Genomic DNA, 288,358 nt, shown 5'->3' on the forward strand with positions numbered 1-288,358 from the left:
GTTTACTACTCCAGCAAGTAGGCCAACCCTTAGTAATGACCTAGCAACAGAGACGATTTCTAGTCCCTCTTGAGTAAGCTAGCCAACTTGAGCTAATGCTTTCTGGAGATCGCGGCATTTCCCAAACTGAATAAATACCTCACATATAAACACAAAACTGCTTTGCTAGCTCAATCTCGTTGTAACTAAGATAACCGCTGAAAAAAATTATTTTTCCATGGACAGATTTAGCTACTACGTCCGCAAACTTCACAGACATTTTTAAGCTAGTAGGGCCGTGTCATGGACTCACCGGCACAGCTGATGGAGGATGCCGGAGTGGAGGCTGAGATATACTCTCAACTGAAGGGAAAATGGCTAAGTTTTGCTGGATATGGGGGTGCCAGGTAACGATAAATAGTGGAGAAAGGTTCAGGTTTTTCAGTGTGTGTGAGGGTGTGCGTGTGTAACTCGCCCCACTGTCTCAGAGTTCAATCCACTCGGCAAAGGGTCTGTTTTGTTTTCCCCACAACCCCTCATCAGTTCAGTTCAATCCAGTTTCAAAAACATAAAAGACAACTCAAACCTCCGCTTTGGGTTTTCACTGCAAACCCCCCCCACAAAACAAAAAAAACCCAAAGATGCTAGCAAAGCAACACGGTACATAGAATAAAGCCAGCAGAAATGTCAGATAGGTCGCACCACCATGTTTAACTGTATTACTTCAAACGTTACAGTTACGGCTGAAAATGACAACAGAAAAAAAACAAGTTTGCAAAGTTCACATATCTCCGCAACTCAAATCAACCACCAGTCGTCTAACCAGAAGTGACTGTTGTTCTTAGCGTGACGTCACGGTCTGTCGTTCTAACAAATGGCGGAGTAATATTTTTAGTGATGAGGCTTTTTTCATTTGAGCACAGCTAGGTGTGCTGTCATGCTGATTTGAGCACGTTCTAAATGTCTAGTTGACCAATCAGATTGCTTGGTTGGAACTACGTGTTGTATAATGTGCCCTTTATCGGGGACAATCTAGTTCTAATTCTGGAATTACAGTTCCCATAATGCTTGTTCCCATATTTAGCTAATATTTGTTTACATGCTGGCAGACAGTCACCATGAAGTCCTGCTGAGTGAACTACTAGCAATTCCTGTTTGAAACTTGAAGATGGATGTACAGACATCACTGGATTACTGTGACACTGAAGAAAACATGATAATTAGAAGGCAAGAGCTGCAGTTAAAAGGAATGTCTTTGAAATTCAAAGCGGATGTACGGACATTCATCCATGATTTGGACATCAGATATTTATAGCGCCGAAAAGTGTAAGTCATGCTTAATCTAACAAGACTATCGTGTGTGTTCAGACTTAACTGAGTTATGACTTGGGTGCAAAGGGTTCAACTTAAAATTCATCAACAGAAAAAGCAAGAAAACTATTGTCACAAGAACACGTGATTAATAGCAGCTGAAAAACACGATCAAGAAGAAGCGAAATGTAGTGGAAAGTTTGGATTCTCCCACTGGGATCTATGATTTCTTCATAGCCTCATTTTTTTTCAGCATTTTTTAGTATAAACGTAGTACTTGTCTTACTAATTGACTCAACCACTTGGCAAAATGTGCATCAATAAGCAAAAAAAAGCCAACATTTAACATCTGATTTCAGATTTCACATCGGCATCTGAAACATTTCAGAACAATCGAGCCCTACTCCTGCAAGCCTACTGTATGTAAAATATGAGCATGAGTACTGTATGTGAAGTACAGTGGGAGGAAATACAGTACATGAGGATTTTTCTGCACATTCCACAGGGATAAATGAATTCATGCAGTGCAGAAGGCTTTAGACAGAGGTCACAGTGAAGCTCCTCATCCCATAATGAAGGCTTCCATTTTCCCGAGACAACATACAGTAGGATGTATTGTACATGTGGCAGACAAAGCATGTCTCTGTACGACACCTGTCACTGTATTTGACTTGCATGTTCTTGTCTCCGGTGACAGCAGCATCGTTAACAGGCTGACACGTTTTATTTTTACAAGCTCATACTATACTAGGGTTGAGTAATATGGTGATATATAACGTGAGATGATAGAAATCTGTCTAGTGTAAGATTTTTATATGTGGCTAACAGAATGAGAGTGCTTGGTGTTTGTGTTTAAATGAGACAAAGGGTGTACCTGCTCAGCAGGGAGGAGCCGTTCAGCTGGGGGGATTGGGTTTCTCTTGCCCTGTCTGCTGTGTATCTCTTATTTCCCCTGCGAGCCACAGAGAGAAAGTGAAAAAGGCACGCCCCTGTTCTAACACAGTTAACATGTCCTGCTGCTGAAAAATAAAACCCTCTCTGCCAAACTGTTTTTGTTCACGTCCATGTATATATCGTGTATGTCACTCCCTGGTCCCCCCCTACCCTTGGGTAGCAGGCTTGGTGAGGCTATTTATCTTTTACAAACCAGTTCATGGCTCAATCATTAATCACTCTCTATGTATTTGACTGTATGTGACTCTGAATGTCCACTTAGCTGCAAGTACCTTTCTTAACAGAGGTTGTAGAGATTAAAAAAAATAAAAATAAATAAAATATTAAGAAAAGAAAATAATTACATCTACATTACAATGATCACCCTGATTATGATCTCTTGTTGCAGGGCAAACATAATACAGATATGAACAGACTAATGGACATAACATGCAACATACAAACAAGTTTGCCATTTTTGGAGCCTTTCCAGTCTGGCAAAAAATGCAAATATTGTCCTGTAGGTAGCACTAGAAAAACGTTCATGGAGGGTCAAAAATGGAAAGAGTTTATCCTAAGAGGAGTATGAATGTGCTCAGCAGGTTTGATGTCAGTCTGACCATAAAATGTTGACATTTCTTGTGTATGAGTGAAACTATAGTGTTGCATTGGGGAATGGCCTAATAATTGTCCTAGACAATGGGCAAGTGGGTCATTAAATAGGATCTATCCTCTGGAGACCATGAAATGAATATCCATAGGTAATGTCAAGATAACCAGTCCTTATTATCATGGGTGAAGGGAAATTGTGAACTGATTGTGGCACTAAGAAAGGTAAGGGGGTTTTATAACTTAAGGAATCATCATCATCATCATCATCTTGGGGACCATGAATATCCGCACCAAATTTCATTAATATTTGGCCAGCAGACCAAACAACATCCTCAACTGACTCTCATGTCTGTATGGTTAAATATGAAGCTAAAGCCAGTAGGTGGCTAACTTTACTTACCGATTTAATTAATTTTTTTAAATGTACAGAACAAACAAACAAAAAAATCAAACAAGAGATAACATGTTAATTTGTGAGCTTTAGATGTGCTAGTAGCCAGATTTTGTTACCTTTGGATAGAGCCAAGCTACGTGTTTCCTGTATTCAGTCTTTATGCTAAGCTAAGGTAGCCTGCTGCCAGCGGTAGCTTCATACCTAATGTACAGACATGAAAGTGAAGAAGCAAATGAGTATATTTCCCAAAATATTGATCTATTTCTTTTAAGAGTGACTGCACACAGTCTAATTGTTTTGCTTGCACTGCCAACTAGTGACAACAACATGCTTTTATTGCAACCTGTACAGAAGTGTGGCACTTAAGTACAACACTACATCACAGCTGGGTGTGATCGCAATACAAACAGACCACACTCGACCACATCCAGCTGTGATGTTGGGTGAGGTCAGAGGTTCAAGAGACTTTGATAACTTTCAGCCCATAGAGGGCAAAGCAGTTGTACTCCTACCAAAATCTAGTGTGGATTCCTCTTTAAATGCAACACACTGTAGTTAGGGTACAGTGGCAGGGATGTGCCGATCCAAAAAGCGAATGTGATAAAATTGCTGCTTCTCTGGAGAGTCACTGCTGTGAAATTAGACACCATCGTATCTCGTGATGTGCAAGATTACATGACACACAATAGGTGTAATTGTTTTTGGTGCACAACATAAGCTGTAGGTATGGGTAGCCATTTAAAATTACTTACAATGTGGCAAAACTTGCTATGACTGACATAACAACGAGATCACCTGAGAAGGAATGTACAGTACAATCCCAGAGCATCATTGCCTCATTGGAATGGAACATTCAAATCAAATCCAGACATGAAGAAGACTGCTGGACTGCATCTGTTTAGAGTCAATTTTTTTTGCAGAACTTTGCAGAAGCGACAAATGAAAAAACCACAGTACAACAAGGAGAAGCCTTTGAGAGAGAGAGAGAGTTCCAAATGGTCCAGTCAGAATCATATGCCTCCAGACGTATCAGTTCCTCTTATCGATGCCCAGGCATGTCATATTGACAACAAAAAAAAGTGGAACTCAAGTGCGAGGGCAGCACAGCCTCCAGACTGTCTACAGTGCAAACACACTAGAGTTATCTTCGGCTATCTTGTAATTCATCTTCAAAAAATGCAGCCGTTGCAAGCATTTTTTGATTTAATGAGTAAATAATTACCATTGCAAGACAATGTTATTACTCAGAGACTAAAGTTAGCGGAGCGGAGCTGTAATCAGCAGTAACCAACCAGACCGGCTGACCAACACACACTGCAGCATTGAACAACTTAAACCAACTCTGAGGTGAGAAAAAGAAGAGAGAATAGAAAATAAGAAGAAAACAACTCAGTGCTCAGTCTGTTTCACCTCAAAAACCCTGAACCTGCTCAGCATCTTGGACAACAATTACTTTCCCCAGAGCCAACGATGCATCAGAGAGGCTGCTCTCCTCTGCTGGAGACATAATGTTAATAACACAGTGGAGCGCCCCTCCTCCCACACATTTTGTTATTCTCATACAGACCGGAGACTGTAAGATGCTTTCAAATGAATTGATGCAGTTAACGTTTGGTTGCGGACCGTTTATCTACCAAGTATGTTTTCTAGGACTACTTATTGCTCATTTACAGACCATAAGTTGAGTAACATGAACTGTTTTTGACTGGTTTAAACTAAATGTACTGTGTCATTTGGACCATTTGCAAAGGTTTTATTGTGAATGCTGACAGCACTGCCAGAAGGGCGTTACAGTCTGGGCAGGTGAGAGATGACCTGTGCCTGTACTCAGTCAGATAAGACATGATCTTTCTGATGATATGTGGTGCAAAGCAGCATTACATCAGAAAAATAATGATACACGAATCCTCCACAGAGGGATTCTTCTCTGAGGGTGTGAGGCCACTCAAATTAATTTGTCTCATATGTTTCTTTCTCTCTTCAAAGTTTTATCCGTTTATAATATTTTAGGATTCAATTATCCTCTGCAATGTCTTGGATATATACCAAACAAACAAGAGCCTGGGCCTGAAACAATATTTTATGACACATCCTTTTGTGTGTTTAAAGGCTAATAAACATACTCAACTTGTGTGGACATAAAAACCCTGCCCTTCCAAGTGTGGCTAATAGGGAAATGGTTAGTTTATATACACCCAATTACTGAAAGGACCGGAGACAACTTGCAACACATCACTGCACCAGTTAATAGCCACTACCACCCATGATAGAGGAAAATCTTTACTTGCACAGCAACACTGTCGCTTCGGCTGTCTGTACTCTCCTTCAGCCTCAGCTCCTCCGCTTCTTCTCTCTCTTTATCTCACTTGCTGAGATCCAACCTGTCAAGGTTAAGAACATGCATTTACTGTACAATCTTGCCTTTTTTACAGTGTATATCTTCACAAAGAGAGGAGCATTAAATCTAAGCTCAAATTTGGAGAGGACAATGCTCCAGACAGAGCAGCCAGATGTCTGTTTAAGCACACAGTTTCCTAAGTCTGTCCTGGATTAGTCTGGTGGAAACAAACCCTCACCCTGCGGGGACTGAAGCCCCAGGTGTTCACACGCACATACACACACACACACACACACATACACATTTCCTATCCCTCCCACCCTCCCCTCAGGGCACACAGCGCCCTAGCCCTGCAAGATTTAGGGAGCGACTGGCAGTATGGATGGAAAAAACACAGATCTGGAATGTGGTGGCAGGCACTCTGGAGAGGTTAAGGATTGGGAGTTGGATTGGGGTCATTGCATTGAGTGGATATGAGACTGTTCACACTTCCAGTGGTTTCCAGAAAATGTCAAGTAGGTTTTAATCTACTGCACTGTTGTAAAGTTCCAAAGGTAAAAAAAACAACATGAGATTTTAATTCTCTTTCAGCTGCTACTTCTCCAAATGACGGGTGGCGGTTAATCAGTGGTCAGGATCCGATTACGTTTTCAGTAACTTCACCCTTTGTTCTGCTTACATATCTATGAACCCTGGGAATATTCACTGAAATAGTTTCTGACATCTTGTTGGCTGAACCGGCCATGGACCAGCCCTATAACCACAATTATCTGTGAGTGAGTGAGTGAGTGAATGAGTGCCTGAGTGAGTGATGAAGTTACACCATTGGTCGTCTGGCTGACTGTTGGAGTTTCCCCATTGGCCGTTTGCTCTTTAAAAATGAATTTGAGTGAGATGATGGAAGTGGAGGACAGCAGTTCTTACAACTGCATTTATACACCTTTTTTCCTACTCAAATGTAGCTTAACCATGTCATGTGATGCTACTTCAGTACACTTTATCAGCATATATTACTGGCACCACTACAAAAATTGAAGATGAACATTTAATATCCAGGAATTCACATTATAGACACTAACACTGACTATCCCTGTAACAAACTGGCCATGATTTCACACATTGACCATACACGGTCTAGCTATATACTAGGTTTTCACCTGCTCTTGTGATTGTATATTACAGCCAGGTTGAGCCAGGTAATCTTTAGGTGTCAAATGTGTCCACTACTACTTTTCTATGGGTTCACTGCTCTACTCAAGGAGGAAACTGTCAGTACTGCACACTCATTGAATACTGCAAATTGGTATTAAAATGTTTTAAGTGCTTAAATGTGCTATTGAAAATGTCATGGTATTGGTAAGTATTATATTTGGAGGTCAACTTCAAAGAACCTCAAAATTCATTTGTATCTAGGAAACCAAACCAATTTATTGAAGCTCACATTTAGATCTTATAAGCTGCACAACCCAGTGTTCTTATATGAGTGATCAAATTACTAGGTTTAATATGAAAGGAGTCAGTTGTAGTGTCAGTTGAAAGTGTGTATTCAACTTGCTTTCTTCAGTCATCAGAAACATCCAAATGAATACTAACGTTGCTCCGTGTCTGTTGGATATGTGAATGGGCTGTTATTGCTAACTAGCTTGCAAGCTTAGCTTTTACAGCTTGTTACACTGCCTGCATATTGAAAAAAAAAATCAGTACAACTTTAAAATGACTTCCTAGTTATTCTCACAAGTAATAATGGAATATAAGGTGGTAGCAGTAGCTAGCTGCTAACGCAATAACAAGGTCAAACAGACCCTTGATATTGGATGGATGTTAGCACTTTTTTTAACATTAGCGCAGTAACAGACGGGTTAGAAAATTAAGTGCGCAGTCAGCTAATGCTAGGTAAGACTCTAAATCCACTGGCTATCTTCTTATATATCAAAACAATACAGCTAGCACCTTTCTTTTACAGAACGTACAGACACCAGCTTGCAGTACACGTTTACCAGAGATGCCAACATTTTAATTTTGTTGTTTGGCAGATACTGACCAAATGAAATGAAGCTGATAAAAGGCTGAGTAGGCTGCTTGCAACATTCTGTTCTTATTGTTATGGGGGACAAATGTGTGATGTGTTTTAAGGTGGTCAGTAATAGAGAGTTCTGTGTGAAACCCTGCATTCTGGATAGACGGTTGAGTAATCAATTATGCCACATTTACAACAGTGTAACAACATTGTGTCTCAAGAAAGTGTATATGTCTGCTGTTTAGAGGCCAGAAGATATTTACCGACATAAACATTACTAATGTGAACTGGCAAGACAATGAGAATGAGAACAAATATCTATGTGCCAACCAAGATGGATGTTAATACCAAACATAAACATAATCCACTTTAATTTGCATTTGAGGCACACACACAGTATTAGTACCAGGTGTAAAGGGCGCCTTTGTTTATTTCTAATTGCATCTCCACTGCTACAACAGTGTATGATGCGGGCTAGGCAGCACCCTGTTTACTGCTGGTAATCACTTCCTCACTTCCCACAAACCCCTGCTGGTCTCTCAGGGATACGCATGGCATATTAGGAATGATGAAGCCGTGGCAGATGGGCACGCTCCCTCTCCATGCCCACTTGCCTTATTTGTGTCACAGGCTGGTGAAGCAAAGCATCATTATCAGCTAAGTGGCTTCTTCTCCCAGAGTGTGCAGCCTGGTCTTCGCTCTGAGAGGGAGATAAAGAGAGATTGAAGGAAAACATGGGCAGAGTGAGAGATGGAAAGAGAAGGAAGCAAGAGAGCATGTTGTCTGCCTGTGGTTCAGGTAATCAGTTGGAGTGCAGCCTGTGCCCCGCTGTCTGCACACTGCTGAGCCTCAGGGGGCTGTTGTCTTTAGGCTGTCATGCCTCACAGAGCTCCTATCCATTTAACGTGGCACTGAATTAAAGGCCTGTGATTTATTTGAAGAGGCCCATCTTACGGCTTCACACTGAGATGCTCAAGGTAGCCATTAATTTCCAAGAATCAATTATGTGAAATGGCTAATTAATAAATGTCTGAATTAATCAAAGGCAGAATGCGTCATCAGAGTCCACACAGAGTCACATATGACCGTTGTAATGGGCTTGGTTCATCGTCAAGTCCAACTGTGAACGTCTGAGGAAATGGCCACCATTATCGCTGATGACAGCATTGCCCGCACTAATGGCTATGTCGCTTATCAGGACTGCAGGTGTGTAATTGTTCAGGAGGGATTCCACTAACAGTGAAAGGCAAAACCCATTTTGGAACAAAAACCCTGCTGCAGGACAAATAAGATGAGACAATGTGTTGCCGTATTTGCCACATGCTATCAAGAATTGGATGGGCATCTTCCAACAAATAATGTCCAAAGCATAAAACACCAGAGCACACAGCAACCAAGAAAACAACACAGAATACACAGCAACCTTGATAAAAATATGCCATATTCTGAGGGAGGCTGTAGCCAGGCAACAACACAGAGAAACACATGAAATGTTGTAAGGCTTCACAGCAGGGGATTGGAAAACAAGTCCATTATTTATCAAGGTCCATTTCAACCATCTTACATCAACAGCGGGACAGCTATACCCTCAACCAGCCTCAAGATGCCATTCATTCTTATTAGAATTGCCAATTCCCATTTTGCACCTAGGGTCGTTATCAGCAGGTATCCTGTCTTAATTTTGTACTGCTGCACTACAAGGAGCCATATAAAGCTCCAGATTGATGGATCACTGTTTGTAGACAGACTGCCTCGTATGGACCCATCAGACAACTGAATGGCAGAAGCTGTCATAGTTTAAAGAGAAAACACACAAGCCCTCTGGCAGACCCGTCAGCCGATATTAGGTTTATACTACTACACAGGATACAAGATACCTTCTATGTATGAAATATGTTTCTGCATAAAAATCATAAAATTTGAGTGTAAGTGCCAGGTTTCTTTTCCTCATAATATTTGTTCTCTGTAGCTTAAGGGCAGCTGCTTAATAGTTGATAACAGTTTTACATGGCCGCAGTGAAAATCCCCCCGCTGAGACAAACTTGTCATACATAAACACGAGACTGTATGCGACTTGGGTTGGCAGAAGACGTAGCATAAACACATATATGAAACACACATATGAAAATGGTTATGAAATTCAGTGCACACATCAGCCTCATGAAAGTATATGAAGTCCCTCCTTTGGGAAGGCAATGTAAATCTGTCTTGGACATGGCTCTCACAGTACACATGGAATAAAAACATACACATTGCATTTAAAAAAACAAATTATATATATATATATATATATATATATATATATATATATATATGTCAAATCAAGTGGTGCATCTACTTTCTTTCTGAGAGCGAGTGTATTGATAGTCTCATGTCTGTATGAAGCAGAGGTCATGCCATGGTTAGCCTATATTAGCATAAAGACGAACGGAAGCTAGCCTTGCTCTCTCCAAAGTTTGTGCAAGTTTGTGTACTTAACGAATAGCTCAACATTTTGAGAAAAAATACACCTTAAATCCACCACCAAAATGAACTTGACAACACATTGTATCTTGTTTGTTTTGTCGGTAGACAAACAGAAATGTAACAGGACTTAAGAGTCTATAGCCATGCTAGTGGCTCTGTGAGGCTGTACTGTAAATGCTAACCCCAGCATGCTAACATGCTCACAAAGACAATGCTATGATGTGGATGTTTAAATGCTATGTTTACCATGTTCACCATCTTAGTTTGTCTGTTAGTGTGATAAAGTCTGCTAATTAGTACTAAAATTAGCACTAAAACAGCTGAGGCTGATGGGAATGTAATTAGTTTTGCAAGTATTTGGTCATAAATCAAAGTATTGAGACAAATTAGAATTTTGATTGGGCCGGCGGAAAAGTTTAGGGTTCACTGAATTTGTCAGGACTAAAACCTCAAAATGTCAACCTCATGGTGCTAGGAGAAAAGTCAGGGGGTCACCAAAGTCATAAGAATTAATCCCGGAGTTTCATGCCAAACCATTCAGCAAATGTTTGTGGACTGACTTATCGATTGGCCAACTGACCAACCTACAAACTGACCTTGTGATCCCTACAGCTATGCCGCTAGCAAGACTAAAAACAACAAACTGTGGTTTTAGGAGGAGTGACATGTTGGTACAATTTATGTGTGAACAAAAGTCTGGTGCAATGACACCATCGTACCTGTACAGACACCAGAACCAAAATCTGTACTCACTAGGGCAGAGGCTAGCTGGCTGTGCTTCCCTCCGGCCAGGCTGCGGCTAACGCTCCGCTAGCCTCTCAGCTAAAGTTAGCCCCGGCTCTCCGTGTGGATCCAACCAGAGCACCGAGCCCCAGTTTGTTATTCAAGTTAAAGTGGAAAGAAGCGGCGGGTCTGACAGGCAACTTGAGTGAAGTGGAGCCTGCGGAGGAAGCACCGGGACCGTCAGGGAGAAACAGTCCGTTGAGGGGCTGCTAAATTCGGCTACACAGATAGGAAACACCTCGGCTGACAGGATGTACCACTCTGTTTGGAAAAAAAAAATCTTTTTGGTTTATAACGGCAGTTGGCAACCAGTGTATTAGGTGCATTACCGCCACCCTCTGCTCTAGAGTGTGGACCAGAGATTAAATCCTACACATTAATCCCGTCTGTCTAATGAACTCAATGAAAACTCTATTGCTCCATCCACTTGGCAGGTTCATTAAAGTTTTAAGGCTTCCTAAATTCTTCCTTCATATATTGTCTTTCTTGATCATACTTAGTACAATCTATGCTTGCATGCATAATAGTCTCTTCAGCCATCTGGAAAAAATATGTGCATATATCAGCATCGGCAGTGAGTTGGAAATATCGGCATATCGGATATCGGCAAATATATCATGCATCCCTAGTACTCACTGGCTGTACCTGGCAACCGGTTCTACAGCTGCAGATGCTGCTGGGCAGAATAAACTTTTCTTTGTCAAATAATAGTTACCACACAAAACTCAGTCGAAAACTACAAATTCGTTTCACGTACAGGTTGAACAAACAGATGTCTGGTAAATAAGACAGCTTTAGAGGTTTTGTTTGGTGTACTTTTTCAGGCTAGCTGTTGCCTCCAGTCTTTATGCTAAACTAGACTAAACACATCCAAACTTGAGTGAGATCAAGAGCTGTTCCAAACAGATTCTATTGAAAAACATGATAGAATGTAATGACATCCTCAAATACAATGTAACTATGTCACACACAGTCTTATACTGGGGGTAAGTTTGGCTCATGAGAAGCAAATATTGATGTACACAAATACAAATGACAACCATCACATATTTGCAGATTAGAATTGGCAAGAGACTGAAGGAGAGAAGTACAAAGGCATGTTGGATTTACTGTAACCACAGCAACAGTTCCCTGCTGTTGAAAATTCATCTCTTTTTAGTCCATTCAACCTTTGTTAGATGTGTGATAACAGATACAGTATATACATAATAGCAGTAAATGTTATGCTTGCCTTTGAATAAAGCCTTTAATTCACTGAAAACATCCCTTCACTGCCTTTATTGTTGAGTTATCCAACTTGTGAATTCACTTAGAGTAAAGAGAATGTGTGCACTTCATTACTCTGTAACTTATAATGTGATGACTGACAACCTTTCCAGCTTCCAAACCAAAACTTTGCTTGTAACTGGAGCCGACATGGGGAAATCTGGCCAGGAGGACAGTGAAATGCAAAATGAATCCATCAGCCAGGAGAAGTTTCATTGGACCAAAACCCCAAAAATGACCTGAGGGATGGAAGGAATTTTGGCATTTTTTCTCACTTTTGTACAGTGAAGTTCAGCACCTCTCTTTGCTCCTGTTGAATGTGATCTACAGTGTTTCTCTCTTTCACCCCCATTCTGCCTTTGCAGCCTGTGAAAATGTACTCTCACTGATGCACGTCTGTCGGGCAAAAGTTCATTGAAGGCAGTGAAGATGTCAGCCTGAGAGTTACTCATCTGGAATTTAGTGAAATCTTATTTTTCTGATTGCATAAATTACCCACGAATCTAGTCAGTGGGGTGAAATAATTTCCCATTTTCAAGTACATATTAAAGGATTTCAGTTATTTAGAAAATAATAGAGTACTATACCATATTTTAGGATGCTATCACTTCACCTTCACATTCTTTAAACAGGTAACAATAACAATTCATAGTAAAGTGGATTTTCATTATGTTGTTGTTTTTTGACTTTTCACCAAAGAATCTCAGTCTCTGCTTCCCTCCTCTGACTGTGTTTTATTTAACTCTTCAGTCTCTAGTTTGATGGCAGTAAACTGGCACAATCAGTCAAGAACGTCCCTGTGCAGGCAGTTGTATGTTATTGTACACTGTTATGTTGTGTCTTGAAATTGCAATAATTAAAGGACAGGTTCACAATTTCTCAAGTCTGTCTTAAAACATCAGTCAGGAGCCAAAATGAACATTGAAACCTGTTTTTCTTGCCATAATCATTCCTCTTGTTCATACTGACCATTAGAGGATATCTTCATAATGCACTTACTATGTAAGTGATGGAGGAAAAACTCCACAGTCCTCCTTCTGTACAAAAATGTATTTAAAAGTTCATCTGAAGCTAATATGAAGCTTCAGCGTCCAAATGCATCAAATCTCTTTTTGTTACTATACTTCCACCGCAGCTCAACAGGGAAACACTGTCCAAGGAAACACAAAGAGGGAATTTGATGCTAAAAAGACTGTAAATGTGGCAGATATGCACTTGACATGACTAACTCAGACTGCTGAAGCCTCATATAAGCTTCACATTAACTTTTAAATGCATTTTTACACAAAATGACTGTGTGGACACCCTGTGGATTTTGGCCTCCATCGCTTACATTGAAAACACATTTGAAGAGAATCTTTTAATATACAGTATGAACAGGAGGAATAATTACAGCGAGGAAAACCTCTTTCACTGTTCATATGGACTCCTGACTATTATTTTAAGATACACTTTATTTGACCACAGGACTGTTTGTGCAGTCGCTACAAACACTCATTATGCTAACTATCCAGGTGATTTCTGTTGCTGTTCGCTAGCTATCAACATTTGCCCTCACAACCCCAGCTCTTTGTGTTTTTCCATCAGACCCTTCTTTTGTCATCTTTAATTTATGTATGTTCAATCAGAACACACTTTTAAAGTATTCAAACTGAATGAGATTAATCAAAAACAAAAATAATTTGTGGCGGAAGAGTGACGCCACATGTAGGGAAGCTACTAGTTTAACTATATTTCCCAGTAGCTCTTGGGTAGTGTGGCTATTTTCAAAAGCATATAATGTTTCTAGTTGAAAGCTACTTTTTCCACTAAGTAGTGAGGTAGTGCGATGAAATGGTATATTGTTACATTTTCTTTTAAACTAGAAAAAAGGTCAGAAATGATTGCACTGCACCTTACAGTCTGTTCTCCACCACAGATTCTGCACCTGCACCTTCCCCTCTTCTGATTCAGACAAGCGAAGGGGTGAAGGTAAGGGGGCTCTAAAAGCCCAGTCAGACACTAAGAGCCCAAAAATAGTCATACATTAGAAAAATTGAGTGCAATTTTTTTTATTATGCTACTTAAGAGTAGATGGTTCTTCATGTGAAATTGCTTCTATGTATTCAGTTGCTTTTTTGGAGTAACTTGGAGTGCGGCTTGCTACTTTCACCAAAGGTTTAGTGTTATTTTACTTTAACTTATTTTATAACTTATTTTAACTAGAAAACTGAAGTTAGAGCATCTTCAGCTGCTGTAATGTGACACATTTCCAAGTGAAACAGAATATTTGTGTTAAATCCTTCAGATTCCATTAGGTCACTTAAAATTGTGTGTGGCTTTGAAAATACAGCACAATAACACATGTCTCTCAATGGCACCTTAATGCAGAGGCTTACCGGGGTTTTAGCCCCGGGCCTCAGGGGCCTCACAAGACATGAGCTTAAAAAAACAAAAAAAAAAACAATCCTCACAGTAAACACAATGTAGGAGAACACCTAAGCTACCTGTGATGCAGGGGCGGACGTGATGAGGAGTGAATCATCTCGCTGTGCTTCAACACTCTTTGTAAAAACATGATTTACATCATTACGTTGGTCGAACTTGGCTAGTAACAAGCAGCAGCAAAAGTTTTCATTGTTTTCAAGTAAAGACATAAAGAACAACAAAAATATCAGATGGACTTGGAGGAGGCCTCTGTCCTCCCTCACTCATGTTGTTAGATCAGGACAAGAGAGAAATGAACAAATTAGAGCACATCGATGGTCTTTTGAAAATGTAATGAAAAAACACACACCTCCTATGATACTGCTCCGCTAGCTTAGACCCACGATCAAGTCCAGTTTTATATGATGGAAGGGGTTAGTCATTGGATTGGATATTGGATAAATGTTTTATCTAATCAATTTTATTTTTATATGTTTTACACAGAGAAAAGAGGGATTTTTTATATTATATATTTGCACGTAAGAGAGACCTGAACAATGAATAAAGGTACACAGGAGTAGAGCTTGTACAGCAATTAAGGGCCAGTTTTTTTATTTTATTGGCAGGCCAATGTTTTACAGGCAAGGTGGAAACACAGCTCAATATGTTTTGTTTGTTTATTTCTTTTAATTCATTCAAGAATTAAAATGATTTATAAAACAGTTTTAGGGTTGAATCTGAATCTGATCGATCTGTAATTGATAGCTTACCCTCACACAATGAGCAGTGGTCTGCCTCATTCCTGGTTGTTACTGACACTGTTCTGGTCAGACAGGCCAAATTATGTTATGTCAGAATCAGAGTCAGGATCAGCTTCATTGGCCAAGTATGTTTATGCATACAAGGAATTTGACTTGAAGAGTGAAGAGTCAAGTAAAAGATTGGATGTAATCTAAAAAAGGGAAAACTTCAGCTTTCATTACAGGGCTGTATATTTTTGTTGGGGGGCTTGATTTGGCCCATAAGCCGCTATTTGCCTACCACTGTTGTAAAGTGTATTTCTAATTACACTGTCTTTATCTTTGTGCATCCACCACAGTGTCAAAAACACTTTAAAGGCTGTAGATGCTCCTTTTTTACAGCATTGTTATACTTATGATGATAAGCCATGCTGTTCTTACATAACAACAGGGAAACAGAGAGTCCCTCACCAGCAGAGGTATAAGTGGCTTAACCTCGGGAGTTGAGTTGTGAGTTGAGAGGTTAAGTGGTTGAAATTGGAGCTCGGCAGATAATCTTCTGAAAACTTGTTCCTGAGGACGGAAACGTAAGGCAGAGTACTCTTCACCGTGATCTAAGATCAGAGGGCCCTGATGCTTTGTCTGCTGGAACGCCACCATGAGGCATTCAAAACAGCCACAGATGTGGAAAACATGACTGAAAAAAAAAATCCATCAAATCAAATGATTTCTACAGAGTTCAAATATATCCGGATAAGAGACTGTAGCTGGAGGCAGAGTCTGATTTAAGAATATTGTTGCCATTCCATCATTTTTAATGGTTCCTTCATGTCCTTGAGAAAGAGATGCAACTGACAGTGAAAACAAGATAAAATAAACCACTTCTGTTATGAGAAAATGAAAATGATGGGGGATCATTTCACAAAGTGAGACTCTTCCACACAAGTGTCAGCAAACAATAGCACCACGCTGTCACCAGGGAATTCCAACTCATCTGAAATTCCTCCTTAAATGCCTCCATTAGGCCCCGAGGTATCAAGAGCTGTAATCTAGGCTTTATTGCAATTCCTTTATGGTGAGAGGTCAACCGGCAGAGGTCAACAATCCTGCCACAATCTGGCTGCGAGCGTCACTTTCAAAGGCAGAGGCCAAGACAAGACGTGCACTTGAGAGTGACAGCAGTGACACGCCCCGAGCATTCACCCGCCAAGTTCATTAGCTTAATATCTGTGGACATCTGTTTAATGGGCAGGCTGTTACTACATCTTACCTAATCAGAGTGTTCCTCTGGGAAATCATCCTGAGGAGTTAGAGACGCCATCAAACAGCAGCATCCCTGCCATTCACAGAGCCGCTCTATCATCACTGTAATTAGGATCTCTGTGAAAAGGAGCCACTTCCTGACAGCTTTCTTATTATTTTATGTGAGGAAGGAAGAGACACAGCTAATATAATGTCCTTATTAATTTCATGTGGGGCTTTTAGTTGATGCTCTTAGCCACAAGACCCTAAGACAAGTGAGCAGGCTAGACTTATATTCAAAGTGTTTGAGTCTTAAGTGTTAAAATCAAAGGGCAAAGAAAGCTCCTACGTAACCAGACCCTTTAGGATCTCACAGACTTTGACATAGAATGTTGTTGCAAGTATTGCAGTTACTGGTTTAAATTAAGTTAAAGGATACAGTAGGTTTTTCATTTTTCAAGTGTGTATTAAAACAACAGTCAGGTGTCCATATGAACAGTGAAAGAGGTTTTCCTCGCTGTAATCATTTCTCCTGTTCATACTGGATATTAAAAGATCCCCTTCAAATGTGCTTTCAATGTAAGTGATGGAGGTCAAAATCCACAGTGTGTCCACACAGTCATTTTGTGCAAAAATGCATTTAAAGGTTTATCTGAAGCTTATATGAGGCTTCAGCAGTCTGAGTTAGTCATGTCAAGTGCATATCTGCCACATTTACAGTATTTTTAGCATCAAATTCCCTCTTTGTGTTTCCTCGGACAGTGTTTCCCTGTTGAGCTGCGGTGGAAGTATAGTAACAAAAAGAGGGACTTTGACACTATAAAGACTGTAACATTGAAAGATATCTACTTGATTTGACTCATTTAGATGCTGAAGCTTCATATTAGCTTCAGATAAATGTTTAAATACATTTTTGTACAGAAGGAGGACTGTGGGTTTTGTCCCCCATCACTTACATTGTAAGTGCATTATGAAGGGATCTTCTAATGGTCAGTATGAACAGGAGGAATGATAACAGCAATGTTCATTTGGGCTCCTGACAGACTTGAAAAATTGTGACACTGTCCTTTAATTATTGCAATTTCAAGACAATGTACAATAACATACAATTGCCTGCACATGGTCATTCTCGACTGATTGTGCCAGTTTACTGCCATCAAACTAGAGACCAAAGAGTTGAATAAAACACAGTCAGAGGAGGGAAGCAGAGACTGTCTGAGATTCTTTGGTGAAAAGTAAAAAAAAAAAAGAATCATAATGAAAATCCACTTCATGACAATTCCAGGTGCCTTCAAGTCTCCACAGACAGACTTCAAGTGTTAAATCCATTAGCAGTCCATGTAGCACTGGACAAAAAACACAAAAATATGCAGCTAGACCTTTGCATCCAGCATGTCCTCAGGTCTGTTTTGGCTGTTGGCAGTGAAACAGCACAGTCCAATGAGTAAAACATGCCAATGTTTAAGAATTTGGCATGTGAATCATACACTGCAGGGCTTGCATTACATTGCATTCCTCCTTCTCAAACCCTAATCGTTAAAACAAAACTGCAATTCACATAATTATGTCATTTTCTCTATGTCTTTATAGGACACATATCAGTTTTTAAAACATGAGAATGATTGAATTGAATGTGAATTGGCTGTACCTCATGCTGTCATGTTAAACCCGGAGTACTCCAACTCCAGAGAGGCTTTAACAAGCCTCGCACAGATTATAAATTCAACAGAGCTGGTCAGGGCTGCCATCCAAGGAAAACTCTTTCAGCACACATGACGTGACAACTGATCTCCTCAAGCTCATGTGAACACATTGTACAGATCTCATGGTAAGACAGATGAAGAACCACTGAATCCAGGGAGTCAAATCATGATCCGCTGGCACGTTAAAGTCAATTAAGACAAAAATTCTTAATAAAGTTCAAACTTCCTGGCACTCGGAGAACACCACAGCGGTGATTTCTTAGCATCAAAGATGTGCAAAGATGAGAATCTCACTGACTGTAAATTTAAATTCTAATTTATAGTACTTCATAGAAGAAGTGGGTGGCTGGCTGAGAGGAGTAGGTGAAGAGCAGTTTTAGACCATGTTTGGTGCGACTGTCTTCAATAGACGGGAGCCTGTTGGACTGCTGTTCCAATACATATGCTCATAAGGTTCACTGCTGCTCTAGAAAACTTCACATCACTGAAAGAATTAAATAATAATCAGCCAATTGACAAAAAATGAACTGACAATTTGGATAATCGATGATTTGTGATTTTAGTTTTAGTTTGCCTTTTAATATCTGGCCACAGATAAAAATTAAAATTAGCCTCTTGGGTCAACTCTGGCTCATTAACATGAACAAATAACAAATAACAAACAAATAACTGACAAATAAACTAATAAGTGAATGAAATGATTAATCGTTTCAGTTACTTATCAAGCTCCCGTCTAGCTTACTGCTGGTATATTTCTTTACACCAATCTGAATTTTGTTGACTAAAAGATTGATAGATTACTCTACTCTATTAGTAGTAGTGGTAATCTTCTATTTATATACTATTATGATGTTGGATCTTTAGTATAGTCAAAGTTCCAAAACTTGAGGTGAACATACGTAAAAACGCTCACTGAAAGTCAAAAGCCAGGGCTTCAACCTGCAACCTTCAACCAGCTCAGGTTGCAAAGTTACTTCTACTTCCTCCTCGTGATGACATCAGATTGTACATGCTCTCAAAGGGCCTTCCGTTCCATTGCCTTTGCTGCTAAAGTTGTTCCATGGGACGTCCACTTGCATATTTCAGATCAGATTTCGGCTTGAACATGTGTGGATGTATGAGAAGTTGACATTCTGAGTACTATTTGTTTACTTTTGGAAGAATGCAGAATATGCCTCCTTTAATAAACAATGACAATGACTGCAAACAGAAAAAAACAAGTATCAAAGTGTATCTCCAGTCACTCTTTGCTATTTTCATTTGATGATACATTAAAGACTTAAGTTCATAAATCTACTAAACCATGTTACAACAAAAAACAATTAGGATGGCATAACCTTCCAAATTCATGTAAATGTGCCACTGCTGAATGACACAAACATACAAAACAAGTCTCATTACTCTGATTGCTTTTCACACAGAGACTTAGCAGTTTGGGGGAGATCCAAAGCAATCCCCAGAGGAAATGAATGTTTTTGTAGGCTTTTTATTATCATTTCAAAAGTAAGTGGTTGATGGGAGTGGAACTGGAAAATGCCTTTTAACAGTAGTCCAATTAAAGCATTGATCCATTCATCATTCCTCATTTTCAGAAGTACATATCTTCCACTGGTGGAAATGAGGAGGCAATGGGTTCGAGAGGTTTGTCTTGTGAGCCTTGTTTGCTTGTTTTGCACAGTGACAGAAGAGCTCAGCTTCCCTCCTCCAGCTAGTCTGTCCACCGCAATACAGGAAGTGAGTGTTTTCTGTGGGGATAAATGGAATGCCAGAAGAAAAGTGCAAACCCCAAGTTAAAAAGCACTCACACCAAGACAACCCATGAAAGAATTCAGAGAGTGGTGCCCAAAACTATACCCTTCCAGGAGGAGGGTGAGAAGAGGGCTAATCTTTTGGGCAACACTACCCCCTGCTCAGCTGGAAAGGAATGCGCCTTTTCACAAGTTGAATTGAGGGCATGCCTGGCATGGAAATAATAGGGGAAGAAGTCACAATTTCCCAGATTCTGGAGATGGGGATGGGGGTGGGTGAGCTTAAACTGGAGCAGCTCAAGTCTTTTACCCCTTTCCAGTGAGTGAAGACATCTGTTCCTCATACACGTCCATGTTATTTTAGAAATGTTGTTACTCCAACCTTTAGCTGTTTGGAGGTTTATCAATACAAATAATGAAATGTGGCATTCATATGGAAGCCCAGTATTAATATTAAAATATTTTGACCTATCATCAAGTCCTGTAGCCTGACCTAACGTACCTTTAAACTGCCTTTAAATCCTGTTATCACCCATGTAATTAGCAGATACTCAGCTGCTTAATCAGGCCTTATATTCACACTGTATCTGCTTAGGCTAGGCTACAATGGCTGGCCCTACTGGCTTGCTACTGACAGTTTCATCTGAATGCCACAACCCGCTCAGTAGTCCAGCCATCATCACAGTTTATTCAGTTCCACTAGTTTTACAACTAGCCACTAATTAGCAATCTCTCTGGTGTGAGAAACTATTCCAGGCATGAATCTTGTGTCTTGACCTGTCTTACAAAAGAAAAACAATACACAAGGTACATAATCAGGACTGAAATGTCCTTTTGTGTTTTCTTATCACCAAATTATGGTCAAAATAAAAAGTTGATATGGCAAACATGTTAACAAACAATTGTAAATTTACTCATCTAACAGGTACAAAGCAACATTAACATTCATTTGGAGTCACTTTTGGGCCCCTGATCCAATACTCACCCTCTTTTTAGCTCTGTTTTGGCCTCTGCCAACTCCTGAGAAAAAATATCTGGCTCTTTAGTCAAGAAAATGAAAAGGTTTTGAATTGTTAGAACAGTTGGTACTTGGTAATTTGGTAATTGGCAATGCTTCTGTCACAGGTGCAAGTAAGCAATAAAACATGCCATCTCATCTGCAAAGATAGAACTTCAATAAACAGTTTCCATCAATATTTATATTAACTAATGTGTTCTACTCAATGCCAATGCCAAAGATGGGAACTGAAGCAGGATGACTAGATATCCCAAACTCAAAACATGTGCTAATGTACAAATTGGTAAGTATTCCTGTATGAATGACATTACTTCCTGATTATGGATGACAAAATAAAAGCTTACACTTCACAATTAAGTCCCTTAACTTTTCATGTTCAAGTTACACCACTGTGTCTAAACATCAGTCTTAGATATGTCTTAACAGTTCCACTACCAGCTTTAGTAAATTGTGATCAAAATACTGTAAGTATAGCTACACAGGAAAGAAAGTCTCCCAGTCTCCAAAAAATTATTTCTTATACAATGGTCAAATGGTCAAAATAAAAAGTTGACATGGCAAACATGTTACCAAACAATTGTAAATTTACTCATCTAACAGATACAAAGCAACATTAACATTCATTTGGAGTCATTTTTGGGCCCCTGATCCAATACTCACCCTCTTTTTAGCTTTGTTTTGGCCTCTGCCAACTCCTGAGAAAAATATCTGGCTCTTTAGCTGCTAAGTGCTCCACTATGTTCAGCAGCTAGATGCTAACTTTGTCTGTCTGCTGGGCAGGGAGTGCACAGCAGACAGACATCTGACTGTTGCTCTGGGAGATGAGGTCGATGAGAACGGTGAGACTGAACCAAAACATTTGAGTTGCAGGCCATAAAATCCTCCAAAAATAATGAGCTGAAAACCTCAAAAATGCTTAATAGAGCAAAAGGGAACTGCAGAATTGGGTAATAATCTCTGTGGGTTTGTCATTATGCGTGACCTATTTCACATTACACACAGTCATTTGATCATTTGTTCATATAAATATATTGATCCGTGCAGTTTTAACCAAGAGTTTCAGTAGCCTAAATGTAACAACATGTGAGATGTGGGACATGAAACCCAGGTCAAACCCCTGTATTTTCTAAAAAAATAAATAAATAAATAAAAAATGACAGCATAGAAAATGCCTAATCTTTCGGTGGCAAAACCTGGTAACCAAGCAGTTCCATGCTGGCACACAGGGGTGGCAGTGGAAAAAAAAGACTGTTGTGCTCCTCTGCTGTTCCCCATCCTTTACTTGGTAACCGTAATTACATCCCCACATCCTGATGTGAAGCAGATATGCACCAGGAGCTTTTAATAGGCTGTGCAAAGAGCAGGAGCAACAGCCATTCATCCAAGGTGCTGAGTATGCAGGAAAAGTCCACCACAGCTCTTGGTTACACCTCATGTTGCCATTACCCTCATGCCGGGTGAGTTTTAGGAGAAAGATGCCTCTCCCATGGTGCACTTTCTCTGCTCACAGAATCAAGTGACAATATCTTTACTCAGGTTGAACAAGTAGGCACAACTTGGACTTTCTCTCTGAACTTTAGATTGTAAAGCTTGTGAGTGAACTTGAGGCAACTCTGTTAAATTTTTTGTCTTTTTAAATTTTTATTATGCTGCTTTTTATTTACCTGTCACAATTTTCTGATACTTTATTATAAAGACACTTTTTAACTTCTTATTTTTAATTAACTTTGAAACTGAAACTTGATTATTTGCTGACTTGCGAATGGAAAATATGTGCCAACTGTGTATGTGGCACAAAAACTAGCCAAAGAAAGTGGTTGGAAAAGAGGATATAATACTATGATTAGGCTTACTTTTCGTCTATTTGCAGAGGAAAACTTCCTCGGTAATTACAGAGGTAATATTCAAGTTTCCTCCCACGTGTTGCCTTATGATTTAAGTTTCTTGAGTCAGACTATGAATAGAACGCAGTAGAATAGGACTGGATGAGCTCATGACTCGAATTGTCAACATGACTTCATTGGTAAAGCTCCACGTCACTGAAGACAGGACATTTCTACACACACAAAACATCTACCCCATCACTGTATGCACTGTACATACACTTTTTGTGGAGGTTGAAAAACAAGCCAATTTAGTCTGGAATCAGCCACAAGGAATGTTGAGCACCTATAGTGTTTCCAGAAGGGGACATTCAGGGCCATGTGTGGCACAGTCAGACTGGCAGAGCTGACTCCTTACAAAACCACAGATATGCAGACATGGGTTTCATTTTCCCAGGCTGCACAGGCACTCAGTGACCAAACATATGAATCTTAGCACAACAAAAAGTCTAAATCCCTTCCAGCCGCCTCTAGAGGCTGTCATGTTCTTCACACCTTACAACTGGACGGAACAAATGACATACTTATAATTTTGCTATTTTTAGAGTCTTAAGAATTCTTATAGTGTTGGGAATGGTGTTAAAGGGTTCATCCCCTGATGAGCATGAATATTCACAGTAATATGGACAATCTGACTGCTGAAGTTTAGTCTTGACCATGATGATCTCCACGACAACTGACTAAAACCCATAGGCTGTAAGATGATGGACGTGGTGAGGTGTGATTGGTTTGCACTGGATCCAGTTTGAAGCCCAGTAGCAGGTACACCAACTGTCAATCACAGCTGTCAATCAACATCCACACAGCAGACATCAAAGCTACTGTAAGTCTTCAAATGTTATTAGAGGGACCAAATTTAGCGATTCAGACCATAATGACTTGTTGAAAAGAATGATCGACTTAGTATTTCTAGAGAGAAGTTGACGCTTTTTGAATGGGAGTCAATTGGAGCCAGCATTTAGCAGAGGCCGGTAGCATTGCACTTTAAGGTGCTTCCGCATTGGCTTCGGCTTAAAGCCGTAGTTGCTGCTTAGTAAAATTGTATCTGCTGATGAAAACCGATGCAGTTGAAAACTCAGAAAAAAGCTAGGAAGTGGACCTCAAGTTGGAATTGTTTTGTAATATTACTATTTTCAAGGTCAAGAAGGAACTTTTATGCTTGACACTTGGGCCAAAAGTGCTATGGATGAAAACATAACAGCTACTGAGCTTGCAAGTCAACAGATCCATCTCCATGACAACTGAGCAAACCATTCCCTGATGACGCTGTACAGATGGTAATAAAACTCTGGAAAAATATAGGTGGACCATGAATTTTGATTATTTTGTTAAACAAATCAAAATGCTTTTCAAAGATTTAATATTTATTTATATTATCCTAGCTCTTTCTGGACCAATCCTACCACCATATTAAATTTTTTTTTTGCCACTTTTCCATTTCCTTTCCTTTCTTCTATTTACACTGTGGGACAAAAGTGTATATTTTCAGTATGTAGACTGATTTTTATGAGGATATTTAATTCTGTCTCTCTTCCACTGTAATCATACTACATAATCAAAAACTAATTGAGACACAGCTGTTGGGAGCATAAATATTCACTGCACATTTTATGGAAATCAGGCCATTACTTTCCAAGATAAGCTGTCCCTGAGTGAAGTGTTAGCAATCAACCTGGGATCATAAATATCCAAAACAATTGTCATGGCAGTCTGCCCTGTAGTTGTGAGGATATCTGGCTCTTGACTTCGGACAGTGTCATGAACCAAAACATAGTTAGCTGACAATGGAGGACATGCATTCCTTTGTACATGCTTGTGCATGTATGCATACCCTTGCAAACAATACCTCTAGTGTAATGAGCTGTGCCAGCTGAAGGAGGGTGATCATACATGCACAGTAGATGATTATCTTTCCCATGAACTGAAGCTATGACAGGACATGATGCATCCACAGAGAGTTCTAATGGGTTCACACTGTATTTTTATTGAATGATTCAAAACATTTAAAGTGAGGCTATGTAACTTTTGAAAGAAGAAACAACACAATAAACTTGTAACAAATTAAAAGCTGAATTCACAAGCAATAAAACACACCCTTTCTTAGATCAAAACATTGAGGATTTTCTGCTACAGCCTTTCTTGGTCTAGTATGACCAGTAGCTTATGGTGGCTAATGTTAGCAAAATTTTAGATTTATCTTGGGCGACTCGACATTACTGAGACAGTTTGATGATTTTACAGTTTTCCTCTACTTGTGCTACTGTTAAAATAGAGTTTTAGCATGTCACAGATAAACACTACAATGGTTTTATCACACAAGTAAAACAATAAAGTAAAAGCACTGTACTTCACCAGGAGACGTGTTGTTTTTGCCGGCTGGTGGTCCCATTTTACTTGCTCTTCCAGTGAAGTCACACAATGTGAATAAATCCTGCAACACTGTCGCCACTTCGCTGTGGCTGTGCCAATGCTTGAAAGCTAGCCAGTAGGGCTAGCAAACTTGCGACATTGTCCAACTCTTTACATGACTGTGTTAAGCAGCAGTTTTTGTTTGTGTCTGTCAAATTTGAGGTAAAGGGCATTATGTACAAAAGAGGGATCCCTGAAACTATAATAAAAATCTTCTCTTCCACAGACATATACCCCAGTGAAGACAAAACTTTACTGGCCCACCACTGCATCACTTTGTCAGTAAATTACGACGGAGCTTCCATGTGAATTTTGCCCTCATTTACATAAAAGTGGCTGCTGTTCATTATAGTCCTGCATTAAGATGCATTGCGTTGCTTGGCATTACACATATGATTTTATTTCTGTTTTGTAAAGCGTTGCGTTGTCAGGTTCCTCCTAACTCACTACAAGCCTTACCACTGCTTGAGATCCTCTGCAAGGGCTCTATAGCCTCTTTTAAAACTATACTTAATCCTGTAACTTCTCTTAACTGATGGTAATACCTTACCTTTATTTACTTTTTCAAATTAGTTTTTAACCTTATGCTAAAGTTTTATTCTCACTTTACTCTAAAGTTCTTTGTAACACTGTTTTCAAAAAGTACTATGTATAGTACTTTTGTATAGTATAGTAGTATATGTATAGTACTATGTACTGTTTTTTTATTATTATTTTCAAGGCCCTATGGCTGCAGCTCCTCACAGTTCACTGTTGGTTGTTTGTTTGTGATGTTGGTCATCAATGTAGTAAAGGCTTATACTGCTGTTACACTGATTGTTGGTAGCGCTGGATAAAAAGCAGTCATCTGCATGTCTCAGATGTGCTCAATTGAAGTAGAGGTCTTGGTCAGACCTGAACCTGATGTGCATGAATTAATTTTCAATAAAGAGAGGACCAGCACAGCCAGACCCAACCCGAATTAACCCGAGCATGATAAACCAAATCCAAAATGCTTTCAACCCAAACAGACCGTAACAGAGAGAGAACACAAACACTGATAGCAGCGCGATGCACTATGAATTAATTCAATTAATTAACAAACAGCCACAGTGGGAAAGAGCAGCAATAGACTACATTAATAACAATGCCCTAAGAACAAATATAAAGTCAAAGAAACGAATATTGGACATCGGGTATTAGACATATTGACACAAAGACCCAAGACCAGCAGCAGTAAAATGAGACTCGACACGACCCAAATAGACTGAGTAGAATTTGGTCTGACACAGGTTCCGGGTCGGTTCTCAGCTCCTCAAGTGGACCCCTGAAGACCTCTAAATTAAGTTTAAAAGCTAATGCAAAAGTAATGGCATGCTTAGTCAATATTTAAACCTTAATGGTGACAATCCCGACACAAGTCTGATTGATCTCACACCACTACACCATTGTATAATAGCAGTTTGTAGCTGCCAGATATCTATCCATATGAGAAAACTGGTAAATGATTATTAAAGCTCATTCGGGCTTTTCACACATTACACTACTACTACTGAGAGGGCAGACTACAGTAAACAGAAAGTCCACAGTCACCCCTCTGATCACATGAAAGTTGCACATGGACAAAATACACATTCTACTGAAAAGCACCAAGACTAATAAATCCCTTGTTATTTTTCTAGCTGATGTTTACAGATGTTTACAGAGCTTAGTATTGCTATACTCTTCACTTAGAAAAGCAAAGATAACTCTCAGCGAAGTTCTTTGGACAGGCCTTCTCTCACTTTGGAGGCAACACGTGCTGACCTGTGACATCATAGTGCAACTCTTCTCCTGACCTCCCAAGGGTCAACCTGTATTCACGGCACAATGTGACTGTCAACACTCATTCCCCGGCCTGATGAGAGAAACGCCACATAATCAGTGCCGTCGTCACTGAGCGATGTCATTAGGAACGGCTGGCTGAGCTTCTATGGCCAACCCAACACTGAGCCATCAGCGCCTGGCTGCCACTGCTGCTCTGTGACCTCTGTGAACGCCGGGCCCCCGGGAGCAATAAACGTGTTCGCTGCAGAACACCACTGGCTCAACACAGGCATCTCGCTACATCTCCACATCACACACGGAGACGAAAAATGTAGTGAAATTACATGTGGTGTGAGGAGGCGATCAGTATGGATTTATGTTTTTATGCAGATAAAGCAGAGCCTTGGAGGAAAAATATGAGCATCTTATTCTAAGAGAACTGCAAAATGAATTTTAAAATTTCAATAGTGAAGCAAATGACTCTTCTTCTGCAGCAGAGTTATCTGCAGTCAAGGCAAGCAGAGGGAATTTATTCTCAGCTGCGTTCATGTAGTTAACTCCCTTTTCTACAGTCTAAAGCTTTATATCACCATCAGGATTGTAATTTATCCCTTTGCTGGAGTACACGCCTTAAGCAAAAGCCATAAGTTAAAGCTCAATTAATCAATGCTGTTGCTAATGTAGTAATCTGGAACACATTAGGATAAATGTGCATTCCCATATGTTCTCCCCTGTGTATGAGTCAGAGTAAACATTTGCTATTTTGCAGTCAATCCCTTGTTTTTTTCTACAATGAAAAATTCTAACTGACCACATCATTAACTACTCAATGTCATGTTAAATCAAAACCATCTCAGACAGAAATGCTGGCTAAATAACATAACTAAGTCAAGCAAACAAGAGCCCAGTGTGCAAACTTCCACACAGAAACCAGTGCTTCCTTTTTTTTTTTCATTTTTTACATACAGCTCCTAACAACACAAAGTAGGTACCTAAAAACAAAAACAGCATGGTGGAACCGAGGCTGCACATATGCAAAATACATCTGGTCATTTGAGAGTGGTTCTGCCAGTTTCACAGTGCAGCATGACAGAAAAACACTAAACCAGAAACATAATTCTTCAACTCTTCTAACCCAATTACTGAAAAATTCTCTTTTACAAAATGTAACTAATTAAGTGAGTTTTGAATGATGCCCCTCAAAGTAAAGAGACATTCAACTTCTTTTAGTGCTTATCTTTCAATTTCCACTTTATCTCCTTTCAGCACTTCAACTCCCTTTAGTGCTTACACTTGAAGTGACACTTAAACTGACACTTCAACTCATATCATCTTTTAGTTCTTGCACTTAACTGACACCTCAAACGCCTTTTAAAACTCACACTTGTGACATTTCAACTCCTCTCAGTACTTGCATTTCAACTAACTTCAACGTTTTTCAGTTGTTTAACTTCAATGATGCCTCAAATTTATTCAGCACTTACATTTAACTGAAACTTTTGTCATTGTAAGACTTTGATTTTAACGATTTAATCTTAAGTCCTCAGCGAATGGAGTTTGCTCTGTTGTCATAGAGATAACTTGGTTGTCATCCAATGTTCTAAGTTGTGTAAAAAGGCTGGTAAGTGGACTTTGATTTCAATATCAAAAGTTGGAAATCTCAAGTGTTTTAACTGAAGCGAATTATTGTTCTGAGAAAATACACTTTTAGCCACTGAATATCTTATTAAAGTAATGAGTTGTACATTAAAGGTGCAATAATAAGTTTCTTTACCCAAATGACTGAAGTTAAATTTTTAGCAAATCGATTCCGAAAGTACACAAAGGGCAATTTAGAGGAAGTAGTTTCACTGCATGTAATTTCCCCTTTTCTACAACATGATGAGTAGTCAGACACGGATCCTTAATAACATAACAACTCAGCTCTCAACTCTCCTTCCTTTTAAGCTTTAAATAGCCACAGAAACATCCAAGCAAACACGAACATGAGCACAACTTTTTGCTTAAATCACCTAAATGTAAATTTTAAACTTCATCACTGGAGTTAACTGTTGGAGATGGTGTAGTAGCTTACAGAACAGCAGTTAGACTGCCGGGGCTGGCCGGGCCAGTCTCCAGCTGTGTGCAACATAATGAGCGGCAATTACTCTGTATGACAAGTTAGCATTAAGTCCCCTGCTGCTACCGCTGCACTGTGTCAGTTTACCCTGAGAAAGCAGCGTGTGAGTCAGGGCTCCCGATACGCTGGTCCCACAGCTGAACACTTTTTTTTATCAGAGATCAGTTAATCAGTGAACACGGCCTGTATCAACAGCTGTGCCGCTCAACATTTCTGGCTCATGGCCTTAAAACACACAGTTTGGTTCAGGGATTTAATTTTGGCTGTTTTTCCAAAGAGCCTTAGAAACCTTACCCATGTGTAATTAAGTGGTAATGAGATTTTTTTAAATTTTATTCTGGCAACTATCTTTGGTGATAAGCACTCTCTGCAATGTACTTTCCAGAATTATTTGGCAATTAAATTTTGGTTGAGGTCCACTATAAGCCAATTGGATTCTGTTTCTCTTGTGTTATCTGTTTCTAGTTGTTTCCATGACTACAAAATACAAATAAAAAAAACTCAAAGACCTATCTAACACTGAATAAGACATCGAATGAGCACATTTGAAGGCTCTGCTGAACTGGCTATGAATTAAATCTCTATTGAGTAAGACAGAAAAATGGACACGTGCTGCAAATAATTACTTGAAATAACAATATTTTTTGTTTTTATTATGACCATATGTTAGGGTGTTTATTTCCTGCATTCCTCCAATACATTTTTGGTAAGTTAATTCTGTAAATGAACATATAATGTCTCACCCCACACTGGAATGTAGAAATAACTGATGTAATGCAAATCTACCACAGCAGTGAAAAAAGACATTAAGATCAACCTGTGACACATGTTAAGATGATTGGTGCAACAGCTCAGGACTGTGTGTGGGATGAACTAACCAGTTCCATGTTCCATGACCTCAGTCTTCACTAGAGGACATGCATTCTCTATCACAGGCAATGTCCCAAAACCAACCAGGACTGAAATCTTCTATCTTTAGTTCAGATAGAAGACTTAAGTCCTGGTTGATTTTGGGGATGTCCACTGTTACTGGTGCTACAGGCATGTGGATTTTAATAATATATTTCCCAGAGTTCCATTGGAATTGACAAGTGTATGGACCACTGGTGCCAGCAAACACACCTTGAGCAACCTCTCTGTCAGAAATGCAGCAAAAGAAGAGCAACTACCTGTTTACAGTGCAGCCAAACAAACCATTTGTCTCACAGGCCCTCTGCTGACCACATCCAATCCACACACAAGCTGGAAAACTGGTGAGTTGTGCCAAATCCAGTGTTCAGCAGTGTGCTGTGTAGGATTATCTGCCTAGCCGATTATCATATCTGATATTTAGCATTTTTATGATTATCAGAATTGTTGTTTTTTTATGTCCGACTGCCAATACATGCTACTTTGGCTCTGATGCGGTTGCCTCTCTCTGTCTGTAGTCACCATTAATTTAATAGTCGGAAACTAATATATTAAACAACTACGCATTGCAGCTACTGCAGTCATAGCTAACTCTTACTTCTTTAGCTTGGTGGATAAACATGATAAACAAAAATGACACGCAAAAAAACAAATAACATGTGGCCACAGGTGGTAATAGCAGGATAATGGTAAATATTAAAACGTGTGTCAAACATGTCTCTTACTTCTTGTTTTACTTTCGTAATTAAACCATTGCAATTTTCATCAGTGTTATGCTAAAAAATGTAGGGTAACATGTAGGAGAAGTAAAGACTGATGAAGTCAGCAAACTCACTGAGTTACACAACAAGATTTATCTAAAGTTTGCTGATACTGAGGGCTGCCACTAATGAATATATTCATTATTGCGTTTTATTCTGTTTTTTGAACATATGACAGGGTGCTTTAACATACTTTTAATCAAGTTGTCTTAATCCTTAAACCTACAATAACTAATTATTGTGGCAACTTGTGGGCAGTGTAAGCAACTTTAAACACAACACTGACATCATCACCTTTTAAACTTGTGGGCAAACAGTTGCTTATTTCCACATCCAGCAGTTACGAGCAACATTATCATTCACTTGGAGTCGTGTTTGTGTCCACCTGGTGCATATAAGTCTAATATTCACTCTCTTTTAGCTCTGTTTTTGCTCTCTACCAACTCCTGAGGGAAATATCTGCTCTTTAGCTGCTAAATGCTCCACTATGTTCACCAGCTAGTCTACAGCTGACTGTGCCTGTTTGCCATTTAGTGCTGTGCAGGTAGTGTACAGTGGCTTTTTAGAGCTTTTTCTCTGAAAACAGCTGTCTGCTGTGGCCGAAAATGAAGCAATGAGCTGAAACTTGCTATAAAGCTGAGGGAAGCTTCAGAGTCGCTGATAATTCTCTGTAGGTTCATCACTATGAGCCACGCCTCTCATGTTATAAAAATATCGATTTTAACCATTTTAATACTAAAACATTTTAAGAAATATTAAGAAGCACACACAATATTTTGGACTTCACATTGGTTAATAAGTGATCAAATTTGTTTTGGGCTTTAAAGTTATTAATTACAGGCCAATTTCACTTTAATTTAATCTTAACTAGGTTTTTAGATATATAATGTTAAAGTGATTTCTCCTTGATTCTAATACTAATATTCACAGTGCTGAACCTACAGTATAGACCCTATATTACAGAGGTGTTGGAAGTCGAGGTACATTCCCTAAAGCAAAAACACAGGAATTCCTCTGCTGTTCCACTGAGTTCAGTCTCCTCCACACCCTATACTTTCTGTGGACAAACACCGCAGGAGAATATGAGTGCTTTGTGCTGACATTTGCTGTTTGCTCAACCTGGAACAGCAGCCCAAGATGCCATAACTCAGTTTAACTACCATGTTGAGTTTAATGGAATGGCCACACAGCAAACTGTTGTTGGCAGTACGATAACATTCAGTGTTATGGTTCAGTCAGCTGATTGCAACATCCCTGTTTCAATACACAGCTGAGCCACTGGGCTTCATGGACTTCAGGGAGTCTTCGTCTTTAGTAAAACATTTTTTTAATAAACATTATCAGCCTCATTTGTTGCATATCCTGTGTGACCAAGGGTGTAAATGCTTTCATCTTTGCTGTCATGGCTGAAGGAGGAAAACAGTTTATGCTGAGTGAAGCAGTACTGGAACCAACAAGAAGTGAAACTGATATGGTTACAGTTTACATGAAACCGGTGCCTGTTACAGCCACCCACAACTTCTTCTGTGTTATTGTCATGCTGCTTTAACCTTTTACATCAAGACAGATGTCTATTATCTTTATTTTAGCTTCTCCATATGCAATGTCTTTTGGTGTTTGACCTTCATTGCTGCTATGATGATTTTCAACACTTGACTTGCTCTGATACTAAGCTACACCGCAGATCTTTAAATGTCCAAGCCACATCACATCTTTAAATCATTTCTGGTCTGAGCTATAGCTGGTATAGTTACGCCTGTTAAAATGATAAATAATATATATTATAAAGTATAAACTAATTCTCCAACAACTATATTTAATTAGAAATGTACCTACATTATATCGACATTTGGCATTTTTGTACTGTTATGTTGTATGTTTCCAACTTGTCAATAATAGAAATTTTAACATCTACTGATGAAAAATTGATTTGCCAATAAACATGTGATGTGACTGAAAACAGCTACTGTGTTGAGATTACATTGTGTTTTTAACCATTCTATCAAGGTGGTATTTTCCTTGTTTCTTCATATTCATTATGATGGTCTATAATCATTAAGCAGTGCTGACAGTGCTAAGTAAAAAGAGGAAGTATGTCATAGTATGGCATATACTGTATGTCCTATCTGTTTTCACTGCTTTTCATTGCACATTTTCCCATGTTTTACATTCCATTTAAGTCACTACCAAATTCAAGTGTATCACAGTCCCTGACGTTGCCACTGGCCACCCCCCTCTAGGCTACCTTGTGCCTCTGAAGTTGTCAGTTGCTTTTGTTTTTTACTTGACAACGAGGAGTTTCACTTGATACCTTATCTATAACTGTCTTATCTATAACAAGTCTTTTACTATACAAGAACAGTGATATTGGTTTACAATTCTGCAAAACCTTTGATTACACTTTGTTTTTTTTTAACATCCCAGTGCCATTATTTTACAAATTATTTCTTTCTACTCTGGCTAATAATCATACAGTATGATTAAGGTTAGGGAAAGTAGGGAAAGTTAGGGAGTGTAGTTTAGGCAAATTAAATATTTTCAGGTATGGTTGAGATCAGGCAAGTAAAACACTTAAGTTAAGGTGAGGGAAAGATCCTTCCACCACCCTGACCTCCACATCTTTACTTTCCGCCTACCCATATAAAGGGTACACTACTTTCTGTATTGCCACTGTATGTAGGCATTGGACAAAAATTGTAATGTGCGGAATCACACAATATCAATGCAATTTCTGGGCATTCTGAGCTGTAATCAAATGTGTTTCATTTGTTTCAAACAGACTGGCTTAAATTATAAGTAACACAGTGTCTGCATCAGCCATCTAATTTGTTTCACTCATTTACATACCTACAGTTTGCTAAATTGCTTGTTTATTGGGCTGTGAGTGCTACCGAAACACATCTGAGTACACGACAGTACAGCAGCTCAACGCATCCATTGTGACACAGATGGAGGACTGAAGCAGCTGCTAATGTGCTGCTTGCTGGTGTAGACAAGGGGCTAATGGATTAGGATGCTTGTGATTTCTCCTCCCATGTCCTCTCCCCTGCTGAACAAGTGACCAGACCAGCCAGTAGCAGACGCTTGTGGTGACCAAGATACATTTCAACACCAGATTCAAACACCAGTTTTACTTTAAATGTTTTAGATGTTTTACTTTAGCCGATCTTACTCGATACTGATCCAATATTCTATAGCTGTAGGGCTGGTAGCCTTGCTAACTCATTTTTAGAGGGCAGAAATGCCGTAAAACAAACCTTCATTTTCCCAGGAGATTGTACCCCGTGGCACACAGAATTGCATAGTAAGTGAGGCCTATAGGGAACCAATCTAAATGCCGATGATGTCATTATTCTATATCCATTACACTGTGCAATTAACATTTACTTCATAATGGTAAGTTAGAGCAAAAAAGTTGTCTATTTCCACTAGAGATGTCAACGGTTAACTGTTAATTGGTTGACCGCAGGAAATATTTTTGACTGGTTATGCATGTTGGCCTATAGGTTCATTTGCATATTAGGGGTGGGTACTGAACTCTATACTTCACATTATTCATATTAGGTCAATCAATCATGCCAAATGCCCATAAACTGTATAAAGATAAGGTGTAGCTGCAGTGTCTCCGGTTTAACACCACTGTGCTGGGCAGGTGACAGGTGTGTTTACGGTGTTTGTGTACTCTGAAAGATTTTATGGCACGGATATAAAGTCACAAAGAGCTAGTGTGGTACCTCAAGCCCAAGTATGTTACACCATCGAGAGCTACTGTGACTAAACACATTGAAAACACCCTTTAAGGTAAAGAAGGATGAGCTAAAAGTCAAGCTAACCAGGGCATACATGCTAGCTCTGACCACCGACTGCTGGACAGCTCGCACAAACAAAAGTTACATCACAACTTTTCTTATAGTTACTGGTTTACCCCTTAACAATCCTTTAAATTTATGTATAATTAGCCTAAACACCTATCCAAGGCATACCTAAAGTAAATTGAAAGCTGTTCTTGAACTATTAGGAGTACATGCATGGTGTTGGGCTCTTTTGAAAGGTAACACTGAAGTTTTTTCCCCAACAGTCAGAATCACTGTAAGTGCTTCTGGCATTGAGTAATCTGAAAACACTGAAATAGAAGGTTTTTATTTCTGCCTAAATATTTTTTTGCAAACTAATGCCTGCAGATGACCTATAGCTGGGATTTGTTAGCTGGAAAACACAATGGGACCACAGCTTTAAGCCTTACCTAGTCCAAGATCAAATAACAATACCACAGAAAATGAATATTTTACAGGTTTTTCTAAGGGTATTTCAAGGTGTCTTCTAAAAAAAGGCCATTTAGAGACACAGAATGACCCTTGCTTCAGAATAACTGAAGCATTAACACAGATGTTGCTAATTTGCACATGCTAATTTAAGTTATGACGGAAAATAAGACAAAAATGGAATATTAGGACATCTGCTGGCTAATTTGAAAATGATGCAACAGGGAAGATATAACTTCCCATTCATTTAATAACTTCAATGTAAAAAAAAAAAAAAAGAAAGCTGCATCCAACAAGATGTTGTTCTTCGCAGACTGTCACACTCACAAGCCAATGAGATTGTTTACAGCTTGTGTGTGCATGACATAGAAACATCAGAATTCCACATGACGGAATAACAACAGTAAGAGTCGTATTCGTATTATTCGTATTATTAACATAAACGATGGCCTGATAGATAACTGTTTGCTACAGGTGGCCAGCTAACGTTAGCCTTGCGCTTGGCAAGTTCACATTTAGCCTACCAATTGAAAGTAAATAACATGTTATTATTAAAAGAAAATAACATGCAGATAGCTGTTTAACTGTATCCCGTAGACTGTAGATCTAACTGTTAGGCGGTGCGCCCAACAGGTGTATGAACAGGCTATATATACAGCTATACAGTAGTGAATGAAATGTCTTGCACATTGTATTTTAAACTAAATTAAATACATATAATTTGTAGGTACAGTGGGTATTATAGTGTTACAATGTAAATGTAAAAAAGGTTACCCCAATCTCCCCACAAGCCATGTGGAATGCAGTGTGACTGGTTTAATATAAAAGATTCTGCAGACATGCAGATCTACATGATTGAGTGATGTGTGTTTACTGTAGCTAATGTTAGTCCAGCTGCTGGAAACAGCTGCTCAGCTGCAACAGATGCACAAATACTGTCGCTCCATCTATATCAGTCCATTTACTGGCACCACTAAAATGCATTTATACTCAGAGCAGGGGAGTGTCACTATTACAGTTCATCACTTTTGTGTTGATTTTGTTGGAAGAATGTGTGATTAGAGTCCTACTGTCGAACACTTAGCTCTCAGCCTGCATTAACCCAGCAGCTGCTTCTGTTCAAGATGCTAGTTTAGCATTAGCATGAGCCTCAGATAGCTAAACCGCACAGCCGCCAAACAACAACTCCATGGAATTTTCACAACTTTGTGCTTTAGTGCTCATCAACATGACTGCCACAATGAGCAGATTGAGGCACACTGCGACTTTTTTCTTCCTCCAGTGGCAGAGAGGTGCATTTGTTTTATAGTTTTTGCAGCCCTTAAGGGAGGTCACCAAACACACCTGTAACTCAATTTCATTAAACAGCATGTTTAACATGTTCTCTGTACCCATTGGCCCAATTTGCAGCATAGCCAAGTCTATGTGAAATTTCTTAATAACCTAAAGAAGGTGTGGGTGGATGTGGATCAAGGCCAGGCACCACAGTTTAATAGGGAAAAAATAAATCTTGTTCCTCTATCAGAATAAAACCTCCTTCTGTGTCACCTCTAACCTCTCTTCTTCATCATGAAATTATGTAAATTGGCAAAGTCATGAAATAAGTCAGAACAAATATAGCAATTTCAGGTGTGTTGCCTTCCCTTAATCTTAAGTGTATAATAATTATGAATTAATAAGATGAATAAAAACGTATGTAATGAGAAGTTATGTAGATGGTTGATTATTTGAAAGTAAAAACTGAGCTTTGCAAAAAAGAAAAAGTACCAGTTTCATTTCATAGATTGAAAATGGTCATTAAAAAAAAAATATGACAAAAAATAAAAAAAAAACTAGCAATAGTAAAGCTGTTCAAAAGCATCGTCTTCCTTAAAGCAATATTGTCTAGAGTATTTAAATTTGATGGCTGCATTAGAGAACAGCAGCGATGGTTATGTGTGGAGTGGTGCTGAAATCTCATAATTTTACATATTGTGTTATTTGTTTAGTAGGCATCAAGTAATCCTCGTATACTGTATATTGTATAGTGGATGCAATATACTTGAATATAATTTTGGAGCCAGCTCTGCACTCTCTTGACTGTTTTTGTTTTTTGTAAGTGCCCTGAACTGATGTCTCCCTGATATTAATTTTGTACCAGTAAGATTACATTAGTTCTAGGGTGAGTTTTTACCTATATCCTAAAGGTAAAAATGACTGTAAATCTATATTTTAAAGCTGATATAAAATTTTCATCTTTGGGGGCACCTATTGACCCCTGAGGAGTTTTCACATCCCTAATTTCCACATATGAATTATTGATAAGGGGGCAACACTTTTTATTTGGAGGTGGGAGGAGGGGAGTTTCTTTGAATGTATTTATGTTCTTTGTATGTATGTGTTTCCTGTTCTTTTGAGGGGGTTGTATTCAAAAATTTGAAAAAAAAGAAATGAGAAAAAAAAGAAACACAGCAATGTGCCACCAAAGGCAGGGAAGAAGAAGACTGATAGCTTTTAAACATAGATATAAACATTTCAGGTTCCAAAATGTTCAAAAATTAGCTTTGCAAATGTTTTATGAAGAAGGAAATGCATCCAACACAACCTCAAGGGTACACACCATGCGTTTGGTAACACTGAATGTGAACATAACACAACAAAACACCACAAGATGCCTTTACTAATGTGACATTTCAAACTAATTGTTGTATTTATTTTTTTTAATGAAATGTCATTATATATTGCACTGTCAGTATGTAATTAAATTACATGTGGAAATTGCCTCTTGATTAATATAAAGGCCTAACAAATGAATATTCTTCTGAAACATCAATCACAGTTGTATATTTGTTAGAATATGCTAATCTTTTTGTATGCTGAACCTTCACTGACAATATTAACAGATGATCTGGCAAAGAGCTAAGAATGAGACAACAAAACAAAACAATATTCCAAGCCTAAGGATGCTTTTTGTACACTACAGTACTAGTACTGTAAGCCTTTGCAGGTGTTACAAAGGTGCTATTGTCCCTTGTTAACCCTTTGAAAGAGGTTTTGTCTGACATTATTCTAAGTGAAAGCGCCTTTCTAAGGTCTGTTGGGGGAACAGCTGTAAATGTGGCAACCCTCAGTTCTCTATGGGCTTCCATGGTATGTTGCTGGGTCAGGGTGTTTTTTTACAAAGGGGCCCTCTGGTAGTCAGGTATAAAAAGGAAGGCTTCCAACAGGTAGACAAGCAGTTCAGCTTCAAGAGCAGCACCAGCACCATCAACAACATCACAGCAAAGATGACTTCCAAGTCCATGAACATGATGAGCAAGATCATCTTCTACGAGGAGAGGAACTTCCAGGGCCGCTCCTACGAGTGCATGAGTGACTGCCCCGACATGTCCTCCTACCTGAACCGCTGCCACTCCTGCAGGGTGGAGAGGGGCTGTTTCATTGTCTATGACCGCTCCAACTTCATGGGAAACCAGTATTTCATGAGGAGGGGTGAGTACGCCGACTACATGAACATGATGGGCATGAGCGACTGCATCAGGTCCTGTCGCATGATCCCCATGCACAGAGGATCCTTCAGGATGAGGATCTACGAGAGGGAGAACTTTGATGGCAAGATGCATGAGCTGATGGAGGACTGCGACAACGTCATGGAGCGCTTCGGCATGTCCAACGTCATGTCCTGCAACGTGCTGGAGGGCCACTGGATGATGTACGAGCAGCCCCAGTTCAGAGGCAGGATGATGTACATGAAGCCCGGCGAGTACAGGAACTTCATGATCATGGGCAGGAGTGGAATGAGGGTCATGAGCATGAGGCGCATCATGGATTCCTGCTACTAGATGGCGACTCACGATGGTGCAGCAATACTATGAAACTCTTTTGCAAAAACATACACAGGACATTGATTGCAGCAAATAGATGAAAAAGACTGACAACCACTGAACTGCACCTACAGATGTCTTTGAATAAGATTTCGCTACTAAAAAGATTAATAACAGTCAAAATATGAATGAAGAATCACTAATAAAGTCTACTTTGTTATAAAATATGTTCATCATCTCTTTGTTCTTCTTTTTCCTGTGATGATTTTCCTTTCTCTATTGTACTACTGTTTTAAAAAAGGCACCTCTTCAACCTTCCTACTTTCCTTCGGATACCCTTTCCCTGTCAATTTAGGTAAATGGAAATAAGTTTTTCATGGAAGTGGTTAATATGTGGCCCAATATTGAAATTCAGTACCTGGTACAGATCCAAATAATTCAGTACAACTGAGTATTGAAAAATCCATTCAACATGAAGTATTATCTACACAAGACTTACTTAGCTGATCTTGTCAGTGTAGAGATGCCCCCTGAAACCTGGTTCTCAATAGCATCTGGTTCTTAATTAGCCTTAATTAGTCTTATTTAAGCCTTTTAAAATATTATATGATAGATTCTTTAGCATAGCGGTAAACATGGTTTTGATTACTTTTTTTATCCAGGTAAGTTTCTCTGGAAGCCCAGCTCTCTTTTGCAGGAACAAAAGCAACCTAGTATTTAACCACAGTCTTATCTGATGGCCACTGAGCAGCTCCACTGGAGCAGTTGTAGGTTAAGGGTCTTTGCTCAAGTTACCACCGTGGTGGTAATAAGAGAGGGACAAGCATTGCTCTTTCACTTTCCCCAGATTTATTGAACAGCCCTGTGTTAAAACAACGCAAGCATCTGCATTGCTAGAGCCATCTGCACTGGCACCCCACTTGTGACAATGGACTGCCCCCATTCAAATGAATGAGAGGGCTGCGTTTTTTTCATGGGGCTGATGTCGGCCACCACTGTCCCTCTTGCTTCTGTGCAAGTGGGCAAGTGCTACCATCCACAGCAAATATGTTTAACAAAGCCATACAGAGCTTGTTAGCCTTTTGAATTGTTATGAATAAACTAAAAATGAAAGGTAACTCTATGAAACAGCTTTACCTACCTTAATTTTACCTTTTCTTGCACAGATGTCAGAACTGAACCAATGAGCAGTATTGATGAAAATAGTTGTATCAATAAAATCCCCATCCGCAGGTATGCAGGTATCCCTACAAAAGAAAATGCAAATGTAAAAATAGTTTTGTATTTGAAACTTAGGTGGATTTTTTTACAGAAGTATAAAGCAGTAAAGCAATAAAAAAGTGTCAATAAGTAGTATCAAACTCAAAGTATCAGTGTTAATACTGATATCAAAAACAGTGGGACAATACCCAGGCCAAAGTTAAAGGACGACTCCATCTGCGTTTTTTTCCGGGTTGTTCAAATGGAAATGCTGACTCAGCCGTTAGCGAAGAACAGTGATGTGGGCTAGAGACCCCCCTCCCCACACATCCACACGCGCGCAGTTCACTGACAGTGTCTTCCTAACATACTCATTCGCTGTATGTTAGAACACGAAAACTGACCAGATATACTGCAAGCAATGTCGCAGCACTGAGTCTGAGTGTGTGAGATGTTTATGGATACACCAGACGGAGTGGAGTGACAGACGGAGCTTCGGGATGAATAACACCCGCGAGTCACAACGGATTCTGCTCTGATCCGGAACCGTTTACTGGCGGGAGGAGAGCTTGAGTTTATTTCTTAAACTTTGAGCAGCAGCAACAGTGAGTGCTCCATCTGTGTCTGTTAGCATGTTTAGCAGAGCAGCAGCAACAGCGAGTGCTCAGTCTGTCTCTGTGGCTAGCTAGGTGGGCTAGGGGGTTTATATCAGTTTATATGCAGCAACGTCTTCATGCAGAAACCTACGTCAGATCACGAGGGAAAAAGTTTTTAGAAGTGTTTGGGAAACAGGCATTTTGACGCTAAAACATACATACTTCCAAAAAACCAAAACCAAAATTTGAATTTTCGGATTTGAATACATATAGAACACTTCTGGGAAGTTACAGAATGATATAAAAAACCCAAAAAAAACAAAAAATAATGGACCTGCCCTTTAATGTGATGGTAACACTATACCCAGACAGCTATGTGGCATGCATACAAGCTGAGCAAGTAGCATTAATGCATCTGGGTAGCTGAAATGGACAGTATTTTAATGTCAATCTCCTTTAAGAAAACAATCCATTAATCAATCAGCCCTATTTCTGTTTGACGAACAGTTTGTGAACGGCTCTTTAACTGACTGATACTGCCACACCAACACGAAGAAAGGTTGGAGAATAGAAACTGACTCAAAGGTACCACAAACGCTTGGTATGGATTAATTCCTCACACCAACGTGAAGAGCATCTCCTTCAAAGTGTAATGAATTCAACTGATCAAAGTGGAGAGTTCAGTGGTCATGCAGATCTCTGCATTAATCCTCATTAAGTCCCTGTGTATTGTGGGAAAATCAGGCTCCCATGTTGCAGGTCAAGGTGTATCTGCTTTCTTTGACCTTGTCTGCTCTGTCTCTCACATTACGAGGTGTAGCAGCTCCCATTGCTCCCCATCAGGCCTAATTAGAGCAGAGCTGAACAGATAACAGTCATCAGTTAGGCAGCCTCATACATCCAGTAAAGCCAGTGGCTCCTCTGGGGTACTGCCCACTTTTTCACAACAGCATGATGATGCTAACCTACGTATTAGTAGCTATGACTAAGGGATTTTTAACTGTAATCACCCAGGTCCATGTCCCAATAACCAACTGACTGTGAATGAGGAAATACTAGTTTATTGAGGCTTTAAAATTGCAAAAGCCTTGGTGGCTCTGAGATGAAAAGGTGGTGCATTACCAAAATCATGAGGAAGTAACTTTTGGGAACCATGAATATTCACAACAAATTTCATGGGAATGCATCACTTGCCATCAACATCCTTAGGGCCCTGACACATCAAGCACAGTCAGCTATCAGATGTTGTCAGGCCAAGTGGGTTTGATGGTCACCTTTTTTTTTTTTTTTTTTGCAGTTTGGCACTGTTGGGTTTAGTCTAACCAAATCAGTGGTTGGTTTAGCATGTTGACTGACCTCAGACAGTCGGGGGAAAAGAGCTGTCTCTGTTTTTTTTTTTTTTTGGCCAAGTGAATCTTTGATTTCACCCTTTTTTGTGCAGTTTCTCCTTTTTTGCCTATGCCTCTTCTTTCTACAAGCAGAAGAACATAGCCTTAAGGGCAATCCACACTAGCAGGGTTTTTTTGAAGCATTTATGACGTCTTTCACTTGTGTGTCTTGTTTGTCAGACACACCTCCATTTTATGAGATGCCACAGTCCACTCCAACTCTGAGAACAGTGCATCACTATGCGACCCCTTGTGTATTTTTATACTCCATTTTTTTTGCCTGACGTGCTTTGTATTTACGGTGTCACCAAGATCTATGGTGGCCAGGGGAAATAAAACGAACAAAGTAAATAATAAAACAGTGCTGTATGCTTCTTGTATACTCCTCATAGAGCCTACCTGAAAACAGATTTCTGCCATTGGATTTCTGGTATTAGTCAACCTGATGAAGACCATTTTCGGACCACTGACTGCCATAATGGAGGTTGGAGTCGGGGTAGATTCAACGGATGGGCACTTCAGCTGACATCTCGTGTCTGATGTGAGTTTTCAATAAGAAAAGTAAAACTTTACAGTGCTAGATACAATTTTCAAATCAAACAAATTCTAAGTTTGTATTCTGAGTATATGATAGGATTGTGATCAGATTCACAATGGCGTGAAAATAGTTGATTAGTCTTTGTTTTTCATATTGTCTCTTTATTTTTTAATTTTTTGGGGTTAATTTTGGGACTATTGTCTAGTCATTTCCCCTCATGAAGGCACAGCAACATACTGTATATGCATGTCAGCAGTCAGAGGGCCATTGGCTGTAATTCTTGGTGTGTGTTTAAGTGCAGCTTCTAACATGAGGGGATGTGGCAATGCATTCGCCAGTCTTTGTCAAGGCTAGTTCTTTGAAGTTGGCTTGGTGTGTCAGGGCAGTGCAAGTGGTACTAAAACATGAAAAAGAGGTTGCATGATGGCTAAAGTTGGACACATTTCTCTTCACTATCTTACACAATATTGAGCAAAAAAACATTACACCTATGGTAGCTATCTCTAAACAGGGAAGGCCAAAGACAGCCCACATCAGAGGTGGAGGGAAAAATCTGCAGTTTAGAGGACTTTCTGTTGCAGGGGGTTGTCTCTTGTGTTGCCAATGCTTCCTCCTGTGCCTTTGGTGTCTTGTGGAGAGATCACAAGAAGAGAAAGGAAAGGGGCAAAATATCCCTATTCACATCCTTTCATTAAGAGAAGCCAGCCATCTGCCAAATGCCTCTTCACATTAACTTTGCACCATTGAAGGCACTGATGGAGCAGGACAAAACTATACAATGCTGGAGCCATTACAGCACATCAAGTTCTCAACTGATTTATCTCCACTTTTAATCTTTCACATATCTCCCTCAACACAAGCTGAAACCTAGTCTGACAATTCTGCCTGGTAGGAAAAGATTGTGTTCAGACATAAGCTACAAGCAGACAACAGCAAATGTTTTATCGGAGAAAAAAAAGAAGAAGTCGGACAGCTGCAGAAATAATTCATGGATTGTGCTGAAAATAACTTGTTTTAATACTGCCTTCTGTGATCTTGGGCGGTGATCCAATTTGATGAGCTCCTGTTTGGTCAAAATCATCCATTTGGAAAAAGATGTGAACAGGCTAATCCAAAAGCAAACAATGCACTCATCTATATGGATCCACTGTCTATTTAAGCCTGTTAATTTGAACAGTGACACAGGTCGACAAATACACCAGACTTCCCTTAAAAGGGTACAACTTGGCAAAACAAAGAGAGCTGAGAGTTACTGAGTAGGTTTAACAAGTCCGCAAGCAACATTTTAGATTGTTTGGACGTCTGGGCGCTGGCAACGGTGGCACCAAGGTTAGTCAAAAACCTGTTAAAAAGAGAACAGAGTCTGGCAGGAGAGGAGTGCTATCAAAGCCGCTTTTGTGAGTCACATCAAGACAAGGCTCTAACCGTTTGAAAAACAGCACGGGGTGAAGGAGGCTAGCATTTTCTTGAGCACAAACAGCACTACTAGGGAAACCAAAGAGTAACAACGGAGTGGTCAACAGAACTCTCCACTACAGCACTCGCTAGAAAATTGGAATCATATGAATGATAGTTGTCATTGGTAGTCATAGGGATATGTGGACAATGGTGGGAAAGGATTAGACACTTCAGGGGCTTCTGGGTGGTTCATTGTGTCTGGAAGTGGTGTGCTCAGCCCCCAGCCTGTGCTCACATCAGCTCACACATCAGTCTGTGAGTATGGGCACAACTTGTACCCAACAGCTGGACTACAATTGGTGAGTATGGGTTTATTATAAGGCTTAGCGATGGTGGGAACTGGGGGTTAGGAGAGGATCAGCCTCCCCCAGAAGTCCTCCCAAATATGCAGGCAAGAGAAGTAGAAAAGAAAAGAGGAGAAGACAGATTTAAACTAAATGCTTGTGAAAAAGTGTCTGAAACCCCTCATACACAAATGAGTTTCCAACTTCAAAATTCAGTGGGCTGCCTCTGACACCTTTGTAACCTTCCAAAACCAACAATCTGACATGCACTCCCACTACCTGCGTCATTTTTTGTGTATACAAACGCAACAAAAGGTATGCAAAAGTGTGCGCCATTATCTCCATTTGAATGATTCATCACATCTCACCCCTCTTTATGACGGCAGGCTTTTCATCCCGGCTAGTTTGGATCCATATAGAACAGCTATACAGTAAACATGTTTGCCTTTAGACGTGTTTGGCGCTATTTATATATGAACAACAGGAAGTTTTTTCAAGCATTCCCCTGCCTTTTGTATTATTTCTCAATTGTTTATAAGTTTATATGTGCACAGAAAGGAGTAGAGTAAGTCATTATCTGACCAATGTTGTTTACTGCTCTCAAATCAGTTATCAATGAGGTTATCTGGCTTTACTTTGGTTGAACAGGTTTAACAGGTTCCCCATTCTTGGCTCGTCTTTCAGTGTCAATTTGCACTAAAGTCTGCAGACTCCATAATGATCCAGGCCTGGATTTAACCTGCTGGGGAACCTTGGGGCAAAACTGAGCTGTGGCCACACATTGCCTCCCCATTCCTCCCACCCTCTATACAAAGTATAAATGTTGTTATACCCAGCAGACTACAAATGACAGCATATTTTGCCCAGAGCCCCAACCAAGTGTGTACATGATAATTATATTACACTCAAATGTATTTAGAAATACGTACAATTTAAACTCAATTTAATCTGAAATGGTTTTTGACCCTCTACAAGATGGGGTCTCAAAATTAGGTAACACTGTCACACTTTTGACTGCCCTTTTAACTGGGATGATTAAAGCTACTGTGGGTTTTGGTGCCCAGCTGGTAGTCCAGCATTGCCTATAATGACTGCCAGCTAAGGTTTTTTTAATTTGGGGTATCTTGGAGGTTAGAAATGAAACATTTTTGACCACTGAAATGTTATTTTTACTGCCATCCTATAAAACATGGCACAAGGTATTCTCCCATGTCTGATCCTTCCATGTGGCTAGCACTTACATCAATTTGGATAGTTCCATTTTATTGAAAGTTGGGTCTTATTTTCTTAATTTTGGCAGTCATGCCTCATAGTAATAAAATTGTCTGTATTAAACATTCATCATTCTTGGTTCAACTTTAACCTAACATAGTTGTGTTGACACAGCTTTCCTGTTTATTGGGGGATTATTACCAACATTTTCAATGAGCTTACTTTCAGTTTTCCCTGCAACTAAAATAATTTAAATAATCTGGCAAAACTGTCAGCTGATTGTCTGAGTGCTGGTGTTTCTTTCCCTGTTAGACTTTGTTGTGGCAATGTGTTCCCAGACCTCTGCAATTACTCTGGTGGGTTCAACTTTTTTATAACTGATAGGAATGATGGCCAAAACTACGAAAATAGGTCCCAAATTGAGAGCTTGTGTTGCAGATGAAAATACATTGTGGACAAAAATCCTGTAAGACCTTGTTTGGAACCATGGGCTGAAATAGAGTCTTAAGGATCAGTTTCAGAAGTTGTATTGAAAATAGAGTAGGTACCAGCTCTCTATAGGGTTTCCGTCACACCTGAAGGCATTTAGTTGCATTCACTGAGGGGAGATTTGTACTCAACACATTATGTTTTCTTAAGGCTTTGTTTTGCGGACCTTTATTTCTCTGGTTGCCATGGAATAGGGGCTGACAGACTGGAAAAGCTTGTTGAGGGCAGAGAAAGGTGGCTGAGATGGAATATCAGACCATTGACCCCAAGGCCAAGGATAGGGTGCATGTGTGACTGTTATGTGTGTGTGTGTGTGTGTGTGTGTATGGGGGTCTTTCACATACACTCATTGTGATTTCCCTGCTAAATTAACATGGTGAAAAACAGGTGTGAACTAGTACACGACTGAAAGAATTTAGTATTACAAGAGTGAGAAGAATCTTATTTCACACATTGACTGAAGCAAACAGCTGCACGTGTTTCTGGCTTGTGTTGTCAGCCGGTGGAAGCAGGCTGTATCACATTAACAGCTCTTTACTCTTGCATTTTGTGTGTAAATATTTTGACCATTCTGCCGGGGACCACTTTTTTTTATTTGACTTCAGAATTGTTGAAGATTATCGCATCACAGGAGTTTCTAGATTTAATCTCTAGCTGTAATCTCAATGCACCATAACATATACTGCAGCTGGAATTTAAATATACTGCTATCACTTATTCTTTTTAAGAAAAAACTCTCTCTTCTCTATATACACAGAAAGTGAGCACACTCTCAAGCAATCTATACACCAATAAATACTGCCTCTGGCTCAGAGCAAAAACTTCACCAACATCCATTCTGGGAAATGAAGGAAATGAATAAACCACTTTATTAACCCATATTAAACACAAGTTTGACCCATATACAAGAAATCTGGGTGTGGGAAAATACCTGGCTGTCACTGTTCACACAAGACTTGGGTTGTATAATACTTGCATAATATGGTGGATGTAACCAAAAATAATTAGAGACAGATTGCAATCCCACCTCCGGCAGTGGGTTGAGGCTGATTCTAACCAGAGTTTGAAAAGGTGGAAATTAATTTGTCTTTCCATTCCACACATGTAATATTTAAACCTCCCAAGTGACAGGAAAGCCAGCTAGCTAGCTAAATGTCTTGTAGCCCAATTTATTCTGCTATTCTGCTGGTTCTACTTTACTTGGCAGTTGCCAAAACTGCTTTCAGTCCATTGCCACCAGCTTCAGAACTTGAGAAGGAAAAACAAGATGGATGCCACCAGATTTATGATATGGCAAAAAGGAGGCGCTTTTTCTTTCTTTAAAGATTTCTTTTGTTGGCATTTTTGCTTAAGAAGTGCTTATGATCAGGACTGGATAGACCTGCTGGTGGACCTGGGGCAAAACTGAGCTGTAGCCCCCCACTGCCTCCCCATTCCTCCCACCCTCTATACAATGTGTATATGTTGTGTTGTGTTTATGTACCCTTGGGTACTGTATGTTGTGTGTATGACAGCGTTTTTTGTCCAGAGCCCCAGAAACCATCTGGTCCTCCTACAATGAAATACATGGTTTCTGTGTTTTAATTTGTACATGATAATTTGATTACATACACATGTGTTTAGAAATATGTACAGTGTAAGCTCAATTTCCTATGAAATAATAAAGGTTTTAAAACTGGATTTTGACCCTCTATAAGACAGGGTCTCAAAATTAGGTAAAAATTTGACTACCCTTTTATCTGGGATGACTAAAGCTAAAGGGCACTGACTGAATTACATTGGTACTATCAAGTACTGATTCAATTTGGATCAATCAATGCCAAATTTCAGTACTTTGCGGGACTATGACGGTGGCCTTGAGTGAGCTCACTCTCAGTCTGACCAGAGCGTCTCACACAAAGGCTCCAACACTGACAGGAGCACCAACCGATGGGTAGAAAGAGATGTGACGGATCCATTTTACCAGCCTGCATGGCAGTCAGCAGCTACTTAGCATGGTCAGCATCATTAGCATAGCCATTTCATGCTGTGTGGAACCCATAGACATAATAAAAACAAGGTGTAGCTGTGGTGTCTCCAGTTTAACAGCACCATGCTGGGCAGGTGACAGATGTGGTTACGGTGTTTGTATGCTCTGAGAGACATCATGGCATGGTAATATTCACACAGCGGACGGACTGTTAGCCTACCATGCTAATCCTTCATAAACATATGGATATCCATACGTACGGATATCCGTACTGAATTCCAGGTTCCAGTATCAGCATGGTAACGGTATCCAAATGTGAACGGTACCTTACCCTACCAGTTGGTAGGGTAAGGTATATTGGACAGATGATAGAATAGAGGCAGATGGGAAACAAGGGAGGAGTCAGCAGCTACACATTTCTCCATCCTCTATTTCTCTGTTTAGCATCTTCAGATTAGGCTAACCCATTGTTGCTAACTTTGGAGCTAACCCTCTCACTTTTCCAGCAGTGGGGGAAACAACAGACAAGCCTTTTTTTAACATTTTTTTTAACTGACACATTATATTCTGTACTGTACATTTACTGCCAGACTGACAACTAACTGCTAACCTTTTCCTCTGCATTCACTGTCATTTTTCTGCCGTTTGCTCACTCTCACTGAACCACTCACTCACCTGCTACACCATATTTTACGCACTGACCTATTCCTTAAAAGGAGCCATGCTATCAAGAGTTTCCTAGGCAATGACACAGAGGTTGACTCAAGTTTCAGAACAGGGCTGCACAGAGGCTCCCAAACGCTACTGATTTCCGATTGAATGGATATCTGGCGTTGTTTTTGGCATTAAAAATTTTTTTTTTTGGCCTGGCAGGGGTTCTCGTTGGCCTGGCGGCCTGCCGGGCCTGTACTATTATAGGGGAAACACTGCAGGGTCAAGCCTGTTTGTTTTATGCATGTTGACTTTTTCAGTCTGATAGTACACATAGGTTCATCTGTTATCCGGGCGAGGTTTGCAAGAGTGAATTAAGTAATTCATGAGACAAGTGTGTCCGCGTTTTCAGTCCTAGGTCCCTGCTTGAAAGTACTGTACTTCATAGTAGCCTATGGTCTTACCTGTTCGTTATTTGTGCAGTAATCAGAACAATGTTATCGCAGACAGTTTCTGTGGTTTACAGAATATTAGGGTGAGCAGCTATAAGGAGTGAGATCTGCCTGTCCTGGGAGTCTGTCTGGCAGCCATCATGTGGCTATTAGCCACGTTACAAACTGCCGCAGCAGGTACCCAGAAACAGACAGACAGAGTGCTGATTGTCATCGCTGTTATCTGAGCCGAGTGGTGGCAGTTGGCAGGGTAAGTTTCACCCAGCGTAAATGTGAAGTGACAGTGCGTCATTGTGATAAAATCAAGAGGGGCCAGTCTTATTCCAGGGGGTTCTGTTGGCCAGAGACAGGGACACAGTGATACGGGCCAACTTTGTAATGCGAGCTGGACCCAAACTGCCTGCTTCCCTTTGTGTGAGTGGTGAAAAACTGCTGTAGCTAGCAACAAAAACTGTTAATGTCGCTGTTCATTTCCAATCCCCTGCTCTGAATAAATATCTGAAACTCTTTGAATGGAACATCAAGCAAAACCTGTTTTAAAACAGAATATTTCTAAGTGTGACTTGACTTAAACATATAGAATAATCAAGATGGAGAAGGGGAGCAGACTACTGACAGAGCAACTCAACACGTGGGGTGGAAAAAAAGCGCTGGCAGTGAATTATGGGAGCATATGGCACAGGATGGGAGGAGCAACAGGAGATATCACTATGGCTTAAAGGAGACATGGACAAGAAAAATCTATCAACAATAAGATAAAGTCTCAAAAAATGGGGTAAAACCAACACCAGGGAGGCATTACATCTTCCTATGTGGGTTTGGTAATCCCCTCATCAACATGCAGGGTGGTGAAAGAGAGTGAGAGTGAAGGGAGGGGGTGTAAAACCAATATGAGAGGGGTACAGCCCAACCATTTGCTGCTCTGCAGGTCAGGGAGCCCTACACTTCTCTCCCCTTTGCCAGCCGCCGCTGCAGCATCGCCGGGGCATTGTGGAACTGTTGCCATGGAGATGTGGGTCAGAGCGCTGATGTGCGAGTGCAGCGTGGATTTGGCGCTGGCAGCGGCATGCAAACAGCCCGGGCTGGAGCCGGCAGTAAACTCCGGCTGAATCTAGGTCACTGGGATTCTCCAGAGCAGAGGCAGGCTGAGGCACAAGTTTACTGCAGAGGGGGTACGAGGGTAGGGTGGAGGGAGGAGGAGGAGGGGGGGGGTGATGATAAGGGCTGGGAAATACCAGCTCACACATAAATGGATTGCTGTAACAAATCCAATGCATTGCAGTTACGAAAAAATTAGAATGACAGTGGGGATCAAAATCAGGATTTTCTACTTTGGGATTTGGGAACGTGAGCTCTGAGATAAGCTTTTCATTTGAGTCTACCTTTCCCTCCAATGGTGCACTCAAACAGAATACAAAACATTTTTTTTCTGGTTCAATTTGCTCAAATCTTACCCTTGCATGTCTTTCCAGTTTGTGTTTTTTAAGCCACAAACAGCCAATGGACATGTCTCCCGGACTTGCAGTACAGATGTTTGCTGTGACAACACACACTGGACTCCATGTGTGTGGATTCTGTGAAACTGCTCATACTGGTTATTGATTAACTTCTCAGGAACTTGTGTTGTTTCTTTTATTTATTTCCTGGTCTTTTCTGTTTTTTCTCCCACCTCCGTACAGGTGGAGTCGTATTGCTCCAGATACAATACTCCTCAATAAACTTGATATTTCCGGCTTCTTCCAGGAATCCCAAATTATATGCCTTTATAAGGTCATGCAATTTCTGCATAGCTGAAATGGTTTACAACCTGAGTGCTTGGTATTTACCTCAAAGCTATGGAAGTCAAAAATGGACAGTAATAAATACATAAATAAGACATTATAAAATAGTCATATGAATACAGAAAAATATCTAAAGGAAATACATAAATGAATCAATTAAATGTGAAATAATTTAATATTTTAATAAAACCTTAACCCATCGTGGTCTCATTACTTATTTTTTTATAAAAATAAGAGTCAAGTTTTCACCACGCTAGTGGATGGCAATGTCGATTGGTCTACCACTTTGGTCCAGACTAAAATATCTCAACAACGATTGGATGGATTGCCATTTAATTTGGTACACATTCATTTTCCCCGCTGGAAGAATTGTAGTAGCTTAGGTGATTCCCTGACTTTTCATCTCAGGCCACCATCGGGCCAAAATAAACTAATGACACTCTCATCAGCCTCAGCTGTATTTTGTGTTAGGTGTTTGTCACGGTGCAGGCTGGTACCCTCTAAAGAGTAACGACCAAAACTAGATGCGCTCGCCCTTGGCTAGTGGCTTGATCCTTTGGCTGAGTGGTTAGCGCAGTTGTCCATGGTCTGGGAGACTGGGATTTGAGACCTAGTGACCGAACCTTCCTTCGTTACATTTGGATTGTGATGGTTAGACAGTGAGGCCATTGGAAGCACATGCACCCAGAGAAGCTCCTTCATGGAGGGAGCTGGTAGGCTTCCTGAAGGAGGGGGTAATGTCACAGTGGGGTAATGACCATGGATGACTAGAAGCTAACAGGTTGGTCCTTTGACTGAGTGGTTAGCGCAGTCGTCCATAGTCTGGGAGACCAGGGTTTGAGACCTGGTGTGGGAACCCTCCTTCATTACAGTGTTAATTAGAAAATGATAACATGCTAAAGTAAAATGGTGACCATAGTAAACATTAAGCTACTAAACATTAGCTTACTAACATTGTACAGCTACAGGCTCTTGTAATATCACGTATTAACTACTGCAGCTCCTTACTAGCAGGCCTCCCCACATTACGTTCAAACCTCTGCAGAAGATCCAGAACGCGGTGACACAGCTGGTCTTCAACCAGCCCAAAACAGCATTACACCACACGGGTCACACAATTCTAAACCCTGAAACTCACTTACAAAAACAGCAACTAAAACAGCTCCTGCTTACCTGAACTCCCTCATTCAGGTCTACGCTCCCTCCCACTCACTACGCTCTGCCATTCAAAGCGCCTGGTACCACCACCACAACAGGGCCCTAAGTCTCTAGCCAGACTCTTCTCCTCTGTAGTTTCCCAGTGGTGGAAGGAGTTACCAAACTCTGGTACAGGGAACTGGGGGCTGGCTAACTGGGTTTCCATGGTGCAGAGCTGCGCTTCTAACTTACTGAGCCTTGCCTCCATCACAGCAAATAAACTACATTTATAACATGTACCATTATCACTAAAGGAGGCAGAGGAATAACTAAACCAGACCTGCCAACCCTGGACGAACCGTCTGGTTTCTTCAACTTTCACTCAGGAGTAAAAATCAGCCTTTAAACTTTGACATTTATCATGATAATTACTGATATTTTTGGCCATATTGCCCAGTCCTATGCCTCAGTACAGTCTGACAGAACCAATAGCTTGGCTGTAGAGTTGTTACAATTTATTGTTTAAAATTTACCAAAGCTGATAGTGAAACTGTTAAGACTGATGTGAAGACATCTGCAGAGTCTATTTCATTTATTTTGAACTTCTGTATTGTGTTTCCACCCTCATCAGAGCTTGCAAGTGTTTCAGTAAGCAGTGGACTGTAGTGCATGCCGTATGTTGCAAGTTTCTGTGGATGTTTTTTATGTAACCCTACATACCATAGAGGTCAAATTTGACCCATTTTTACATTTGAGAGCAGTAAAACACCCTGCACACCATTCTTTTAGCCCATTAATAAAGCTACATAAGATCTGCAAAACATGGCAGTTCATGGCTTTTCAGCTATTTCCCACACTGGCTTCTTATGGGATTAGTGATTTTTCCTTTGCATATCCACAGGGTGCTTCTTTTTCCTTAGTTGACCGTCTGTCAATATCTCCAGTCCTGTTATTAAAGCACATCACAGTGACTCACGGGTGGGTTTAATATCCAGATAAAAATACAGTGTGGTACTCAGTAACCACAATGTACCAATTATAATCTACAATAAATATATATCATGTCATAGAGGAGACAAGGATTTCAAAGAATTCCTCCAAAAGTAATTAAAATATATCCTCTATGATATCAAAAGACAGAAATCAGTCTCTTCTCTGGCAGTGAAATCAAAGTGAACATAATGTTCAAAGACTGAAGCTCGATGCCCATATACAGTAAGGACTGTGGTCATAACTCAGCTGTCTGTCTGAAAAGGCAGACAGTGAGGTCTTCCTAACCACTGAGACACAACACAGAGCTTCATCTCCTGCATCAGCAAACCCTGATTTAAACCGCTGGTGAATCAGTGTGGGAAGCACAGCACCACACACTTAGCACTGTTGCCTCACTGCAAGAAGGTCCTGGGTTTGAACCCCAGGTCCTTTCTGTGTGGAGTTTGCATGTTCTCCCCATATTTGTGTGGGTTTCCACCAAGTGCTCCAGTTTCCTGTATGTATGTGTATGTATTAACATACATACATGTCTTTGATATGGTATATAATAGAGTTAATACCCCTGTCAGTGCCCCTGACCAAGGCACTGGCAAAAGAAATGGAGTCTGTCCCCATGTGCTGCACTGCGGCTGCCCACTGCTCCTAGTGTGTGTATAGGATGGTAAGGAGCTCTTACTCTGAGTCAAAGTGAATCTTATATCTTTTTTTTTATTTTTACTTTTTTTCACACACAAGGCAAAAATACAACTGAAGTAAATCCTCATTTGTTTCTGTTAAATTAACTTGTTTCAAGACCTCTGAATTAAAGCAATATAAAGGTACAATTGCCAACTTACACATCTAAGAGGGCAATGGGCAATATTAGCATTCATTTGAGGTTGTGTTTCTGGCCACCTGATGAATTTAAGATTTCAATATTCACCCTTTTTAGCTATGTTTTGTCTCCACCAACTCTTAAAGAAAATATTGGTCTATTTAGCTGCTAAATGTTCCACTGTGTTCACCAGCTATAGTTGCTAACTTAGGTAGGTAGTGTACATTGCGGTTGATCAGATTTTGAGAAGCAACTGAAATGAAAGTTGTGAGCTGTGAAACCAAACCAATGAGCTAAAAGAGTCTAAAATGCTACATAGAGTGAAGGGGAATTGTAATAATTCTTTGCGGGTTCATCACTATAAAAAAATGTGAAAAGGTTGCTTTTCCCTATTTCACTGGGCCCTGGCTCCCAACATTACTACTGGTTTGTGTTAAATTGCTAATTTCAGTCCAATTTGTCTGTTAATTTTTCAGTCATGTTACACAAATAATGGAATATAGGTTTCAATTGAGTAGTTTGTGTTGCACAATGTTATATTTTGTTGAAGGGCTTCAGTCCTGGGGTGTATTCCAGAAAAAGTGTGTTTGTGAGTTTGTTAACCCTGAGATGAGGGAAACTGGGTTCTCAGTTCCAGAAAGAGAGGTAACTTAAACCTGGGGTCAGTTACCATGGTAACGGGAAACATGGTACCTACATGGTAGAAAATCTGTATGAAACTTTAGTCACATAAGATCAATGAATAATTATCTCTACCACTCATGATATGGCACTCTTTGAACATTCCTATCATAGTTTTCATATCATGTTGGAGATTATGTTAGTATTTATGAGTGAGCAGGATTGTGGTGCACCTGCAGACTGCAAATTAAATGTAGTTTGAAAGTGACTCTTTTAAATAGGCTGTGTATAGTCTGAACGTCTTTTAACAGCATTTCAGTGACTGTTTAAATTTGCTACATTTGGTAAAATAGTTGAAATATAGTCACTGAATGCTGTTGAGATCTAAACAGATGTCTTTTGCTTTGAACCTTGACTCCTTTTCAACTGCAAATCACAAATCTCATTATTACTGGATCAGACTGTGAGCTTACAATCATCTGTCTCTATATAACATATGCGTTATCTGTTTGATTTATATATATTTTTAATCTTCAATTACATTTTTATCTTCAGTTGCTGCCTCCTGTGTTTTGTCCTTGTCAGATTAAAATTGATACAATATATATGTAAAAATGCACTGTAGTAGGGAGGCACGATAATATCAGCATGTCATTGGTATCAGCCGATAAAAGCTTTAAAATGAAATATCGACATCAGCCCAAAATGAACATTTCTGCCGACATGACAGACCGGTTCATTGCCTTCTCCACTGCCTGGCTCTGTGGAGTGTTTCACACTGACGGTCCTGGTGACAGCGTGGTGAAGGTGCTCCAGTTGGATCCACACAGAGAGCCTCAGTTTGTTATTCAGGTTAAAGTTGGAAGAAGCAGCAGGTCTGTCGGGAAGCTCAGTGAATTGGAGCCTGCGGAGGAAGCACCGGGACTGTCAGGGTGAAACAGTCCACGGAGGAGCTCCTGTCTTCGGCTGCACAGATAGGAAACACCTGGGCTGACAGGATGTACCACTCTGATATACCACTCTTCTTCTTCTTCTTCTTTTGGTTTGTAACAGCAGTTGGCAACCAGTGCATTAGGTTCATTACTGCTACCTTTAGCTTCAAAGTGTGGACCAGATTAAATCCTACAGATTAATCCTGTCTGTCTAATAAACTCAAACAAAACTACTGCTCCACCCACTTGGCAAGTTCATTAAAGTTTTAATGCTAGGATCCTGCTGATCCCGCTCCAGTCTTCCTATGTTCTTCCTTGTCTTTCTTGATCATACTTAGTACAATCTATGATTGCATGCGTAATAGTCTCTTCAGCCAGGTGGAAAAAAATATGTGCATATATATTGGTATCAGCAACAGCAATCAGCCAAAATGAGCTGGAAAATATCGGCATATCAGATATTGTCAAAAAAACAACAACAATATCATGCATCCCGACAATGTAGGCTATAGCCTAATACACAATCTGATTCCACCACTTTATCATCCATTAAGAAAATCCAAGTCTCGTAAATGATGTGTTAATGGACAACGCTGAATAAAACTTTATTGTGTTAACTTATTAACTATTTTTCCCCACTCTGACTCAGGTTCTGTCACTGCAATCTTTTTTAAGATAAACGTTCACAGTCCACATACTAACTCCACTGGATTAAAATGGAAGTTCTGCCTTTTATTTACCTGTTGCCATGGTGAATTGTAGTATCGGAGCTCCATTGATGATGGCTTTTTTCATTTTTGTCAGTTTTTACTTATTTTTTAAAGGGAACTCCAGAGATTTCACATCAGTTTCATCATGGGGAGTAGTGTATGATGTATTCTGTGGCTATGGAGGAGCTTTTCCAAGTCTGAGAATCTATCAATACATATTGAACGTCCATGCTTAACTGTTTATATTCATGTCACTTTTCATGTCTGGTGGAACAGATGGGAAAAGGTTAATAAAAATGAGTTACTGTATTACTCTTAGTTTGGCAGCCATTTAAAGAACCTGCTCTTGTTCAATGCCTCTCATCTGCAGGCTTCCCAATACAACAAATCAAGCATCTCATTCATTTCCTCCATCTGGATTTTTTCCTTTTCTTTACAGCGACAATAGACAACATTTTATGTGGGAACATACTGCACCTTTCCAATCTAATAAATCGAAACTGACCCCTAAAACAGAAAGGAGCACACAAACCAGTCTGATAAGATTTCAGCATGTAATAAATCATCATCCAGACTAAAATGACCTCACAAGTTGCCAAGTGTAACTTATCAGCCACGTTGATAACGTTCCCAACAGGTCTTCTGAAATTAAGTCACTGCACCCAGCCAACAACCAACAACCACAACTTAACGTTTTTTACCCCTCAGATATGTACAGATGAAATATCTCAGGAAAGCCTGTAAATTAGTGTTCAATGTAGTACCTTTATTTTAGTAATGGAAGGAATCTGACAAAATAATAGTTTAGCAAACATGTTTTTGAAATTACATACAAGAGATATGTACATATTAGATTTCTATGTCTTTTGTATGTAGTTAAAATTAGAACCTTGTTTTTTATTTAATGATAAATTATATGTACCTCACAATGATGACTTTTATATAAATGTTGTACATTTTAGATGTTTGAATGTATTTCTTACCAGGAAACTACTACTACTACTACTACTCCTGTCTTCATTAATTTCACAGCTGTATGTAAATCAATCAGGACTTGCTTGAGTATGGTAATTGATCAGAGTAACCATGTCTCCATTTAATTTTCAAAGCTATGTTACTACTGGTAATAAGGATTATTTAAATCTATTTACACTTAGGTTGCCATACAATAACTAATGCTGGCAACACTGGAAGCAGACAGGAGGGATTGTGTGCATCAAGCAAATTTAAATTCACTGCAAATTGATTTTTATACCGCAGTGAAAAGTGAGTTAAATACACTCTACACATGCTTTGAAAAATGGTCATCAGTGATGTAAAGCGCATTTGATTTGCTGTAAATAGACTACACATGCTAAACCACTATGTTATCACTCACTACACCATACTGTAATTTGCATAATGTTGTAAGAAGCAACAGGTGATAAAGTTCAATATTTGAATATGTCAAGTCCATATAAATTTTAAAAGGGCTTACTACTGTTGCCATGGTTACAACAAACACAGATTGATAAACTAAACAGCACTGAGGGGATCTGGCTGCAAAACAGCATTTACTGCTATATAGATGGATGCTGTGAAATGGATCAACACCAAAATGAGAAAATGTAAGTTCGTTTTTTTTTTTTTTCAAGGAGAGGGATGAGTGGCTGTGACAGCTTCAGCAGTTCTTACTGTTTTAAAATTGCCTTTTCTCTACCAAAGATGCTGCTGACGCACAAGCCAGAGACACACAGCCAACACTGTTGTTACTTGTAATTGAATTCCCCATTTACACAAGATGACTGTGTAACCGATGAAGGCCCTATCACCGGGGAAACGTGGAGACCTTTTATTCTCAACAAGAAAAGAGCAGCAAAACAAAATTAGCTGTGATAAAGCATCTATTCACCTAACACACGGGCTGATTATCAAAATGTACTTCATCATTTTCCAGATACACTGCATATGATATAAATGACTCATTTCACCATTTAAGGTGAGAGTGTGTGAAAGCTAAAAGAAAGGGGTTATGTGTAAATGCATGGTGAGTCATTACGTTATTCTAAATAGGCATTGCCCATTATGGTTCTCTATGTTTGCTCACAGAGGTTCTGAGTGACTCAAGAAAAGCTGCATCAAAACCGTATTACTTCCACCTCTATTTACATGATTAGTTAAATGCCTTCATTGAAGTATGCCATTAAGGGCAAAGAGAAGGTTGAAACAGGCAAATTATCAGGGAATTAACTGTTAACCTCCATCAAGTTGCATAAAGTTCCAGTACTATTGTGGTTCTACTTCAAATAAAACTCTTTTAAAACAATGATTGCATAAGAAAGTGGCACCCCGTTGGGAAAAAGGTGGCTAGAAGACAATTTTTCACATTGGTAATTGCTAATTGTAGCAGTGCAATAGAAACGGATTGATTTCGGCATGAAATTTAACCGTCTGTCACGAACTGTCACAAACCATCACAATGAGATTTGCGAGTGAACTACATCCACACAGTGCTTTTACATATGGTGAACTTCATGCAAATTCAAACTGCCAACCATGAGCGGAGCAGCTTTGACTTTGTTGACCTCTGAGGTAAGTGCTTGTTGCGCAACCTAAGGTAGGTATTCATAAGCTATTTTTAGTTTTTGTTGCCTGGCTACTTGTACTATAAAATGGCCAACAACCTTTCACTCAAAAGGAAAAACTAGGATAATGTTTGTTAGACAACCTGTTTCTCTGTTCTTTTGCTTTCAGTTTTTAAATACAAAGAAATACCTTTTTCTGTGATTCAAATGTCATCAATGTTACATTTTCCACTGATTTTGAGAGACATAAACTGGTGCTAAATAAAACCTGGTAGCTGGTACTACTCTCCAAAATGTCAAATTGTATTATATTACCTTCAATCATTTTAAGCTGTAATGAAACCATTTTAACAATATCTATGAAAACCCATAAAATGGCACACAGTTGAAACCACAGCAAATGGTCAGCTATTAGATAAGAGTGTAATAGCTTGCACAGCCAAATGTATTAAGCACAGAGTAGTAGCACTAGCTTGGTGACCCTCCTCAGTCACATTTACCTTGCAAGTCCCTGGACACTCTTGCGGTGACACCGTTGCATTAGTAAACTGCTATTTACTAATGCAATGTTACATGATGTTTAGCCATGCTAGCAGCAGGGCTCTGGGGATGGCCATGTCTCAATATTACTGGATGGACTGTCATGAAATTTTGGCCCAAAGAAGATGAATAATAATAATAGTAATGATAATACATTTAATTTGTTCCGTAATTTGTACTCATTCATAGTGAATCTCAAAGTGATACAGTATTAATAACATAAAACACAAAACGTAAAGAGAATAGTCATAAGAGTTAAGATGAAAAAGACTTCCTGAATAGAAAGGTTTTTAGGTCTTGTTTAAAAGAGACTAGGGTCTGTGCTGTCCTCAGATGGTTAGGAAGGCTGTTCCACAAGCATGGTGCAGCAGAGCAGAAGGCTTGATCCCCCATGGTGCGGAGCTTATTACTGGGGGCCTGGAGGAGCAAGCTGCTGACAGATCTGAGGGTGTGAGTGGAGGTTTGTGGTATGATCAGTTCCTGTAGGCAAGGAGGCGCATGTCCATTGATGGATTTGTATGTGGGTAGCAGGACTTTGTAGTCAATCCTGAAGGAGACAGGGAGCCAGTGCAATGAAAACAGAAATGTTGTTATGTGTTATTGGTGTTATGTGTTTCATGTATCCTAATGACTTTGATGATACCCTGCCTTTTCCTCTTGCACCACCATGACTGGAGAATGTTCTCTGCATGCTAGTCCAGGCTGGACTTTCAGTCATTCTCCAGCTAGCTGCTGGCAACTGTTTAAATCGGTCATCTGAATCTCAGGATTCTGGACTGAGACCACTTCCTTTAAAGGGTCTCGGTGCAGTTGTTTTTGTCTGCACCAGAGTATGACTGTTGTGTTCAGAGCTGCTCAAACCAATAATACAAAGAAGGATAAACCAACCACAATCCAATTCAGATTAAACAACGCAAGTTTGAAAATGCCTTTTAGTCTTTTTGGTTATTAACTTAAAACTTTATCACAGTTACATGTTTCTGTGAGTTGGAGCCACCAATATTTGATGTTGCCAAGTCCAGCTTTAATCAAAAAGTTCTTGTGAATGTTAACTGTTGAATTATTACAAGACAGCTTGGTTTTGTGCTACTTGGTCTTGTGTATAGCATGGTTAAAGTGAAATATCACAACCACACACTATAATAAATACTACAAAAGGTCAATCTTGCCTTATTTTTGTTTCACTGTTGTATCTTGTTGACTTTGAAGACTGTTTTGAACCAACTGAATAACTCTCAGCTCAGCAGCCATGGTATTTTGAAATGGTCCCTAATTCATAGCTGCTCCTTTTGTATCCCTCTTCAACATTGTTCACGTGCCCACTGACGCCTTTATCCCTCCGGACAAATCCCAAGCAACTGTGACCACATCCTTGTCATTCTTTCCACGAAAAACTCCAACTACAGCAATTAGCGGACTGTTAGTTACACTATGTAGAGGGCTTGGGAACATAACATTCATAGACCTCAGAAGACCTTTCAAAAGAAGACAACAATGCCTTTCCGGCATTCCACAAAGAATATGTACATATGCCCTCGAGCAACAAGGGGGGAGAGCTCACATTCCCAGTCGTACAGAGCTCACAATTAGCCTCTGATGGAGTACAAGGGAAAGAGGTCCAAGAGGTCTTGTCGAGGAGAGAAAAGCCCAATTGAGATTAACTGTTTAATTCCAGTCAATTTATAGAGTTCCGATGATCTGTGCAGCATGGGGCACATGTTCAACCTGTTTCCCATAAACCCCACGCAGAAAAAAGTAGCCCCAGACGTGGGATTAAATCCAGGCATGGGTAGCAGTGCAAGTGTGTCACATAACGAAGAATTTCCTTCCATCCATCAAAGGGAATTACAAGCGTGACAGGACATAATGTGCTCATTGTGCTCTACAGCATCACTTCTTATCTTCAGCGAGAGGAATGCCACAGAAGGGTTTAGGGAGCTATTACAGGTTTGCAGTTGTTTCCGCTAAACACACAAAAATGGGTGCAGTGCATTGATGCACCTTATTAGCATTACGTGTCAACACAACAAAATGCTGGCCTAAACCCTTATATCAGACTGCCTATCCCCACTGAGATAAAATATATTGAAGATATGGATTAGAGTGCCTCTACAAATCCATCAAATACGATTCCTCAGGTGATGAGTCAAACATAACTTGATGATTTGGACAAAATGCCTTTTACAAAATGTTAAGTGAACTGACACTGATTGCTAATTGGTACATGGGCTACCTTTCTGCAATTAATCTAAAATAATTTTGAAGAGTGATTAATCATTTAAGCAGTCAAGTAAACAAATACAATGTGTGTTGAGAGATGCAGACTTCACAACAAAATCAACTGTAACTCGCTTGATTCTGAGCTTATTTTCATAAAATCTGGTTTGTTATAAATGTGAGAAATTGAATATGATAGTGGTTAGCTGTTGGAATTAAATTCAGTTACTGGAGGCGGATCTGATCAGTTCTCTGCCAAAACATTAACCTTCTGAACAGCCACAATTTCATCTGGGACATGCAGGCTCTGATCCACGAATAGGCAACATCAAATGTTTAAATTATTTAGAATTTCAGCTTTTGTGAGTTTCTCCATAAATGTAGATTTCTATATCTATCATATTGTTATAAAGCCACCTGGTTGCTTGTTATTTGTGTTTGAATAAAAGTGGAAATAGGCGTGACAATCCTGTTTTTGTTTTTATTACACTTCTAATTTTATTCTCTCCAACAGCATGAATGCACTGCCCCCATTCAAATGAATGGGAGGGCTGCCTTTTTCACACAATTCCGTATTCGGTCCGAACGCAGCCTTATGTTGAGGACTATGCTGTGGATGATGTGTGTAAACAATGTTAACTAATACAAGTAGCATTGTTGTTTACCTGTTATAGATGTGGAAGACTGAAACACCCAGTGAGAAATATGGTTCTGCCTAAACAGGTTGGACGGCCTTTTTCAGGGGTGAGTTGTTTGTTTGGGGTGAGAGCAGAAAGGAAAGAGGATGTCTGTGTAGCTGTGTGAACATGATTGCGCCCAAGTTTGTTAAATTGAACCAGATTAAGCCAAGATTGATTTCATTTTTTGGGACACTTGTTTTGTTTTTTGGGGGTTTTTTGGTCACACTGGTCTGAATAAATCACTTTTTTAAGTCACTGAACAAGTCTGAGTCTGCCTCCTATCACCTTTCTTGATGCTCTGGCTAAGCGCCCTCACACCTAGTAATCCCATGATTGTATGTAATCGCTCCATTCAATCTTGGATGTTGAGTTGTTATCAAAAGAGAAGCAGAACTGCTGTCTCAACATGACACACCAGTCATCTGAGACACCTAGCCTACTGCACAGGGCTACAGAAACAGATTACTTCTCCTTTATTACTAACTGGATCTGTAGGTTTCTCTTGCAATAAATTTAAGCATCACATTACTATATATCTGTTATGGTCACCCCCCACTCAAGGTCGAATATGGTAAACAAATGGTCTGACATGTACATATATAACCTTAGGGTTGTTCTGCGGCGAGTTGTTGGGATCTTTTTACCACAAGAGGAACTCACAAAGCTGCATCTGAAACCCATCCATGTATACAGTAAGATTACAGCACAGAACATGTGAGGCAGCCTTTATTCCTCTTCAGTGTCATGATTTAAGACAGTGTCACTATCACTTGCAATGTGGATAAAACAAGTACAGACCTATAAAATCAGGAATCTGTATATAAAAATACTTGTTTCCAAATCTCAGCGTAAAAATGAGAGGACTGTTTGCAGCCAAGTGATTGTCAGCTTGTCAGCACCATCCAAATTGTAATCTTACACTCCATGCTTCAGCTAAATTTGTATTCAAATGAGTCTACCCTCATATTCCACATCCATTACTGTATGTGCAAATCAGACTGCAGGCCAATACTACATTTGGCACTTTCCAGTTGGGGCGGGGGAGTTTGGTAGGATTATCGAATGACCAAACAAAGACACACAAAAATAGTATGATTGCTGCAGTAAACAACATACCAATTACATACTGTGTGAATCACTGCAACCAGGTGTCACCAATATAATGAAAAGCTGAAAGACAACAAATATTTGGAAGCCATTTGGTATGTCATTAGACTGATTGTGTTTCAGTGTGATAACACTGGCTTGTTAAAGCAAACATACTACACATTTCTATTGAATAAATGAGCTTATATCCTTTGGATGGAGGAGAAGCCTTCTGTGTTTCTACACCCAGACAGATGGGGAGGATGAGAACAAAAGCTCTCATTAAAAATCTACTCAGTATCACCACAACAACGACTCATTAAACTGGTGTACATGGAGAAATTCATCTGGCCTTAAAGGTCACTTACACATTAGTTGCACTAGTGGAGAGGCCTAGACAGGGTGATGGTTTGTTGATCAGTCTGTTTGGCACTTTGGTCCAGTGCAATTTATTATGACAATTACAGGTCAGATTGGCATCAAATTTACTTTTCCTCTTGCGCCAAAAATGTCCATTAATACAAAAGAAATTTCAAAATTTAATACAGTACCAGCAGGGCACAAAATTAACAACATCCACCAGCCAAATGCTGGTAAAAAATGCAAGAGGCTGGTATATTTGCTTCACTCACCAGCCGAAAAAAACAATTGAGTGGCTGGTAAAATCTTAACATTCACTAACCATTTGGTCGGTTGACAAAAAAGTCAATTTTGCACTCTGAGTACCAGTCAAAAGGTTGGATACACCTTCCCATTCACTTGAATGAGAGTGTGGCCAAACATTAAATATGCATAAGCATAAGCACATTCATTCTCCCCAGAGGTTGAAGAGTTTCAATTTTGGATCACCGACTGATGAAAAATGCCAAAAATGTTATGTTGTACACGTCTCCAGTAGTCTACCGGGGCATCTCATTACCAAATATTTTAACAAATACATTAAATACTGTATTTGCTATTTGGCTAAATGAGTGAATGTTTTGTACATTGTACATTTGGAATGCCACATCCAAAATGGATCCAGCTAACAAAACCCATCCTTTGCCTACACACCTCCCTACAATTTTAAAAAAGGATTTTGAACATTTCTTTTATTAAGAAACTGCCACAACATGCCTGTAAACCTTCAGGTCACTTTCTCACTTCTTCAGTGCTTGGACATAAAATACCTCAGAGCAAAAGTAGTCCTGTGCAGTATTCATCAGTTGTATCTCTAATCTTGTTTGTTCACCTATAAATAAAACCTCTGAACAGAACCTAATGCAGAGGAGAACATTGATTTCTCTCTGTGGAAGAAAATAATTTCCTCCAATGCCTGCTGTTATCTAAAATTCTACTTAATCTTGGTTTTGCATTCATTATTTATGTCATAGAAAGGCGCTCTGCTGGTGTTCCCTGTACAATCCTGCTCTGCCTCCAGGCTTGTTAAAATGTGTTGAGAGCCTGAATGTATACTGTATTGTCAGGACCTCTTTGATTTCTCTCTGTATTCTTACACAGATTTTGGCATTCTGAAAAATACAAATCAGGAAACCCCCTGCTGATCACTAATCAGGCATTCAGGATGTTTTCACACTGGTGTTTTCGTTTCAGAGGAATTGGCATTTGAGTAGCGGTGTGTTAGCACTGGCATCGACACTAGCTAGCTACAAGTCAGTGGAGAATAAAAGCATTTTTTTCTAAAAACAATCATACATCTCCTTTCAAACATACTGTCAGCATTATCTTATGAGGAGGTGCCAAGAAGAAACAGATATTAAATGAGCAAATGAGACACTCTCTGGGTTAAATCCTCAGTATTCTCAAAATAAGTAGATTGTACATCTAAAGGCAGAAGTGTTTAGGCCTGTTCCATATGGCCACACTCAGAGACAGGGTGAAAAGCCTGCCATCGTAGCCTCCTACTGGCTGCATCCCACTGCCTCCCCTACCTCTCTCTAAGAATATTGTGTCTTCCTGCATGTCTTGTTTTGTGTTAAATTAATACAATTTCGGACAATTTCTCCTCAAAAGCATTTATGGTGTTGCACAAGGTTGTACCCATAAAAAGTGATGGAAGTAATTGTTTGAAGAATGAGCTTGAGAGAGCAGTTCAAACTCAGCCTACTTTACACCTCTATACACCAGGCCAATCACTAAGAAAAGGGGGTGTAATTGTTGGAATGTCCATTTGGAGAAAGTTAAGAGAATTATAGTGCCAGGCAGAGGTTTCACACGCTGCAGGACAATCTCACAAGCACTTTGTTTTATGGTATGTTTACACATACCATACATACACAGTGCATTACAGTATATACTTGTATTCGATGAAAATGTCACACGAGTCAGATTTTAACCTTGAGTCATAATCTTCAGTGGTCAGTGGTATGCACGGTAAAAGGCCAAGCACTTACAGCCCTTCAGTGATAGTCTCTGTACTCACTTTTATGTTAAAACACCTTACACTTGTATCTTGTTGGTTTATTTGTCTGTACACCATGCGGGCCCTTGGCCATGGTTCTGCAATGTCATTATCATGCTCTGGCTAAAGTAGTTGATTTATAATCTTACAATGGGTCAAAAATGCTAAAACATGACTTAATTTGAAAAGTGTTGCCCTCATACCCCGTAGAGCCTTGACCTACTGGTGTTGTCACCCAACATTAAAAGAACATGAATGCATTGACCTCAGTAATCACCTATTTTAAACTCCACAGGTAACTGCATAAGATGGGAAGAATAGATTCATATAGACAAGTCTCTTAGCATAGCTACCAAGGTGGTCAGATTCTCACTAGACATTGTTGGATTATGAAAACATCTGGTACTGCCTTCATTTCAGATAGAACATTATTCTGTTCTTGCTTTGACTGGCAGGGTACCGTTTCGGTCTCTCTTTCCATTTAAAGGAAAATCCCAAATTCTCCTCAGAAACCTCTACGGACAGAGGATGTCTGCAAATGTCACAGCATGTAGGTTTAAGTATAATGCAAATGACAACCCACTTTGTATGTTGTACTGCCTAACCCGCCTCACGTGCCCCATGTCTTCAGTAAATTCTTTGGGTAGGGTTGGTCAAGGTTATTCTGGGTCATAGGAATTGGTGTTTCTTGGGTTGGTCATGGGTTCTTAAGGGTCCTTAACAGTGTCTTTTTTAAAATCAGATTGTGTGGCAAATTTAGGCTGACATGTTTGTATCTGCATTTGTATTTATTTGCATTTACTTTGTCGCTAATGGGGACAGTGCATCAAACCCTGGGGGTGGGTCAGGTGAACGGATCTTAATTGGGTCTTGGTTTACATCTGCCCTACGACCTCTGTCATCCATTCTTTTTTTTAATGGCAAGTATGAGGGGCAAACATGGAGATTCATCTCAGTTCTTTTGTTTTAAGTCAATTCCTGAAAACTAGATTGTGTCATATTGAGGGTCAGGCATAGGGATGTCACTTTATGCCTGACCCTTTACCTGGCTTTTACATAATAGTCTCTTACAGCAGCCTCTTCTCTTAGTTTCTATGGTGACACAATGGCTGAGATGGCCAGAGAAACAGACCACTGGCTATGGATGATGTACCTATTTTCACTTTTCATTCTAACCTGGTTTATCCAACTCACGCCTTTAGCACAGACCGACTCTCTGCGTTGATCTGCTCTCTACGTGAACAACATGAAGATCTGTGTAGAATCTCCATAAAATGGTGTAAATAATCCAACAAAAGCGCTTACCTTGACCACCTACCAACAGATACAGCAGCAACTCAAAAAGTCTATGAGATGCTTGTTATTATATCATTTTACTTTTACACACTTAGTTAAGAACGGGACTAACAACACTGTGTGCTGTGTATATGGTGTGGGCTGTGCTGAATTACTGCAACAATCACTGTTGGTGTAAAAATACCAGGTGCAGCAGGGCAGTGCTGTGGCCTGGAGCAGATATCCAGGAACTGTTGCCTTCAACACCCAAAACAACCCCTCCAAGGTTAGCACGCTGCCAGCTGGCCGGCAGCCACGGAGCCTTTCCTTCCCTCTCCTATGCCCCCAGCTGGCCTCTCTGTGATTACCAGCAACCAATGAAAAAGAACACAGAGTGCACAGACCTACTCGAGAGCTCTTACACCCACTGCTCTGACCTACCTGGATCACATCAACCCACTCAGCTGTCTACTCCCCCGTCCTAGGTCACTGCATACGCCCCTAGAGCCACAGACAGGCTGGCCTAACTGAGAGGAAGTGACCGAAGATATACACATGATTATGGCTTTTGTTGGCATTAGTGGCTCTGACTACACCATAACAAAATAATATGACTGAAAAACATCCTCTGCTGAGAGCCTATGTTGTGAGATTCCAACTATGCACATGCCGGGGTAATTCATTTCCTCTCTCCACCAGATTTTCAAACTGCCAGTCTGTCATGACAAGGAAAGTGCTGTGTTTAAAGGGGTTGACGGTAGTGAATGTGATTGGTCACGACTGTGACACACCCTAATGGGACCCTACCTAACCCCATTAGACTGAATATAATTAGGACCTGGCCAGACTTGTGTCCTGGATAGGGTCATAGAAACCACATTGAGAGGAGCCAGTTAAGGTGGTTTGGGCGTCTAATTAGGATGCCCAATTGGCGCCTTCCTGAGGAGGTATTCAAGGCACACCCAACTGGAAAGAGAACCCAGGGTAGACCCAGAATGCACTGGAGGGATTATATAACCTCAGCTGGCCCGGGAGCTGCTTGAGATCCCCCGAGGAGGAGCTGGAGGAAGCAGCAGTGAGAAAGGTGTCTAGTCTACTTTGCAACAACCCCAATCTGCATGATATGAGAGACTACATGAACAACTTACATCACATGATGTATTATTGCTGTCCTCACACAGGCTGATGTGGTCCAAATTACCCCCGGACTAGTATAACACATCAATAAAACTAATGTGATGTTTAACAGTGATAGATGAGGCATATTTAAATATCACTCAAATGCACCATTAAAGGGGAGCAGACCCTTAGGGCATCTAATAACATGTGCATGCTTTACTTTAACTGATGGCCTGATGCTGCAGGAATGCCTTGTAGTTGGGGGGGGTTTCACAGTTGTGATTTTGGTCCAGTTCCTGTTGCCCCTTAAACTCCAGCTTCAAACACTGCTGATCTGACGCAGCACACACAGCAGCAGTCCTGTTTACTGAAGCCAGGGGTCAGAGATTCTCGCCACGCGTTTGTCATTAATTGGGAGCAACTGGCCGAAAGGACGATCAAAGGAATGGCTGTACACATGTAAACACTGTCAAGGCCTTTGAGGAGGGAAACTGTGTGAGGCTGGTATGAAATGCTGAGAACTCAAGGACCTCATATCAAATCAAGATTTCACACCCTCTAAAATAGTGCAGCTGCTAAATGTTCCTCTATCAGTTTTAATGCTAATTTTAAGTTAAGATGCACGATGCTGTGTGTGTTAACTGTTTTTATACTTTCTTGTCCATGTGGCAACTACCAGGGTTAGATAATCAGAACATAGGTGCCAACTGATTACTGTCATGTTTTCCAGAGTCTGTATTACATCATGATTACTAGGAGAGCACCGATCTATGGTTTGAAGGGTTTTAAGAGTTACTGTATTCTGATATTTTTGCACCCACACTGCCAGGACTGATACACATGCTTTGGAGCCTCAGTTTTGGTACCATCGTGCCAGTATAGAGATCTATACCAAAACCTGTGCCCTATATGTTTTGTGTTTGTTTTTTGTGTATAGCACAGAAACAGAGAGCAAAAAGTATATTTCCAAAAATGTTGAACTATGCTACTTGTATTCTAATTTTAATCTAAGTATAAAATATTTTCACAGTTCATTTTCCCATTATGTTTCTTTGAATATAGAGAAAGAAAAAATGTTGTCGTTTTAATTATTATTTATTGGAGCATCACATAAATATTCTGTATTTGTTCATATAATCTATTGTCATTATTTATTCATCTGTGCATTGTTTCTCTATAGATTAATTGTTTATGGGGTTATTTAATGTCATAAAATAGTGAAAAATGCCCATCACAATTTCCAGTGATGTATTTAAGTTGCTTGTTCTATCTTAACAATAGTCCAAACTCCAGATACTTTGAGCTGGAACAGACAGCAAACATTAATCATTTTTGCTTGAAGAGAGTTTTGCTTTAAATATTTACTCAGTTATTTACATAGCTTCTAATTAATTTTCTATCATTTTCAATTAATAGATTGGTGTTTAAGCTCTAGTTCCAACACATCAGTGAAGCTACTGTAAATGTGATTTGCAGTGAATAATTTTAAAACTGCTCGAGTGTTCATTCCTGATCTTAGAAACAGTAGTTCCACTTATCAGCTTTTTCCAGAGCTTTCAACAACATCTTGTGGTTTTCCTTGACAGGTGGAGTTTGTTTAGTTATATAGAAGCTCAATATTTACTGTAGATCACTGTTGACCACAGGATGTGACAGAAAGATCTGTAAAAAGCTAGTGAGTAAACCCTTTAGTTAAGATATTTTTGACCAAAGTAAAATACCATGTGTTCTTATGCATCATTATGTCAATGGAAATATTCTATATGTCTTACAACCTTTTCACATATTTGGTTTCTTTGGAAATTCTTTGATCTTTGCTAGAATGTAGACTAAAGTTTTGGGGGGTTGTAAAGATGGACCCAGGGGTGCCATTAGTTTTAACCTGTGCTTCACTTTACAGTTGTATTAAATGGGCACATTTGTAGAAAAAATGCCACAAATAAAACTAATTCCATCAATATAAATATTACAGATACAACTGATATCTGCTGATCAGTATCTGCTGGTCTACTGTTGATGCTGGATAAATTACCACGTTTCTTTCTTGGAAAAAGCAGTGATCACCATCATCATCATTCCATCTAATGAGTCAGCAACAAAATGTTTTAAAAAAAATTATGTGGTTCCAAATGACTTATTCATCTAAATAAACTGTCCAGTCACACTGCTGCCAGTGTTATAGCATCAATCTGTGAACTCCTCCACATCAAGGTAATCGGCCTCGTTCCAGAGAACTGAGTAGAACTGATTTTATATTTTCATTTGTTTTAAATAAAAACAAGAAGGTGAAAAAATATGCTACAGTCAGACTTGTTGCGATGGATTTATTTTTGCAGTGTACAAGCTCGGCATGTGGTGCGCTGGCAGACTAAACATCCACTCTGAGAGACACATGCTGGTTGTGCTGCATCTGTCAGCCAGTGGCATCCCTGTGGCTGCAGCCTGTGCTGAGGCAGCAATCTGCACAGACAAAAGTCTTATCAACGCGCACAAACAACAGTCTGACCCCCCTAAAACCTAACAGCACAGACACACACCGCCATTCACTCTCTGTCTCTAACCGTAGGCCTGCTTTACATCAAATCCTTAAAAAGCGAACAATGAATCATCATGCAAACTTATCAGAGCACGTGGTGGATCCTGCATCGGGTTTACTCTCTCCAACTGTAGGTCTGCTTTTAATCACCTTTTCAAAACTGAATGACTAGCAGCTGACATTCACACGCTCTGTGACCCGCTGTTTGGCTGATAACGCACACAGACAGAGGTTCAGTCAGAGGCTGTGTACTGTAGATGAAAATGAAGTAGGTGTTTTGCCTGAGGATGGGCTGCAGGAATGCAGCCGTGCCCACTCTCTGAACATGAGGGACTTTTCCCTTCACTAATGAGAAACACTGAACATCAGTGTTGGAATGCAGGGTGACTATTACTTCCAGGTGACATTTGCTGATATACAAGCTCACACACAGGATACATGTAGGAGTTATATCTGAGGTAAATATACGTAGTGTTTCCTCCTGATGTGGTTGCGCCCACTCACAGATGTACAGAGAGCTGGCTTGGTTTGGTACATTCCTTTATAGTGTTTAGAGACCACTTGATATTGGAAAATTACCTTTTATTAGAACTTGGGTTTTATTTTCATGATTTTACTGTTAATCTTTGTTTGCTCTTCCAATTAAGTTTGGCCAACTTGGGGGTTTGCTTAAAAGATAACTGGTTTATTACAATTTAAGTCTTATTTTTCATAGTTCCATTATCCCTGTTGGTAAAATATACTATATATACTGATTATTGCTGAGTTCTAGGGACATGGAGACATTGGTAAAAAAGTAGTTATGCAGGGCAAGAGTACAAAGTGATTGGAGTACACAACGATTTGAATGGCTGAGTGAAAACATAGCTTAAATTGATCGTTTTTCTCACAAGTTCATGAAAATGGCGCCAAATGTGATATTTGCTGGCTGTTCTCTACAATGTTAACCATTAAAGTATGACTATGTAGTTTTTAAAAGAAGACGTTTCACAATATTTCTCTTACAAATAAAAAGTTGAATTTATAAGTAATAAAACACAGCCTTTCTCAATTCAATATACTCATAAGGTTTTGCTGCTACAGCCTTAATTGGTCCAGTATGACCAGTAGCCTATGGTGGCTAATGTAAGCTAATTTGAGCTAACTTTAGACATAGTTGTGTACATGACATTAATCAGTCCAATCATCGGCTTAAGTATGCTTCTCTACTTGTGCTACTATGGTGCTATGTTTTTGCTTTCACTATTATCCCATATTTCAAACAGTGGTTGCTGTTCAGCACATGTTAGTCTTGTTTTAAGTCTATGCAAATATTTTCAATATTGGTTAATTTCAGCTGGCTGAAAATTTACACATCAAAAAAACTGTAAAAACTATTTTTCACAGCCCAAGATGACATTTTCAGAATTCCTTGATTTGACCAACCAAATGTCCAGAACCCATAGTTATTCAGTTTAAGATTATATACAACAGAGAAAAGCAGAAAATCCTGAAAATTTTGAAGATGGAACCAGAGAATGTTTGACATTTTTGTTTGATAAATGACAATTGATTAATCAATATAAAAATGGTCAACTATACATGTTCTACTGATCTTTGCAGAAATGGAATATAATATTCAGGTATGTTTTAATCAGTGTAAAATCACCTGAAAGTAAGAATCGCTGTGTTTTTGTTACCTTAGAATGAGCCCTTTATACTATAATGAAACTGACAAACTTGTATAATTAGATAGAGTGAATGATAAAAGATGAGTTGATTGAAATAAATTGATACTGGAGGTTTTACAGTGTGCAGATGTGGTTGCTTGTGGGAACAGTTGGCTTGGTTCAGCAGAGTGTTCAGAGGCCTCTTGTTAACTGGTTAATCATGAGTGAAGGACGACAGCAGAGAGGTAGAGCGGGAAGACAAGCTCTTGTTTCTTATCAGATCCCCCCCCCCCCTTTACCCTCCCCTCTGCAAAACAGCTCCTGTTTGGTTCAAACATGTGGTATATGCAAATAAAAGCCTACCGTGTTGAGCATGAAGTCACCGCCAGTGAAGTCACCGCTAGTGATAAGCCCAGCGTGGTGTTTGACATGCTGGGTGCCTGAATTGCCATCTGTGTCGGTACAGAGGCACACCCAAAACAGAAGGAGATATTCCCTGAACGCTCCCAGTGAGGGCGGGGGACCTGAGCTGAGGAAGAAACAAAGCGGTGGGAGCAGGAACCGGGGCCAGATCCACAGTGGGGAGTGGAGACCTGCAATTATACAAGCAAGCGGAAGCAACCACCTCTCCCTCTCACACAGAACTCAGGCTTATGAAAAAGATCACGTTTCCACATCTTTTGTGTGGCTGCAAGTGTTCGGTTCCTATAGCTTTTGTATAGGAAGCACATAGACAAATCTCAAGTCTTAGCAGCCAGGTTGAGTCAGGCTATTCCCACAAGGCACAATAGGCCCATCTAATAGCATTCCTGTAATGGCAGGAGAAAAGCTGTGGACAAACATTTACGGTTGGCCAGATTGAGTTTTAAAGAGCCTCTTTTCTCCTCCTGTCCTTGTCCCATTCAGACAGGTCAGTGGGCTCCTCCCTGGTGTTTTGTGCGACACCATTCACAGTGCTCCATCACTCAGTGCCTCCAACTCTCTCCCCTGTCCTCTGTTCACTCAATTGGACAACACTGACCCTGGGCAACTGCACTCTGGCATTCCTGGCCGAGGAAAAGTGCTTTTGGGCTTAAACAGTGGACAAAAAAAGGAAAGAAGGGAAATTAGTAAAAATAGAAAGAGATGATTTCACAAATCTACACTAAACACTGTTAAGGAAAGAAAAAATCTAACCAGCTCTTGTTCCAAGCATGTCACCTAAAGATTATGCTCATGTTCAACTCATTTGCAGTAGTATTGCAGGAAATCTAAAGCAGCTCAAATTATTGTTCTTAATCAGCACAATGAGGAAATATTGCACTTGGTTAAGGTTATTAAAAGATGTTGTTTTTAGCTTTGCAATTGAAAAAGTCAATTTTGACTTAAAGCACAAGATTTTGTCAATATTCCTTAAAACTCTCAATCTTAGCCAAATCATTTAGTGGCCTAACAGGGTACAGGATGTGAAGCCTGACCTCCTCACTTAACCCTGTCTCCAGAAATTACAGCTATGTACCACTAACTTGCTAAAGCAAAAATGTTTTGAGAGATGTATAATGCCACCTGAATTAAGTTTTTTTAATCAACAAAACAAAAAGTGTCTTCAATTAAATTGTGTTGATGTTAAAATGTTGATATTGAACATATCTGCTTTTGTAATACAACACCAGCTCGTAGCAACAAAAGCATGATATTGTAGTTAATGGTTATGTTTTGGCTCTCAAATCACAGGTTAAGGTTCAGTAAAAATCATGGCCTTGGTTAAATATTTAAAAAGCAAATAGTGACTTCAAGCACAAGACACAATGTCTTCACTTCATTAACATTTAGCCAAAGCCAGTTTCTGAGGATGTGAAGCCCAGTCACGGGTGTCACAATCATGGGCTTATACCCACCACCAAACCCCAAGCAACTTTCTATAAATTCTGTACGATACAGTACAACAAGGTAACATTTTCTTTACTTGAAAAAAACTCTGCCTGTGAACATAATCGAGGCAGCAGTTGCATTTCCTGCAAAGCGTATTTGGTAAAACAAATTAGAAGTATACACATGTCACTTCTAGTAGAAAAGGGATGCAGTATCCTTCACACTAAGTGCTCGTCAGGTTGTGGAAACCTCTTTGACAGTGAAATCAGAGTTGTTGGAGAGAGATCGGACAGGCAGTGAGATGCAGCCAGGAGGAGGCTGTGGTAGCAGGCTCCTCAAGTTCTATTCTCCTATAAGATTAATACTCTGTTCTGTATGGAACTGATATGCCAAGTGTATAAGATGAAGCAAAACATGAAGGTACAAGGCATTAAGTGTAGATAAGCACCAGGGAGGGTTTTGCCTGAGGAAACATCCTGACAGAAAGGGATTGGGATGTGCTGCTTGGACTATAAACAATGCTGTGTTTCAGTAGTGACAAAATAAAAGAGTGACCAATGATTAACAGCCTGTAGTTTCTCATCCACTGGTATTATCTTTATATCATCTACAAACATGGGACATAGGTCACTTCCTAGTTACTAATATTTAGTTCTCTCAGCTACCTCAGAAGTGGACACCTTCCCTGTGTCTTATCAGATGGGTTTACATCATTTTTATAACATAGTGACGTTTGTGTTTGTGGCCAGAGGAGCAGCACTCATATAGTAGGCCTTATCTTTTGTTTATTCCTAGCTACCTACAGAAGTGTTGTTTATGACTACTACTGGCTGAATAGTTGTTTCCTAAAGAGAACTTCAAAAGTTTCCACACTTGTTTCCACTTCTAGTTTCTTTCAATAAAAAGGTGGATGTAAAACTTTAACCTCCTGTAAACGCAGCTACTTAGCTAACTACTTTATAAAGTGTTGGATCACAGCCGGACAGCTTGCTAAGAACACAACCTGACAAGATGTTGCCATGTGTCCTGGTGTAGTGAGAAATCTGGGATGTTATCAGTGTGTTACTCCCTGTGATTGTTGAGTTGTGATGCACTATGACACCTCTAGAAGGACATCCTCTTTTTATATGTGGAAGTAGAGTCTGAGCCTCAACCTTTAGGTGGGTGTTTCCAAGGACGTCAGTTGACTGACAGCTGAGAACCAAAGAGACATGCTGTCAACTGCTGACTGGACAACGTCATACTGTAAAGCCTACCATTAAACCACATTGTATTAGCAATAAATCATTAGTGATTTAAGCTGTCTGTTGCTTTACAACAATCAATATAAGGGACAACCCATTAAGGTAAGTGGAAGCTAGGTAGCATAGCTAGTTAGCCTAGCATTCAAACATTAGCAATAATTTCCACTGAACTAGACTTCAACTACTGTTGAACTAGACTGTTAGTGCAAGTCATTTTAGCTACTGCTTGGTAACTCCTGCACACTCAAAAATAATTGATAATTAAATTGGTAATTGGTAATTAAACTTGTGACCAAATAAGTACACTAGTCAAAACAAACACCAAGGTGATATGTAGTGATTTCTTATCATAAATTAATTCTAACTTTAATTGGACTTTAACATTTTAAATGTAGGTGGATTTGTCCTTTAAAATGGATCCTCAGGCTGAGTTATTGGTAGCTTATTAGCTGCCCAGTGCACATTAGAATGGCTGACAACAGAAAACCTTAAACACAAAAGCCTGTTAATCATTGCAGTGGCTCCTGTATAGCATGGCTGTCCACAAGAGAGAGAATAGACTCCCCTCAAAAGTCTCCACATACTGCTTTGTTTAAGTACACAAAACAAATCTTCATTCACATGGAAATATGATGAAAAAAAAGGTCAATATTGAGACTTTTTATACTGCGGTCCACTCTAACTCACATATAGATCGACTGACAGTTATACTACTAAATATTAATATGTCCAAATACATCATTCCTACTGCATTATTTGAAGTATCACTTCAACTTCCTACTTTCCTTTTCCTCATAATAAGTGGGGTGCTGCCACGCCATGTAAAGAACAGATGTTGTTTGGCAATGCAAAACTTTAAAGAGGCAGGTCAGTAGGAGTAAATGCACAAAAGGTGGAATTTGTTAACAAAAATATGAATGAAACAGGGACAAAAATGAACCCTAGAATAAAACCTGCATCCTCACAGAACCCATGATCTACTCAGGTTACCATGGAGAGAGCTAGACGGACACAGAGCTGTCAAAGAATACACAATAACAGAATGAACATTAATAGAAGATTACTGTTTCTGCTGACAGTTTATCTATAGGTGCACACACACACAGCCATGAATGCACCAAACTTACCTGAATGTCATTACTACAGAACAGTTTTACCTTTCCTCCCTCAACGTGACAGAGCCCAGTCACTCACTGCCTGATGGTGCACACCTGTTCTCACTATCAGTGATGAGTGAGACATGACAAACTAATGATTTAACACACAAAACATTGGTAAACGGAGCCTAGTGAAGAGAGAGAAGAGCAACATTCTCACATTAAATATCTCATGTTTTTATGTTACAGTCGTCTGAACACCTAATTTCACACAGTATATAAATTGCCTTCATACATATTTATAACGTCAAAATCCATAGCGTCCAAAACGGCACATTCATTAAACTTGTTCATCATTTCAGTACTGGCTCACAAACTCAGGTATCATATCTGCACTGGTGTTTATGAATTCCCAGACCTTGTTATGCTGCTTCCAGTAGAACACTATCTTTTTGTGTATTTTTGCTTCATAATCAGACATTCTCTGTGAAACTCAATCTGCCTTGTGTATATTTGTCCTCCTTCTCACCAGCATTCAGAAACTATGTCAACAGTTTACATTGTTTTGTGGAGAGTTATGAACAGAGGATGCTTCCTCCTCCTCCTCCTCCTCCTCCTGAAAGTCACATGCAGTCGTCCACCTTCAGTTACCCCGAGCCACTCATCAAACAAGTGTGTGTTTACTACCAAACTCGTGTCAGTTGGCAAACAGTGCGTTTTGTCAACACATCATTAGTGTTTCTTTGCTGACAGCGGGGGCCTGATGAAGACACCTAGCTGCGTGAAACTTTTTTTTGTTTGTTTGTTTATGTGTTTGGTATCAGTGATGAGGAATGAAGAAGAGTTATCAGCAAAATGAAGGTTCTCTTTATCGAGTAGAAGGGCCCCTATATGTTTCTCATTGGAATGCAATCAATGATGCATTAATGTAAGCAGCATTTTACTGTTGTGGCTGGTTAAGGTTGGCTTCAACTTGACTTCTCTATTTTTAACGTTGGCGTTGTGGTTCCTGCTTTTTCTAATCTATAAGGGTACTTTTTGGTTTTTATAAATACTCAACAGCTGACCTTTGTTGAATGTTGTTCCTCATCTCTCTGTTTCTTTTTCACGTCATCTCTCTGTTGCTATAATAAAAGGCATAAAATTAGAATCATCAGTGTTTAAGGGGCGGCCCTAGAAGCCACCGTACACCTCAAAGTAAACGATATAACAAAATCTTTAACGGTTGACAAATCTTCTCTTCTCACGGTATAAAGGGAATGAAGTTGCCGAGTAAACTTTCCTCTGAAATGTAGAGAAGTAAAAGTAGTATAACATGGAAGTACTGAAGAAAAGTACGAGTAACCCATAATATAATTCTGGAAAAGAGTGAAATGTTATCATCTCCTGTCTCAGCAGCCACATCGTTGCACAATGACAGCCAGGTGCCTCATCATCAATGAGCTTGTCACGCCGCTCAACAGCAGAAAAGCTCCTTTCCATCTGAAACTGAGTATCCTGTAATTAACTCAACAATAAATCATTATCGCCATGTTCCGCTAAAAAAAACCCGCACCGCCTCGCTTGTGTGACAAGTTTAGTCGGGAAGAAAACTGAAACTGCTCCGAAACTAATAATCACAACAGTTCTGTGTTGACTTATGTAGATCAATGAGAGTGAAACTGCCTCGGAGAAAGTCGGCAAACACACACAGACACACGTGCACACACACATCGGCTTTCTGTAGACATTATTTTAGAACAACTGAAACGGCAACAAACATAAATCAGTCAAACCGCTGCTGGAGGCTGTTGGGACAAGTTCATTCTGTTATCGTAAATCTCCACAATGTTTTTGACAATGCTCTTCTGACTCTCTTACCTTTCTTAAAAGATAAATAAACACAACTTTGGAGCTGGAAGGTTTCCACCCAAAAATGGCTAAATGGAAAAAAAATGACAGCTACTGTCAGTCTTTGAATCAAACATGAACTTAATTTTGTTGTTTTGTTTTGTTTTATTTCATTTTATAGATTACAGACTGAAAGAAATTTGCAATTTGAATCCCATTTCCTGCATTTCTACATACATTTAAGGACCACAGTAACCAATACAAAATCCAGGAAGTAAATAAGTTGGTCATCATGCTAAATTCTACCAGAATAGAACTAAATATGAACAAGAAAAAGCCTTAAAATCAGCAGCTCAATTCACATTCTCAGCCAGAATCTGATGGCTGACAAACAGTAGTGTATTAAGCACAATTTTTGCGGTTAAAAAAAAAAAAAAGGTATCAGCATTGATCATCAGAGTTAGAAGAATTCATCTTGAGGGAAACATGAATGCCAAATTTCATGACAATCCATCTGACAGTTGTTGAGATATTTCAGTCTGGCCCATCAAACATGCTCATCACTTGAGCTACACTGCTAGTGTGGCTAAAAATAAAAAAAGGAAGAAAGAAAACCGACATGAATAAACAGATAAACAAAGTACTGTGTCAGCGTTAGTGATAAGAGTTGTGGTTTTAGGGAATCTCTATGGGGAGCATTTTCAGAAAGTCCATGAATAAACCCCTCATCTCTTCATTGGGGAGGGTTTCCCCTTTATTGAAAGTGTTCATTTCTATAGAAAGGAGGCTTGATAGTCCCTTGTATCACCGGCTGAGAGGTGGTTTTGGTGGGTTTTTCCAGAGCGTAGAATATCACCTATTGACATTTGTCATTTTTATCAGTAAGTCCATAAAATATAATAATAGTGAGAGGGGCTAATAAAAACTTCCCTGAGCCCCAGGTGATAACCACTGAAGTATGATATTTTTGTCTTATTCATTTTCTGACATTTCACTCAGTTATTATGATACGGTTGAAGACTAAAACAGTCTAGTAAGTGGACATAACTCTTGGCTATGTTTGAAGCCATAGTTTGTGGTATTGTATTGCATTGTTTTATATTATATTAGCAGGTATATATTATTTTGTCCATCTCATGTAAGTAGTAGGGATTTGTCCTGCTCATGGACACACAGGTTATGTGAAAGTGAATACTATAGTTTGCATCCACAGGTGAGAGTGCCTCAGCAGTGCTGTTTTGCATTGCTCTTGATAACATTTAAAAGCATGAGTCTGGAGCGGGAAACTAGTCCAGGAAGCCCACCTCTGCTGCCGCCGCTGAACCGGCCCTGGTTCTCATTCTCCCTTGGTGCAGCAGAGGACAGTTGACTTTGCCTCTGTGAAGGATTTGCATTGCAAATGTGGGCTGAGGGACCTGTTTGAACACTCACCAACCTTCCCCATGGGGCACATCACATGGTCGTCAACAAAGACTCTCCCACCCCCAACCCTCTACTACCTCTACACACACACACACAGTCAGTGTTTGTTCAAGTGTTGAGAAAGTTGAGAAGGTTGCTGAAAACCAAACTTGATTGTCATATTTTACAAGATACAGTATCTTCTTCTAAGAATCTATCAGGATAATCACATCTGAGTACAAGTGGTACTTAATAAAGTGGAAGAAGACAGTAGATTATATTGTGGCCATTAAATCATGTCAACCCAGGTCATCTTCAGTTAATCCAGATAACTCTCCAGTTGGGCAAAGATCAAGTTTATTCTAGTCAACCTCATGTAAGCATTTTAAATGTTTTTTAAAATCCTGATGAGTACAGTCATAACATCAAATGTATGATTTATAAAGCAGAAAATGTGGAGCCACAACATGTTGATGCTACAATCTTCAGTGCTGCATTCAAGTGTCAGGAAAAAGATGGAAGATACAAGTATCTGACTCAGAGAAACTTCCAAATTATTCAATGTAGAGATTTGTTTTGTCAATTACCAAACTTAATGATTTTTAGCACTCAAGCCACTACTTATCTTCAGTCTTAAAATGCTGTGGTATGTAACAACAAAATACTACTGCTGCATTTTCAGAAATGGTTGTTTCCCTTTCAAAAAAAAATCTGATATGTATTCTAGAAGTATTCTTGTGTTCACTCAGTTCCTGGCTACCATGACCCAACCTAGGAACTTGAGTTGGGCCAGGTTCAATTCAGTCTAACTGAAACTACGGGTCCATTTTGAATCTGGTCATCTAATTTTTCACAGTCATGTAAATAAAGTAGCAAATGCTCCACAGAATTGTTTCAAACACATTCAAATGTGTGCAGGTTTTTGTTTGTGCTTTTTGTGTAGAACAAAGTAGTTTACATGACAATATTACCACAGAAGAAGAATCAACCACAACAAGAACAAGACTAAGAGTCTAAAGATACGGCTTTGTGAGACTGTACTTAGGCAGAGTGGTGCTGTGAGCTAAATGCTAGCATGTCATTTTAGTGTGTTAACATGTTTACATTTACAAATTAGCACAAAACACAAAGTACAGCTGAAGCTGATGGGAATGTCAGAGGTTTTTAAAGTATTTGGTCATAAACCAAAGATTTGGACAAATTAAACATTTGAGCTGTTAATCATGGTTGTTGAAAGGTCAGTGATTACAATTCATCCTGGTTGGAACATGAATGTCTGTACCAAATTTTGTGGAAATCGATCACACAATTTTGTACTAATCTATCTAATAGATGTTGAGATATTTCACAAGTAAAAACTCTGACCTGCTGGTGGCAGCACAGGAAAAGTTGAGGGATCACCAAAATCACTAGGGTTCATCCTCTGGGTACCATGGATACCAGTACCAAATGTTATAGCAATTCATACAATAAATGTTGAGATATTTCAGTAAAAACCAAAACTGTTAACCTCATGGTGGCACTAAAGGAAAGGTTGCCAAAAGGATTACCTTTCAGAAGACCAGAGGGCTTCCTCCTCTGGGGAACAAGAATGTCTGTACAGAATTTCATTTTAATCTGTCCAGCAGTTAAGATATTTCTATATGGACCAAAGTGGTGAACCAAATGACTGACAGTCAGACATCACCATCCGTAGCCAAGACACTAGAATGGCAAAAATTTTAAAATTATAAATAAGAAATTATATGGATTTAATTAAATATAGCGACATTTCTGATCCCTAGACGTAACTGTATTCATCTTAATCATGAGCCTAGTGCACAAAATCCATGTATTGTGTGTAAAACTTATTATATCAGAGACAGGCTATATCTCTCAAAGTTAGTAAATGAACCTAGAGTTAAGATTGTTTTGTCAAACAGTGAAGACATAAATGAATGGTACCAAATGAAGGATAAAAGAAAACCTTTGTAGCTTGTTTTTTTAATACTTTCATATTTGTTCATTCTGTTTAGGTAATGAAATCTGTTCCATTTAAAAGCAAAAAAAGATCCTTTAATTTGATAAGATGCCATATTTAATTTAGTTAAATATTGCCAATTCAACAAATTCAACAAGCAACTGCATTATTCCTACATACCTTGAACGCAGCGCTACAATCTATTGTTCACTCCCTTTTCGAAACCCCGCCCACGCTCTGAGAGAAGGCCGTGATTGGCTGAATGTGAGTGCGGTGCCGTCATCGCTCGGAGCGCCCATTCATCTCTGCACTTGGGCGTTGGACTCCGCATCTTATTAGCAACAAGGGAAATTTCTCCATTTTGCAGCCTGTCTACAGCGACACGGCCACCAATCTGGGATTTTATTACTTCTCACCTGCCAGATTTTCCTGCTATTTTGAATCCTCCCCACTCTTAACTGGACTTTGCTTTACATTTTCCCTGTGAACTTTTTTGTGTGTGCAGAGAGAGAGGGAGACACCAGCGAAGAGCTTTGCGTTTCAACAAAGAGGCTTGTGGGTCTTTGTTCGTTTTTTGGATCGGTTGAGTTTCTTTGTTGGAGCGAAAAGCATGGGAGCGCAATTGTCCAAGACAGCTGGAAAGGGCGAAACCGTGGCTGAGAAGCCCGGAGATGCTGCTGCTTCACCCACCAAGACCAACGGACAGGTAAATGATATTTTATCATCCAGCTCTCTGCATCCATCAGGGGGGAATCTGGTCGATCTGGAGGGGGCTGCGCTCCGCAGGCGCAATCCGTGCGTAATTGTGGATAGATTGAATGGAGGTCCTGGGTGGGAGTTTAAACGAAATGCAAAGACTTATTTTTGAATCAGAATAGATTATTCTTCATGAGCAACAGTTGATCAGTTGATATTTCCATTTTTTTTTCAGGAAAAAAGGGGCTTAATATTCAGCTGATATTTGAATGAAAAATGGCAACATAAGCTTTTATTTTTGACGAGGAAAGCCTTTTAGTTTGATCTTTTGTTTAATCACTTTGAATTGTGCGGTTTTGCATTAATCATGTGTTGAATGGCTGATTGGTAAATTTACTCCATAAATAATTTTAGGAAAATGATGAATTCGGTGTGTTGCTTTGAATGAAGTCGCTTGATCGTAATTTGGAAGTTGTTGAATAAGACACAAGATTGCACGACGCCAACAAAGGCTGTGTGCGCTCGGAGCACCACGCCTTTTGTTACAGATGCTCGACTAGAAAGTGGAGATGGCAGCCTGCTATCACACAGGAGGGGAGACAGAGGCTCGGAGCCAGTGGTGCGCTCCGGACAGAGAGCAGCTGCTGCTGGCTCCTTGTTAGAGTTTGGATTTGGGGAAGTGAAATAAAAAAAAAACAAACAAAAAAAAAAACAGTTCAGAACCCTGTTTAGATTTTTTTACATTTTAAGGAAATGAATTTGAACTCTGCTCTCCGTGATCTGCTGGACTAATGAGCATCTGCTGTTTTAATGAGCAGCTGCTTTGCTTTGGCGCTCCGCTGTCGGAGCGACCAGGCACCGACCCCTTGCGATCCAGTTGAGGCACTGCGCTCCTCTCACTGAGGATGTGAATGAAAAGCAGGGCGAACAGATGAGGAATCATGTTGCATAATTCAGTCTAATGCATCACTATTAATTAGTGTTTGTTCATTTCTAATTTCAGCCAGGTTGCTCTGAAAGCTTAAAGGTAGAAACTGTGTCCAGGCTGGAGTGAGAGTCTGCTTTTGTCACTGCTGATCTGATGGTGTCTGCTGCCCCTGGTGTCCATCAGTGGCACTGGCCGGCTTCACTGTTGAAATCATGCCAGCTCAGTACATGGCATTAACAATCACTTTCTCTTTTTAGGAAAACGGCCACGTCAAAGTGAACGGGGATGCCTCTCCTGCGGCGGCTGAGAACGGCAAAGAGGAGGTGCAGGCCAACGGCAGCGCCACAGCCGAGGAGAGCCCCAAGGAGGAGGCCGAGAAGGCAGAGGATGCCCCCGCAGAGAAGGAGGCCGCAGATGGGGAGAAGGTAGAGGCAGCTCCCGCCGAGGGAGAGGCAGCGGCAAAGGCAGAGGACGGCGCCACGCCTTCCACCAGCAACGAGACACCCAAGAAGAAGAAGAAGAGGTTCTCCTTCAAGAAGTCGTTCAAGCTCAGCGGCTTCTCTTTCAAGAAGACCAAAAAGGAGACAGGAGAGGGGGCAGAGAACGAGGAGGCCCCCGCTGCAGCATCCACAGAGGAGGCCAAGGCTGAGGCCACAGAGGAGGCGGCGGCAGCTGCTAGCGAGGAGGCCAAGCCCGCTGAGGGAGAGGCTGCACCTGCGGCAGAGCAGGCCAAGGAGGAGGCCAAGCCCGAGGAGGCGGCGGCGGCAGCAGCGGCGCCAGCAGAGAAACCTGCTGAGGAGCCCAAGGAGGATAAGGAGGCCGCGCCTGCAGAGGAGCCAAAGGCAGAGGAGAAGCCAGCAGAGCCTGCAGCTGAGGAGGCGCCCAAAACAGAGGAGGCCGCCCCGGCGTCACAGGAAGCAGCGTCAGCGGAGGCTCCGGCCGCCGACGCCACTGAGGCTGCCGAATAAGTCGGGAGAGAAGAAGAAACAGAAAAAAAGGAGAAAAAAAGATAATCAAAGAACATTTCCCTGTTTGTATGTTGGAGTGATGCCAGGTACTGGCTTTGAAGAACTTGTCTACAACCAGGGATATTTTAAAGCTTTTCTTTTTTTTTTAATTTTTGGTTTCCATTCCCCCTTACACAAAACCCATCTCAGTCCATTGTTACTTCCATTCCAACGGGCTAGGGAGGTGGGTGGCTTAAATATGTAAAACAGATTAAATACATCCACACTCTGCCATATATTTTTCATCAGTATTAAGTTTTGTTTTTCTCTTTTGAATTTTTATACAAAATGTAAACAGAATGGTATGGACATGCCCATGGTATGAAGGAGGCGGGGATGGAGCTGTAAATGAGAGGGGAGCGAGGGGGGGGATTATGGGAGGGCGTGGGGGGGGGGGGGGGGGGGGGGCTGGGAAATGTGCCACAGACTATTATGAAAAGAGTAGTCTTAAAAAATCTATAAACGTCATGAGAGGACCATACAGTTTACAACACTACGTCATTTTTACAATAAGACAACAAAAAAAAAATTACAATTCCCAGAGTTAGGATTTTAGGAAGTCATATAAACTCATAGGAGCTTTTCACTTCTCATTAGCTGTACCAGTCAGTGATTCAGTAGAAATACAAGTTGTATAGGCTTTATTGTTTATTGTTGGTTTTATGACCTTAATAAAAATGTAAGTATGTATAGGCGGGGTGTTTTTAACTGTGATTATTGTACAAAATGAAAAATCTTGGATCTCAAGAAGCACATGAAGTTTGCAGCTCTTTTTTCCACCTGCTCATTTTTGTAAGATAACAACACATGAGAAGTCATCCCGGGAAAGACCTTTTGAAGCAATTTTCAACTCAAAAACCAAGCTGTGATAAGTGGAATGGTTAACTGTTTATATACTGTGGTATGTTTTTGATTACAGCAGGCAATGCTTTTTCAGTGGTCTTTGACACATTTAAGGATCTATCAGATGCAAATGTTTGTGTAGCATCTTGTCTCTCTCTCTCTTTTTTTTCCTTTTGTAAATACTGGAGAAGCTTTGACCAATTTGACTTAGAGATGGAATGTAACTTTGCTTACAAAAAAAAAAAATTGCTATTAAACTCCTCTGCTTAAGGTGTTCTAATTTTCTGTGAGCACACTAAAAGCAAAAATAAATGTGAATAAAATTTGAGCTGCATCTGTCCTTATTTTGTGTTATTACATCCTGTAGAGAGTCAGTTTGATTTACCAGCTGTGTGTATATATGCTACAGCAGCTCTGCGCCTTCAAGGCTAAATCCAGGGTAAAGGCATTTATTTTATAACTCAAGCAATCAAATGAAGTAATGTGAGAATTTAAAAAAGATGCTGGACATAAACTTTGTACATTATATGGCCGAAAGTATGTGGACAGCTTAACATGACACTCAAACTACACATTAATCTGTTTTCTACATGATTTTGGATCCCTGCTGCAGGGATTTGCTACCACTTCCACTCCATCTTAGAGGAGGTGGTCACATTGTAGACTTAAGTGAAAGATAGAAGCAATAATCTTTAATTTTTACTCCCAAACTTGAGAATAAAATATCAAACTTTTGACTTAAAAACGCTCTTAAATGTCAGAGAAGCTGCACAGGTGTTTCAGAGTAGATGACTGCAGTACAGAAACAACCATCTGATTGTACTTAATATCATTCATGATGAATAATACATTACTAAAGCAGTATAATTAAGAACAGAGCAGTTTTAGCCCATTTGTATTTGATAGGGTTACACCACTTTTTTTGCTGGGCATCTGTCATGAGTGTAAACAAACCAGAACACATCTGGCGTTGATTTTGTGTGCAATCATTTTCTAATCATCTTCATTTTCTGCACCTGTCACATATCTCATCTACCAACAGCAGAATATCATGTAGCAGAATTTTGTTTTTATTTCAGCCATTTTCCTATTATTTCATCCCTATTTATATAATAAGTATGGTTATTGTTAGTTTAACGTGTTAATTATTCCCAGAGATAAGGATTACATACTGATAAAATATATTTTCAAACATCTTATTATAGATGTTCTAGCAGAATAACACACCACTAAATACACTGTAAGGATTATTTTTTTAAATAATGAACAATGTGGCGGTCGATCCATATCTCTGATTGGCTATTCCATCATGTGATCACCCAAGAGCTGCTCATAAAAGTTTGTTTTTTTTTATACTTTGCTGTGAGTAGGAGTCAGTCTCTTGATAAACGTGTATTTTTGTTCACACTCAGTGAAGATTAGAGCATCCTGAAGTATAATTCTTAGAAGTTTGTCTATATATAGAACTGGCTTCATTGCAAGCTGGTTCATGTAAATTTATATCGTTGTGGGTGTAGACACAGCCCCAAATACATACTCAGTACTTTAGAAATTACATACAATCTATATTTTCAAATGGACAGTAGTAAATGTAGTGTGCCACTGATTATGCTAGCTACATTAAACAGGCCAAAAACTTCTGCAAGGAATTCCCCCCAGCTTGGTTTCAGGACACTGACACATTAGTCTTCTGTTCCAACTAAATTCCCCGAAACCAAAAGGGATGTTAGGTCATAGTTCTGATGTAGATAATAAATAAATACAAACTGTAAACAGTTAGAGTGACGCTGCACTGCGTAGTCTGGTAGTGTGTCATACTGTTCCAAACAATAGAATGACAAGGCTACTTCTCCATCTATCATCCAACTGTAGACATTTTGATACACTTCTGTGACTGCACCAAAACAGAGAACTCAGTGCAAACATGACTCATTGTCTGTGATAACAGGTTTCAAGTGAGGAAGTGGATTAATCCTCAAGATTTTACCATATGAGTATGTTTTTTCAGCTTAACAGATGTTTCCTTGGGAAGAAGTAAAACTTTTCAAGTTGAGGAGTACATACAGACAACACAGCTGACAAAACATGTAGACTAAGTGACAAGTGCAAATTAAGTATGATCAGCTACAACCAAAGACTCTTACATCCATATGTCTCAAGCAAGCAAAGTTTAGACTGGTTCCACTTTCAGATGAGGAAGCAGTAAGTGACATGATAACAGGTATACACCCGTCTCTCACTCTGTCAGATCTAAAAATGTCAACCAGTGTGTTGACATCACTTCTCCAGGACCCCGGGAAGTCCCCCAAAACCCAACAGCTCCTCTTAAACATGAAAAATGAGCTTCTAAGCAATTATAAGCCTATGTCTGGTCTGAGGCCCAGAACTCACCTTACAAGGAAAAGGTATGGAATGGAGATGCATTACATTGTTAGGAAGACATTTTTATTCCAGTCTAAACAATATCCTACCTCAATCATGGGTGATGTTCATCCTTCCAGACTGGCTAGCATCAATCTCTGCATGTGGAAACATTAAATAATAAACCTTAAGCTAATGGCAACAATTAAAGCTAGCTGCCACAACTGTTTTACATCGAAAATAACAAGTAGTTAGCTTACCTCTCAGTTAGCGCATGTCTTTGACTTCAACCATTCATTCATTGGCCCATTGTCTACTACGCAGAACGAACCCCATTCAAAATTCCGACACTTTAAAGTTTCTTTGATAGCAACGACGAAAACATGCCGGGTACAACCTAATGAACGGACTCACGAAAATAATTAGGAGATACTTTTCAGTTCGGCATACCTTAAACGCACGAAGAGGACATAAATTGGATGACACATTCAACTTTAATCATTGAGTCGCCTGTTAGTCCCTGCTGTCTGCTTCCACCACACCAAGCGACGGTGGACGGCAGAAAGAGGAGCACTCTACCGATAAACGGCATTTTACGACATTAGAGTCGTCTTTGTTGGGCTTTCTGTGTGCCGAATTCACCAGAAGAAAGTATTCAACATGGTAGTATCTTCTACTACGCTTTACTATATATGTATGCTTGTCAATAAACATGAAACTATAAACTACCGGCTAATGTATACAAGCTAGTCTGCTTCCACAATTAAAACCCCACTTGTGCTTAGTTTGCCTTCTCTTGTGTCACAGCGCCCTCATGTGGCTGCACATTTTCATTACACACAGCTCAAAAGTGCAAACCATACTGACAAACACATATTTCAAAGAAATAGTATAAAAATTTTTATTGACAAATGCATATCAAAATTTAAACATGAAATCATTGTAGGTTCATCTACAGGTTTACCCACTGTTTCCTAAAAAACAAGCAAGCAGACATTTCCTTCAGAAGATCAAGCACATTGGAATAAAATGATTGAAAGGGTAGCGATGGACGTAGTACAGCAAATTCAAGTGGTGGATTCAAGAAATCCACTGGAGACACTACACAAAGACAAACGCTTACATTTAAGATTTACAAGTAGAAAATGGAGAGTCATAATAAATATTATGCTTCTGACGGTGACTGGGTGAACAGTTGGATCCTTGAGTGTGGACAGCACCGTTGAGTTTGTGTGTGTGTGTGCGTGTGTGTAAGAAGAACAATTCAGGCACTGCTCGTCTGCTCAGTCTTGACACTGCCAAAAGAAAAATGAGAGTTCAACTCCTTATTACAGCTGAGGATTTACTCAAAGGCTCAGTGGGAAAGGAGCATAACATTATGTGGAATTTGTAAGAATTAAAATGCTAATTTAAAACAATATTCATGTTCACGAATACTGTATAATTACAACGTGAAAAAACAGAAAATCAGTAATCTGAGGATCAGTATCGGGGCAGTTCCGGGCATATTTAAAATGCATCTGTATCAGCTAAAATAAACCTGATCAAATTCTGATCCTTTCATTACTGAGCTGTGTGTTTCATCCACCTCAGCTGGTTAGTGCAGCGCTGCTCTCCTTCACAACAGCCTACAGTGTGAGCTTCTGGCTCGCTATGCTTAATTAAAATCAGTGTGTGAGAATATGAAGAACTATTTAGGATGCTACGGTTGCGGTGAATGCAAGTTCTGACACCTGGGATGGCAAAATACACAGATTTGTTGAACTCTGATGCTAACAAATTATCTCTCCTGTCTTTCTTATTAGCAAATATTAGCAGTGTGACAAGCAGCCGTCACTAATTAATTTAACGTTCTGTGAGTAACTTGATGGCAGGCTACGATTACATTTTTCTGTTCTTGATTTGTGCGTCTGTACTCAAAAAAGATCAACTGCGAAGGAAGAACATCCACTCTGTAACAACACTAAAATAGTGAGTGTTTCTGTAGTTCTAACATCTGCGACAGAGTGATACATCTGCTCTCTAGCGGATCACATTGAGTCAGTTTCAGGAGTCACATTCTCTTGTTCAGCATTCATTCAGAACATACCTTTAACTGTCTAATTATGTCTAAACAGTAACAGATATGAGTATACAGGGTTAATAAAATGGCTTTTGACAGTAGAACTCAAGCTATTATTGAAACAGTTTTTCTCACTAACATTATCAGGTATGAATACAACTCTAAACTGTATTTCACTCAGTCATTTATCTGTGAACACCAACTCAGACAAACACTAATAGAGAGGCATATCACCTTTTTGAGTCAGTCTTCTCAGCACTGCTGTCTTTTGTTTTCTCCTCTTCTTTCATCTCTGGGATGAAAAACAAAAAGAAACATTTAATTTCACCACTTTAGGACAAGTGTGCCACTTGTTTCAGTGTGCAGGTAGAGAATACCCACCAGCTTTCTTCTCCTCGCCTTCCTTCTTGTCTTCTTCTACTCTCTGCCTTTTTGCTCCCTTCTTGTGATTGGCCACATTCCTCCTGCCTCCCTCCCCCTCGTCCTCGGAGTCGGAGAACTCTTCATCACAGGCTATCCTCTTATCTGTGGCGCGGACTGCAATCACACAACAACACAGACTGACTGACCACAATCTGTGGACAACATGTTGATGTGTTTGTGTCCAGAGGATGTGTATGTGGAGGTGAATTAAAACAGGGATTCTCAACCTTCTGTAACTTAAAGCCCACTTGTGATTGTTAAAAATTTTCAGAGGACCACCCACCCAAATAAAAAAAACAAACAAAAAAACCATAACATGACAGATAAACTGGGCTGTAAATATGTGTTATGTCATGGTCAGCTGTAATGACAGAATAAATACTCTGCTTACCCTCAGTGAGGCACTTGCTTCTGGGAAATAATGAGATCAAGTCGTGGTGGGATTGGTGAGAGGCTGACACGCACAGTAGAATTCAAAGTTGCTTTCAGTTTGTTTCCTGCCTTTGATTTTGTGACGTTCATTATGGTAGACCCTGACTCACATCAATAGGCGGCAGTGAAAAGCAACAGAAATTTAATTGCCTGTTTTGACCGAGAGGGATATATACTGGCAGCCAGTATCTAGAATGAAGCAAGAGCAACTGAGCTGAAGCTTCAGGCTGCTGTCTGCTGATAGTTCCATCAGTTCATTTTCCAACACAGTGGACAGAGCCATGTACTCTAAAGTAGGGTCCACAGAGAAAGCTAGGTGGCTAACAGTGGCAAAACACGTTTGCCTCTACCTAATGATGTTTCGTGATTGGATATTCAAACGCAACTGGTCATTGAAATTATGCATTTTAATTTGATGTTTTTTATGAGCACAATTAGATATAAAAACAACCAGCTTTGTAAATTACAAAAAAAAAAAAAAAAAAAAATAACCATTTGACAGTACCACGACCTCCGCAGCCCACTAGATGGCACTCTGAGGCCCACCTGTGGGCCACGCCCCACTGGTTGAGAATGGCTGCATTTAAGCACACAGGACTTTGTTGTTTCAGTGATTTTAATGATTTGATCTTTCCTGCCATGTTTGTATCTTCTCTAAAGGACATCATGTTTTGACGGATCCTTTGGAAGCTGAGGAAGTTTCATCTAAGTTGAATATGTCATTGACAGAAAAAGATGAGCAGCTTCTTACTTCTTTTAGTGACTGATGTTGACTGTTGTAATGTGATGTGATGTAGTGGTTAAATGGAGGAGTGTCTTACTGGACAGGCGTTTGTCAGGATCCTCTGTGTCCTCGTCCACGGTGTCGCCTGGGACAGCGTCCTCTGGGATGGCCTGCATCTGCACTCCAGGAGCATGAGGCAGCATCCGCAGGTTCTCAAACAGCCGCTGCCTGAACAGTCACACACACACACACACACACACACACACACACACACACACACACAGAACCACACTGACACTCTGACAGCTGCTTGTGATGTTGATGATGTCATAAAAATGAGGTTCATTCTGCTCCTTTCAGCTTCATTTAAATGTGATTTGTTTTTAGATCTAAATATTGCTATTATGATCATCTGTACAGTGGAGAGACGTGAAACAGGCTTCCAGTTGATGAGAATATGATCAGATGACGATGTTAGCTGGTTTGTTGATGACATCTACATTGTATACTAACTATCACCTGATCTGTCATCTTTGCTGTATCATGAACGTACAGAAACTTGGCTTTGGCTGTCTCAGAGCTTAATCGGTGAAAAATGTCCAATATTTAAAACATGTTTCCACTGCAGCTGATTTAAGAACCAGCACGTACTTGATCTTGTCCATGTACTCCTGTGTGTTCTGGTTGGTCATGTTGGAGGGGCTGATGTGCAGCTTGAAGTCAGGCCCGAAGTACTCGAAGTAGTCATTGTACGGCAGCTCTACAATAGAAGCACCATTGAGAAAAGTAAGCAAACCATCTGAGCCGACATGAACGCAGCCGCAGAAGATTTACACACCCAGGATAAAACAAAGTGTCAAATTATCAGCCGTTTGGAAAGAAAAAGGAGTGATAACACACCTGTTAATATGATTTACTGAGGCTTTACAACCTGCAGTGATCCTCGCTGAGAGGGGTGGGGGGGGGAGGTGAATTGAAATGAGAAGGGAGTTCAGTTAATGTCCTGAAATTCCATTAAGAGAACTGCTGGCCCATTCGACAGGCTGTGATTACATCCTCGCTCTTTATGTTACACACATTCAGTGGAAGAGACAGTCTGCTGAGTCAGCGCTCCCAGCAGGAAAGGTAGCAGCCAGTCCCTTCCCTTTCCAGAGGTGAAGTCATTATTGCCCTTCACCTCTACCCGCCCCGACACCTCAGGCTCAACAGTCAAACAAGAGAGGTGCTGCAGACAAAGCTGAGTTTCATTCAAACAGTTTACAGCTCCCAAGTTTCAGTTCTAAGCTGATGCTTGTTGTTGAATGAAGTTCATTTCATTACAAAAAAAAAAAAAAAGACTCAATTATATCTTACATAAACATGCCCTGTGATTCTCTTAATAGAATGCTTGTGGTTGACTGAATATGAAACATTACTGAATCATTTTTTAGCACCTTTCAGTGGTTTCAATACAGTTTTTATGCCTTAAAAATCTATGCGGACGATGAGTTTGGTCCCAGTGGCACTTTACTACAATGATTCAATATGAAACATCAAAGCACTGGGAGACTGCTGAGCCTGGCAGGTGTCATGGAGCAAGAAAAATAACAAACACTAATTTGTGCTCATAAATGAATAATGTGGGCACACAAAGTGGAAGACTATACCATCAAACATAGATTTTTGACATGTTTACTCATGTTTAAAAGGGATGTCAAAGACAACACAGCATACTTTAAAGGGGAAAACTTTGAAATATACCCACATATCTCTGTCCGTAATCAAAATCAGGTTGTCCATGGTCTAACAATCTAATTCATCTGCCGCCAACACACACTATCAAGTAACTGCAGTAAGAAGTGTATGTTTTAGGCATCATCAAGGAGGAATATTCTGTGGATGTTCAGTATGTGCTTTTGTTTTGACGTAAGCCTTTTTCACATTCATTGACACCGGAACGAGTGACTAACCGTCGGGGATGTCTGTGTCCAGAGCCACAGCTGTCTCATAGGTCCAGCAGCGGGCCACGTTGCGGATGGTGTATCCTCCTCCGCCCAGCATGAGCAGCGGGAGATTGAAGGATTTTATGTACTCAACACACTTGGAATGTCCTGAAACAAACAAGAGGCACAATATAACACTTCCTGACAAACCAAGTCATGCATTGACCTGGCTTGCAGACAGTAATCTGAATATAAATGTGAGGCTTCATCTGACAGGATCGGGTTAATTTGTGTGTGTGTGTGTGTACCGCGGATGGTGAGATTAAAACAGCCTAGGCGGTCTCCTGAGAGAGAGTCTGCACCGCACTGAAGAACCACAGCACTGGGCTGATACATCTCCATCACCTTGGACATCACCTGAAGGACCACAGCACAAAATAAATTACACTCACCAAGTGTTGGAAGCTAGTGTGCATTAACTAGTCACCCAACTGTAGCCTTCCATGTCTAATGTGACATTTAAATGATCCCTTACATTGAAGTGTAGCTTTAAATGTGCAAAGAAGAAGAATGACAAAAAAAGCAAAAACAACCAATTATGAAAAACTGTTTAGTGTTGTGCTAGCCTCTCTCCTGCCTCAAAATAGATTCTAAATTAATAATTAACATTTTTGGTTCCTACAAATGTGTGCCTGTTTGAACACCTTACAGCAGGCCGCTCTCTAAATGATAAAGGTAATTTAATAGTTTTTAAATTGGCTTTGAAATTACAGTCACAGTAACCTCAAGCTGCAATAATTGATTTTTTTTGCCACTTCAGGGCAGCAGAACAACCTGAAAACACAGCATGTGACATGTTATGACCTAATTAAGTTGATATGTCGAACATGTTAGCAAACAGTTACACATCCAGCAGACACAGAGCAACATTAGCATTCAATTAGGGGACTGTCAGTCTAGTATTTACTCTCTTTTAGCTTTGTTTTGGTCTCCACCGCCTCCTGGGAAAAATATCTGGCTCTTTAGCTGCTAAACGCTCCACTATGTTCACCAGCTAGTTGCTAGTTGCTCACTTACACATTTCACATTACACATTACACATAGTCATTTAGTCCATAGTGAATATAAAAATATTGTTCAGTGCAGCTTGAAGTCTCACAACCTTTATATAATGTGTGTATAAACACTGGAATGAAGCGCAGTGAAGTAGTCAAGTTAGTCAAGATCATTCAGGTACAGAAAAACCATTCATGGTAGAAGGTTCAAGTCAGCTTCTGAATAAACATGATACATTTCTTCCAGTAGAGATGTTTAATCAGATCATTTGAATCTTGAAAATGGCTATAATGTGCAGTGAAATGTAAAAGAGTTTTTGTCATTTTCATGGTAACAGAGTCACTCACAGGCTTGAAGATCTGCTCATATGACTCATCGTCGATGCCGTCCCGCAGAGGGAAGTTGACTGCGTAATATTTGCCTTTTCCAGCTCCAATATCCTAAAAAAACAAGGGGTCAGTGGAGTGAAAGACAGAAAAACACATAAATCACTAAATAATTAGAATATTTCATCAAAGGCTATTATGCCTTTAAATAAAGAAACAAATAAAACTACAATCTCACACAAATACATTGTGTTGTTGTGTGATCAGATCAGCTTATTACAGCTTTCCTTTCTGCCATTTTCATCCACTTCTACTTCACCCAATCTGATGTTTTGCTGTTTTCATATAAACATCATGGACGTACACAGGTATTATTGAAAAAGGGGTATGTCCTCCTTCGTACTCAGAAAAAAAAAAATCTTGTCCACACAAGCACTGTCTACAGTCCCTAATGAAAAACACAACTGAAGCACTGTCAAGAGCATGACTAACTAATAGGTGGCAATATAACCCCAACCCTAAAGCCATGTCGGCCAATCAGGAGCCTGAAAAAGGTTATTTCCGACCGGTTCTCGTCCAAAACTGGCAACACTGTGTGTCATGGGAGTGTAGGATTATGTAGCAGTGACTTCCGTAGCACATTCTGATGCCTCTATTCCTCTATATAGTGGAAGAGTAACTGTACATTTATGTGTAAACATATAAAAAGTCAAGGTTGGAACCAGCACTATTTTGGCCACATCTGCCATTGCAGGAAATGTCACCTCATAAACAAAGGAGATAATGGCACAAACTCTGATGTCACAAGTCAAAAACTCCACTTTCCCTGTGTACACATCAACAATGAAAATTAAGTTTCTGAACATTTTCATCCTGGAAGTTTTCCAAAAGCTCCATTTTCAGTGACCTAAAACGCAGTCTGCATGTTGATGAAAGGGCAAAACGCAGAGAAAAAACAATGTTTTCAAAAATACCCGTGTGTGTGTGGACTAGGCCTAAATGAGGAGAAAGGATAAGGATTACCCTGAGGTCTCCAGTTCCAGGGAAATACTCCCCGTATTTATGGAAGGAGACAGTCATGACCCTGTCTGTGGTGTAGAAAGCCTCCTCCACTCCGTCCCCATGGTGGATGTCAATATCAATGTACAGCACCCTCTGGTGGTACCTGGGAGTGAAGGACAAGGCAGACAGAGCTAGGATATGTGGAAACAATATAAACATGTTTTTTTGTCATGGACATCACTGAGATCTCCATGACAACACTTACTGCACACACTGACGGGCATGGACATGGAAATGGAAATGCCAGACAATGGGTTTGATGAAGATGTTGGTGAAACTCACTTGAGCAGCTCCAAGATGGCCAGCACGATGTCATTAACATAGCAGAAGCCAGAGGCTTCAGACTTCTTCGCGTGGTGGAGTCCTCCTGCCCAGTTCACTGCAATGTCAGTCTGCTGTCGGTTCAGTTTCACTGAACCAGCTGCACAAAACAGAACACGTTTGATTCTGTTACTAGATCAGTTAGAGATGATATATGTACATGACTGATACTTTACAAGCTCTTATTTCTGTTTGGATATGAAATCTATGACATATATTGTGCAATAGATTCATATATAACGGCTAGACATTTGGTTCGCATTAACAACCAAGCCAAGTGGCCTGATGCTGATGCATTCTCCAACTGGTCAACTAATACAATATGGTCATTAAGGATATCGCTGCCACAAGAACAAAAATGTAATGATTAACAGACAATATCTTGTTAAATGCACCTCTGTACAAAATTCTCTGACCTCACAGTGGACCTCTTGTTAATTCTTTCTACTGAAAAATAAACAGAAACGTGTATTATGACTGAATAATATGTTGATTTAACATATTCAGTAGTTGAGTAGTAGTTAAGTTGAAGAGTTTAGTTAGTTAAAGAGCACTTTTGGGTATTTATTTGCTAAAACAGGAACAGAAAAAGTAAAAGAGGCTGTATTTCACATCTCCAACCACTATCAAATTGATAACAATAATTACTATTATATAGTATATTATAGGCTATTAAGTATTGTAAGGTGTAGTGTTAAAGGGCATGAAGTGACATTTTAACAAATGTTTGTGTAATAGACTGCTGACTCTGAAGTGACCTCTTGGGGAGACTCCTGCTGATAAACAAAACTCAGGAGCTGTAGCATTTATTTTCAGACAAACTGGAGCTCATACTGAACATTTACAACTTACTGCTAACATGACTCCGCTCCGACGGCAGCACACCTGACTCCCTGAGCGCAGTCACACCGCCTCTCTCTCCCCCTCAAACATCAGAATGAATGCTCCCAACGAGGTTGTGCATTTATTGTGTAGACTGAAGCCCAACTGTGCCCACACCACAGACGTGACAACTAGAGAGGACATGTTGGCGGCAGCCTGTATAAAGGAATGAACTTATCGAAACATACCAGCATGGCTAAAGGTTGTTAGAGTGTCATCATGCTGGTTTCTGTAACTTTTCAATTAATTTCCCAGCCCTAGTACAAAGTATCCACAGCTTAAGTTTTCTTACGACTGAAGCCAGCAGGTGACTGTATTTCAGAAGGACAGATCATTCCACCAGACTACTACGCCACAGGAATAATAGCAGCCAGCTGGCCAGCCAATAATCCTTCTGCCATTATTATCTAATGCCAGATCGTTAACAAGATAGAGAACATAGTTTATAGATATAAAAATATGCATCAGTTATTGAGAAATTCTCAAGGATTCATATTTCAAAAGTATGGTAATAAAATCATTTTACTGATAGTAATAAGTTCCGAGTCCCAGCAAGACAGCTAGCGCGCGCACACACGCGCACGCTCCTCCAGCAGCCCTGCTGTAATGAATAATGACAGTGATTTATAAACACTCTGAATGCTATGAATGATGAACCTGTTCCAGTAATGTTACACTCATTTGTTCAAATAATGAAACACTTTAAAATGTGACATATTCTATTACAGAATGTTTGACAGAAAAAAGTAGTGAGTACGTTCAAGTAAGTCAAAGGAGTAAAAATGTCACTTCATTTACTGTATTGTAGTAAGTCCTCTTTGCTTAAGTGCCAGTATGTGTGATGTGGCCCTTGACTATCTGTAGTTACTGTTGTTGTGTATCATCTAGTAAACTTTCAGACCTGCACACTGCTTCAGAGAAGTTCCCCTGAACAACACATTGGTCAGCATTAGTTCGATTACAGTGATCAGCTCTTTTTGTTTTGTGTTGTTTTCTATTAACTTACCAGCAGAGCCACCGGCAGAGAGTTGGCAGAACTCAAACAAGCCATCAAACACAGGACAGTCCTCTCCAACGTTGACTGCAAAGATTAAAACAAGAACAGTGCAGTTACTGATGGGAGAACATCACCTGAACGGAACAACAGTTTGGTGTAAGTGTGATACAGTCTGAGCTGTCAGTGTTACTATCAGCTGAAACAACTTTGAAAAGGATTAAACATCTGGTTTCCATTACAGTCTATGTATTAAACAGCTGAGAATTGCTGTATAAAGAGATGCTGGTTTGATCCTGAGAGGTACATAGTGACAATTACCCCCTTTAAGCATAAAATGTATCATCACTATGACCTCCCTGCGCCCAGTCACACCCCATAAAGTCACAGACAGAATCAGTCCTGTGAGCAAGCTTTGCAATTTTAGATCTTATTAGCTGTAACCAATTAGCATTCATTTTTGAAGCCAAAGAAAAAAGTTAAACTATTGGCTGGTAATTGCGAATCTCAAGTCGGTGTCAGCACTCTGTCAGAAAAACAAGTTAAAAACACTGACAAAGTCTCTCAGTAAATGAACAATCTAGTGTTAGCTAACCGCTCATGTTATCAGCCCCAAACGTTCTAGCAGGACAACAATCAAGAACTGCCCTGCAAGCTAATGCTAGTGGATAGTAAAGACTAGTCTGAATCCTTTAATTATACTTTTAAGCCCATTCACATCAATATCTACAAGCCATGACCTTTACTTGGGACCTGTGGAGCATTCAGAGCTGAGCTGTCAGCTAGCTTCAAACGTTAGCTAACATAACATTAGCTCAGAGACCCAGAAGCTGTCAACTGCATCATTTTAGATCACGACTGATATCGTCATAGCAGTCAACCGATTATTATTATCACTTTTCATTTCATTGATTTATCTGCTGATTATTATGTTGATCCAAATAGGTACTGATGAATTTTAACTTATCAATTAAGTGATTAAGCGCTGCAGCTCAAATGATCACTTTTGAGAGTAACTGTTACCTTATATTAACTATCCCAAGTAATGCGTCTATTATCACCAGATGTGAAATATAGTTAACTTGTTTTCTAGTCAGGGAACTTTGAACTTCCAAGTAAAATGCTGATGAAATATTTATCAGTGATGAAACAAGTACTTTCTTGAGGACCCTGTTTTACATCCATATGATTTCATACTTTCCTAAAAATTTTCATTTCTGTGGTATAATAAAAAACTACATAAGTAATATGTCTAATATTAAATGTTATATTTGGTGGCACTCAATGGACCATCCAATGAATTACTAATGGGTCCATTCAATGCCCTTCCAGACTATCCTGGATACCAAGGTTTCCTGGAGCGTTTTATAATGGAGCTGCTCTGCCTAAAATAAAGAGCTCCACCACTAACATGATAAGAAATTATTAAATTTTTATTAAATTTTGTGTTAGGCTTATAATATCATGCTTAGCTTCAGGGAAAATGAGCAATGACACCACATCACACAGCAAAAGCCTCATATTTAATGAGTGACGTAACAAGGTATGAGTCAGGATCTGTCAGCTCAACAGGTGGGCGACTGATGGATCACATCGAATGTGTATAAAACGCGCGACATGTATTCCGGCCCGTGTGTTACTTACAGCGCTGCATCTGCTTGCTGAACTCGGACATGTTGTCTGGCCGTATGGATCGGAGGAACTTGATGTAGTCGTCGCTGTGATATTTTGTCATCTCCTCGGCCGTGGCTTTGTGTGGTCTCTGAAACGTAACAAATGTGTTGAGTGGAAACTGGGCCAGAGAAGACAAGACACTGTTGTTACATCATTGAAAGTGGTTACAAAACATACATAGATCTCCATTTTCCTGTACAGTCCATAGTTCAGAAGCAGGTTGTGAGTCATCCGGATGCGATGTGGCTTCATGGGATGTCCTTGTCCATAGTAATAATTTCCTATGTCACCTGCGAGGGAAACCAAAATAGGTCAAAAAACTACATTCACAAGCGATAACCATTGTCTGTTAAGAGAGGGCTGATAGATACAAACATTATTGGTATTGGTTATTTGACAACATTTTAGGGATGACTATTATAAGCCATGTAGGGCAGAAACTAAGGATTATCACTAACTGGCAATTACTTATCATTTAGTCTATGAAATGTGAACAGTGAAAATAGCATTCACAATTTCTCAGAAGCCATGATATCTTCAATTTCTAAATGTCAAAAATGTTAAGACATTCAATTTACTGTCATATATGACAAATCATCACATCTGAGAGGCTGAAACAAGACAATGTTTGACATTTTTACCGTAAATATCACTGAAACAATTAATCAACAAATTCATTATTAATTAAAACAGTTGCCTATTAATTTTCTGTCAGTCGTCTTATCAATTAATTGACTAATCATTGCGGCTCTAAAGCTGTGCACAGTTGAAGTGTTCTGGTGAACGGATGCAGTAACATGAAGATGAGTGAAGCTTTCACTGCTGCATGGACACATGCAGGAGAGTAAGCGGAGAACCGGCTTACGAGGCCGTTACATCTTCATCAGTGAGCTGATTTACGGAAATATGGAATTTTTATATGATTTTTGCATCAATGGGATGAAATATTTTGATGTGTCATGTATTTAACTGGCTGGATCAGCCAAAAGCAAACATTCTTGTCTATTATACCATAATATCCATTTCACCCACCATTTGCCCATACCCTAAATCATACTGGGTTGGAAAGTCAGATTGGTGTACCGCTTAACTTCTTTCATATGTGTCCACATAAGATCATAAGGTGATCATAGTTATAACACTGAATTGTTATGTCTGGTGGGAAATATATGTGAGGGAAGTAAAAAAGTAAACAAGAGCAGCTACGATATGGATGAAAACCTTCACACGAATATTAAATATGTATGCTGCAGAACCGGTCACAGTGCATGCAAAATTAATGAAAGACTTCGTGTGAACAAGTACGCAGTTAGACCAATTCAAAAAGCATAAACCCACCATGTCACATGTGAGTTTACACAGGCCAGCGTTCCTCCTGTCATCACACTGACAGTTTGTCAACAGTAGAGTATATAATCGACTCTATTCAACAGCACGCCACATCATTGAGATGTCACCAAGTGACACTTTTTGGCAAAGCTTTGCTGTAAATTAATAGGAAAGCCAGCTCAGCAGATACTGTGACTAATTACGTCCTCATTGACCTGAACTGCTGAGTATAAAAATAAGCAGTTCCTTTGGGGGAGGGCATGAGTACACTGTGTTGGTCATGATGGTTTCCTGTTCTGTGAACTCCTGCTCGTGTGGGCCCACAGAGGCGCCAATACTCAGTCCAGTGAGAACTGTTATGCATCACTGAGGCCTGAGCACACTGGGAGTGAAATAGCCTAGTTGCACATTAAGCTTTATTGCTTCAGATTAAACTTTCTGGGTCTAAGTTTCGGATACTTTCCGTTTATTCACCCAGATCCACAGAAAACAAAACCTCGAACATAACTGCAATTATACGGCTCAAACCATGATGCCAACGAGTTGGGACTCCAGTATTGAGCACATTACCATGCTGAAGTTAGCTTCCAATTCAGGGTTAGGGGGAAAGTAAAGGGAAACATAAATAATGATATTTAGCCACTGATTCTGTTTTTTCACCACTTACACTTATGAAAAGTGTGTTAGACATTGTAACGCTCTTTAAACCCACTTTCAGATTTCTGAAAGCTTTGTTTGCTTATGAAAACTGAAAAAAGGAAGAGAGATTTCACTGCTTTTTTCCCCATCCAGAACACGTTAGACCAGGTTCAGATCAAAAACCACTATACTCAGACTTGTCAACTACAGACTAGATTATTATTATTAAAATTCAACAAGTCTGAGTACAGTGGTTTTTGATCTAGACCTGCTCTGATGTGTTCTGGAAGAAGACATATCGGTGAAATCACCCTTTGTTTCCCAAGTTTTCACAAATATAATTAAGGTTACACAAATCTGAAACTGTGTTTTAATGACTCTTTGGAGTCTCCTTGTTAATCTAGTCCAGATTTGACAGGTCTAAGTATAGTGGTTTTTGATCTAGACCTGGTCTAATGTGGTGTGGGTGGGGAAAAAGCAGTGAAATCGCCCTTTTTTCTGTTTTCATAAACAAAGTACAGATTTCACAAACCTGAAAGTGGGTTTTAACAGTGTTAAAACTTTTACTACGACGTGTTATACTTTTTCATAAGTGTAAGTGGTGTAAAAACGGAGAATAGGCCGCTAAATATCATTATTTATGTTTCCCTTAACTTCCCCCTACCCCAATCGGAAGCTAACTTCAGTGTCGTAAGCACATTCAAGTTTAGCTAAATACAACATTGTAACCATTAGTCAGTTGTTATACTCCCACTCGCCGTACACGTCAGGTGCACACAACATTAGCTGAACTAAACTGCAGGGTTTTTTCAACCATTCAACATGCGGGGTGACACTAGTTAGCGGCACTATTGCTATATTAGCGATGGTTATTAACGGCAGCATCAAGCTGGCTCGTTAGCTGCACTAGCTTGTGTTAACCAGCATACATTCACCAGTCACCAGCTAAACACACCAGCTACGCGGCTAGCCTGCCAGATGCCTCAATTTGGGCTCCTCATTCAGACACCAGCGTGTCCCATACCGTCGTAGTAGTAGCAGACCTTCTTCTTAGTCCCTCCAGCAGTCGTGTAAGCCATGTTTGAAGCACTTTTTTAAACAGTTGGTTAGTTTTCGCTTCGGCAGATGGAGAGAAGGATGAATTTACACAGGGCAGGGCAACACACGGAGCAGCAGTGACTGGGAGGCGCTACTGTACAGGGGCGGGCCGGCCAGTTATAAAGTGGCCCCGGGTCCTGACAGCAGAGAGGATGGGACAACCACTCTGTTGAAAAAAACGTCATGGGTAAATTAGTGTTCACAGTTTGTGTTTTCACATATGAATGACTAAATGAGGTATTTCGAGGAGAAACAGCAGATGGCTGATAGATCAGTTGTACAAAGCCAAGTCTTTTTTTTTTTTTTAAAGTATCAAAACATGCTTTCCATCGTTTGTGCACAAGTAATTAACTCTCTTTCCCTTTCTCAAAACTAAGGCATGAGTACACAAGGGCTTTATTTGTTGCCGTTGTGTACAGGCATACAACACTAGATGTCAGCACACTCTTCCACAACAAGTTGGAAAACACTGTAGCCGATGTGTAAAAATCTCACAAGTCTGCTTGAAAGCAGGCAGCTGTTAATAATAGAACTTGCCTCATGTGTAAGGTCACATATGATCTTCACTTGATGCTTGAGTAGAAATTCTGGGGGGGATCGGAGTTTAGGGTTAGGTTCCAATCAAAGGTCCCAAAGCAGGTAGGGCATTACTCCTGCACCCGTTCCTCCCAGTCTCTACAATATGTCTCTATCCTGAAGCCACATCAGGTACGGTGCACACCGCAGACTGCAAATGACAGAATATTTTGTCTTGAGGCTCAGAAACCAACCTCTATTCCTATACTGAAAACACTACACTGCCCCAAGTTTTCAATCAATTTCTATTTGATCATTTTATTAAACACATATGTATTTAGGAATAAGAACAATATAAGCACAAAATCAACTGAAGAAATAGGTTAAAATTAGGTAAAAATGCAGGAGCCTTTAGGTCCTAAAAATTTCAATTTATAGTGCGCTATAATGGTGCAGATTACTAAACAAATGTTCACATTTTTTACTGCCATGCTGGGGATGAATACATAGAAACCTAAAGGCCTTTGTGGCCTCTGAGGGTTTGGTGCCCTTGGCTGTTGTCCACCTCACCCAGCTGGTAATTCAGCCTTGGACAAGCTAGATGCATTATCAGGATTTGAACTCAAGCCTCCAGTTCAAAGAGTAGTTTCCTTGTTCCATACATGCTGCCATGTCACGCTGCTGCTAAATTTTTGCCTCATTTGCGGTTATTGTTAAACAGAATATACAAACCTTTCTCTGCTTGCATATGTATATGTAAAGGTACAGTGTCTGGACAGAATCATTATTTACCTGCTGTCAAATGACCATGCTAGCGGTATGGCTCTATGCATGGTCAGTCTGTTATTCACCTTCCACCACTTTGGTCCAGACTGAAATATATGAGAATACAATGAAATGGATTGCCATGAAATTTTGAATACACATTCATGCCCCCACTAGGATGAATTGTAAGGGCCGGCCCTGACTATGTTGGTGTCCTTGGCAAAATTTTAGATTGGAGCCTCCAAAAAGGTGCAGCAATAGTACCTCCAGTCCTACAACTTCAAAAATGAACTCACACTAAAAGGAAGTGTAACAATGGTACCTCTAATGCAGACAATGTCCTCCCAGTCCTCCAGACAAAAAGGCAAGTGGGGGTCAAGGCACCATTCTATTGTTTTCTATTCTAGTGTTTGGTGGCATTGCCTGAAGCACATGAAGTTTGGTGGCTGTCAGGAGAAAACTGACCAACCAGTAAGGCTTTAAAAATCAAACCAGATGAAAACCCATGCAAGTCAATGGGAAAAAAGAGGAAAAATGTAAAGGGAAACCAAGTATTTCCAAAAGCTGTAAACAAGTTTCCTGTCGGTGCGAGAAAAAACAAATCCCACTCATTTTGCGCCACCTCCCTTGTTTGGCACCCTATAGGCGACCGCATATGTGGCCTATGCCAGGGGCCGCTTCTGCTTATGGAGACATGACAATCAAAACCAGCTGACAAATGTTTTCATGTTCTTTTAATTTAACCTTTTTTAACAACACACTTATGATACAGAATGACTATTTGCACAGAAACAGACAAATTTCGCTTATCATCATAGAATAAACAGTTGGTTGACGAGAATCATCAGACCTTCTGATGATCATCATCATCAGATTACTTTTTTTTTAATACTATGGCTTTTTGCCAGGTGTTTCACAAACCAATGTAAAAGCTGAAGGTGGGAAGAAACAACGTACTTACAAGAAAACACAATCTTGAGTCTTAAATGCTTTGAAGGTTTCGGATATGGTTTGATTTAAGCTTGAAACAAAAGATCATATTCTGAGGAGCCTGTTCTGTTTTTCAGGCTGGGTGTTGTATTGAGAATTAAAGGAGGTCATCTTCTAATGGATTAATCACAGCATGAATTGAAAATAAAATATGGTGGGGAAAAAACCCTGCAATGGTTTCAAATAACAATAAACAAAAGATGACTAAGAGAAGAGCCTACAATGTTAGATGGCGTTTTGATTGCACATGCAGTTTTGGTCAAATAAACAGCGTGATGAAGAACAAATGAACAATTTTGTTGTTTATCAGATGTCATTTTGTCATCTTTTAAGATGTTTAATCATGAAAAAGCATCACACTTAAAGCTTATCTTAACAGCATGAATGTTGGTGTTTGATAGTCTTTTAAAAAGAAACAAAAATAATCTCTTCAGTTAATCACACAGTTCAGCACTGGGCTTTTTCTTCACGGGGAACAATGACAGACAAGTGAATTCATTTGCAAGATCAAGTGCTTTGAACTCAATCCTTTAGTCAAACCATCAAACTACTTTGTGTTAATTTCACACGTAAAAACAAACTAACATCAACTTTCTTTTATATTTGGTCACACTGTCATTCTTGTATTTAAATTCAATCAAAGTGCTATTAATATCTTTCGAGATCTCGTAGCTTGGCATTTTAAAAAAAACACCAATCCACAGAATCTCATAGGAGTTCAAAGCTCATCATGGCCAGTTGAATGTCCTACCAGTGATCTGGTAAAACTTCTGATTGAAGGGATGAAAGAATTTCTGTAGTTTAGTCACTACAGATGGGTCCACCTCTGGATGGATACGGCCCTTGCTGCCTGCCAGGCACTTGTTGAAGACAATGTTAAATCGCAGACAGTAAAATCCCCTGGTGGCATTGAAGTACAGGTTGTACTGACTGATCCTCGAGGGGAGGTTGAGGAAGCGCTCGACAAGCTGCAGCTCTGGCAGCGGGTCTGTGATGAGGCGATCCCCATCTACAATGTGGAACTGCTCCACAGGAAAGTACTTCAGCCAGCGCTCCAAGTGTTTGGTGTAGATGCTGGTGCGGACTGCTTTGTACTTTGTGTTCACCTCGCAGGTGTTGCTGTCGATGGCCAGCTTTTCAAATTTGTGGTAGGTTTTGTTTTTGCGCTCTTTACCCTCCAGCACTTGCGTGTAGTCAGACACAGCTCTGGTCGTGGGCTCGCGGACAATGATCAGCAGCTTGATGGAGGAGTTCATCTTGAAAATGCGTTCAGGGACCTCCTCTGTGATGAAGTAAGCAGGGCTCTTCTCAATGGTGATCTGATGAGGGAAGGAGAAAGGCATTTTCTCCCTGTACCAGTCGATGCCCCGGGCGTAGTTTTGGTCATTGTCAAAGAAGTGGATCTCTTGCGAGGCCTTGACCACTGCTGGATGCAGGTTGAGCATCTCCAGCAGGGCGCGTGTACCCCCCTTGCGCACCCCAATGATAATGGCCCGAGGCAGCTGCTGGACCAGGTTGTGCAGGCGGATTTGCTCTTTGGTGGCATTGCCCTTGCGTAGTTCATGGAGCAGGCCACGCTTGAATTGTAGGGTGCGGAGAGGGATTTGCTCTGGCTCAGGGGGGGGCAGTCTGCTCTCGATGGGGCAAATGGGCTGTAGCCTGAAAGAAAAAAAGAGACAGTCTCAATATATTTCTCTATAATAACTTCTTTATTATAAAGATGCTGGACTGGTTAAAGCGCATTCCTTCCTAATTTTGTTAAACACCATGGGGCTACACACTCAAAAAGTGCTGAACACACGTCTTTTGCCTTGTTAACTCAAGTCCGTTTTTGTACTTGTGTTGTATACTTTGCCTGTTCAGCCACAATGACTATTATTGTCAATACCAATAATGCAGCCTGATTGCATGGGTTGCAGTGTACACAAAACTATCAGATCTTATCAGATTATGTTTGTCTATTATTAAATCCTGAAAGTCTTATCAAGATAAAATTTCCAGTGCCGTCAAACTATTTCAGCCTGTTTCCAGTTCAAATCATGTTGTTTCAATATTTTTGAGGTAATAACTGTCAGTATCTTGAAAGACTGCACAGCAGATCAAGGAAAATGACATTGACACTAGAAAGAAACAAGCTGATTTCTATTGGAATAGGGGAAAACACTGTCACTGCCAGATATTTTTTCACTTGTTTCAGAAAAATAAAGCTTTAATATTTCAATAAACAAAAGTGACTAAAGATAAGCTGATCATTTTTTGCAGTAAAGGAGTGGACCTCAATGACAGTGTTTTTTGTAAAGTACAGAGAGATAAACAATAACCAAAACCTTTCCCCAAACCTTAAAGGAATAGATTAATACTTTGGTAAATGTGTTTATATTCGCTTTTTTGCTGAGAGTTAGATGAGAAGATCAATACCACTTATTGATCGTCTCATTCTTGGCAAGAAAACAATTAACCCTGCTCCCAAAATGTCAAACTATTCCTTTGATCAAAATAATATATTGTAACTATACCCCCAAAAATGTGCCCTAACCGTAATACCCTAAAACATGAATTAATAATAATCACCATCATCATAATTATAATAGAATCTTTGTAATGATAAAAAGAGAACTTCATGGATATTCTATGAAATAAAGGTTATAATTTTTTGTTGTGTCTGATATAAAGAAAACATGTTCTTTGCTAGAAAATGAAACCCTTCCTTAAGAACACCTGTGCAGTTTGATGCACTCCTTTCCAAACCAACTCTGAGTTTCTTTCCCTGAGTTGTGCCTTGCAGGCAGTGATTATTCCGTGTTATGTGAAAATTTGGCCTCATTTGCGAAAACTGGAAGAACCTAACCTTGCAGGTAGGAAGCACTGCCTGACAGAACAATTGAGAACAAAAGTGTCTCTTTGCCTGTTGCTGCCAAAACTGTAAAAACATCACGTCTTGACCCAAAATTTGCCAGGTTTCATTTGTTTGGAGCAGCACTAATATTTACATTATCAGTGACACAGAGTATGAAGACTAAAAATAAATTATGAAAAAAGACATCACAGATCATTACTTATATTCATTTAAATCAAAGTATTTCTCAGACAGTGACAGTGATAACTTACCTATCCAAGGTCCCAACCCTGGCCACAAGATAGAGGACACTTCCGATTGCAAGGCTGCCCAGAACGAAGAGCTTCTGTCTCAGCAATGCCTGCTGTTTGAATAGCATGGCCCTCCATCAATCTTCAGGACTGCGTCTTCAGCCTGCGGAGAGCCGAGCACATAAACCACTAATCACCAGGGGATGTTTATTAACACACACTCAATCAAGTCTTACAAGTGATTAAGCCACACTCACACACGCCTGAAAAGTGCTGCAGTGCCATTAGAGAAAATGCTCACCCACCAACCACCACTTTATAAAATGTATTTATTTATTTCTGCCAACTCCAGAGTCAGACTCCATCTATTGTACAGGCAGCCCTTATACTGTGAGGTTTGAAACCGGAATGTATGATATGTGGCCAAAAACCAGTGTTTAAATAAATGACTGTTGGTCAACAGTCCAACTCTGTCAATGCTGAGGTGGGAGCTGGGTGTTCTTGCACAAGTTAGAGCTGCACTAATCAATATTTCTATATGAACAACAGGACAAATGTTGCATATGTAATGCATAAGGTGTCACTCATAGTGACAAACCTACAGAGAGTTATCACCCAAACCACAACTGTACTGTTTTGGTTGACTCTCATGGCTCTCACCAACCTTGTTTCCAGCTGCAGCAAGCTTCTGATTTTATAGGCTCTGATAAACCTACAGAACATTACCTGCCCAGCATCAAACAGCAGACAGACAAAGTTTGCAACATAGTGGAGCATTTAGCAGCTAAAGAGAAAGGAGATATTCTTTCTCAGGAGTATAGGGAGTATGAACAACAAAAAGTGTACTGAATAATGCTATAATGCTAGTGTTGCTCTGTGTAGGCAGTTGTTTTCTAACACGATAGGGACAACAACTTTTAGATGATAATTACATAAATGTTGTGTTTACAGCTTAGCCCATTGCCCCCAAGTGTTCATAAAATATAAATCAATGCAGTTTTAAAATAAAAAAATACATCAAAATAACACTGAATTTTGTGCACTTGAGAAGAAAAAAACCCCATAAAGGCATGTACATAATTCTTTAACCACAATTCCACAATTAGTTAAGCTGCATTAACTTTTTTTGGTCACTTGGACTTGGACAGTGCCACAAGCTATAAACACCACACTGACATATTATCACCTTATGAAGTTGTTATGGTGAACATGTTAGCAAAGGAGCTACAACTTACATATTACACATAATCATTTTATCAGTTGTTAATATAAAGATATTGATTGGCGTAGCTTTAATGTTACATAGACCTTAAAATTACAGTTAAGTTAGAACTGGTGGAAGAATCACAATCACCATCAGCAGAGAAAAGAACAACAACAATAACAAAAACCAAGAATGCTTAATATAATTTTTAATGTACAGAGAATAAAAAGCAGTGCTCAGAGGGGTTATAATATTATCGAAACTCATTCTCTTTCAACCCCATCTGTTATTTCCCAGTCCTACTCCTTGGAGCATTCTTGTTTTGTTTTCTTCTTGATCTCAATGAAAGAATGGACTTCAAAATCTTAATTGCCAAAAATATAGACGCAACAAATACATATGAGGACTTACAGGGGAAAATGTCTACGAATTGTTACATTATGTTGATGACTCTTGTGACCTCCAAAGAAAAATGAAAGAATTCATCTGTCCACCCAAAAGAGGGCACTGCATCCTTTTATACAGATGGAGCACAGAAATGTCTGTCTCATTGTAATTAAAGAAAAGACTATCTTCAGTTTTTTGCAGATCGATACCTGCAGTACTTCCTGCATTTGCAAGCTTACCATAGTGTGACTGGGTAAATCACATTATGGAATAACAGATCCATACAGAATTCGTAGCCCTATTACAAAAGGGCCAACTGCACTCTAATCCAGCCTTTTAAACTGCCTACCATTACTGATAGAGGAGATCCTCTCCAGCATCTTATAAACAAGTGGAGAGAGCTTTGACCCCGGTGTGACTGGAAAACATTTCAGTCATATTGCCTTGTGGTGACTTCTGAAGGGAGACCAGCAGAGCAATTGCAATTTCGTCAGTCTGACAAAGCAGAAGAATAAAGCCAGTTAGCCAGGGGCCAGCCCTGTGTTTGTGGAGTCCCATTTAGAAAAGAAATGTTTTTCATTACAGGCTGTATCTCTGAAACAAGTGGGAGCTATAAATTCAATTGTTTCCAATGGAAATAAAGTCTGTTCAATATTTTTAGTGGCAAGAGACACTATCTGGATAGTAGCCTAAAGTAATCCACCTTTTTTCAGTGTGCCATTTATTTCAAGAAAATCTCCAAAACAGGAACTGTTGCACTGTAAAACACTGAAAAACAATTGAGACTACTACATCTTCCGACTAGCTGTTTGTTTGCTGTTTGTTTTTATTTGTTGCGTTGAGTTTTTCAGGGTGTCTTTATTCAGAGGAGGACTGTAGAGAGGAGATAGTAAACAAGGAGACAGAGGATTGATATTCAACAGTTCCCTGGCAGGGACACTGTGCTCACATAAGGCTATGTGGCATGATGCCCCTATTTTTCACTTTTAAAATCTAAACTTTTCAAAGAAAATATAACTTTCTTCCAAATTCTTCCATAAATGAAGCATCCACCCTAATGACCAGCAGCTAATGGTGGCAGCTAAATGTTAGCTAAAGTTTGACGCTCTAGCAAAGATTGATAGAAATTGTTGTACAACTGATATTACTGAGTGAGTTTGCTGACCTCTCCACTTGTTATTATATGTTATACAGTATGATCATTATACTATGTTTTAGCCATTATGTCATAATTGACTCACTAATCCCCACATAAGTTACAGTTGCTACACCTCAAGTTTTCCAATCTAGCACATATATGCAGTTTACAATGATAACAATGGATCTTTTTAACAAAAGGACCAAAAGAAAGTTTATAATTTTTAATCTGCAACTGTACATTTTGCAAGCTAACAAGACAACTGTTGCTGATAAGTTGAATTTATCAACTGTAGCTATCTAGCTAATCAACATTAGCTCCTGAGTTTGCTGGAAACCCCAGCAGCCCTTTGGGGGTTAGGTTTAGGGTAAAACCTACAAAATTACAATAAACAGTGTAGTTAGCCAGGCATGCTAATGTTAGCAGCTTATATTAAAGCTGACAAACACACTGTTTATTCCATTATTTACACTTTTGCACTTGTAGGCCTATAATTGGTTCTGGAAAGGCGATAAATAAAAGGCTTGACTCTCCAAATGCTTTAGATACCGAGCATCATTCAAGAGGCTCATTCATTAAGCTTTGGGCATGAAGAGAAAGTAGAGTTTGCCAGACCTGCTGTGCCTAATTATGGTAGCTAAACTATTATTGGACAATCACTGGAAACTCTTTTGGAGTGTTCAGACATAGAGTCTTTGACCTACAGAGATTCATGGCAGCTCTCACCAGAAACTATTCTGTCGCACTAATGAATAGAGAGTACCACTTGCTGCACATTTTTCCTGACTTATTTATAAGCATACACAGAAATTAATTGTTAGCCCAGTCAAGGAGGTACAGCCAGAACAGCTGTGCTTGGCTGTGAGCACAGGAGGTGGCCTGTACACAATTATCAATTATGAAGCAGTTACTTTCATAACCTATGCACAAGGCCAAAGCCTCTACTTTTGTTTAAAGAGGTAAGCGAATTAACAGGGGCACTGGCTACATATTTAACTGTACCACACACCACAAAAAATTATATTCACTTTTTCCCGTGGATGTTGATGTAAAAATGACAGGACCATTCAAATCTACAATGCTGTGAAAAAAACAAACAAACAAACAAAAAAAACTGTTGTGCTGCTCACTTCTGAAACGACACCTCTGCTTCTGCCAGGAAAGATCACTCCTGAAAGGAAAGCGTAGAAGTTCTATAAAGCAGATTCTCATACAGCATGACCTAAATAAACTCTGCTGTTTTCTCCTTGTAGGGCTTCAAGACTGAGGGATGTTTTGATCCAACAACCAGGGGGAAGTAGCATTGCTCAGAGAGAAAAGACAAAATAGTGACAATCTTTTTCACAAACGCCAGGCATGATGCAGTGAGCATATAGGTCCTTGGCAAGGGAAATAAAACTTGTCTGCAGATGCTTTACATTCAAGCGCTCTGTCTGTAACAATCTTGGGCAGAATTCTCCCTGCAGGGCACAAGGTGCTTGATCAGAAAAAATCAAATAGCACTTGAAAAGTTTCTCACTGTGTGGAGAAAATTTTCTAGTGAAGATACAGTTTAAACGACTGCAGGGGAAGCTGTCATGAACGTAAGTGATTTGCAAGAGAGCTATGATTGAGCTAGAGCTAGTTTATGGACTAAAAAACTAACATTGTGATAGCAACCTCTGGAGGTTCCAATGTTCTAAAGTAACAGAACAACACTAATGATTTTACAGTACTGTACAGCCTTATCAGCACTGGGTCAAAATGTTAACTTTGTCCTGAGAGTGATGTTAGAGGAAAGGTAATTGGTTTAATATTTTGAGCACTGCACTTATTTGCTTTATTTCCAGTAGTCAGATGAGAGGAAGAAAGTGGTGCCATGCAAACTTCATTGTAATCTGCTGAAGAATGTGATATTTACACATTTGAACCTGGTTGCACTTGACGAAAAGCTAACAGGGGTTGAGGGGGCATGAAATTGAACATGAAACATGACATGAAATTCATTTCCAAAGTTTGAGAGCCACTGCACATGCAAGGTCCAAAATGGAAAGGATTCATCCTATGTGGACCATGACTGTAGGGTTTGGTATTTATTTTGGAAAGTACTCCACTGTTTTAGCATTGCACTCCTATTACATTGAGATACTGTTTTTTTATTCCATGTATTCTTCCTTGTCAAAACCTGGCACATTACCCACAACACAACACGACTCAAGTCTGGTCAGAGATTCGGGAAGAGGTGAGGAGCAGCTACAGAGGTCTGCTAACCTCACTTCTTTCTAACTCCTCAGTCCCAGACATTTTTATTTTCAAATTTATTTTCACACAGCTCCGTCTGAAGACTCAAAAGACTTTATACTACTTTTTCACATTTGCTGTAGTGCTCCCCAATACTGTAAACACACACTGATGTGTAAAAGCACTGAAGTTCCCCTTTAAAGTGGAAATTTTTAGACTGATTTTGGTGCTAGAAAAGGGTCACATGGTGTCCCAGCAGACCTGACCCTGAATGTCCATAGCAAAATTTGAAAAATATGGTCATTATCTTTTAGGATAGCATGTCATGGAAGTGTTGGTCAAGGAGGAAATTTGACTTCATTAGCTGTGTTTCCATGTGAGAATTTTAAGGGAACTTTTGAAATGTTGCAAAAATTGGGCAAGTTGTCATTATACTTTCATGTTGGGTATAGTATTGGCCAGGCTTCATGCTATCTGGAGAGGCCGGAAGACACTGAGAGCGGAAACAGCTGATCAGTGATCATGTGAGTTAAACGTTCATTACATCATTATTTATACGACAAATGTGTTTCCCATTTTGCACATAAACTCTATTTCTAAAAACTTTTTTTGTGAAATTGAGGAAGTTTTTTAAATTTTGCTGTTTCCATTACGCTTTTTAAATGTAATACTTCAAAATGCATAAAAAATAGGTTAATGGAAACACTACTCTTGTGGCAATACACAAAAAGTCAGTGGATCACAATGTCATTAGTAATTATGTAATCTGGCATGTGGCTTTGAATTGAAGAATTTACTGCATGAACTGATCTGACAGCCCTTGATTAACCAATTAAGACCAATAACACTGTATTTTTACACTGCTTTTATCCACCCAGTCTGTCATAACACTAGTTCTACAGTCTGTAGAACTAGTGTATGTTACGTAGTAATTTGTAAAATTACAATAATGACTACAAGCTAGCAGAATTAAGTTATGAAGTGTCTCTTTAGCGATTTCAGTGCATTTTAAGGCAGAAATGCCCATCCTAACACCTTAATATTCTAGTCCACAACAACACGAGATCCTCCTCCTCTCATTTTTTTTCCTCATCTCAGCTCCTGACCTTGGTGCATCTGAGATCACCAAACCTTCCTGTACATTTACAACATGCAAAAGAGGGATGAAATGAAAAGCGGATATTTTCATTTTCCCCTCGCAAAATTTTGACCGACATATGTCATGAGTGATCAGTCATACATGAGCTCACAGCCTTCTGGGCTAATGGGCCGAGAAGGAGCACAGCAGAAACCCTAACAAAAAAAAAAAAAAAACACTCGGCGATTAGAGAAATGCTGACTGGCCTTTTTTGTGTGTAATTAAAACGCTGAAAAGCGTTGCTGTTTACAGTGCTGATAACGACTATAATTAGTTTCCAAATATTGGAACGTGGAATATATGAGCTTGATAAAAAAAAGTGGATATTTACAGTGACACTGCACAAAAACCTGTTAAGTTATTAAGGCACTTGCTGTGCTGTGCTAATAATCTGCACTGCTCATTTCTAGAGGAGTACACGAGGGCACTGGTAAAAATAGATCACTGCAGCTGAGCGCTCATTAGCTTCTTTCCTATTCTGTTCATTCATTGTATTACTGAAAAGACTGTTGCTGAAATAGCAAAGAGGACCACCAATCCTACACACATATATACTATAAACTGGGTCTGGTCTGGGGACTCAGTCATGAACAGGTGCAGTGGTGATAACAGCTGGGCGGTGTGACAGGAAAACCTTAGTGGGGGCTCAAGCCTATATCTATCAAGTCAGATCAATGCCATTTTCTACACTTCACATAACTCACTGAAGTTTTGCTGTTGCTTTCTTGCTTATCACTGGGCTGTTGCTTTTTCTCCAAAAAGATGGGAGAGGATCACTGGGGAAAGGACATGATCAACAAAAAATATGAAAAACAGGTTTCATTTCCATGGGAATGCTTTGAAGCAAGAAAAATATGATGTTCCTATTTGATCCAGTTCCTTCCTGTGTTTCTGGAGAGATATAATCATGTCAGAGTACAAAATGCACAATAAGGCTATCCCATACTCTAATAATTTACTCATAAGGAGATACATATCAAAAGAGAAAAGTAGAAGAAAAAAAAATATAGATAGAGATATATATACAGTACATATGATTAACCTTACACAGCTCGGATCTAGAGCTCTCCAGGTCCACTTGGTTTTGAGAAACTGAGACCAGACCCGGGACCTGATCAAATTATATGGGTTGGGTAATCGGGTTGGGTAGGGCCTTGTTCTTTTGAGACGAGTTTTGTGTCATTATGTCTAATACCCAAGTGGATCTAAGCTGACTCTCCATCAGCTCTGATCAGGTGGTATGTCATCATCATCATCATCACACGATGAAAATGACCAGAAACCAGAATTTTCCCTTAAATTGTTGATATTTTTGGGACAGTGTATGCAGTTGGCTGATGGAGACCTCATATTTTATTTGAGTCTACTTCACACAGCCTTACAAATATTATGCTCTGACAGAACTGGTGCAGACTCCAAAGATTGTCTGCAATCAAAGATGACGTTATCTATTCATCAAAGGCATTTACATGTCCAAAAAAAAAAACAACAACTAATAATATGCATTTGGCTCTTTGTTAGTGAAAATAAATCCTCAAAGCAGTATAGCTCTTAATGCTGGAGTTGAGTCAGCTGAGGATATTGTAGAGGAATAAGAGAGAAGGGGAGACAGAGAGGGTAGAGCATTGATGAATAATTCACTACTATGTGCTTTATTATTGTTATTGATCTTTGCTTATGCACAAGGGAATGATTCTGCTGTTCAGCTTAGAGCTCCACCCTCCTCCGACCTCCACCCCAGTCCTCTGAACCAGGCGTCCATTTTGTGACATTGCACCTACATTATTTAGCAGCTGTCGCCTCAGATCCTTTTGTCTCCAACTCTACGCGTTACTTGTCTTATCCTCCATTGTTTATTTTACAAGAAGCATCTAGGTAATAAATATACACAAGATCATGTATGAATGTGCACATGTGCATCTCCTATACAGTATGTCCACCAGCTATAATAAACTGGCATGTAATACCTTTACTTGATTTTTTTTTATCTTCCCATACCTGAAACTAAATTTTACCTACACTTAAGAGTGTTTGTGATTCATCAAAATTAAATAGCTTTTCTCCCATATACTACGGTTTATGTACATATGTTGCTTGGAAATCAGTTTAAATACTGCGACTAGCATGTTTCTAGCTGGTGAGGCGTGTTAGCAGTGAGCTCGCAAACTAGCCATATAAGTCGCCACTATGTCAGCGACCTCTGAGTCGTAACAAGCACCACCTACTTTGCGAGATGTGGTTGAACTTTGGTGTGCCACTTTCTGATGAGACCTTTTAAGTGTCTCATTTAAAAATACAAAGTGCGAGTACCTGCTTATTTATGATTTTTCTTGTAAGCCTAGTCACATAACTAATCAACACTGTTGGGGGAGTTACTTGAAAAGTGCAATCATTTATGCATATTACTAATTCAAAAATTAATTACATTACTTTAACTAGTCAACAGAAAGTTTTTAGTTACATTACTTGTTTAAAGTTACGTTACTAAACCCAATGATTCTTGAATGAAGCCTTCACTGTGGTTAATGTTAGCAAGTCAGTTAAGAAGACACATGTAAATGGGACAACTTTGGAATTACCTGGAGACACATTTCTCCTCTTCTGGTGGTGGCTACCAGCATCCCCTCATCCATCAAACTGCCGGTAAGATAGCAAACAGTTCCTCCCCTACACTGTCCAGGTAATGCAGTGTTACTGGATTAGTAACTGTAATGTAATTACTGAATTTCAAATTTTAACATTACCAGTGTTGGACAGTAATGCATGAATTTGTAAGGAGAAATGCAACTCATGGTAATTCCAAAGTTGTCTAATTCACATGTTATGTGTTCTTAAGTGGCTTGCTAAGATTACCTTCAAGTACACCTACATTCAGGAGTTACCTAGTTTAGTTCAGAGTTGGAGGGAGTATGAATCGTGCAGCTGAGTTTGGGACTTCTAGGATGGGTTGCACCAACTGGTTTTTACTAGGCCTGGTTCTGTGCTAAGTTGGTCTTTGTTAAGACCAGTCTTTAGAATGGACTTTACGTCTTTACTGTAAACAAATCACAGTAAACATCATGCTACTGTAGAAAATCACAGTTAACATTAAGCTACTCTAGAAAAACACAGTAATATTCATACTACTGCAGTAACCATTATGTTACAGTAGTAGGTAGCAGCTTTCCCTATTGTAAAGAAAATCACTAATTTAAAGATTATTATGTAATGCTTTCAAATAAAACCCTCAAATTCATGGCGCAAATTAAAGGACCAAAACAGTTTGAAATATTTTTTTCACAGTGAGCTGGTAGACAAAGAGCAGCAGGCAACAGGCACTTTTACTACAGTATGTGTGAACCAGTGCACATCCAATATGTCATTAAGGGTAAACAACTTATTTTGTTCTGCTGTCCCGTCTGAGGGAAAACCATTTACACTGTGCATCACAGATTTAATTGCAGCGGTTCACTGTTCAGCATGGGTATTTCTGCCATATGGAAGAAGGCCATTAGATTTCTGTAAACATGGTATGCATAATCCCTGCGCACAATGAAAATAAGTAAATATGTTTGTTCCTGTTCAACCATTAACAATAAATAATTGTCATTAAAAGAGTTGGTTATGTACTTATTTACTGAAATTTAAAAGTGTGGTTTGAAAGTTTACAGCATTACATGATTAACCGTAATCTAATTTACTGCAAAGTGCCTGGTGCTGTTATCAATACACAGTAACATAAAATTACTGTATTTTATTTCACAGTTGCATATAGCTGATGTAACTGTGGACACAGTATCATTAAATTAATGTGTTTTACAGTTACAATATTGCTACTGTAAATATAAACACAGTAAACTTACTGTAATTTATTTTTACAGTAATTTACTTGTCAATTGCTGCCAGTTAGTTACTGTAAAAATCACAGTAAGTTTCTTACAGCGTTATTTGACAGGAGTTGTATGATTTTGATACATTTCATCATTGCATTTCTTGAGTGAATTACAAACTCTCACAGCATGATAACAGTGCTGTCATGACCTTAATATCAACATGTAAAAGGAGAGAGCTTCAGTGAGCTGCCAATTCTCCGAATAAACAGACAATTATGAGGAATCCCAAACCTGATTAGCTCTCTGGATTAGCAGCTTTGAGAGTAATTGACCTCGCATGCAAAACCTGAGCGCACAGTGAACCTCATTTTCATCCCCAAACACAAATGGCTAATTACTTAATCTAACAACAAGCCTGTGAGTGCTCTCTCGCACAGGTATGACATGACAGCACAGGAGTACAACACAAGGAGTGAATGTTGAGGACTCTCAACTGCTGTGTGACCTTCAAACACCAAAATAAGCCAACAATCATAAACTTGGAGCTGAGAGACAAACAGGAGGAGATATCCCACAAGGTTTTTGTTCTTTTTGATCTCAAGGCCCTGTGTGTAGCATGCATAGATGCGCCTATGCACAAATACAAACAAAAAGACACTCCTTCGGGAGGTTGAGATGAATAACAACATATATCCTTTTAAAAAGTGTGAAAACATACTGCTGAGTACATATCACTTCAAACATTAAACTGCGATCAAAATGTTCTCTCCTCTTTACTCTGCTTTTGAACACATTCCAAAAGGGAATAAAACATTCCCAAAACAGGCCATGGTTGAGTAGTAACCAAAAATGTACTTGAAACAGCAACATGTCTTGTAATGTCACAAAAAAGGCAAATTTGCAGTTATCTAAAATAATCTGGCACTCTGATTACAGATGTGCATGAAAAATTAGATAACTACTTCAAGACATTAAGTTATTTTTAAGGACCCCCCCATAATAGAAAAGATATATAATTCTAAAAAATGTCATCTTTTTGGAAATAGTCATAATCAGACAGCTTAAGGCACAGTCACGTAGCCTTGTGTTGAGCAAAACTGTCCCACACTCAGCCCTGAAAAAGAATATGACTCTTTCATTTTTCCGTCATACAGACTTCAACTGATGTGAGTCGGGAACAGAGCAAATATTTTTAGTGCGTAAACACTATGTAACAGAATTAGTGGCGGGATGTGTTGTGCTGCATCGGTATACCCAGGATCAGATTTAATATATCGAACTTAAGAGTTTTTGGGGTTTGTTTTTTAAAGGGTTGCACATGTTTCACACCATGAGAGCTCAGGACACGCTAATAGGTGTTGGTACTGAGCAGAAGTATTATCCTAACCCCAGGTAATACAGTCAAGTTGTCTAACAGTCAACCAAACAGCAGTGAGTCTCAGCAGCGATAGTATCCACAAGCTAACAGGCTACAAAGCACCGAGTCTACTGTCTGACTCATACATGAACGAATCTGGTGAGCCCTGAATTCCCAGCAGGCCTCTTCGGTATTCTTCAACATACGGGCAGCAGTTCAGCATGTAGTATTGAGGGTTGAGAGTCAGGTCAGGTTGAGTGTACAGGTTTGTTGTACTGAACGATCTCATCAGCGAGCACATACAGCTATGGCAAGCTGTGAAAACATGTGTCAGTCAGTCACCACCTGCATTGATTAAAGCTAAACTTTGTCACATCATATTCAAGTGAAACTGTAACACTATTTAAGGCTGTATATGCTTCTATTTAGGTGGCTGGCAGTTAGTTTTGTCACATATAAAAGCAGAGTAGGAAGGAGAAAGAGAGATAAATCGAATGAATAATGACTAAATATAAATAATTATAAAATAAATGATCTTATGAGTAAAAATCCAGTTATGTGATTGGCTGTTGTTTCAACCTGAATGAGCATAAAAGAAAAATAGCATTTTGAAAATATTGAACATAAAAATGACCTGCAATAGTCTTTAAAATACACTGAATTATTTCACAATTTCATAATTATATTACATATTTTGTATTTATTCATTCATATGATCACTTCATGTTTGATTTATTTATGTACTGCGATACTGAACAATTTGGGTCTCTATATTGTGCTGCCTGGCAGGCTAAGCTCAGGGTAAAAAAAATTCAGTGTGATGTGTGCAGTAAAAGCCGGCGAGTTGAGTATGAAAGATGACTGTTACACTAAGACAACAGGTCTGGAATAATTTGGGGAAACACTGCAGGGGCCTTTGCAAGATGTTTGAACCAAACTCAACATTTCACCGTCCATTACATCAACAGGATGACGGCTGGTTGAGTTTGTGTGCAAAGAAAAACCTTGGGGAAAAATCCACGGAAAAAATACCTTGTTGTGCTTCAAAACTACCTTTATAGGAAAAAAAGGAGAAATAGAGACAGGTTCAGGTTTCTACACTTTTGTGAAATACAGCTCAGAAGACCATCTGAGCAACCCACCCCTCTCAGTCCAACAAAGTTCCTCGTCTATTTTGAGGCTGACATGTCTGTGTGCTTCATGTCACATCTCTGCCTGCATCATCGTACATGGTGACAACTAACAAGATTAAGCGGGAAGGCCTGTTTTTAGCCTCAGAGTTAAGTGCACTAATGGGATTTGTTAGCGGAGGGTATGTGAAAAGGTAGGTGTTGGAGAGGGTGTGTGTGTGTGTGTGTGTGATGAGAGGGGCTCTGGGCTCTCTCCACCTCTGGGAGAACTCTGAATCACATCAGGTAGAAACACCTGCTAAGAGAGAGGTCTCCGGAGCAGCTGTGCGCCTCCAACAGCTGCTGAACCACCACTCCCCACACCCTGAGGAGAGTCTGATCCTAACGCCTGCTTCTCCTGTTTCCTGCAGCTTTGGATGGAGGGAGCTGCTGTTGCCTGGTTGTAGCCCTACAGGTGGACTGACAGACAGACAGACAGACAGGCAGGCAGGCGGTGTTCAGACAGGCAGGCAGTGTTCCCGGGCCTCCGAGTGCCGCCTGTCGTGTCTGCTCTCAATTCCCAGCGCTCCCCACGGCAGCTTGGCTGCGTGGCTTCAGTTCATCTGATTTTCTTCTATTACCATGACGTGCTGTTCCCTGACACTGGGCACTGCTGCCTCTCCTCATTGTGCACAGGCAGGAGAAGCTATAACAATGGGCATCAGTTCAAACACTCACTTGTCAGCTGCAAACATCTCTATCCAGACATCCAGAGGAAGTCTGATTTACTCAGCATGACATTCAGCACACTTCTTGAACTTTCTAAATGTATTATTACCCTTATCCTAAACCTCTCTCACTTATTTCTGTGCGGTTTGCTTGTACAAGTGTTCCAAGTGTGATTCACAGAACTGCTGTAAATCAGTCGTTTCAGTCTGATGAATGTCACCTGTTCATGTTGGTGAGATTTAATTATTAGCATAATCACTGCCCCTAAAATTGCCACATAAAGCGACATGTTCTGTTTGTGGGCAAGTTTGAATCACAAAAAGTTACTCACAAAGAAGAATTTCACAATACAGAGCTTCAAGTACTGCAGCCACAAAAAATTTCTGTACTAGAGAATCCAAAACAATTAGAAAATATTAATAGCACTATTAATAATAATAGTAGCAGGAACTTTCATTAGCTGTGATGAGGATGTAGGAGAGTGAACAGTAAACAGGGAGTTTGATATAAATGACACTCCATTTCAAATATTGGCATTTAAATGCGTGGATCTCTTCCTGTAAATCCCTTGTGTGCAGGTACACAATTTAAACCCAGTCAAAATTTGACCTGATGATGGTGTGAGAGTACTGCTGGACAATTTATTATAATTCCTCCTCTGGGGATCATGAACACCTGCACAAAATTTAATGGCAATCTATCCACAGATATTTCAGTGTGGACCAAAGTATTGGACCTACCAACCAGCAGACATTACCATCCCTGGAGCCACACCACAGGCATTCCTAAAAATAGGTTTTGATATAGTGAAAATCGGTATTGATTTTTTTGGGCAGCTGGAAACAGCAGAACAAGCTGTAAACACGACTGGCACGTTATCATCTTACAATGTTGCTATGACAAATGCGTTAGCAAACAGTTGCATATACATCCAGCAGGCACATCCTTATAACATTCATTCCTTATTAACAGCATTCATCTTGAGTCACGCAGTTTTATCAGATAGAACATCACTGAAAACAGCTGCCTGCTGCTGCTGGTAACAGGGGTGATGAGTCAGTTGGTGGATGAATTAAAACAGGAAATTTGTGTAAAACTATTAGCTGAAAGACACTGAAAAGCTCTGTGGACACCTGTCATTTTACATGTAGTCATTTGATCTATTGTTAATATAAAAACATTTATCAGTGCAACTTCACAGATTCTAGCAGATTATATACAGTTGAAACAATCAGTTATAAGCGTTCACAGACTAAAGCATAGTTTTCCTTTCCTGATCAGAGCAGCTAGCTGCAGAAGTCAAGCGCCTCCTTTAAGAACTCAGAAAGCAGATCAACCAAATCCTCTCTCATCTCTTAAATATCTGTATCTGAATCTGTTTCCGTCAGCACACTAACACCTGATCATCCAGCGGAACAACAACAATCTCTTTCCCAAGATCCAACAGGAGATAGAAAAACATGCTGGGTGCTTTTCTTTTGTTCACACAGATGAAAGAGTAATAAGACGACCAGATTTTATCAGCAAATTATGCACACACACACACACACACACACCAGGGTAAACAAACATCATCCCCTCTTCAAGGCTCAAGCAGGGACAGCTTATCCCAACAGAAAAAACCTTGTCATCTCATTTCATAGCTGGACTAGCAGAGGCCCTCGGGGGGGAAACTGAGGGAGGAAGGTGGCTAGCTAACAGAGGTTGAAGCTGAGTAATGTGTAAGTGATGAGACTGAGTCATGAAAACACTGTGGGGATTGCTGAGATACCTCCCTGCTGTACAACCAGCTCACGCCATTCACCTCCTGGTTCGTCAGCTCTCCCTCTGATCAGCTCCTCTTTGTTGACATGAAATGCAGCAACCTTGGTCCTCCTTGCTGCGGCTTCCATCAAAGATCCAGCCATGGATGTTTTATGTGTACGCCCTTCCAAACCCATATCAAGAAGCCGGGGAGCATCTATCCAGCGTGCTCAACTGTAACTGACACTGACACAGATAGGATGTTAGCGGGGGTTTGACAGCCTGTGTGAACGTCCTGGGGATTGTTGAAGAACGGGGAGGGGGGGGGGTGGGGGAACCAGAGGTGGCTCTAGGTGTATGGGCAGCCCTGCAGCGGGAGTCAACATATGTGTGGAGCTAATTAGCCACGCAGCGCTTATGCAAAACCTTTTAACTGTTTCCAGCCATCAAGCACCCTCTGATTCCCTCTGACAGGCCCTCCGCTCCGCTTTGCATAAAGATGCTGGCGCGGGTGTTTAAAATTTCATCCGCCTCCCTCAGCAGAGGCCTATCACTGCCTGGGATCATTTCTCCATCAGACTGTTGGCAAGTAGCACAGCTCAGCAGGTTGTACGTATCATCGGCATTACGTTAACCCTTTCTGCTCAGCTATCCAATACCTCTCTTTTATGGGACTGTTCAAATCAATGTCAAGATGTGACAGTGTTCAGATTTGCTGTATGCAATGAGCAGAAGCATATAAGAGTAAATTAGATCAATTTTACACTAAATGAAAATTAGTGTCACAACTTTATCTGATATATTTACCAGAGGGAGCGCTTTAGTCTCCAGTGATTGCATGACCAACCACCTGTTTCCCCAGTTGGCTGCTTGGCATACTGCACCACTCTCAGACAGCAATGAATCCTCTGACAATGAAGAGATAAAGATGTAATATATGCAACAATCCACTCTTAGGCTTTATCCGTGCAGTTATGCCTTCAGTTCCCTTTTGGGCCATACCAAAGGGAAACTTAGATCTTATTTTTGCAGTTTTTGCTATCATTCCTATCAGTAACAACAACATAGTATTCACCACGAACTGCTGAGATCTGGGAATACAGAAACACTGATAACAACAAGTTTGACAGGTCAAGAAACAATCAGAAAGGTTTTAAATAAACCTCCCAGAGTAGCCAAACTTATTTAGAAGAGAAAATGAACATAAATAGTAGAATTGTTACTCAAACTCTCCATTGTAAAGGGTTAGGGTTCCTACTTCAACTTTACATATATTAACATATATTGTTGTGCGAGGTGTGTGAGTGTGCATTGAGGGTCTACAATTATTTTCATTATTGATTAATCTGTATTAGTAGTATTTTCTCCATTAATCGATTAATCTCTTGATTTATAAAATGTCAGAAAACTGCACTTCACAATTTCGTATATTACAAGGTGTTGTCTTCAGCTTTTGTCTGACCAACACCTAACAACACAATCAGGCAGCTAGAACTGAGGAATTTTTGGGGGCATTTTTGCTTGAACAATGACTTAAATCAAAATAGTTGCAGATTATTTGTCTGTCAATTGACAATTGAAAGTTGTTGAAATAATCTGGCTAAACTGGTCACAACTTGTCTCTGCAATTTCTTTGGTGAGTACAATGTTATCACAGAAATCAATAGAAATGGTAGCCACGACTACCAAAATTAGACAGACACAAGTTGTAATAAACAGGAATTATCCTTCAAGGTAACCGCTGCAACTGAATATCATAATCTGCACAGACTTCTCTTTTCCAGCAGTTCATTTTGTTATGTTTCTCTTTTCCAGCATAAGTGACTGCTGGCTATCAGATGCCAACATACCTCGAAGACCTTGATGTATAAAAGATGTTTGCGGTGGTTGGCTCAGATAAATAAAACTGCAGTTCACATGGAGTTCAGATTCTAAACCACTAAGGAGACCAAAGGCTTGGTGTGAACACACTGCAATAACTTTATTCTGATCACAAGCTCCATTCCAAGCATATTGATCACATTCAACACATCCCCCAGGTTGTCTGGCTGATAGGAATACTACATTCATATTGCCATTAATAATGGTGACACTGATATTAACATCTGCTACATGAGTTTCCAGACCGGAGCTATTCTATCTTTATCACAGTCTGTCAAGTCATATCATTGTCTCCTTCCTTTGAATTGCATTTTCATTCAGCTGACATTGATCCAGAAGGATGTACAAAAAGTGAACAGGAAGGAATGTAGTGTCTTGCTCAAGGACACTCTGACAGGACGCACAGCTGTTGATAGATATGTTGTCTGTTGCAGGAATCAAATCAGTGACCTTCCTGTTATGGGCCTGTATTTCTATTAATATTGGGTCACCCTGGTACAGTGCCTGAATAGTAAGAATGTTGTGCTTGATGATAGATCCCTTCACACCACCTGTGTGAATTGACTTGCCTCAATTTCATTTTGTGTGGTGCGTCTACCTGCTTTATTTTTAAATGCTACAAAATGTTATGGTTTGGGCTTTCACATACAATGAGAGCATTTCATCAGTCTGACTTATAACAGCTACAGTAAATGTTGGGATAGGCTCATCAATGTGAGTCCTACTGGATTACAACATCTTTATATATTGATGTTTTTATTTGTGATCAATGTATGGGGAGTGTATCTGAACCGTTGTGCAGGGGCGTTTCTAGGAGTTGACAAGGTCTGGAGCTAAGCCCATGCCACCTCTGGGGCTGAGGTGACGTTTTTTTGGTTGGTCCCTGCTTTTCTGCCAGGAATACTACTGCCTAAATTTCATTTAATTTTACTGCACTATATGACTACTACAAACATTACATTTCATTAGAATTTTAATTTTTAATAGTATGTTAAGACAATAGCTCTGGACAAAATGGATATCTGCAGGGCAGCTGAGAATTCTCAAACCCATGGCACCAGTGTTTATTGCTACTTTACTTTTTTATTCTGTTATTACATTTTTATTTGATTGCTTTAATGTTTAGCATTTTGTGTGCTGATTTACAAATAAAATAAACCAGCAGCCTGATGACAGTAGATTGAATTGAAGCACTTGTTTATTTGTGCAACCATTTAGGGAATATCAGGTGTTTTGACCATTACACTTTTCTCCAAATTGTGTTACCGACTAACTCATCTTTTAACTCATGTCATCTGTGCCTACATGACAAAATGCTGTTATTCTACGTTAATTAGCTTGTTTACATCACAGACTGAAAAAAAAAATGGACGTAATCACTGTGATGTCACCAATTGGTTTGTGGACTACCGTTTTGAAGCCTCAAGTTTAGCTATTTGATCGTCACCATCAACTGTGGCTGTCTTTGATTTTTGGAGCCAGAAGTGACCATATTTAGACGAGAGGGTTAGTGCTAGGTTGGTTAGCACGGTGCATTTATTTCTATGGCTAACTGTGATAATGCTAATGCTAATTTTCGCTAACAAAAAACAGGTCTAAAACCATTAAAACAAAATGTACTTACTGGACAAACTGAACAGCCGACTCCTTAGAGGGTCTTTTAGTACGCCTATACTCTGTGAATTTGAGGTTACACCATGGTTACGTTACGTAATCAACGTTGTCACTGTGGTAGCGACTTTCAATCACAAGGTAGCCATGCCCTGAAGCATACGCTGCTTTATTATCTGTTTTACTTTAAATGGAATCATAATTTAAAAATGAACATTATGTTGTATTGAAGAAGACTTGAAACTAATGATTGAGACCATAAACTCATTAGAAAAGTGTTTACTGAGATAATAAATCAAGTGAGAAGTAGAGTCATTTTCTCATAGACTTCCATCCATTTGGACTTCTTTTTGCAATCAGTGGAGTCGCCCCCTGCTCACCATTTGAAAGAATGTAGGTTTAAGTCACTTCCACATTGGCTCCACTTTTCAGGCTGAGCTACTTGCTTGGTTGACATATACCAGTAACGTTAGCTTAGCCATGTGCTCTGGCAAAAATGTCCCATGCACTAGCAGCAGTAGAGCTGTGATAAACCTCAATACTTTCTTGATACTGACCAAAATATGTCTGTAGCAGCGAGTATTGAAAACTGTCAAAGCTGGCATTGAATGTCTGGTCTGGCAAATTTTCTGCCATTTTATTTAGACAGCATTTAACATTTAAGAACACTGGCTTCTTTATATTTGTCAAAGTAAGGAATCAAAAATAGTATTGTTTTGATGACAGTACTGAAACTCAAGTATAGTATGGCACTAGTATCAAAACATTTCAAACAATACCTAGCCATAGCTTAACCGAGTATTCCACCAATTTAGCATTTCACTCACACTGTCAGACTCACGTTTGACAGTTTTTTTGTTTTTTTTTTAATTATCACATCGATGTAGCACAAACCTAAGTTAGTGTTTTTTTATTCCACGCAGTCTTCTTCCTTGTCAAATCCTGGTGCCTAAATTACCCACAATGCAATGCAACTCATGCTAGTAGCAGCTAATATAACCAAGAGCTGCTAACCTCCAGCAGAGAGGAGGAACGGGCTATGAGGTCTGGTAACCTCACTTCTTTCTAACTCCACACCCCCAGATTATTTTACTTTCCAAACTTTTCAGCCCCAACTGACACTGACTTAAGTGACATCACTTGAGGCAATTTATCAGATTTCACACAGCTCCCTCTGGAGACACAAGAGACTTTATACTACTTTTTTTCACATATGCAATAGTCCTCCCCAACACTTGGACACAGTTTGATGTGTAAAAGTGAAGTTCCCCTTTAAAGTGGGACTAGATATCACATAAAATCTTTCTAATACTGGTGCCCCTATAATACCTGAGTTCTGGTACTCCCAACCAATAACACATCATTGTGACAGCATGTGGATAGGTAGTAACTGTCCCACACAGGGTGGAGCACATCTGGATACAGGCTTTTAAAGGCACACTTGGAGGAAAGACACTCAAAGTCAGGATGTGTGTGTGCACTCTGCCAGTTCCCACTCTGCATCAGTAAGTAGAAAATTTATCTCAGAGTGGCACTTGAATGCATAAATGTCCATAAATACAACACCACAAGGGTGTTAGGAAATATAGCCAAAAACACCAAGGGACAAAAACAGCTTCGTGTTGCCCAGAGGAAGCAATTTATCTGTCCATAAAGCTGTTTAAGATGTCCCTGAAAGATGAGGTGACTGTAGGAGTGCACTTGTCTAAAAATGGTTTAAGTGTGAGGTGAAATATAAAGGTAGTCAAAAAAGAGAGAGCTTTTTCAAAGGCACTACTGGATCCCACTTCACTGCTGTAAGAGTGGAGAAAGCATCTATGAGCTGCCCATCATCTGCTTGAGAAGCCAGTGAACTGTTGCCAGTCAGGGCAGGAAGCTCTGCTTGGTTAGGCAGATTCCTCTTCAGATGTCTCCATTTCACTGAGTCTCCCTCTAAGGCCTCAGCCTGGCATCACTGGAGTATGAACTGACATACCCAAAGAGATGTCAGTCCAGAGAGGCATCAACAGCAACCAGCGCATGAGAGTTTAATAACAGATATGTAGAAAGACAGACTAAGCCAGGACTTTGATATTTGTGAGGTTTAAAGCTGCACTAGTCAAATATTTTATATTAACAATGGATCATGTGACTATGTGTAATGTAAAATATGTCACTCATAGTGAATTCTCACCCAACTCTGCAGTTCTCCTTAGCTCTACTCTACTCAGCTTTTTTAGCCTTTTTTTTTTAGCTCGTTTTGTTTTTATGGCAAACAAACTCTGTTGCTATCTACCTCATTTCCAGCAGCAACAGGGAAGTGTTTCAGCAAAAAACTCTGATGAACTCTGATACCTGACCATAACCAAACAGCAGACATACAAAGTTAGCAGCTAGCAAAGAAAGTCGATCATTCAGTAGCCAAAGAATAAGATATATTTAAGTAAGTTGGTGGAGACCAGAACTTACACTGTTGCACACTCAACAACTCCATGCAGTTTAAATCAATTTCCTAATGCTGTGCTATACTGTTAGGGCAAAGCTTTACACTGCAACAGAAGAACAATGCTACTTTCTCACTTCTGTGTCTTTTACATGGATCCTCAACTGGTTAGGATGCTGATTTTTTTCATGCGACATGTACCTTTGGCATCAATCATCTAGCACAACATTATGCACATTTAAGACTATCTTACATGCTTTTCATTTCAAAATAAGTCAGAGGAACAGGGGGAGTTTTCAACCAACACAAACAAGTTAATTAGTTAGCTAACTACAGCTCATAAAATCTGACAGCAACACTTCAGTTGTCATTTAAGCTAGAAAAATTGGTCGTCGCCAGTTAAAATGAGAAGCTGCTTTTATCTAGCTCTGTCTTAAATCATGGACCCCTTGTTTCAAATTTATGAATTGCTATTGGTAAATTTGCCACCAGTATCATTGCATCATTGCATATATGCTGCACTAGAATGGAGAGCTTGGCAGGATAGCAACAGTATATAAGATGGCCAAAAATATTAATGATGCATCTTTAATAATTATTATTTCTGTAACTGTCACACTGTTAACCCCAGATGTTCTCTAAATGTAATCATGATACCTACTTTTGCTACAGTCTCCCAAACCTTAAACATGTTGTGGACTAATAATTTCACAGTAAACTCTAATGTCTTACATATTTCTTGAACAGGAAATTAAGAATGACATATATCCTGTTAAACAAAGCCCGGAGCACACAGTTTACATGCTTCATGTACAGATTCTCTATTAATAATGCATCCAAATATAGATACTCCTACAGTATGCTTTGCTTTTCTTGGGATGTCACTCAAGCTGGAATGAAATATTTATTCATTCTGGCTGCTGCAGCCACCAGGGGACACAGACTTACTCACTGCCTGTATTGTGTCTACCTGACCTGGAACAGCTATTCATGTGTTTTTGAAAAGATCTTTACTTAGTGTAAGTATAGAATCTATATGTACAGTATATGGGAGCTGTTTTTTGTGTCTCTGTCAATAGGTTGTACTTTCTTTAGTTGAGGATTATATTAGCTTCAGGAGACCTTAGCATACAAGAGCTCATTTAGTAGAAGAGGGTAATAAATCACAGGCTTTGCTTCTGCCCAGCCTGTGCTCTGATCCCTAGTTGGTTAGGACATGAGGTGTGGGTCCCTCTCTTAATTATAATTTCTTATGAGAAAGCATTTATCTAAGTGACAATAAGGGGAAGAATCCATCTAAAAAAACGGACTTATTTTAAAAGACAATCAGAGCTTTGGTGAAAGCGATGTGTTGTCACATTTAAGGAGCTTAAGAGCTTCACAAATTTGCACTGGCTGAAGCTCCACACTCTGCCACTTTATTTAGCGCGAATAACCTTTGTACTCTGTAAAGCATTCTTGTTGCCCTTAAATAAACACTCCATGAGATTATAATGCAGGGGTTGGAAGGGAATCCATTAAAATGCTACAGATCCCACACAGCCAGACGTCGGAAGCCTTATTCAAGTCGAGAGAGGTCTCGAGTCACCGAGGAAACAAAGCTCGGCTCGGTTATTAATGGGCTCAGTCTGTCTCGGACACATTTGCCATTTCTGTAATGTCACAGAGCAGTGAAGGAGGACGCAATAAAACACAGAGCCTGGAAGCTCCACTTATTACAATTAATAATTCATATGACTGCATTAACTAGGCGAAATCCACAATTTCACATGGCAGGCATAGACTGTGTGTGTGCGGGGGCATCGCCGTCAGAGCAGGGGGAGACGGAATCGAAAAACCTTGTTACAGCGAATGAAGACTGCAGCAAGTACACGGGCCATGAATAATAGATGGGATATGTTGATGTTGAATGATAATGCCCCCCCACCCCTGACCACCCCCCCTTGTTGTTTTGCGTATAGCTACCTATAGTCTTCTTTTAATCTCCAAAATATCACTTCAAATAAAGAAGCTGGAGACAATGACAGATGCATACACATCATACTTTTTTGTGCTGAATACTAAAATCTTATTTTTCATGCTTTTGTCAAGGATGTCAGGTAAAGCAGTAAGCTACACATCTTTAAAAGATCCCATTTATTACTGTGACTGTCTGATTTTTTTTTACTTTTTTAGAGTGAATTCTAATTCTAAAGAGAAACAAATAAAGGCCTGTACCTTTACTGTAGTCTTTAACAGAAATACAGCTGTAATTCACTCAATAATTCAAATTGCCTTTTTTATACCAGGATCGACAGTATAGGAATAATGTCCCATGAGCAAGTAGAAGGCCATTAATATGAAACCTCTGTGCAGGAAGTGTTGAGTTTTCTTGACAGTAGCTTAACAGCGATCGAAAAAAACTGCAAAGAAGAAGCAACTGAAATTAATTATTGAATGAAAACACTGTGTCTGTGTAAAAAGAGAGCAGCAGAGTGGTGCATTTGACAGGACAACAAGTAAAGATGGAGGAAGTTTTGAGTTTGCTTGGGCAGCAGACAGCATCAACAGCAAATTAAAAAAGGAGCAGATCAGAAAATGAGACATCTCGCTAAAATTGGGGTAAATAAAGGCCATACTTCATGTTTTATTTGCAATATCTAGTAGAGTGCAGAGCGTCAACGTAGTATCGCACAACACAGGTGACAGAAGAGGTTGATGGTGCAGTCATGTCCAGCCGACTTCTCACTGGATTTGATGTCAGCTTTCAGTGCTGCAAAGTGAAATAAAGCTCAGCTGGAGATCAGATTAAAGAAGCCAGCCTGAGACATGCAGCACGTCTACAGATCTGACTTAAATTACATCAAAAACCACCTACGGTAAAATTGTTGCTTCAATCTAGTTTGCAAAAAGTATTTTTTACTTTCCAAATCAAATCAAGTTCTTTCAACTAACTCCTAACTTAAAGGGGACATATTATGCTTTTTGTGATTTTCTGTTATTTATATACTGATATGATGTTGGATATCTATGCTAGACTTGGTCCAAGTTCAAAAACTTTAGGTTAACATGTGTAGAAATGTTCCCTGCAAGTCAAAAGCCAGGACTTCTTCTGAACTTCTGAACACGTTTTTTTTCTACCTTGCTGACAAGTTAACGTTGACTTGTCGCACACACCCAGCAGCTATCTGTTCCATAGCCTTGGTTGCTAAGGTTGTTGCTAAGGTTTTCCATATGTTGTTCGCATTGTCCACTCTCGTATATCATTTCGGCTCCAACATGTAAGGATGTATTTGTGGAGTTGATATTTCAAGTAAAAAACACAAAAAAGTAGTGAAATCTTACTACTCTAGTTTGTTGCATGGTTTGTTGACGTAGCTTCCAGAGCTGGTAGAGATCTTCCGAGGGGCAGCTTCCAAGAGCTGGCCAATCAGAACAGAGGGGGCTCATTGGGAGGGGGGCTTTAAAGAGACAGGAGCTAAAACAGCCTGTTTCAGACAGAGGCTGAACTGAGGGGCTGCATAAAGGGCCAGTGTGAGTTAAATACAGAGTTTTTTGTAAATCATACAAAAATATTCCAGTAGAGCAGAATATAAATATAGACCTGGAAATGTGCATAATATGTCCCCTTTCAAAAATAGTTAAATTCCTTTTCAGAAAAAACAACTTTTAATATAAGATTAAATTATTTGTTAAAACAAAACATGTGTATACAGTGCATATTTCATGCACATACATGCTTTGGGAGTTTTGCTGCTAGTATGGGATGCCAGTGACATTAGTAGCCCACTATGACGGATTACAGTGAACCTGCTCCACTCGTCTTACAGCACAACACACACAATCCTAGAAATAGAAGTAGACTGAGTCAGAGCCCCATATGATGCAGTGGAAGGCAAGGAGCACAAAGGTATTTTCTCTTTGGCTCTGGGAATAGTGACTACCAGGGTTACACTCAGCATAATACATTAGTACAAAGACATTATAACGTCTTACTGTTGTTTAGCCCTTTCCTTAACTATACTGTTTTATTTTTTTCAGGAGGAATCATGTCATCAGGACAATACAGGCCAAAAATTATTGTTACTGAAAAATGATGGGTGGAGGCAATAATGTGTCTCATGCCCGTCAGGTGCTTCAGTAACACAGCAGTTACCCTTCACGTAGCATACAAACACCTCGAGGTGAGCTTGATGTCTTTTCACATTTTACTCTCTCCCTCAAGTTATTGTCCTGCGAGTACATCTTAAGTGGTGACAATGCCATTATGCCAAAGCACTGAAGTCAAGGGCTTTTGTGAAGGGCAGTGCTTTATGTGTCTGTTTTGTTCCCTGTGTAGCCTGGTGGCAGCAGTTTGTCAAGTATACGGGGAAGGTGACTGCAGTTACAGCGCCGTGTCATTTGGCTGTGATGACCCTGCTGTGTTCCTCTCATGACTTACGCATTGCTCCTGTCTTTTAATATCAACTTCAATTATGGCCCAATACCACCAGCTTGTCTGAGTTGGCCGGCAGCGATATGCAACAATAAAAAGCCACAAAGCCTGAGGCAACGGCCCTGGATATTGCTTTTGCACCTCTTTCGTCGCTGTATTTCTGCCATTTTTTTCCCACAACATTACAGAAAGTGGATAATCTCCTCAATAACGGTTCGCTTATAAAAAATAACAATAAATCAATAACTTGAAAGAAATAAAAGCAAATATTAGATGAGTCTTCTTGGGTGACATTAATGGATATGCCTAATTTAACTGCTGTTGTCGATCAAACTACCTTGATTAAATTTCCAAAACCAGAAATATATCTTTTATATTTTTTGAGAATAAAACATTCATGAATGTCTTTTTCTCTGATATTTACAATGATTTGTTTGTAGACTCTTCTAATTAAGTGACTGGCTGGGAATAGAGCTCCACAACTACCTCAGTGTTAAAATGAAATATTAATCCATGATTGACATCCAGTTAATACAACTAACAATTCTAGCCAGTCAAAACAGGAAGTGGAGTCGCTTGGAAGGAGGTATTTCAAGGCTTGGATGGACATTAAGCTCTCACAGTTGAATTATCCTCCAGCGTTTCCCATATACAGGCTCCACTTGGGCAACTAGCCCAGGTAGATAAAACTCTGTCTCGGGGTGTGTGCTGCAGTAGTGGGGACTAGAGGCTTCTCTGTGTGCAGCCGCCTAGCCAGCATCTACCAATGAATGTGAGGCATTTAGGGGACATCTGTAAATTGGAGCTACAGAAAATAACCTGGGTTACACTCTCCCCTTCTATGAGTCACTGCATGCCAGTCAGTCACACACGCCGCCACCACAAGTCAATTCTCAACCTGTGGGAAACACTGTATCCTCTCATCAAAAGATGATGTTTTCTTTGATAAAGAGTTGAAAGTACAAGTTTGTGTACATAAAAACTTATACCTGCACTAATCAATATTTTCATATTAACAATGGATCAAATGACTGCGTGTAATATTAGAGGGGTCAATATTAGTGATGAACCCACAGAGAATCATCACCCAACTCTGCAGTTCACCTCAGCTCTACTGACAGTTTTAGTGTCTATCAGCTCATTGTTTTGGTTTTCAGGCCCACACCTTTAATTTGGTTCAGTCTCACTGCTCTCATCAAGCTCGTTTCCAGCAGCAGGAAGCTGTTTTCAGAGAAAAGGCTCTGCTAAACCAACAGTACACTATCTGTCCAGCACAGAATATTGAACTTAATTTTGTTTAGTGGCCAGAAACATAACTCTAAATGAGTGCTATGCTGGATGTGTAATTGGGCAACTGTTTGCTAATGTGATTTTGTACAGTGATAATATTTCAGTATTGTGTTTAAAGGTGGTTGTGCTGGAACAAAGTGGAAATAATTAAAACTGATGACCATAGCACAAATCTAACTATCAAAAAGACCATGCTGCTATTTTGAGGAACATTGAGATTCATGTTCATCAAAATCAATCTTTCAAATGCCAGTTTACAGAGAGAGAAAATACTTCCAAAACCTCCCACTTTGCGACACCATTGTCCTGAGATTGGTGAGAGCACTGTGGAGTTGTCGAGGTAAATACTACAGTGCACTGCTGCAGTCATTTGCACTACATAAACTACATTGGGGCCAAAGTAGTCATCTACAGGGACTGTGCCAAGCTTCCACGCATTAAGACTAACAAGGCCAGAGGACACATCACCCTGCAGACTAAAAGCACCTCACAGCTGGCAAAGGTTTGACAAGAAAAGAATAGACTTAACCTACATTCGGACAACTCTCCTGCCCTCCACCCTTTAACCAGCCTCCCGTTATACACGCTGAAATACATTTAATTACTAGAGTCCACTGTTGAGGCTGTTCTCGTTGCATTGCGCTGGGAGCAGCTATTGATTTCAGGTTGTCTTCTGCCTCATTAGTCCGTGGCAGAGCTCTGCCCCGCGAGCTAAAAGGGAAAAGCGTCCAATCCATAAGTAAGCCGACTACACAATATCTTCTATTGTGTTGGGGTGAAATATCTGGACACCCAGAGGTGTGGGAACAGTAAGAGCACAGCCTTTTATAGTTACTCAGAAACATTTAAACCGCAACAGGACCACAAGGCCAGCTTTGATGCCCCGGGGCTGATGGAGCGCCGTGGGCCTAACGTTTGCCACGTTGCCACATTTGCATTGAATTAGAGGTAATTGTGTCATTATAGTTATTACCACTTGCTCATTGCCAGTGGCCAACACAGGAGGCGGAGGCTTGAGTGAGGATGGGCAGCAGTACGAGTCACAACCAGGATCAAAATGATGACACCTCTGAGGACGTGCTTCTATTGATCTGCTTTAAACTCCGAGGCTGCTGGGAGAAAGATGTAAATCTCACTCAACACACGGCCAAAGACTAAGAGCCTGGCTGCTCCTGTATGCTTGATCAGTTCATTAGAAAGATTAATACAACTGAGGGAATTGTTAAAAGAGATAAATGACTTCTGTTCCTCACAGACTCTTTGAATGAGTGGATTCAACTAATATTTTTTACTATTACTCTGATTTTACTTTACATTCTTTCATTCAGACATCAACATGATTCCTTCCTGCTGCTAACTGAATAAACCCACCACTTGCTGGCATGTCACAAGACAAGACAGCTGTCCTCCGATTCTACCAACTAATATCAGTGTCTGTATAGATCTGAGAAAGACTTTTAACATGAAGTCCTACTCCCTCACCTGGGGTGTCCTCCTCACTTTTCAAAATCTAATTTTTGTCCTCCTCACTTTTATTGTTTCGTGTTCATTTCTTTACTTAGCTCTCTGTGAAGACTGTCCTCCTACTGTCCTGCAACCATAGTATAGTGGAGAGAAGGGAAGAACTGATTGTTGGGGCTACATGTAACCTGCACACATAGCTCATGGCTGAAAAAACTACCAACTTTTTGGGGTTAAAGAACATTTAATCTATATATATTTCTATTTACAGTTCATATTCTCCTAAAAAGATGCAAGAACAGAACCTCAGTCAAAAATAAGAAAGTAAAGAAAACCACAAATACAACATCATCTATCAGAAAGCATCAAGCATCTACAAAGGAAACTAAAAATGGCTTTAGGTAGCGTTGGTGCATCAACAATACAGAGGCTTAAAAGGCATTCCTATTTATTTATACTACAATTGGACTGTTATGAAAAAGAAGAATAAGCAACAGAATTTTATCATAGTTGTTTGCAAGAATGATTAAAATGCATATTAATTGCTCACCCCTAAAAGCAAATCTACACCCTTGCATACAGCTTCACAATATTCATTTTAGATATACCACATCTAATTTTAATGAATTCTGGGATTTTGCAGAAGCAGCAAGTTATGTTATTGTCTACACTTTTGTTTAATGGTCCTCTACATATCTGAGTTTTTTTCTCAGTATGTTTTCCAGACTCAAATCTTGTGGTAAAAAGTAAGGTGGCGAGAATTTAGCTGATAACATACCTTAAGATAATTCAAACCTACAAAGACTAGACATCCCACACATAATTGATTGTGGATCGTTTTAGTCTTGACACTCAGAATGGGGCACATACTGAACTGAGTAAACACAGAAGACAAGACTGGAACAAGTACCTCTTCATGGATTTGCAAGACAAAGCCTGCAAATCCATGCTTAAGGCCCCAAAAAAGTTCAAACCTGAGGAATAAAAATCACTCTTTGATTGAACTGGCCATCACCTGAGAAACACGCAACTGGTGACGAGTGATCATACGCAGACAGCTTCATGTCAAGGGGTCACGAGCCAAAAATGTTGTAAATCATCTGTAGGTGATCCCTACAATCCCACAGTACATGTTCCTGGACTAAAGCAGAAATGAAAATCACTGAAATGCACTGATGTCGACACCAACTTGGATCAATCAGTCGTGACGGCCAAATCAGGACTATATTCATCCTAACAACCGCAAAGTGTGTCCCCACCTTAAAAGAGAATATCTTCATATGAACTAAAGACAAAGACATGTACCGTATAATACAGAATGTATCCATTTATATATTCGCTAGCTAGCACAGAAGAAACCTCTCTAGAAATATTTAAATTTTTCGTACTCTATCTTTAGTCACTGTGCAGAGCTGCCTGAGTAAGACTGAACTAAATCCCTGTGATCTTAAAAGGAAATGAAGAAAATTGATGGCTAGGCCTCCAATGTCTGTACTTCATGATGGATGACAGAGGAAGGAGGGGTGGCAGGTGATTTCTATGGCAGATCTGAAAATTTAAATTCCAGCCCCTTCAGAAGCAAGCTAAATTTGTGCTGACAGGTGATAATTTAAACAGAGTGGGACAGCTGGTTTCAGAGCTGCGCCTTACGTTGGAGTAGAAGTGTGTGTGTGTACATGTGCATTATCTTGAGTCCATATGTGTGCGCTTGTACACTGAAGCTTGTCACATTTTTCTTTCAATGAATTCCATCCGCTCACAACGTTTGACTTCATGCATATGCAGGCGAGTCAGCCTCAAAAGCCAGGAGCCAGTTAAGGTTTTTCCAGAGAACTCTCAGACTGTCTCATCCCCAGCAGGCTGCACACACACACACACACACACACACACACACACACCTCCACAACTGCAGAGATGTCCTCTTCATTCAAGTGTCTCACTTCATCTATAAACCTGCAAAAACTTTCCCTGACTTCAAACTAAAGAGGGTTTAATGCATCGCTCCTGCAGAAAATTAATTTGATAAAAATGAATCATGTTCAGGAGGCACTGCTGTCATTGAAGTGCAGTGTACAGTGTAAAATTACTTTTTGCTAAGAGTGCATCGATCTGATCCTTTGCATCAGCATCAGGGCTGATACTGACTTTATCGAGCGAACATCGCAATCCACATTGAATACAGTTTTTTGTTGATTTCCATTCATTTACAGTTGTAAGTTCATGTGCGTAAATCTACTTCCTGCATGTGCTTCACAATAAAAGTGGAAGTGTTGTTAATTACCTTTGCGTTAGCCAACGTTACCAAAGATGTACTTTAGGTTTTTTTTAATGTTTCGACATTTCTGCGCTTTTTGTCAGGAGTCCATTTTGAAACCTTGCATTGACACAATACATTTTATGCATTTTTTGAATGACTGACTAATCAATATCATTATCTGCACAACAGTGGATTATGCTAATAAGCTGTATGAGTATGGTGATAATAATGTAGTGAAACCAAAGATATCCAAAGATTTTCCACAATGTGGACAATAAAGTTCCTAACTAACTAACTTACTATGTAATTATAATTTAATTATGAAAGACAAGATGATTTAACTAAACTGATAATGAGATTTTACAGTGTATATTTAACAAAGCTTGATTAAGGAGGAAACGAGGACGGATATTATTAATAACGCTCTACAGGAGCAGCTATATTTTGCAAGAAAAAAAATACAGAACGCTGCACAGGTGAAGTGGTTTGGTGAAGAGATGTAGAAGTGTGTAATTAAGCTGAGGGAAGCCTCTTCCATGTACTTATTAACTGAAAACTCTGTTACAGGCCTTATATTATATTCTCCTGCACATAAATGCAATCGTAACAGTGAAATAGCCAGTTAAGATGTACTTCCTAAATGCCCATTTATTTGTGACCAACACTACAATAAATCCATGTGTGATTTATGAGTACAGTTTTTCAGGAACTAATGCACACAACATCACAAATATCATCAGTATATTAGTCAGCTGAAAGATGACTCATGTAGAATCAGCTAAAAAGGCTCAACCACACAAAATTACCTCTAAATATTACAGGGTCAACAAAGTTTTAATAGCAGAGTTAGGCGTCGCCCCCTGATTTGATTTATGGTTTTCGGCGTATATTTGCGTTGTTTACACATGCCAGCAGTCTTAATTTGGTGATATTTCAGAGTGGAACTGTCACTTCATTTCAGAATAAGCCTATAAAGCAGCGAAGGTGCTGACACATGAGAAGAGATATGAGCGGAAGGATTAATCATGTGCCACAGAACGTGTATAAGAGGGGACGTAGCTCGGCTAAGCTGGAGGGAAAGAGGCAGAGAGAGGGGGAGAGAGCCGCGACATAGGCACAGTGATGGATGAGCGCGGTGTGGATTTACTACTCTGCCTACCTACGCTCAACTCAACCCCCACCCAGCTGAGGTTGGTACTAAACTAACAACACGTGCCAGGCGAGGCAGCAGCAGGTCTCATCAGAAACCCAAGTGAGACAGCTAAACAGGAAAAACTCAAAAGCCAAGGTCAGGTAGGGAAGTACAGTCACCTACAGCTTGGCAGCCAGCAAAGCTGATACTAGATCAATATATCAGTCTGAGTTGTCCACCTCTAATATGATGTAGCTGCTTGGAATGTTCATGAACTTTCAACAAAGCACTAATTATCATTATTTATACAAATACAGTCCCATTAAAATCACTTTTGTAAATTGCACAAATGGGGATAACAGAACACACACATTCAGACAGTCGGACCATTGCAGGCAATGTAGCAAATCAGTGGACTGTTGGATTGTTATTTGGATTAAAAGCAGGGCTGCAACCAACTAACGATTATTTTCATCACTGATGAATCTGCTGATTATATTTTTGAATAATTGGTTAATTGTTTGGTCAATAAAATATCTGAAAATTATGAAAAATACTCATCACAATTTCGTAAAGACCCAAGTGACATCTTCAAGTGTTTTGTCCAACCAACAGTGAAAACCCCAAATAGCTATATGAAGTTTGCAATTACATAAAACAGAAAAAGAAGACAGTTGGACCAACTGGAACTGGGAAATGTTTGGTATTTTTTCTTGAAAAATGATTAATCTATCTTCTGTTGATTGCTTAATAAAACTAATAACTAATAAGTTATTACTAATAAACTCTTGTTAAAAGGATTTTTGCACCAATATGATCAAGCACTTGGATTTGTCAGATATTTAATTCTACCAGAAACAGACATTCGCATGTGTTATTTTCTTTACAAGCACTTTCTCAACTGAATCTTCAAAAATGTTTGAAAATGTATTATATCATGATAAAACTATGTAAAATCTATATACAATGAGAGAAAATGTGGGCGTAATTGTTTTGATTGTTTGTTTCAGAAAGTTACCAAATTCCACCAGAAAGCACCTCACTGATGCTGTTTAATAGTCAGACAAGCACACTGAGGCCTTAATACCAAAAGAGAGTTATATATATATGTATATAACTGTGGTTCTATGAATAGAGGGTATGCATGGGATGTGTAGTCGCTACACTCACTCACACTTGAGTGGCAAAAACTGACCAGTCAGCATCTGCCACCCTGCATTCATATGGGAGAGTAAGCAAAAAAAAAGACTTCTCGTCAAACCTGAAAAGTGGTAAAGAACTGTTGTGCAAACAGATTCAGAGAGAATTCTGGCAAAAGTTACTATCAACTGCCAAAGTTTCAAGTAAAGAGACTCAATGTGAACGGATACTTTCCTTTGAATACTTTGATCAGACTGACAAATCCCGCATTAAAATAAAACCAGATGTCTATACGCCATCAGAATCAGTTCCTGTGTTCATCTGGCAGCAACATCAACTACAGTTCCCATCCAAATCCTTCACAATCAGCTACATGAACTAAAAAACTTTGCATACCAAGTCCAGTTTAATTATACAGAGTACTACAGTTGTATAATGGCTTCTGTTTCTCTAGAGGAGCGTTCTGAAGTATGAGGTCAAATAAGAAAAGTCAAATAAAACAGTGTACTGGCATTATGGGGAATGAAGGATTCAGCATTTTTGGGGGTTTGACCTACAGTAGGGAAAAGTCCATTTCTAACCATCATACTGATCATTGTCGATTTGGAGCTGCTTTACTTTTTGAAGTTCGCTGATGATATTACTTCTGTCATAACAGACATAGTGAGTGTGTCTGGAGGGGGGTGTGATATTGTGTGAGAATGAGAGTTCAATACATACCCTCTATTCCTCATGACTGCCAGAGGTGGTGTTTTGCACCTGGATACTTCTTTATGCACACACACAGATCCAGTATCTGTAATACAGAGAGTGAAATTCAGACTTTGACAAGCACTATCTTTAAATCTAGTCTACACAGAACAAAACAGACTTTGGTGAAGAGTACACTGAACAGAACAGAACAGAATTCTGAATTACAAACCATCACAGCATGGAAATATCTGAACAAACCCACTGAGCTCCCAGCCTGGGGAAAGGCTTATCCAGTTTCTAGTTTGCATGACAAATGGGATGCAGCGCCTGGCGTCCAGTCGGGAGACTGCGTGCTACGTTAAAATACACCCACATATGAGAATAAAACACAACTCATCGGTGTAAAATTGTTCCTCTCCTCAGTTAATTAAAACCAGCCCACCAAGTGTGCAGACTCTCTGGGATAGAGAGGAGTTTTACATTTCAAAGTCAGAAACCTGTTATGTAAACAGAGACCACCACTGTGCAGAAACTTCACATGAAAAACACTGTCCTCAAAGAACTGTCTCACAGAACAGGTGCATAAAGTTTTCTCTGGGTTTGGTTTGTGATAGTAGATACTGCTGTGTCATGAAGGAGAGTGAGAATGTATCTTAAACGTACTGCTGCAAGGAGCAAAGCACTAGTATTGCATAGTTTAGAAGGTTAACTCCCACTGGACTCAATGATGCTAAAAATGTCCGTCCTAATGGAAATGCACATACTGTGCACTTTGGAGGAAAGAATCAACCAACAGACATGCTACAGAGGAAGGAACAGCATCCTTTAAATGGGTGGGCCAAAATTCATAAATTTATCTGTATCAGCTTATATCTCAGTCAAAAAAATAACAAGAAATGTAAGTACAGAAATGCTACTGTTATGTTTAAGGTAATATAGAAAAAGACTGTAAAACGTCCTGCTCAATACATATGTTGGTCACAATTGTTTAAAGTTGTAGTAATATTAAACTGCATGTTTTCTCATTGCTAGTTGCGGCCGACAGTTGCGTGCAGGCTCCTCTGCAAGCCTCAGTGACCAACTAACAGCAGGCTTGGTAGCTAATTAGCTAGTCAGCTACAGCACATGAAACAGCTTAAAAACATATCTGTAAATGTCATTCTGGTCGGTTTAGATGCTGGTGTTTCCTTACTGTTAAATACTATTGCTAACAACACTCTGTGCCCATGACTTATAAGCTACAGTTTCCAGCGCAAGTTTGAATACTTTGTCTCATGTTCTCTTGCCGAGGGTCAGCCTGCCAGCTGCTGTCAATCAAACGCAGATACCCACACACCCCTATGGAGGCTGAGAGAAAGAGGAACATTTCTGATATTTCCCTAAAGATCTTTTTCTTCCTTTTTATTTGAAAGTAATAGACAATATATATAAAATACTTTCATTTTTGACCGCACAAAAGGGGTGACTGTGATTTCAGTTGGACTTTAAGAGTAACTACACCCAAATAACCATTTTTTGAGTAATACACTTGTTGTCTCAGATAGAATTAAAAAAAAAAAAATTACATACAGTATGTGTCTGTCGAACTACTTACTTAAAAAAGCAGGCCCACTCAATGCACCAACTGAAGGATCAAACAAACTGTTCATTCTTAAATGTGTGTACAAAAAAGATTGTACTAAAAGATGTCATAGTGAAAAAATAAAAAAACATTTTATATTCAATATTTTTAATAACTGTTGTTTTCCATGTGTTATTTATTTTTGAGTGGGTTTTGTCTTGGCTCTGCTCTATGGTTTCACAGACATCGGAGGAGGGACGCTGTGGGACATATAAAAGAGATTTGGTGAAGTCACACACTATAAGGCCACACCTCACACAGATGTTTATAATACTTATCCTTTAAGTGAACAAATATATGGGATCCTCATAAAAATGTCTGTCATGTATATGTTAAAATTAATATCATACCATTATTAGATTTTTTAAAATCTTTTCTGATTCTCTGCTTTAAATCTGGCTATTAGTTATCCCATGCAGGGTTATTTAGTGGAGCGATACCCAATTATGAGAATATTATATCAATTTTGAAGTCAAGGCACATAGTAATCAATAAGAATTATATTGTGCTTCAGTTCATTTCCTCTCACCTCAAATAGCACCAGGAGGGAGCTTCTAGGGTATGTTTTGATTACAGCGCTGAAGGCTAACCCAGAAGGTCAGGGGCCATAGGGTCACATCCCAAAGGCAGAAGGAGCCAAAGGGAAGGTGCAGCACTTTAATCCCGTAAAAGTGTGACTGCACAAAGAGGAAATCCAGTATATCACATATGATAGGGTCATGCATGCAGCAGCGAACCCCTTGCTGTTCCCTGGTATCAGTGCCACAGAGTGGAGATTAGCGCTCCTGTAGGACAACAGACTCTGCCAATCATGACCATGCTTACACATTGCAGTGACAGGAATGTGTTTGCCAAGCCTTGCAGAACAAATATTCATTTAATTTATGCAAATATGCACAAGAGTAGATTCATTTTAATTATTAAAATGAGACAGCTCTGTGTGCAACAGATTGTTGTGGTGAATCGGCTGCGTCTACACCTCCTCTCTAATTATTAACAGCAACGTTGTACTTGGATGAAACAGAACAGAAGTCAGCGAGGAGAGCAGGATTCCCACTGGCTGACACACAATGTGAGGCAAAAGGAGATAATACACTTTTCTACACTCTCTGATACGGTGTTGATTTCTGTATCTCTCTCTCTGCCTGTCTCTCTCTCTTTTTCCCTCATACCTTCTGTTTCTCTCCATCTTAAACTGCCTTACTGTATCTTAACTTAATGTGGTGCACAGACAAGCTTTAACTTAAAGGATAATTCTTCTTTGTGACAACTTGGGTCTTATTTTCATACCTACTCATATTTTCTGGCCATTATTGAGACTTAGGAGCACAGTGACATCACTAAACAGAAGGCACACGGGTCAGGAAACAGTAGTGGTCAGACAGGTTTTAAAGCTGCACTACAATAAATATTTTATAATAACAATGGCTTAAATAACTATGCAATGTGAAAAGTGTCACTCATAGTGAAGACGCCACAAAAAATGATCATCTGACTTTACACTTCCTCTCAGCTTTACGTAGCATTTTAGTGTCTTTCAGCACATTGGTTTGATTTATTGTTTAGTTCAGTGTCTCATCAGCCTCCTTTCCAGCCGCAGCAGCTGTTATAATGAAAAAGACTGATAAATCCACTGTATGCTCAACATGATAAAGTTCAACAACTTGTTTCAGTGAACCAAACCCCCCAGAATTATGAATGCCACTTTAAACTTATCATGATTGTGTTTGCACATAGTTTCCTGAGCAATTAGGGATTAATGCCAGTTTTGCCAAGAGTTTTGGGTGTGTTAACTTTCAGTTTCACCTTCATTTGGTTTAATCTGATTAAACTTTTGGCTTGTTTATATCCTGTAGGATCATCTGAATGCTTGTTATTGGCCCGTTATACTTTGTTGTAGCAATGTCAGTAAAAGTCCATTTTCAGTCCATATCACTCTTGTATACATTGCATATTGAACCAAGATTGGCTCCAAACTAGTTGTGATATCCTGCTCATAGGTTGACACTTTAAACTGAGATTTAAGGTGAGCACAGAAAAACTTTCTCCCTTCAGCAGATGAATATGAAAACAGTCTTCTACTGTGAAACTCTGTGAAACTCTGAAACTCTGTGCCAAATCTTACCAAATCTTAACTTTAGTGATGGTACATTGGAAAAGGCATTGAAAAACAATGACTCTTGTTGTTTAATTTGGAGGACACTGAAATAAAGTGGACTTAAGCACTTAAGTGATAAATATGTCTTATAAGCCTCTGCACTTCCCCTCTTTCTCTTTTAATCTGAGTGTCTCGTGTTCCTTGGAAACTTTCTCCAAAGTTTTAGCATCACTGATTCAGAGGTACCAAGGATGATGGAGGGAGTAGGTGAGAGAGACAGAAATACAGTTTGAGAAAGGAGAGAGAGAAGAAGAGTTCTATCACTGCACTGTGGATGAATGCTCAGTGCACTGATGGACTTTCACTCTACTGCTCACGAAACATGCTTACTTTTAAAAAAATCCATGCCTGCTATTACCACAAGAGGTATTAGCAAGATTAATTGGATGCATATATCCCAGCTGCACGATGGCACTTTATTTAGAAGCTTTGTTTAATGGAACCTATTGTGCGATCTGCCAACAGGGATCTTGCAATATAAAACAAGGCTCCCTGTAGTGAAAATATGAAACTTTTATTAGATGCAATCATTTCCAGCAATGGAGAAACTATCCTGAGAACGCAGTTTACAAAATTACCTACTGCTTCACACTGAAATAGCTGAACCATCTAGATGAATTACCCCTGAGGGTTTTAGCTGGTCAAATGAAACAGAAGAGAGTTCTTGCATACTTTTGTGCTCTGGTCAAACTCCCCTTTCTGCCTTTCTTTTCCTTAAGTCTAATTCTCCACTTGAGAGTTCACCCTCCGCAGCATTTAGCAGCAGTTTGTACCTGCCGTACTGACAATTGGCACAAAGTGCCTTATAGAGCTAAGTTGTCTGCTACTATAGGTGGTTTATTAAGGTACAGATAATTAGCCTGGAAATGAATGTCTTTTGGCAAGAGACAGAGCCCAGACCTGCTTAAATAAGAGTTTCTAGAAATGTAGATGTGCAATAAATAGATTTAAAACATGAATCTTTGTACCTTGGCTGCCCCAAGTAACAGTGATAGCTAATTTAAAAGCTTAGAAATAATGTGACATGATGTTACTTGGCATCAGCAAACTGTGCAAAGAATACACATATTTACCACCCAGACCACTTTAAATCAAAGGTTAAAAAGATTAATACTGGTGAGTGTGTCATTTCTCTTAATTTTGGGCAAGGGTTAGGTGTTCCTAATAAAGTGCTCAGTGAGTGTAATTCTTCTATGCACAGTTGTTTATTCTTGGCCTACAATGTACATACATATACACCAACAATATATGGTAATGAAAATCTAAGCTCAAACATACTCAGAAATCGTTCTGAGGTTTTATCTGTATCTCATGGTCTTTATTCAGCAAATGGAGCTGGTTCAAATGTCATCACGTGTCCTTAAGGAGTCAGTATGCTTCAAACACATGTTGGATCATTGAACGATGTATGACGCCCTTCCCCACTCCAAACCCCACCCAGCACTTTTCTGACTTCATAATAGGACAGACTGCGTTCAACAAGTTTCGCACACTTTTGTTTTCATTCATGTTAAGGTGACACTTTGTACAATCTATGTCATCTGAAGAATACTGAACCCTTTACCAACCTGACTACTTTAATCCAGATGTACCAAAGACTAAACCTTTGTCATCTATGCATGGATTTCATAATATACTGTATGATGAAGAAAACCTAAGCTCAAACATCTATTTACTAATCATTCCAGGGTATGAACTGCATTACGTCTTTATTCAGCAAATGGCTTAGGTGTTATCATGTGACCTTCAAATGCTTGTTAGATGATTTAACAGTGTACACCACCCTCCCCACCCCACACCTTTCTGACGTTGGAATAGGACAAATTGTGGCCAACAAGTTTTAAAAAGTATGAAGAATTTTGTCTTCAGACATGTTCAGACAACACTTTATACTAACTAGGTTATTTGAAGCATACTGAACCCTTTACCAACCTGACACACTGAAGATCTAATATTGGTGAGTCCACCTTTTGTCCTCTGTGCATGGATATTCATTCTAGTCCTTTGGGAACAGTACATGCTGAAGAGAATCAAAGGTCCACTTACTAATGATTCAGAGCTTTTAACCACATCTCAGAGTCTTCATTCAGCAAGCGTAGCTCAACACATGAACTAAATGCATACTGTTGTCATGTGTCACCCGACACATCAACAGTATAAACCCACACATCAGGTTTACTAGTGAACAGAAACATGATGGTAAGATGGTGTGTCCAGGAAACCCACTCACACACCAATATCTTCATTTAACTCCAACCACCACTTACAACATCAAAGATCAATGAAAACCCTCCTACACAGAGCAGAACATCTTGTCAGTGAGGAGGAGGATAGAACCAGGGAGGTGCATCAAGTCTGGGAGTCACTCAATGCCAACAGCTATAAGAAATGGTTTAAGACAATGGAGTGGTGTGTGGTCATTGACCAGGAGTCAGTGGATAGCTGGAGAGAGATTCATTCACATGCAATGCCAAAGACATTCCTTCAGTTGTGATTTCCCCAAAATATGTACATGAATGTGATTCTACATATCTGGGAATAGTACTGTTATAATGCTAATAGAAACCTCCTATACTGAGAAAAAAACACTACTTTAAAATTGGAGTGGACAAAGACGCACTGTATATTTAATCTCATAAAATTACTCATATGTTCCAAGGGAAATAATAACTCTAAAATATAGGATTGTAAGTGGGCAAATTCTGTCCCCAAAGTACTTGAAAGTTTACTTTATAAAGTCATTCAGCTTTCTGGAGTCAAAGTCTATCTGAAGAACGCCCAAAACAATCCCCTGTGTTAATGCGGCTATGATGTCCCCTGCTGCTCTCCTAGTTGTGTTTGTTAATTAGTTTGCATGTCTTTTGTGGGGCTAAAGCAGTCAAATAATTAACAATGACAAATAGCTTTCGTGTCCACTAGCTCTTATCCCACCTCTACAGCTGTGGGGATCTCAGTCTTGAGCAACCTGTTTTTATCAGGCCACAGGAGCCAAACCAAAACTGCTAATGCGTTAATTTATAACATAACCTGGCATCGGGCCGAGACAGCCACGCACAGAGAGAAAGAGCAAAAGAGAGAGAGAGAAAGAGAGAGAGAGAGGGAGATTGGTGGATGGGTGAAAAACTGCAGTGTCACCACATGAGTCCACTTTTAGCCCTCTTGCATCAAGTTACTGTGTATGTGCTGATACAGCCCCGGGAAACAGATGTCCTTGTGTGCCGGATCGTAATTATTAATGGGTGAGACTTGCTGGTTTCATCAAAGCCCGAGCTGCACGGCGCCACATGCAGGAGCTTGATCTCTCAGTGACAGACGGGAAGGAGGGGGGGCTTTATTTGAGAGCAGGTGGACACAGGAAAGTTTAGGGGAGAAAGAAATAGAGGGAGGACATGATAAAAGCGTCAAACCAAATGCATCAGTTAGCTAACTGAACCACTACAACTAGAGCTAGAAAACAAACTGAATTAATCCAATTACTGACATCATGAATCTCTAACAGATCTAAATTTACTTTAATTGTAGTTTTAAAAAAATTGTCTGAATTTTACAAAACTGAACAGTGAATATCCACCACAAACATTGATATCTAACCAGAAGTTCAACCAACCAGTTGGCCAAAAGTCCAGTCCAGATCTGTCCAGACCGATCTATATTTGCATATGAGCAACGGATCAAATGCCTAAGTGTAACGTTAACGATGTCGCTTCTACACTTCCCCTCAGCTCTGTTTTGATTCACTCTCACCAATGTCGTTTTTAACCGCAGCAGGCAGCTATTTTAAGCAAAAAAGCTCTGATAAACCCATTGTACACTACCTGCCCAGCACCAAACAGCAGACAGACAAAGTTAGCAACTAGCTGGTGAGCATAGAGACACAACTGTAGCAGCAAAAGAGAGGTATTTTTCCCAGCAGTTTTTGTAGAAAACAGAGCTAGGACAGTGAATATTGGGCTTGCATTAATCAGGGGGCCAGAAACATGATTACAAATGAATGCTAATGTTGCTCTGTGTCTGCTGGATGTGTATATCGGCAACTGCTTGCTAACACCATATCAACTTTTTAAGGTATAGCAATATGTCCGTGTTGTGTTTACAGCTTGCCCCCAAGTGGCCATAAAATCCATTAAATATCTATTAAGTCCAGTCCAGAGGTCCCGAATCTTTAAAGTATAAAGCTTCATTTATACTTCTACATTAAGGCTTTACGATGTACTTCGAAGATGAGCGCCTCTTAAAAACTTTAACTACACGTCGGGGCTACAGCAGCTAAGGAGATACCACGTGGGTTCGCAAGATCTATGATTGGCTGCATGTCTGATGCTAGTGGAGATTGTTGGGAGTGAATACAACATTAAGAAGTTAAAAAAAAAACACTCAGTTGTCTTTTAAGACTTTTCAGTAACACACATTTAACAAAGTAATCTCCGCTGCAAACCTTCTGCTCACCGTGATCGCAACTCTATGAATAAATGTACGTAAACAATGTGATCACACTGTAGTAGTCTCCTAGTCAGTGAGGAGACAAGGCGAAATACCCAGTGATGGTTGGGATGTTTGGAGGTGTACGCCATTTCTTGGAAGCCAGCCAGCGCTGAGCTTGGTTAAGACCGTCAAGCAGAAGGAAGCTACACTGTCAGAACATCAAGAGTGATGATAAAACAGTAAGACATGTCAGAAAAGCAGAGCTAAATGTGCAACAGACAAAACACAGGAGACCTCAGCGTTGAATTTTTAGTTAACACCTGTGGGGTCTTTACAGATGCCTCTTCCCTCTGCATCAGGCTAGATGCCATTTTAAGGTGGACAATATGAGCGACAAGTGTCAGGGAGGGAACTTGTGTAACTAAGTTTGAGGAAGGGCAAACAATCCTGCATTTGGGTGAAAAACTGCATATTGTATCTTAAAAGAGAAACATTATCACCTCACACTCAGTGTATTGATTGTATTGCTATCACTGTGGATGCCTATATGTATATATGAAAGTTCAACTTGCATGTATATATGCTTGTATGTATGTAAAGGATCATTTTGAGGAGATTTGATGTACCCTGGACAATTATTTTCTAAATCATATCACAGCTCCATACTTCATTACAATTTCTCAGACTTGGTGTTGGGACCCCACATGGTTTTCTGTTATTATTTTTTATTAAAGAGTAAATTAAATAATATTTGTGTCATCAATTTGGACCTATACCCATTCTCTTTAACAGAATAACTAACAGAATAATTAACAGAATATAAAAATACAAATTCAAGTGGCAAATTGACAAACCTCTCATTTCTGTTATGAGAATTGTGGGACCTGAAACAAGGACAGAAAAGATTGGGAACCCCTGGTTTAGTAACTATACTCCATATGAGGCTACTTGGGTCAATGGTGCCAAAGCCTCACATAGGCCCTTTCACACAGAAACATGTTGCTCAGGTGAAATGCTTTTCATCCACATATATTTCAATGGAACAATGTCGGTATTTCCGTCTACTGTTTTTGCCGTTAGTCACAATGTCTACAAGTGTTTTTAGTGCGCCTAGCACCAGCTGTTGCCTTACTTGTCACTAGGATGTTCCCAGGCCAGATGGGATTTGTAATCCATACAGCATGTTCTTGATGTTCCCAAGGGTCTTTTCCCAATACCACTATGCCAGTATCCTATCCTCAACTCCTCAGAAGAGCAGCAATTTTATCACACTCTGCTCCTCAGCTCATACATGTCTGTATGATGTATTTGGCATGTTCTTCAGTTGTTAAATGACGCGCATCAAATGATGTGATGCTGTGCAACGTGGCTGATGTGTGATGCACTTAAGGGTTTTGGTCACTAAAGCTCATCTGATCAGTCCATAGGATGAGCTTTTGAATATGGATCGACCAATAAATCAAGAGCTTCACCCTAAGGCTTGGTACCCTCTTCATCAACACCCTCATCAGTACAACACCCTCATCACTGATCAAAAAGACTGATCTGAAAAATATTTGTGTACTTTAACTGAACATCAGCAGTGATAAGCAGTCGAGCTCAGCTGAGACATTACTGAAATAAAGTTCCTCGAGCCTCCCATGTTGCTGGCAGTTAAGAAAGATTTGAATATTTAGTAATGATTACATCAGTTAACTGCCATGCTGGCGCCCACATAGCAAGTAATGATGCCTCAAGTCAGTCAGTCTTAATATGTCTGTGAAACAGGTAGCATAAATTGCAATAACTGTTAAAAAACTAGCAGCTTCTTAAAGTATTAATTCCCTCCTCACATAATTGGATAGGACACCAAGGTGGCTGGCAATATTTTTTATGGGACTGACCTGTCAGGGGTGCAGATTGTCTTTTGAGGCAGAGTGATGGTTGAGTGCAAAGTGACAGTGAATCTCGGAAATTGGACTCCTTAGAACATTATTTGCCATAAATTACCAGGAGGATCTCAAGGTCAGCCTTCAAGCAAAGTGACAGCCGTCAAGCAAAGCTGAGTCTAGCTCACCATCATCAGTTGAGGCTTCATCAAGAAAACACCCTCCAAGTTTATCAGCTTGTCCCGGTGTCCTGCCACCCGCCAGCTGAGAGGGGAGCATGCCCCAGCCACATGTTAGGGCCTTTTAAAGCTGGGCCAGTAAAAGATGGTCAGTCTCCAACCAGAATTGTAGAAAACTCATAACTGAAGACAGCCAAAGCCAATTACTTGGCAGCTTCCATAAAGAATTAAAAGGTTGAACCTTGGGATTGATTTACACTTGTGTGGCGCCTGGTGAAAGGTGTAGCTGGGTTTACTGATCCCTTATGAGCTAGCAGTCCATCTACTGTATAGATTTAGCAAAGGCAATCCACTTTAATTCAGATGTTGATTAGAAAGGATTTGTAAGCAGCATTTGAAGACGACGGTGGAATCATGAAAAATAGGGTTCGACAAATACTATCAACATTATTCTAGTTTATTAGCTAAAATCAGTGAGGTGTTGATAAAAGGCTGCTAATCCAATCCAATCCACTGTAGTTTTATAAGTGCCCTGTAACAGAGGTGAATGCATGGAATATCTTTTACAAGCTGTTTCCATCAGGTATATGTCACCATTGATCAGGGAGACTGGTCTACAGGGGATTAGCCAACTCTGATCGTCCAATCTGATTCATGGAGCAGAAAATATGAGCAGTTGTTAACCACAAAGCTGTGTGTTGCTCTGGTAGGGCTTTCATCTGCTGCCATTGAATGAGTCAGACACTGTACCATATAGATGTCATTTATGTATTCGCATAACATTCACTTGAAAGAGCATTCTTGTTGAAGGTCAAGAAGCCATGGTTGTTTAGCATATTCAATGCTGCTGAACTGACCCTGATCAAGGGTTGTTAAGCCAATGTATGTATACAAATGTGCTGCAAGGATTTAAAAAAAAACAAGCCTCTTTTAAAAATGTATGCATCGATTTCCTGCCTTCCAGGTACCCCCTTGTTTTAGTTCATTTCAGGATGATCATCAACATACAGAGAATTTCTTAATATAAGTAATCTATGCTTTGTTGCCTTTATTTTTGTGTCATAGTTACATTAGAGTTGCATGCTAAAGCGATATGAGCAGAAACTCTTTTGAAACTCTTCCTGTTGATGTGTCCAAGGATTCTTATACATCTGAGATAGCAGACTCGACTGCGTAACAGCAACCTTTGCATAAAAGGACCAAATTCAGATTAATCTTTCCATGACCCCAGTCTTTTTTTTATTGTTTTACTTCTGGGTTTGAATGGACAAACCACTATCCATTCTTGGACATCAGAGCATAACTGAATGCACCACAGTCCCTGCTTAAGACTAAACCAGGCTTACTACATGACAAAAATGTAGTTTTGATTCATAAAAGTAGCAGTGATGCAAGTCTGTGCAAGGTGATTTCCATATTGGAATGAATTGAAATCAGAGGTGAACTAAAAGGGATTAAGCTAACAACATGCTTTACAATATGGCTGACAGGAATGCAAAGTAAACACAATTGTAGTTAATGGGCTAAAACAGAAACCTTTGAGATAATACATCTACATATATTTATGCATCAAGCCTGTGTGGGTGTATTTTTTTTAATCCTGTCTAAATTTTGACACATTTGGAAGCTCATCCAGTCCTGTTTTTACAGTATGAAAAATATACTGAAAATGAGTTCTAGGTTCAAAGTTGTCAAACCAGAAATCAGACTCTAACTAGTACAGAATACAGCTGTTAGACTTTTAACTACAACAGGAAAAAAAATCATGTTACTCAGATTTTAGCATCACCACACTGGTTGCCTGCTAATTTTAGGGATTGATTTTAAGATTTTATTGATAATTTGTAAAGTTTTTCACAGCCAGGCTCCAGATTATATTTCAGAGTTGATCTCCAATTACCAACTTGTGCGCAAATCATGTCTCAAAACCAAGTTCTACTGATTACCAGATAACCAGTATTTTTTCATGTCTTTCAAACTTGACATCTCATTACATTTTAACCAATTTGTCTGTTTTACTGGTTTTATTGTTTGTTTTGTATACAGCACTTTATAACGTTGATTTTGAGAAGTGATATATGATTTATTTTCATTATGTTATTATATGTCTGTTGAAGGTAAACAACAATCTGAAATAGCATTACAGCTGTATTTGTACTGACTTTGGCGAAAGCATCTGTCTCAATCACAGCAATTGATGGTGATTGAGAAGAACACTCAGATACCATATAATTTCTCAATATTGGTAGAGTTTTTTGGTAAGAACTATGTACAAACCATAATGATAATGATTTATAATCTTCTAAACAGGAGCTAGTGAACTCTCTTCCTGGTGAAAGCTACACTGACCCATATCTGACCTTACACCTCTTGTCCTTTTTTTTTTCTTATCTTTGTAGTGAAGCTGGTTGTGTCAACCTTAGCATGCTGTGTGTAGTTTCCTGACATCACACTACATGATGCGACCTCTTGCCGATGTGCTGAGCTGCTAGCATTCCAGACTGCCTCGTGCAGCTTTAATGAAAAATGTAATCCCTCGCTATCTCAGACGCCACCGTTACATTTGCCCAGACAGTCCGTCAGACTTGGGTGTCATGCGTATTCCTCCACACGGGGATGGTGACATGTGATAGCACCGGGCTTATTCTGCTTTATTCCTCAGCCCCTGGTGATAATTTCCACAGGGCGTGCAGTCAATCACGCTGTGCTGCCCTGTCACCAGCAGCCCCGGCCGTCAGTCGGACTACACCGCCTTCATGGAGAATAAACACCACCGCTCCCTGTCTCCTCATCGTCTCCACGCTCCTCTGCTGACAGACAACAGCTCGTGTGTGTGCCAGAGATAGGCTCGCTCTGAGATTTCCCATAATCATCCCCTGTTCAGCTTCTCTTTCTAACTCTTTCATTTTGCTGTGTCAGGCTTCTACACGGATTCATGCTAACGATCTTAGCTGATGCAATTTGTAAGACGCACAGATGCGGCCAGTCAAAGCAGAGTTATGAAAATGTATTTTCCTCTTTTCTCTCTGCTTGTTTGGAGATTCTCTGTTCTCAAGTGTCTTGTGTGTTGATAGAGTTAGAGGTTTAAAAGGGAAAAAGGCAACTGTGTATGCAAAGACAAACATAATCAGGATGTGTGGATGAATAAATGAACACAGACATTGTTGTTAGAAATCAATATCCCTTCTACCAGGCAACAGATAAGACTGGCAGCCTAATTATTCTGTGAATATGTGTTAATTAGAGATTTCACCTTTAAAGAGTCTGTTCACCCAAATTATTAGACATATTTTCTCTCTTACCTCCAGTGGTTTATAGTCATGCAGATAGTTTGGGTTTTACCTGCCTGCCCAAGTTTTAAAGCTGCAGTAATCAATGCTTTTATATGGATCAAATGTCTTTGTGTAATCTGAAAGGGGTCGCTTGTAGTCTCAAACGTATGGAGAATTATTACCTGACTCTGCAGTTCCTCTCAGCTCTGTGGAGCATTTTAGCATCTTTCTGCTCATTACTTTGGTTTTATGGCCCACATATGTACTACTTTGGTTCACTGTTACTGTCAGTAGCATCAGGCAGCTGTTTTGAGCGGAAAAAAAGCTCTGATAAATTGACTGGAAACTACCTTCACAGAAGAAAGGAGTGTGAATATTGGAATTCCATTCATCAGGTGACTAGAAACAAAATTCCAAATGAATGCTAATGTTACTCTGTGTCTACTGGATGTGTAAATAGGAAACTGTTTGCTAGCACATTCACTTAATAAAGTGGGATGACAACTTATTGTTCTGCCCCCAAGAGGCCAGAAAAAAAGAATGAACGCAACTTTAAGAATCCCTTCAACAGGTATTCTTAAATGTCTTACAGTGGCTTGATCACTTAACTCATCAGTAGCAAGGCAGGCATCTGTTCTGGTAGCGTCATATTCGGCTAACACAGAAGCTATGGCAAAGTTTTCACTGCAATCTATGAATGAACAATTTAATAGATTTAGGAGTTGTAATTTCTGTAAGTCAACTTGTGTCCATCTTATCCATGCTGATCGGCATTTTGGTGTCCATTTTTCTGTTGCTGTTTTTTAGAGCTAGGTAGCTTGCTAACTATGTAGGATAATGTCTCCATTCTTAGTCCTGCTTACAAAGGTCTGATTGGTCGATTGTTTCTCCAATCAGTCAAAACAGCCGTCCATAAGCACAACACCAGACTTATTTGAATCCCTGAACAAATTGGTGATGTGCGCAGAGATTTGGAAATCTGGAACAAGATGTCAAACAAAGTCAAACCCACAGCTCATTGTGATCTATATTAAAATAATCATATTAGTTTTGTATTGGATCATTTTTGTCTTGACAAAAACGTCATGAAACCTGGACAAATAACAACAAAAGTATCTACATGGCTAGAGACCACTAGAGGTAAGGAGAATAATATGTCTGTTTTTTGGGGGTTTTTTTTGCAGTTGTGGTGTACTGTCGCTTAAAGAAAGGATTAGTGTACCCAGTGATCTGTGTCAAACAACAAAAGAAGCTGCTAAACTAACTCTGACACAGGTTGATCTAATAGGTGACTTAGTGGGTTTGTTTCAGCTGTAATGTGTAGATAGAGGGGTTTGGTTGGAAAAGGGCAACTTTAAGCAATTCAAGACGATTACACTGAAAGCCCATCATTGGTAGAAAAGCTCAGCTACAACGCTGTTTGCCACCTTTCACAACCCTCCACAGTAATGATGGACTGTTTGCCCACATTCTCTGAAAAAGACACAAATTGCTGAAGCAGTTCAGAGGAGACTGCATGATGGTGAAAGACGACTAGCATCCCCCCCCCCCCCCCCCCCCAACCCTCCCTGCCAGGACAGATGTGAAAGCTTTTAAAGCGACTGCAAGTGTTCATTAGAGATAAGGGAGTTTGTCTGCCCACGTAATTGCCCAGCTCCTGTGGCAGACTGTATGTGCCAGTCAACTATTACCAGTATGACAGCGGCCTGCCAGGCTCCAGCAGCTGCTCTTGTTCCCTGACATTTAGACCCATTTAGGCTCATTAGAACTAAGAAGCCAGCGGGGCCTTTTGTGTTTGCCTGTTTTGCTCACACAGAAGATAAATGAGTGGCAACTTAGAGTGCTTTCTTAACTTGTGCGTAACTGTGGTTCAACAAGTCTAGAGTGGCAGGAGAGGCACGCGCTCAATCGGAATATGCTCATATAAACAAATGGCACTCTCTCCTCTATAATCACATCAGTAAACTGTAGGTTTGTGACTGATGGGTATTAAGACAAAGCAAGGCAACATTATTTGTAAAGTGCATTTCACACACATGGTAATTTAAAATGATTTAGACACTGAGATAAATGACAGAATAGAGCTGCAGATTTTTAGGAAAACAAAGAAGTATAAAAGGTGAGAAGAATATTTAGTGAGTGTCCAAAAAAATGGCAAATATGTACCTTTTTGTATATGTACAATGGACTTTTTTGTCAACAATCAAGTCCTAGAACAGCAACTAATGGACCTTGTGGGGAGAATATTTCGTCAAATGTAGATTTTGGGTTTTAATTTACATGTAAGTGTTGAAGGAAGTCTCGGATGTTGAGTACATTTATTCCAAATCTGTGCAGCATGTTAGCTAAAAGCAGCTTCAATGAGTTTATCTTCAATTCTGGGAACAAACAGCTGATCAGTGCTGGAGTTCCACATAGTTCTGATAACAATTTTAGATCCAAGGTTTGACTCTTAAGATACTCCGCTTCATTCCAGTTTGCTCTGATATATGATTGCCAGTAGACACAGAGTGGTGCCTTAATTGTATAAGAACTAGAGCCCAACAAATACATTGTCCATCCTGATATATCAACCAATATTAGCTTATTGCATATATATACACTGGTATTAGTGTATATCTTGGCCAATACGTAACAAGACATTACAGTACAGAAATGCTAAAGATAAGCTTGACGTAGTTCTCCATTGCATATTTTTTTCACTTTAAGTTTATTTTTACACTGTAAATTATCCAAAGTATCTTGCTCAATTGTTAAAATAAATATTCAGGGGATGTTTATAAAAATATTCTCATGTGTTGTAAAAAATAAATATGTACCTACAAATTGTTATTGGACATTTAACTCTCAAATTCAATTCTCTATTTTGATACTGGCCTCATCCAGTATTGCTCCTGCTATAGTGAGAACTAAGCAATGTAGGACAGAGCTGGAAGAACCAACACTTTTCTAATCTGTCTACAGTAGGTTTATTCAGTGTCATCTGTCAAGGACTGAAATTTAGCCAAACTTGACATTTCAGGGAATATAATTTAAAACCTTGATAAGAGCAGTCTCAATGCTGTGGAGTGACTTAAATCCAGGTTGGAAATTGTCAAAGTAAATTTTGAGTTGAATTAAACAAGGTCAGAGGCTCTGGACATTTTAGGATTAGTTAGTGTATCAATAGTGGAATATTATCCTTGTATACTGTTTTTTTCTTAACATAGTATCATATTATTATAATATCATATTATGGCTGTCTAGCACATTGTAGGAGTTTTGTCAATCTTCATTTACACCCAGCTTTACAACAAATCTCTTTCATGGAATTTTACCACTGTGGCATTTATTTATTGTTAAAATTATTTTAAGTCTAGCAGGTACAATAGCATCATTATAATTTATAATTTCATAATTTAAATTGTTCCTCACTAAGGTTTTTTCTGATAGTGATATTGATTGACTGACAACCTGTGAGACCCTTAAATATAATCATAGAGATAATTAAATCAAAGATGTGCTTCACACGCTCTGGAGCGCAGTTCTTTAGTGCAATCATTTGATTTGTTAGATTATTAAAGCTTGCACGTCATTATATAAAACTTTGACTCTGACCTCATTCATGAAGTCAAGATTAGTGGGGGCACACTCAATCACAAGTGCTGCACTGTTGCTTTGATCCAACCAAGTTTCAGTTAAAAACATCAAATCAGCTTCATGATGAGTAATTAAACCATTGACTAAAACCAATTTTCCTGACTTGTAATGAGGCTAAGTGAAGTGTGTTAGAGACAGGCTCAGAGACACACTGAGGTGAGGTGTTAAACATTGACTTGTGTGATGGAGAACACTGTTGACTCTTAATTCTGGTCAAAATAGCATATGAAACATCAAAGGTGCTACAGCTCAACATCATCCATTTGTCTCTGAGAGCTTTACAGTCTGTTGAACACACAACACCCTCTATCTTTATCCCAACTTCACACCATACACACGACATCAGCAGCATCTGTCTGTTCAATCCACAGCGACACAGCATCACTGTCATCAGAACCAGCTGTCCTGTCAGAGCTGAGAGGACAACGACCTGCTAACTGTCTTCACCAGGCAGACAAATATTACAAATGTATGGACAAAAACAGCCTCCAAATAGGCTCAATGAGATGTATATGAGAAGAAGTGTTGTTTTTATTCTTATTTCCCCCACCCCACACCCTGCCACAGCTCTATGTGCCCACCGTGAAACCAAAAACTTGCTTGTGACTGTTTGACTGATGAGTGATGTACCTTAAAGAAAAGCTCCATAAACACGGTGTGGATTGTGTTTTAGACCCTTGATTAGATTAAGAAAAAATCAACAAAAATCCCTTCAACAGCAAAATTGAAAAAAAATAAAAATAAAAAAAATTAATCAACACTTCAACATCCAAGATTTGAGAGTTGTCCATCAAAATCATTAATGAACCATGTTGCTGAAAAAAGAAAACAAAAAAAGGAAGAAAAAATCACAAGCAAACATTTTTTGCTTTAAAAAGGTTTCTTTTTGGCGTTTATATTTGTTCAATAATAAGGCAAATGTGTTTGTTTGGTAAATGGCAATATGCACAGCTAAAGCAAAATATCACTCACATGATGCAGCATGATGCGGGCCTTCAGGTGGGTTTTATTTTATTGCCTGATCTTGAGGCTCTGAGTTAAAATCTACTTTTAGGATTCTCTTTATTTCACCTTAAGCACAATAGTGTGCTTACTGTGCTCATATTTCTAAATTAATTTGTGTTTAAGTCAAATTACACAGCAAACCTGGGGACGCGTAATATTGCACACGATGCAAAGAAAGAGGCCACTGCTAGGGGCCCAGCGGCTACATTTTTTAGGGTTAATCTCAAGCAAGTGTTAATTATTTGCACACTGAGTATTTTAATGTAGCGAAATGACTGGAAACAAGTGAAACTATTGTTAGTATAACTTTAACATATAGAGAATTCATGGTTTGTGGGAAAACATGCTAAAACACCAGCATGGTCCTATTAATTTTGATTCAGCGGTTCATATGGGATGAAGAGTGTCTATACCAAACACAAAAATTTCATTTGGGCACACAGGAAGAAGTTCGAAGGTGGGACATTCTTCTCTATAGCAGCTCCACTTTGTGACTTCAGCTGACAAGACAGGTGTATTTTTATATATGGAAATCTTGCTTAATTGCAACTTTAATTTTGCCAGCTCAGTGAAAACTTTGTTGGGCTTAACAGAGTATTTTAGAATCATCTGTCTGGTCTCATTTCTAAATTGCCACTTTAAATGACAAACTGTACAGCATTGCATACTTTTAGCATTGCATAATTTCAAAGAGAATATTTTTTTGCTGCTTCTAGACAGACTGGATCTATCCTCCAGCTCCCAGTCTCCGGGGAGTGCCAATTAGCTTGTTTTTCTTGTCTTTGATCATCTGAGCCGAGATGGTGCAACATCATGCCACACTCAGGTGTTGATGAGATTATCTCCTTTGTCTGCATGTAAAAGCAGACGGTGAAAATAGATCGCATCTCTTCTGTCATTATATGTCCGGGTGAAGCATTGCGGTGCTGCAGATGAACATGATTCCAGCAGTAAAAATAACAAACGCATGCTTTTGAGGATATCTTTATCAACCAATGGTGCTTTGAAGTGGATTTAACAGAGGGCTGAGAGTATGAGAGAAAGGCAGTTAGTCTCAGAACACTGAATGAGTCTGCGTAGCTGCCGTAAAAAGCCGCCATGGGATCTTTAAGAAGGGTTTCAGATAATTTAGCCTCGGCACTGAGCCCCCTCCAGAGGACTTCTCGGACTGAGGCTAGCACGGCCGTGTCCTCCCGCAGCGAGTGACATCCATAAAGATGACAGCCGCCCTGCAGGAGATGCTGGAGGTGACACAGGAGGAGAGGCCTGCCCTAAAATAACCAAGCTGTTCGGTCCTGACGGCAGCGCCTACTGATTAGAAGTGGCAGAGGTAGCTGCGGTCCTGTTGGCAGGCACCGGGCCCATTTGGCATAACTGCACAGGCTGGTGAGGTGGTGATAACTTTAGATTGCAGGAATCATCAGGCGTGACGCTCTGTAAATGGACATCAACAGGAAAGATAAATGGTGACGAGTAAGCGAGCCAAAGATGATGCCCTGCCTGCCTGACGGATGCAAACACACCTCTTAAGTAACACAGTCTCCTTTAAGATACCCAGCACACATAAGGCAGGCTGTTGGCAAGTGGCTCAATCCCTTAAAGTTTCATCTAACCTCCTCTGGGCTCTGTAAAGGGTGGCGTGTCACATCCTGCGAGGAAAACGGAGTAAATATATGGTAAATAAACAACTTGAGGTTTCAGCTTAAAAGAGTTATTTTTCACCAGTGAGAGGAGGACGAGCAAACATCCTCTACAGTCCCTGATGAGGTGTTATGACAGTAAGTTTAATAAAGCATGAAGAAGTCATTAATAAGTAATGCTCTGCTGTGCCGACAAATAATGTGGAGAGCATCAGCTGGAGGCCCGGACTGAATCACATCAACATGGGCAGCCAAATATCAAGTCACTGAAGCCAAATCAGGAGTTATTCTGGTGAAAAAAGCTATGCTGGGTACAGTGATGCATCACTAGCAGAGAAAAACTCACATGATCATCTTGCAGGTTGGTGTTCAGACAGCTCTATTTCACTTCCTGTTTTGACATCTATAAGTATGAAAATATAATGTCCTAATACCATATAACACGATATTTTTTAAGAAATAGTTAAACTTTTCGAGAAATACATTTATTTGCTTTCTTGCCAAGAGTGAGTTGAGCAGATGGATATCAAATTAGAGCTGGAGTCAGGATGTGATTAGCCTAGCTTAGCATAAAGACTAGAGGTACGGGGAAACAGCTAGCCTGGCTCTGTTCCAAGTTCACAATTACACTTCCCAACACCTCTAAAACTCACTAACACATTGTATATTTTTTTGTTTAATCCCTACACAAACAGAAATGTAAAAAGGATTTTAGGCTTTAGGTGGATTTAGGTTTTAGAGTAACGTGCTGGAACTATTTCTTGACAGACAACAGTGTATCCATCCACCCAGCACCTCTATGCAGCGTGTCCACCTATTAAGGTGCTGCAGTTAATGTTGCAGCATCTAACAGCTGCCATACCAGTGGGCAGAAAACACTCTATTCCCACTCCTGCCAGAATGTAAATGCATTAATACTGACTGCTGATGTAGCTAGTTTCATGTGAAATAGTCTAATCAAAGAAAGTTTCCACGATGCCAGACACAAGTGTAAAAAACTGCAGACAAGACTAAAGAGTAGATCACTGTAGTGGTTAAACTTGGGGCTCAAGAGTTCTCAAGGTTTTGCAGTGATCATGTTATAAATGGTGAAAACAGCAGGGCCTAATCTTGAAAAGTTACTTAGTTTAAATGTTACAATGATAACTGTAGTTCTACTTATGTACTGTATGAACACCAATCATAATCAAGTGTGATTATGTTCAGTGCTTATGCATGTGTTTTTGTTATTTAACCACACTATGATCATATGAGCCTGCAGCAACATGTGTCTTCCATAACTTGTGCTATTTAAAAACACGCAGGCGTCCTTGTGTGGTTTAAATTGAGCATATATCGGTATGGATGAGAGGTGTTCACGTCAGTAGCCGCTTGTTATAGTTATAATAAAGTTTTAATTGCTTTATCTCATTATCAGGGCAGGGTACAGTAGGAGGATTGGTCATGAACTCGCTAACATCATGTCCAACTGTTTCCAAGTTGAGCTGAGGTAAACACCTGAGCAGGGACAGATGAATACCAGTCTCAAGAAGATTGGCAGGATGGGAATTTTCCAACATGTCAATGATCCCAAACACACTGAAAAAAATCACACAAGAGTTTTTTGTTTTTTTAAAAAAAAAGTGAAAACAATGACCTGGCTAAGTATGTCTCCTGAGTTGAATCCAACAGAACACCTTTGGAGTATTTTAAAGTGGAAGGTAGAGCAACAAAACCCCTCCAGCATGGGAGAGCTGAAAAGAATCATCTGTGAAGAATGACAGAACATCTCTCTGCAGATTTGTGCAAGAACGGTATCAGCCATGTCCAGGAGGATCCAATCTGTCATCAAAATAAAGCTGGGCACACACAATATAAAACTAGAAATACCGCCTCTGCCAACCAGTGAAGTTATAGTTTAGATCAATGTCTGTCCAGATTCATATAATATTTGTAGTGAAGACTTTGAAGGAATTTAATAAAAGGTATTAAGTGCATTTTTCTTGTATGTGTTCACATGTTTGGCCAATAAAGCTGATTCTCACAGAACACAAAGCTGTAGCCATGTTGCTGCAAGGAAGCTACAAATTCTAAAACATGGATGCTTCACACACATCTTCAACCCGGCAGCACAGAAGATCTAAACACTCACCACAGTTTCAAGGTGGGAACCAAGATTAGTGTCATCAATTCAGTATCTGACCAAATGTGAAATACGGTCACAATCTCCCCTTCTGTTCTGAGTTATGGTGTTGAATAATGGCCTGAAAAGTGTTTTTGCAGAACATTATGATGTCACAGTGAAGTTGACCTTTTAGATATAAAATGTCATCACTTCATCATTTTATCCTATCAGACATTTGTGTGAAACTTTGTCGTAATTAGTGTATGAATTCTATGCCTCCAGCCACGGCTGTCACTAGCGTGGAGGCGTAGAAATAAATGAATGGAGTCACACTAATGAAGGGTGTATTGACTTTTGTTGCAGTTTGTTCTTAGTTACGGACATTTCATTATTGTTTTATTAGTCAAGTATTCTGTTTTTCAAATGAATTTGCTTAATTACCTTAACATTTTAGAGATATTGACCAGGGGTGTACTCAGTTTTGTTATATACTGTATTCCCCTTATTTTACCACTGTGTGAGAGACAAGTGGTCATGAGTTTGTAAACCATCCTCAGTTATTAAATGATTCACAGTATGGTGCGACATGGTTGGTGAGCACAGATGTTAGTAGATGTTTCTGTGCAGGCATAATGGTACTAAACATGGCAAACCTTGCTGTGATGACAAAACTTCAGGAAGCTGCACCTGACTGTTGTTTGCCAATAAATAGTTCCAGCACATATCTCTCTCTAAAATGATATTCCCGTTTGTGCATGGATGAAAAAAAAGATCAAGTAATTAGTGGGTATTAGAAATGTTGGTAGTTGTTTTTTCCCTTTGAAGAGAGCCAGGCTAGTCTTTACGCTAAGCTAGGCTAACCACGCCCTGACTACAGCTCCATAATTAACACAGAAACATGAGATTCATATTTTGATATCCATCTTCTCATCAGACTATCAGAAAGAATAAGAATCTCTACCTACTATCTATCTACTAAAATGTTGAACTGCTCCTTTAAGGCTAAACACAAAGACATCACTTACAGTGTGGTCTGTGGTATGACAGAAAGGGAGCAGATAAAAGACAGGAAGAAGCTGACAGCTGATATAAGCTTGAGGAACATTGGCTTACATGTCTGGGCAGACTAAGATCTATGGTTTGTTATTGTACAATTCTGTGCTGCACACACTGTAATGGGATCCTTCTGTGACCACACCCCAACACCAAGCTGTGGACCATGAAAATAATACTGAGACAAGTTGGCCTCATAAAACATGGTCACTTTTGTTGAAAAAATAAAAAAAATAAATTGAATTCTGCTATTTTACTGAAGCTCATCTGCCCATGGCCACTCCCTCTCTATTTACAGCGGAGAATAAAAATGCATTCCAGTGATCACAGTGCTCATATAAGCTCTGCCTCATAACCCAGACCTTGATCGTTATCTATTTGCTTTGTGCCGCACATACAACCATATTACAGCCGCACGCTTTATGTGTAGCCCATGTCACATCTTAACAGATTTATTTATAACTTCTTCTTGCTTAGGGCATTGAGTGCAGGGCTGTCTGACAGGATGCATTATACAGTGCAGAAGTGCAGAGTTGTACCTCCACCCACTACACAACTACATATTTTTACCACAAACATAGATAAATGTATCACTGGGATGCTAGTTCATTATTAACTCCTTTTAAACAAATAAAAATGCAGCTGTAGCCTGCTATACATTTTCAGAAAAGTGACAGCTATTAGCCCAGTTGGCTAGCCATGCTAATGAGCTACAGTATTTGGATTGAAAACATTTTCCTTGAATGTAAAAATGCCTTTCTGTCAGCCGAGATAACCGAAGAATCATTATATTAATTTTCTTAAATGGAAAAATCCATTATTGTGAGAAAAAGCCAATAAGCACACTGCCCTCAGCTCTTATCCTCTCATTGTGTGTCAGTATGCAGTGTAATCCAGGAGAAGAGGCTGATTCAGCACCATGGACAGCAGCAATGGGCTAACATGATTCTTCTACTTGGACAAAAAACCATTATCCTCACCAGACAGTGTGCTGTTAATGTAGGGCTTACACAGGGTTACATGAAAAAAATATATATACAGATAAAGTAATGGGTAAATGGTTGATATACCCAACCAAAGTAGTGTAGTACATATCAAATCTTAACCAAACCTACTGACAAAAAAGACATGGACTATTCCAGGATCACTATGTCTTGAATGAAAAAAATATTTTAACAACATTAACTTATACATAAATTATAGTATTATAGCATTAGAAACAACACTTTTAGAACTTGATGATTGTCAAAGTTCATCTGACAGCTCTGTGGGGATACTCCAGACAAAAGCCACTGGGACCCACTGATCTAAAGCACTTTATGTGGAGGTATTATGAGAGTATGGCACAGGAAAACTGTGAGTACACAACTACAGGCACCACTATGACCAACAAGATGAGGGTAACATTGGATAGCAAAGCTAGCTCTTATGCTTGTAGGCTACTCTACTATAAAGTATACTGTAGTTACCACTGGCTAAGGACTATTGCCTGTACAAGCTATTATTACGATGTTATCTTACAGACCAACTGACTCTCAATTCTTAAAAAAATGTTGAAATCGATACATGGATTAAGTAGGCATTACAGAAAATTGGGCTTGTTTTCTTTTAACTACACCCTGCGCCCTCCTGAATATTATTATTTGATATTATTCCAGCCCCTGTTGCTGCTGATGTCTCGCATCTAGCACACTGTTTCTGTTTCTCCAGACAAACAGAGCTGGTGGGAGTTTTTTGCTGGGCGACGCACCAACACATCACACAATTATAATACAGAAATTAGAGGCTAAATCATGTTGAAAGGATTCTTAAATGCTTAATGCTTCTTAAAAACCGTAATAAAGTTTTTCAAAATCTGATTAACTAAACAGTTTGTTTGCATGTATATATATGGTTTGTCATATCCTAGTAATTGTTTTTACATTAGAACATTTTTGCATTGATTATATTTAAAACACAGTGGTAAGTTACTGCTTTGTTGGAGCAGAACAGAGCTTAAAGAGTAACACACTTTACCACATTTTCCCTTTGCTGCAGAATTTTTCAAGGACAGTTGTGCTATCAGCTCTTTAACTGATAACCTTCTTACACCACAAGTAGACAAGCTAGCGAGGCTGCCCAAAATTAGCCTTCTGATAACCTTTCTGTTTGTCACATGACTCAGGTTATAGCTGTACCTCAAGAGTCTAGAGAGTTTGGGTAATAATTTTACTGTTTCCTTTTGTTTTGTCTCTCTCTAAATGTTTCCAACCTTGTCTGACCATCTGATTGCTCGTTTTTCTTACCGGTCTGACTTCTTTAGCGATATTGATGTGCTCCCAAATCTCATCAATCAACTTGGTGACTACAAGGGTAATATTACAGTTAGGAATGATGGTCAAACCACAAAAATTTGACCCAATTTGTAATAAACTGTAATCATCCTTTGAATCATGATTGCAGCAACAACATCTTTGGTATTAATCACTTCCCAGAGATCACTTTTATTACATTTTTTCCAAACACTCACTGCAAGCAAGGCATTTCCTATCTGCCAGAAGTTCTTTTCTCTGTTTGTCAAGTGCTACCGCATATGCTCAAGCTTTTACAATAACTACTGTGTTTAATCAGCAGTAAGTAGAATAGAAAAGGGGACATTTGTGCATTAGAAAATATCACAGATTATTACTTCTACAGTACATACACATTCAGAGAATGTAACAAAATATATTATTAAACAGTGAGGTGTCTCAGCTGCCTGCCTATAAACCTTATAAATCTTGAGGGCCAGAGGCTGACAACCTGGTCACTTGAGAAACTGTGGTTTAGGGTTATGTTTTTCATACACACATTCTCAGCATAGAGGGAACGGAGATAGAGAAAAAGAGTTAGACAGGAAAAGACTGTGCTCTAATGGCTGTTGTAAATGGAACAAAGTTGAAATGACTTGCTCTAATGGCAGATGCATTGCGAGCATGGTGCAATCAGTGTAGATGATGCAACGCAGTGGCACGTATTTCCCACCTACATGTAAAGCCTGAGACTGCACAAGTTAGCGTAAGTCACAGGTGGGTTCATTATGTGGAGCGTGAAGGTGTCAGCCTCATTAAATAGAAGGCAGATCAGTGGAGCGAAAAATGATCATACCACTGGGACTGTGGGCGTTCACTGTGCAACATATTCATCACGGTGCCACGAGAGAGAGATGCTGCTCAGCTTTAGAGAAAACCAAAATCTGTGCTAATGTCATGTTGAGGCTAATGCTAGGATCATTGGCGGATATGTGGGTATGGACAAATGACGTGCTATAGACCGTTAATGTTGAGAAATCTCAACTGGAAAAAAACAATGTCAAACTTCAATATCCAAAAATCATGCAACAGAGCATCAGTAATGCTTTAATCTAGATAATGCTGCTGAATGCAGCTTTTTGGAAACTGCCCACTCTCTTCTGTTTAGGATATAGTCACTCCTGTGGGTGGAAAAGTTTCCCCGTGACTGATAATGCCCGCAAACAGAATTTGAGAAATTAGGGCATTTCTATTGGAGGGAACCAGATATTCATCTCAGCTGAAGTTCCACTTTGTGATTTAAGTTGGTTAGAATCAATCTATTTTTACATAAAAATCCTGCCTAGTGCAGCTTTAAGCAAATCTTGTCAAATAGAGCAATGTGCCGGGTCAGTAGTCTCCACTGAAGATAACCACTGAAGGTCGAGACATTCATCCACATATTAGATGTACTGATCCAGGCCTGCGCTGGCGTTTCAGAATGGATGGCCCTGCTGCACTCGTCGCCAATCCAATCCCTGCTCAACGCTCTCCTCCTCTGTCTCCCACCTTTCATCCCCCCACCATCTCCCTCCCCTCATCTCCATTGTGCTTGTGAGGCAGAAGCAGCACCTAATCATGGAAAATGCCGGTGTGTCCTCCGCTTGATGGAGGTAGCAGTGGAGATGGAGGACACTCGTGACCTGTGAATGCATTTGTTAACCCTGAGGTCGGTCACTTCAAACAAACTGTTATTTTAAAGAGCTGGCTGTCTGTATTGTCCCTACTCCTACCCACCAAACTCATTCCCACCTTTTTTACATTTCCTGTAAAGTTTGGTTATGTATTTTAAGTAACCCATGCTATTCATTTCTATACTCTATGTTTCTACCAACTCAGGAATATTTCCAAGATCAGAGCAATGTTATCTTTTAGCAATACAGAGAAAATGATGCATGATTTTGTTTCCTCATGCCTGGACTATTGTAAGGCCTTGTTCACCTGCCTCAGTTGCCGAGCTGTAGCTCAGCTTCAGACTGTGCAGAACTCTGCAGCCAGACTTCTGATGAAGACCAAGGGCTGCTCGATTATGGCAAAAATCATAATCATAATTATTTTGGTCAATATTGCGATCACAATTACTTAACATGATTACACATTGACTCATGGAACAGAAACACTTCCATTTTATTAAATGTATCAATCCACATTGACTCCGAGCATCTCATGGAGAACCCCTGTGTTTTTTTACGCTCCGAGTCTTTCTGTTGCGTTTAGTAAAGCGTAATCTGCACAGATAGCTATTTAAATCACACAATTATCCTGCTGTATATGTGTTTTGAACTTAATACTGGCATCTACACTGATTAAACAAGGCTCAAGGGTCAATCAAGGGTCTGTGAGCTCGTCTGTTTCACTACAGGCAGATTCCCCTCACTTGCTACGGTGGGCGGGGAAATAAATCAATGAATCAATAAATACAAACACTGTTGGTTTCTTCCCGTTGAGCCGACATGAAAACTATTTTGGTTCAGTAAATTTCTGCTGTCAGTCAGCCTAGTGAAGGCAGGTTAGCCAGTCGCTGGTCAGGAGTTTCTGCTGACGGACGACCTGTTCTGTGGACAGAGATGCTGAATGCAGGACAGATGCTTGTAGGGAGGGGCAAAAGCGCACTGCTGTAAAGGAAAGGCGTGTGCTGGATTTATTACAAGACTAAAATGAGAGCATCATTACGAAACAGAATGCAGCACAATAATTGTTTTATCTTGATTATCCTGTTTTTATAATCGTTGGAAGCCAAAACTGTAATTGAGAATAAAATTTGATTAATCGCCCAGCCCTACAACCCAGTTTGAGCCTCTTTGAATTGGTTACCAATTTCTTTTAGAATCAATTTTTATTCATGACTTAAAAGGCTTTACGTGGCCAGGTGCCATCAGAACATCGGTGAACTCTTAACACCTTACTGTCCAAAAAGGCCTCTTAGATCTGCTGGGTTAGGCCTGCTAACTGTTCCACAGTCCAGGTTAAAGTCAAAGGGTGGTCAAGCTTTTGCTGTACTGGCACATCAGCTTTGGAAAAGCTCTTTTTTTAATTTAACCTTGAGGCTTACAGAGAACATATAGCACTGCCCTATTTCCTACTGCAGGTATCCTCAGTCTGGCTAATGCTGAGCAACTCAAATGGGCCAGTTGGGGGTTTATTGTCTAACTTTAAGGCACTACAGAAAAGTTTTAGGGAGTGGTGGACATCTATCAAGATATTCCAACCTGTAGATATATGGAGGCATACATAATTGTTTTACTTCAACATCCATGTGGAGAGCTACAAGTTTCTGAACGTATGTTAGCCAACTGGTAAACCTGAAGTGTAAATAAGAAGTAAATAAATCTATTTTTTCTGTCATTTGCTGCCATAGTAGCCTAATTGTAAGTTCACAAGCTATAGGTGACTAGCATACCAAGATAGCTGCAGGCTAGTGTGAAGTTGGAAGGTCAACTAAGATAACATGCTCTGTGTGATAATGGATGATGATCTGTATTTTACTCATGTGCATCAGAATAGTACCTGCAGCCTTTATTTCCACCTTAATTCTGTCAGGTTTTAAATTACAACACTAGGCAATATTGACACACTTGGCATTGTTCTGTTAATGTTAATTTACTTACCTATTCATTAAGTAAATCAAGTCTAAGATGAGTTTTTCAGATTTTGGCTGCTCTTGGGCAAAGCCAATTTGTTTACCTGAAAAATTGATACAGCCAAAGTTTAAGCTGCATTAAATCAATATGTTTACATTAAAGGAATGGTTTGACATTTTGAAAAATGCACTTAAGGGCTTTCTTGCCGAGAGTTACATGTCTGTACAGTAAATATGAAGCTACTGCTGCCACTGTTTTATAAATCTCAATCATTGTGTAACTTGTTTATTTCCACTCCCACAGTAAGCAATAAATGAACAACATCAACCGCAAAGAAGAAGTGCAGTTTGACAGATTGTGCTGCACCAGAGAGGTTCTCAAACAGCACAGGAACTGCCATTACGCACAGCTGTGTGGTTATTTATAGGATCCATATCATTGGTAAATCACATGGACCTATAAACTATCATCGGCAGTGATATCTCATCATCTTTTTTACACATCAGAAACATAATCAGATTAGTTTGTAGTACTCATATTGAAACAGACTTTACAGGTGTTTCACAATTAAGGATCAAATAAAAAGAATATTAACAGCAAAATGATGCCTCCCATGAAAATTAGAGGAATGATAAAACTGATCATACAAAAGTAATTAATCAAAATTAAATTAAATCAAAGTGTAAAATGAATAAAAATCAGTGCAGTTGTTAATCAACCTAAACATGTTTTATTACATTTAGATTCAGGCTCACCTTATTTTTCCATCCCCATCTCATCATCTGAACCACGGCTATTTCTAAAAAAACATGTGTATGCTGGTGTGAGGTGAGTACATTCTCACGCACACTCTGTATTCATAAATACCACTTTAGGTGCAGGAAATGGGTATGCATGGCGTTTATACATCTGGCCCCAGGTGTGTTATTGGAAAGACTGGCGCACGACTTTTAAGAACAGCAGATATCAACCTATCTGTATTAGATATATTCACTGGTGAATTAAAACAAGGTGATATAGTGTGCTATGTCTGCTGAAGGAGCAGAACTGGAGGGAAAGCTTATGCTGTTCTTTGTACGGATGAGAAAAGCGAAGGGGAGACTCAGCAGAACAGCGCTGAAGAATGAGAACTCTGGCCCTGCTGACTTTCCTTCAGCACTTATAACTGCAGCCTCAGAGATTTTATACTATCTAGCATACAACTACAGCTACCAAAGAGGAGCATCGTTCAGGCAGACAGTCTCCAGGTGGTCATGTAAACGTTGGCCCCATGTGTGAACAAATACAAAGTGGCTCTAAGCTGACTGGATTTCTTTTTGCAGGCTAATATATATCCCATCTTCCTCTGAACCTCCCCCCCCCTCCCCCAAGGTCAAGAGAGCAACAGTATTGAGTCAGAGATATGGCAAGCATGGCAGCAGATCTGTTCAGATAAAAACATCTAGGTTACATCCCAGAGGATGTTCTGTACCCTGACTTGAAACAGATTTCCACCTCATTCTATCCTGTGACACAAACTCTTGATGTATTGTATGTGATTCAGAGGGGAAAGTCTTGTCCTGAGGGGGCACAGGAACATTTTCCACCTGTTTCTGTATTCGGAATTGTAACAGGTTGCATAATGTTCAATCTTTTTCACTCCTGAAGTTTTTATGGAGGTATGGTGGAAACTGACAATTGAAGACATTGTTAGGATTTTCTATACTTCGGGAAAAAAAAGAATCAAGCTAGAGATGGTTGTATTTTTTGAAAAGAGGATTATTTTGATGTGGCTGACATCGTCTCCAAAGAGCCCAGAGGAAAAGATGCAATACTGAATGGTGATTTGAAAATGCACTTCCTTACAGCTTTAGTGACTAGTGTCTATATTTATTAGTTCTTTACATGTTCTGACTGAATAAATACACTTAAAGGAGCAGTGTGTAGGATTTAGTGGCATTTAGTGGTTAACTCTTCGACACTAATTCCTCGTCTTGTGCGTACGTTTGACTCTCTCTCGTTTTATCGTCCAGCCCAAGTAGAAATTACATGTCAAGTTAACAAGTAGCTTCTAACCACTTGAAATGGGTTGAAATTATAGGAAACTGGTTGAGATGGAAGTCTGCTGCTGGTAGAAGGGGAACATTAGAAAGAGAGAACATAATAAAGGAGACAGAACAAAGAGAGACAGCAACAAGGAAGTGTTTCATCTCTGTTTTGTCTTTTAGCGTCCTGTCCACATTGGGAGTGGAAATGTGCGTTGTGTAGGAGAACATCTGCTGTGTGTGGTTAACTTGTATTTTACATAACATACATGGCCCTACTTTCATGTTGACACGGGACACAAAGCACATTTTCCTTGCTTGAGGTGGTTTGGTATCTTGTGGTCTGAGCTCCAGTGGGTCCATCTGTGGCTCCGTGTACGTGAGCTAGTTGTAAGCTAGAGAGCACAGATGTAGCTCTGCACCACAGATGTTTTTTTTAAATCAGATATCAGTGGTGGAGGTCGAGGAGATGTCAGGCCATGTGACCTCCTAAAAATGTAGCATGGAACAAATGGTCAACAGCTTTAATTCTTCCATTCCAAGTTTCCAAATAACCTTTTATTTGAATTCAAAATTTCTCTTTCAGCAGGTCTGTGATTATTCAATATCTCAGTTATTGCTGATTAAGCTTATGGTTTTTGTTTGTTTTTTGCTTCTTTAAGGTGTAGTTTAGCAAAGTGAAGCATCTACAACACAATAAGCATCAGAAAATTCTGATATGCTCATATCTTTCCCCCTTTATTCTACCACCATTTCTCCCCCATTCAGCAATGCAGCAGTATATGTTACTGCATGAAAAAAATGATATTGTTTCACTAATATAACACTGTCCTTCATCTGGTTCTCATGTATAAAAAGAGAGACCAACCCTAGCAGGTAGGTCTTGCTCATGATTACAGATGACACAGCTAATTGACAAAAAAAGGAGAAACTGTCTCAACCCAGCTCTGTCACGGTGGAACACATTAAATATTAATAGGATTTACCTATTTTGACTGCAGAATATTTCCAGTTTTCCACTCTCTATGGCCTTTGACATGTCCTTTATTAAATCCCTTTGAGCATTTAAAAGCTGAGCTGAATGCAGAGTTGGAGGACTGAACCTGTGAGAACTGCTTCCTGCTTTTGGAAAGACTGCAAGCTTGGAGATGAAACTGTGAGCAAAGGAAAGCCAGAGTGTAGCTAACACATGAAATATTTATTTTCTTCATGAACAGTGCATCATTTGCAGTATAGTTTGTATGTAATACTGAGGCTGTCTTTCTGCACTAAATATATTTAACAAAGAACATCAGAGTATGTTACTAGTCTTGACTATGACAGGTCACATACATGTTATGTATGTGACCTGTCATAGTCAAGACAATGATCTCCTGATCTGTGGTCACAGTGACAGCACAGTGACTTCAATCCTTCAATAAACCAAGGCAAAAAGGTCTTAAAGGAATAGTTCAACATTTGGGGAAATATACTTCAATTTCTTGCTACATTTAAAAATTGAAATAGACAGTTGTGTCCCAGATTCTAAGTGTGATGTCTGTATTGTATTATTTGCTCTAAGTAAACACCTGAAAACGACGAAGTTGATGAAGTTCTTGTGACTACCAAAACACTGCACTACAGCTGCAACAATTAGTCAACTAATTGATTGGTTGCCAACTATATAATTAATGACCAATTATTTTGATAATCGATTAACTATTTTGAGTCAGTTTTTGAGAAAAAAAGTCAAAATTCTCAGATTTCAGCTTCCAAATGTGAATATTTTCTGGTTTCTTTTAGTCCTCTATGACAGTAAACTGAATATCTTTGGGTTGTGGACTGTTGGTCCGGACAGAAAAAGACATTTGAGAACGTCATCTTGGGCTTTGGGAAACAGTGCTCGACATGTTTCAACTCATCAATTAATCAAGAAAATATACAGATTAACCAATCAAGAAAATAATCATTAGTTGCAGCCCTATACTGCACTATCTACATTGGTACATACTAGATACTTAATATTGTTAATATATAGTATGGCACTGGGACAAAGCTTATAGAATATTGTGTTTTTTTCCCATCCTGTTACTCATAAAATGACTTTCTATTCCATTAAAGGAAATTTTACAATTGAATAAAGTGCAGATATACTAAGAAAGGAGCTGATAAAGAAAGAAAGGGCATAATCCACTGAACTCACTTTTTAGTCTCTGGTGGTACACTGTCAGTTTGATTCACTAAAATCTCTCTAATCAGCGTCCTTTGACTGTCCAGCTCTCACAATCTCGATGAGAGAATCTTAAATAAATAGAGTTCTTGTTGGACTTTTTTGCTCTGGGTTTCACCTTTTAGAATACATAAAGGCTACGCTAACATTTTTTTCCGATTGGTGGAGAGATTGTTAGGGCTCTACACAGCCTGACAGGAAGCTCTGCCGACACTTCTCAAGATCTCTCAAGATTTATAGGTGACAATATGTATTTGTATTATTCTACTATAAAGGCACTAAAAAGGGCATAGAGATAACACTGTTCTTGAGGCAAGAAATTCATTTTAGTGAATAAAACTACATTTCAGTCTTAGTTTTTGCATGCTTTTCCGTATTTCATTATTATTTTGTGGTTAAAGATGTACATATATCAGTCTAAGTTTTCTATTAGGGAAATAAAATATAATATTCGGTTCAAGTTCAAGTTCAAATTCAAGTTTAAGTTTATTGTCATCCTAACTCTACACAGCAAAGGTATACAGTAGGATGAAATTTCATTTCATTTCATTACATTTGCATTAAGAATAAACACAACATCAATATAACAACAATATAACAAGTTATAACAAAAGACAAGACACATATCAATAGGACAATAACTATCAATAATGGATTAATATTGGAGTGTAAAAGTACACTGTGCAAATGGCTGCATGTTGAATCAATAAATATAATAACAATAAAAATAAAATATAAGTAAACTGCATTCCCTTGGTTTAGTGGGATGTAAGGGGTGGGGTGGGGACCAGGTTGAGACAAGTGGATGGGGGCAGCAGTGAGTTCAGCAGTCTGACAGCCTGGGGGAGAAAGCTGTTGCACAGCCTGGTAGTCTGTGTACGGATGCTTCTGAACCTCCTGCCAATGACAGAGGGACAAAAAACAAGTGTGAGGGGTGGGAGGAGTCTTCCACAATGCTGGAGGCCTTTCTGAACAGAGCATGTGTGAAAAATGTCCTGAATGAAGGGGAGAGAGAAAACAATGATTTTCTCAGCTGCCTGCACGACTCTCTGTTGAGCCTTGCGATCAGCGGCGTGGCAGGTCCCATACCAGACGGTGATACAGCTGGTGAGGATGCTCTCAATAGTTCCTCTCTAAAAGGTGGTGAGGATGGGAGGCGGTAGGTTCACCTTCCTCAGCTTCCGTAGGAAATGCAGTCGATGGGATCTCTTGGCCGACAAGCTGGTGTAGGTGGTCCAGGAACGGTCTTCTGTGATGTGTACACCAAGAAACTGTGGAGCCGTGGATGTTCAATGCGGAGTTGTCAGGGCGGGACCTTCCGAAGTCATCTCCTTTGTTTTGTCAATGTTCAGAGACAGATTGTTGTTCTTGCACCAGTCAGACAGTTGTTTCATTGTTGCCGCTGATGAGACCCACTACTGGAAACTTAATGATGTGGTTTGTGCTGGATCTAGAGGTGCAGTCATGGGTCAGCAGCATAAACAGCAGGGGGCTGAGCACACAGCCCTGGGAGACGCTGGTGTTCAGCATGACTGTACTAGAGCTGTTGCTGCTGCTGATCCATACTGACTGGGGTCTGCCGGTGAGAAAATCCAAGATCCAGTTAGAGAGAGAGGTGCTGAGTCTCAGCAGGGCGAACTTTCCTATTAGCTGCTGAGGGATGATGCTGTTAAAGGCTGAACTGAAGTCTATGAAGAGCAGTCTTATGTATGTGTTTTTCTGGTTCAGATGAGTCAGGGCCAGATGGAGGGGGTGTGAGATTGCATCCTCTGTGGACCTGTTTGAGCGGTACGCAAACTGCATCAGGTCCAGTGAGGCGGAGAGACTGGATTTGATGTGTTTAAGGACTAGCTGCTTGAAGCACTTCATAACGATGGGGGGTTAGAGCTACAGGGCGGTAGTCATTGAGGTCAGACAATACAGCCTTTTTTGGCAGCGGTCGGATGGAGGTGGTTTTGAAGCACTGTGGAACAACTGCTTGGCTCAGGGAGGTGTGGAAGATGTCTGTCAGGACGTCTATTAGCCGGTACGCACAGTCTCTGAGCACACACCCTGGTACATTGTCAAGACCTGCAGCTTTATGTGAGTTGACTGTGGAAAGCATCTTACTTACACTTCTTTGGGACAGAGAAATTACCTGATCGTCTGGCGGAGCAGTGGCTTTTCCCGCTGGCACAGTGTTCAGTGGCTCAAACCAGGCATAGAAGTTGTTTAGTGCATCTGGGAGTGAGGCATCAGAGGGGTCTTATAATCTGTGATGGCTTGAATACCTTACAGATCTCAGATTTTGTGCAGTAATAATACAGACATTTAGGCCAAATTTCTGATTATTTTGTTAGTTTTATGAGGGAAACAAAGACCAAATTCATTAAAATGGTTTATCTTATAGGTAAATTTACACAAATAAAGAGCATTCCATTGTTTTTTGTTTGTTTGCTCTTCTAGTTAAAGAACTCTTGACTCTATTTTTGAAACCACAACCTATATCTTTTAAAAAATGGATAACAAAAACCCTTAATTTCCTCTTTAAAACTACGAAAGTCAAAGTCAGGTTGAAGGTGTAGGTGCAGAGAGGAACTCTTTCTGTCTCCACTGCAACACTGTGAAATAAAGACATAACAAATCCTTAAAACACATGTAGGCTGTCGGGGGGAGGATCAACCGATTCTATCAAACAAGAACACACACTAATAACAGCCAGACATCACTAATTCTATTGAAAGTGTTTGATTCGCTCTTACTGTGTGAATAATTCAGCTTGGCATTAAATGAAAGTCGCTCAGCCGCTATCTGTGAAGACCCTCATATGAGCAGCAGAAATGGCTCCATCCTGTGGTTTTATTATCCCCTCTGGCAGCCAATCTAAAGGGATCCCCTGACCTTTGACATCAAGCTGATAAAAGTCGAAAAATATCACTTATCTATTCTGACGTCTTTTTAGAGAATGGAACGCTAACAGCGCAGTGAGTTTCCTTTTTATTACACAATTCTGTCACATCCTGCTTTGTCATGTTAGATTATTAATGAGTATAAAAACCCCTCGGTCTGACCAGAGACCTCCACATCACATCTTTCACCACAGTCTATAGAAAAATGAAAACAGCAGGAATTAAAAAGCCTGGAACTGGCTGTTAATTTCTTTAAATGATTATCCTGCCACTCGTGCTGCAGTATTTTATCTCAGCATCAGTTTAGAGAAAACATTCATCTCCTCGGGTGACAGAAACCAATAAAACATTCAAACTTTTAAACTGTGCTCAACATTTCTTCTGCGGTGGCATGTGTGTGAAGGCTATTTTTAATTGAGTTTTGGCTCCAACCTGCTTCTCTGACTGCATCTACTTGCACCTTAATTACAGAGGCCCGCCTGTGCAAGAAAGCAAGGTAATAGAATACGGCCGCAGGTCATCACATTTAATAGTAAGACTCATCATTAACACTAGGCAACAGCGATCGATCGGGCGTAAGTGAAAAGAATACTTGAAAACAAGGCTGGGCGAGCGACTAAGTGCTCCATCAGATAAAGGAGAGCCATAACTCACAGGTGGGATAGAAGCAGGCTGCGGGTGTTTTTCTCACTCCACAGACGGTTCAGATTACTGCTTATCAGTGTCACTCTGCACAGGGCCAGACAAGCAGCCACAGAGACTAAACTCTTCCCTCCTCTCCCTCTCACAGGATGGTTGAGGTTGACCGCTCTTTATCCACTGATCCCTGTCAGGACTGTAGCCAGGATACTGAGGTCATGAGACCAAATTCCCATCAAGAAATCTGGGGCTAGCCAGCAGAGGACCTCAAATTTTGTATTTAAATCAAAAATTATTAAAAAAAAATAAAATTATTTAAATTTTCTAGAAAATATATCTCCTCACAAGGGATGACTGCTGTTCCATAGCCCACCACCAAGGCATAATTCTGTATTTGAATTACCTGTATGTCAGGTACAATTGACATACAGGTTTAACAGCGACAGATGTGACAAAACATTGAACGAAAGTTTGTACTACCAGTGAGCAGGTGAGCTAACCGCCGCAGGTGAGCTTCCTAGCATGACATTCAAACTGATGTAGATTTCGAGTACGAGGCGCTCGCCATGTCGGTGCTGTTACCCGTTAGCCTCCTGCTAGCAGACTGCGCTCCATCACAGAGCTGAACTGGCACAATGTGCACTGTAGCACGATACTAACGACATATCAGTGGCAACATTTACCTTACTACTCACTTAAGGAGAACTTCAAATTATTTTATATATATATATATATTTTTTTTTTTTGCACTGCACACATAATCTCATAGCTTTTCATTGGCATATGACATTAATACAGGTGAGTTTTCCAACAATACACATAATCTGTGCAAAGCACACCTTTTCCACTCAAGACTGGCTTGTATGTGAAGCTTTGATTTGAAGAGTCAGCTGTGGTCTCTCTCTAATTCATATGTATTAGAAGTGACCACTTCAAACGGTAGGATAGCTGCTGGTAAGGTTAGCAAACACCAGCAGAGAGACAATGCTGTGCATGAACCAGAGATTTATTCCTCAGGCAGTGGCAACTAAGAGTGTAACTAAGTACATTTACTCAAGTACTGTACAGTACATTTTTAGGTACTTGTGCTTTACTTGAGTATTTCCATTTTATGCTACTTTATACTTCCACTCCACTACATTTCAGAGGGAAATATTGTCCTTTTTACTCCACTACATTTATTTGACAGCTTTAGTTACTGTTCAGATTAAAATGTTACATAAAATAACATAATAATGTACTTATAAATTACACTGCATTATTGGTTAAAAAAAACTTTTTGGCTTATGGGCTTTTACACAAATGCATTTTCACCCAAGAGTAAATAACTGTTCGAGGCCCAAAGAGGTAAAACTCTCCAATATTTCACAAAAATGCAAAGATTAAAGAGAAGTTCAGAAAAATTAGAATGTAAGAAGCACAACTATGCTTTTTCTTCTTTCCTACCTAATCTATTATCTTAAAACCCCTCAGATTTATCTCATGACCCTCACAAAGCAGTTCAAACTGGCTCCACCTAAAGCAGCTACAACAATAAATTGCTGCTTATGCATTGACTCATCAGTATTAATAATGTACTTTGTTCATTTTATTTAATATATCAGTCACAGTCCGATTTTCTGCAAAACGAGTACTTTAAAACTTAAAATAAATTTAGTTGATAATACTTTCATTTTAAATGCAGGACTTTGACTTGTAATGAAGTATTTTTACGTTGAGGTATTGATACTTTTCCACCACTGTCCTCAGGTGGGTGAATGAGAGACAAACTGTAAAACACTTTGTCCATTAAGCTAGTGGAATACTATATAAACACAGTCCATTTGCCATTAAAGGTAGAGTCAGCAATTCATAATGTAATCTTACCTTAAATATTGTCTCAAAGTCTTCTCCACACTGCCAGGAATACAGTTCAGGTGGGGAAGTAATGAATTTCTGTTGGCTTTAAGGTATTCAAATTCAAACATATTGACTCCAAAAATACTGGAATCACCCTAAAACTTACCCACCATGTATAAATTTGAATTGTACAAAGTAAACTCCACTCAGGTTCCTAAAACACCCTGACATCAGTGTCTTCAGTTTTAGCTATGGCCCTGATCCCTGAGATCCTGAAATCAGAGCATGACTGGTTATAAAGTGTGTCATAGAGGAATAGTAAGTTGTTAAGTGAGACATTTTCACTTGACAGAATCCTAAAGCACCTTGTAAAAGTGTGTGAGCAGGTAATTCACAACAGTATGTATATGCTGTATAACTCTAGGCTTGTTTCCAGTGAATTACTACTTCTGCCTCCTAGACACCTTTGCAACATCCTCAGATTGTCAACGCTATCCGTTAATATTCAAAATAGCCTCAGCAACATACACGAAGCCAAGAAGCCGAAGAGAAACTAGGTCCATGAACAGCATGAGTCTGCCAACATCGCTAAGTATTTCATGCTTATTGTTTCTGTCCCCGGGCGCTGAAGATTTTGAATCTTTAAAATGTACTGCGCAGTAACACTTGCAAGCACCCCATCCACAGCCCTGGAGGGGATGCAACGCACTGCCAAAGACATTGGTTGCCATGGTAACGCTGACAGCACCTCCCCATAAAGGCTCTAATTGATAGCAGCAGATAGCTGCGGAGAATTAAGCATCACGCCCGGATCACTGGTGCTACATGCAGACAAAAGCGCTGACAGCCAGACAAAACCTGTGTGTGAACCCATGTGTGGCCAATCCCAGCTTCACATGTAAGGGTGCTCTGCTGGGACAAATCTGCACCCAAAATCCTGAGACAATCCTTAAATAACCCACATTTGAAGTCATGTTCACTCCTCAAAAGAAATTATTTTTTTCTTGGCTGAAAATGTTTTTTTTCCCCATTTGTATGATTCATTAACATCAGGCAACATCATTTTAATTATCTCGTCCTTTTAGCTTGTACTTTTTGATCAGCATAGAAAAAAAACATTCCAGGCTGAGAAAAAAAGAAATGAAGTCTCATTCTGTCCTCCCTTGCCCCAAGGGAAAGCACTTTTCCCAAACTTTGATGAACCTGCCTCTAATTTAGCTACAGATGCCATTAGTCTGCTGAAATGACTGAGTAAATCAGCTTGCTGCAAGAAATATAATTATGAATGATTTTTGCATTTAGTATGCCAGCGTTATGTCCATGCATGTCAATAAAGCTTGAGTGCTAAGTCTTTTTTTCAGGCTGCATTTCAGCAAGGCTAATGCTGAGAAAGAAAGAATTGAGCTATGATGCAACACAAGCCAAAGTTGGGAGAAACTAGAAATACCACCTTGTGGTTGTATGACTCCGCCAACCAGTGAAGTTGTAGTTTAGATCAATGTCTGTCCAGAGTCATGATATTTATAGTGAATACTTTGAAGGAATTTAATAAAAACTATTATGTGTATTTTTCTTGTATATGTTCACATGTTTGGCCAATAAAGCTGATTCTCATAGAACACAAAGCTGTAGCCACGTTGCTGCAAAGAAGCTACAAATCCTAAAACGTGGATGCTTCACACACATCTTCAACCCGACAGCACAGAAGATCTAAACAATCACCACAGTTTCAAGGTGGGAACCAAGATTAGTGTCATCAATTCAGTATCTGACTAGTTAGAGTTATGGTGTTGAATATGGCCTGAAAAGTGTTTTTGAAGAACATTATGATGTCACAGTGAAGTTGACCTCTGACCTTTTGGACGTAAATGTCATCACTTCATCATTTTATCCTATTAGACATTTGTGTAAACCTTTGTCATAATTAGCATATGAATTCTTGAGTTATGGCCAAAAACGTGTTTTGTGAGGTCACAGTGACTTTTGACCTTTGACCACCAAATTCTAATCAGTTCATGTTTGTGCCAAATTTGAAGAAATTCCCTCCAGGCATTCCTGAGATATTTCGTTTATGAGAATGTGATGGATGGACAGACGAACAACCCAAAAACATAATGCCTCCGGCCATGGCTGTCGCTGGCGCGGAGGCATAAGAAAAGTGCCTTTGTCTCTCTGTGTTGTCTGTCTGCAGACAGCTGGAACAGACACACATCAGCTTTTTTGTCAAAACAGTGGGTTGGATGAAAAAGCTTGCACAGATAGAGGACTGGAAGGGTTTGGATTTTTTCGTCTACAGTTTTCTTACTCTGGTTGCTTATTTGTCAAATTAGACATCTAGACTGGGTTCACAGCTGACACGACAGACGGACGCAATGATAGAGTTGAAATGGTGACTCAGACATATGATGGTGATGAAGTAGTTCAGAATACAAAAAGTTAAAGCACGTTAACTCCACTATGCTAGATCCGCTGGACGTGACGCAACCCTGAGCACAAATAGAACAGACTGAAGCCTGTCATTACACACTGATTACAGCTCAGTATTATTGGCCCGGTTCTAGCTTATTGTAGAACTCGAGGGCACTCTAAAGTTCACTGCATTTGGTTTTAAGTTTTTTGAATAATCATACATTTGTTAAAGAATTTGTGCCACTAAAGTGCAACTAAAGTGCAACTAAAGTGCAACTAAAGCGGCTGTTATTACCAAGTTCCCTGTTTTTCAAAATCTAGTTTTCTAGCTAGTATTTCAGTTTACATTGTGCTCAAATGGTGTATATTCCTAAATATAGATGCATATAATTAATTACCACAAGTTGACTGGCACACGGAAAACCACATACACATCCTACTAACAAGTCTTGTGTGTGTATCCTAAGCCTGATTTATCTTATTCCCCTGTGGCATAGAGCTTGATTGTTGTCACAAAACTATGGAAAAGCCACATTGTTGCACTGGGTGACATGTTCCACCACTACCATGAACACACACACTCTAGTTTATTTTGAATAAAGCACACACACACACTCACTAGAGCACTTAATGTGGATTCATCCACTGCTGAAAAGTCCCCTAGAAACGCACCATTTCTTTAAACATATTTGTGGACCTGCTCGCTCGCTTTTTGCATCCAGTGCAACTTTGGTCCACAAATTTATGCCGTTGACTAATTGCAAGCACTTTTACCATTAGCAAGCACTTTTCATCGAATGACATGGTGTGCAATGGTAGACAAAATGCCAGGGGAAAGTAAAAGAGAAAATAAAGGTAAGAGAGGAGCTAGAGCTAGAGGTTAGCTCGCCAGCTGCAGCAGTTCACTATCTAACCCTGCAAGTTATAGTCATTAGGTCATCAAGCTTTTAGAATCAATACTTTCATGATGACAGCCTGATTCATTTTGCTGTACCACTTTCTGGTGTGACCAGGCTTTAAATGGGACCTATTATGCTCATTTTCAGGTCTATACAGATATATAGGTCTATATAGAGTAGCTTTTTCCTGATTCACAGTTCAAAAATCTCCTTATTTATCTTATACTGGCCCTTTATGCAGCCCCTCAGTTCAGCCTCTTTCTCTTAACAGGCAGTCTTAGCTCCTGGCTCCTTAAGGCCCCCCTACCGATGAGCTCACTCTGTTCTGATTGGCCAGCTTTCCGGAAGCTGCCGAGGTCCAGCTGAATCAGAGTCACAACCCCAACATTTCCTGCTTTACTGCTTCATATTAAAAACTTTTAAAAGATTAAATAAGGGGAGACTTTCATTGTGAAGAATTTGCAGGAAATGAAACATGTTCCTCACTGAATTAGCAGAGGTCTGTTTGTGGCGCTAAAAACCGGTTGACACAAAAAACATATGGAGATAATTGGAGCATTTTGTTCAGCAGATCAGTCAATAATAACGCAGGGACGAATAGTACAAGCAGCCACAATGATGATGATGTTTGATGAAGAGCTGCAGGTGACCAACACATCTCCAACACGTAAACTACTTATTTGACTTTGCCCTTCTGTGTAATGGAAAAACACTCACAGCGTGCCAGTTCAACACCAGTCACGCCTTGATGTGACTATCCCCTAAACAATGGAAAAGTGCCATAATGTTAGCAGAGCGGAGCCGTGAACAGATGACCCTGTAGAGAAATCCGTCAGAGAAAAGTCCGTTTTTGATTTGAGTTGAATCTGGTAACATTAATAATGGTTGGAAAAACCTTTCCAGTTGATTAAACAGAATTAAATGACTACAAGTAAATGAAAAATAAGGATTTGGGTCATATTTTTCATTTCTCAACTTCAGTATATTTTTGTAGTATTTGTGTTGTTTATTGCTGTCATTGATGTAAGAGTTTTTGGCACATTTATTTAACTATAAAATGTACATCTCAGTACATATTTTAGGCTTAATTTTGGTGTTTAATAATCACATTTATCAATTTTTTGAAAGTTATTATGATAAAAAACAGATATATCATTATTGGCTTTTTTAAAACCTTAAAAATATCGATATCTGGATTAGAATTCCAGTTTTGGTTGAGCTCTAATACTATAATTCTTCAGCTCTAACTTGCAGAGCTACAGCTCATATAACACAAGCACCTTCTGATACTCTGAGTGCTTACATTTTAAGCATGAGTGACCCCCGTGGGAATTGAACCCCTCACCTTGGCAGCACAGGCGCTGTCCTCGATCCACTGAGCAACACAGGCCCATAAACAATTTTCACGGCTAGATGGGAGATCATGTTTTATTTCCAGACACCTCATCCACCTGGAATGCGGGTTTGTTGACTCTATGTTTCAAACTTATTGCTCTTTGTAGGGCTGTGGCTGCCGTGATTGCAGCTAGAGGTGAGACGGACGAGAGAGATCCAACAAGCAGTGGGGGAGAAAGGACGGGGAAAACATAACTGTTGTCATTATTTATGTGCTAAGAAGTCAATTACACAGCAAACACAGCAGCAGTAATAAATATGGATCCATGCAAAACACCAGCACAACTTCAATCAAAGGCTTCAAAATGCAAGCACTGCAGAGGGAAAGCTATTGTTCTGCACTGAAGCAAAAATAAAACATACGCACTGTACCAAAGTTATAACCATCTTCATGTCCAGTGACCATGAATCATGTATAAACTATCATCCGATCTCCATTTTGCCCTGGTTTTCAAACAGAAACTGTTTTCCCAAGAATTTATCTTCATCTAACTACAAAACACATCCTCTGTAAACATCAGTGTGGAGTTTGGAAAAAAATACTCAGAATACTGTACTGAACTATTCAAAGTATCTCTTCCATCCTGGATAACAGGAAATGTTCATGTATCTTTAATTACAATATTTTTATTCTAAGCTGCAAATTTATGGAATTCAGGAAATTATTCTCAGAAGGATTTTAGCTAAATATTTGACAGAGCAATTTGTATCGATTTGTGTAGATGATTACAGATGATAGTTTGTCGATTCCCCGTCTATAGTTTGTAAAGTATATAAAGTGTATAGCGTGCAAAGGTCTTTTATTCACACTGTTATTTGCTGATGATACAAACCTTATAGCGTCATGTGAAGATTTAAGTCCACTAATACAAAATGTATGTTCACAATTGCTGCTAATGTTTAAATGGTGGCAACTGAATAAACTAACTTATCTTGAAGTTATTTAAATATCCTTTTAAAATGTCACTGTAGTCGTTTTAGATGAAAATCTTATTTGATATATGTAAAATGTTAAAGGTACCTTGTGGAGTTTCTGATCACTAGTAGCACCATGGAGCAACGTTTTTGCGTCCCTGTTTACTTTGTATCTCATACATTTGCACAAGGATGCACATGTGAACATATACACATGTAGGCAGCACTGTACAGTCCTACAGATGTCTTCATACTATTGCACTGATCAACATTTGGTGTCGATAATGTGCCAGGAAATGAAAAAGACTGCTAGCAAGCAAACACATACAGTATGTAAACAATACAGGTTTCAAATTCTTCCAGACATTGACTTTGCAAATGTTTTATGAGGAAGGAAATGCATTCAGCTCATTATTTTGACTTCGAGGACACACACAACGCTGAAGAACACTGAACACAAACATCTATTCTCTCTTATTTGTTTCATAAAAATTCCACAATGTACCTTTATTGAAAATAGTGAGTTTGTTCACTGAACTGATATCTCGTTATTTGACTTTGTATCACACTTCAATGTATTTTTTATTAACTATTGTAATATTGTTTGGATTAGAGTTACTAATCCTTCCAAACAAGATTCTTTAAATTCAGAAGAAATTATTGAGATGGTAACCAACTCAAACAGCTGAGATCCGTCTGTCCTTCATTCATATTAGACCAGGTCCTCAAAGGATTTTCATTTACCTCAAGCTTATTCTTACTTATTCTGACTCTATAATCTTATTCTTGGTATCAAAATACTTTAAAAACATTTCATTGACAGTGCCAAATGAGCTTTTATTTGTTTTTTTCTTTTCTGTTCTTTTCTCTTATAATTTTTTTGTTGTCTGATGTTTATGATTATGATTAAAAAAGGCTTCCTGTCTCTGCTACAAATACCCACTGAGCTTCATTATTGTTCCTCTTTTACTATGACTTGATGCTTGAATTGTGCAAATATGCAAGTGAAATTTAAAAAGTATAGAGTACACCTCTGTCAGATTCAAGCCTTGGTTTCCATTTTTCATGTTGATATAAATCAGTGCTTAAACAATAAGTTAATTCATAGATGAATTAATTAACTAACAACAAAACAACAACAATGACAGTCAAGTAATTGTTTAAATCAAGTAAAGATACCAAACTTTCATTTATTCAAGCTTCTCAAATGTGGGCATTGTCTGTTTCTCGCAGTTTTACTTCAATGCGAAACAAACATTTGAAGACGTCACGTTGGACTCTAAAAGTATTTTCTCACTATTTTCAGACTGATAAATGAATTAGACAAATAATCATAATATTCATCAATAATCAAATATATTAGCAGCAGCCTCCATTCTAACCACGATACAAAGCTTGAACAGAAACCTTTCAAGAGACGTGTGAGGACCAGAAGCACAAAGAAAATCATCTAATGAAATGAATCTCAGGCTTGCACTGTGGCTCCGCTGTGGGAGGACATAGAAATTGCATCAAGCAAATCTGGGGAATGGAACCCATATGGCTAATGGATGTGGGTTATGATATTGTTTGGGAAGGCTGCACAACATGCCGTCCTTCAGATGCTACAGCGCCACAGACCTCCACAAATCATCACTGCGGGATAATAGAACACACTTGATCAGACCCGGGAGGAAAGGATGCCAGGGAAAAGAAGAAGACCGGTCTGTGAATAATGATTACGGTCACCTTAGTCATATATCACCATCCGCGAGAAGATGACTTGGATAAGGGTGTCAGTGCAGAGGGCTGACAAATTTCTGCACCATCCTCAGATTTCAATCCCACAGAGTCACCCTCCTCCTCCTCCTCCTCCTCCTCCTCTCTGCCTCCATAATTGCTTGCTAAGCCAGAAATTAATCCATGTTGTAGTTACCCAAACACATCTTTGTGTATTGAACATAGCAGGTTGACAACCACGAATCTGGACTGATGACACAGCACGCCACAGAGCCTCACTTCCACTTAAGTGTCTTGCTTGTTAAAGTTATCAGGAACCGTTAACCAAGGTCATGTCACTAGGTGGGTCTCTGCCTGAACATTGGATGCATTCAATTAGCGCTTCTGCAAAAGTAAACGTGAGCAAAATGTAACAACTGGCTCGGGATTGATGTGCTGTAAAATCAGACTGATAGACTCTTTTCTTTACTCAGTTTTACTGGAGTTGGCAGCCTCACGGGCCGAGCTCGGTTGTTCCGTCTGCCAGGCCGAGGCGCTCCATTTGTTACTCCCAGAAGGTCACCGGAGAGCATTCTCAGGCTCTTCTTCAACGTCTGCTGCCGCCCTCACCCACACGAGTCATTAAGATGAATAGGACAATATGCTGTTCTGGCTGCTGCTAGCTGTGTCCCATCATGACCTCTGATAGCACAAATTAGACCTTCAGGAACACGTCTCCTTTTCTCCTTCCATACTCAAAGACTGTGACGCAAGGGTGTCATACTGAGGTGATGCAGTTGGCTTTAGGTTGAGGTGAAATGAGACAACCTGGGACTAAATATGGATTAAACTCTCACCTCAAGGACAAAACAAAGTGTTTGTCAGAACCAGGCTGTAGCTGTAGGTCATTCCTCATCAGTTTTAGCAGTCTGAGAGGAGGGGGTTGATACATGATACAGTTAAAAACTAATAATTTAGTATTTCCCACCAGAATTTTTAGACTATCATGTTGGGAAATTTTCAATTAATTTCTCAGGATGTTTCATTAAAAGAATATGTGCATTTATTTCTATGGTACTCATGGGAATGAGAATTTGACTGCTGGGTGGCTTTTTTTGGTCATTTTCTTTGGACAGGAATTGATGGGGAGATTTAGTGTTTGATGCACAGGATGTAGATACTTCAAAAAAAATACCTTAAATAATTTTTTCAAAAACACTTAGAGGGAAATTGTTTTTAAGAAAATCATTAGAATTGTTGCTTCTAGAGGTAAGTGAAAGAACTGCTCCATTTAAATAATAATAAAAGTTGCAGGAAACACGGAGAACAGCGATAAATAAAATATGAAATCCAAAAAGTGAAAACATTTGACAGACTTTGTTTTTGGTGTGTGAGGGGAGAATGGGGGCTTTGACTCATGACCTCCGCATTTCTCAAATCCAAGCCGCGGCCCTTGTCAGTGGCTTCAGCAACACATGTTTAGGTGATTAAAACAACTCTGTTAAGATTGAGGATTGATCGATTATTTTATTGATTGGTTTGAAAACTGGATTACAGCTACAACTGAGCTATGTAAAAGTACTTCAAACTAAATTCCCTGTGATAGAATTTAACTGTAATGGGAAAAAATGATGCGTAGAAACACACAAATTGCAAAATGATCTACTTTGCTTTGTGCCAGTATGGCAGTTGGACAGAATGTGATAGACACTGCTGACACACTGCTAAGATGTTGTTTGTCAGGAGAGAAAAGCATAGGTTGTTTTCAGTGTGCAATGATGTCTTTTCTCTGACTTTCAGGGCAAGAACTGCACTAAAAGGAAATGTTACTTCCTGTATCCAAGCTTTTATTCAGAGCACTCTCCGAGCTGCTGGGTAGTGTGAAGTCCAGTGGTGCGAGCGATGCATGTTCGTGCCTGAGATATGGTATACGTGGTGCAGAACTGAGAGAATCCAGCTTACATAAACAGCAGTATGATACTGCTGGTATTAAACCAAAGCACTGTAATATCCAACACACCTAATTTCGCTCATCGCTCTGCACTTTCGCACTCTCGTCTTTTCATCTTCATTCTCACAGGCAGCTATAAAGCTTTAGGCACTTAACTAATAACAAAAGCCCTATTAGAGACTTAATGCAGAGTAATGATGACAAGCAGCCACACTGAAAATAGCACCTGTCGCCTGAGACAATAATAAATTGCCAGAGATGAGACTGATGGTGTACTGACATGAACACAAGGGAGCAAGTCAGAAAAAATGCAATGACCGTGTTAACTGGACTTCAAATATCTCAGTTTGAACTCCACTAATCCTCTCTACCTTCAGAAACATCAACAGGGAATGTCTGTGAATAAAAGTGCCACATGGATAAGTCACAAATAAAATAGGCAAACAGAATGCTGCATGTGGAGCCAAGTTCATTATCTGTGCAGGGAAACAATGTAACAATATTGCAGTGCTCTTTGTGCCTCATGAGCTGCTGTGCTAAGGCATGCACATGTAAAGATTTTTGTCTGTGAAAAATACATGATGTTTGATCATAGAGCTGCTGCAGCAGTACAGCAATCCTGCAGGGGGGGGGAAACTCAAGTTAGTTGTACTGTAGCTGGAACTTGAATATTTATGTACAAGAATAAGAATTTAAAGGAGTTGTCCCTCCTGATGATGAGGCTAGGAATCTGCAGAAATGACACCCCAGCATTTCAGATCTGTGTAGGAATGTCATTCCATGGGAGACAAAACCCAAAGTGCCAAAAGGTCACTATAGACTCACAGCTTCACCACTTTATCCTCTGTCCTCTACAAGTATAGACTCTGTCTTAAATATATGGACATAACACGCCCTGCAAAACTCTACAAAAGATTCTGTTTACCTGTTCGGCATCCTCCCCGGGACACGGCGGCTACACTTCCAGCCAGGCGCACAGCAGGAACAGCCTGGATGCAGCGGAGGTCAGAGAGCCTTCCCACATCTCCCCCTCTGGATGACAGGTACAGGTTATGCGAATACGGGATCAGGTGTGGAAGTGAAGAGGGCTCCAACCCCAACTAAACGACTCTTGATTGCGCGCTCGGACAGCCTGGTGCGCAAAAAAACATGCAGGAAAAGAAACACTCGATACGCGTCCCGTCTGTCACGATGAGATTGTTGCCTCTTCTCTCGGATTGTGGAGGGAAGCAGGAGGCGCGTACAAGCCCCTCTCAAGTCCACTTGTATCGGAGCGCCCTCCTCCAGCAGCACCCCGCGGATCAGTGTGTAGCGGTGGAGCCGCGCGGAGCTGCTCGCTGCACTGCTGAGAGGGAGAGGCTGCGCGGGGAGAGCTGGGGTGGGGCGTGTTCCTGGATTGGGGTGGGAGGTGGGGGTTGGGACGCGGGGCGGGGGGTGCTCAAAGATGCTCAGTTCAGTGTGACCGTGTTATAAAAAGTTTCCAAAGGCACTTCAGCGAAAGCATCTCTTGTACACAAAAATCACTTTTATCCTAAATGAAAGAGCCTGGCAGAGTCTGACACAGGCAAGATTTATTCCAGAGTTTAAGGTGCTGATGACGGTCTGCTTTAGCTTTGAAGTGGTTACATGAACTGATTAAGAATAGTGTGTAGCAATCAATATTTCAGCTGATAAAAAGAATGTTAAAAATCAATTCCAAATGGTAACGGAAGCCCGCACAATATCTGGTCTTAGTTCATTTTTGACAAGCTGAACTGAATTTCAAGCATCAATAATCAGTAGCTATTTTATTTATAATAACAACGTATGAGCTGACATTGTGTAGTGTGTTGTGCTTGGCTGGTAGAGATGAACCTACAGAGAATAAACCCTTTTCACAGCAGACACATTGTCTTGTCAAAGCAGGAAAAGCAGAGGTGAAATGGAGCCATTGTTAGTGTCATTATTTACACCTGAATGTACACCTGTGCTGTTTTGGTTCACTCTCAGCGCTCTCACAGTGTCGTTTTGTGCCACAGCAGGCAGCTGTTCTCAGAGAAAAAGCTGTAAAAAGCCACTGTACACTACCTACTCAGCACCAAACGACAAACAGACAGACACAGTTAGCTGTAGACTAGCTGGTGAACATAGTGGAGCATTTAGCAGCTGAAGAGCAGATATTTCCCTCAGGAGTTGGTAGAGAGTAAAAACAGCTAAAAGAATATTGGACTTACATTCACCAAGTGGACACAGACTGAATGATATGCTATGATGTATAAATAAATTCCCTGTATCATCTCAAAAGTTGATGATATGTCAATGTTCACAACTTGTTTCTGCTGCCACCACACCTACCACTGGTTTAAAGGGGACTGACTTATTCATCTGAAAAGAGAATTACTGCTGTCTAAGTGGAATAAATTCATGAGTAAGTTTCTTAGTAGCTTGAGAAGCTATAGGACTGATCTTCTGTATGAGAGAAGCAAGGAAAGTTCAAACTCTAAATATAATATGTTGGACTATAGCTTTACAGAACACATCTTTATAACCTACAACCTTTTTGGCTGTTGAATCCTCAAAACAAAGCAATGTCTACTTGCAACCGATCATCACTGGTCGCATCTGTCTCCCAGTTGTTGCCACTTCAACCCTTTGTTTCCCCCTTTTATTTTATTAGAATCCGCTTTAAAGGCCTGAAGAGGTAAAAACTTCTATATTATCAGGGTGAGAAGTTAAACTACTGGTGGTCGGTAGAAAGAAGATTTTCAGCTGCTGTTAAAGCAGAATTAAGTGATTATTGCCATATAAAAAAGAGTGAAAGTGTTAATTTAACATTCATTTGGCATTGTCTTACTGGCCACCTGATGAATGTAAGTCCAATATTCATTCTACTTTTAGCCCTGAGAAAAAAAAACGTTCTTTGGTTGCTAAATGCTCCACTATTTTCACCAGCTAGTCTCTAACTGTGTCTGTCTGCTGTTTGGCACTGAGCAGGTCGTGTCAGTGGGTTTATCAGAGCTTTGTCACTGAAAACAGCTGCCTTCTGTTGCAGGAAATGAGGTTTGTGAGAGTGCTGAGACTGAACTAAACAGTTAAGTTTAGGGTCGTAAAACCAAAATAATGAGCTAAAAGATGCTAAAACGCTCCATAGAGCTGAGGGGAGCCGCAGAGTTGGGCAATAAATAATAATGTGAGTTCATCACTGGAAGCGACACCTTTCATTTTACACACAGCCATTCAATCCATTAGTAACACCGAAATATTGATTAGTGCAGCTTTTAGTTGCTCTTTATGAAACGAGAGACATATTTACTGAAAATTATATTGACAGCAGAGTCCTTAAATACTGTGATACGTCAATTAGCCAATATTACATTGGTAGGACTTCCCCTTCTTTCTTCCCTAAACTATTTATAAAGCTTTGCATGCATGTGCAGGTGCATGTATTCATCCAGATGTGTATGCTGGGGGGTCCGCATGTAAATGTGCATATGTTTATGTCGATTTTTGTGCAAGAATACACAGTATCTGCTGAAGATGAGAAGATATATGTGCGTATGTGAACAGATCGTTGAGGGTGCTTGTGTGGCCATGTGTGCATGCAGAGCCTACATACGTTGATATTACATATATGTATATTTTGTTTTCTAAGTGTTTGGTTTCCCCTTATTGTTAAATTAAATTGGGTAGAATGGGGATGGGGGGGCTGAAGATTGATTTAAATTTGCAAAATGATGTATTCAGCAACACAATGTGTACTAAATACGTTTTTGTGTAGCAACAGGATAAAGATTATTCTAAAAAAGTCACAAGACTGAAGCAGTTTTGTGATGTGAAGATTGTCATGTAAACAGTCTGAGTCAAAATGACATCTTTGCTCTGTGTGTGTGTGTGTGTGTGTGTAAGAGACAGACAGAGATTTGGCATTCCAGCTGATATACAGCTTCACTGTGGAGTGAAATGGACTTTATGTCCTATCAACAATATTTGAGCTCACTCTCTGATTGCCTATATCCTCCCAAATAAGCCATCAGTCTGACACAGCACATTTCAGTTTGCTGGTAAGCAGCTCAGTCTGCCTGTGCAGGGGTCCTGCTGCTTCATCCCACACCCGCTTTTACAAAAGCTATTTGAGGAAGGCTGGTGTCTCACACACCCGCTTTGGGCTGCCAGATGGTCCTGCGTAAGAACTTTGAATTATTCAGCCATCCCACAGCAGATTGAAGCTGTCATGTGTAAGACAACTTGGCTGGCCTCTTCCTGCGCTGGGGAACACCAGCGGATGAGCGCGTACGGCCCGCTGCAGAGATGCCACCAGGTTATGCAACTTCCACATTCAAATTGCACTAATGCCCACTTTAGGCCGGGCTCACAATTTACTGCAGCAATAGAATGATTTTTTTGTTTTTTCAGATCAGACTCAGAGTGTGTTATGCTTTCACAGAGAGGGATGAGAATCATAAATTATTCACCTGATCCAGCTTTTATGTGTGAATGCTGAGCTTACAGCGGCGCTGGCATCTAGAAACAAGCAGTTAAGCTTTTTAATAGATACACAGTGTCTGTTTGTGCCATTCTCTAATGCATCACATTAAGTCAGAGTGTGTCAAATACAATTATGGAAATGACTAAAGTTGGACAAGAACGTGTGAAAAGCCATAAACCAAAACATTGTCATAAATTTTCTGAAAGACATCATGTGGGTCCTTAGACATTTAATGTGCTACAATTACCAGATTGGCCATTAGTGATATTAGACTGAAGCTTTACTGATGGCAGGGATCATGATTAGAGTCATAATTTAGCAGGATAACTCCTGTCACTTTAACAGAGCCATTGACACTATGAATACACGCCATTACCAAATACTGCTGTATAATATATCACCACATTATGGATGATATATATTCCATATTTCACTTTCTCCTCATACCTACCTCATTTGCTTGCGACTAAAGCCCGTTGCACTTTGTCAAGGTTGAAATGATCTGAACTGGATGACACGGATGTGGTCTCATCCCTATTTTTGTTTGCCGTCAAAGTGTGTGTGTGTGTGTGGGGGGGGGGAGCTAATCCTTTCAAAACAAGATGAAGAAATCTACTTCACATGGAGGGCGCTGTGTGCCTGTGTGTGCACCTGAGTGTGTGTGGTGTAATCACCCTGAGAGCAGCACATTAATCCAGTTGGGGGGTTGCTGCTCGGATCTCTGGCTGAGTGGCTCTACAGAGAAGCTCTCGAGCTCACCTCCTCCGCTAAGAATCACTCAAAATTAGAAAGGAGACTTCTTATGTGGAATGGGTTAATAGCACGTCTTCAGTTAAGAGGCTTGTCCCTCTCATACACGTTGCTTAGAAATGTGGCTCATTTTGAAGAAGTGGTCCAATTTCAGATGAGGGCCTCTTTGTAAGAGGGAAACAAGGTAGTTATGTACTCTACAAAACAACCTGTGTGAAAAAAATCAAACAATTTGAGAGCTTTACACTGTAATTGGTGAAGGTCTTTACTGCAAGTGTCTGCTAATTGCATCTGGCTATGTGCACAGTGTGTGTTGAAATACAACTAAGTGTGACATCAGCTGTATGTTAGGACACTACAAAACAAAAGAATTGTATGATGCCACAAACCATATTTTCTCGTGAAAACTGAAAAAGGGAGAGTAATGTATTTTTAACATTAGCATCAATACATTTTTTAAGGGACCAAAATGACTACATATAATGTGAAAGGCTTTTCTTGTGGTGAAAAAAATGTTTTGTACAATTCTGCAGTTCTCTTCAGCTCTACAGAGATTTTTTTTTACATCTTTCAGCTCTTTGTTTTTTTATTTTTATGGCCCACAACTTTACTGTTTGGTTGAGTCTCATGGCTCTCATCAACCTCATTAACAGCAGCAGCAGGTAGCAACAAAGCTCTGATAAACCTACTGTACAACTAGCTGCTCAGAACCAAATTACAAACAGAAAAAGTTAGCTGGAACATTTAGCAGCCAAAGAGTCAGATATTTTTGTGGAGTTGTGGAGACCAAACCAGAGGTAAAAGAGAATTCATTACTTGCATTATGAGGTGGCTGGAAACTCCAAATGAATGCTAATGTGGCTGCTGGATGTGTGAATAGAAAACTGTTCGCTAACATGTTTGCCATATCAAGTTATAATATATGTGAATGTTGTGTTTACAACTTGTTGTCCTGCCAGCAAGTGACCAAAAAATCAGCTAATGCAGGATAAATGACTATGTAACTTTTGAAATAAGAAATAATGCATTCTTCCTCTTATAAATGAAGGGCTGAATTATTATTGATAAATCACACCCTTGGTTAATTCAATACACTCAGGGGATTTGCCGCTGCAGCCTTACGTGGTCTGGGCCTGTGTTTATCAAACTTCTAAGAATTACACTTGAGAATGTTCTTAGAGGCAACATAGGAGTAAAAAAGCTCTTTGCTGGGTGTAAGGAATAAGACACATCAAGCTACTTACCCCTATTCACAGCGAAGTGTAAGAGTAACTGTTAAAAGCAGCTCTGACATGATCATTGCTCACATGTATGTTCTAAACAGGAAGAGCCACTTAGAGACAAGGATTTACCCTATATGCCATATTCTTTTTTAAAATTCTTACATTTTACTCAATGGTATGTCTTTCTGCAAGACCATATGTAATTATTATATATTCTGTTAAATAAGGTTCACTTGTTTGAAATAATTAATATGTCCAGTAACAATCTATTTATATATTTTATCTATTCATACATTTGTAAATGTATAAACAGTGTTAAAATAATAGGAAAATGTCTGAGATTGGAAACAAAACCAAAACCGACCTGGAGCAGGAGAGAAACTGTGATGCTGGTAAACTAGGAAGAGAAATCACAAGAAAAATTTGATTTCACATCAACAAGTTCAGACAAGATGACAAGAAGATGAATGGAAAGCGAATGCAAACTAAATGAATGCCAGCTTTATTTCTCTTGTTTACACCCCTGATGAATGCAAAAACATAAAAATGTGCTGAAACGTCCTGTCAAATGTTTAAATCAAATGCACAGAATAGGCTAAAACAATTTGATTCTGAATTATACATATTGCTTCTGACCAATTATTTTCTACAATTACCTGAAGCATGTTTCAGAAGATGTGTGTTCACCTGTACTGCTGAACTGTAGCCATTCTTAACCAACTGGAGCACCCTTAAATGTCAGTCTAAAGAAATGAGACAAATAGCTTTTATTCTTAAGTTTGTGAGAAGTACAAGTGAAGGACTTTTATCTTTCTCTTCAGTCAGAAGTTTTAGCAGTTTGATAAACACAGGTCCTGATATGACCATTAGCTTTCAATGGCTAATGTTCGTCAACATTAGCAAACTTTACATAGATATTTTTGTATACCTGACTCTTTCTACTGGTGCTGTTGTTACACAACTTTTTATAATGTCACAGATGAATATTTCGATGGTTTTATCACAAAAATAAAACAAGAAGTTAACATACTTTCCCAGGAACTGGGATTCTGGTATAGTGGACACATTTCAAATTGCAGGTCACATGACACTCACTGGCACAAAAACCTACTTCCCATACACAGTCATTACAAAAGAGAAAATTACTTTTATCACAATTTGAGCCGTTAGCTCAAATTAAAATGTAAAAGTCTTGAAGGGCTGTAAATGATTAAACTAGTCACAGTCTTTATACATATTTTTTGGGGGGTGAAATCAGGTTGAACTAAATATTTCTATAGCAATGAAAAATGTAAAAAAATTCAGATTTTTATTTTATTTAGGGTTAGGGGTTAGGGTCAGGTTAATAATAATGATAAACAGTACAACAACACAAAACAATCAACACAGTAACATCAACATAGACATATACATTGGGGCTCTCTCACCATCCCAAACCACACCCACTACATCTGTTACACTATCAATAATGGGAAATAAAAGCTGTTGGACAATTTGTTTTCTTACTTGGAGAGTAAAACAATTAATTGTCTGATATAGTATTCTGAGACTAGCATTTCTTTTAATTCTAATAAAATCAATATGAGGCCTAAAAGAAAATTCTGAATCAATCCAAAGTCCCAAGTATTTAAATTTATCAACTTTAATAAGTGGAGAACCATCAGTACAATTAATAGCCAACTCAGTAGGTGAATGATTAAGATTATAACTATAATACCAAACATGCTATAAGACTTTTGCTTGTTTAATATGAGATTGTTACTTAAAAACCATTTCTGAACAAAAGAAAATTCTAAACTGAACAGAACAGTTAGAACAAATTTTAGGAAGATCATTAATAAAAATAGAGAAAAGTAAAGGTCCTAAAATAGATCCTTGTGGTGCACCCTTTTCAACAGTGAAATAATCTGATTGATTGTGATGAAAAGAAACACACTGATGATGGTTATGGAGGTAAGAATTAAACCAAAATAATGCCTGTTGCAATACACCAACAGCATAAAGTTTATCAAGAAGAAGATGATGGTCAACTAGATTGAAAGCCTTGAACCTGTGAATTGACCTTTGTCTACAGATGAGAATACATCATTGTTAAATTTTACAAGGGCCGTAGTAGAAAAATTAGAATGAAAACCAGACTGAAATGGGGGTAAAATATTGAGATCATTAATGTACTGTGATAATTGATTAAAATTAACTTAACTTTTAATATTTTAGTTTGCAGTGCAAATAATAGAAATAGTAATAGTAGTAATGTAGTAAGTAGTAATAATAGAAATTTTTATGGTTTTGGTCTTTGAGATAAACTAAAGGATTCACCAAATTTGGTCGTTTTAGATTCAGTTCACCCAAATATTTCATGAAGTTCAAACAATATATACCAGGCTATTGTTTAAACCTGCTCTTGAGGACACACGTATTACATACATAACAGGCTGTATGTGTCAAACTCAAAGAGGAGAGGGCGCGCTGGGTTCCTGCAGACAGAGAGAAAGGCAAGGCTGTAAATATTCATGGCCGAGCTGTCAGCGTGCCGTGCCTCTCTGCTGGCTCCTGTCACTCCATTGATCTCTCATACATGACATTCACGTCCAATGACCGCCCTGCCTCACCTCAATCATGTGGGAAGAGCTGCCCTTTCTCCCGCCTGCTTGATGTGAGTTCCTCCAGGAGACAGCAGCATGCTGATCACCCCCTACACCCTGGGCCCTTACATCTCCTATATCATTATATGCAAAGGGGAGGATCACTTGCAAAAGATCCCTCCTTCACATGTTAGACCTCCAGTGTGTGATTTCCAGGAGTTACTTTGCGCTCAAGTATTGTCATTTAAATTTCATCCTTATTTCCTTAAATCTGCCTTGAACCTTCTGCTTCAGATAGTAATGTCCTACATTTCCCAGAATACCTTTTAACAAACCCCAGAGAAGGGTTGTGAATGTCTTTTGTGTTCAAAAGTGCAAATTTGTGCATGGAAATATCAGTATGTCCATGACCACAGCTGCAGCATTTACACAAACAGTAACAATCAAATTCTCCAAATTTAACGACGAAATACATGGTTAGACTGACACATAGGAGCGCTTTCCAATCTGGCCCTCTATTGGCAGTAATTGGCAGGACAACATCATTTGTCTGTACTTTCCAAAACCGTTACAACCCACTGTTAAAAAATAATAATGTTTTATGATGTGACAACATTGTGGTTAAGGTCTGGTTAGGTTTAGGCACAAAAACCACTTGATTAGGTTCAGGGAAAGATCATGGTTTGGGTTACAATGATCGCTTTGAGTTTAAAGAAACGTGGTGTGGGTAAATATTACTAATTCCTTAGGCGACCTTCATTGTCATTGCTACAATAATAATTATGGGATTAGGGGATGATCGTAGTTATGTTTTTATAAAAACTGCCCCGACTCATGGTTTGAAACAGGAAATGAACAGCAGTCTCCTGTGGCAAACTCCGCTGCTGGTTTAATGCCTCCATCCACTCCTCCTCCTCTGAACAAGGAAATCTGTCCACGTATATGTTAAGTTTTGATAATTTCATTCAATTTGCTAAGCTTAAACTCATCTATAAATGCCTAAATAACCAGGCTCCTCATGTGCTCAGTGACCTGGTGGTACCTCAGGGCTTCTGACTCATTAACATGAGGTGCGTCTGCTGGGAATTGTAAGGTGCCCTTTTGTAAAATCCTCACTTGGACACACAGCTTTTCCCGTTTGGGGGATCAACATGTGGAACTCTTTACCCACTGATCTGGAAATGGATCATAACTGGGAACATTTTAAACTCAAACTGAAACAGCTTTTAAAGATGGATCAGTCATGTAGTCATGAGTGATCTGGTGCTTGTTGTTTTGTGAAACTTTTATGGCATGTTTATTTGTGAGTTGTTTGTGTTTTGTGCTGCTTTGTATGTATTTTGTTGCTGAGTTTCATGTTGTAATGGATGATTATATATTCTTGAATTTTGTAATTCGTGCTTAAAAGTATGTATATGTATTGTTGAGTCTTGTGTGGTTTCATCTGTATTTTACTGTTGAGTTTTATGTATTTTAAAAGCCTACCTAGCGGCGGGCATTGTAAACTAGCTTAGGCTAAAAATGTTAGTTCATGCTATATACTTGTCCCTATACAAATAAACATTAAATAAAAAATAAATATATACGTCATCTGAACTGGATCGTTGCTCCAGGTCCTAATTACTACGGCCACTAGATGGCATCTGTCACTTAGACATCACTACATGTTTTTTGGCGCCTGACATAACAACCTATTGGGTCATTTTTCTTGGGAGGGCAGTATCGTAACAGTTACTGTATTTTTGGTGCAATGCATTATGGTCGATGAAGGTTATTGTTGGCAGAATGGAACTCTTCCATGATGGACTTCTCCAAAAAGATTGAACACTGATGCAAAATGATTCTGGAAAGATAACGATTGATCATTGATTCTGAGGAATTGACAAGAGACCTCATGAAATAAAACAGACATGTTTTGTGTGAAATGAAAACAGTTATTGATTAACATTTTGAAAGAAAAACTGCTGGAATCGATGACGTGAGCTCTAATAGTGAAAAGAAGCAAGGTGAAATAACATTTGAAAGCCTTGAAAACCTATTTTCTCAATCAGCTTCTTACTCTGAACAATTTTCTGTCTAACATGATAACCAAACAGTTTGGGTTATTGCACTTCAGAGATATCTGTATTTGTGTTTCTGTCTGTGTTGAAAGTGAGCAGGGCTCAGTTGGAAAAAGGTGATATCCACTGTCAATAAAATCTGATCAAACCATGCCTGCACAGTCACACAGAGTTTTTCCACTGTTTAACACAATAATTATGAATAAAAACTAAAGATGTTTTTGTTAACTTTAACTTTGATTGTTGCTCATTTAATCAGTCAAGTATTCCAGAAAGTGTTACAGAAAAATCTTGAAACCAAGTTTTAAAAATAAAAAAAAAAGGATTATTTCACAATTTAATAGTTACATCACATATTTTGTCTGCATTTATGTTATTATTCAGTTCAGAATGTCTTTTTTTTTGTCTGAACACTTTAGGCTTCCATACATAACAGAATAATTATACTAAAGCAAAATAACCTATAAATGTGTAAGAATATTTTGTTTTGTTTTCAGGATGGTGAGTGCTTCCTTTAACATAGTTCACAGTCATGCTAAATCTGCTGGTAAAGCCATTAAGGAAAACTATAGTTTATTACAACTTAGGTTGTATTTTCAGAGCTCTGGCTATCAGTTCTATCAGTCATTGTAACATTGTACTCGCCAAGTTAGATGCTGAGATCTCTGAATGCAGCTGATTGTCTGACCACTTATGTTTCTTGCCAGATAGACCTGAGATTTTAGTTTATCTCACTTCATTCCCAGATCTCAACATTTCTCTTAAACAACAGAACCAATGGCCAGAGCTACGGAAGATAAAAGTCGTAATACAGTACACCATAGTTTTCCTTTAAATAGCATACATGAAAGGTGCCTACCGTGCTATGATAGTTTTGTTGGTCAATCGGGACTGTTCCTCACATACATAATCCTGCCTTTATATAATATAACTTGATATCATAACTGGAGGCCATGAAGTCACGCACAATTTATATTATCTATTTCAATCTTGTACTGTAAATAAAAAGACAAACGTGCTGTCCCTGAGGGGAAAACAGGGAAGCTGGAATCCGATTAAGATGTACGCAATCTAAAACCTCATCAGGTCGTCACTGTTTCATGTCTCTTCACAGACCCTCAAGGTACTTTGGAACATTTCCACTCCCCATAGCTAAAGATCCACAGTGATTGCTATGAGTCACATTTGCATAGAGTTCTTGCTGATTTATACTTTAATAAGACACAGCTTAGACTGTAATATCTACACTGTATGTAACTACATTTCAGTGCTATGATTATTGATTTCCTGTGGACAGTGCTGCTTTTCTCAGGTAATAATTACCCATCCACACTGAAAGGTAACAGGCCCATGTAATTACTTTCATAAGACCTTTACACACTCTCTTTCAGTGTTTCTTCAGTAGAACAATCAATACATTGATAAAGAAGAACCTGTATTAACTGTTACTTGGCAATGATATTAAAAACGCAGCCCGTCCTCAAAAGAAAAACAACAGTATAGGTCAAAAATTCAGCTGGCAAAAACAACTTATAGTTACGTTTGAGTGACAGACACCATCTAGCAGCTGTAGTAATTATGACCTGGAGAAGTGATGCAGTTCAGATGACGCCGTGACAAATTTCCATATTAGGAGGTGGCAGGTTGGGTGGATGATAGGTAGATAGATGGCAAAAAGGGAACTTAGCTGGAGGAGACCGCTGTTCACTTCCCGTTTCCAACTGTGATGTTTCCATCCGCGAGCCAGGACAGTTTTTTAAAAACCGTAACTACAACTGTCGTGGTGTTTACTGTTGCCATGACGAGAAATAGTAACTTTAACTTTAACCCACATCTTTTAAGTGATCATTTTAACCCAGACCACGATCTTCCCCTAACCCTAACCAAGTGGTTTTTGTGCCTAAACCTAACCAGATCTTAACTACAGCATTGTCACACCATAAAACATAATTATCTATCAACAGTGATTTTAACGGTTTTGAAAAGCACTAATAGAGACGGCATATTAGAAAACGCATGCATGGTACAATCAATCTATGTGGTTGTTTAATTATGAGGATATGTTGTAAAAATACAGGCACACAGCTGTACTTTTTTGCATTCAGTGTGCGGCAGCAGACCTTGAGACACTTTTTTCATCCTGGTGTTCCTCTTCCATCCCCTCTGGCCCCTGTCCTGGTCATGCTTCATGAACCCTGCCTGATGTACAGGTGAATCTCAGAGACAGGGGCCACGGCCTGTTTGCTGAGAGAATGAAGAAATCTGTCATTATCCTCTTCAAGCCATTCTTCTCACGCTTCCTGGGACCTGACTGTTAATTGCCCCGAGAATACATCCAAACAGAGACGCTGGGAAGGGAGCACCACAGACGGGGCTGTGAATCGATCAGCTTTCATGAGGCTTAACCAGAATCTTCTTTTCTTTATGAAACTAATGTTAAAGCATGATTTCCCACTAGGTATTGTTACTTTAGAGCCTTATAATGGAACTATGACAAGGTGTTAGTCATCTATCTTGTACTAGTAGTATACAATACAGCCTGGCACTATTTGTCAAAATGTTCTAGGCACATTGTAACTCAAAGCTAGCCTGTTTTCATGAGTCACTGACATTCTTTGCTCCTGTGAGTAAACTATAAAGCACCACAGAATTCTTTTAGCATGTTATGTGCATAATTGGACTGCTGCTTTTTATTTAACTACCGTGCTGTACTTATACTCCAGCGTAGCACAAGATTTGTCCTACGCTCACTCTGATCTATTGCATGCCCCGTTGCTCTCAACAAATTGAACAAACAAATTAGGCGATTGTTTTTGTCTTCACTGAGGTACAATGGAGAAAACTGGCAAGCTGTGCCAAACATATAATTATGACAACAAACCATCTGAGGAGTAATGTGAGGAAACGTTTTGGATTCGACACCACAGATGGAAAAATCCTTGCTAAAGGTAAGGCTGCAGACTTTGTAAAATACAACTGCCTTACAGTGAGATTACCACATCAACAAACATGAAGTCACCCAAGGCACTGTGAGCCAATTTTGAACCAATTTTACATTGCAGGGGTGTCTGGTGGCCTAGTTGTTATGATGCATACTGTGAAAGCAACTTCCCTGGTTCGATTCCAGCAGGAGACGTTTGTTGTATGAAATTTGCCCTCTTTCTATCTACTCATTTCCTGCCACCCTTCAATATGGAATAAAGCAAACTTGCCCCAGAATATACTTGTAAAAAAAAAATCACAATGTAACATTAGTTTAGGATTACACTGGGATTAGACACTTGTGTACAGCAACGGCTGCATCTTCATGGTGCAGTGTGAAAATCAATAATTAGATCAATTTTTTTTCTTCATATTTACTTATGATGAAATTGAATAAAGTAAATCTAAGATAAAGATGGATGTTCTTATTGTCAAGAAATCCCATAAAAAGACCAAAACCAACATTCTGACTTCCCTCCTTGGGTCTCAGTGTCACGCCCAGACTCAGTAATTTCCTAAAACATCTTGGCACTGTAGTATTAACAAACATCACTCAAACAGGAGGACATTGTGCATTTGTTGGGATCTATTTTCAGTTGTGGATTAATACACATTTGGTGGATGAAGCAGCAGGACAGTGGAATAGATTTTTGACAACAGTGGAGCTCTATGGCACAGAAGAATAAGATATCAAGCTTTGGATACACATACAATATTTGTTAATAGATCAATGCTGTGTTGGTTTGGCTCTCCAAATGAGATTTGTTGTTTAAAATCTACAATACTGACAGACTTATCCTTTAAATTCTGCTGGTGGGGTTACAGTTTTGTTTACTATTGGATCACAGATTGTGCCTTTATTTAATTTCTTTTTAATGTTATACTGCATGAAATGTTGTCTTTCAGTTTTGAAAGGCGGTATAAAATATAACTTTCAAAACTGAGTTTTATTCCTGTTCAAATAGTTCAACAGTCAAAGTCAGCACACAGAAAAAAGGATATTTTAGGACAGGTGCTACAAAGTCAGGGGGGCTCAGAGCTGAGCACAAAGAAACTTAATGGAGTTGGGCAGCTCCATCAGGGAAAAGAAAGATGGCTGTGCAGCAAATCATCGGCAGGAGGAAGCTTTAAGCAGCACTGAGGCTGTCTGTGAGTCAAACCAGGTCAGTCATGTGGGGAAGTGGGAAAGAATCTTGACTGAAGGGAGCTGTGGATTACTGAAGTTTTGGCTAGAGTTTTGCCTCTTTCATTATTGTTAGAGGGTCTAAGACATTTGTTCATTCATTGAGCCTGTGATTTTAACTAACTTCATGGCTGATCAAATAAACTGTACTGGAATAGAGGTGAAATAAATTTGATTTAATTTATCTGTTTCCTCAAAACTCAGCAGGCAGATATGGATTCTGCCAGTCTCTTAGGCCACATTCAGACCAAATACGGCAGTGTGTGAAAAACTGCAGCCCTCCCGTTCATTTGAATGGGAGCTGTGTGTTTAGGCAGGGACCACATAGGGTTCAGCAAAAAAAACGCAACCGCTATCCGGTTAAAAGTTGAACAACGCAAACTGACATCATGCTGTGTTGGCCAATCACATGCATGCAAGCGCACATTCCTGGTGGATTACTTTGAAACATGAACACCATATTTGACTCTGTACTTCGTGAACGCCCCAACGATGATAAAAGAGTTGCTGCTGTGATAACTTTCCGGAGTTGTAATTCCTGTCTGTGAGTATTACAAACTGTTGTGCAGTGTTGTGGCTTCTGATAAGTAATTCCAACTCAGTTTCCTGGATCATATTTCATTGTCTCACCGGTACCTCACACAACTGGTCCCCACCACCACGGCCCCCTGCATAGTAGTGCCAGACTGCTGGTTTTGGTCTGAACGTGGTCTTACACGTATTCAGTCACTCCTCCTACTGCATAGTCAGTAAGTATATAGCCTGAGTCTGTTTTGAGAACAAAACACCTGGCAACATCACCAGCTGCTGAAGTAGCTACTGTACAAGCAGCCATTAAGCAGTCAGTCAGAAGTCAATTTGTCGACTGGCGGTAAGTAAAAGCCATCAGCAGGTTTGTCCCTGCAGGAGAACAGATTAAAAGAAGTATTTTAAGGCAGGTGTGTTTTAGATTACTGAAGGCTGAACAGAGACTGGCGGTAGATTTGAGAACATGTCTAATAATCCTGCAGGATACTTCAGCACTAAGGCCACGTTTAGCTCTGTGGATTGTGTTGAGCTTACAGACATAAAGCATGTAAGGAAAGTGCTGAGGTATCCCAAGTTTACAGCAGACATAGAGCAGCAGAGCTGGAAAACCCAGAGTGGGGGCTGGTTGCTGCGTTTGTCCCTAAATCAACTTTAAGGTGAGCCTGGAAAGTAAGACTTTGGGGGCAGGGTTTGATTGATACAGAAGTTGCAGCGAATGAGCAGTTCTGGCTGAGGAGAAACCACACATAGCATCAGAATTAAAGGAAAAATTACTGTTTCACTTTATAGCTCATTGCCCATGTGTAATAGTGTACTTATTTTACCAACTTCCAAAAATATACTAATTTATGCATAGTTTAAAAAAACTCAGCCTCTGTCTGAAACAGGCCATTTTAGCTCCTGTCTCTTTAAGGCCCCCGTACCAATGAGCCCACTCTGTGCCTGACTGTTCTGACGTTTCCCCTCGGCAGGCTTCTGGTGGCTCCAGAGGCTACATGAACAAACAGGAGTAGTAGGGTTTCATTACTTTTGCTTGTTCTTTGCTCGAGATGGAAACTTCTCAAATACATCCATACATGTTTGAGCTGAAATCTGATCTGAAATATGAGAGTGAACAACATGAACAACCCATGGAAAAACCTTAGCAACAATCTTAGCAACCAAGGCTACCGAACGGCTGGCTGTTTGTGGGCATGCATGAACTAGCAGATGAGGAGGACATACGGAGCATTCATAGCAGGCTGAAGCCTGGGCTTTTGACTTTCAGGGTACATTTTTACACATATACATTCACCATATCTACTCTTTAAGCATATTCCATATGAGGCATCCATTTCTTCTCTTTGGAAAACAATGGCTTTGTGCCATAGTTGTGTACTACACAACAATAATAACTGTACTTTCAGTTACTGATATGTTCATTCTAATCATTGTCTAGTCATTCCCTTCTAGTCACATTGATCATTTATTTTCTTAAAGGGATTTATTATTGCAGTTCTATAAGGTTGGGGGACTCATAAGTGTCAGATTTTTTAAAAATGGTTAAAATTATCCTCCCTTTCATACCCTAGTGTGGGTAAGGCTCCAATAAAACTTAATCCTACATTTCCCAGAATGCAATTCAGTAATTTCTTTCATTAGAGGTCAAAATTGATCCAGTTTGGGTCAAGTTTAACCAGTGCGTATACATATTTTTATAATCTTATTATTTACCTCAACTAAAATATGGTTGCAAACTGTTATAATCCACTGTTACTCTTTTTGAAATGAAATGTCACTATTTGTTTTGTGACAGTTTTAACGTCAAATTTGGGCTTGTTGTGTCTATCATTGGGTTAAAATAACTATATTTTAGTTTGGGTAAATAACCCAACAGTAATATATTAAAAAAAACATTAACTCAGTATTGTGTCAGTGCTATACTGACCCAAACTGGATCAATTTCAACCCAGTGAATTTATTTTCTCCCATATGCCCACTTCTTCAAACTCCCACACCTTTAGTTTGAAACAGAGCTTTCTGTGAAAAATTCTCGTATCTCCAGCCAAGATAACCCCAATAACATCATCATACACCTTATTTCACTAGCTGAGTAGTACTCCTTATGACAAGTGTGTCATGCCCCTGTAATAATTTTAATAAATTCTACATTAGAGGGTGGCACGTGGTTCAAAGGATAGCAATGCTCTCTCAAAGCAATAAATCATCAGTTGGCCGGGGCCTTTCTGTGTGGTGTTTGCATACTCTTCCTGTCTGTGTGTGCTTACACAGTCAAAAGACATACAGGTTAGGTGTCCAGAGTGTTATCCACCTCTTACCCAATGTCTGCGTCCCTGTGCACGACCCTGCACATGATACGAGGTATAGATAATGGATGGATACAGGCTCAAGTGTTGAGTCTCTCAGTTGATATGAACCTATATCGCTTCAGTCTGTGTTTTTTTCCTGTTACAATTTGCTGCTGCAAAACCCCACTGCTCTAATTAAAGATCATTAAAGTTTCATCTTGTTGCATCCTGTGAATTTGTAAATGTGGGCAGAATGGAAAGAACAGAAACTGTGGAGCGCTTAAATGACTAAAAAGATAGTGAAGCAATCACCTCGAGAGACACACAAGGACTTTTCGCCCATAATGAAATTACACCGCTGAAATGGAGAATCTCAGTGTGGGACTTGAGGGATATTTGCTTGAGATCACAAATAAGGATTTTAGCGGGGTGTCATTTTGATTTATGGATGTCAAATACACGTTAATAAGTTATGGCTATGGTGAGTCCGGGTTGCCAAGATCCCCATCTTCCATATCCCGTGTCTTTCAATGGGGATTTCAGCTCAGTGGCTTTAATAACATGCATGAATGGATAGGCATTTTTTTAAGGAAAGAATTTGTTGCAGAGATTTTTTTTCTTCCCCTCCTCTATCTGCTATTAGCAAGCAATCAATGGCCAATTGCCTTTTTAATGCCTCCTCCTGGATCTTGTTGAAAGTCAGACACACTTCAAGGTATCTGCCTCAACTTCCTCAACAGCTGCCCCCTCATTTTTGCTCGGAGCGTGACAAGAAGGGGGTACAAATAATAAAGATAATGTTCGCTGAGTAATGATTTCCCATTTTCTCCTCACTTGTACCCCGTTATTAGTTAGATCAGTACGGCAATGAAAATTAATTTTCTTTTCACTTAGAGGGGACATTACCATGATTAATTTCAGCATGGAGTGGAGGAAACTGGGGGATTGCTGTAATATGAGGAGTGAAATCAATTTGCTGTGATGTGAGAGGAGCTGGGTATGAGGGGTATAAACAAGTATGAAATGACCCTCTCTGTCTTCTCCTCTAATAGGAAGAGAGCATCATTTGGCAAGGCCTGTTTTGTGGCGGAAATGTGACCCTCTTTGGCCTTCACTGGGATGAAAAGAACTTGGAAATGAAATTCTCTCTATCTATCAGCCATTATTTCAATATCACACACACTGCTTGTGTGGCTGGCAACTGGAAAATCAATTTAGAGCTGAAGATAAAGACAGAAAATGTAATCCAATGCTGTTTCTGTTTGGTTTTACACTGTTGATGCGATGCAATGCTGACAATAAATGGAAAAAGTTGCATTTTTGTGATGATACACCTGATATTGGTCTTGTGAATTGAGTACGACCAAAACTTTTACTCCAAACTGATACACCAATTGGTCAAAAGTATGTGGACACCTGAACATTACACCCATAAGTGATAGTTTAGTCTTCGTTTAAGGTATAGTGATAGTCTTTTTGTAAGGTACAACAGTTCACAGAAAGAAAGTTGTAACTGCCCTCAGCTGGCATTATTACTGTTTCTTTTGTTTTCCTGTTAAAATGCAGTGAAAATGAAAAATCTTACCATGATTTCAACAAATGAAAGAAGAAAGAGAGGAAGGAAGAAAATAGAATAAAGTATGTTTTGGTTGGGGTAAGTAAGTCTTTCTAAGGGTTTAATTCAAAGCTATTGTTTGTTCACAGACCATTTAAGCTCCTTCAAATTAAAACATTTCTTTAAAGTGATATTCTTGTGAGTATTAACACTCTCCCCCTGTAGGCTAGGAAGTTGGCATAATAGACAACATGGCACAGTACTTGGGCTAGAGAGCAGGTATTTATTCTAATGGAGTAAATGAGGGAATGAGGAGCATGTGTGCAGGTGGGTTTGGCAATCAGGTGAGGAAAAGTGGGGAAAACAGAATGCACTGGGGACTGCTGCTGCTTCATTTTAGTGGTCTGACTGTTAGGACAAGAAAACTGACCTATACTATATAAAGTGTTAAATATTAACATGTCTTGGTTTGTAGACGTGTCAGTTCTCATGTCTAAATCAACACCAAATGCAACAGTTTGCATTTCCTTTGACTGCTTCACAATAGAAGCCACCCTGTGTAGAATGAGGCTTCTATCAATAAGATACTTTGGTTTGTTCTTATTTTTGTTCATAATAAAATGAGAGTTATTCATGGCCTAGCATTTTTGATATACACTCCAGATATTGCACATATTTGTCTTCAAAACATAGGATATGAAAGATCTATGCACCATGGACTTCCGGTTATGTGTTAAAACAGAAGAGCAAATTTGGAAAGATATATAGTTGGCAGGGGGTTGTAATTTAAAACACATTTCTTCACATTTCTTCAGTAGTCTAGATTAGTTAGATTGAAACCATGAAAACCAAGAATGCATCAAGAATAATATATAATTGGGTGGATCAGGGCAGGAAATGATTATTAGAAGAATGACTTTCATATTTGAAATTACATTTATAAAAATATTATGTAGCCTAAAATGGTTGTAGCTTACCTAAAAACCTATTAGCCTATTGGGAATAATAAGAAAGTTTCAGAGCGTTCCTGTAACCATAGTAACTCACCTCCACTCCTGCCTGCCTGTGCACGGTGCAAGTGGAGAGGGAGATCCTGTGCTGTTGCCAGAAGAGCCGCTGACTGAGATTACTCTGAGCAGCATGCATGGGAATACATTACAATATAATAAGATTTGTGTATATTTCTCACTGAATAACTCACTGCTGCACAATGCTGCTGTTGCACTGTGCTGCTCTGTCTTGTGCGTCCGTGCGCTGTCAGTGTCCTCTTTTCACACCGTGACATTATGAATTTGTTTTTCACTGCATGAGAAAATGGACGTGTGGCGTGAGAGTGTGTGAAAAGTGTCAGTTGCGTGAGTTTCACTGTCAATGCATAAGACTTGGCAGCCCTGCCTCTGACCTGATTCAGACAAATGAAGAGTTGTCCTTCTTATGGCCAAGTTGGTGCCCAGAGACTGGACATCAAGGATGATCTGACAGATTGAACTGAGCCCGGCGTCATCCCTCACACTCACTCCGAGAGGCGTGAAGGCCAGAGAGGAGGCTCCGTCCTTGGTCACCAGCTGTTACAGCCGGACACCGAAAAGTCAGCCCACTTGAAAGATCATGATGGATGGCTGAAATCTTTGTCTCATCTTGGCATGCTGAGGATTTCTACTGCAAATCCAATGAAGACAGATGAGCACTAATGCAGGCTGATTTTGGGGATGCTCAGTGCCATCCCTCAAGAGGACAAAGGCTAGAGGAGTGACGGGGTGGAGGGGCTGATGTCCTTGGCCACCGGGGCGACTCTGGTTCTGCGTCTTTAGGGGTGGACCCTCTGACTGATTAGAGGGGGACAGATGAGATAAGTTTTTCATCCCCTGTTCTGAGGCAGAGCATTGATGTATGACGGGAGCTTTCCTCTCGCACTTGGTCTGGTGGATCAATAGTGTGAGAGCTGGCAGAGCTGTGGAGGGATCTTATAAACGAGAAGCTGCTTCACGCTGAGAATGATGGTCGGTCTTCCTCCCAGGCCCTCAGACACCAGGGAGCGACTTGAGGCTGTGATTACATATGGAACACTACACAGCAGCCTCAGAAACTCATCACTCCTCAGTGGGCTGAGCTACTTTCTGCAGAATGTGAAAACACTTGAGAGCTGGCCTCTCTCCTCTGAAGTCTTCCTCGTTGTTGTCAGCTTATTCACTCTGTTGTTCCTTTCTTAGAAATTTTGGTTTTGATTTTGTTTTGTGACCCCAAACCACTGGGTGAATTCAATGTGGTGTAACACAGAGAAGACTGATTATATGGGAAGAAAAATACAGCTGTAACAATCACATGGCAGAGATAACCTAAAAGTTAAATGGGCTGAATTTATACCAGAGTGGTTTGCAGTTTGCGTCTCATTCAAACACACTGACAGTTGGGGTTCACTGTCTTGCCAAAGGACTCTTTAGAAGACAGGGATCTAACCATCAACAGCATCAGAACTCTGCCACAGACATACAGCACCTACCATGTGGAAACTCAGGAACTATGATTGTATATTTAAGTTTCTGACACTGGCAAAGGAAGTTGAAACATCAAGCAAGTTGAAGAAAGGTTCTGAAATTCAACAAAATATGGCAGACACTTCTCAGTTATGCTAACACTAGGTTCAAAACTCTATCCAAGGTAATAAAACTATCATTTATTACTATTTGCAAACCATCACAATACTGTTTTATATGTTGATTTCTTTAGAAACTGTGATATAAGATGTAATTTTTTTTCTTTGTTTTTTTTTATTATTACATGTATTTTATTTAACTTTATTTTATTTATTTTCTGTGTAATCTCTCTGTTGATTCTGTGTACTATGTTGTTTTTTGGTATGTCCAAAAATCAGTAAAAAGAGTTAGAAAATAAAGAGGCAAGGTTGAATAATCTACTTTTCAGTTTCATCAGTGTTCTAGCAAAGTCATTTCCACTGCAAATCTCCTGCTTGCTGTAAAAATTAAAGACAAAATGTCCTGATTACTTTGGCAATTCCATTAGTTGGTTAGATAAGGCAAGCCTTCCTATCATCACCCAAATATAATGAATCAAAGAATGTAATCACAATTACTTACTGTACATAATTACAACACAGCATGGCCTAATAAGTGTAAGACACATCCATCAGCTCTTGCTGGTGCTATTGGATGAACAGATGAAATCCTATGCAGAACTACAAGTCAGTATCTACACATCTATGGTGGCCGTACGCTGTGACACAGAGGTACACATCTACCTTTACATAAACTCAGCTCCAATTCAACAAATTACCGTACAACAAAGCCAAAGGGAAGTAACTGGTTACTTCATGGTTATGCTGTTAAACCTGCATTAATTGATTTCTTTGGCTACTTGATACAACAGATGCATCCAGCAGACTCAGAGCAACACTAGCTTATATTTTGAGTCTGGCCAACCAATGAATGGAAGTCCAATATTCACTCTTTTTTCAGCTCTGTTTTGCTGAGAAAATACATGACTTTTAAGCTGCTCCACTATGTTCACCAGCTAGCTGCTAACTTTGTCTTCTGTTTTGGTGCTTATTAGGCAGTGTACACTGGATTTATAACAGCTGCCTGCTGTGGCTGGAAACTACTCTGAGGAGAGTGATGAACAAAAACAGTAAAGTTGCCAACGTAAAACCGAAACTATGAGCTGCAAGATGTTATAATTCTCTGTAGAGCTGAGAGGAACTGCAGAGTCTATGATAATTCTCTGTGGGTTTGTCACTATGACCGATGACTTTCACATTAAACATTGTCATTTGATTCATTGTTTAGATAAAAATTCAGATTAATGCAGCTTTAAATATAAAAACAGCCAAATCCGAGTTAAATAATTCCAAAATTGAGCATGTGGGTGACATGAAAACCTCTAGTGTTCTCTGATATTCATCATTTTGTTAAAGTTTTCTTTGTACATTAAGGGCATCATGTATGCTGCACAAAAAGCTGAGACATATTCAGCTTGGACTCCAGGAGCAACAAAGCACACCATATCTAACATGTGATGTAGACAGTTTGGAGGATAAGTGCACATATTGCAAAGAGGTCCAAAGTCCAAAATGTCATCTCTCTTCTAAACTATGAAATGACCCAGAAAATATCATAAATATAACTTAAAACCAATAGAACTAATTAAACAAACTACTGCATTTGATCACTTAGTCACTTTATTGCTTTATCGGTGTGTTTTTCCATCTTTGCATAGTGTGTTAAGAGTCAGCGATGATGAAGTGTTCATACATCATTCTATTATGCTTAAAAACTTGATCATAAAACTTTAAATTAATTAAATGGAGTCACATTCCCCCTTACGACTGTCACCAGACAGTAACTTCAGTATGACCAATAGGAGCACAGGGACGGTGTTCAGTCGGTCATCATGTCTGCCGGGGCAGCGCTGCTATCTGACTGCTTACTCACTGCTGGATAGTGAACTGCTAACCTGGCAAAGCGCACTTGAACCTTGACACAGACAGAGTGAAAACAGCGCAGCTTTGAGGATCAGTGAACCATTTAAACTTGCTGACTTGTATCATTTTTACTGGAATGTCGTGAAGGGCCTTAATAAATCAATTAGATTAAAAGAAACATATCCGTCATGTTCATTTAATAGCATATTGGACACTGTTAGTGTTCGATGTGGGTGTCATAACATGGATTGATAGTGCTGAAACACATTCATAGGATTGATGGGGTTTCATTTAATTTCACGACTCTGGATCAGCGTTCAAAGGGCCAAATGATGTGCAAGCACAAGTCAGTGAGATTATGTATTTTTAGTCATCTTTCAAGTGGGCTGACTTAATGCCAGCTCATCCTCTTTCTGTGGTGTGTAAGCATGAAGGACAATTAACTTGATAGATTCTGAGGACGATTTCTCTGATGGACTGCAGCATAGAGTTGAAGTGTTTCTCTATAAAGAATAGAGTACATACAAATGTGGCCACTGAATCAAAATTGCATTGCTGAAATGTTTTGTCTACATCTGTTTCTGTTTTGCTTAAGAAGGCAGAGCATATAGTACGAATGCATGATAGTTGTACCTGTTCATTTCTTCCTTTCTTGCCCATAATGCATTGGTTTTCTAACTAACACTTTTAAGGTGTGTGGTTTAAGGTATTCAGACTGAAGTAAAGCAATTTCAAAAGGTGTCATTTGCATATAAAGTTAATGCAAAGACATAAGTGGAGCAGCTAGCGCAAATTGAGGTGAAGACATTCAGGTGAGTTGAAAATGGTTCAGCTTGAGCAAAAATGCTTATAATGTTACAACATTGCAAACAAAACAAAATCACTGCTGAGATCTGGGAACATGACAACATTGCTGCAACAAAGTCTGATGGGGCAAGAAACACAACCAGTCAGATGATCAGACAAGCTGTAAATGAGCCAACAGGTACAGTATTTTGATTAATCTTGCTTCCCTTGTGAAGACCTGCCCTCTTTAAGTTTGGCAACCAATCAAAACACAAATGACAAGCTGTGACAATGTAAAAAATATCCTTTGTTCAATACTTTGGCTTATGCTTAAATTCCTCCAAACCAGTACCATTCCCAACAGCCTCAGCTGTACTTTGTTTAGTGCTAATTAGCAAGTGTCAGCATGCTAACACACTAACCTAAGATGGTGAATATGGTAAACATTATACGTGCTAAACACCAGCATGTTAGCATTTGTCATTGTGAGCATGTTAGCATGCTGATGTTAGCATCAAAGCACCACTGTGCCAAAGTATAGCCAACACTGAACTGCTGGCATGACTGTCTGCGGGTGTTTCCAAACCTATGTTGTTTCATCTAGTTTAATGGGACTCTCCCCCTTGGTACAGTTTGTTTGGGCAGATTTGAACAAAGCAGTCATACTCAGATACAGACTAAAACAACCTCATTGAGACTGTTTAGAGGAAGCAGTCTTGGTAAAGTCCATGATAGCCTCCCTCAAACCTAAAACTAGGCAGACAAGCTGAGTGACCAGCTGTAGCTGCTATTTACCAGCTGGTTTTGGCCAGGATGCTTGTCAGTCAAGTTGAGGGGGTGTGCCCGTCAGCCCACCTCTCAACTCTACTGCGCAGACTCTGGTTGTGAATGATGTCACACAAGCAAGATAGCAGCTCCTGGAAACGGGATATTTTGGCTTCACTTTTTACATAGCGGTAGAAAGTGGAGCCACGTCCATCATTATATACAGTCTACGGTCCAGTCACAAACAAATTCTGGAGCAGTTTGTTTGTGGTGGCAACGTGATCCGACCTCCATCTGACCAACTTCAAGACGTACTCTCCAAGTATGACTAACCCTTTAGTCAAGCTTGGTAATAAGGGATGACAGAGGGTCCCAAAAAAAGTGTAGCCTAGGGACCCATGACCAGCGTAACCCACCACGGACGGTAGGTCAAAGTTGAACCAAGAAGCTGTTCTGTACTGTGATCGATATAAGTACCAAGGTGACCCAGGACACAGTGTGTAAAACTGAATACCAAGCATTTATGCATCTGAGTGGCTCAGTTTGTTGGTCACTTTTGATTGTAATACTAAGTATGTAATTCATCTAATAATTATCTACAGAGGAATTAAGGATAGAAATTAATTACAGGCATGACTTGCTTCAGTACTACGTGCTGCCACGTTTGGTACATCATGTTCCACACCAGCAGGCCCTGTCACTTGCCTCTCAAGAGTTATTGGCATCTAACAATATTAGAGAGAAATACGACTCGGGAAATTGGTAGTGGGGCAACAGAGCGTGACAATCAAGATCCATTTCCCTTTACCATGGCCTTGTATACCAAGTAGCCACACAGCTGCCTGGCGAGCCCAATCATGACCTCATGAAAAATGACAACATGAGCCTTGTGTGGTCCATCACTCCGTCTTTCTAACATTGAGACTTGCCAGATTTATACTTTTCCATTTTGAATAAAAGAGTTCAAAGAAGCATAAAACTGATTCATAAGAGAGATGATGTTTGGAGGAAAGCTTCAGGTTCATAGGCTGAGTTTGACCTTTGTTTTAAATTAGTTTTACGTGTCTACAAATTGTTTTCAGGCAAAGAGTTAAGAGATGAGAACACAAATCAACATTGTACTGTAAACAGGTTTTTGCTTTTGCATGTGTTAACAAGTGTTTTTGTGTTTGTCTTGTTGTTCTACGCTCCAGACTTAGACATGAAAGTGATAGGGACTTTGCAGTTAGGGCTCCTAGACTTTGGAATGACTTACCTGAGGATCACGACTGTTTTCTCTTTTAAGTTACTTTTAAAAAAATTGCTTTTAGGTGAACTAATTTATTATTTCATGGCATTTCATTTAGTTTTAATCTCTTTGTGTTTTTATAATTCTGTTATAGAGTTCTGTTTTATTGTAAAGTGCTTTGTAACTGTGTTTTGAAGTCCTATATGAATAAAGGTTATTATTATTATTATTATTATTATTATTCCAGGATGTTGGATTAAATTAAAGGGAAATTCTGTTTTTTTTCAACCTGTGTCTGATATTTTTTTAATCTATTTTCACTACTGTTCATAACATTTTCTCACCACCTATGTTGTAGGAATTTGAGAAACATGAACTATAAGAATGACAGGACAAACATAACAAACAACAACAACTTCACAGATATTACTTCTAGCAAGAATCTATTTAGTGGGACTCATAAAAGTAGCCAGTCAATGAACACTATATACTGCATATACTGTATGTGTTGACAGTCATGCTGCACTAACAAATAGCAGTTTCTCTTTGCACTATAACCATAGATACAACATACCTGGATAACAATAGAAGAAACTAATCAAAGTCTAAATTGGATGATTGTGAGGAAAGATCTGGAGTTATGAGGTGCACCCTATTAAAGATTTTTTCGAAACAGATTTATGGACATGTATATTTCATGGACATCAGATTCTGCTAACAACAATATTATGGAAAAAATTCGAATGCTGTTTGCATTTCTTCCTTGTTTAAAAAATGGGGGAAAAAATAGAATATAACCAGGTGGACACATCAGGAATTCCTCTTTAATGACTAAAGTTACACACGTCCAAATCCTGAATATGAAATGAGATACTTCAGACTGCAAGCATACATACAAAACGACAGATACACTGCGGGCTATTTACATAGCTGCAGTGATATGTGGTTCTCATACACATACACACACACACGCATACACTCACACAAAACCCAGAACAGATCTCTCAGCAGTTGGTTGTGCAGCTAAACCCATTTCTGCGGCAGTGTTTCACATTAGCATAACAGTCACTTTCCGAGCAGCACTGCATCTGCTCAACATTTCTTTCAAGTTTAGTCCAGTTAACCCATTTCCATAATTCATGAGTTTATTTGCATGTTAATTATCAAATAGACTGAGATATGTCAGGCTTTAATTGCTAATGGGGCTGAAAGGTCAGTTCAGTCAAGAGCTTATGACAGTGTATGACAGCCAACGAGCAAACACGGCAATAAAATAATGTAGGATGTGAGAAAATGATTCTCGGTTTCAGCTTCTGTCATCAGGAGAAACCTATTAACAGGAGTGAGCAGAGAGGTGCTTCATTATAAGGTAAAATGATCCTCATTTTGTTTGTTTTTGAATGACACACACGAAAAATTAATTAGAAGTGGGAATCATCTGTTTGTTGAATTATTAGCCATTATTCATGTAGCTGTCTCCCACAGAAGATAATTCACAAAGTCAGTTAATGCACTGAAAACATGAAGAAAAGATTCTACACAAGATGTCTGAAAAAGAAGACAGACGGCTGCACATGACTGTGCTTTGCAACTATAAAAATATAGTGGTGACAACCTTAAAACCCATGTAGAATACAAAAGATTTCTGTGAATATCACTGAAGTACAACCTTAAAATTTCAGCCTGCAATCTGTCTCCTGGCTACATCTGTAAATGCTTTATATCACAGTTCTGATGTGGCAGAGAAAAACATTTAAAAGGTACATTCCAGCAATTTAGTTTGGCACTTCTGTAACATTAGTGGACCCAAAAGAGACTGATTAAAAAGAAAATTATCAAAATTGAAGCAGTGGAGGCTGAGATATCATTAATTTTAGTTCCTTGTAAAGGAGCAAGCTAAAAAAACATTGAATCCTACACTTCCCATGATGCAAATTGCTAGTTTGTTTGAGTAGACAAGCAGGAGTCTTAAACTACCTGCATGGGAGCAAGATCTGACCTTTTAGACATCCTGAGATATTTGACATATCCTTACTTGTAGTCCCTCAAAACACTGCTTCCTTCAGTCTCCATAATGCAACCAAAAGCATCTCTTGTTAGACCCTGATGACATCAGTGTTATATTCTCAGATTTAAGGAATATCCTTCAGAGCCACAGAAGGCATTATACAGCTGTTTTAACAAACTGAGTAGCACTCACTATGACTGGCATTTATGTGTGCTTTTGACAGCTTCCCTTTCACTGTTTATGCAATATAAAGATATGCATTAGGCTTCAGATTTTTTGTTATTATCTAGAAGATCCAAATTGCAGCCAACAGGGAGCTTCATGGAATATTTTAACTTAGACGTAGTCACCATGACGTCACCCATATGGTTTGTGGATTGCCGTTTTTAAGCCTTGAGTTTAGCGATTTGACTGTCGTCATCGTGGATTTGACCATCACCATCTTCGATTGATCTTTGATCACCACATTTGGACAAGAGGGTGGAGCTGACCGTAGTGCTAGCTGCTAGCTTGGTTAGCACTGTGCATTTACAGGCTATGGTTAACTGTGATAATGCTAATGCTAATTTTTGCTAGCGAAAAACTGAACATCCGACTCCTGAGAGGGTCTTTTATCATAATCAAATGTAGAACAAGACTTTTTAGGCGACCAAAATGTTACAATTAACTTTCATAAAAAACTCATTAGGAAAGTGTTTACTGAGGTAATATATCAAGTGAGAAGTAGACTTCTATACAATTGGACTTCTTTTTGCAACCAGTGGAGTCGCCCCCTGCTGGACATTAGAAACAATGTAGGTTTAAGGCACTTCCGCATTTGCTTCACTTTTCAGAATGGGAGCTACCCTCTGGAAAGTAACAAGAGAGAGCAGAAGAGATGAAGTCCATAATGACAGGGTACTGCTGTTTGGGAAGCCGTTTGTGTTTCACTTTAAAGTTTCAACATCTTTTCCTGTCAGTGGAGAAATGGTTATACCTGTCACAGCCTGGCTCAAGGAAAGAGAAACATGAGTTGTAAGTTTTGGGGCACTAATAACAATGCAATGCTACTTCCACCTTTACTCCTGACAGACAAGAGTCATAATTCACACAGCAGTAAGAGGTTAACCTGACATGCCAGGTGGTTTGTTACACAGAATCCATTTGAGAAATCATCTTTGGAAACTGTCTGGAAAAGGCACTTTCAAAAAATACTTGGCAGGTGATTGGATGAACCATCTGTCTATCACGGGCTTACTTCTTGCTGTCATCACACCTAAACCCATGCCCATAGCTGCCAGTAGGTCCTCATAGGATGCTGATTGGTGTGAACCACTGTTGGTTTCGCCACAAGCGCATAACTTGAAGCCTGAGAGGATGGATTCTTGCATGATCTTGTGAATCCAGCTGCCTCGCAAGGTAAGCAAAAGGTCGGTTGTCAGGTGAAAATAGGTTGTATTAGGCATTTAAAGAAACAAAGGATGCAGTGGTTTTTGTGACAGAACAGTGCTAGATTTGCAAATTTTGAATGCAAAAAATGATTGATTCTGTTGACTGCAAGACAGAAGGCAGTATGTCCTTGAGATATGACTGTAAAAATGAAACAAGAGGAAACAAGAGATGGAGGAGTTTCACATCTTGCATTACATACAAGTAAACCGATGAGCAGAAAAATTAGCAGAAAAATTTAAGAAAAATCCACAGATAAAGACAAAATAATGCCTCCAGGATTGTCACTTCTTCACCAAAATGTTCATCATATATTGCAGTGTTAGTGTTGCAGTGACAGTACAGTAGGATGTCCTTCTCCCACAGGCTGTAAAGTACAGAGAGGGCTCATCAAGGACACAGACGCTCCATTCGGCCTTGTTATGTCAGAGTCAGAAAATGGCTGTGATCCTCCCGATGGCTGGATGAGTGCTGGAATATCCACTTAAGGCTAAGCCAATCTCTTCCCTTTGCATATCGCTGAAACATCACTTAACATTTCACCTCAACACTTCAACTTCACAGTGTTATAAAAGTGACACATATTACCTACTAAAGGAAATGGGAGCATGAAATGGCCCATAAATTGTAACAAGCACCGCTCTCTCCGGAAACATGCTGATGAGTTCTCCAACTTGGGTCTAAATATTATGACTCGGCAAGGATCCGCGTGCCGCCGGCAATCAAGCAAAGTGCGGATCGTCGGATTCTCAAAACAGATAATGTCATATTGTCATTGGGCATCACATTGCTTTGATTGGCAGATTTAATCGCCAGAGAGCACTGCAAATCAAGGCAATGCTGTATGAAAAGTGGTTTATCTTCCTGAAAAGGGTCAGGGTTAAGGTTAGGGTATACGTCATCTTGGTGCAGCCCAAAATTGTGCACCACTTTTGTGTTCATTTTGATTTGGTTAACCAAACAGATGTTTTAGACATCTCCAGGGTATAATGTATCTTTATGATATGCATTTATGTCAAACATTGAAAGTTTGAAAATCCACAACAGTTTAAACTTATAATCCTTTTGAAGTCCTCTTATAAGTCCTCCTCCACTCAAAAATGTGTTTTCTTCTTGTTCCTACAGTTGAATGCTTGAGCTTCACTGTGCAGAATGATGTATGTGCAGTTTGACACTAAAAGGCTGTTTTCACATTCATGTGCTGAAGAAGTAAAGTTTCTCTTTGTTCATTGAAAATCTGATTTTAAAGTATGGGCCTACAAGTATGATTTGTGACATCACAACTAGTTTTGAAGCCAATCCTGGTCCAATTTTCAACTTACACAAGTGTGATGTGGAAACTTGAAGCCTCCAAGTGCACAAACACTGAGAACTGACTTTACAGTGAAGTAGAAGACATCTTGTATCCAGCAGGAAAACTTCTAAAATGAAATATATTTGCATATTGATAGATTCTGGAGCTTTTAATGAGAGAGAAACAGTAGATGTAATTTTAAGGATTTTAAATTGGTAATTATACTTTTTTTGTGATAAAACCATATCAAACACACATTGTTGTTCCAAGCAGAGTATTTTATATGTCTTAATACATGTCTGGAGGGGAGGACAGAATGAGACGCTGCTGGGTGTACAGTGAGTTTCTTGTACCTGAGTGTGGTCTGGCAGGTCAATTGGTTTGCATATTTTGCACTGAGCTATTTCGTGGGCTCCAAGTTATGACGTGTGTCATAACTTCATAGTTACAGAGCTACACTTATTTAAGTCAAATTTAATATTGTAACATATAAATTTTAGTCTACTGTTTAAGTTAGCCGCCTAATTGTTTTATATTGGAGATGTTTTGAGCTTTTCTGGAAAAATATAGTCCAAGTGTAACTTCAAGCAGCTAAGTGTAGATTGCTGTAAGGCGTGACTCACTTATAAAACAGTGATAATGTGCGTTTTGATGTTGCTTGAGGTAGAAAACTGTAAAAAGTACATGGGAAATGCATAATATCAACAGCTATGAATGTAATCTATATCTGGGCACTCAAGTCCCATACTGGACTAAAACAGACTAACACTCAGACTAACTTGGTGTAATTTTGAGTACTTAATTTTGAAGTCGATAAAAAAATGCAATCTGGAAGAATCTGAGTGCTCTGTGTCTTCACTGCTGCTGAACTTCAGAACCAAAATACAAAAACTGTTCAACACAGAGAATATAGAGCAATACACAGCTGGTAAGTCACACATCTACCCACAATCCACCTCTCCCTGCTTTTCCTTTCTACTGCATCACACTCCTCAAAGAGCAAGAGAATGAAAGAATGGATTTGCTAGACAATGAGAATCAATGATAACGATGGAACAGCAGAGGCTAATTGAGTCCAATCTAAAGCAAGCTGGATTAATTAAGGGGCAGGGGAGAGGACCTATAGATTCAGCTCTTAAAGATATTTCTAATTGGACAACAAGATTGCTAACGATTAGGATATAGTGTCCATTGTTTGTGTCCCTGTACAGAAATAAATTGAAATTGGAACAATGCATAGACACTTTAGAAAAGTTTTCAGGAAGATACTATATTTGGATACTTCTGAATTAGGTAAAACTCACGAATTAAGGAAAACTTTGACAGATATTCTTTCCCACTGAAATCAGTCTGAGAGTTGGAAACCTTCAGGAAAACACAGAACGCCCTACACTTCCTTCTGTGTTTAATGGAGTTATTACTATAACAAAGGTTCAGGAACAAGACCACGCCCCTCTCTCTCACTAAATTCAATCACCTGCGCCTCACTAATTCAATCACCGTGCATAACGTTACATATATAAGCGTGTCTAACCCCTTTCTCTCCCGTTCGTCTGAGTTTTTACGTGACCTACGACACGCTTGCATAGAAAACACTTACCTCTCGCCCGTGCTCCGTGATCCACGTTCCTCAGCAACATACCGCCCACGCCTAGATCCAACAGTACCAACGAGAAATCTCCTTCACTACCACATCCACATCGAACCCTTCTCCTCCAGATGCCGCGCTTCTGATCAGCTGGGATCCAGACACTCCACACGCATCCACGCAATGGCCCACTCGGACGCAGCTCTTTTCCAAGCGATTGACATCTTCAACCGGATGTTTGCTCACCTCTGGCGAGCTGTCAAGGAGACGGTCGTCCCACTCCTACGAAACGATGATAAGGACAAACTTTCCAACTCTGTGCAGACTCTACTTCCATCAACTCTCTCGCCAGCAGCTCAAATCCTCCCGCTCTTCCAGGTTCATTTTCCGCCGCCGGGCCGACGCACACTGATGACGTCACAACGCTACCCACTGTAACAGAGCCCAGACTTCTTCAGTCCCGGCTGAAGGCCAAGCTTAATTCCAGATACAAATCCCCTTTCGCCAAACCAACAACAAAGCCAGGTTCTTTCTGCTCCTCTCTGCCTCCCCCTCCACTACCGTCCATGCTCCAGACAGCCGCTCACTTCCAGGTTCCCCGCCCAGCGCCACCCGTATGCTGCATGTCGATGACGTCACGACGCAGCCAACTGCTTCGGCCCTCTCGCAGGGCCAGGTCATATCTTCCCTTGTACCTGCTCCCTCCCTGACAATCAAAATAAAACTTATTTTTATACTGTTCAAATGTTAGTGAAATGGAATTATTATTATTATTATTATTATTATTATTATTATTATTATTATTATTGTTCAGGAACAAGACCACGCCCCTCTCTCTCACTAAATTCAATCACCTGTGCCTCACTAATTCAATCAGCCGTGCATACCTATATAAGCGTGTCTTATCTCTCCCGTTCGTCTCAGTTCTCACGGCCCTCCCTCCCCAAACCCCATTTTTCCTCCTCTCTCCCATCTCAATGGGTGTCACGGTGGCTCACAGTGGTTAGCACTTATACCTCACAGCAAGAAGGTCCTGGGTTCAAACCCACTGTTCCAGGTCCTTTCTGTGTGGAATTTGCGTGTTCTCACCATGTTCGCGTGGGTTTCCGCCGGGTACTCCAGTTTCCTCTCACCATCAAAGACATGCTTGTTAGGGTTAACACTTCCGCATAAGTAATTCTTCTTGTCATATTCTAGGACCTACAGGGGGATGATGAAGCAGAAAGCTCAGCGAGACATGTCCCCCACCCTGAGTCTCGACCCCTGGGTTCCTAGACGCTCCAGCCTCCTTGTGATTCCATTTGGTCCCCAGTCATCCCCATGCCATCGACCCCCTTCATCTCTCTCCTTGACCCTGTCGACAATCCAAATAAAACTACTTTTTATACTGTTCAAATGGTGTGGTCTTTGTTAGTGAAGTTGCTTTTAATTAGAGCAGAAACCAAATACCTCACTGTTATAGCAATCTTTCATTTGAAATTTTTTTTTTTAATTGATAATTGACATTTTCATGAAAATATATTTTGTTTTGTCAGCGTGTATCATCAGCTAATTTATATCCAGCCTGTACCTAATGAAAAGACTTAAATACAGACATCTGTAGGCAAGTGACACAACAAATATTAACAGCATGCTGGAGTATGTTTGAAGGGCGAACAGCACCAATAATTCATGACTGAGAGTGGGACTTTGAACGTGGGTGTGCAGGTAAACAGCTGGAGCAGAGAGCGAAACAATAACAAATAAGCCCCAATGTCTTTGGGACTTAAAACTCCATCTAAAAAGTTTCAGTGCTTGTGCACGGCACAGGCAGAAGTCTTGATTAGCAGGTACAAATGAATATCTATGGCTTTTGGATATGGCTGGTGTGAACACCTGGGACTGGATGTACAGCATGAAAACCATGCATACATCATTCCCACACATATACTGGTATTTCTACAAACACAATGTGAGGTGAGAATGTGTGCATCTCACACATACTTCAGTGTATACAGCCAGCAGAGTGTAATATGATACGGTGTATATAAGGTGAGAAATGCAATCTTACAGTTAACATTGTTTAGATTGTCAGTTTCACTCCGAATACAACAAACAGAACAAAGCTGTCACTTTTTGCAGTCTACACAGAAATCTGTAAAATGTAAATCAAAGGTGCATTTATCCACAGTTACTTACACACGTGTTAAGGATGTTTTCACCCTCTATTGTGAAGCACTTTGAAAAGTCTGCTTCAATAACGGCACTGTAAACTAAATCATTGATTATCCTTCTGATGTTTGGCACTGATAATTGAGATATCACCACTGATGGTAGTATGATGAAAAAATGATCAGTATGCTATAAATAGCCAGTGATGGGTGTAATCATGGATTGTATATAAATATGGACGACACGTCTCCACTTCCTACCACTATGCAAAAGTGAAGCCAAAACATCTCCTTTCTGAGAGCTGCTGTCTTGCGTGTGTGATATCTTTTGGAGCCAGAGTCTGTGCAGTAGAGTCGGGCAGCAGGATGACATGATGATGAAAAATGAGCACTTGAACAAACACCCGCGTGATAAGAACTACTTAAAATGACAGACGATTTTTGGGAAAAATTTATTTGATGTGTACTTTGATTTTTTTTAGTTTGGCTCATGTCCCATGCATTAACATGGAGGGGGCGGGACTTATTACCTATACTGCAACCAGCCACCAGGGGGTGATTGAGATGTTTTGGCTCCACTTTTGGGGAGCTGTCCTGTCGTCCATCTTTATATACACTCAGCAGGTGCAATATTCAGGTGTAATGACAGCTGTGCTGGTTGTGCTGTTCTTCACTCACTTCACTCTTTACTCATTGTGGCACAATCGGTAAAATTGCACTTCTTCTTTTCATTGACAAGTCTAATGAGTGGTGGTGCAGGCAGGAAATATTGATATGCAAACAGATGGTTATGTAACCGGTTTTCTTATCAGCTTTTTTATAAATACACATGTGCAGAATGAAAGCAACACTGTAGGATTATATATGCTTTTGCTGTTGCAGTCCAACAAAAACTTAAACTAACATAAAGCAGCCTCCAGAAGTCTAAATAAGTTGATTTCCATAACTGAACATTTGACTATTCATTAAATTCAGACACTTAAGTCCTGTGAGGACAAGCTCTGCTGTCTGTTCTCTCACTGAGCTGTCAGTCCCATAACACAGACACACATACCCCCCAGAAAGTCAGGAATCAGTGTCCTCTATCACTAGACTGTTAATATGAGTGAGCCATACTGATCTGCTGCATATATACATGGATTTACAGTAACCAGTTTACCACAGTGCATGTAAACACATCCACTGATTACTTGCGTAAACCTGGGTGCTTAAGTGTATAATTGAGATTTTTAAAACAGATCCATGCATACACATGGCTTTAAAGATCTGATGAAAAGAATGTGCATGTTTCTGTCTGTAGTTTTAGTTGTAAATCTACAGAGTTTTATGCATCTGGCCACAGGGCAGATACATAAAATGATGCCTGCATAATGATGCCTGTGCATCCATGCATATACCATTTTGCAAGAGGTCAGAGCAGTGTATCTTACTCATATGGTACTTCAGACCAGGCTCACACACAATGTGTATGTATTCATCTTTTGTCCTTTGTTCAGTCTGGCTCTGATCCTGATATACTGTCCCCACTGTTCATGGGTTTAATTGAACCTTGTGGACATTTTGAATATGCACACAACATTCTGAAGGAGCGCAGGATACCATCATGTGCACATGAACATGTAGTTACGAGCAGCTTTGTGGTACCAACAGTGGTTTGTTTAGACTAAGAAGAGGCATAACTGCATGGGCAATAATATCTAGCACCAGACAGACAAAGAACCCCATGTAGTCAACTTCATCAACAGGAAATCCAAGGAAAGTGAGCACTGATTGTGGAAGGTACAGTGCAGAAACACAACAGCAAATGCTTCAGAATTATAACTTTTCCTTTTTTCTGCCATTATTCAGGTACAGTCACTGTATTATTACTATTGTTCAGGTCTGATGTAAAGATGAAATATTGCGCAGCTGTTTAAAATGTCAGTGTTAAACAAAGAGGTGACTCTGATGGCAGGATATAAAGCCCAGGGGTCAGTGGCTCACCGCAGAGACAGCCGCTCTGTCTGCTCGGCTGCTGTGTAAACTCCAGTGGCTGCAGGAAGAGATGGATCCACACGGACGCAGTCTCTGAGGAAGCCCTCATTGCCATGGAGCTCAGCCTCTGTGAGACACCTGATCTGAATCCAATCACGGCAGCCGTCTGTGTGTGCACTCTGCGAACACCAGCCGCCCAGGAGACCAGCTTCTGCTGGCCTCTCTGTCGACATGAATCTAATGCAGATCCATCTCGGCTCTCTGTTGCCAGCCTCCTCCCACTGCTGAATGACACACTGGTGCTTTACAGCAGCAGTTATCATGAGGTCCATGCATATGGCTTGAGTTGTTTCAATCCCAAATTCCTTCCTCCTAAGTGAGGGAAGGATTTTCCTCTGTTCCTTTTCTTTCCTTACAATATAAGGTCAGTATAAGGTCAGAGGTGGATGCAAACATGCAAATTCACTCTAGAATGTTTCAACTTCAACTAAAAAATTCATGCTCATCCCAAAACCGTAGCACTACCCTCCTGAACTTACAGAGACAAGAGATGTAGGAGCAAGCTGTGAAGGACAATAACAGAAAGAAGTAAAGCTGTGTTTGAGCTCACACATAAACAGGCATAGTCGACACACACTCTCCAGCAATGAACATACAGTGCCAACACAGTAAGTTTTATACCCTAAGGATGTTAAGGTTGTGGATGTAATCTGGGGTTTTATGGAATAATCATCCATTATTGATGTGCGTGTCTGGCAATAGAGTTGTGTGGATCAGAGAAAAAAATAAAAAGCATCTTCTGCTTGCTGTTAGTAGCGCATGTGACCAAATTTTAAGTTCTGTGATTGGCTGTCTCTTTCTGAAATGTAGCTTGGGAGTCGTAGTTAACTTGTACCCCAAAATTTTTTATGTACTCAATCTTGTGCCTTCGACTTTTTACTAAAGAACCAGATATTCTCTAAAGTAGTTGTTCATATTTTTCATGTTGATCTGAGCCATAGAAGCGCTCAAACTGGGAGTAACGTAACATTGTCTGTGGGAAAACTGAATGGGATTTTTACATCCTCCCACCATCAAAAATATGTAGGTTAGGTTAATTCTCCTGGCACTGGCATAGAAGTAGAGTTGGTCTCTGGGCGCTGCACAGTGGCTGCCCACTGCTCCTAATACTTAGGATGGGTTACATGCAAAGATCGAATTTCACTGTACAACTGTATATGTGGCAAATGAAGAATCTTTAATATATTGCTAGCCAGCTACATCTGTACAGTTGGTCTACATAGGATGTTTATGATGAATAATTATGGATAGCAAAAATAGTCCAGTGATCACATGTGCCAGCTGTGGACTTGCACATGGACAGTGGTCGTGCACATGCACTGTCCATGTGCAAGTCCACAGCTGGCACATGTGATCACTGGACTATTTGTACCATATTGGGGATCTGCAGACGTGTTTTGCACATAAGAAAAGAAACTGGCAACCTCACTACAGCAAGAGGAGGGAAGAAGAAGAGAGCTCCTTTGTTTGTTGTATTTGGCAGAACAACAAGGAAAAGTCTAAAAAGAAACTGGTGTGTGTGACTGCTTAATGAGAATTTTCAATTCTGTATAATATACACACAGTATATCACTTAATCACTGAAACCATCATTTCATGTGCAGAATTAAACTGAAGTTGCTGAATAAACTACTTTACAAACAAAAGACATGAGCCATGTCAAGACATTTGTTTATTTGTAAGATGATTTTTTTTTCCTCTCGGGGTCTTTGGTCATTTTTCTCTGCTGATGTTTATTTATTAGTATGCTATCTTCAGGTCTGTGTATGGCATGTGAAACATTTGTGCAGAGTGATGGCGGCTCTTTTTAATCTTGCTGTGCGATGTGTCGTCACTTTGAATGCGCCGTTATTGCCTCTATTAAGGAGATGAATGGAAAAGGGAAATGGGCCGGAGGGAAAGTTATTGGGCCTCAGTTGTTCATATCTCTGTCAGAGGCCAGATGAGATGCACCAAATAAAAAACCGAGCCCGATATTTCTCTTTGATCTGTGAAGGCCTCGGGTGCACTCGCATTCCCACAATTGAGAGATTAATATGTCTGTCGTCATTATCATTAACTGTGTTAGAGGGATTGTAATGGCTGGCTCTGGACTGGTTAATCACTTTCTGCACATTATGTAGATTTTTTTTTTTTAATCCCAAGATGGAGATAAAACAAACAGAGTCTGAATCCATGCGAACAGCAGAGAATTATAAACAGAAACGGCTAACTTTGCAAAGATGACAATAAATAAAATATCTCTTTATAGCCGCAGGTAAAAAATGAAGTTCAGCTAAGAGGCGATGAGGCTCATCGGACCACACACACACAGACTCGAGCTTCTTACCTCAGATCATCAACACTTTGCACAGAGCCATTTTTCAACCCCAACGTCATATAGATTTATTTTACGCTGCAAATATGAAGAAACCTGATCATTATATGGTACTGTGTCTGTTTCTGTGCGCACACTACAATATGAGAGCGGCTCAGGATGATTTATGCACAGCCCGGCTTCCTTCCTGCTCAGAGAGATCAGAGAAAAAAAAAATAAAAAGCATCTTTCTGAATTCAGTTTTGGCAGACCGAGTGATGGATTGCTCTTCTATTTGAATGCAAGGTGGCACACATTAACATTTGTACTGTTTCTAAAAACATGCAGCGTTATTTCCATAAATGCAATCATACCACAAACCACAGACGCCTGCTTGGTGTCCAGGTTGCTGTAGTCAGCATGTCTGCCGGTCTCGCACCGAAGTCGTTTCACCACGTCACATTCTGGTGCTTTTCACACTCCGTCTTTAGGAAAGTCTGTGATATTTGGGGATGGTTTCACATTTGCAGACACAGTGGCTGTCATTGTATTCTTAGTGGACAAAGCCAGCAGTGTCAATGTGGATCCTCACTCTGCTGCAAGTTGGAGCGAGAGCAGTAATCACAGTAATGTATGTTGAGTCCAGTCAGAAATAAGGACCAAGGTTTAAGTATGTGAATTATATTTCCAGGATATTTTAACAGATGTAATAAAAGGCAGAGAAAAACACAGTTTTAATAAACCAATATGTAACAGAGTGGGTGAGACTAGCAGTGGGCGAAATGGCAAAAATATCATATCACAATTTTTTCAGGCAGGATCATAATCCATGATCTTATCTTATCTTATTCTTTTTCATGTTGGTTTTTAGACTATTTTGCAAGTTACTGAACAGTACTCAAGATTCAAAAAACTTTATTGTCTATCACATAATGATAGGGTTCAATAACAACATAAAAACACAAACAATAACAATTCCATAAATACATAAAAGCAGGTGTGCAAAGCTGCATTAAAAAGGAGTGACAGTCCATTTGGCCAAGTTTAAAATGGATATTGCAGTGTGAAACCAAACTAACAGTACAACCAAACTCATTTCATAGCTGAAAAGCAAACAGTTTATGTTGTGTAGAAGTGTTAGTGTGTCATTTCAGATAACTAACAGGATGTGCACTGGATGTGTTAAAGGAAAGGCACTGACACAATATACCAGAGCTGACATCACGCAAGCTTCCACCATATTAATAGTTAGTGTTACCAGTTAGCAGATGAGCTAAATGGTGGCGTTTACCTGCAGCCCAGCTGTCAGTTTAACATAATGTGCAGCAGGTGAGCCTCCTAGCAGGACATTCAAACTGCTGTAGATTTGACAAACATGCCACCAAGCATCAAATCTGTGAGCTAATCTGTGATGGTGCACAGCATTTACCGTTAAAACAAACAGTTTGGGCTCCTGATGTGAACCATGCAGATAGTTTGTTGTGTGTATGTGCACTGTAGCACGATACTAACAATCTCTCTGTAAAGGAGGATCGTGGAGACATTTTATTCATTGGCAATCTAATATCGTCATATCACACACTCCTAGGTGAGACCACACCATTTGTCCCCATTACACTTTAATGTATTTCTTAACACGCTTGTCATTTGCTTAGCCAGTATAACATCTATTTGTAACATTATTTTCGCATGCAGTCCTGAGTTTAGTTTATGTTTAGCTTTGTTTTCTTACATTCATATCTGCATTTTTGGTTTAACCAAGACAGACGACTATTTAAGTTCAGTTATTGTTTACTGATTTAAGTCCTGAGTTTCTTGAGTTATGTTTTAACTTGTTGTGGAGAGTCACTTCTTTTTCTTCTTCTTTGATGCTTAACAACATCAAGTTGGCAGTTGGCATCCATATTGTTCCATTACTGCCATCTTCTGGAGTTAATTAACTCCTACAGTGTCCTGATTGTTCCAATGTTCCTATCAGTGCTGTTCTCTGAAAGTAGCTGATCCAGCATCTTCTGCCCTGTCCACTAGCACCATACTCCAGTATGTTCTTTAATTCTGTTCCTGTTATCCCTAACCCTTTCCATTTCCTTCATCATGCTTTTGCTGACATCACCAGTGTTGTCATAAGTTGGTCCAAGTATGTGTGTGTGTGTGAGTGTGTGTGTGTGTGTGTGTGTAGGGGGGGGGGGTATTGTATTGAGTTAAATGTTTGGTTTAGAACATGTGATTTTGTACTCACTTTTGTGTTATGGTGAGGACTATGCTGTAGATGATGTAAACAATGTTAACTGATACAATAGACATTGTTGTATATTAGTTGTTGGCGTAAGGGAAGAGACACCCCTGTGACAAATATGGCTCTGCCTAGACAGATTGGAGGGCCTATGTAAGGGGAAGAGCAAAATGGATGTCTATGTAGCTGTGTGCATGTGATTATGGAAATTTTGTTGAGTTTTCCTGTGTTAAACCAGTCTAAGCCTTGTTTGTACACTAGTATGTAGTATGGCATTTGGAGGCAGCACAACATGAGAGTCTGCAGCCATGCTAGCAGCTCTGTGAGGCTGAGGTCACTAATTGAATGCGTTATTGAATTTTCTCCTTGAACACCTTTGCACTGATACAAATGAGATTCCTCTAATCTAACAATTACCTTTTCTGTATGGGCCCATTAATATACCATTTATATTTAGAGGAATATGTCCTGCTTTGGCTTATTAAAACCTCTATTACCTGCCTCTATTACCTGCTTGACTGTGTGCTACAGAGGGCTGAGCAGTCGTCTGTGCCCGGTCTGCTCCCTGCTTTCTGCTGCTAATCTGCTCTGAAGCAGCTACAGAAGGGGATTAGTCGTAGTAAACAGGGGAAAAGAGAGAAAATGGGGGAAGAGAGAGGAGAGAACTACTAATATTCAGCCATGTGAGTTGCCTTTAGTGCAGAGTCTGCTTTTTGAGGCCTACTGACATTATCAAATGGATTGACATTTCAAATATTTGCAGTGCTCAGCGGGTCCAAATGTGGTATAAGTGAAGCATGGGCCTCCTCCTCACCACCCAGCAAGCCATGCATGGCCATTTCATCACAAGCACAGAAATGAGATCCAACAGCCTCTGCGTTCCAGACCTTTACAGTGCAGACAATGCAATCTGAAGAGCAGGTACTTTCCTCTAAACAGGCCATTGCCCTGCACCGACTGCAATAGCTTTAAGTGCAAGAGGTGCATTTTGAAGCATGGTGCTGAATGATTAATTTAGGTCAGAGTGGAAAAACGGAGTGTACGCTATCTCCTTTTAGCTACAGCAGATATTCCTCATGTAGCTGAACATCTGCGCTCCGTTTGAGATGACAATGTAGCACTAATCCACACTACCTTGGAATGAGGCTGCTAATGACAGCAGAGCCTGTGGTGTGTTTCTCATCTAAAAGCTGGTGCAAAAAAAAAAAAAAAAAAATGCTGTCAGAACCACCTTAGAAAATACAAGTGCTATGAAACTAATCTTGCCAAAACAGATTAAGCACCATGAGTTAATATGTCCCGGTTCACCCGCATGAAAAGACTTCTTGGCATGGCAAAGATATTAAAAGAATGCTAGAAATCCAGATAAGAGCAAGACAGCTGACTTGACTTGCTTGCGTAACACTCAAACGGAACACAAGAAAGCCGCTGATTGAGGCGTCTATGATGAAACTGCTCTTGTTCTAAAGTTAACTCAATGCCGCGTCTGTTGTCAGATAATATGAGAATGAAGCGGAGCTCGTGGCTGCGGCTGCTGTCACTCTGATGAGTTTTACATGCTGTTTTCATTCTGTGACTTCACTTTTTAATTTGTGCCTGAGGCTTCAGTATGAGAACATTTAACAGACCATGCAGTGATGGTTTTTCATTTTATATGGGCTCTGTTCCTTTTTTTTTTTTTACAACATGGCTGTATTGTCCATATGGCATGGACTAGACATAAACTTTGGCCAGCCTCTTCAGTATGTTGTGCCTCTTCCTCTTACAAATCTTTGCAGCTACAACCTCTCATGGTCTGGTTACACAGCTAGCGTTAGGCCTACCTTCCTGGTGGAGACAGTAGCAGTCTAGATGGTAGGCCTCATCTGCTCAGCCAGCTCTTCTCTTGATGTCGGCATTTTTAATCAGTCAGGTTTTATTTAGTGGTTAAAAGAGTGGATGTGAATGTTACCAAATTTGAATTCAATCTAAAACAAACAAACAAACAAACAAACAAACAAACAAAAAGCAAGCAATTCACGCTCTTGGTAATGTCTCAGCATGGCACTACTCAAAATCTCCCCTCTTGGCATCTCCCAGGTGTGTTGATTAAGTGTCTAATTACAAATCAGACCTGTCCTTGTGTTCTCTGTGTGATGTCAGTACTGACCTTCCAAATCATCCTACACACTCCTTAATCTACCAAACTAACTTCTATCAATCTGGTGTGACCATTAGCTTTTTTTAAAAGATAAGATTTTATTTAGATTTTTCAAATATACATAAATATTATACAAAACACACAAAACATTTAGATGCTCATACATACTGCATATATCTGTATATACATACACGCAATCATATATTATAGTGGACAAACCCAGAATACAATGTGGATAATGATATCTATCACATAGAGATAATGAGCTAACCCTGTGTGGCATATTGTTAACGAACATTCATTCTGCCTGAGGAACAACTGCTGGAAGGAGAATTTTAAAAAAAAACAAGCAAAAAACCTAAGACACTGTATGTAAATTACTGTAGGATCATCCTACCTGAATAACATATAATCCAGTTTATTCTGTCCACATCTAAAGTTTAAGTTTGACTTGTAATTTTAGAAAGTTATTTCTGTGTACCTGACTATACTGAGTCACCTCATTACTCTTCCCTGTCAGTGCTGCTGTTTCACTACATTTTAGCATTTATCATATTCCTTTTTCACGGCTGACATTTTGACTTGTAATTGTAGGAAAGTCACAGGTTACTAATAATATTTTTTGTGACTTGACTGTATATTTGATTGATTTTACCTTCAGGGCAAAAAACTATAAAAACAAAACAACATAAAAAAAACACATTCACAGAAACAGTTAAAAAAAACAAAACATATACAGTTCATTCCAACATATATACAGTATATACCCACATGCATATATACTACATGTCATATAGCCATAATTCAATATATAGCTAATAAATAATAAATAGCTTCTTTGTTTCTTTATTCTATAGGTAATTAAATTATTGACTTATTGTAGTTTTTGACTTCCATTACCTCTCCATTATCTATATTGTTATATTGATGTGTGGGTCTCCACTCTCTGAATACACTCACATCTACATCGTATTAAGAATGCAATATGAACCCGTATTTGTATTGATGATAGTGTAAGGAAATGGTCACAGTATGTATCCTGACATGATAAGCCACTGTTCCTAACTGGTTACTAATAACATTAACAATGGCTCTGTTCTATTCAAGTGTCCCAGTAAAGCATGACAGTGTGACAGTGAGCCAGGATGTGCTGTACAAGGACCCTGAAACTGAAGCAGCTAAATTAAACGCAGCCATCATTTATTTTTTATATTTACTCCTGTGCTTTTCCTGCTGTGACATGTCAAACTGTCTTTTGTGTAACTGTTGCTTGTGGCACAGTGGCTGCTGCTCAGCAAAAGACACAAGTTCAAGTTCAAGTTAAGTTTATTGTCATCCCAACTCTACACATCAGATGTATACAGTAGGATGAAATTTTAATTTTCACAAAAGACCTACAAATAGACATTTGGATTAAGAACAAACACAGCTTGATTTAAATAATAATGCCAATTATATTCTTCATCTAACTTATTAAAGGTGTTGATACATGAACCTACAGTATGAACCTGTGTGGGAACCCGCCTTTTTCTTAATATCCTCTGTGTGGTAATCAAGACTCTGGTGATGGAGCAGCTTGTCACTGCAAATAGATCCAGCAGACCCCACCACTGTGTGCTGTTTAATTTCCTATTCATTTGAGTGAAGAGAGGCTCTTTTGCCAGCCATGAGAGGTTTTCATCTTTTCTTGCCTCCACCTTTTCCTGTTTGGCCTTGTGGTTGATTTAATGCAACCTACAATCCCCACCGGACTGCAGACTGGAGAAGAGAGGAAGAGAGAGAAAGAGTGAAAGAGAGAGAGAGAGAGAGAAAGTGTGTGTGAGTGAAAGTGAAGAGAAATAGCACTCTAGTCATCAGGACAGTGACTCACACTCACATTATTACACTATGTTCCAATGAATAAATCAAGACATACCCAGGTCCAAAAACAACAGTGCAGAGAACTCCCTCTATATTTGTCCTTCACATCAGCCTTCACGTCTATTGCTGCACTGCAGAAAGGAGTATCTCACAATTAATGCAATAATGTGAAATTAAACACCTTTACCCTGAGTGCTCATCTTTGACTAATGCATAAATTGGCATTTTGGTGCTGAATGAGACCCGGAGGTGTAATGGCTTGAATGGGGTTGATGATAGAGATTAGTCTTAACAGCAGGCAGGCATGGTTGGATCAGGCCCGGTCAAGGAGAAGCTCATCGTTAAATGCCGCCTCTGGTTTTCAAATGTCCTGCGTTGTACATTTAAACGCTCCTAATGAGGATCCTTAAAGAGTGAGACGGTGTTATCTCCTCCCTCAGAGGCACCGCTGTCTCATTGTTCATGTTGCCTGGCATGAGAGAAATCCATCAAATCTGTTGCCCCAAGGCTGTGGTATACAATTAAAATACTTCAAGACTCTGCGCGTGATGTATTCAGGAAATAAATGAGCCGTGCAGAGCAACACCTGAAAACAATTACAGCCAAGACTCAGAGCACAATGATAGTGATATCTGTGCAGTGGCAAGGTGGGGCACCACAATCCACCCTGGAGCACTCTTTCCTTTATTAATTTTCCTCTTTTATTTTGCTACTTTTGGGTCGTATGAAACACGATTAATATATCACAGAAAGCTGCAAACTGGAAGAAAGCCACATTACTTCTTCTGTGTCTATAAATACAGCAGATGATTGGGAGGTGATGTCATACTAATCTCACAGTTCATATATTAGATAAAAAGAGCAATCTGCACAGAAATGGAGAATATACATTTTACATTAGTTAGAGGGTTCATGGGGGAAATGAGGAAACTTTTAATTTAAGTAATTTAAAGTGAACTGAAATCAACCCTTTTTGCTGTCAAACGTGATTGTCTATTTTCTTTAATTATCAAAGGAAGAAAAAGGTTCCAGTGGGTGAAAATGTTTTGTTGGTTGTGGTGTTGAAGAATAACAAAATCAACAGTAGCATCTACACTGGGTGATGTTGAAAATGTCAGGTTTTCAGGGTTAGGGTTAGGGTTATTGTTAGGGTCAGGGTTAGGGTTATTGTTTGGGTTGTTAGGGGTGCTACAGCTGAGAAGCTTATTAGCTGTCTAGCCTGGAAAATGATGTTAGTAGTGCACTTCTTACCACTGTGGATGGCTGTTTTGTATCTTGTTCAATGAGCCATGTTGCAACAGAAAACGTCCAATGCTTGTATTGCAGGAGGAGACAAAGCTGATGTGGGTTGAAGTTTAATTTTGAGAGACCAAAATGGCTTAGTGTGTTATCATGGGAACTTTTGCTAATTAAAACTAAACACAAGCTACAGTTGAGGCTGATAGGAATGTCATGAGTTTTTTTTTCCAGGTTTTTGATCATAAACTAAAGCATTGGACAAATTGAGATTCTAGCCTGATGATGGCACTTGAGGAAAAGTTAAGGGATAACCAACAATTCATTCTGAGGTGGATATGAATGTTTGTACCAAATTTCATGGAAATCCATTGTTACAAGCCAGCTCAAGGCTGGACAAAGGTTTTAACTAGTAAGAAAATAGGTTTATTGTACATGACAAAAAGATAAATGAAACTAATCACAACAAAACCTAACAAGGTGGAAGCCAGAGAAGAAAAAAGCAAGTGGTTGACTGCTACCAGTTTATATAAGTGAGTCAGCTGAATCTCCCAGGCGACCCAACGGGCTCCTGCAGGGAGAGGATAAAGAGTCTGTTCAGAGATGGCTGTCAGACCATATAAGCTGAGAAATTTCACTCAAAACCAATAACGTGAGCCTCAAGGCGGCACTAGAGGAAAAGTCAGGGGATATAGCTCCTAAAACTGCAGTACATAATTTGGACTTTTCTATTTCTACATGTATTAAACAAAATATAAAGGTGTAACTGAGACAGCTAATAAAGTTGGAGGACATATTGATTCTGTTTTGATGAAAACAGGTAACTGTTATCCTCCTACTTCCTGTCTTTGTGCTAAGCTAAGCTAAAAACAATATGGATCTATTACTGTACAGACGTGAAACCGCTCTATCTCTACATCTCTTTAAGCATTTTATACTTATGGGTTTTTCATCTTCGTGGTATCTTGGTTCTACATTTGTTCCATACATTATGTGATTTGTCGTATGTTACATGTTCTTTAGCTTCTTTATATTTTGGTGATCCAGTGGCAATTTTCCACTCTGCTGAACTGTAAAGTTGTATTCTGTTTTGTTCTGAACTATTCTCATTGTGATCAGTTTAACTCACATTCTCCTGACATACACCTGGCAGCTGGATGTGTCCATGCGTGACAACACAATACTGTATGTAAACACACAGTGCTGTATTCAGCTGAAGTCTGTGTGAGAGCTAACACTGTCGCTAAGCTGCAAATATCCACATGCTGTGGTCCATAATGCTCCATGTCTACACCTGCTGCAGTGTGCCTGTCTCATCTGTTGGTACTGTCACGCTCTCTGTGCAGACATACTTTGGTTGAAAAAAATCTCAATAAAACTGTTTATGATAAGATCTGGCGACTATTGTTTATATTCCTGCTCTGTTTTCTACAGACATTTTAATTTACTTAAAGTGCTAAAAGTACTCGCTTTGCAGAAAATCAGGCTGTGACTGATTGTAGGAAAGTATATTATTAATATTGATGAGTCAATGCATAAGCAGTATTTTGTTGTTGTAGCTGCTCGAAGTGGAGCTAGTTTGAACTGCTTTGTGAGGGTCATGAGATAAATCTGAGGAGTGTTAAGATGATAGATTGGGTAGGAAAAAAACAAAGAAAAAACAAAGTTCTCCTACCTAAATTTCCAAAACTTTGCTTTAATCTTTGCATTTTTGTGAAATTGGAGAGTTAACCTCTTTGGACCTTAAACAGTTATTTATTTGAAACCATGTGAGGGTAAATGTCCCTTTGGTGGATCTGCAAACATCTGAAACATGTCAGAGACACAGTGATACTTTGTAAGGGGCCAAAAGTCAAAAAGTTTTTTAAACAACTAGTTTAATCTTTAATAATGCAGTGTAATTTATAAGCTCATCATTATGTTATTTCATGTGAAATTGTAATCTGCTCAGTAACTGAAGCTGTCAAATAAATGGAGTAAAAAGTACAGTATTTCCCTCTGAAATGTAGTGGAGTGGAAGTATAAAGTAGCATCAAATGAAAATATTCAAATAAAGTACAAGTACCTTAAAAATATACTTAAATACAGTAATTTCAATTATTTTTTCCGATTCAATTTTATTTATACAGTGCAAATCATAACAAAAGTTATCTCAAGGCACTTTTCACATAGAGCAGGTCTAGACCATACTGATGATTTACAGAGTCCCAACAATTCCCTTATGAGCAAGCACCTGGCAACAGCGGCAAGGAAAAACTCCCCATGAGTAAATGTACTTGGTAACTTTCCACCACTGGAGATTGGCAAACTGAGCTTTTTTTTAAAACTTACAATACTGTTTTTAATAACTAGGAGAAACAAACATTAATAATTTAGCCCTGATCTCACCCAGCTCTACTGTAAATTTGGACCTCTGACACCTCACGTGTGTGTGGCAGCAGCAGCCCTGGCAGTGGCACTTGTCATTACACACTCTGTAATCACAGAGGGGGCCGGCGGGCAAATCTTCAGGCACCCATTCGTTAGCTGACTCAGCAGCCAGTTGGACAGGAAGCTAGCAGATTGGTTGGTTGATCCAGGGTAAACGATGAGGCGACTGAAGAAAAAGTAGGAGAGTGTCTCCTCTGTGATTAAAGAGTGGAGCTCCTGACATGCATGATAGCCCAGAGACTCTTCTGACCCCGGCCCAGGAGAGATAAAGTGATGGCTCTCCTTCTTCCTCTGCTGCAGCCGTAATTCACCAGCCTCTAGTGAAACCTTTTAACAACTTCCCTACAGCCTCTGCACCCCATCCCAACTGCATCACTCACCCAGCTGGAGAGGTGTGCAAGATGCAATATGAGAAGAACAAGACTAGGTCAAATCCTAGTATATGTGCTGGACTGTGTATGAAATGCTAGAGGGCTTTTCATTTGAAATGAGGGCTTTTCATTTGAAACGGATACAGGAAGTGGAGGCATTCGGCCGAGCAATGGTGCGACTTCATCACTCAGTCAATCAGAGACAGACATTTATTTGTAGGGCTGGCCCCGCTGTTGCAGTCCAACAGCAGTCCAAAAGGATAAACAAAAGAGGCAGAGGTTTTGTATTGACTGCAGTGAAGAGAATATAGATACAAGATCATACTCTAACAGCATTGCTGATGAAATGGAAATCCTTACAGAGCTGATAAGATAAAAGGACAAAAAATTAACCCAGTGCTCAAAAGATGATTCAGTATCATTTGTCAAAAGGTTTATGCACTCAGATCCGTTACTCTGGAGGGTTTACTGTGCACACAGTAGTACCGTTTGCATATCTGTCAACGCTTGTCATTAATTCTGATGCAGTTCAGTAAATTAATTGCACTGTAAATGTTGATCAACACAAACGGCTTTTGTCTCAGGGAGGCCATCAGTAAGCCATTTATCATACGTTCCTCTGCTGCCCAGTCCAGTGATGAGGCCCACGCATCATTACTGCTGTGCTCTGCAGCTGCACAGTCCGCTGTTAGTCCCTGTAGTCTGCTACATGATACAGAGTATATGATGTCATATAGTGCATCATATATAAGTAATGTGGTATGAGATAGGATATGCAGCTGTATATGAGGTATAATATGGCTGGGAAAGATACATTTTTGCGATTTGGGAAATCAAATCAAATCAAATCAAATTTATTTATAAAGCAAGTTTAAAAACAACAACAGTTGACCAAAGTGCTGTACAATGATGTACAGCACAAATGCCATGAACGACACAATAAAGACGCAAAGACCAGTTTAACAGACAAAGAGACATTTCTTGGTTTTAACACAAAAAGCCAAGGAATAAAAATGAGTTTTAAGACAGGCAGTGTGGAAGCCAGTCTAATATGCAGAGGCAACTCGTTCCAGAGTTTGTGCTTCAATCTTGATCTTGGCACAACCAAAAGCGACTGGTCAGCAGACCTGAGTGACTTTGATGGGATGTGTGGTTGTAAGATGTCAGAGAGGTAGGTTGGGGCTAGTCCATTCAATGATTTATAGGCAAACAATAAAATCTTAAAATCAATCCTAAAACGTACTGGGAGCCAGTGGAGGGAGGCCAGTACAGGGGAAATCTGCTCTTGCTTGTGTGTTCCTGTTGAAAGATCAGCTGCAGCATTCTGGGCCAGCTGTAAGCCTGAGAGGGAAGCCTGGCTAACACCAATGTAAAGAGCATTACAGTAGTCAAGCCGGGATGAGATAAAAGTATGCATCACCCTCTCAAAGTCATTAAATGATAAGAAGCACTTGACCCTAGATAAAAGCCTCAGCTGGAAGAAGCTCGATTTGACCACTGAGTTTATCTGTTTGTCTAATTTAAATTCACTATCCATTATCACACCCCAAATTCTTACAGCGGGTTTCACATATGGTTCCAGGGAGCATAAGTTCATATGAGGGGAATCACAGGCACCACTGGGTCCAAAAATCAAGACTTCAGTTTTGTTCTTAAAACTTAAAGAATTTAAGGCTGTCCAAGCTTTGATGTCTTTGAGACAGTCCAACAGTGGTTCTAAACAGTTTGTATCTTTCAGTTTCAAAGGAAAATAAATTTGCGTGTCATCTGCATAGCAGAGGAATGAGATGCCATATTTTCTGAAGATGGACCCTAGGGGGAGCAAGTAGAGGGAAAATAGGATTGGGCCGTGGATAGAACCCTGAGGGACTCCACAATGGAGTGGCGCTGAGGAGGATACAGAGTCACCTAGGCCGACAGAAAAACTTCTTTCAGATAGATAAGACCTGAACCACTCCAGAGCAGTACCTTCAATACCAACACAGTGCTCCAGGCAAGAGGTGAGGATACTGTGTATCAAATGCAGCTGTGAGATCTAACAGCATAAGAATGGCAGAGTCAGTAGCTACGAAAAGATTGTTAAAAAAAAGAGCAAAAAAAAGAGCAGATTCAGTGCAGACTGGAACACCTCAAAAATGCAATGTGAGTCTAAGAAAGATTGCAATTGTATAAGTACAATTTTCTCCAAGATTTTAGAGAGTAATGAGAGTTTGGAAAATGGTCTGAAATTGGAGAGGATGGAGGTGTCCAGATTTGACTTTTTAATCAATGGTTGCACTACTCTCTTCAGCCTTGACAATTTATTGATACCTGCACCAGCTGTCTTTTAAAATTTCAAAAGACACCTTTTCCACTTGCATTCAGCTCTTCTGCATTCACACCTGACAGCACAAGTAGTGTCAGTGTAGTGTAGTGTGGTTTGTATTTAGGTTTGGGATGCATGATTTTCAATGGAGCAACAGTATCTAGGATGTTTTGGCAGGTGGAATAAAATAGTAAGGTTAACTCCTTAGTATTAAAACAAAGGGGGAACCCTGAGTGAGTCTCAGCTTTTTTAAAAGCAGCAGAAAAATATACAGCAGTAGATGGGTGAAATCTATGACAGCGCTGAGCAGTAGCACATAGTTTATCAATATGACAGGGGAGAGATATCTCAAATAAAACAGGCATGTGATCAGAGAAAACTGCATCACATATTTCAATGTTAAAAACAGGCAGACCACATGATAAAATAAGATCTAGTGTGTGCCCATGCTCTTGTGTAGGACCTGTCACAGACTGTACAAGATTGAAAGAGACAGTGAGATTTAGAAAGTCTTTAACCAACAGCTTATCAGGGCAGCAGACATGAATATTAAAATCTTGGACAAGTAGAACCTTGTCATAATTTGTCATAATTCCAGCCAAGAATAAACAAATGAAACACTAAATATTGACTCTACCATCTCCCAAGATATGTTTAAATAATCTGCATTTCACATCTGCAAATGTTAATGTAAGGCAAAGACTGTGGATCCTGACTTCATTTGAAATGGATCTTTATTTGTAATCTGCAATTCCATACCAGGGAAAACTACTGAAGAAGATCATATGATATGATCAAAAGCTCCAGAAGAGCTAGTAAATGGACCTTTCTAAATTGCTGTTTCCAAGGTGAGCTTTGAACCTTTGAACAAACAGGAGTACTCGTTGGTGAATGCTAACTGGGAATCCACATAGAAAGTTATGTGAGTGTCATGTAAGTGTTACTGTAGCGTTCTATCCATTCGATCCACATGGACTCCAACCGGCGTACCTGCGCACTTCTGTCCACAGAACCAGCTGTCTGTCAGCTGAGAGACAGTGGCAGGCTAAACTATCTTCACCAGGCTGGCTGACAGCAGAAATTTACTGAACCAAAATAGTTTTCATGTCGGCTCCACGGGAGGGAATCAACAGTATTTGCCTGTAGTGAAACCAGCAAGCTCACAGGCAGACTGGGAGCCTCAATCAATCAATATAGATACATTAATAAGTTCAGAAATATAAACAGCAGGAGATTTGTGTGATTTAACCAGCTGTCTGTGAAAATAATGCTTCACAAAACACACCAAAGAAGAAGAATATACTCAGAGCATGTGGATTGATACATTTGATAAATTTGAAGCACATCTGTTCCGTGAGTTGCATGAGTTGCATGTTTAACTGAATGGTTGACGGAAGTTTAACAAGCCTAAGGCCATGTTAGCAGCTATGTGAGCATGTACTTAGCACGTAAGTACATGCTCATCACTTTATTTTCAGTGTGTTAGCATGCTATACTTAATAATAACTACTAAACACAAGGTACAGCCGAGGTTGATGTCATTAGTTTTGCAGGTATTTCATTGTTCATACATTGGTCATAAACCAATGTATTGGATAAATTTTGGCTTGCTGGTGGTGCTGGAGGAAAGTCAGGGGATCACCAAAGTGATTACGATTCATCCTCTGGACACCATGGATACAAAACTGAATGGAAATGCAACCAACCAAAAATGACTGTTAGAAAAATATTAGATTCCTATTACTGTGTTCTGATCTACCACTGCTATGGCTAAAGTTTGGTTAGATGGTTTCAGCATTTCAACATTAATTTCACATGTTGTATCCAAAAAGGAAGCACCAACAGCAGCATATTTTTCCAGCAATCTTTCAGTTGTTCCCTGATAACCAGCAGTTTTTTTAAAATTATTTTTCCTGTCATTTTATTTGTAATATGCAAGCTATAATGTAGCCTATATATCACAACAATAATAAAAAATATTTTTCCGTGTATGTAAATTCATGTAAAATAATCAGTTGAGTGTCTTTCACTGGTATGCATTACATCAGACCTAACTGATGAACAAACACTTTTCAAATGTATAAAGCGATACCTTGAATATTCTGTAGTTTTTTTAATAGAGATTTTTTATTATTTATTTTGGCAGTAGAAGTTTATAAAATGAGAACATAATATGTTCATATAAAATATGCTTCCTCTGATAAAAAATATTTGAATACAGCATGTGCATGAACCCTGATACATGGAGTCATCCCTCACTCTCCTTTTGCATCTGCTACAAAGTCTTGGCATGTGCACAGCATAAATTTCTTGATCATTTCCATTCACATAATCCCTGCACCCGGCCAAGAGCTGACTGGTCAGTCAAACTGCTCATTTCAAAATATAACTTGACCATAACTATTGCTCTGTTAATTTCTGTGACAACATTTCAGTGGGATTTCAGAGAAAAACTCCTCTGAGTAATGTAATGATACCTGAGCTTTGTAGCAAAAGGTAGAAAGAATTTGTGTGTTTATGATGTTTGCACCTGTCAGGAAGACAGATCTCAGTACATGGGAGAACAAAGTATACAGACATTTAAATGCATGAAAAAGAAGTTTGCTCTTGTAAAATAAAGAAAAAAAATGGCAACTGAAAGCACTCGATGTATCAGCCCTGTGCTTCATGGAATACTTATGGTGGTAATCTTGCTGGCAATCCAAGAGGAACGCCGAGATGATGGAATAATGCATTATATTCTGGAGGGGGAGAGAGGAACGGACAGGTCTGCATACACAGACAAGTAGAATGTATGAAGAGGCACATTAAAGGAGGGTGAGAGTGGAATACAGAAGAAACCGAAGCTTAAGCTTGCTTAGTATCAGTTCACACTCTCCCCATGGTCCTACCAAGGCCCGTAATTCCCCTGGAAATCAAGGCCGGGCTCATGGAAATGGATCACACTGCTGTTGTTTGCTCATTAGGGGAATTCAGCACAATGTTAACCACCACATCACCTTGCTCCTGTGTGTTTTTTAAGAGTTGTTTATGCAGCAGACATTTATTTTGGGGGGCTGAGTGAGGGGAGGATGATCCATCACGGGCTGCAGTTAATAAAATTACAGCTTACACTGGCTCGTACATCCCCTTGATTCATCACCTGCTGCCAGCGGCTTCCTGCCACACCCTATCAGTCTACTGAAAACCTCCAGTCTGAAGGAGACTTTGGGGAAATCAAAGGCAAAAAAAAAACAGTAATGGGATTTTGATTAGCAAACGCTTTGCAGTTGCAACGCTTCCCAGTGGTCCGTGTGTGACAGTTGTAAATGAGCACCCATCTCCTACCCAAGGCGACCGGCGGATATGGGAGCGACTGGCCGGGAGGGTCGAGCTGGCTTGGCTGGCTTTCCATGCCACCGCCACAGTAGGACAAGGGAAGGTGGGTGAACAGCGAAAAGGCAGACGGAGGCAGCTGCTGCAGCCTGGGGGTGACCTACAGGAGGGAATAGCACATCTGTAACAGCTGACAGGCCAATAAGGGCCCGACATCCCATTATCATCAGCAGCAGGAGGACGAGTCACGGCAGGACGTCTGCACAGAATCACTCTTGGGCTGAATTGAGTTTCATCTGCTGTAACCAGCGGGGTAACTGCCAAGCAGCTGGCAATTATTTCACCTACTGATTCTCCCAAAACCTCCTTTTACTGCACTAATAAATATACCACGAACATCATCATATCAAGGATATTTTATTTGTCAGTGAAATAAAGAGCAAAGAGCAGCAATAATCAACTTAATAGAGCAGCATAAAATCACTAGAAGTTTGTCCCCTCAATGATGATGTGTCATGATTTATAGAACAGTGTGATAATGATGGGCAGGGACAAGGGAAGTTTAAAGCACTATAATGGCAACAGCAGTATTTGTTATGAGCTATAATGGTAGCGATTGTCTCATATGGAAATGAGACGTGAATCAAGAATAAACAACAAAATGAATGCGAGATGGGAGATTATTCAGCTCCACTGAACATAATGATCTTATCTGTCCCTATCTCAGATTCTCTTTGTGTTTAGTTTGAGAACGAATATCTGGTGCAAGTGTTTAAATGTAGTTTTTCACAGCTGTGGGCACCACAAGTAAAATTCTATTCATCTCCATTCTACTAAAGTAAAGGCAGAAATCTCAGAGACAGATATCTCAAAACCTGTTAAAATAAAACCAAAAGTATCCACATGACAGGAAATGTGTTTTTGTAATTTAGGTGAACCAACCCTTTAAGAAGCCTCAGGACTCATACCAAATCTTAATGTGGGCTGGATTTTAGGTAAAATTGTATTTGCAAATTCCACAACTGCATGTATGAGTACTCTGTCAAACATATAGTTGGTGAATTAGAGTACACTGTCATAAAACTTTCAATACACTTAAAAGAAACAGCATATACATAACCCGACAATAAAATATACACCAACCAAACAAGTTTGTAAAAATTCTGGCTGTGAATTATGAGCTTATATGCTTTTTTTCTGACTGAGATGAAGATTAATACCACTCTCAGATCAGGGTGTTAAATATGTAGCTGGAACTAGGAGGTGATTAGCCTAGCTTAGCATAAAGACTGGAAACGGGGGAACAGCTAGCCTGGATGCTTCAAAGTGTATATGATATGCATCTAAAGGTGACTAAGATGTTGTAGCTCATTTGTTTAATCAGTACACAAACAGAAAAGTAAAAGTAACAATGTATGATTTAACAGTGTAGATGTAATTACCATTAATGATGTCCCATAAATGAGACATTTTCTATCCCAGGAACAGAAGCACACCTGGGAATCCTGGGAACTGGACTTGTTTTTAAGATAACTTCAGCTAGGGTCAAAATGCATTTGTCATATTTCAAGTAAATGCAACAAGGAGAAATATACATAAACCTATAGGTTCCCAACCTGATTGCTTTAGTGTATTATTTGGTGGTATTAATAATTATTAAGACAAAAGACTGCCATTTATATTAATCAACATTAGAATGAACATAATATAAACTTTGCATGCAGCTTGAACTTCACTTTAGCTGCGAGGAACATTAAATGTCATGTTCATTTCCTGTGATCTTTCTGCTGAGAACAGCCCCATGGAAGTGATATCTGACAATTCTTCATTGTATAAACAAACGAAATTCATTAAAGCAAGTAATTTGGCATTTTCAAAGTCATTCCATTAAGCTGAGACAGATTTCATATTCTGTTAGTGTTCAGAGGCTGCTGGTGCGAGCCTTAATAGCCAAGCAGCAATATTAGACATACTGTAGTAATAGAGTCAATGATAACTCAAAGTTTACAGAACATTTCTTTATTTTTAGAAACAGTAAATGTTCTAACCTTTACAGCTAACGTTAGCTAGCATACAACTGTTAACAGATATTAAAACTAACAGTTAAAATCTCACCTCCAGTTCTTGTTGAAGAACAAACAACCCGTGTTGACCGTGTCTCGCTAACCATTTTTTCATCCAGACTTGTTCAGCCTTCTGCTTTTGTTATAATATATTAATAATATCCTGTAGTGTGTGATGCATCATTGTTTTCAAATATTATAGTGTGTGCATGATTGAGGTTAGAGAGAAGAACATCTGTGAAGTTTCTCCTTATGTGCGTGATGCAAGCTGATTTCACAATCGGTTAGGATTTTAAAACTCCTGTAGTTTGAGCCCGACGTTAGAGATTTGGGAAACCAAGATCGACACAAAATAACATAACGGGAAACTGTGCAAGCCTCCTAAATATTTCCAAATAAACACAAGTTTTACAGAAAACATAATGCTAGTCTCTGAGGTGACTAAAAAGAAACAGAAATTAACCTCTCGTATTAGCTACTGCTAACTGCAATAACTAACTTTTGGGGCAACACTGACTAACTAAACTACTTGTCTCGACAAATATAAACATTTTCCTCTGATACTGATCTCAATTTGGGGCTGATTACTTAGATAATTTTCAGCATGTCATTTACTGGATTACTGATTTCCATGCATTTCCAAAGTTAAGTGTTAAGCTGTGTTAAGTGTACAAGCTAAGGTAAACCTAGAGGAGTGTTAGTAGGAGTAAACTACTAGGGCTGGGGCAGACAATGTGATTGCACCTCACCAAATAAAATACATCAAGTCAAATAGCAGCAGTGGCTTTAGTACATCAGCTCCTGATAAACCCTTAAATACTGTAGAGCTAGCAGAGAGAAGAAAGTGCTACTATCATCATCCTGAGATATTAGAGAAGACCTGTGTTTAAGAGGAGGTGAATGCAGTTGAGAAGAGAAGCCAGGCAGCTCCATTTACAGTCTCATTACCGGGAGAGTCTCTGTTAGGCTGGAAATGGTTCCCAGCCTCTCCACACTCACTGTGCACTGAAGCACGGCAGAGCAGCCAACTGCCAGCGCCGGGATGTGTTGACGCAGACGAATAACGACGCTTTGTTCTTGCCGTGTGTGAAGTTTTGTTGCCACACAAGTAGAGAAAGAGAGGAGGGAGTTTATGAGAGCTAAAGGGGCTTACAAAGCACTGCCAGGTTGCTTCCTGTACTGTTACTGATCACTAACAGTATTCTGCTGCTGAAAGAGAAGAACATAGAGGGGAGGAGGTGGGGCAGCCACCACAAATCAATATGAGAAAAGCAGATGAATAGATTTCCAATTCAAACATTCTCGCAATAGCCCTGCTAATGACAAGGAGGGCTGTAATCCAAGGTGTTGGACATGAGAATGCACTCACAGGGGTAGGTGCCATGATCAAATCATAGCCCAGATGTCTTCCTCTCTCATTGCACTCACATTCTTCAGAAACATTTTAAACAGTTTTGTTTTACAGAGAGGACAATATGGTTTCAATCCCTGTATAAGATTGCATTAATTTAAAGAAAACAAACACTTATCTGTGCCAAAGTTCCTCTTTTTGTTACTATACTTCCACTGCAGCTCAACAGGGAAACACTGTCTGAGGAAACACAAAGAGGGAATTTGATGCTAAAAAGACTATAAATGTGTCAGATATCCACTTGATATGACTAACTCAGACTGCTGAAGCATCATATAAGCTTCACATCAACTTTTAAATACATTTTTGCATAAAAAGACTGTGTGGACACACTGTGGATTTTGGCCTCCATCACTTACATTGAAAGCACATTTGAAGGGGATCTTTTAACAGCCAGGATGAACAGGAGGAATGATTACAGCGAGGAAAACCTCTTTCACTGTTCAAATGGACTCCTGACTGTTGTTTTAAGATACACTTTAAAAACTATCCTTTATGACATGTATCTATGAGCATGATTTGTGACATCACAACTACTTCAGAGCCAAGCGTGGTCCAGTATGCAACTTACACAAGCGTGATGGATGAAACTTGAAGCCTCCAGTGCACATACACTGAGAATGGACTTCTCAATGAAGAAGGAGACATTTCAAACTAAAAATATGTACATAATCAGAGATTCTGGATTTTTCAATGAGGTAGAAGTAGATGTCAATAATTTTTACCTAGTTAACTGAATTTTTTGGGGGGGAAAAAAACAGACTGAAGGGGATCTTAAACTTGTTCACAACCTTTTCAATCAAATAATCTTTCCCATCGAACTTTGTTGTAGCCATGTTCCCAGAACAAGCCACTATACAAGTACATCATTATAATAAATGATAGGAATAATAGTTAAGACTATGAGACCCAAGTTGTGAAACAGGAATTATCCTTTAAGTATTTTTGAGGTTTGCTTGATTGAGAGATATCTCAGTCTGTCTCACTTGAGCTCCATCTAGGTTTCCACTTCTTTGCCCAAATATAGATCTGTCAAGCCAACTGGCAAGATGGCATTGGGCAGTAAACCCAAATACAACCCAGGAAACCTTCAAACTTGTGAGTAACATCACTAGTGCTACAACTTTGTTCTACAGTCTGTGGTTGCACTGTGGTCAATGGTTACATGTACATATATCCTATCAGTTGGAGTACTTTCAAGACTGGCTGTATTAATACAGATTCTAAGACATGTCCTGGTTTCTCCTCTTTATGAAACCACCCATTGTTTGTAATTCCACTATGGTTGTAGAGGTTCCCTTTCATAAAATAGCTTTCATATAAACAGAATGAGAGGTGGTTGGTTTTCTACCTTGCCAAGCCTTCTATTCAACCCTGACACATGAGGAAAAGATGTGAGGGAGAGAAAGCTACTGTAGCCAGATTCTCATGTCTCTCAGCATGACTCCACTCAGCTAAGATTCCCCAAAATAATTTCTTCCCCTTTTTCTTCCCCTTCCTCCTTCCCTCATCTCATCCTCCCTTGACTTTTTGCCATCTGCCCGCATTGCTCCTGGCTGGGTTCTCCACTTGACGCCGCTACCTGCTTATCAGCTCTCTGCTTTCCAGACCATTGAATTGTTCACAGCAAACACACAGTAAGGAGCTGAAGATGTGTGTGAACTGGGAAGCTGAATTATCTAGAGTATGTAGTCTCTCCACACAGCATATAGTTTATTAATGAAGAGGAAGCACACATGCTCCAAACAGGGGAAAAAAATGGAGCCTTTCTTGTTGTTGCCAAAATGAGCTTTGCTGGTGGGATTTTTGCTCTTGACTTTTTAACATTTCTACTTCTGAGATGTTAAGTTTTCTCAGCATGTTTGGCCCAGATCTGCCTCAGGAGGGAATGGAGGCAGTAGGTGCATTTCCATCCACCTGTTTTTATTCACATTTTCATTTTATGCATTAAAAACGCTGAGTGGAAATGCCCGAAATTCAAAAATATCTCCAAATATTGCAAAAAAGTTTTATGCTTGGCTGAGGTGAAAAGGTTGGTGTATCGAGAAAAGCAACACACAACAAAGTGCAATGGAAACGGATGTAGGAAATAAACCATGACGTACATGAAGCATGGGATTTAAATGTCCTCTGAAGTTTCTGTTCCACTGAAAAGACAAAAAATAGCAGCATATGAAAACAGCAATAAAGAGACTGTAGCTTTTCTCAAATTAATACCTAACATAAATGACATATTTCCATTATGTTTTCTACATTGTTTTTCACTGTTTAAGGTTTGGCTGGCAGTCATAATAGTGTCATTTTGTTGCCCCCTCTTGTTTTGCAATGGTTTGATGGAACCGACTGGAGAATTAGCACCACCGAGCTAGTATCTATGTATGTGCTCATCATCTTCAAAAGAGGCAAATAATCCTCTTTGGTTAAATGAATAGTTCCACATTTTGGGAGACATACTTATTTGCTTTTTTGTCATGAGCACACCCATGGAGTAGAGGCTGACACCAGCAACCGCAATGGGATGAAAGTGTTTATGTTGTTGCTGTGGTAAGAAAGGCAACATTGGACAGCAGTGATTGTAATTTGTATTTTTGGATCTCATACAGCAGTACAAGCACAGCAGTTACCTGTGGTCTTTGCAGTTCACTGAGAACTGCTTTGCCAACCGGACCCCCAGCTGGCCGTCAGGATTTTGAGTTTGGCTGCTACTGAAGGATAGGGCAGTTGCAACTTTACTGGGCCAATGTGTCGATTCAGAACCCACGACTAAGTATATCACTAAAATGTTTATCCTTTAAGAATTATTATATTTAGGCTATATAGAGATATATATTAGAGATGATAGCTTGCTTACAATAATTTGCCAACAGCTAAAGAGCCAGATATTTTTTTATGAGTTGCTGCAGACCGAAACAGAGCTAAAAGGGGAGTAAATACTTGACTTGGATTCGTCAGGTGGCCAGAAGCACAATTGCAAATTACTGGTAATGTTTTTGTGTGTCTGCAGAATGTGTAAATAAGCAATTGTTTGCTAACATGCTCACCAGAACAACTTTACAAGGTGATATGTCATTATTGTATTTATTGCCTTTTGTGCTGGCCCCAAAACATCAATGAATGCAGCTTTAAAGTAGAATAATAAGAACCATAAATATACTAACTATTTCAGGAGTGATAGAAGAAATACTCAGATCCTCTACCTATGTTAATAAAAGCAGCAATACTACCATTATCAGCAAAATGTACTTAAAGTATCAAAAGTAAAACCATAATCAAAACTTAAAGCTTGATGGTCATATTCCTGGCAAGCAAAGGTTTATTGTTGATTTAGCACACCTGTACATAGTGTGACATTTACTATTTATGCAGAACACAATCATTGCTTGCCAAGAAGCAATCCCTTGAGTATTATTAAATTGGCCCTGGGTAGCATGGCATATTTATTTCCTTGCAGGTTGTGAAGGCTGTCACAGGTAGGGTTATTTAAGCTTTGATTTAAAGGCATTCCAGGCCTCTCGCCACTGACAGCACTGAATGTGTGAGAAGCCCCACCACTAAAGGAAAGGCATAAGGAAACAATCATCAAAATAGGTGAACTTCCAGTTCCATTTGGTGAGGAAGAACACAGGCACTAAAGCAACCTTGACCTTTTAGTTGACACCCTCTAATTTGGCCTGAAAGGTAATTGGGCAGATGATGGATGCCTTGCTCTTTTATTATGTTGATTCATCCAGTGGATCTCAAACTGTCTGTCAAGGTATCTTTTTATAATGCTCCATCATGGGCACTCTGAGTAGTAACTATCTTTTTTAATAGCTTTAATCAATGTCTGGAGGAAATAAATTATTGTGAGAGAAGCTGCTGACGTCATGTTTTCGTAGGTGTTTCTCTGAGCGTCCTTTGATATTTAGCCTTTTGTCACTGAAAAATGCTGATAGATCTCAGTTTTCAGGCCCCTTGAACACAGCAAATTCAGGAGATTTAAATTTTTGGCAAATATAACATTTATCTTTTAGTATAGTATAAAGCAAAAACATTATCTCTCTTTCAGCATAGTTATAAAAGCAAGCTACAGAGCTCCCAAGGGGTCCGGTGGAAATCCATGCGAATGGATTAATAAACTGAGGTCACTGACTGGCAAACCATGCACAGTCGAGACAGCCCATTAGACCTCCATTCTTGCCCGTCCTACTCTCTGTGATCACCTATACTGTGTTTAATGAAGCCAAACTCACAATAGGCTGTAATTGTTCTCATTTGCATACGTTTCTGTCATGGCTTGTAAATACTATACGATACATTACGGAAGTCACTATTTCACAATCACGACATTGTCAGACAAAATAACAAAATACAGGTTAATGACAGCCACTGTGCTGTGATTGGCTATATTGACATTTAAAATTAGCGACACAAAAACTTTGGTTTTGCCAATTCATGCGTTTGGTTTATTTATCCGTTCACACTGATTTCCATGTCAATGTTTTTTTCCTTCCACGACTCCTGGGGGCCTACTTAGAAAGCTGTACTTTCTCATTCCAGGAACTCAAGAGACATTCCAGAGACTCAAACTGTGTTTTTGTTTGTACATCTTTCAGTTCAAGCAGTGGTCAGAAATGTTTGGCTGCACCCACAAAGGTCAGCACATCTCAGGTCCACCTTCAACAAATTTGAACTTTCGGTTAACCCCAGCTAAGCTCAGTACAACGTGTCACACTACACATACACAATAATGGAGGAGGCATAAGCTGTTTTGCTGCGATAATGTAAATACACCTTAATTATCTTTAACCTTAGTTCATTATCGCTCACCTTAGTTCATTTCTAACACTGCACATCAGTGTTGAGTAAAGCTAACACTGTCTAGTGTCTAGGAGTGTTACATTTCACCTCCACTAAGGGTTATTAGTCATATCAACATGTCAAAAAGATTTATATTAACACTGTGGTATGGACCCATGTAGACACTTGATGTCAAAAGCTTTGTCAGTGTTAATTTGTTTGCTGATTTTACTGTGTACTATTATAATAACACATGGAATAAAAAAGATATGAATGAGGGCTTTTATTTGCTAACAGCCCAATTTCAGGTGTGACTCACTGGCCCATCAAAGACCACTGTAATCCTGCTCATAACAGAAAGCACTGCATTCAATTTCCAATACAGAGATAGGCTCTGCAGCCCAGAAACTCAATAACAGATGACAGTGTCCAGTTTCCAGTAGTGTGGAAAATGAAGGCTGCCTGTGGAAGTGAGAAAAATCCGCTGCTGTCCCTTGAGCGCGCTTAGGGGGGTGGGGAGGGTAGTGTCACTGTGGCGCCTGATAGCTGCCGCTGCATTAGCATAGCGACAGGTTCCTCTGTGGGTTTGCCTTTCTTTCTGTCTCCTCTGTGTCTGTCAGTCTGCGCCTGCCCTCTGGGACAGCAGGTCGAGGCCTCCCCCAAGGTTGGACATGAGAAGATGGAGCTGACAGACATGACCCCTCCGCTCGGGGAGGGGCAAAAGTTTTCTTGCAGATTTCTGAAATGTCGCAGAGATGCATCGTCCTGCCAGCCCTTATGATGGAGAGTGGTACCCATCCCTGCTTTTCTGTGTAAATGAGCTGAATTTATTTCTTTCACGACCTAGCTTATGTGTCATTTGAAAGATGGACAGGCAAGTGACCCCCTGCATAAACTCACCAAAGAGGAAGGAGGGGAATGTCACTGAAGGGGAGGGAGAGCACTGTCAAGGTCAAATGCTCTCCTCCATCTTGTCTGGCAGAGTTCAGGCGCATTATTTTTTTTACCCTTAATATGTCTGGAATGGCTTGAGTGTCCTTCTTGCATGGCGGGCTCAAAGACTCTCTTTGGTAGCTGTTAAAGTGTAAGTACAGTGACACTACTATAGCTGCACTGATTAACTCATCATATGCTTCTCCCTCCCTGACATTTAACTCATCCGGACATACAGACCAAATGGAACTGGCAGATAGAAGGGATTAATTATGCATGGAGAATCCTCATATCATGGTCTAAGCTTGGCTGATTACATTCCCTTTTGTCAGCATGGGGTACATGGGAAAAGGGGGGAAAAAAGTACAATGAGGCTGCTTAGTCACGTCTGGACTGTCTCATAATCAAGCGACAATGAACTGGACGGGAACATATCGGTAGATATACCCTCCACCCATCTGCCACTTCCACTCTCCCAGCCCTACCTTACCTCCCCACTGGTTCCTACGTGTCAATCAGACTGAAATATGAGGGCCTTCCTTTTGCTTTCAGTATACTTGCAATCCCTCCCCACCCCCAGATGCCTAATTACAGCAGTTCTCATCAACATATGGCACTGTCAGGATGGATTTTCCACACTTCTGTTCTCCACATGTATTAAATTACAGTGTCTCTGCCAGATTAGAAACCCAGAGTGAATCTTTATGCAGGTTTAAACCAAACCAACACAGTCGAGAAGGAACACCTGTGTCTTATATTAGTTACATGGAAACTAGCACAGGAAAGTCTCTGAAGTCAGCACTGGTGGATCAGTTGTTCAGTGGCTAACACCTGCAAGATGTAGCTGCTTTGTTAGTCGCACTCTGTGATTCACAGTAACACAGTTTTGCAGGAAACATAATGCCAGATGGATTTTTATTTTAAATCAACAAAACAAGGGAACATTTAATATGATCATATCTGCAAAATGTTCACTACCAAAACAAAATGTCCATACTGAACGTATCTGCAAAATGCTCACTGTCAACATATATCTTTCTACAATGTATGAAAATTAAGCATGATTAAAGTTTTTATGGTTATGATAACGCAACACAATTGGTTAATGTTCGGCAAAGATCATGGTCTTGATTAGAATGTACAACCATGCTAACAACTTAGGCATGACAGTGTTTTGAGCTAAATGCTAATGTGTTAGTATGCTAACATGCAAACAATGACAATATTAACATGCTGATGTTTAGCAGGTATGATATTTAGCATCCTCACCATCTTAGCTTAGTGTGTTAGTATGCTAATATTTACTAATTAGCACCAAACACAAAGTACAGCAAAGGCTGATGGGAATGTCTGTTTTTCAAGCATTTAAGTGATCGACAAAAGTAAACTTTGATCGGCTAGTGGCAGGTCAAACTGTATGATTCATCCCCTGGGGACCATGAATGTCAATAAATTTAATGACAATAAATGGTCGTTAAGACAGACAGACCAACCAACTGACCGAAGATAGGATGCATTGATTTTCTATTTAACCAAAATCTTTCTCTTACTTAACCAAGGGTCATAAACCTAAAAAAACATGCTTTATACATTCAATCTTCATCCTACAACTTGTCTGAGGTTTAGGAATGTCACAACTGGATTGGAAAATTGTTGCTTGTGAACATAATCAAGTTCTTTCCCTCAACAACATATCTGACAAAGTAAATTAGTCATGTATAAATTCTCTTTGATGCAACGTCCAGAAAAATCAGTACATACTACCCTTCCATCTAGATTTCAACTTCACATGAAAAATTCAAAAGATATACAATCCTAACATCAATCTTGTCTATTTCTAATGACACTAAATGTCACCACCTACTATGTTTTATTTAGAGGGACAGATTAAACCAGTGGAGACTTAACTGTTATTCAAGAGGAAGAGGATTTAACCATCCACTCTGTCTGGACATGTCCATCCCAGAATGCACTTTGGGGAACATGAGCTGCAGGAGATGGCCAAGTTCAAAAATTAACCAAAAGAGCAACTGTAACAGATATGTGACAAAAAATAACTCAACTCAGAAAGATATGAGTCATACAAGGTGATATTGAAAATAATTAGATTAAAATGACAGTTGGAGTCATTGCTTACAAATGACCTTTAGTTACAAGTTGCAATCCTTTCTGCAAACGTACCTACTTCAAAGATATCAATAAATACTCTTTATCTCAGTCAAAAATCTGATTTCAAACCAGAGATATCACATTTTAGGATATGACCACTTCCTTCTGATTAATTCCTTTTATCAGATTACATGTCACAGACTTTGAGTCCTTGCAGAGTTTGGAAAGCTTCGGTATAATTCTTGCTACAGGAGACAAAACGGAATAAAGGAAAGTCACTTTGATGTATCATTTACTGCCATAGGGGAAGTGCCTTTGATTAGACCGTTGTCCTCAGCTTGGGTAGAAGTAAGTTAAACCATTCCTGTCAAGAGTACTGAACATTGCAACACTTGCTCTTATGAACTAGAATGTGAGTGTGGTGATGAGGGAGAATTTTGTATTAAAAAAAAAAAAGTGAGTAAAAGGGAGGGTTTAGGGAAGGGCTGCCAACTTTTGATTTAAGCTTGGAGTGAGATTTGTTCCTGTGTTTGAATAAATTATCATCTTAATGCAGACCCAGAACCAGAGAAAATAACGGTAGAAAAATGAATACAATATGAACAAGAACAAACACAGCAGGGCTACATCTGGAACAGTCAGATTGTAACATTACTTTGATACCTGAAACCTTGCCACTCTTAAGTGTACAGTCCTCTCATGTAAGCCTATCTAGAACCTATCTTCATAAGGCTTCTCCTCCTAGAAGCTTAGGGCTTAAAATTTTTGTATTTTTACACCAAAAAACAGTACTATTTGAAATATTAAAATCTAGGTGAACAACAGCCATATGCAGCACAAGTACACGCAGAAACATCAGTGTAAAACAATTCACTCATTCTCATGTGCTCTGTTGTACTCGTGGCTGATTTTGCAGCCTTGATCATTTGGGGTGGCTCCCACTTGAAGTATGGCTCCAAGTCTGCCATCTTAATTGTCATTAGAGGTCAGTGTTCCCTCCAGGGCCAGACTGTTACTAGTTTTTGTTTTGTTCAGCCCACCAAATACCCGCTCTGCGTCAGCAATGGAGTGTAACAGGACTAATACCACTTTAGCATTAACAGAGAGTCTCTCAAACCTGCCCACCCCTGTCACCTATAAAACACAGACAACAGGGTTAAGTTGCACCATTAATACATTTAGCCACTGAAAATAAGTCAAGTTTTCAAATTAGACAGATTTCTGACCTTGTGTTTTAAGCTTGCCATGTTGGCTCAGAAGCCCTCAATGTCTGGGTCTGCTGCCAAACTAGGCATAGGCATCGTCTGATAGTCTAAGAACTCCTCCCCCAGTGCGTCATGTTCCTGTGGGCTGTGGTAGGGGAGACAGTGGACGTACCTTTTTTGAAGCGAAACAAGAGTTACAAACTTGTATTCACTCCATATGAGATATACTCAGGTGATAATGAGTAGTTTTTCAGAAAAAAGTATCCTTTTTTTATTTGTTATTAATTTCTGAAGAAATTAATATGAGTACTTTGGTAGAAATGAATATATAAATTCTACCTCTGCACAAAGTAAAGGGCATCTTCTACCCAACATTCTGCCCTCTGCCTCACATCCACAAATCTGGCATGCTTCAGCAAGGGGTCTCTCAGAGGCAGACTTTGTAGAGCGTACTCTACAGCTCTCATCAACAGCTTCAGGGCTGCAGTGTGGAATATCTGCAGTTGCTGGGCTGTGATGTCCCAAGCTTTCAGTAGTTGGTTGAGCCACGCTCTGGTGGTGAAGCTGACATTCAGTTTGATTCCTGTTTGAGATGCAGAAAACACAATCAAATCCAATGTACTTTCATAAAAAACACCTACATACAAGCCTTTCCTTGAGGTTCATCTTAGTAGTTTACTGATTACGAGTCATATAATTCCAAAAGACAATATATTACATACATATACATGCAGTACCAATCAAAAGTCTGGACATGCCTAGTTGTTGAAGCTTTTGTTTTTTTGTGTGTCAAAAATTATGGAACAATCAGTCTAGAAGTAATCACATCATTGTATTCATACATGAACTTCAATATAATTGAAAAGAAGACATATCAAGTGTGTCCAGACTTTTGACTGTTACTACACATACATACACATCTTACTTTATTTTGCACTAAATTAAATTTACCAGGCAGATGGTTTTCCTTATTCACATATGGAATGGCCAGAGGCCTGTGATGGGTCTGTAGTACTGTGGGCAAGATGAACTTAGAGCAGAGCTTGTGGATGAGTTTAATCATCTGAAAAGTATTACATCTCAGCCAAATATTATATTAGTGCAGTGAGATTCAGAAAGGTGGAGGCTGGTAGAAAAGGAGGTACACTTCAGTCAGAAAAGGCTCCCCGTAGCCTCTTCAATCTTGGTTGATTCTTTTCTATAAGTGAGAGAAAACAAGGCTACAACTCACAAACATAGTGTCAATTTTAAGATTGCATATTATAGCATGGATTTGGATCTTTGTCTTACCTGTTTTTTTTAAATACGCAAGTGCCACATATAATCTGAGAACGAACCACTGCACAGAGACATGCTTTAGGATTTACATGTATTCTGACTCAAAGAGCTCACAAAACTCTGTGCAAAGGCAAATAATTCCATAATTGTGTAAGAGTTGACACTGGTTAACTGCTTAAAAATTCATTTGGATCATTTTTGTAGAACTGGCTGAAAAATTGATACCTGCCAGAAAACCCTTGTAATTGGTGCTGCTTTTAAACCAAAAGTCCACATCAACCACCACATCCTCTAGGTCAAAAAGTGACTCCTGCAATTAAACATTTTTAGTGAATTCATCCTCTGTACATCACCTAAATATTAAACATATATTCAAACTACACTTACCTCAGCAAAGGCAAGACCTGCTTGTTTTGCAGTGTTGTGTAAAACATGACGTTGGCAACCATGTACATAAACACTACTGTTTTTCTGTACAGAGATGCCAACACAGTGGCACAATGGAATATTATTATCTTGTGAGGCAGGAACAATCTTCCAGAAGAGGAGCTCCGCTGTGCCAGATCTGGTTCTAGTTGTGGTGCACGTACCAAGGAACCTTGTTCACATCAAACACTGACAAAAGTTAATGTAAGATAATGGATTTAAGTTAAATTAGCCCATTATCTTAGCGAAAATCGAAAAAATATAGTAAAGTCAGCTTACATACTTCAAAAATATGGTTAGAATAAAAAAGAAAAAGAGAAAAGAATGTTGTTCAATGAATACCAGGATGTAAAGGCATTTCCTTCCTACCTGTGTCATTTGAACCATCTGTAATAAGGGTACCTCTGGCACTACCAGTGTGTTTTTGAAATTTGGGGCCACTGCTTTATTTATAATACAGGAGGTCTTGGTTCTTGCACATTTGTACTCCTGTGCAGTAGCTGAATCTTTGAAGCACTCTTTCATGAGCAACCCCAGATGATCTGTGACAGCCAGTGGTATATTATGATTTGCCAGCATCACAGCCATTTTTAATTCTGCCCTCCTTGTTTGCAAGATACAATTGTATTGATGTTAGATTTTGATTGATTTGAATGTACACAATGAATTCAGGTCATGCCAGCTACAAAAAGGCAAAACTATTTATAAAATGAGCTTATGTAAAGGGTATAGTGTCATTTCCCTCTACTACATAACCATAACTATGCATTACCAACCTTCACTTCTTGGGCAGTCATTGCCCCAGCAGAAGGAAGTGGCACTGAGTACGGCTGAATTACAGTGCCTTCTGTTTTTCCTGATGGCCTTTGCTGTTTATGTGCCTAGTAACATCTGCCTGGTGACAGCAAGCATTTTCTACCCCGCATACGGAGCACAAATAATGTGTACTTAGTGTCGCCTTGGTTATGAATGGCCATTTTTGTGACCATTCATTTTTAAAAGAGCACCCATAGGATACAGCTCCACAGTGGTCTTTGATCTTGGGACCCTGTCTTCCCTCTTTCCCTCATGGCTCATCTATCTCCCTCTGCTCTAACGTCTCAGGATTTTTCGTCAGTGGTAGACTTTCATGTTCTTTCTCTTGTTTCTTTTCCTGCTCCTGATCTGCTTTCTCAAGAAAACAGGACTTCTTGTGCTGCCTGAACCTTGTTACGCTCTGTGTCTCAGCCTGTCTGAACATGGAAAAAAATAAACTGCTGTTCCTTCGGTTAAAAATCACAAATTTTATAGGCATGTGTGGCGTGAAATTGTGAGATCTGTGTCAATTGTGTGAGTCTCGCACTTAATGTGTGAGAGTTGGCAGCCCTGGTTAAGGGAGATGTAAACAAAGAAAGGAACAAAATTCAAGGATGGGCTGTGATTCATTTTCAGTCTTCAGGCAACATGATGACAGATGCACCAGTCTTTTTTCCATATCTGAGTGTCAACTTTGGTTGGACACTTCACTTTCCATGATGTCATTTGGCCTTAGAATATCTTTAAAAAAAACTGTATTAGCACCTCTGCATGCATTCACTCTGCCAATGATTTTTGAGCATATAAAATATTTCTTAGGCATTTACTTCAGAATATGAAGAAGTGAAGTCAGCACGCCTTATTGACACTTCAGGTCTGTGCCAAATGGACCATCAGTTGTAGTGGCAGCAGCCCAGCACTCTCGGACACTCCAGCCTGTTCACTGACCGCACACACTTCCTGCTAAAGATATTGCACACCTCAGCTGGCTGACTAATGAGAGAGTAAAGTTTAGTAAGTAAGTAAGTAAAGTTTATTTAATATAGCACCTTTCACAGAGCAGGTCAAAAAAGTGCTTCACAAGAGTAAAATTGTAAAAAAAAAAAAAGTTTTTTAAAAAAGACCATAAAAATAGTAGAATATAAGATACAATAAAATAAACAAACAAAACATATACAACAACATAACTTAAAAACACACAAAATACAAACACTAGACTGTATGAGGCAAGACAAAGGCCAATTTGAATAAATCAGTCTTCAGATGTTTTTTAAAGGTGTCAACAGAGACCGTAGATCATATGTCTATTGGAAGAGCGTTCCTCAGTGTTGGAGCCACCACTTCAAAGGCACTATCACCTTTTATTTTTAGTGGAGCGCGAGGGACAACCAGTAAGCCCTGGTCAGAGGACCTATGTGACCTACATGAGATATAAGGATGGTGCAGGTTAAAGATGTACACAGGTGTCTCACCATGAATCCTATACCTCATAGGAAGCCTTGATGTAAAGATGATAAGATGGGTGTGATGTGAGTCGTCCTGCTTGACCTGGTCAACAGCCTTACAGCAGCATTCTGGACCATTTGTAGATGGTCCAAGTTTCTTAAATGAAAGAAACATAAACTGGTTAACAATTTGACATGTTGATGGAAGTGATCAGATATAACACAGAGGTTTCTAAGATTAGACTGCACAGCTGAAGAAAGGGACTCAATACATTGAGCAACCTTGGAAGCTATGCCATCTGAAGCAATGATAAGGACGCCTTTTCTGCGTTTAGTTGTAAAAAGTTGTTAGCCATCCAGTTCTTTATGGAAGTTAGACAATTGTGCAAAACAGAGGACATAAAAGAGACATACAGCTGAATGTCATCAGTGTGACAGTGATAAGAGACACCTTTAAGTTTGCTAATAATATGACTTAAGGGAAGCATATACAGAGCAAATAGAGCACTTTGACTAGCTTGGCCAGCAGAGATGTGCAGAGTGTGAGACAGGGAGAGGTCTGATATTTGAGGGATTGGTGTTTGCTGCTTTTCTAACCAAACACAATGTGCCTGCAAACAGATTTGTTCTTAAGTGGCAAATGATTTAAGAAAATAAAACCGTTTTTCATTTAAATCATAAAAATGTGAAAGTTATCTCTCGTGGTAATGAAGCACATAAACATATCATGTGACACTGCACTTCCCCTCAGTTCTATGGAGTGTTTTAGTGTCTTTCAGCTCATTGTTTTGGTTTTACGGCCAACAAACTTTACTTGTTTGGTTCAGTCTCACAGCTCACATTAACCTTATTTTTAGTAGCAGCAGTGAAAAAGCTCTGATAAAACCAAAATAGACTATCTGCTCAGCACCTAACAACAGACAGACAAAGTTAGCATGAGATAGAGCGAATGAAAACAATGCCAAAGACAGAGTACATATTGAACTATAATCAGGTGTCCAGAAAAATTGAAAAATGAATGCTAATGTTGCTCTGAGTCTGCTGAATCTGTAAAAAAAAAAAAACCAATACTTTGCTAACAAGTTAGCCTTAATAACTAAGGTGATATATCAGTGTTGTGCCACCTAGCAGCCATGAAAATAAAAATTAAATGGATGCAGCTTCAATACTGATAATAAGAGCTTTACTTGGGAGTAATAACTGAAAAAAAGAAATAGCAGACAAAAAGAGACTACCAAAATTGCCCTGCTCTTAAATTTTAAGATTGGTGATTTTTGAAATAAACCTTAGTATAAATTGTTATGTTATGTATTCATTGTACTGGTAAGTTATTCATTTGACTCTTGGATGACAATTTTGTGAATGACATTCCACAAATTGGAGCAGAGCAGCTATATTTATATAGCGATTTGGGGGCGTCAGTTCTGTTAAAGATCAATTTGCATGAATTTGCTAAATCACAAAAAAATGTGTGCCGTGACAGGGTTTGCTGAATCCGATGTTGAACATTTGTGCAAGTGTCAGTATGCTTCAAACAAAGTAGACAAAAGTCTTTATACCTGTTCTTCATAGCTACACTGAAAGGCAGGGTGAAAGCCTGCTGTCATAGAGCAGGGCTAGATGCAATGAATCCTGCCTTTTCTCACACCTGGCCAATTGCTGCATTGCTCCTCCTCCTCCTCTGTGCTAGTGGCGTTAACTGCAGGGTGTCCGCTGCCACTTGGGCACTCTCATTCCGCAGACAATCAACACTTGACCAGATGAATGTGAGGAGTGGCCACTCTGCCCCATCACTACAGATTGGATACATGATAGACCTCGACAAAGGGTGGAGTAAAGTAGGGCATTGTTACCCTACGGCGGTATCTCACTTGATTGTTATTTATATTCAGACACTGTAGCTGCTTTTTTATATACATTTTGCTGTCTGTGAGAAATACAGTTCTGTGACATCTTGTGCAGCTTGTGATCATCAGTCTTACTGATGTGTAAAAAAAGACAAAAGTGGAAAGAATCCAGCTTGCTGGCACCTTCTTTGCAATTCACCGTATTGAAGTAAATAAGAGTACCTTGCAGGCAATCTGCATTCCACTCTTACAGTAATGAATCATACCCTGAAAGACTTTTTTTTTTATTGTCAATAGCCAGTGAGATATGACTATGGGGTGTGAGAATGTTATTTATTCCTGTGGTATTGTCAGTGTCTCTCCCCTCCACCAATCTCCAGCTGAATGGGGCTTGTAAGAAAAGCTTTTTCAGGCAGAACAAAGCGGAGCATTAATCATTCAGAAACGGCTCACGCTGTCCTCGGGGATCCAATGGGGCTCAATGCAAAATCTGTTAAAAGAAATAGTTTTGGAGACTCCGCCAAAGGTCAAGTAGATGGATTAAGTGATAAAAGTCTGATGAGATAGAAGTCAACTACACAAAGCAATATACCTGGGGTGGAGGCCTTGTTTCCTCGCGACCTTTTCAGAGTCCCTCAAGAGGACAGACAGGCCCCCCAAATGAGCACAATCCAGTGTGACCTTAGCAAAGTATTCTGCTACTCTGAGCTTATCAGTGGCAAACTAGATAATCTCATAGGTCAGCTGACAAGACTTTTGATTCTGTGAGGGGGTTGAATGTGTCTACGAATAACAATCTTCTCCAAGGTTTCGTCTGTGTTGCCTCTGTGAAGGCAAGGTGATGCCACAGGTAAAGAACAGGAGCACTGTGCTCTGAAGATCTTGCCTCTTTCTGCTCAGATCAAGAGCTCTTTAAAAGCTCCCTCCATCAAGAGCGCACTTGATGAGCATGTCAAGTTGCAAATTAGGACACTTTTTGAGGGGGAGGGTGAAAGTGGTTCTGCTCCTCCAAAATATGGCACAAACTGTTCAGCACATTGTAGAGGTCATGGAATAATTTAATTATTTTATTTGTGGAGAGAGGACAACATCATAAGCCTGCCAATGACTCTTCATGTAGGAGCTTTATCCATTTGATAGGAGAGTAATGCGCAAACTGTAAAACTGACAAATAACTGACCCTTTGAATAAGGGTCACAAAGGGAATACTGAATATTAATCCATGCTGGGTTAGAAAAATTCTGTCTTAGCTTTGCAGCAAACAGCTTACTGAAACCAAAGTTTGAATGAAGGTCTGTCAGATGAATGCCAAAGTGTCTAACTATTAATTTATGTGTCAATCAACCAATTTCATAAGAGGCTAAAAGTACTTTTCATGAATACTCACCACCACCATACCCACCACTTTAATTGCTTGGATTTGAGTTACTCACAGAATAACTTACAGAGCTTACCAGAAAAAGACGAAAACCAAGGCAAATGATTAAATTATAACCCAAATTGTCCTATGTAAACATCCATCATACAGACCAACTATCTTGTTCAGCTTTGACCTACTACAATTACCATAGTTGTGCTTGACTTTTCCTGCACAAGGACTATTACAGACATTCTGGGTGGTTAAAACCATAGCCAACTATATGAAGTTAGACATAGTGAGGTGTAACATATATCATTGGTTTTCATTGGAGCCGGTTTGAAGCCCAGTGTAGCAGCTTATGGTTGACACCATATTTTACATTTGGAGTCAGGACCTTCCAAATAAGGAGTGCAGGTTGTTTCCTTTCACGCTTTGGAAACAGACCCCGCTTCCTCAGACCCATGCTAATGCTAGCATACTGGGAACACCAAGCGGAAACTTTGGCTAACATTAGCTATTTTAGCTAAATAGTGCTAACAGGGCAGGTATAATTAAGTAACATTAAACTTACCAAAATATTGTGACAATAGTCCGACTCAGTGCGAGTCCCAGAGCCGGGGAGAGCAGCAGGTGAGCCAACTGTCAATCACAGCTGTTTTTTATTTCTACAGTGTTAAACATGATGTGACATGTGGGTGTGCAGGATTTTGAGTTGTTTAAGGCACCTTTAACGGAGCTGTGCTGAATACCACAAAGTAATGTAACAAGTAACTAATTCCTTTTGCTGATGAATCATTAGTAAGTAGGGTTTTTCGAGCAACTTGCCCATCACTGCTACCAAGTCGAACCTCATGTCAGTTGGCAGTTGAAGCAGCTGCTGTTCTGTGTACAAACATATTCTGGTCTCCAAATTACAAACCTTTCAACCTAACAATAATAGAAATACCAATAAGGGTGATGAAAAGTTTGTAGAATTTCCCTTCCCCTTGTATCTGCACTCTCTGAACTCTGAATGCTGGTGGTGTAGGGCTGAGCAATACCAGACTGTGACACTGCTTCTTCTATCTGTAACTGATAGAAATGATAGCCACAACTATGAAAATAAAACCCAAGTTGTAATAAAAACAGAATCATTCTGTAATGAGCAACCATTCCATGGAAGTCATGTTGTGTTTTGAGCAAAAGCTGTTCTGCTATTGCAAGAGCCATTTCACCTTTGACCAAACTGATCTGATCCACAGCTGAAAGTCTCTGAAAATATATCACTGCAACCCAGTGGTTACCTGCCCTGCATGATTGTCCGTCTTTCATCTGGTGCATGCTGAGATAGGCTCCACAAGGATTCTACAGAGTTCATATGTAGCACTGATATGTATGATATTCTACAACACCTGTGAATTTTACTCTTTCTGCTCCTTCTACCTTCATCTCTGACTATAAGAGTATAACACTGATTTAAATTCTGTACAATACTCCCAGACTCATTTTAGAGTGAGTGTGTGTGAATGTATGTGGGCGTGGACGCGTGCTCTCTCCCACAGTGCCTCATGTTTCCCACTCTTGTCTGCTAATGAATACTGGTGGAATGAGGAGCTCTAATGGAATTACACTTTAATGATGTTTGCTGTTTTTACGACGGTAATTAATTAGATCAGTTTAATCTCCTTCTCCCGAAAATCTTCCCACACGAAAACCATAAGCACTGAACGGCGTGGCCCCCGGCCCCCAGCACATCATAAACAGCAGTAATGGCATACTCCCTGGACGAAGCTCTCTCCCTCAATGAAAGCGAACCAGACGCAGAGGCAGAGCATCACAGCCGATTCTCAACTGCTGTACATGTTCACAGACCAATTACCTGATGTCTACATATGCATTTTAATTTAAAATCTCCACTCAGAGCTCGAGACTCATCCTGCTTAGTTCATCCCAAAGCACCTCTTGAGTGTGAGTGCTGCACACAAATCCACATTGAAATGAGGTCTCATCAAGCCTATATTGTAGCTTCATGTTGTATACTGTTAACATGTTAACACCTCATAGATGGTATCGGGAAACAGTTGTTGACTTTAGGGCAGATAAAAAGGGGAGTTAGATGGCAAGCAACAAGGTTTGTAAGGGCTTTGATATGCTTGAAATTAAGTAGTTCGTATATGTTGTCCAAACACATCTGAGGGCAAAAGTGTTTATAGCTGTTCCAAACGCAATACTGAAAGGTGGGATGATAAGCAAGAGCCAAGATGCAACATTCATTCAAACAGGAATAGTGGCACATGTGTGTATGTGTGTGTCTGTGTGTTGGTGTGGTGGGGGGGTCAGATTGCAGTTTGAGAATCCAAAAATAACTTTGTTTGAAGCATAGAGCTGCTGCAGTATATTAGTTATTCTCTCAGGCTTGACATAAAGAATGACGTGGTAATGATATGCTAAGACATTTAGAGACATAAGACGGAAAGATAGACATTTAGACTAAAGAGTTTCTGAAGGCTCTTGTAATGTGTTTTCCCCCCACAGAAGAAATAAATTCATGATGAGAGAAAACGAGTCCAAAGCGTCTTCCGACATCTCTACTGCAGAAACGGAATATGTCAGGCTGCCAAATACCACTGTCACAGATGATAAGGAGCTCAAAAAGACAAACAGTCTTATAAATGCTGAGAGCTGGAGAAAATCATTTCTGACCGCTTCCAAGAGCCTGGCAGGAGAGTCTGTGAGTATGTAACTATAATATGATGTAAGTTATATCCAAAAAGTACAGTTGGCTTCGCTAATTTGTGCAGTAAGGAAAAAATAAGTACTGCGGCAGCTCTATTAAAGCATACTGACGCCATAGGTGAGGGCCCATGTTTATCAAGTGTCTCAGAGAAGGATATCAGTCCTAACCCTAAAAATTCTCAGTGACACATAATCTATTCTACTTATTAGCCAAGGATAATGCTCCTATGGGCTGTGCCAAAGTCCAGAGAGGGTTTGCAACATAATATAGCAGTATAGCACAATATTTCTAAGATGTGCAGGATCAGGCAGGAAACATTAGGCAGGAAAGTGATGACTAGGATAATTTATGTAATTATTTACATAAGAAAGTACACAGTATATATTTTATTTATTTTTTAAGCCATGCATGTGGATTGCCAATTGTACTTAACAACTTACAATGGAAATGGCATATTAGTAACCCATGGTGAAGATTCTTGAGTAAAAGTAGCAATACCACAATCTAAAAAATACACATTTCACATAACAGTCCTATATTAAAATTGTTACATAAGTTAAAGTACATACATGTTATTAGAAACATTTACTAATTTTAACATTTTGTATACTGTTGGGTAGTTTAAACTATAACATTGCTAAGTTTACAAGGTCATTTTTGTATGTAACTAGCACTAGTGACTAGTAACTACAATTGTCAAATAAATTAAGTGCAGTTTAAAGTACAATATTTCCCTGTAGTGGAAATTAAGTGGAGTATTAGTATAAAGTAGCATGAAATGGAAATACTCACAAAGTAAAGCACCTCAAATTTGCACTTCAGTACAGTACTTGAATAAATGTATATTTACATCTCCAGTGGTGGAGTGTAACTGCTGTATGAGCTAGGAGGATTCTGAGACACTTTACAAATACAGGCCCTGAACTGAACATTAAAGAGAGGTAAAGAAATCCACAGATAAGCAGTGATATTGTATGGATAAAGATAACAGTGTCATTACACTGGCTACACTGTCAGATGCACCTTCCTTAGATGTCTCATTTTTACTTCATGCATCATTTGCTCTTTTTTTAAACACTTCCTAGATAAATCTGACTCGCTTTGATTGGTCGGATCATCAGACAGCACAGAACAAATGTGATAAAAGGATTGACATAGCAGCTTTCTTGGCACTGAAACAGATAGCAACTGCAGCCGTCCATACAGCGTGAATATATATGCATACTGATTCATGGTCTCCTGTTTTCAATTTGCATTTACAATGCAGCCGTCAAGTAGATGGTCACCCAGGAAAGTGAAATATCTGCCCCTCGTTCATGCAATTGACATTGCAAGCTCCGCGCCAAGGCAAGTGGAAACAAACATTGCAAATGAGTCAGTCACATGGTAAGAACGACCTTGCTTTATGACTTAAGTGCTTCCCGCCTTCTCCTGTCTGATCTGCCACTTCCATCTATCAATCTAATGATGTGGCAAAGGGCCAGGTTAATCAAGCTCAATTACTTTTGCTCTCATTTGAGACTGACAGAGATGCAGCACTGTCCCAGCTGCAGCAGGTTTAGGACTGGACAAGCCTCACTGTCAGGATCTTGTATAACTGAGAAACCATTTTCAGGATTTACCTCATCCAGAGGGAACTTTTTTCTGCCCATGAAAATAAACGACTGTTTTTTGCTCCTTAGCCAAATACTAAGGAGCAATCCTTTCAAAACACCAACATGGCAATACATTTCAGATGGGGGGCTGCAACTAATGATCATTTTCATTGTAGATGAATTTTAAAAACTGTTGTCAGATGAATAGTTGGTAAGAAAAAAGTGAAAAATGCTGATTCCAAGTTCCCACAGCCTAAGTCCACATCTTAAATTGCTTGTTTTGACCAACCAACAGTCCAAAAATCAAAGATATTATATTTACAATTAGATAAACCAGAAACATAGTAAATATTCATATTTACTATGGGACCAGGAACCATTTAGTCTTGCACTTCCATAAAGTTGGGGGACTCATAAGAGAATGATCAAAATTGGAGCAGCAGAGGCTGAGATATCCTGACTTTTATTCACTGGTATGGATCAAGCTCCAAAAACACTGAAGCATATTGTACACTTCCTGTAATGAAAAAAACTCATTTGCACATTTCATTACACCCCCACTGGCTGGGAAACACCCACATCTTCCAAACTGCATGCAACCAGTTTGGAACAGACTTCCCATTAAAAATCTGAAGTCTCACAGCCCCAGCCCAGATAACCCTTGATAACCCTTGGGACACTGAGGAGTCAAAGACACTCCTTAACATGGATCAGAGACTTAGGTTATGTTAGAATCATACAGGGGTATGAATAACCAGGTTTATGTTAATATCATATACATAATTAACCTGATAAATTAACAAGAAGTTGAGTGAAGTGCAGTAAAATTGAATTCAAATAAAATATCATTAAATTATTATAATTTAAAAAATTATCATAATATAAAACTATTATACTACCCATGAGAACTAAACTGACCTTTCATGTTTAAAATAGGTGGGATGTACCTTTTAAGTTATGAATCCATTATCATAGTTATTTTTTAATTACCTTTCTTTTAATTGACATTTTGACTACAGTATTAAGTGAACCTGTAGTTAAGATTTTTTTCATCTATTTCTAAGTAATATTATTAAGAGAGATCAGTTTTATAATGACTTCTGTTGCTCTGAAGGAGCTTTATCAAGTCTGAAAAAATATTCTTCTATTTTCTTTATCCATAATCTGTCTTTTGTTCTCCTTCTGTTGTCTCTTGACGATATGGCCTCATTAGTTAACTGGTGACCCTCCTAATTTGTGTTTGGCTGCTACAGTCTGCAAGCAGAGAACACCTTGAGGCCCCCATCAGCTGGCCAGATCATTAGTGAGAGGATCCTGCCTTCCTGCTCGTACACATCAAAACATCCCTGCCTCTGTCCTTGAGGAAGGCGAGAAAAGGGGAGCATAAGGTTCAATAAATATTGCATTGCACTGTAGGCCTACCTTGAAACAGAAATACATTGAGTTGTAAGCACCAGGGGCAGCGTACAGATGTTGGTACATCTTAAAAGTTGTACTTCAGACACGGGAAACATGAATGATTCTACTTTAATGTATTCATTTTATAATGCATTTTATTTAGGCTACTGCAGAATTCAGATTTATAGCAGTTAGAGGAGGAGATTTCTTTGGTGCTACAGTACAGTAGGTAATTGTTGCAGCTGAGGTTTTGCAGAAATCACTTGAGAAACAAATAGTTCAGTCAGAATTTTTTTGTGCAATTCCTTCTATTTTTGTCGCTATAGCAGGTGCTTCTCTTTCCTCTGTGCTTCTAACCACAGCAGTGGTCTTGCCGACTTTGACTGATTCTAAACAAGCTACTACTGTTTTTGCCAGAAACATAAAATGCATGACATCTATTTTTCTTTTTAACTTTTTGAAGAGTGGGCAAAGCAGACAGCAGCTTTATGGTACATTTTTTCCCAGGCCTAGACAGAAAAGTGGGAAGCCAACATTAAAGCATGGTTCTTGCATGATAGTGGATTGCCGTCACCAAGGGATGTGGTTTTGTTGACGTAAACACCAATTTGTCCAGATTCAGACCAGTATCCCCCGAATTATGTTCTTATTGGATAATACTGCAGTCCATGACTTACACCCGTTGCCATCTTTCAGAGTCAATGCAGGAAGTGGTGTGCTGTTTATGTAGCAAAGCAAAGACAGAGAGTTTTGGGGGTGGAGGTCAAGTTGGTGGATGGCTGTGTAATAGGCTTGCCGCGGTGGTCGATGTTACCGGTGTTACACGGTGTAGGGGCAGTGGGTAACGTTTGGTCTGTAGAAACAAACCCATTTATTTCATTTTCGCGTATCAGCGCCCACGTTCATCAAATAAAAAAACTCAAATTTGTAAAGTATCAAGCGTGTTATCAAAACTTAGTCGGATGACGGACGACGGACGCTGCAATTATAAACTGACTGTCTGCTCCAGGAGCGTCTGCAGCAGCAGCAGATTCGCAGCAAAAAGTAGCATAATGAGACGTCTGTTCTCCATCCTGCTGTGTAAACAAACATAACACTAGCTGTTAGCGAGCAGCTGCTCTCATGTCTCCCCGGGTCTCAGTTCTTGTTTTCGGCAGCAACTCTCCCTCTGTCTGCCTTCTCAGCCTGCTCTCGGTGTGTCTCTCTCCGGATGGCAGGCGAGTTGCTCCGGTTCTGGTTCTAAGTGGCGGTCGTCCTCTGGCTTGTCCCTGTCTGTGTGTGCCGCAGCCTGGATGTACATGGAGGACAACCCGCTGGCAGCAGCCTGAAGCTCGTTGTCACTAATTCTTAAATTAGGGGAAGATCTAAACTAAAAATCTAATGTTTAAGATCAAAGTAAGCTCTACAGATAAGCGTCATTGACGGATATCTGATTTTGTAAAATGTCCAGTGTAACCGGTAACACCGGTGTTGCCACCGGTTTATTAGTCAGTGGGAAAATTTCGTCACCGTGGCATCCCTAGTGTGTAACAAACAGATTTTCATGCAGGAGACAAGATTGCATTTATACTAGCTACAGGCTATTACCCATTCAGAGGGTGTCAGTAAGCGCTCAAACTGGCAGTTTGAAATTAATCAGGATGCAGAGGTCAGACAACTGTTGCCTCCAAAGCCATTAGCATCACCTCAGGTACTCAGTCTTCCTCCTACTCCACTTGCTGCACAATTTTAATAATTAGCATTAATGCAATGACTTGCAGTCCCACCACCTGCAACACTTGGCACATCACCATTTAATATCCGATACAGGTGTTTTGTGAGTTTTTTTCCCCTCCTGAAACAAAAGGTGGGGGAAAAGGGCCATTATTTTTTATTTCCAGTTCAGTTGAGTCTCAAGAATTTGAGCAACTGATTGTGTCTGTCATTCCCATCCCTCCAGCTGCTGTCTGGTCATTAGGATGTTCTGTAGCTTGTCTCATTTAATTAAAAGGTTGATCTGGGAGACGTTGGACTTGTCAGTCATTGTGCCCAGCAGGGTCAGATGACATTGGAAATACGGATGTAAGTATGGCCATAGAGACACAGACGTGTAATGTGTAAGGCGTGCAGCTAGTCAATGTCTTCATTACAGTGTTGTCTGCCTCTGAATCCCCTCTCTGCCTCATTTCTGGATGGGGTCAGAAATGATTTCATGCTTATTTTGGCTAAGCCCCTGTTCCATCAATTATTTGAAATACATCAAGTTAAGCCAACGAAAAAACCCCTGTTGAAATGTTTAAGCGGTTGTAACAAAAATAAATGAAGTTCATTAAAAATGGAAATCTTGCAGGGGATTAGTGAGCGAGAGCTGCTTGGCGCTGGTGGGGCTTCTCTATGAAAACCCTGCTGCTCAGGATCAACACACAAAATGGTGTCAATGCTGTTAATTGCCCCCAAGTCCCTGTCCCACAGTGTGGCTCTCAGCTGCCTCTCAGCTCTGTCTGGCAAACTGCTCTGTAACTATGTTTGCAAAGAGGATTTTACAGCCCCTCCATTCCTTCATTCACTGGCTGAAGGTCTGCTGATGCATACAATATTTACCAGAGCTTTAGAGAAGCAGTTGTTCAATCTTGTCTGTAAGGAACCTAAATGAAGTAAATCCAGTATTGTTTTGGGACCACGGTTGGTGAAAATATACTCTTACTAAGTATGAAAAAGGAATGTAATCCACTTTAGGTTCTGGATAGTATGTCTAAAGGAACAAGTTGATATTTTGGATAATAAATGCACAAAGTCCCAGTTGTAAGTACTGCCAAATTAGCTGTTGGCAGTTCCTGTTTACAGTGTAGCCATGAATGAACAGACAGCTATCACTGGATTACTTTGATACTGAAGAAAACTTGATTGATGATTCTCAGGCAAGTTCTCAAGTGTCTTTTTCTCTGATTTCAAAGCAGATTTATGGTGGTTAATTGGCGATGGATATGGGAGATAATGACATCCTCGGGAAGTGTAAGTCAAATTGAATGATATCGATATGAGTTTCATGTCTCTTTGTTAAGATTTGACTGAGTTATGATGAATGAGAAGGAGGATGGTTTTGGTTCTATTTTTGTGAACCCAGAGGTCTAGTGCGTCACTTTTGGTATTTTCGTGGCCAGGCTCACATCATCTTATTTTTTCACATTTCTATTTCTACATGTATTAAACAAGAAAGTGGGTGTAGCTAAGAGCAATACAGTTGTTTTGAGGGCTGTTTCACTTTTGATGGCACTACATGAGTTTTTACCTGTTAGGTCCAACATACTTCACAAAGTGACGAAATTGACATCTATCTTCTTATCTGGTAAGGGATAAGAAACAAATAGAATTCCCAAAATGTCAGGCTATCCATCCATCCATAAATCATACAATTAATCTTTTTTTTTATCTCAAGGTGTAATTTATTAATACGTATGGTGAATGTCCAAGAAACTTCATGTAGCACTTCTCCCAGTCATTTTAAAATCAGTCTGAGAGTTTACCCATCATTTGCTTCAGCTAAGTCATATGGGCCACAGGAGAACAGATGTGCTTGTCACCATATTATCAAGCAGGAGAAAAGGCATGACGAGGCCAGTCGTCTGAAAGGAAGCTACCGCAATATTCCGAAAGTCAAATGATTCATCCGATCTGGCCCGAGCCATTTGTCTGTGTCAGAGTTTATGCGATGCTCCCAAACACTTTGCCTAGCCCCCCAACTTTCCTGTCTCCCATCCTTGAAAGCCAAATCAATCAAGCTTCCCCATGCAGGAAAGTGCCGAAATAAAGAGACAATGAAGTGGAATGAGCAAAAGCAGGATTGATAGCATTAAGAGGATTTGGGACAGCTTGTGAGGAATTTTCTGGGCTGCAGTTTTTTGGGGTGGAGTAGCACACTCCAGTCCACACTGCTGAATAGGATGTATGCAGATAAATGGAGTCAAAGCATTGTAATCATATATTCAGGCCCTGGGAAGCACTTTCTGGCACTGGTCTGATGGATGATTGCCTATCTTCATTTCTAGGAGCTAGAAAGACAAAGGTCCACTGCATAACGTAATCGATCATTTTTCTCTCTGCTTTCAGAGAGAGGCGGATGCCCTGACAAGTCAGAATACAGATTGTTGAATTGATTGTTGAAATAAAATCATGCTCAGGGTGAAGATTACTTGAATTGCCTTGTTCAATCTTTTCATATACGGACAGAGAAATATAAGATGGGATGTTGTCGTAAACAAGCTTTCATCTTGGCAATACTGTGTGATATCTCACTCAAAATCCGAACAAGCTACAAAGCTACAATATTTGATTTGATTTTATCTTTGATCGGGTCAGCTTGTGTCCCTACTGCACCTGCATGATGCCAAAAATCTCCACTGCCTATGACAAACAGGCTGCTGTTGGTTGATTAATTTTACATCAAAGCACAAGCAGATGATTTGAAACAGTAGCAGGTCTGTTAAAAGCAGATATGCAGACGTGCTTCTGACAATGTCTTGTTCTGCTCATTCAAGCGGAAGGAAATGAAAAGGACATCCAAGTTGAAGGGCAATCTCTTTTTTTTTATCCAAAGTCAGAATGACTTGTCGAAGATTAGAAAATCCAAGTGCTTTCTTGGCCAGCTTTGCCAATGGTCATGGCAGTCCTTGAACACCATTTGATAGACTTGGACATCTGGACCAATGTCAAAGAGTACTTGGCAAGGCAGATACTTTATTGTCCAGAGGTGAAAAGGGACATTTCTGGCTGTTGTTCAGGCATTTAATTTCTAGGAGAAACACAAGCATCTGTTGTCAAGTTCATTTTTCAAATGGGTAGAAGCTGATTAGCACTTTATAGAGAAGCAGTCAGAGCTCCATGGGGATGCAGGGATGCTCTGTCAGGCTTTTAGATTCTGGCCAAGATTTGTTTCAGTAATGTTAATAATTACTTTGATTCTAATCAGAAAGGAGAGAAAAATATGACTTTGAAGTAGAAGGTGGGTAAGAAATAGAATTATTTCACACCATTTTTTCCACTTTATGCACAATCTTGGCCTCTGACAAAACAAGGCTCAGCGATCGTCTGTCTCTTTCTCTGCACTAATCGACTTTATCTGCGGGACTTTTGCCTTTGATCTCAGACAGTTAGCAGCAGACTGCTCCTCAACATGAGCCTCTAACAAAATGGGTGAAGCATATGGTAACACAGTGGGATTCTGGGTAATTTAGCCCCCTTCACAACGATCGCACTGCATGAGAATGAAGCCTTGACAGAAGAGGTGAAGAAACTGGGCTGAACTCAAACTCTTGTTACTCTAACATGAATGTCATTGATGAACACTGTGGCCTCCAACAGAACCAGCCGAGTCCTACAACAATCTGGACATCTGTAAACATGTCATGCATGCCTCTCATTTACCTGTGCTATTAGACCAAAGTTATTCTATTTATCATGTAGGTACCACTTTCTGATAAGGCACCATTTAAAACCAAGTAGTAACTCATGGCTTTATTAATGTCAATAAAGACATTAGTAACAGTAAACTCATTACTCATCAATTTTTGGGTTGCCAGGTTGTGAGAAATGCCATTGGCTGGTGTTTCTTCACTTGGCAGTAATACACTTATAAATGCTGATAATCCATTAATTAATGGTTTAATAGGCTCAGTTATAAGCTATTAAAAACAGATTTTGGGTTGCCAAGTCATAAGAAATCTCTCTGACTATTGTGATCCTCTTTATTTGGTGATAACCGCTTATTAAATTGTTCCAATCACTCAGTGGTAAATATGTCGTAAGTCATTAATAAACCATAAAGATGAAGATACCCCGTGCACAGCAGTACCACTCTCCTGGGTGCCACCTAACCTACATTGTTTCTCTGTGCCTACAGGTGACCTCATATGTTGGTAAAATTGAGCTACTAAAAAACCCCTCCTGACACAACCCCTCCCCTCCCCTCCCCCATTAAGACAGGTATAGCTAGTCTGTAATAGTTCACCTCCTCCTATTTTTGAGATGTATTATGATTAATATGAAATGTATTATGTATTTTGTACAGTACATTTTTTTCTTGTGGATATGAATCTTATGGAAATGTATATTTATATCTGATTTTGTAAGGTGTAATCATAGTCACTGTTGTCTGTTGTTTACTTTTTTGTGCATTTGCATTAGAAAATGAGATACTGCGTGTGAACCTGTTGGATCCTCTGTTGATCAGCACCTGACTATTTAAAGATACACCTGATAGCAATCAAGCACAGAGCGGATCTGATGAAGCAACATGCAAAACTTGTAGTCTGCTCTGTTTGTTTTTTAATGTAATCCCCTAATAAAATAGTATCTATCCTAGTATCCCGGTGTGTGCTGAAATACTTTTTTGACTTTCAATAATAAACCATATTTGGGTTGCCAGAAATTCAATTTGCTGGTGTTTATCTTCTTTATTTGGCAAGGATACAGTTATACATAGTAATCATTAATAAATACTTAATAAGTTGTTAATAAATGGATTTTGGTTCAGATCCTTTGCAGCCCTTTTGCAGAGGTGGTCACATGGACCAATTAGGAATTTTTTACAACCTGGCAACCTGAAAGTGCAACCCCAAAGTTATTCTTATTAATGATCTATACACATGACGTATACACAACCATTAATGATTTATAAATCCATTATTTAAAATGTACTAAGTCTTTATAAAAGGTTACTTTATTTGAAAGTAGGGCTGTCACTTAGAAAAATGTTCAAATTAATTTGTTTGGATTTATTTGAAAACAACCTACATAGCCCAATAATGAATTACATTGTAGAATTAGCATTCTGTTCATTCTTTTCATTTAGACCAAAGATCCTGGACTATAGACAGAAGGATTTTGTGCCTAATGATACTACAGTTCGCTGTAGCTGTCATTTCAAGGTAGATGATTATGACAGAACTGGGAAAACTGTGAAGATAGGTGTGATTCAGTTTTTGCATCTTTTCCAGACCATCTGAACAAGGTTAGTGTACTTTCATAAGTCATAAGATTATAGTGTTCTTTGTGGTAAACAGTGTTAATATATGGTGGAAAGTGATTGGAATGATGAGTATATAAATGATCTCTTGCTAATATAACAGGAATTACCACCAGACTTTAAATTAAAAGTAAACGTCTCTTTTAGATTTTCTAATACTGATTAGCTATGATTCATTTGAAGGTGCCCAATAAAGGCAGGTCAACTAGGACATCAACACAAGCTGGTGAGGCAGGTGATGATCCTGTACTTGTGTCTGAATCTTCTGAACCTCTGAATTAATCAACCTTGGTAAGTGTAACAAAGAAGTTCATATCCACAGCAGTTTTGTACTTGAACACCACTATACCGCTCAGAGGTTTTTTGTAGTATTCATTCCTCAGTAAGGTAAATCCCCCTCATAAACCAACAGGAATCCACAATAAATGGTAAAGATTCTCCTTTTAAAAATTGATGAAAGTAAAGATTCATATATCATATCAAATATCAAACAACTGTTCAAAAATGCATTGATTAGCCCATGATACTTAAATGATTATTACATAGAGTCCATTGAAAAATGTATAACATACTGTATATGCTAGTGGATAAGGGTACAGGGGCTTAATGGAGCTGTTTACACCTTGAGTACATTTTTAAGGAGGAAGCTTTAGGTATACGCTGCTGATTTTATATCAGCAAATTTATTAATTTAAAAAATGCATATTTATATAACTGTACAGACATGTTGACTCTTGCCTCTCATTGGCCTTAAGCTGTACTTATTACTTGCTCTTTAAAGTTTTTGCTGTTCGATGTTCAATTCTATGAAGTTTGTTTGATGTTCCAGTCTGATCTTGTTTTTGGTTGCCTTTTATCCTTTTCTGTTCCCAGAAAACTCGGAGGCGCTTGAAATCAGAAGAATGTGTGGGTATCATATGAAGCTGAAGTATTTAAGAAGTTCATCAAGCAACATACTGTACCTATCTCTGGTTGAACCTTAGCACAATGTTTTGGTTATTACTAAAATATTGTTGTGAACACAGTTATTTTTTCTCAATCCTTTTTTCTGTGTATAGTTATAGTCACAATTTTTACATAATAATGTCACTTCATATGAAAATTACAGGTGGGTGGAACAACAACCCAAGCTCAGTTCAGTTCTGGAGCATTTTCCGACATCTAACGGTCCGCTGTGGGGTTTCTCCAGGGAACACTGGTAGTGTGAAGATGAGACGGTCTCCTTGTCTGCTGTGGACGAGTCATCTCTAGTGTCAGCTGATGACTCTGACACTGCCTCCTCTCCATATGAGGACGTCTGTAGTGTGATACTGGACCACAGTTACCTGCCAACTCACTTCAAGGGTCTGACAGAGAATGTACTGGTGTATATAGGAGAAGGGGGATTTGTAGGAGGATTTGTTGATTGACAGGTGATGAAGCAGCTTTCATGCAATGTGTGCTGAAACAGTTTGGTGTCTGATGCTGTACCAGCATCATTTTCTTAAAGTTACCATATGTTGACCTTGAAGAACAATGGAGACCACTTTCCCAAATGGGAAAATGGTCTCAGACTTTTAGACCCTACTGTATATATATAAATAAAGATGTAGCATAATGGATGGTTTACAATTTTGTACTTTTTACTCAGATTTCTACCTCTAAAACTGAGAGATGGCCAAAGGAATTTGATGTGATAGTGGTCACATTTTTTAGTTAAATTTACATTATTTTAAGAAGTTACAAGGCAACTTGTATTGTTTGTTAGGCAGATAAAGCATGTTTGCAAAGTTAAATGTTTACATTATGTTATTCTATTTTTTCTGTTAATAAACTATTCTAAATTTTAACCAATGAACCCTCTGGTTTCTTCAGCCTACAGTAATTATCAGGATACTCTTCAAACTGGTAGCATTATCAAATTTTATATTGTTATAAATATTGATATTGATTACTGTGGAAAAAATGATTGTGATTGTATTTTTTGCCATGTCGCCCAGCCCTAGTTCTGAGGATGTGTTCAATCTTGGTGACCATATTATTTTAACTCAGGACGGTATTGGCAATCATCACTTTTGCATACTGTCATTAATTGTAAGTTGGAGAAACTCACAAAAGCTGAAATTCTAAATAATTTACACTTGATGTTGCCTATTCATGGATCGGAGCCTGCATGTCCCTGCGGAAGTTGTGGCTATTCAGAAGGTCATTGTTTTGGCAGAGAGCTGATCAGATCCGCCCCCAGTAACTGAATTCAATTCCAAGAAGTGACCTGAATCAGGTTCAATTTCTCACTTTTATAACAAACCAAATTTACTGAAAATCAGTTCAGAATTAGGCGAGTTAAAGTCGATTTGTAGTGAAGTCTGCATCTCTCAACACACTATATTTGTTTAATAGCAGATCTTATCTACATTTCTATATCTATGATTCGCAGTGCCTCTTCTGACTTACTTGAGTGACAAGCTAACGTTACTGTAAGCTAGTTGTAATTTTAAAAAGGCAGCTAACAGACTTGATCCACATTTTTCCATCTATGGTGTTGAATGCAACATTATTCCACACATTACTTCTCAGAAGGTTCAGTGTTATGATTATCCATTCAGCAAGGCTCACTAGTTTTCTTCATGTTGCATTAGCAAAGAGAGCAACAATAGCCTAGCTTGCTGACAGCAACAATAGCCTAGCTTGCTGACAGAGCTACAGGGCATGCACTGGGTCAGGCAGTGCGTTATATAAATGCCCCAGCTGGCCTGTTGCACTTATACAGTGTACATTTTGAATTCAAACAGATTATTACATCATTTTCCCCCACATTTAAACAATAGTGTGAATTTCAAATCACCAATGACAGCCCTGTTAGAAAGTGGTAACCACATGTGATAAGAGGGGACTCATTACTCTTCATTAGAGTTCTAACAGTGGATAGCAAACAAAACCAATAAGCAAAGACAAGAATTATGACTTCCCAGGAGACTGGTGTGTCAGCCTGTGGAAGTTCACTGGCCTGTGGATGGAGCAGGTGGCCACTGTCACACACTGAGGTAACAGCTTGACTCTGTTTGCAGGACCTGGACAAGTGTCACCACGTCTGGACAAATTACACCTCAAAGCTCAAACCACAATGTCATCGCCCTCATTTAACCAGAGCGTCATCCAGAGACATTTCACCAAGATGAATCCTATTTTCAAATTATGGATAAAACTTTAATGATACAAGGCATTAAATGGGCTAATATAATTCCAATTAAAATGCATAGATTCTGATCTTTAATTGAGGACACGAGTGAAAGGAACGGATGCTCTAAATGTTTAAATAGAGAGTGACTCTGAGTGGGAGGAAAAAAATAAAATTAGACGTTAGGCTTATTACTTCTGTATCTACATTCATCAATCAGAGCATGAATCTTTAAAGCTGAGCTTTAAATTACAAAGCATGTCTGTGTCTTTGCAATGAATACGGTGCAAAGGGAGTGTGCGCTGTTGTGTTCAGTGGTACAAATTAATAAAGTACATTTACTACACTACTCACTATATAATAGACAGTCAGCAGTTTACTCTGCAGTGTGCAGTAAATAAGGATTTTGGACACTTAGGAATTCATAATTTTGTGAGCAGTTGGGCTACTTTCTATTCAAATGGGCAGGTAAAAATTGTTCTGTGTGGGTTGTGATCATTTGGGCTACAATTTGGGCAGTTTCCAACAATGAAAATGTAGGCTATATTCCAATTTTTAAATTTCTTTTTGCACTTTTTTCTTTTATTTGAAATTTGAAAACTAAAATTAACATAAAAATTAAAAGTTAAATACAAAGTTCAAATTTGCACCACCTTGACCAGGTACATTTAAATGCTGCTAACACACAAATGCATCAATAATAATACAATAATATATGTATCATAATATAACACTCAGGAAGCAGCCATTCTGCATAATGAGAACGTTTACTTTTGATTATGATTTTGCCAATAATATATTTTTGCTAATGTACAATTGAATGCAATACTTTAATTGAGTACTACTTTTTAAGACAAGGATCTGAATACTTCCTCCACCACTTGCAGTGTTTAAGTATGACTGAGACGTATGCTTTACATGCGATATGTCTTCTGAAGGTCACAGACAGACTCCAGTCCAATATATCAGAACACAGATGCATAGCAGTCTTCGTTTGATCATATTGCCTGCTCCCCTGCATGCATGATTTATTGAATTCCAGATGCTCATCTAAGCTATGTTAGATAAAGCTAAGACAGCTTATTTTCCAGGCTATTCCCTGCTACTGTAGAACATCACCAGGCCCTGTGTTCCTGGTTTTGGCTTAACTAAATACAGCACATGCTTGGGCCAATCCTGCACCCCTACAGAGTGGAGATAATTAAATATAGAGGTACTAATGTCAGGTCAGGGCCACTGCGGCTTTGCTAATGAATTCCAGGTTTCTGCTAGAAAGGAGCCTGCACCCTTTTTCACGGTCATCTAACAGCAACCGCAGCGAGGCATTTATCGCCGCTGCCAATCGATGCGTGATGAAGATGTGATGGTCCAGGCTGGAAAGAAGGGGCTCTGGACTCCAGGTACGGGTCATTCATCTCTGAGAAGATGCTCTCATACTGCCCTTCTCTCTGGGCCATTAGAGTTTGAGGGATCAATGTGAGCAGCCGGGGAGGAGTCCATCCATCATGTCACCCACACCGCAGCATGCTCCTACCCCAATGGAGCTGGCTTCCTGAACCTCACCTAACCCCACACCACAAATATAATTACACTCTGTTTCAGCCTCTTTACTCTAAACCGACTCTGAGGACATCCTCATCTCCCGGCCAGCAGGGCTCCGAGCATGTTCACAGGTTGCCTCCACAAGGAGAAATGAAGGAGCCCTAATATGTTCTGCTCTTAAACTTTTGTTACGTTTTTACATAACTTTACTTGAAAAGTTTATGAACCTTTGTGTGAACAGTGTGACAGCTGTTGTCAATCAGATTCTTCAAATAGATTTAATTGACTAGATGATTGCTTGGCATGAATCTTTTCTCAGTACATTGTCTAAGGAGGTACTGGAATTACTGGGGGATCTTAATTTTCTCCAGGAACACTGTATTTACAGAGAAAGCACAGAACAAACCAGACCAATCATTGACTACGTTTACATGCACAAATATTCCGGTTTTTGCCCTTATTCCAAAAAAGACAGTATTCCTACTGAGCTGTTTACATGGATAATGAAAATGAACATTTATATGCAGAGTGTTTTCAGGGTTTCCCTCAGCTGCAGTGGGAACAGGAATCACAAGATCTCTGCAGCCAATGAAGTATATCAGTGAGGTGAAAAACATTAGTGAGCTGCTGCCTGATATTTATAAGTGATATTGATATGACTGATATTATAAATTTATAGTTACAGGCACATCCAGTACCTAAGGTGTCCCATGATATTTACTACACTGCTGCTGAGTGTTTTTGGAGCATCACACCGAGTCGTCACCATCAGTCCATGACTGCATGTCAGGATAATAACCAATCCCCTCCGTCCCTGTCATGGAGAAGGTGCACTCTGTTTTTCCAGCCTGCCCTGAGCAGCTCTCCATTCTCCTCTCATTCCTCTCCTCTGTCTGCCTTCTTGCTCCAGCATATGTGATTTTGCCTGCGCAGGGGTGCGCTACACAACCAGCCCGTCATGCATCTCTATCCCAGCCTTGCAAACTGTTGGCTAGTTGGTTTGTTTACAATGCAGAGCTGACCGTTAACAGGTAAAAGGCCATGTGTCGCAAATTAAGCTCCATATTCTAAATGCGCTGTATACATGTCCAAAGAATGCTCCTAAAACCCAGATATAACGGCAAATCCGACATCTTAATTGGGAAATGCTATATTCGGAATAAGGCCTTATTCAGAACAAACAGAATATACTGAGTACATGACACATATCAAATTCGGAATATTGTCATATTCGGAATAATAGTGGGATATTAGTGTGCATGTAAATGTAGTCATTGTAACGTTCATGATCTATGATACAAAGTAACAAATCCTACAGGTAAAGAAAGTCACTTTGAATGGAATGCGGATCTTCTTTGATCATGATTTTACAACGAAAGTGAAACGACAGAAAGCCATGTCCAAACCAACGACAGACCAGCTGTGGAAGAAAAACTCTCTTCTCCCTCCTATTCTATTGTCTACATTCTCATCTTCTCCATTTCTCTCTATCTATGTATTTATTTGGCACTATTTAGCTTCAAACGCTTTATACTGGTATTATTTGTCTGTTTATTCTTATTTGAATGTGCAATAGCTACATCATGAGTGGATTTCTGTGTATGTGTAAATAAATCTATATTTAGGTGTGAGTGATCATTGATAAATGTGACAGGTGAATGACTGATGAGTGAGAGAAATTGACTATTGAAATTTTAAACAAGATGCAAATTAGGTTGTGAAACTACTGCTCCTTCATAGTTATATTTGCTGAATTTACTTTTTTATTTTTTTAAACAATAATTTACCACTTAGCCTTCTTGTTTTATGACTTATTGTTTGTTTAACAATTTATTTAATTTTTCTTTATTTTATTTTATTTGTACTAAGAGGTATTTCAGTAATGAAAATACAAAATGGATATGGAATGTCACTTTTTTCTCTTGTTGCTGTTTTTTTTTAAGGAGAATAAACTAATTATTATTTGATTTTTTTTTTAATTATGCAAAAAAAAAAAGCAGGTGTTTGTAGTGGTTTGACAGAGGAGGAACATAAGAAGTTGGGCAGAATTGTAAATACTCCAGTTTTTTCCTCCTCAAATAACTCATCAAGAAGAGGAGTAGCTACTATAAAAAAAAACTCATGCACCATGTCAGAAGATAAATAGTAGAGTTGGAGGAGGGAGGAAGGTTTGTTTTAGTGATGGGCAAAATAGGAAACATTGAAATGTCTCTCATAAATATCTATTACCCGCCAGATGAAGCTGCTGAATTTATGAACCAATTATAGATTTAATAGTAACTCAAGGAAAAGGAACGGTTATCATTGGAGGTGAATCTTGTCTCGAATCTTAAGTCAGACTCTACAGCAGGGAGTAAACATAAGTCTGAGCGAAATGTAAATATTTTAAGGAGGGCGTGTTAGAGAGTTAGAAATGAACATTTCACCCAAGAACAAATGATTATACAGACTTTACTATTAGACACTCTGCATAGATTGTTTATTGTCCTCAGTACACATGGTGTGTATATGTTGACAGGCAGCTAAACCCCTTTCACCTATCAAGACTCTGGAGTCAGTTATGTAGTTGCCAACAGGTTTATTGAGAAGAAGAAAGGGTATTTAGAAAACTGAAATACAGTCAAAAGATGTGTAGGCTTAATTGTGTGTTTAATATAAACTTTCAAATATAAGCATAAATGACAATAAGAACAACCAAAAGCTTACACATGACATCTTGACCAAAACACTTAAAACTGTACATGATGAATAAATACAAAGTGACATTACATACTGACGATGCAACCAAAGGCATAAGATGTATGCAGATGTCGGTGATATACACAGATGAACACACAGTGCTACTTTCTATAGCATGTGCTTCTTTGTTAAAGCTTATACAGGAAGTTGAGGTTACTCTTGGTTAATTAAAGGAGCCACTAGGTGGAATGAGTGCTAATAGATTACTTAAATTTACATCAGCGTACCCATAAGAGCCACTAGGTGTCACTATTTCAATTTACAACATAACAATGACAAAGCAGACGGGATTACCTCTTCATGTTAATTAAGGATATATCAACCATTAAAAAATGTAATATTGGAATGATGGAATATTGAAGTTAAACTCAAGGAAGGGGAATAATTCATGGAGGATGAAAAATTCCTTCTTACAAGATTTAAGGTTTAAAAGAGACAGTCAAAACACTCAAAATTCTAACAGAAAACTGAAATAGAAAAAATAAAAAATACTAAGAGCTGCTATAAAGAATAAAGCTGACAACAGAGATACAAGAAGAACAGAAAAATACTTCAGTGAAACGAATCTCAGTATCACAAAATGTCAGTCTTATTCAAACTATAACAGCAGAGAAAATTTTACAACAAATTAAGGAATTTTAAAAAGGAAGACCCCAGAAGATGACGGGTACACAATGAATTTCATAAGGATTCCCGAGGGCTATTGAAAGCTCTATTACAGAAGGCTTATAACTTTACTTTAGAATCAAGCACCTGGGCACCAACATGAAACTCATCTGTAATCACAGTCATTCATAAAGATGGAGAGGATGCAACAGAAAGATCCTCATATAGAGCAGTACCTCATCCCACAGAGGGAAGAAACAGGATTTCTCAGAAGCAAAGTTGAAATGAACCATAACATGAACCTGTAGTATTATACATTATTCAGGTGCATCCTGTGTTTCTATGTAGAGGAGAATTTAGGGTATCATTAAAGTCACCCTCCACTCAAAAAAAAAAAAAAAAATTCTTTCATCTCAGTTGGATGTTGGAGCTTCACCGTACATGAGAATGCTGTTTGTGCAGAGTTTGACACTAGGACACTCACTGAAAATCTGAGTTTAAGGGCGTACGAGTATGATTAGATGCTACTTTAAGGACTTTAATGTGGTAATTATACAGTTTTTTTGGGGGGGATATGACCATATCAGAGACACATTATTGTTCCAAGCAGAGTATTTTTATATGTCTTTATAATTGTCTGGAGGGGATCTTCAAAAGAAAATTTAGAATTAGGAATATACATTTGGGAAATGTTTCCAAGACTAGCCGCTAGCGACTTTGTTAAGCTGTGTTCAGACAAAACGCAGAGCAAACTTTCGCCTTGCGTTATTGGCTTATTCGTTATTTGAGTTTGACTTATGGATCATTAGTGTTATTTGCCCCAAACAGCCAAAATACATTATATTACTGTACGTTAGCTGTAAGCTAGCTAGCAACGGCAGGCAGCAACTGTGTCTGGGGAGAGTTTCTGTGTGTGTCTGCATTGATCTTGTATGTAATCACCCCACATGAAAATTCTTTTCGCATTCTCTCTGAACACACCATTAGAGTGTAGCCAGTGCGTTGCATTAGCCTGGTGAGCTAACCATCAGTAATGAAAATTAAGTAAGAAATATAGCTTTGGGTCTTTGGCTTCAAACAGAGACAACAAACAAAAAAACAAGAGATTTGTCATGTTGATTACCTTGAAACAGCGTGAAAGGGACGTTAACTTCAACACAGTTTTATTGTTTTTCACACAGCTTTCATGACACTGAGGCGTCATAACGCTGACGCACAACATGTAAATCACACAGTTTGGATAAACTGTGTATTCAACAGTACTCAGAATGTTCTCCATATATACTGGGATTTTGTCACAGTCAATCACACATAGATGCCTGCAGACATGAGGAAGAGGAGGAGAAGCACATCCAGACTGTTGACATGTCTCTGTGAATACGGGAATTAACTCTGTACTCATAAATATGTTGGCTGCAAAAGGAATTACCCATCCCATCCAGAGGCGGCCCATCTTTTCAAAATCCCTTTTTCTCTATGCAAACAAGAGCAATTCATTTGAATAATTCTCACTAAACCTGTCTCATCCACTTGTTTTCCCTTTGAGAGGCAATCACCCTTTGTCTGCTTGTAATTTATGACCACAGGCAAATCTGCTGTGGTTTTACAGGGTAGCATTAGAAAACACTCTTGTTATTGTGAAGCATTATGGTAAATAGGGAAAAATACACTTTTTAATGGAAAAAGACAGGTGCTTTCCAAGATGGATCCTCAGCCTTATGTGTTTCTGAAACACTAAAAGGAAGATGGATTATTTTGCACTGCTACTTATTCATTATCCAAATTATGCAAATACTTCATCACTGTGAAATGTTTTTAAAAAGCTTTTGAGCATTCAACTGCAGCTTCTCCACTGAATTGAGATGCATGTTTGTTGTACTGTGACCTCTTGAACAACTTGATTATGAAGTAAGTGAGCTTACAGTGCTGGATGTGTTAGCCTTGTAACATACTAACATCTATGGCAAAAATCACGTTCAACATGTGAGTACCAGTCCTTAATTACTATTGAGCACTATGTCTGCAGGAGATGGCAGATTACTGCAACTTGCAACTGCCACTTGGGGACAGTGGAACAAGCTTTAAACAAAACTTTAACATAGTTAAATGTGGTGAACGTGTTAGCAAATAATTGCCTCTTTATTACGGTGACCAGATGTGCTGGTTTGTCAGGGTTTTGTCCAGGTTTAAAGCTGGATAATCCGAGTTCCAACAAATATCTGTAAAACACTTAATTGTCCAGGTTTTCACCACAGTTAAAATAATAATTATAATATATATAATATCATAGATGTTTATCATGTTCTGGCCCACTTATTATTACCTAACCCAATATAAAAACATAAACAAAATTCAAACAAACAAAACACAAAAAATTCATGAAAGCCTATTAGGCTATTTCTTGCAGCTGTTACACTAACAATAATTATGAACTTTAATAAAACAATTATGAGACTTGAACTTGACCACTGCATTTGCAGGAATATTTTAATCAATTTTTTAAAAATGTAATTCATCTAGTAGCACAATATTCTTACTCTCAGCGATGTGATATCAAGTTCACACCTCATCCTTTCCTCATGTGGACACATAAGATATGTGATTATATACAAAACAAAAGGTTAAATGCTAATTTAACATGCCAGAATTAAACCCCCCCCAGCGATATATTGAAATGCATTGCTCTGAAATTATATTTTAATGTTACATCTACTATTTGTAGGTCTCTATGATATACCTAATGAGTCAATATTAACGTTTTGATAACCCTATGCAGTGGTTAACTTAATGTTGTTAAGCTAATGTTAGCTAGCTACCTTCCATGAATAATGTCAGCCTGTCCTTTCTAACCAGCTAGAACTTGTGGTAGCTGGCTAGTTTCAGCATGCAAGATTAATAATCCATATACGGTGTATCTTTCAGCTTATCTCAGTTATGCAAGCATTGTTCTTTTAAATGTTTTGTACTGTATTTACAGGTATTTACAAAGATTAGGGTATTATATTAATCCATGTTAGAACAAGCTATTTTAAACACATCTATATGCAGCAGAGTGAGAGTTTGTGTCTTAAAATGAGCCCCAAAAATAAAAAACTGATATGCAGTATTTATATTTAGAATGAGATGATTTGTCAAAAAACAAGTCTTTTTTATGTTAAAAATTGTCTTTAAAAGGATTGAATTTAATAACTGTCTGCCTGCACAACCTGTTTCTGCGATATAGCATTTATGTTTCTTTTACATACTGTTTTTCTTTTTCTTAATATAGGGTTAGGGTTAACATCGTGTGTGTTATCCTGCTCACTGTTTTTATTTTTATTATCTCCTTATCAGTGAAACAAAACACTTTGAAGACAGAGTGGAAAGAGGAGGGTACCAGCCAGTAAGGATTCACCCAAAGATGAAGTTCTTGTAGTGGCCGCATGAACTTAATGTAATAAATAATTTCCAAAAATTCAGTCCAGTTGTATTTGTTAGTGCTGTGTGTGACTCCATCTTCTCTTCATACTTTAGAAAACCCTGCATCACAGCCATGACAGCCTTCCCACGACACACCTGTCCCTATGCTGCAAGCCACTAGAGTGTCAACCCTATCTATATCTATCTATCTATCTATCTATCTATCTATCTATCTATCTATCTATTTATCTATCTATCTATATCTATCTATCTATCTATCTACCAATAAACATGTATAGCCATAAACAACCATTGAATGCAAAATATTTCCTAATCCACACTCAAACCAATAAACTAAATTAAACTGAATACATGCTGATGAAGTTCATGAGTCTTAGCGAGACTGAACAACATCACCTACTTTTCTTATTACTACTACTACTACTATTCTTATTACTCTTATTATTTGTGAATTATAAA

The 288,358-nt window shown here is 39.5% G+C and overlaps 4 protein-coding genes across 5 annotated transcripts; 2 read left to right on the plus strand and 2 right to left on the minus strand.

Annotated features, from left to right (window-relative positions):
• The first annotated feature begins 38,131 nt into the window (after positions 1-38,131).
• On the plus strand, positions 38,132-39,114 carry LOC137169625 (gamma-crystallin M2-like). Its single transcript, XM_067572899.1, has one exon. The coding sequence runs from the start codon at positions 38,201-38,203 to the stop codon at positions 38,903-38,905; it is 705 nt and encodes a 234-aa protein (XP_067429000.1). The 5' UTR covers positions 38,132-38,200; the 3' UTR covers positions 38,906-39,114.
• A 42,742-nt stretch (positions 39,115-81,856) lies between these two features.
• Positions 81,857-85,364, plus strand: marcksa (myristoylated alanine-rich protein kinase C substrate a). Its single transcript, XM_067572898.1, has 2 exons — positions 81,857-82,268; positions 83,444-85,364. The coding sequence occupies exons 1-2, from the start codon at positions 82,173-82,175 to the stop codon at positions 84,152-84,154; spliced, it is 807 nt and encodes a 268-aa protein (XP_067428999.1). The 5' UTR covers positions 81,857-82,172; the 3' UTR covers positions 84,155-85,364.
• Positions 85,365-88,284: 2,920 nt separating this feature from the next.
• LOC137169623 (histone deacetylase 2) lies at positions 88,285-102,441 on the minus strand. Its single transcript, XM_067572897.1, has 14 exons — positions 102,268-102,441; positions 99,453-99,565; positions 99,246-99,363; positions 97,614-97,688; positions 95,687-95,825; positions 95,366-95,507; positions 94,364-94,456; positions 93,269-93,377; positions 92,988-93,128; positions 91,690-91,798; positions 91,136-91,266; positions 89,841-89,996; positions 89,694-89,751; positions 88,285-88,692 (listed from the first exon to the last, which is right to left on the minus strand). The coding sequence occupies exons 1-14, from the start codon at positions 102,320-102,322 to the stop codon at positions 88,662-88,664; spliced, it is 1,470 nt and encodes a 489-aa protein (XP_067428998.1). The 5' UTR covers positions 102,323-102,441; the 3' UTR covers positions 88,285-88,661.
• A 1,897-nt stretch (positions 102,442-104,338) lies between these two features.
• LOC137169538 (heparan sulfate glucosamine 3-O-sulfotransferase 5) lies at positions 104,339-222,302 on the minus strand. 2 transcript variants are annotated; one of them, XM_067572782.1, is made up of 4 exons: positions 221,718-222,302; positions 140,865-140,940; positions 107,721-107,862; positions 104,339-106,271 (listed from the first exon to the last, which is right to left on the minus strand). In XM_067572782.1, the coding sequence occupies exons 3-4, from the start codon at positions 107,825-107,827 to the stop codon at positions 105,341-105,343; spliced, it is 1,038 nt and encodes a 345-aa protein (XP_067428883.1). In that variant the 5' UTR covers positions 107,828-107,862; positions 140,865-140,940; positions 221,718-222,302; the 3' UTR covers positions 104,339-105,340. The 2 variants fall into 2 exon arrangements, with proteins under 2 accessions (XP_067428883.1, XP_067428882.1); XM_067572781.1 differs by lacking the exon at positions 221,718-222,302 and adding an exon at positions 189,480-189,924.
• Positions 222,303-288,358: the final 66,056 nt, after the last annotated feature.

The sequence above is a fragment of the Thunnus thynnus genome, chromosome 18, assembly GCF_963924715.1.
Source record: "Thunnus thynnus chromosome 18, fThuThy2.1, whole genome shotgun sequence".
Taxonomy (NCBI): Eukaryota; Metazoa; Chordata; class Actinopteri; order Scombriformes; family Scombridae; genus Thunnus; species Thunnus thynnus.

What these genes read in the sequence shown, in the direction of transcription:
- LOC137169625 (XM_067572899.1), top strand. Translation starts at nt 38,201, where the DNA reads ATGGGCTTCCATGGTATGTTGCTGGGTCAGGGTGTTTTTTTACAAAGG.
- marcksa (XM_067572898.1), top strand. Translation starts at nt 82,173, where the DNA reads ATGGGAGCGCAATTGTCCAAGACAGCTGGAAAGGGCGAAACCGTGGCT. An exon ending in CCACCAAGACCAACGGACAG is followed by an intron (nt 82,269 to 83,443) that starts GTAAATGATATT and finishes TTCTCTTTTTAG; the next exon opens with GAAAACGGCCACGTCAAAGT.
- LOC137169623 (XM_067572897.1), bottom strand. Translation starts at nt 102,322, where the DNA reads ATGGCTTACACGACTGCTGGAGGGACTAAGAAGAAGGTCTGCTACTAC. An exon ending in CTGGAACTGGAGACCTCAGG is followed by an intron (nt 94,457 to 95,365) that starts GTAATCCTTATC and finishes TTGTTTTTTTAG; the next exon opens with GATATTGGAGCTGGAAAAGG. An exon ending in TCCTGACAAACGCCTGTCCA is followed by an intron (nt 89,997 to 91,135) that starts GTAAGACACTCC and finishes GTGTGATTGCAG; the next exon opens with TCCGCGCCACAGATAAGAGG.
- LOC137169538 (XM_067572782.1), bottom strand. Translation starts at nt 107,827, where the DNA reads ATGCTATTCAAACAGCAGGCATTGCTGAGACAGAAGCTCTTCGTTCTG. An exon ending in AGGGTTGGGACCTTGGATAG is followed by an intron (nt 106,272 to 107,720) that starts GTAAGTTATCAC and finishes TTTTTCTTTCAG; the next exon opens with GCTACAGCCCATTTGCCCCA.